General features: G+C 43.6%; 4 protein-coding genes across 6 annotated transcripts; 2 read left to right on the top strand and 2 right to left on the bottom strand.

The window, feature by feature from the left end:
- Nucleotides 1-4,072: 4,072 nt before the first annotated feature.
- On the bottom strand, nt 4,073-6,575 carry FAM71B (family with sequence similarity 71 member B). Its single transcript, XM_032628434.1, is given in 3 exon segments — nt 4,073-5,197; nt 5,966-6,241; nt 6,243-6,575. Coding segments are annotated over 3 exon segments (1,734 nt in total).
- A 14,145-nt stretch (nt 6,576-20,720) lies between these two features.
- On the top strand, nt 20,721-87,004 carry ITK (IL2 inducible T cell kinase). Of its 2 annotated transcripts, none has more exons than XM_032627796.1 (17): nt 20,721-20,982; nt 39,678-39,782; nt 41,296-41,377; nt 43,982-44,110; nt 48,111-48,151; nt 51,412-51,563; nt 56,294-56,359; nt 63,852-63,906; nt 72,565-72,647; nt 73,691-73,824; nt 74,212-74,286; nt 75,919-76,090; nt 76,486-76,702; nt 77,611-77,675; nt 77,766-77,884; nt 81,065-81,222; nt 84,404-87,004. In XM_032627796.1, the coding sequence occupies exons 1-17, from the start codon at nt 20,845-20,847 to the stop codon at nt 84,473-84,475; spliced, it is 1,863 nt and encodes a 620-aa protein (XP_032483687.1). In that variant the 5' UTR covers nt 20,721-20,844; the 3' UTR covers nt 84,476-87,004. The 2 variants fall into 2 exon arrangements, with proteins under 2 accessions (XP_032483687.1, XP_032483686.1); XM_032627795.1 differs by having other exon boundaries at nt 20,725-20,982; nt 51,415-51,563; nt 84,404-84,475.
- A 22,826-nt stretch (nt 87,005-109,830) lies between these two features.
- Nucleotides 109,831-241,826, top strand: CYFIP2 (cytoplasmic FMR1 interacting protein 2). Of its 2 annotated transcripts, XM_032627786.1 has the most exons (31): nt 109,831-109,945; nt 127,268-127,407; nt 129,157-129,246; nt 134,986-135,063; nt 136,816-136,917; nt 139,080-139,261; nt 141,111-141,207; nt 142,502-142,630; nt 145,160-145,264; nt 147,404-147,495; nt 149,314-149,431; nt 151,834-151,953; nt 152,481-152,606; nt 161,430-161,596; nt 162,355-162,502; nt 165,737-165,890; nt 167,009-167,165; nt 167,685-167,781; nt 170,956-171,032; nt 173,761-173,869; nt 181,141-181,260; nt 187,896-188,095; nt 188,964-189,051; nt 202,111-202,254; nt 203,789-203,879; nt 204,709-204,839; nt 228,559-228,631; nt 229,097-229,191; nt 234,667-234,905; nt 236,457-236,604; nt 238,857-241,826. In XM_032627786.1, exons 2-31 carry the CDS (start codon nt 127,291-127,293, stop codon nt 239,022-239,024), a joined length of 3,762 nt encoding a protein of 1,253 aa, XP_032483677.1. In that variant the 5' UTR covers nt 109,831-109,945; nt 127,268-127,290; the 3' UTR covers nt 239,025-241,826. The 2 variants fall into 2 exon arrangements, with proteins under 2 accessions (XP_032483677.1, XP_032483678.1); XM_032627787.1 differs by lacking the exons at nt 109,831-109,945; nt 127,268-127,407; nt 129,157-129,246; ... (1 more) ...; nt 136,816-136,917; nt 139,080-139,261 and adding an exon at nt 139,619-139,691 and having other exon boundaries at nt 238,857-239,248.
- Nucleotides 190,499-192,967, bottom strand: FNDC9 (fibronectin type III domain containing 9). The gene has a single exon (XM_032627798.1). The coding sequence runs from the start codon at nt 191,998-192,000 to the stop codon at nt 191,317-191,319; it is 684 nt and encodes a 227-aa protein (XP_032483689.1). The 5' UTR covers nt 192,001-192,967; the 3' UTR covers nt 190,499-191,316.
- Nucleotides 241,827-258,269: the final 16,443 nt, after the last annotated feature.

The raw sequence follows: 258,269 nt of genomic DNA, 5'->3' as shown, positions 1-258,269 counted from the left end.
TGGAATGATTTTCCTGAAGGCATGGGTGGCAACACACACTTAGGTTTTTAGAGCTTAATGATGCATTCATTTTCTAATAAATGCCATGACTCATCATTTTTATTGCTCATCTACTAAATGCCAACTACCGTCCTGGGGGTTGCAGATACACTGGTCCAACCCATTGCAAGCCCACATGCTGCTTCTCTGCAGTTATCTGAGAAAGTCTTTACCCACTTGGTTCCACCTGCTTCGGGTCCAGAATGAACTCCTCTTAGAACATGGGGCCTCCAAAGGACAGAAACAGATTTCATGTGTTCAAGTTCCTATGGGCTTCTTTACCCCATGCAGACGCCAGTCTTTGTGACTTGCACAGAATTTAGCTCTCTTCCTTCTGAATCTGCTTTCCTTTGTCTCCTTATTATCGTCCTCCAACTGACACCCGAGTCAGAGGAGGTGACCCCAGCACATTACACTAACATGGTATCACAGATTGTATTCTCCAATAAGCAGATTTTGAGACAGAGTTTTGTGAGGAGGGTGTTTATTAAGGAGTACTCCTAGGATCACCTCTGGAAGGGAAGGGACAGAAGCAGGAGTGCACAGAGGGAGAAGCTGAGCTCTTGAACTGGAGCAACCCTTCAGAGAGGGTCTGTGTTGGGCTACGATGGCCTGACCTTCACACTCCACATCAATCAGTTCTTGCCGTGCCCCTCGGGTGAGGAACCCAGGCAATTTCCAAACTCACTGCCAGCTGAAGGCTTTCTGTGGGAAGCACCCCCAGCAGCTGGGGCCACAAGTCCTTCGTTGAAGAAATGTCCACCCCACGTGGATATTTCAAATGGAACGGTGTCTTTCAAAACATACCCTCCAATCTCCTCATTATATAGATCCTGTGGCCAAAGATAGGAAGTAACATAAAGTCACATATTAACAACCCCCTAGCCAAATACTTCTTTTCACAGAAACCACAGTACCCTCCACAAAGGGCACATTTGATCAGGCCACTCCCCTATTTAAAACATATCATGGCTTTGCATCACTCCAAGGTCAGAAATCAAAATCCTTTAAATGGACCTCAAAGCCTTGCATGGCCTGGCCCCTGCCGTGTTCCCCAGCATCACATCACGCTTGCTCTGCCAGCCGTGACACTGCCTTCAATATTTTGAGGCAACTTGCTTCTTCCCACCATAGCACATCTTTCTTGTGTCTGAAAGACTCCAGTCGATCACAACAATCCTGTGAATGACCTTATTTTGCTGCAGGGAAAAAACCCCTTTCTCGTATGTATGTGTGTTGCCAGACTTGAAGTCTGGGACACTGGTTAGTTTGTAATCAACCATCCATTGCCTAATTGCACGTGCAGCTGCAGAATCGCTACCATGGTGATGAATATTGCTGTCAAAAATATTGGCCTTTATCTGATAGGGTGTACTGACTTGATACCCAAATTGATGTCTCCCTCCAGAGGAAGATGCCTGTTGCTTTGAAATACGTAGGTATCTGTGCATGCGTCTCTTGATGAACTGTCAAGATAGAAAAGGAAATCCAGAGAAAGTGCCAGGCAGGGCACGTTGCGGCGGGCAAGTCCCCACCTCCACTTTACTTCAGTGGAGGTGTAAATTGTGTAACCTGTGGGTCTGCTCAGCTAACGCCCTGCGTAGTGGACTAACTAGGTTCACGTTAAAGAAGTCCTCTGGGGTGAGGGAGTGAGAATGCGTAATACAGGATAAGAAAGACAAAAGGTAAAGCCAAGGGTACAGAATCCTAAGATTAAGCTGTTTTAACTAGGCTGATTCAGCCTCTGGCATAGTGAAAATTCGGGGCTCTGAGTCAATGGCTTTGGAAAGAGCTCCCCTTTATCTCTCTCCTCCACCCCATAACTCCTCACATTTCCAGAAGACTTCCCCCAAATCCCTCTCAGGTCTTAGAGAACATGGCTCTTTCTCTCCTCTTACCAAGACCCACTGCTTCAAGAGTTAACTCCAAGGACACATTGATCCCCACCATCTATTGGTCTTTGTGTATCGGAAATCACAAGATGGGATTTTCCAGCCACCCACCAGATCAACTGAGAAGGGCTTCCTCTCATCCTCCCAAGCTACCACTCCTCCCAGAATCCGTATCTTATTTCTCACCTCCTCCACCTCTACCACTTACATTTGCTCTGCAGAGAAAGTCCCTAAGTTTTACTGGAAACCCAACTTCCGTCCTGGTAGACCCTGTTGTCACAGAAGAGGATGAGCAAAGAATTGCAAGGCTAGCAGATGACTCCCTGGCTCATACAAACACACATGGTTCTCAGAGGCATTCTTCTCAAATCCAACCGTTGTTAACTGTTATCAACAGTTACTCTAATCCAACTGTTATCATCTGTTGTTAACAATTTAATGATTTCCATGGACTCATGAAATTTATTTACAACTCTTTTTAAATTGGAAAGACTTTTTTTAAAAAGGACATTTAAAAATGCATAATCTCATTATGAAATGAGATTTCATAATCTCATTTATGATTTTTAAATTTTTAGAATCGCTTTCCACATGCATACACAATTTACATAGTTCATTAGTACAGAGCATTTTGGATTATTCTATTATTTCTTAACAATATATCTAAACCTTTCTTGTGTTCCTGGATAGTGAGTATTTATGTCACTTAGTTTCTTTATCTTATATTTATTGAAAGATATCTTTCAGACTTTGTCATCCATCTCTTGTGCGTATATTGAAAGGAAAACAAAAGTGAAACAAATTGGTTAAGATATTTCTAAGGCAGTGACTGCCACTTGGCTGACAGCAATAGAAAAATCATCCTGATGTCAGAGATGTTAAAATAAAATGGAAACAATAATACATTCCCATGGACATACCCGTTTGCATAATAGAAAAATTCCCACTCTTTTGAAGTTTTTCCTCCCAGACCATCCCTCCCTTCTTTTTACCCTACAGAAATCCACTATTGTGAATTTTGTGTTTATCATGTCCTTGTTTTCTTCTACACTGTTAGCAAATGTGTGCCCCTACTCACATTGTTTGATCTTGTTTTTGAACTTTTCTACAAATGGAACTATACTGCATGTATTTTTCTGACTCGCTTTTCTTATTCGACATTACGGGAGACTCCCCCATGCTACCCTGTACAGCTGCTATTCATCTTCCCTGCTGTATCATAGGCACAGTTGGCATATGCCACAATTGATCATTTCTCCTATTTGGTGAACATGTGGACTGTTTCCAGGGTTTTGCTATTACAGTTTTACTACAAACATCCTCCTAGTTGTCTCCTGGCAAGCGTTTGTGAGAGTTTATCCAGAGTACATACCCAGGAGGAAGAAGAATTTTAAGATTAAAATCAGGTGGGCAAAACTTTTCTGCCAAGTGCCAGAAAATAAATATTTTAGACTTTGCAGGCCATGTGGTTTCTGATACAGCTACTCAAATCTGTCATTTTCATGTGAAAGCAGCCTTAGACAATATTTAAATAAATGACTGTAGCTGTGCCCAATAAAACTTTATTCATAAAGCCAGGCAGTTGGCAAGATTTGACCCTCAGGCTGTCAGTCCTGATCAAGATGATAAACTTCACTATTCTGATTGCCTATAAATGCTGAGGCACCCCTTCTTTTCTTCCCTGATTATCCCTAGAGGAGACATGAGTCCTATCTTCACTTGGTCTATGGACTGGACTGAATGACCATGTTCAGGGACCTTCAGGGAGAAAAGGAAGGGCTTGGGGACAGGCTGGTGGTGATGCTTCCCAGCCCGTAGTCTGTGACTTGCAGCCATAGTCTTGGGGAAAACAAAGGCAGGAAGGGGTTGAGGCAAGGCAGGGCACTAATGCTGGCTCTGCCGGGCGTGGGTGGGAGGTGGGGGTCCTGCTTGACTGGAGGCTGGGGTCTCAGGCCGAAGCACAATTCACATCACAGAAGTCACTGTGAAGTCACTACCAGGCGAGAGGACACAGAAAACAGAAGATAGCATTTCTTTTGGAGTTGTATGGTTTCCTTATTAAAGAAAGCAGGAATTGCCTCTCTAGGGATCCTTCCCTGAAGCTGGGGTCTCCATGGAAAGCCTCCTGCCCTGGCTTCTATTTAAATGGATTTGGTTTCAATAACGATGGTCTCCATCGGCTCTGATGTCATGGTTCCAAAGGTCTCCAGATCCTGGCCAACTGGGGCTTTCTCCACCTTGTCCTCTATGTTGCGCTCCTCTACCGTCTTAGCCACGAAGTCTACCTCTCTGTCATGTGTGACCATTGTTTTTGAACCAGGAATGACTCTGAAGCTCCTGAAAAACGAATAGATCTTACTGGATTTCTTACTTAGAGTCCCTGAACTGTTGGCGGGCCGGCTCTTGGCAGAGGAGCTGTGGCTGCCACTCCTGTGAGAGCTGTGTCTTCTGCTCCTGGTGCCACTGTGCCCTTTTTCTTTTTTGTCATCTTTTGAGTTTCCATGGCCGGATAATGACCAGGAGGAGGATGATTTCTGGGTCTTGTCCCCTTCTGTCCTGCGGTGACTTTCACCTGTCCTGCGGCGATGGGAACTTTTCCTAGATGAAGACTTGTCCTTCTTTTCCCTTCTTTCCTTTTTTTCCTTCCAGGCTTCATCCCTGGGGCGGGAGACCTTCTGGCTTCCATCCCGTTCAGACATGTAGTCTTCGCTCTGCAAGGTGGAGACCAGGGGGGCTGCGACCTGCCCTTCAGCTCTTCCAGCAGCAGGCTTGTTGGTCGTGGCTGCACCTGCAAACACCACGCTCATGCTGCTCTCTGGATAATCTGCCCCTGTGGAGGATGTGCTGGCAGCACCCGCCAAGACCAGGTTCGTGTCCTCCAAGGATGTGTTGGCAGCACCTGCAATGGCCTTGCCGGATCCGCTTTCTCCTGGATCCCTGATGGTGGCTCCCGCCAGGGCCATGCTCACCTGGCTGGTGCCTGTGCTCTTGGCTGCCGCCAAGCTCACAGCGCCTCCTGCAGGGCCTGCTCCCACCCCTGAGACTGCCACTCCTCCGCCAGGTCTTGATGCTGTCTCTGCTGCGACCTGGCCCGTGGTCATCTCTGCAGCTGATCCTTCGGCACTTTTCACGGCTGCAGTTGAGCCATGGGGGGCATGATGGATTCCCTCTCCCCCAACATTAGCACAAGACGTGGCTCCAGACACGTCACGAAGCTTGTGAAGCCCAGCCTTATCCTGATCTCTTTCTCTGTGGAGCTCTGTGGTCTGAGCCAAGAGGAGGAGAAACAGATAAGATAGAGATGACAGAAAGTGAGATCAGAACTGTCCGCTCCTCTCTCATCCTGGAGCTGAGCAACTCAAGGGCTTATACTCAGAATAACCTTTGAAATCACCAAATCTAAGCTCCCATTGGATGCAAGATCCCATCTACTGCACCCTTGTCAAACTGCCACTCCATTTTGCTTGAACAATCCCAGGGCCAGGGAAAGCACTGATACAATTCTCCATGATATACACTTTAATTTTATACCCTTGTGCTTCTCTCTCTGCAGGACAGATTCCTAGAAGCGGGGCTCCTGGGTCAAGGGATGCACACCTACATTTTGGTGACTACACGGGTTGGGCTGATTTTAATCAGCATGTCAGAGTCCCGGGGAGACAGAATGAAGGAAGGACTTTCTAACTGTGAATGATGTTCCATAACTGATGAGACTATCTGGGCTGGGGTAAGTGTTCAAAAGACCGGACAATCAGGATGCTGTAGAAGGGATTACAGCCCTGGGGATGAGGCCAGTGCAGCTGATATGATACCTAAGGTCTCTCTGAAATTCGGCCCTGTGGGACGGTGTGGAGAAGCACTCAGAACCTCTCTAGTGTGGTGAATGGCTCATTTGTCCCTGACCCTTTTCAACAATGGAAGGTATTTCCCAGGCGAGTCTCAGAGAGAGAGCACCAATGGCTATGAAGGACCAGCTTTGCCCTGCTCTCCCAAAGCACCCTGCCCTGTGTTCTTGAGTCTCTGTAGGTGCTTACCACTAGGATTTTGGCATCCTCTATAGTCGCTGAATCTCCAGGTTGGAGCGTCGGGGTACTGCTGCAACTCTCTACCGGTGGTCTCAGGAGATAGACAAGCTTTACCCAATAGAAAAAGAGGTCTTCTCGAGCATCGGAAGAGGGGCACAGCTGCAGATAAAAAGTACGGCCGGTGGCAAGCTTCAGGCGCAGCCGCTGCTTCTCACAGTCGTGGATGGAGATCTTGACAAACTTCAAGGGAAGCAGCCTGGTAAGCTCTAGGGTCTTCACGGGCCTCGCGACCTCTTCCCTTGGTGATCTGGGCGTATCTGACATGCTCTTCACAGGCTTTTGTTGGCCGGGCCAGCAGCATGACATCAGGTAGTGGGAGGAGGGGGCTGGTGGATGCGATGCCCACAGTCACCATTTGGACGTGGTTGTGTAGGTCAATCACCTCTCCTTTCTTGCTGATCTGGATAAAGTCGCTTTCAAACATGGGAGCATACTTGAAAATGTCATACTCTCCTCCCTTGTACAGTTGTCGTTGCAGGTCCCCCATGGAGGTACTGAGCACGCCTACTGAACGGTAGCTGTTGGCCGTGTAATGAGGTAAAAAATGCTCACTGCTCATGGTTCTATTTGTTCGAGACAGCGGCCACCAGCCACAAATCGAGTCTTGGAGAGACAGGGAACGAAGGCAACTGGCCACCTCCCTGCAGGGCTCTGCCTAAGTCTCTTGGCCCGACCTCATTTATTCTGCACAGTCCTTTGTGACCCATCACCATCACACACCCCTTTGTTGAGCCTCCAAGCCCCCACCCACTCGGGGCAGGCTCACCAGCCTCCCCCCTAAACCAACCACCCACGTCCATAGGGAACAGGCTGACCCTGCAAGGTATAGGTGTGGGTAGGCTGGATAGTCTTTCTAATCAAAATGTTGAGAAAACCATCCTGCTTTTGTAAATATCTGGGTGGTTTCCAGTCTTGTTGTTGTCACAAATCTCCCTGCAGGGATCATCTTCATGCTTCTGCTGAACGATGCCCTGGGGATAAAATCCTGGAAGTGGCCTGTGTACTTGCTAAGGGCAGGCATCCTATTGGGATTGCTGTTCTCTGTGCCCCCAGCGTATGTAACACAGTGCTAGCAGGAACTTAGAAAGAGTGCTACCCGTCAGAGTCCCATTGGTACTGTCGTTTCAGGGTATGGAGAATTTTCTCACCCATTTTCTCATTTCAAAGGAGACTAACTTATATATATATATTTACAGTTTTAGAAACTGTTTTTATTGTGAAATATAACACACATTCATGAAAGTGCACAAACCATAAATATATAGATTAATGAGTAACAAGAAAGTGAACGCCCTTGTAGCTGCTACCCAGAGCAAGAAATAGAACCCTGCCAGCCCCTCTTCTGCATGCTCCCTCCCCACAAAGGTAACCCAACTTTGGCTTCTATTTTTTCTCTTCTCCTTCTTATTTTTAATTTAAGTATAGTTGATTTACAATGTTGTGTTAATTTCTTCTGTTAACTTCTGATTCCGTTTTATGTATATATATATTCTTTGTCATATTCTTTTCCATTATGGTTTATCACAGGATGTTGAATATAGTTCCCTGTGTTATATGGTAGGACTTTGTGGTTTATCCATCCCATATATAATAATTTGCATCTGCTAACCCCAAACTCCCAATCCATCCCTCCCCTACCACCCCCTTGGCAACCACAAGTCTGTTCTCTATGTCTGTGAGTCTCTTTCTGTTTCGTAGATAAGTTCATTTGTGTCATATTTTAGATTCCACAAATGTGATATCATACGGTATTTATCTTTCTCTTTCTGATGTACTTCACTTAGTATAATAATCTCTAGGTCCATCCATGTTGCTGCAAATGGCATTATTCCATTCTTTTTATGGCTGAGTAGTGTTCCATTTTACATACGTACCACATCTTCTATCTATATCCCTTCATCTGTTGAGGGACATTTAGGATGTTTCCATGTCTTAGCTATTGTGAATAGTGCTGCTATGACATAGGGGTGCATGTGTCTTTTTGAATTATAGTTTTGTTCAGATGTATGCCCAGGAGAGGAGTGGGATTGCTGGATCATATGGTAATTCTATTTTGAGTTTTTGAGGAACCTCCACACTGTTTTCCACAGTGGCTGTACCGATTTAATTTCCAACAGTGTAGGAGGGTTCCCTTTTCTCCATGCCCTCTCCAGCATTTGTTATTTGTAAACTTTTTAATGATGGCCATTCTGACTGGTGTGAGGTGATACCTCACTGCAGTTTTGATTTGCGTTTCTCTAATAATTAGCGGTGTTGAGCATCTTTTCACTTGCCTATTGGCCATCTGTATGTCTTCTTTGAAGTAATGTCTATTTAGTTCTTATGCCCATCTTTTGATTGGGATGTTTTCTATTGTTGAGTTGTATGAGCCATTTGTATATTTTGGAAATTAAGCTCTTCTCAGTTGTATCATTTGCAAATATGTTCTCCTATTCCACAGGTTGTCTTTTTGTTTTGTTTATGGTTTTCTTTGCCATGCAAAAGCTTATAAGTTTGATCAGGTCCCGTTTGTTTATTTTTGCTTTTATTTCTATTGCCTTGGAGACTGACCTAAGAAAACATTGGTATGATTTAAGTCAGAGAATGTTTTGCCTGTGTTCTCTTCTAGGAGCTTTATGGTGTCATGTCTTATATTTAAGTCTTTAAGCCATTTTGAGCTCATTTTTGTATATGGTGAGAGGGTGTGTTCTAACTTCACTAATTTACATGCGGCTGTCCAACTTTCCCAACACCACTTGCTGAACAGACTGTCTTTTTCCCATTGTATATTCTCGTAAAGGAAGCTAGTTTTAAAACCATAATTTTATGTTGAGGAACTGAGGCTCAGGATTATCTTGCTCAGGGGCAGAACGTAGAGCTGGATGGATTCTATCCCCAGTCTTGCACTTCAGGTCAGGCTTTTTCTCTGTCTCAAGCTGCATGGCTCACCATCGTACTCTCATTCTGCACCAAATATAGAATCATTCATGGTTCGCAAGATACGTTGGGACCCCAGGAAATCACTAAAGTCTTGAATCGCCATAGGATTTCCCATATTGGTCTGCCTGCTTCTTCACTCTTGATGTCTACCTGATAAACCATTGATGTTCTGTTTCTTTGAAAAGCTCTTCAGAGAAATTACGGCAAAGATGCCTTTCTGGAGTTTTTGTACTTTGCACAAGGTGATGAATCCAAATTCCCCCTCCCCCAGTTAGAAGACTACTTTTGAGGTAAAAATACATCTCCCAAACTCAATGATTACTATGTGAAGGTATTGAAATAAACTTCACCCCCCAAATGTTCTTTTTATATCCCTAGTGCCTACTGCAGTACCTGGCAAATTGCAGCTTTTCAGTAAATATGAACTTGCTTTTACCCACTGAGATTCATTCTTCCATTTGTTTAGTCAACAAAATTTACTGAGCAGGCACTATTTTCAGGACCAGCTAGAAAATGGAAAATGCAGAGATAAAGGTCCCTACTTCTGAAGAGCTAAAAATTTTTTTCTGAAGATGTTAAATGATTTCTCCAAAAAAAGAACAAAGTGACTTATATTCTATTGTAAGGAGATAATCACTAAAAGTTAGCACTATTGGGTTTTTGAACAAGATGTTTTATATACTCAATCATCTCTTCTTCTCGTAAGTCCATTTCTGATGAATGATTAATGAGAGAAATCATAATTATATTATATTTTATAATTTATATATATAATTATAATTTTATAATTATATATAATTATATTATAATTATATTATAATTATAATAACTTACTATAAGTAAGTTACTTTACATTCTTTAAAAATGTAATTCCCAAACAATGCTATAAAACGTAGGTACAACTACTATTCCCATTTTACAGGGGAGAAAATCAAGGCTCAGGGAAGTTAGGCAGCTTTATCAATGTCAAAAGGTACCAAAAGCATATGTAAGTCCCCAAATATGGCAATGGTTTAAACTATACTACACTGGTCACACAAGTAGGACACAAATATACAAGTGCTATGCAGCATAAATTCATCAATTCTTTCAATTAATATTATTTTAATTAATATTATTAGGTACCTACTTTGTGCCAGGCCCTGTTCTAGGTGCTAGGAATGCAGCAGTGGACAAAAGAAACAAATATCCTCACTTTCATGGAGCTTATATGTAGATAATACATGAGTAAAATATATGGTATGTCCGATGCTGTGGAGAAAGATAAAGTAGGCAAATGGGATGGGAGTGTGTGCATGAGAGAAGGAGCTGGAGGTGGTGGTCAAGGAAGGCTCAGTGAGAAGCGACTTTCAAGCAAAGACCTCAAGGAGGTCAGGGAGGAAGCCATGCAGATGTCTGGCGAGTAGCCTCTTGTCAGAGGGAATAGCAAGGGGTGGGAGTCCTGAGGTGGGAGTGTGCCTGATATGTTAGAGGAACACCAAGGGGGCCACGGTGACAAGAGTGGAGTGAGGGAGAGAGATTGGAGTTGAGGCCAAGAAGCAACTGTGGGGATGGTAGGGAAGCAGATCATGTGTGAAGGACCTTGTAGGACATTGTGAGGTGTTTAGCTCTGCTCTAAATGGGAGATGATCTGACCTACATATTTGGAGAATCATTCTGGCCACCATGTTGCAAAGAGATCATAGAGGTGTAATAGGGATGGAAACGGAGACTGCGTAGCTCCTGCAAGAGATGAAGATGTGTGTGGAAGCAGTGGAAGTAGTGAAAAGTGATCAGCCACCAGACATGTTTTGACTGAGGCAACTATTATGTATACTGATGTTGAACAATTTTCAATAAATATCAGTGAGTAAAAAAAACAAGTTGCAAAGAGCGTATAAGGCATGCCATATATTTTTTAATAAAAATTTTAGAAATGTGTGTTTGTGTGTGTGTGTTTGTGTGTGTATGTGAAAATATGCACAGGAAACCAGTACCAGGAGCAAACTTACTGACTGAAGGAAATGGTGGGATGGAGACTTAGCTTCCCAGGGCATTCTCTTCTATACATTTCAGATTTTATTCTATCGCATATACTACTTGCACAAAAATAAATAATACTTTAAATTTAGAATTTGAGACCCAAATACAAAATATCATTCCAAATTCATTTCTGACTTTTCGTAAAGACTTTCTGAAATTTATTCTCTCTTTCCAAAGTTTAAAAGTCTGATGTAGCCCCTATCAAAAAAAATGGAGATCAGTAAGTCAAGACATATTTATTGATTGCCAGCTATGTGCCCACCATTGAGCTAAGAGCATTCAGATTGTCAAATATAAGTTTCAAAAACTTTAAAATATGACTCTCACACAAATATACAATGAAAACATGTCACAGATTTCATTACCTCATCAATGAGGGAATCAGCATGATGGTAAAGCTGGTTCAAAGGAGAATTAAAGGTATAGGCCTTGGCATTGGAGAAGGAATATTGGACTAACACTGCCAGGTTAGATACAAAACTGGTTAAATGTCTACAGGACAATAAAAACATAAGCTTTGGGGCTACCTTTTTTACTAAACAGAAATCATTTGCATCTCTTCTGAATGAAAATCTATAAGTTATTAGAGAACTTCACTGAGTCTGAGACTTTAATCAATAATAGTCTTCTTGGGGTGCTGAAAATGTTCCAAAGTTATATTGTGATAGTTTCACAACTGTGAATATATGAAAAAGCACTGAACTGTACACTTTCAATGGATGAATGTTTTGATATGTGAAATGTATCTCAATAAAGCTATTAAAAATCGTAGACAGCAATACTTCAGTCTTGATTTATTAATCCAATTCCATTGTCTTACTTCCTTCTCTTAGATAATCACATAATCACATAATCACATAATCCTCTTAGATAATCACATAATCTCTTAGATAAACAATGCTTTAATATGACATTGAAAGTACATGCTGGACTTCCCTGGTGGCACAATGGTTAAGAATCCGCCTGCAAGTGGAGGGGACACAGGTTTGAGCCCTGGTCCAGGAAGATCCCACATGCCACAGAGCAACTAAGCCCGTGCGCCACAACTACTGAGCCTGCGCTCTAGAGCCACGAGCTGTAACTACTGAGCCCACGTGCCACAGCTACTGAAGCCCTCGTGCCTAGACCCCATGCTCCGCAGCAAGAGAAGCCACCGCAATGAGAAGTCCGAGCACTGCTGCGAAGAGTAGCCCCTCCTCACCGCAACTAGAGAAAGCCCTCACGCAGCAACGAAGACCCAGCACAGCCAAAAATAAATAAATAAATTTATTTTAAAAAAGAAAGAAAGAAAGTACATGTTACCTGCTTTATATTTTTTTTCTATTTACAAGTTTTTGGTAATTCTTCTTAACAAGGACTATAGTGAAGCATGTATAAACCACCACCCTAATTTCGGAAACTTTACAATACAGGAGAACACCCTGAAGAGACAGAGAGCAATACAGGAGGACAATTAAATACACGCTAGAGTAATAGTGAATGAGTTGAATGAATGGACCTGATAGCACTTATCTCAATATTTAAAACCAACAATGTTTTGTGAGAAGAGAAACTGCCAGAACCACAATTCTAAGGAGAGTTCCTGTACATTTTTAACTGGCCTAAGATTTAAAGAGATGTGAAGCGTGAAAACACAAAATACTGTATATGATGTACTGAGTATAGGTAGACATGCAAGATTATAGATGGCTGAAGTCCACCTGTTTATCATGGGAAGAGGTTTCAAGTCAATAACTTTTGTTCCGCACCTATCACTTTGTAAAGCAAGGCAAGCAGACAGCTATATATAGCCTTTTCAAAGAGCATGCCACCTGAGAGGGCCTAGTGAGCTAGGCAGGATGTGAGGGTGGGGAGATTTCCATACTGTACACAGCATATATCTGCTGGGTAAATCCCCTGGCCTAAAATACAATCCACAGTCCTTATATGTCAACACTGTTAAACCGAGGTGGCGTGGGATGAAGTGTGGTGAGCCTTGGGCACCTAGGACTTCAGGAAGCCAACCTGAGTTCTGCCTTACCTTCTGGTTGTCAGAAAAAGACCACAGTCACCTAGACTCTTTCCCTAAGTTCCATTATGCAAATCAGTTTGCTTCTGCCTTAGGTTTCAAAAGAAAATGAGCTGGTATAGATGAAAGAAGCCAGACAGGAGATCTAAAGAATTTTATTTCTCAACATTATGGTCCAACAAGTGTCACCTCTCTTCCCCACCTACTCGCTTTCTGCTCCCTTCTAGTTTCTGTCCTCAGACATGTTTAGCCCCACTCAGAGCCAAAATTCTTATGACAATTTCCCTCTCTTGGGTTCCAATTTTGCTGCGTTTATAAGCCATGAGACATCCCATCTCGGTCTAAATATTTATTTCTTTGATGTTAGATTGAAGAAGCTTACAATTAAATACACATACAAATAATAAAATAGTTAACATTTAAGATAAAAATAAAGATTAGAAACTGTAGAGGTGGGAGATGGTAAATGATCCAGGAGCTGGGATAAGATGATTATCGCAATTATATTGCAATGAATAAATATTAAATTTAATTCTGAAAAAATATTGGAAAAAAGTAAAATAACTGTTAACATTGATTATCTCTGAGGGGTGAGACTAAAAGTGATTATTATTTTTGTCTATTTGATGGTTGGCTCTTTCCAGCAAGATATATTTCACTTCTGTAACCAGAAATACATATATATGTATGTATGTGTATATATATATATATATATATATATATACACACATATATATATATATATATATGGTTCAAAAATTAGGTCTAAAGCTCTAAGGTCTAACTGGCCACCTCAGTTATCACTATCTTCTAGTAATCAAACCAATTATTTCTGACAAAGGACATACTTTTATTTTAAATTGGAAAGTAAAAAACTTCCCCCACAATATGGTCATTTAATTACATAAATTAAAAAGCAAAACAACTCTCTACCTTTCCAGTTCCTTGCTGGAAGTTTGATATAGAAACTTTCTGACATTGCCCTGTACATATACATACATATTAATAAAAACACAAAATACTTTTATGTAAAAATGGGATTATGCCATACATATTTGTCTGCACCTTTTCTATCTTAACAATAAATCTTGTACTTTTTTAGAGTGATACATTATAGAAATTCTTCATTCATTTTCATTATCTCAGTGTTCCACTGAATGGATTCACCATAGATTAATCAGTTTCTCACTGATGCATGTATAGGTTGTTTCCATTACAAACACTGCAATGAACATTTAGTACAAATACCTCTATGTGCTCATGTTACTTTTTTTTCTCTAGGATTAATAGTTTTAGAAGGAATAAGGCTTTTTAAAAAATTTTTCAGAAGATAGAAGCTATATAATTACCAAAATATTCTGGGTATCACTCTTAAACAGATCCATATAAACCTGATCAAGTTTGGATGAGAACCACAAGGATAATGAAGGCCCTGGAAGCCACATCCTAAGGATGCAGTTGAAGGATCTCTTCATCCTGGACACAGGAGGGCTCTGGAGTTATGTAAGAAGCATCTCCACTTACCTAAATGGCTATTCCCTGGACCAGAGAAGAGGATTGGACTTGCAGGGCCTCAAATGCTAGAACCATGAAGATGCGCTTCAGGGCAGAGTAAAGGTGAGATGATTTATTGATGAGCTGACATCCGTTCTACTTCCTCTAGTGGCAACACTGTTAGTGTTCCTTTAGAGGAAAACCTCTCTCTACTCTCAGCCCATGTGGCTGATAGGGCCGACTGTATCCCATCCCCAAATCCAGGAAAGGTGCAGACCTAGAAATAGACAACAGAATATTCTATCGCCTTGTCTGTAATGACTGAGTTACATATTAGCGACTGACCCAGGCCAGGGCAATGATTCATATTTCTGAGACTTCTGCTGGAACTATTAGGAAAAAGAATCCAGTTCCACTGGCAAAATGTCAGCCTTTTGCTGCCACAGAGGAAAGCCTTCCTAAGCGTGAAAGCTGACACAAAACTAAGAAATGAAAAATCAAAATTTCTGATGTCACTAAGTAGCTGGAATCAGTAGTGCCAGGCTGAATTGTTTTTTTCTTTGTGAGAGGATGTTAAAACTAACTTTTCCAGCTCAGTTTCAGTTGAGGTCTCAAAGACCTAAAATAATACAATTTAAGGAATCAAGTGACTTTCTGTCCTAAAGTAAAACACCTTATCATCTGTGCTTGACACAATAGGAAGCAAAACAAGCTCTGCCAGTAATAGTCCTTTGCCCACCTCCAGCTTTTAGAAAACAAAAGCTTGAAAAACCAAGGGAGAGTTTTTGGTGCACTGTGCATTTCCTCTTACAACCCACTCAGGGGGAAAGGGGGCAGGTGTTTGCATCCACCAGAAGCTAAGTGACAGGAACTTTAAAGGACTACTCACTAGCTTGACCTAAGTCTCATAGGGTTTATGAGGACTGTTGTCTAAATCCCATTTGGAGAAAGGCAAAGGTTAAATCTCGTGGAAGAGCTCCTTGTTTGGTGTCAGAGGGAGAAGAGGCTGCACTTGGGGCAAATGGTACATACATCCATCAATGGATACCTGAGTCTTCTCTAGAGCCATGGGAGGGAATAAGTGGCATGCAGTTCATTTTCAAGGAACATTTACCCAAGAGGACAACAAAGATGGGCAAAGGGATCCCAACAGAGTTGCAGGGGAGGCACGCTGGAGGAGGACCAGCAGAAGCCCAAGAGCTGAAGGTTGGGCTCACTGGGAGTCAGACTGGCATCTCCAGTATCAAGGGAACTGCTGTCAGAGTCCTCTGACAATAATGGCAACAACACATATGACAAAACTTTCCCACGAAAGAAAAAGCAACAATTGTGTATCCACCACATTCAGAGGGCATCAACCTAAGATTACAACTGTGACCTCATTGAATTCAGTGCCTGTTTCCCTTCTTGCCCCAAGCCTGAACCGGAAGGAGTGCGTCAGAAGCAAGGCTAGTGTATGGGGAAGGAGGAGGAGTTAGGATATAGTAGAAAAGGCAACATGCTTCAAAGCCTGTACCAGACCTCTGCTTAGGTTGAGGAAAAGCATTAAATTCAATATGTGTTTGGAGGTTTTGCTATTAGACTGACTTGGACAGGCCTTTTTCTTAACTTTTATTATGAAAAATTTCAAACATATAGCAATGTAAGGAGAATAAAGAACCACCAACCCATCCATCACCCAGCTTCAACTGTCAACTCAGCCAAACATTTGTCATCTCTTGCCCTGCCTATTTCTCCCCCTCCACTGGATTATAACAAAGCAAATCTCATATATTTTGTTATTTTATCAATAATTATTTCTGCATGTTTCTGTATACAATACTCTTTTGTAATAACAACAGTGCCATTATCATGCCTTAAAAATTAAAAAATTTAGTCATCAAATATGCAGTGTTCTGATTTCCCAGCTGTCTCATAATGTCTTTATATAATTGATTTGTTTGAATATAAATCCAAACAAAATCAGCACATGCTTGATATGGCTCTTAAAGTCTCTTTCTCCCTCTGACTTACTTGTTACAGACATGGGGTCAGTTGTCTTTAGCGATTTGGGTACAGATCCGAGGTGTCCATGGTGGATTTGTTCCAGGACCCCCCAAATACAAAATGCTCTAGTCCCTTATAGAAAATGGCATAGTATTTGTATATAACTTACACATATCCTCCTGTAAACTTTCAAACATCTCTAGATTTCTTATAATACCCAATACAATATAAAAGCTATATAAATAGTTGTAAATATACTGTAAGTGCTATGTAAATAGTTTCTGGTGCACAGTAAATTCAAGTTTTGCTTTTTGGAACTTTCTGGAATTTTTTTAACCCACAGTTGGTTGAATCCACAGATGTAGAGCCTGCAGATACAGAGGGTCCACTGTATTCTGAACTTGTCTCCATGCTGTCGTTTGTCATGTTCCTTTATCTCTTGTATTTCCTGCAAGCTTGAATTTAGATCTAGAGGTTGGATGAGATTGTTTGATTTTTTTTTCTTTTGGCAAGGTTTCTGTGTACTTCCTATTGCATCACTTCAGGAAATATATAATGTCTGATTGTCTCTCTTTTCCTGCTGTTAAGATTGATCAATGTGTTACAATGCTATCAGTCTAATAAATAAATTATAGATTTTCCTACTGGCTCTTCATGTAATGATTATAGCAACCATTGACGAGCATTGCCTAAAACCATTATGCATTATTAGGATTGCAAAATGGTGATATTCTATCACTCCTTAATTTATTCATTGGAATTCTTCTGTAAAGAAGGACTCTCCTTCATTAAATATTTGATTACTAAACTGAGATACGGCTCTTCAGGAAAAATAGGAAATATATTTTATTCTTTCCCTTTGTTTGTGCAGTTTACAGAATAATAAATTGGTTTCCAGCATCCTCCAAAAGTTATCAATAGGTATTTTTTGTTTTTCTTTGGGTTTTTTTTAGAATTTTTTCCAATGTTTTATTTATTATTTTTGGCTGCACTGGGTCTTCATTGCTGTGCGTGGGCTTTCTCTAGTTTGCAGTGAAAGGGGACAACTTTTCGTTGTGGTGCGCAGGCTTCTCATTGCGGTGGCTTCTCTTGTTGCGGAGCACAGGCTCTAGATGTGCAGGCTCAGTAGTTGCGGCACGCAGGCCCTAGAGCGCGTGGGCTTCAGTAGTTACGGCGTGTGGGCTCAGTAGTTGCAGTGTGTGGGCTCTAGGGTGCATGGGCTTCAATAGTTGTGGCACACAGGCTCAGTAGTTGTGGCTCACGGGCTTAGTTGCTCCACGGCATGTGGAATCTTCCTGGACCAGGGATCGAATCTGTGTCCCCTGCATTGGCAGGCAAATTCTTAACCACTGTGCCACCAGGGAATTCCCAATAGGACTTTAAAAACAAAACAAAGGGCTTATTTTTACACATGTTTTCCTAAGAGTGATGGGAGAATATTGGGTCTCTTAAGGTTATGTTTAGGTGAGGACAAAAACCAATCCCAGCGAGTGGGTTTGAAGGTGCTATGAGAGAGAGAGAATAAAATTACTTATAATTACACTCCATGGAGATTTGGCAAAGGAAAGGCTCCTATTACAACAGCTACTGATGACATTTTGCTTTCCCACATGAGAATACTTTGTGAAGTCCGTAAATCTTTCAACCTGAACAAGCCAGGTATAACTCTACCCTTCTCAAAGGACTTTACAGTCTAGTTTGAAAATGCACTGTATTAGTTAAACTTAGGTTTACTGTTTGTGACAGAACCTCAAAATAACAGGGGCTTAGAAAATAAAATTTTATTTCTTTTTACATTAAAGAAAAAGTGCTCCCAGGCTGCAAGGAGGATCCAAGGTCATCAGGACCCCAGAACCTTTCTATTTTATGCTCCACTGACCTCAACATGCAATTTCTATTTCAAGGTGTAAGATAGCTGCTCTAGTTCCAACTTTCACATTCACATTTTAGTTAGCAGGAAGGAGGAAAAAGAGAATGAAAAGGGTATGATGACTGCCATTAAGGACATTTCCTTGAAGTTGTGCTCACAACTTCTGCCCTGTTCAATTAGCTAGAATACAGTTAACATGACTGAAAACTGTAATCTTTATTCTGGCTGGCCAGATGCCCAGATAACCTTCAGGGAGTCTGTTACCTGGGACGAAGGGGAGAATAGATACTTGGAGAAAATAGCAATCCCTGTCTCAAGTCCATATTCAGGAGAGAAAAGAAATACTACCTCTTTTGGGCAGTGTATTTCCACACATATATCTTAAAATCTCAGAATGGAGGTGGGGAAATCATTTAAAGTATTCCCTCCCCAACAATCTTGAGTGTTTTGATTATGCTGGGGCATCCAATATATGAGACAAAATTAAGCTGTAGTCTGGTAACTCACATGAAAAAAATAAATTCTAGATCATTGCACTCCTATACAGCAATAATGATTGTTCTGTTTCATTATTTATCCCTGTCTGGCATATGCCATCTCTCCTTACACTGAGATTTCTTGGTTACTTATTTCATGCTAGAAGTAGGACTCACGATACTTTATACCTTAATTCTAAGGCCAGATACATGACTAGCATCCACCACTCACAGAGCTTATGGGATTGTCTTCGAAAGGACCCTCACAGAGACCAAGGATCAGCGAGGGAAAGTAGCTCACTCAAAGAAACAGCTTAGTAAGTGACAGAGCTGGGATTCCAATGTAATTTTGTCTGTCTTCAGAACTCATGTATAATTTATTATGCCATTCTGAAGGATTTACTTATTTTCTGCTCTTTCACTATGTTTTGCGATGGAAAAGCAATCATTTCTCTGTAGCACAGACAAACTACTATGGGCTTTTATTTAAATTTAACAAAATAATAAACTTTAATATATTTCTCTTAAGTGTTTTATGCCCATTGTCTCTTATAATTGTCCAACCCAGTTTGGTGATTACTCATTCAACACATTTTTCTAAACATCCTTTTAATGTGCCAGGCACCGTGATGGCTGCTGAGTATGTAATGGTGAGCAAAACCACACATACTCCTCCTTACCATTACGGAGCTTCCAGACTAGTGGGGGAGACAAACATTAATCCAAAAATCACCCTTCCAAAAGTACAATGACAATTGTCATAAGGGGTATGTCATAAGGTGCCCTCTACATATATAATTGGCGGATTTGACTTAGTAAAGCCAGGAAGGCTTCCCTGAGGAAGTGACATGGCTGAGACTAGCAGTATAATTTAGAGTTAAAGCAGGCAAAGTGGGGAGAGAAGATGTTTTCAGGCAAAGGGAGCAGCTGTTCAAAGCAGCATGAGAAGCACGCATGAGGGCTTAAAGTGAAAATGTGTGAGCAGAGAGGTATGAGATGAGACTGGCAAGGAAGCCGGAGAGTAGCCCCACATGTAGGGACACCATTATTCCCCTTCACAGGTAAAAAAGCTGAGGCTCAGAGCTCTTGAGTAATTTGCTTATAGTCTCACAGTTAGTTAGCTGGTGGAGCCAGAAGTCAACCTGTTGTAGGTAAAGATGTCCTCGTCCTAATCACTAGAACCTGTGCATGTGTTCGCTTACATGACAAAGGGGAATTAAGGTAGAATATGGAATTAAGGTTGCTAATAAACAGATCTTAAAATAGGGAGATTATTTTAGATTATCCAGGCAAGCCCAGTGTAATCTTAAGGAATCTTAAACATGGAAGAGGGAGGCAGAAGAAGAGGTTACAGTTGTATAAGATGAGAGAATTTGACCTGCTGTTGTAGGCTTTGAAGATGGAGGAAGAGGGCTGAGGGTCAAGGCATGCGGGTAGTCCTAGAAGCTGGAAAGGGCAAGGAAACAGATTCTACCCTAGAGATCCAGAAAGGATCACAACCCTGCTGACGTCTTGATTTTAGCCCAGTGAGGCCCATTTTGCATTGCTGAACTACAGAACTGTAAGATAATAAATTCGTGAGGGATCTAAACTTGGGATAATTTGTTACAGCAGCCAACAGAAAACTAACACACAAACTATTGTCCATTGACCCCAAAGTCCACGTTTCTATCCTTTGTGCTACATGCCTTAACTGTTAGACGGGCTAAAGCAGGAACTATGAAGATTAAACTCTAATCCGTCATATCATTTTGAGTCTGAGGTTCTTCAAATATCATTTCTAAACCGTACAGCAAAGGGTATGTATAATTTCTACCTATGCTTCATAGTTTTCTGAATTTTGAAAGGATGTGGTTGTGGGCTTTGACATCAGAAGGGAAGCTCTGCAATGTTGACTGAATGTTGGTAGAGAGATAACATTGGAGGCAAGTTGCCTTTGAACAACTCTCTGAAGATCAACTGCCTCTCCAACTCATTCCTTGCCCTGAAGCTGTTTCCTCTGGTTGTGCTGAAGGGTGATGCCCAAGGTGCATCACTTTTCAAGGACTGGATCATGAACAACTTTATCCTCCTGGAAGAACAACTCATCAAGAAATCCCAACAAAAGAGAAGAACTTCTCCTTCGAACTTTAAAGTTCGATTCTTTGTTTTAACCAAAACCAGCCTGGCATACTTTGAGGACCGTCATGGGGTATGTGAGCACTTTGTTTTGTCCTTTTTAAAACAGTATTTTATAGTTAGACCGGGCTGACTCATGAAGATATACAGAGAATAAAATAAGAACACAGAAAACACAGATAGATGTACTTGTTATAACAACCTAAAAAGTACAGTAAGAGCAATGGGAAGAGAGCATGGAGAAAAGTCAAGAGATGGGTTAACTGTATTAGGTGATTTCAGTTCTAAAAACTGTAAAAGAGTAAGCTTATTATTCATTAGCTTATCTTTCCCCTGCAAGGTTAAGTCTGACTTTTAAATTATAATATTTTATGTGGCAAATGGAAGGGTTAAGTGATGTGTCCCATGTCAACATTTTTATGGTTTCAGTTTTAATTGTCTCAATGGTCATCACTCACCTGACATAGGGAACAATGGTCCTTGGGCATTTAATTGTCTAGAATTTGCAAAGCCCAGTGGTAAACCTCTTCATCCCTAGGAGAACTTCCCAGGAGACTATCACGCACAAAACGTTATGCAGTATAGAACAGTAGTTCTTATCTAGAAGATTACAGCTGCTTAGCTAAGTCAGTATTTATATATCTAAAGATAATCTTCTATTCCATAACATCAATAATAATAAGTGCAACGCGAATAAGCATAACAGTGTAGTTTGGTACAAAAAGCACTGGAAGAGGGGTCAGGAGACCAAACTCTACTTCTCTCTAGGTGAGTTAGCCTGGGCAAATGTCTCTACCTTCTGCATCAGGTTCATTCTTTATAAAATGAAAGGACTGGAAATACCACCTACAACATTCCTTTCTTCTTTCCTTGTTTCTATGAAGTAGCACTTGTATAGCCCTTTTCAGCAATTTTTCAAAGTACGTTTGCCTCCTTACTATATCATTATATTATTTTTCCATCATCAAGGAGGTAGGGGAAATAACGTTGGTGCTTGATGGTCCCTTAGAGACAAAGGCACTCTGATTCTTGGCTGGGGTCCGACTTAGTAGGTGTAGGCATGAGTTTGGGGTCTTTTGAGAGCCAGGCTTTGAAGTGTTCAATGAGATGGAGACTTGAAAGAGGCCAGGCCGGGAATGGAGCCTATGGATTCCTAGACTTCTAAGTTGCAGGCGAAATAATACTGCCTCTTTTTTAGAGGTGAAAAGACATGCTCATCTTAAGCAGATGCTTACTGATAATAATCAGCCAATCAATTGGGAATAATATGGACTTACTTATGCGCAAGGCCCCTGTGGTAGATATTTAATAAATATTTGTTGACTAACTTAATGGAGGGCCAATAGCCAAGTTTTCAACTTGGAGAATTCATCATTTAGAGTTGATTAATCACATGGTAACAGTCAATTTTTTTTCTATTGTGAATGGGACATTAGAAGTTCTGGTTTCATATTTGAAGAGTAGTCATATATGTTTAAATATTTTTTTCAAAGCCCATTTTACAGTTTTCACTAATTTTCTTCCTGACTCATCACTTGACATAGCATCATCCCATGTACATAGTACTGATCATTTCTGAGTGTAACTGCTTGTTTTGAACTGTTTGGTTGTGAATTCTGTACAATATTATTTGCAGATAGACATACAACCAAATGGTCTTGATTCAGAATTTTGTTGGTTATAATCTGCATGTAGACAATGTTGTAAAATAACTCAGCTTCTTCATTCAAGTATTATGAAAATTCTAGGACAATTAATTCATTCTGGGGAGACCTGAGCTATAGTTTCTAACATTTCCACGTGAGATACAGCCGATATATAACGCACAGACATCAAATTTCTTATTTTCTAATGTCTATGCTTTATATTCATAAATAACATTTTAAAAAGCATTTCTTTAAATATCACAGAAATTTATTGATTAGAAAATTTTCCAAGGTCACTGAGAAAGGCAAGATATGTCAGGTATTATTGTTCATGTTCTATGTACATTCCATTGCTTAGGGCCATCGATTTGCACACAAGAGTACTTTGTTCATTGCCCATAAATAAGAATAACACTTGTGGGAAGAAAGCTTTTTTAAATTTATTTTTAAATTAAAGCTTCAGTCTTGTCATCTGTAAAATGGGTGTGATAATAGTATTCACTTCATGGGAAAATGGTGAATATTTAGAGAGAATATATTTAGATTGACCTATTAGAAATTACCATTTGATAGATCAAAAAAAGATCAAATGTTGGCAATTTCATATACATAGTTCAACTTAATATATAAAGCACTTAACATAAGTCCTGTCACCTAGTAAGCACCTAGTAAAAATTAGCTATTATTTGTATCACCATTATATCTGTGAAGGAGCTGGCAGGGTGGCATAACATAATCATTTTCAAATGAAGGGAAACACTCAAGGATTCTTCAAAGTGTGGCTAACATCAGGGCTCTGGATTCCCTCTATTCTGTGACTAAATATAACTGTGTGGGTAGAGACATACATGCATCATGAGATGCGTGATGTTGGGCCAACATTTCCCCTCTCAGGGTCTCAGCTTCTTTTTATCTTTTCTCATTTGTAAAATTATGTTCATTGCAGCTCTAAAGTTCTGTGGATTTATGATATCATATAAAAATAATCCTTTACATATTCAGGAACAAATACTGTAGCTCTGCAAAATAAGTCTGCTTTTTTCTAATTTCAAATTTCCATGCCTATTGTCATTATAATACATACTGACTGAGCCTTTTATTTTAACATGGATTTAGATCTGATGTCAGAGCCTGTTCAAAGTATTGAGATGTGCACGTGTTTTCCTTGGGGCCGGGAAGCTGCTTTGTCATGCTGGAGCAGTGGGCCAGAGAGAAGCATGGAGCTGTCAGGTGGTGACTGGCCACCAGGCGTGATTTCAGACACTCCCCGTGCCTGCCAATTTCTCAGCAAAGTGATCCCTGTTGCCAGACATTCTTTAACAAAGGACAAGGAAAGATGAGGGCCCAGTGGTATGCTGGTAAATGTCTAACAATCATTGTAGTGGTAATGGCAGTAGAGAATATGGGAGAGCCTTTGTTTGTGGTGTTTGCCAATTTCTGTACAGTAAATACTCCCATCATGACCAATGTCAAACTACCAATGTAAAGTCTACTGGCTCACAGAACTCCTGAAAATGTAGCAATCAGCTCTTATGTGGGCCAACATAAGCAGGCTCCAGCACACCACTGGCGGGGGCAGGCTTAAATAAAAATAAACTCTGGAGAGGTAGTGACCTGCTGAACAACGTGTTTAGTTGTACAGGACTGATATCAGATCCTTTTTAGGGGTAAAAGAGAGAAATGGGGGGGCGGGGACCTCAGGCACTTTGAGTAAGCATGAGATGGGAGGGGCAGCACAGCACAGATGGGAGACAAGTGTCACAGAATGGTGAGGCCAGAATAGTCTGCTACAGCTGGATTCAAATGCTGCTTCTATCACTTTCTAGTTGTGGGATCTCAGGCAAGACATTTAACCTCTTTAAGCCTCTGTTTCCTATTTGTAGAGTAAGGACCCCAACACTACTCAATGCTGAGTATTTCATGAGAAAAGTATGCTATAAGCTTGGTACTAATAGGACCATCTTGATCTTCTGAAAGGCCCTAAGGAGAAATGGAAAGGTTTCCCTATTTTAATGACTCTTTGCACCTTAGGAAACAAGTTTTCCATGGTCACCATAGCATGGGAGCCATTACCACTTACACAGGACAGGAGAAACAGTCAAGATCACCATTCTAGTCATTTTCTGGATAGGGCCACCACTCTTCATGGACACTTCCCTTTAGTCAAAGTCTGATCTAGCAGCAGAAACATCTCTTATAATATGCATGCTTCCTAAATTAAAGATGGCAGGTGGGAAGAGGATCCCCTTTCCTTGTTTTTGGCAACATTATTGCATAGTGGTCAAAAACACAGCTTCTGGTGTCAATGGATTTGGGTCAAAGAGCAGCTTTACCACTTAAGAGCTGTGTGGCTTTGCAAAGGTTGCTGAAGGCTGTGTGACCCTCTATAAAGCTATTTACATGTTTTAAAATGATCAAACATTCCTTCTTTATTTTTTTTAATGAAATGAATGTCACCATTATTCTAATAATTATAGTAACTAATATTTACCAAGTACTTACTATGTGTCAGTCATTTACTATGTGTGCTAAATGAATTATTTCATCTAATCCTTACACCTACCCTGTAAGTTAGGAACTATCATTACCCCAGTTTACAGAGCATGTAACTGAGGCAAAGAGAATTTAAATAACTCCTTTATGTCTCCAGAACCAACACAGCCTCCCTGTCAAACAGTTCTTATTACTATTAACAGTTGCTGCTCATAGGCAATTGGCGATTCCACTGGGTTATTACAAAGTACGTAATGCCTTCTGGCTCTAGAGCCCTCCATGTAAAGGGCAGTCCTGAAAATCAGCAACCATGCCACATAGGTCTTCTGCAATGAAATGTGTTATGAGTTCTATCATTTCCACATATACTCCAGGACAAATCTTTGTCTCCATTCACTTCTGGGAGCCTCCACCATGTGTCCAAATTTTAGCACTGAAAGTTCCTCTAGGATCTGTCCATTTCTCTCCATTTCCTAGAGTCACCTTCCTCGTGGAAGCTGCCAGCATCTCTCACCTCGGATTGCTACCATTTCATAATGGTCTCCCTGCACCCACTCCGCCGCGCCCCCACCACTCCATTCCCCACACAGTAGCCAGTGTGAGCTTTTCACATGGTGACTGTGATCATGTCCTGATGACCCTCATCAGAAGCTGGCATGTCCCTTCAGTGGTTCTCCCTTTACCCTGAGAGTGGATGCCAAAATCTATCCCACGGTCTCCTCCATTTCAGTTCATGCTCCTTTTCCTCCCATCTCACTGAGCTCCAAACACATAAGATTTTCTTCAACTTTAAGACCCCCCATTTTGAAGGTCACTTGCTTGGGGAAGACTTCCTTCATTTCCCTAGCCTAGGTCATCTCCTCTTGTTACGCTCTGATACAGTGGCACATACGCTTCTTCAAAGTGCATGCCAAAGAGCTAGTTATTAATGTGATTATTGTACTGATGTCATTCCCCTCCATTAAACTGGAAGCTTTACAAGGGCTGGTGCCCAATTTGCTAAAGACGGCATCATCAGGGTCTACCACAGTGCCTGGTACATATTATTCACTCATTATTTGCGAAAGAAAGAAAAGAAGGGAAGGAGGAATGTGTAGATACAGTTGGAGAGGTTAGAGTTACACACAGGGACCCCTAACAGAACAAGGCTCAACACCAAAAGAGTTCAGAACAAAGCAAGTGATAAAGGACTTCAAACAGGAGATCCCTGGGTGCAGGAGTAAGTAATTAGGACTCCCTGGAGGCAGCAGATCATGGCTAGCCGTGAGAATTCAGGAGGTTGGAGTCTTAAGATTTAGGTCAGAGACACACGTAGAAACCAGCAGGTAGGCCAGTCCGTCCCCCCTCCCAACTCTTTTTAAAAGAACCAAGCAACTCTGTTCTCTTTTACCCTCCACCCTGTCTTACCCTTCCTTCCTTCCCTTTTACAGCTAAACCCTTGGTAGATAGCATTCTCAGAGCTACCCGAGCATTTTTGCTTGAGACTTTCACCACTCGTGATCTCTCTCCACTTCATTCCTACGTGACTGAGTTGCCTTCCAGCTCAGCTCCCACTGACACTCAAGGCTTCCTACAATCGACTATCCATGCAACACCTAGAATAGACTTTTAAAATGAGAAATCAGATATTATGCCCTACTGTAAAGCCCTCCGTGACTGTTTAGAGTATTTAAGTTAATCCTCAACTATGGCCTACAAGACTCTTCACCCATGGTCCCTACCTGCCTTTCAGATTCATTTATTCTGATCCCTTCATCCATCATATCTGACTTCTTTCTGAACCTTGAACACTCCAAGCCATGCCCCCCGCTAGGGCCTCTGTACAGGAGCAGGACTAGGGTGAGATACACTTAAGGGGCCGCTCACTTTTAGGTCCTGCAAGGGCAGGGTCTTTGCATTAGCTGTTCCCACTGTCTGCAACAACCCAGATTTTTGTAGGGTTGGTTCTTTATTGTTTCCCATCTCTTCAAGTATTTTCCCAGAATCCTGTTTCTTTTTCTTTTCTTTTAAAGTCCATAGACACTTCAGTAATCAATATCTGCACTTATTTATTGGGTTTATTGATGTGCTTCCCTGTTCATTTTCTGTCTTACGTCCCCTGGAAGGTCACTTCCATGAGTGACTGACTGCCTCGCTCATCCCTGTAACCTCTAGTACGGTGCTGGGCACGTAGTAGGTGGTCAGTAAATATCCAGGGAATGAATGAAGGTCACATAACTCAAATTGAATTCAGAAGAGTATCTGGGAGCTAAAGATGTGGGCCTTGCCTAACCAGGCAAAGAAAAGTAAGACTCCAAAGCAAAGTACTTTGCAGTTCAGGCCACTCAAAGCCAAGAATGTGCGGTTTTGATGTCTGCATTAATGGCATTTCTTTGTGAATTGATTTTTGCTTGTCTGATGTGATGTTGATGTTTTATGGAGATAGCCATTGGATAGAGAAGTCTTGTTTTAGAGGCAAATACTCCCAAGTTAAAATTAGATTCAATTCCTACTGCTCAGGGTCTCGTACATCCATTAATCAGTTTCTGCAGTAAAAATAGGCCACAGGGTAAGACTATAAATGTGAGGGCTTAGTTCCTGACTCAGTCTGGAAGAAAGGTTTCACTGGAAAGCACAAGAGCTCAGTTTCTTAAACCATGAGGTTCATGTAATATATGATATCTTTATCTCAAACTCAGAAATGGACCCCATGGAAAACGAGTTTAAAGCTCTTCTCACATTTTCAAGGCCCAAATAGTAGTCCTCATCCCCCCATTTCCCTAACTAGTAGTAAATTCTTCCACTCATCAATGAGTTTTTAGGCCTACAGAAAATAGTATATCTTCCAGGACCTAATTTTCATTGAGAGGTTCGTCTGGGTTTGCCTTCACAAGACCCAGGAGCCTCACTTAAAGTGATCCAGAGGAGGGAATGGAAGGTCTGACATGGTTTCCCATGCACAGAAAATTCAGTTCCTTGAAATTCAGTGAAAATTGTCAGTATTTTAATGGAATAAGAACCTGATCCAAACTCTTATGTCGCCATATAATTCCCACTAACCTAGAGTTATTTATAAGTAGACTTCTCATTATATTTTCCTTTTTTTGATATTCAAAAGTCACAGAATTATACCTGCATATTATAAAAAATTCAAATACAAGACTTTTCTCTCTAAAATGACATGTATTTGTGCCAAAGCTTTATTACTATTATTATTATTAACCTAACACTGTATCAGGGAACTGTTTCTATTCTGATATATATAGATTTACTCATTTGTTCAGCAAAATTTCCTGAGCACCTACTATGTGCAGGCTGTCATGTTAGAGACTAGGAATACAGTGGTAAGTAATAGAGACAAGATGTCTGACCTCATGCTTACATACTAGTGGGGGAAACAGACAACAAGCAAGTATATAAATATATAGAGCAGATACAGGCTGCTGTAGGTTCTATGGAAAAACTAAGCAGTTGCTGGAGCTGAGTGGGAAGAGTGGTCAGAGAAGAAATTTCTATCCAGGGTAAAACTTGAAGGATGAGAAAGACGGTCAAGTTAAGAAACGGAGGAGAGCATTCCAGGCAAAAGGAACTGCCAATACAAAGCCTCAAGGTAGAAAAAGCCTTGGCCTGTGTTAGGGACAGACAATTGAACACACAGAGTTCAAGAGCCCCTTTCTTATATCTTACAGCATCCCTCTTCCGGGGATACTTGGTCTAGACTCATCCTACTCCACGTTTTGGTGGAAAAGCACCTGGTGTACCAACACTGAGGACCTCAGACTCACACTGAGCTCCGGTGGCCTTTAACAGCAAAGACTGAAAACAAGTTAGAATCCAGTTAAATCCACAATTAATCTCCAGAGACAGAGCAGCGAACCTTCACACCTCCATACTGTTAAAAAAATTAATGGAACAATTACACCCAATTGTTCTCCAAAACCCTTTGGTCTAAAAACATCAATTTACTGGCTCTGTGAGAATGATCTTTACTCTCATGCAGACATAAATTTTGTGTAGTTATAATCATAATGCATGACAATTTTATATTTTCCCATTTATTCTTTTTCCATTATTCTTTTGTAGATACATTTCCATTCATGGCCTCCAAAGTAATCATTTTCTCAAATATATGATTTTTTAAATAATCGAGTGGTTCATGTCAGAGATGTACTTATCCGTTTTCTGTACCGAACACATCGACGAACTTATCTATCATGTATTGTTTGACATTCAGGTTGTTTTCAGGTGTAGTGAAAATGCTGAAAAATAACAGTATACCTAATATAGAACTTTCTGCTTTTTAAAATCGGCTCTTTAGGATAGAGTTATGTGGGATAACTGTGTCACGGGATAGCATTTTCTGATCTCTACCGTTTGTTGCTACATAATCTTCCAAAGAGATTGAAGCAATGCATGGGGCCACCAATAGTTACCAGAATCATTGGAGAAGATTATGTTTCTAAGAAGAAACTAATAAGAAAACAAAAGAATCCCATTGTTGTGGTGATCTTCAAATATCTAATACTATTTTGATAGGTTTTAAATGGTATAGTGAGAGAAAGGTCAAAAATATAATATTTTATACATGGGCAAGATAATTTGATTTAAAATCAGTCTTGTGTATATGTAGATGAACCAACCCTACATAGTAGGATTGAAGGGGTGTCAAAAAGCCTCCTACTCTGCAAAATATTCGTCTCCGTAGATGATCACCTTAGGGGGTCTGAAAGGTTCACGTGAATGAGCTCTTTGGGTTAGATCATCAAGACTCTTTATCAAGAAGCAAATGAAATACAGAAAGGTATGACATAAGCCATTTTTGACTGCTCTGTAGAGGTTAGCTCTAACTTTAGATAGGGCCTCAGGGGCTGAAAGTCTCAAGCAGACTGTAATTCTGTAATTCTAGAAAAGTGAGATAAGGTGAGAAAGCAACAGCACAGCAGCTTAACAGAATGGGGACCTGGTACTGATTAATCTGGGTGACCTTGGTCAAGTCCTTCTTCTATCTGGGATTTGGTTTTCTTGTTCATACTATCAAGGGATTGGACTAGATCAAAGTTTTCCAACTTTTTAAAGCCTGGAGCCCCCTTTTAGTATAAAATTACACGTGTCATTCCCATTCCCATATGTGAAACAGAAGAAGAAGTGTTCTAGTTGAAGAGAGAACAAGGAGGCTGCCCAGAACCCTACACTCTTGGCCTTACCCTTGACCTGCAATAATCACCAAGGTGCTTCCAATTCTATGACCTCGGTCTCCCCAGGCTGTAAATTGAATAGTAGAAATGAAAAGATAACAGCTAGTTTAGAAAGTCATTTCACCTGGAAACCTCATCTCTAACATAAAAAGATGGATTGAATGATCTCTAAAGACCCCACCAGCTCAAAAGAAGTGGAAACTATGTGATTGTCTCTCACTGCCAGTGATATCAGGAATTCACAAATAGACATGGAGATTAGTTAAATATGGAAATCTTTCCAGGAAGTAATACAGCTAAGAGAAGGTTAATAACTGTATGACTGATAAAAAACCATGTTATCAAAATCCACGCATGAACCCAAACCACAAGGAGAGGACTGAACACGTTCCTATGGATTTTTCTCATTTATCCTCACAATTCTTTGAAGAAGATAAAAGTCAAATTCTGTTTTAGAGAGGAAGCAATCGAGACACAGGGAAGTTAAGCAATTTGCCCAAGGTCACAATAGCAGCTGTAAGTACAAAAGCAACAACTTACCTTAGGATTAGGGATTCCTTGTAGTTTGATCCCACACTGCTTCCTTGCCTGAAAGCAACCAACATAATCAACTTATCAGCTCTTCCAATGATTCTTTATGCATATATACATAAATACAAATAAACTTTCTTCTTTCCCTCCTTTTTATACAATGGTAGCATATGCTACATACACTTCCTAACTTTTCTTTTGGTTGATTAGCAATACTTCTTGAAGATCAATCCATACTGATATGCGAGGGGCTTCTTTATTCTTTTTTTTTGGGGGGGGTGTTGCATAATATGTTGTTGTATGGATAAAAAAACTATCTTGATGGACATCTAGTCTGTTTCCAATTTTTTTGTCATTACAAACAATGAGGAATGAATAACCTTATAGGTATCTCACTTTCTATATGTATGAATATGTCTTAACCAGGGGCAATATTGTCCACCATTGGCAATGTCTGGAAATTTTTGGTTGTCATAACTGGGGAAGGGGGTGCTATTGGCTTTGATGGGTAGAGCCAGAATGTTAAGTATCCTACAATGCACAGGACAAACTCACAACAAAGAATTATTCAGCCCACAATGTTAATAGTGCCAAGGCTGGGAAGCTGTGGCCTATAGAAAACATTTCTAGAAGTGGGATTGCTGTGTCAAAGGATATTGGCATCTGTTATTTTGCTGAACATGACCTAATTATTCTCCACGGAAGTTGTACCAATCAACATTCTCCAGGGCCACGTGTAAAATTCTTGTTTTCTCAAAACCTCACCAACAGTATTATCATATGTTTTGATCTTTGCAAGTCTGATAGACTTAAAAAATGGTATATCAGTAAAATTTATTTACACGTCTATTATTATAGTCACTGAGCATCTTTTCATATGTTTAAGAGCAGTTTAGATCCCTTTTGCCCATCTTTCTACAATGTTGTTAGTATCTACCTTAATAATTTGTAGGAGCTCTTTATCTATTAGCTAAAACCTTTGGGCAGGCTAGTTTTAACTTACCTCTACGTTGTCAAAAAATTGTTATCCACTTGCCAATCATTCTAGGTGTCTTTTTCAAATCATTTCTATTAAGAGTTTTGTCATGGAGTCCACAAATACTACTTTTTGCTACACACTTGGTCCTACCTGCTGTTCCCTCAATCAACCAAGTAACAAATAATCAATTGAACATCATCTCTGTGCAAGGAGTTATTTCCTGAAATCTAATGAAGTTGTTATCCATTTATATACTTTGGCTACTGAATCACCAGTGCTCGAAAGGTAGATTCAAAAATACATTCTTTCAAACTCATTCGAAATCTAATATGCCCTATATCGGAAAGAAGGAGGGCTTTGAAAGTGCATTCAAAGACCAGAGATGCTGAGAGAGAAAATGTGCAGGACACCTTCAGGGTCTACTCTGTACCACTTGGTTCTTGCTCTTAATTTCCACATTAAGTCCTTTTCTCTCTACCCACTTTTGTAAGCAAATTTAAACGAACAATGCTTTTTCAAGGCTAAGATCACTAATATCATTGCTAAGAAGAATTAGGCTGGAATTATTCCTGAATTGTTGCATCACCTCTAAGACAAATACACCACATAAAAGCACACAGAGCTGTTTATTAATCTATAAAGAAAATGACTAGCACTCAAGGAGAGCAGGAGAGGAAATGTCATGAACTTGAACCTCCATGGATACAGAAGAGCAGGCGGCAGGTGCTGCCTGGCTGCCACTGACTGCTAAAGGGGTCACGAGGTTATAAAAGCAAAGAGCTGCGTCATTTTGCACACCCAGCATTTGATGTGTACCACTTGGCCTTCTCCCATAGTCATCTGCCAAACCCATATTACAGTGTGATGTTTTTAAAATGCGTGACTGCTTTAAAATAGTATTTTTATTTTTCTGCTTAGTAAATTTACACGCTCACGGCAAAAACTTCAAATATTATAATAATATATAACTTACCCTGCAAAAGTCTTCCATAGTGTCATCCACAAGGGAGAACCAGTATAGCAGTGTTACTTCCTGTAGTATTTCTTTGATTATTGAACATATTAATATATATTTTATTATCTCTTTTCCCAAAAATGAGATGATGCTCCACCTATTGTTCTAAACCTACTTTTTACATTTTATATATATATATATTTTTTTTTTTTCCCCTCCGTATAGACCAGCTTTACTCTTTGTTGATGGCTACAGAGTGGTCACAAGACAGATGAACCATAACTAATCTGACCGTTTGTCTATTGGTGGGTATTTAGGTTTCTCTAGACTTTTCAGTGTAATAAATAATGCCACAAGGATTTTCCTACTTCTTTATATTTTAAACAAATGTTTCCATAGGATAAATCCTATAAGGGAAATGTATTTATTTATTTTAGTTAACTGCTTTTAAGTACAATAAAAGAAATACACGTTCATGGTAAAATAGTGAAACAGTATAGAAGGATATGAGGTGAAAAGAAAGTCTCTCTACTTCCTACTCCCAAACCCCAGAACTACTCCCAGGAGTATCTGCTCTTAATAGCTTCTTGTGAGAAAACACATGCATAATTTTAATAGAGGATCCCAAATTGAGTCTGGAAACTGTATGAGAGTATAGTCCTGTTTCTTTTCTTTTCTTTCTTTCTTTCTTCTTGTTTTTTTTTTTTTTGTTTGTTTGTTTGTTTTTGTGGGGAGGTGGGGAGAGGGTGAGTAAAATCCTTTTATTTTCAGGTAGTCAGGGTGCTACTACTAATGAGATGGTGGACTTTAAGGGAAGCTTGAGTGTTTTCCCCACAGCACAACCAGCCTCATCGTAACCCAAGGTGTGAAAAGCTGAGGTGAGGAAAGCCAGTTTACTCTGGTTCGGCCATGACGAAAAGGTCTTGTGGAAAGAAAAGGAGGCAGGTGTGGGATGGATCATAGTTTCCTGGCTTTAAGTCAGTCTAGGAGCCTCAAAACCTACTACATTAGCTCCAGATCTTCCCAGAACTTGAAAGTTTACTGGGGGTAGGTCCAGGTGAACATGGACTGGGAGAGGGAAGAACCAGCAACAGCTAATTACAAATTACACTGGTGTTCTAGAAGACGCTGCTGTTTCCATCGAGATCACATCTTTATCAGGTACCAAGTAGCTCAGGTCATTATAACCCTGAGTTGCAGCTGTCAGCAGCATCCCTACTCCCCAAGAACTAAATGATTCAGAAGACCTAAGAGAACTAAGCCCAGAGAACTGAGACAACTTGCCCAATAATACTTGTTCTCATAGGGATTCCAACCATGACTTTTCCAAGTTCCGAATTTCTGCTTGTCTCCCCTTCAGCACGAGGGTTCCCTTTGCCATAAAAGACAGGAAGCTGCATTGGGAGACTGGGAGGGAACTTGTGGGTTACCTCCAGCATGTTTTGCAGAGGGGATGGGACTAGAATCCAGGAAAGCTCCTAAAACCAATCTTAGAACTGATAGTCAGAATTCTGGTAGGGGTGGGCGAAAGCAGCCCCCAAGTCAGTCACTGAAGTTTCACCTCACATGACATCAGTTTTCATTTCGATTTCATTGTGCCGTTTCGGATTGGTACAATGGCTGGCTGTACCACACGCCAGAAGAAGCAATGAACAAAATATTCAAAATGCCTGGTTAAAATCATCAAAAGTATTTCCTAATCTTAAAGAAACTGATAAAAACAGCATGTGGCTCCTTTTACAGTGTGATCCGAGAAAGCCTTTTTTTATTATTTTATTATTTTTGGCTGTGTTGGGTCTTTGTTGCTGTGCGCGGCTTTCTCTAGTTGCGGTGCGCGAGCTTCTCATTGCGGTGGCTTCTCTTGTTGTGGAGCACGGGCTCTAGGCACGCGGGCTTCAGTAGCTGTGGGACACAGGCTCAGTAGTTGTGGCTCATGGGCTCTAGAGCGCAGGCTCAGTAGTTGTGGCGCACAGGCTTAGTTGCTCCGCGGCATGTGGGATCTTACCAGACCAGGGCTCGGACCCGTGTTCCCTGCATTGGCAGGCGGATTCTTAACCACTGCGCCACTAGGGAAGTCCCCGAGAAAGTCTTAAACGCATCGCTCGCTCCCCTTTGAAAAATACTGCTTCCCTTTGAAAAACACTCTCCCATTTGATGCTTGAAATTTGATTATCAAATCTCCCTCTAGGTTTAAGTCTCTAATACCTGTCCTAATCCAAACTCCTGTGAAACAAATCAAACCTTAAGCTCTCAGGAAGTTAAATCTTAGGTGAATGACTATTTGGGTGAAGTTTTGACGGGTGAGGGGGAAGGGAAGTAGAGAGCTAACGTCCCCACATTTGCTAAAATGAGAGCAAATGTGACACAGATGGCAAGACCAGGCAACAGGCCCCTTTCAAGGTTTTGCCCTGGTTTTACAAATAATTGGCAAAGTAAACAAATAACTCCGGAATGTCAAAATCACCAGCATCACCAGTTAAATATTAATGTTGTCCTCCCAAATGGTGGTTCTCAGTTACATATTTACCTGAAAGAAAACCCCAAAGAAAATGTGGACACATAAAGACAAGAGAGTGAGGTCTTGATCTTTGGGCAGCATTTGGAGAAGGAAAGGAAAGGAAGTAACACTTGGGTGGGTGGTTTACCATTTGAATGATTTTCTTTTGCTAGTAGGTTTATGTAGATCTTTTAAATCCTCTAAGTTAACCCACTGATTCAGGGACAGTTATTATTTCCACTTAAAAAAAACAAGGCAACAGAGAAGTTGAGACATTTGCCTGAGGTTGCACAGCTGGTCAGACAGACATGGGTTTGCCTGATATGAAAGTTCCGTTTCTCTCTCACTCAGCCTCACTGGAGGAGAAGGCTGAAGTTCTACTGTTTTTCAGAAGGGTGGAGATGTCCTCTTTCATGGGTAACCGACACACAGCTTCTTACTGATGTATCTGCTGGACTAGCTGAGCAGCCAAGGCACCACTGTTATAGGAGCGAAGAGGGAGCTCTGGGCTACCGCTTTGAAATCCAACATAAGCATTTCACAACCAAATGAGACAGAAACAAATCTCCACTGGGTCACGGCTTACAGAAATTGGTCATGCAATTGATTATTCAGCGTTGGGTTTGGGGAATGAAAGTCTCCTACCTTAAGTCAGGGCAGGTGCAAAGCCATGAAGCAGTCATTAAACACTCAGGCTCTGGAGTCACAGAGTTGAGCTTGTATGCTCACTTATAAAGAGACTTGGTCCCTCTGAACCTCAATGTCCTCACCTGCAAAATGGGGGAATAATACTCTGTAGGACTGTGATTAAATGAGATGGCCTGTTGAGTGCCTGAAGTATAGGAAATGCTCCCAAATGTTATGGTCTTTTTGTTTTTTCCTGCCTTCTTTAAAAGTCACAATCTAAAATTCTATTTCATAGGATACATTAACATAAAAAGAAAGGTGATATAAAAGCCACTTGCACAAGCTTACCTTGTACAAATATGTGGGCATCAGCATCTTTTTAGATTGTGTTTGACATATATCAAATGTCCAGGGTGAAGCTTTGCCATATGAGGACAGCTTTGAATGTGGCCAAGAAAAGAGACAAGGCCAAGTGAAGTTCTGTGATCTTCACCTCAAGGGGTGCAGATGGAATAACGAGGAAGAATGAGGACCTGCTTTACATGGTGTCTCTCTTTCTCTGGTGGCTTTCATGTGGCTTCCTTGGAAGGTTTTACGCTGGCATTTTTTAGAAATAGCGCAGTTGTTTGGGATGATTACAGGCAGTCACCATCTCCCGGAGAAAAAGCTGTGTTTAGCTCACTGACCGACTGTACCCCCCTGCCCAGCTCGGGGAAGGCACAGCTGACCCTGCTATTTACCACGTAGCAGATCTTTGGAGATCTGAGGAGAACTGGCCTTAGGATGTCAGAGAGACTGACCAAGCAGGACGCATTGTGAGGGGGGAACCTGATCACTAATCTGGGGCTGAGAGTGAACTTTGATGATAGAATGTGAAATCCATTTCCCCCAAAGGCTCACCTGACAGTCTCTTAAAATCCATGTTGGAACTCAACGAATATTAAGAAGTCAAAGAAGATCATCTGAGTTTAGAGAAATCTTCCCTGGAAATCTTGAAGCCACACTGCCTAATAAGGTAGCCACCAGTCATGTGTGGCTACTGATCACTTGCAATGTGGAGAATCCAGATTGAGACGTCTTGTAAAATACACAAAGTCTTAGCCCTTAAACATAATAGCTCTCAATTTTTTATGTTGATAACATGTGGAAATGATAATATTTAGAAATACTGGGTTAAACAAAATACTGTGCTCCTAAAATTAATTGTACTTGTTTCTTTTTGCTATTTTTAGTGTGGCTACTAGAAATTTTTAAATTCCATATATGGCTCACATTATGTTTCTGTGGGTTAGCACTGCTTTAGAACTTCACATAGAATTTCTATCCCTAGTCACAACTCCAGTTACTGTTTACGTCCACCTGACGCCCTGATTGTGATGATCCCAGGCTATTAACAACTGATACTTATCCAGAATGTTTCTACCCCAGGGCTTTTGCTCTTGCTGTTTACTCTACCTCAGGGCTCACTCTCCCAGGCCTTCTCTTATCTGGCTCCTTTATTGACTTTCTGATCTCTTCTCAAATGCCCTGTCTCCAGTGAGGGCTGCCCTGACCACCAGTTGACCACATCAACCTGTCCTATTCTCCTTAGAGCACTTGAATATATTGTCTGCCTTCCCAACTAGACTAGAGCTCCATGAGAAGGTCTACCATGTTCATCTCTCTATTTCCTGCACTCAGAACACCACCTGGCTCAGGGCTGGCCCTCAGTAAATATTCCTGAATGGCTAAACGCATTAGCCTTAAGTCTGATTGAGACTATTTAAGCTGCCTTCCAACTCGGCACCCTTCGTTTATATCATCCTAACTGGGCACCCATGGTGGACCAGCCACTGTGATAGGCTTGGTAACAGATGTCCTGGTCTTTACCCTCAGGAATGCAGGAGTTTCAGTGACAAAAATGTCTGCAAACAGAGTGGTCCTGTTACTGCCATGAGCCTTCTGTTGCATTTTACCATGTACGCTACTAAGGAAATAACCCAACAGAGGTTGAAAACCAAGATAACCTCAAAGCTCAGACTCCCTGTTTATCACCTGTAACTGCAGATGGTTTTTGAGAAGACAGCTCTCTTGTGCTCTTCTGCTTTTGAAAACAGATTACCCATTCCAAAGACTATGATTATGGGCAGGATCAGGACACGTATTTCTAGCTATGAAAGACTCTAAATGAGAAGAGAGTTTGGGTCCAAAGGGCACATGTTTTCAGAGGTTTTTAAGGGAAGACTGACCTCTTAATACATCCTGAGATTACAAAAGCACACTGGAGACCACTATGTGGAAGAGATGCTCATTTTCGTATTATATATCCTATAAATATATGTGGGAAAGATAAATACATTCCAAATGGTTAACCTTGGCTAGCTCAGAGTTGTGGAGAAGGATAGGATACTGAAATACTAGAAATATTTTCTCAACATACCTCCATATTGTTTTATTTGTTACAATGAACATGGATAGATTTTGTACTTTCAAAAATGAATAAATTTGTTTTCAGAAAGAAAATTTAAAAAAAGGAAATACCACAAAACTTCCCTGTATTCAATAAAGAGTACTTCTCACATCTTGAATTTTTTTCATCTCAATTCTGTGCCTCAGCTACTAAAGCAAAGGCTAGCCATTAGGCTGAGTATCAAAAAGTGGTGAGTAAAGCCTGAGCTCATTTCTGGAGAATTTGATGATGTCATACTTCCCAAATACTCACCAAGTGCCCTCATAGAGTGCCCTCAACTCTCTTGCCATAGTTAGGACTTCTTTAACCTCTTTCACTAGGAGGGTACCCTTTATTGAGGGCACATATCATAAGCCAGGTCATTTGTTTACATACTCCCATCTTATTCTGCAATCAACACTTAAAGGGTAGGCATTATTATCCTCACTTCTCAGACGTGGAAACTGAAGTTCAGGGAGGTAGATGAATGACCCAAGGTCACAGAGCTGGTTAGAAGCAGAGCCCAACTTTGTCCCTAGCCCTTTCCAACCTTGTGCCTGATTCACCACCATCTGTGCTACCTCTTTCTTAAGGATAAGCTAAGATGAATTGTTTTGCAACTGGTTCCATAACTGAATTAAACTCTATTCTCAATGGAAGCCTAATTCCAGGCACCTGTGAAAGGCTCCTGCTCTCCAAAAGCTTTTCCCTAACTAGCCTTCTATGGACCCTTATCGTCTACCAACCTAACATGCCCTGGGATCCAAGGACGAGGACCCTTAGAAATGGGTAACATGTGACATGGTTATAAATCACAAAGACCACCATGTGAATTAGTTATCAAGGAATACATCTAGAAGCTTCCAAGGAAATGAGACATGGGGCCAGTAAAATTTAATGGGGGTGTGGAGAAGGGATAGTTACAGAGCAGAGTCAGGAATGTCCTACAGGGGTGCCATTGTGAGATCATGGATAACTAAGGGACACAGAGGAGGCAGATATAGAAAAGAAAGGTGCCACTAAAGGTATTTGTCACCAACCAGGTCAGGCCTGAGCTCACTTACTATGCTAATAAGGCCATGAACGGGTACAAAGCAGAAAAAAACTGGCACACGTGTGGTTTCCCACAGATTGCACTACCCATCCCAGCTGTAAGTTCTGCAAATGCTGCTGTTTGTCACAAGGTACCTGGGATATAAGGCACAGTGGCTCAATGAACAGAAGTCAGTTACTCCATCAAAAAGTTGATTCAAATAACATGGTCTCCCAGAAGTCCGCTCAGAGTGTTCTTCTCAGGCACTGAGGGCTAAGAAGCTTCTGGATATTTGGAGGGTTGGTTTACAGTGGATCTTATCTAGTAATGTATTTCTAGAAGCAGCCTGGACAAAAATATTGTCTTCCTTCTTCCTTAAATGGAACGTGCTTTTTCTCCCCACAGAAAAAGCGCACTTTGAAGGGCTCCATTGAACTTTCCCGAATCAAATGTGTCGAGATTGTGAAAAGTGACATTATCATCCCATGCCACTATAAATATCCATTTCAGGTAAGTGCATCAGGAAAAGGGGCTAGTTCCCCATTCCTTGGACAATGGTTAAAATGCTCAGTCATTGTACAAGAAGGTGGGACAGAGATGACTCTGGTCAAGGGTTAGAACTTAGACCAAGCCCAGAAGAAATTGCTGTTTTCTTTCAACCGATGATGCATTCATTCATTCAACAAAGATTAACCACAAAATCTTGAAAAAGTTGTCATTCATTTCCCTTTCCCTCGTGTCTTCCCCACCTCAAGGAAAGTCCTAAGTACTCTACTCCTGGGGGGAGGAAAAAAGCTATCAAGGGCCCCAAGCCTAATATTCCATAAGGGTGGTTTACTCATGACTTGGGACAACAGGTTACAATACTTGGTTATAAATTGCTTGGAGGTCCTGGAGTAAAAAGACTCAGATTTTATAATCTGAGAACTATATGGAGTTGTGCTGTCCAATACAGTAGCCAGTAGCCACATGCAGATGTTTACATTTAAATGTAAATTAATTTAAATTACACAATATTAATCAGCTCCTGAGTCACACTAAGCCACATTCAATGAATAAACTTTTCACACCTTCAATAGCCACACGTGGCTAGTGGCTAATTTATTGGACAGCAGAGATTTTAGAACATTTCCATCACTGCAGAAAGTTCTATTGCACAGAGCTGGTGGAGAGTATATTTAGTCTTTAGGTCATGACATCATCTAAATCTCGTTACCACTCTTGACATTTATGGTTCTGAAAGAGTGGATATCTTCTTGCACATCCTAGGGTACCGTTCATGTTTACCAATCTGAGGAGTTAATATTCCACTTTTTAATGTGGCATAAAAAAGGACTTTTTTCCTACTAGAAATATGACCTCCACAAGTTGGAATTTTTAGTACCAAAAGTAAAAGGAGTAACACATATTTTTCCCGTCATTAAAATTCCAATTACAAATGAGTGCATGGAAAAAAAAAAAAAGCCTGGTGAAATTCAAAGATGTGTAGTACATTAATAGTATTTGCTCAATGTCAATTTCCTGGTTTTAAAAACATACTATGTTATGTAAGATGTTATCATTGGAGAAAAGTGAGTGAAAAGTATACAGGAACTCTGTACTATCTTTGGAAATTCTTGGGTGTCTTATTTCAAATTAAGAAGCTTTAAAAAATCTCGATTATATATTGATCATCTAATATCTTACTCTTTCATATGCCAGATTTTTTTTTAATCACTGAAAACTTAATATGAGAAGTAAACGTCCTGTCTAGGTAAGCGGAGAACTCTTTTCTCCAGTGATTTGAATTTAGTGATGGCATACTGGTGACATGTATTCGAAGATGAGCTGTGGAGTTTCACCCTGTATCTGCACAGCATCCAAACTCCTGGATAAAAAGGACACTAGTCCCTAAATTACCCAAATGTTTGCCTTTTGATGACAACTTGAGACCCCACTCTTGGCCCAGTAAGCCAGGTGGGCCTGCTGTCAGTCATACATCTCTGGCTGCACTGTTCACCTTGAACTCTGTGTGTGTTTCCAGGTTGTGCATGACAACTACCTCCTGTATGTGTTTGCTCCAGATCGCGAGAGCCGGCAGCGCTGGGTGCTGGCCCTTAAAGAAGGTAATTAACCGCCTGTGCAATTGAATCCCTGAGATGCCTAGATCCTCTAGAAGGCTTGAGTTCCGTGATAGACTAAAGGGCGGCTGATGGTCAAACATTTCTCCCTTTCGGTGCTGGTGGAGGGTCCCACGTTTTCAACTTGGGTAACAACCAGTATAGTACAGGGTCAGGCAAATCCTGTCTGCCACCTGCTTTTGTAAAGGTCTGAGATAAGGATGTTTTTAAATTTTTTTTAATGGTTCTATTTAAAAGGGTTATGTAAATACCTCCGTAATATATCAGTTGTGCCTGCTGGTGAGCAAAACCTAAAATATTTACTACCTAGTCCTTTAAGAAAAAGTCTGCTGACCCCTCGTATAGTATGAAGAATAAGAGCATGGGCCCTTGAGTTAGATGACCTGGGTTTGAATGCTGGCTCTGCCACTCACTAGCCATGTGTGCTTGGGCAACTTCCTCAACTGCTCTGTGCTTCAGTTTCTCCATCTGTTTTTAACAAGGGGAGGAGGAGGGAATAAAAAGAATAGTACCTGCCTCCTGGTATTATGCTAAGTAGAATAAGTCAGACAGAGAAAGACAAATGCTGTATGTTTTCACTTATATGTGGAGTCTAAAAAATAAAACAAATGAATATAACAAAACAGAAACAGACTCACATAAACGGAGAACAAACTAGCAGTCTCCAGAGCAGAGAGGGGTGGGAGGAGGGGCAAAAGAGAAGAAGGGGATTAAGAGGTACCAACTACCAGTCATAAAATAAATAAGTCACAGGAATGTAATGTACAGCACAGGGAATACAGTCACTATTTTATACTAACTTTGTATGGTATGTAACCTACAAAAACACTGAATCACTGTGTGGTGCACCTGAAACTAATATCGTAAGTCAACTATACTTTTTTTTACATAAATTTATTTATTTAATTATTTATTTTTGGCTGCTTTGGGTCTTCGTTGCGACATGCAGGCTTTCTCTAGTTGCAGCGAGCGGGGGCTACTCTTTGTTGCTGTACAAGGGCTTCTCATTGCAGTAGCTTCTCTTGTTGAGGAGCACGGGCTCTAGGTGCACAGGCTTCAGTAGCTGTGGCACACGGGCTTAGTTGCTCCGCCGCATGTGGGAACTCCCCGGACCAGGGCTCGAACCCGTGTCCCCCGCGTTGGCAGGAGGATTCTTAACCACTGTGCCACCTGGGAAGTCCCAACTATACTTTAATAAATAAATTTTTTCAAAAGCACCTGCCTCCAGAGCTGCTAAGAGTAAGGCCCTTGGGACTATCCAGGCCCATAGTCAGAACCCAACAAATGTCAACTAGCCTTAAAGGTTTTCAGATCATTGTAAGGGTACTTCTTAGGACTCACCTTCCCGACAGCATAATCAGAACCAGCACAGCGTTTATGAACATGAGATGTGGAGCCAGGCTGCTAAGGAGAAAATTCCAGCTCTGCTAACTACTAGTGTGTGACCTTGGGCAAATTCCTTGACTTTTCAGTGTCTCCATTTCCTCAGCTATAAATTCTGACTAGAAACAGGCAGTCATAGGGTTATTGTGAGAATTAAAAGTGTTAGGACGTTGATTCACTTTGTTATAAAGCAGAAACTAACACACCATTGTAAAGCAATTATACTCCAATAAAGATGTTAAAAAAAAAAGTGTTAGGACATGTCAGACACTTGGAATCATACCCAAAGAAAGCACTCAATCCATCTTACTATTATTATTATTTAATATTATTTTATTGTCATTTAGCCTGAAGCCCTGGATTTGCAGGAGAACTGGATTCAAATATTAATCTAAGTAGCTGTGGGGACTGAGGGTAGGCAAGCCATTTGAAATCTCGGGAGCCACGATGCCTCTATCTGAAAAATGAGAATAAACATACAAGTCTTATCTTCTTCCAAGGTTGTTGTGAGTCCCAAATGGCACGTGTCAGATAAACTGGGAAGGGCTCTCAAGTTTAACAGTCAACGGGCAGAGAACGAACCCTAAAGTACGAAGTAACCAAAAGGGCCCCATCTATGCTCATTGGCCGTTCTACCTCGGTGGAGGGGTTTTACTCACAGGATGTTAAAGCTGAAAGAAGCATTAGAGATCATCTGTCTAGTCCTCTGTTTTTTTATACTTTTTTTTTTTCCTTAGGAGGAAAGCCTCTTTTTTCCTGTACCAAAATCTGACTTTAAAGCCACAAATCTAGACAGGATAAAAGCAAAGTTGCTATAGTTGAAGGTGGGAGAAATGGCGTGGTGAGAATCCTACCTATTCAGCCTTCCCTAAATTCCCTAAGGCACTTTTGTGGGGCCCATGGTCCCAGTCTAACAACATCATGGCACAGTGGGAACTGGGGCTCAGATGAGGTTTTTGCCCAACCTAAGGACACACAACTAACTCAAGGCAGAGCCGGATAAGAACCCAGATCTGCTGATGCCTAAATTCAATACGCACTCCTCCATAAATGTATATGCCCGGAAAATAGGCCGTTTTTCTGACTATTCTAGGCAATACTCATGCAAACTCACACAGCAGGGTCAATCTCAAGGAATTATAAAGTTGGTGGCCCTTGATAGACTGACCTGGAAATAACTCTTCTGCCGGTGCCAACCCCTTTCAGAAACCAGAAATAACAACAGTTTGGTGCCCAAGTATCACCCTAATTTCTGGATGGACGGGAGATGGAGATGCTGTGCTCAACTGGAGAAGCTTGCTGTGGGCTGTGCCCAGTATGATCCCACCAAGAATGGTAAGTGACTATGAATTCCCTTTCTTCTTCATACAGTGACTGGCCTCTCTACTAGTAGGAAGGAAAGGCTCTTTGCTTCCCATCACCAGGGGTGTACAGGATTGAATGCAAAAGTGCACAATTTCAAAATTTTCAGAAGGCAATCATCCGCCTCTACCACCAGTCTGTTGATGTTTTTTTTGTTTGTTTGTTTTTGTGTTACGCGGGCCTCTCACTGTTGTGGCCTCTCCCGCCACGGAGCACAGGCTCCAGACGCGCAGGCTCAGCGACCATGGCTCACGGGCCCAGCCGCTCCGCGGCATGTGGGATCCTCCTGGACCGGGGCACGAACCCGTGTCCCCTGCATCAGCAGGCGGACTCCCAACCACTGCGCCACCAGGGAAGCCCTGTTGATGTTTTTTCATCTCAAGGCCGATATCTTTTTAACTCCTCGCTACTCAAAGTGTGGTTCTCAGACCGGCGGCATCAACATCACCTGGAAGCTAGTTAGAAATGCAAATACTAGGCCCCCTCCTAGGTCTACTGGATAAGAATTTGTATTTTAACAAGATAAGATCCCCAGGAGATCTGCGTGCACAGTAAAGTTTGAACAGCACCACTATACCTTCAAGTTAGGAAATTTGATCGCCACAGTCTACTCAAATCTGAAGTTGTAGAGACAGCCCTAGAGATACATAATATTATCTGTTACGGTGGCATCATATCACACGTGTTCAATCACACAAGTTGAATTCTATACACTTGGAGGGGGAAGAAAGTAAAACCAAAAAAACTGCTCATTTTACAATGTGGCTTCTCCCCACCTCTACTTACTTGCCCTTGACCTCCACAGTCTCAGAGAAAAGGAGGCCACAGCCTAACTGCACAGCAAAAACAAAAGATATTGTTTTTTGGCCTTTGAGGTCAAAGACCCAGGTCCTAGAGATCGGAGTGCACCTCGATTTTATCTTATGTGATGACTTTGGGACCTGAACCTCCAGTGAAGGGCAACTCCACTCTGATGCACTTTTACGTACATTACACTCTCATTCCTCATAACCACCTGGGGTAGATGGTACGATGTTAAAGAAAGAGGAGGCTTGAGGACTTCAACATGCTCAAGGTCATACAGCGAGGAGGTGCTCTGCAAAGCCACTGTTGACTAGGAATGATGGATCATGTGGATTGTTTGCTTCCATAGCCCTCTCCTCTCAACCTCTCTTACCGTACTTAACTTTTCTCATCCATTTGTTTCTTTTTTGCACTAAAACCTAATACCTCAGATTGACAGCCCAAGGCAGATGTGCTTAAATGTAACACGTGGCTGGGTTTTCTGCGGCTTCCTGAGTTGCAGCCACTTTTTTTTTTTTTTTTTTTTTGCGGTACGCGGGCCTCTCACTGTTGTGGCCTCTCCCGCTGCGGAGCACAGGCTCCAGACGCGCAGGCTCAGCGGCCATGGCTCACGGGCCCAGCCGCTCCGCGGCATGTGGGATCTTCCCAGACCGGGGCACGAACCCGCGTCCCCTGCATCAGCAGGTGGACCCTCAACCACTGCACCACCAGGGAAGCCCTAGTGCCACTTTTAAAACAACTACTTCTCACCCTCTACCTTCGGAGAGAAAGTTCAAGGTTACCAGTCCCTTGGCCCAGAAGAATATTTACCTAGTTTTAGAGGTCAGTGATCCCCTGCATTAGCCCTGTGAACCATCCTCATGAAGGTTAGTATCTCACGAAAAAGAAATGGAAGGTTTTATATGAGTGGAATCAACCACAAGAACAGGATGGTGTGGGCTTGCCTCAGTGACTGAAAGCTCTTTCCAAGGCCAGAGTAGTCTCCAAATTCCTGCCAGCACCTTGCTGTAGGTCCTTGGATGGGTCACTTTGCCATAAAGGACCCTAATATCCTCATCTCTAAAATGGAAGGGGAAGTTTTAGGGGTCCTAAGACAAAATATTCTCTAAGCCCATTTCCAATTCTGAAATTCTTTGCATCTATGTTTGTTTTGCAATTTCCACCATGCATGTAGCAGCTGTTCCTATCCAAGGCAGACAGTATTTCCCTCCGCTGAATGGTACACACATGATAGAGGTGGGAGGAACATCTGAATGACTCACCAGGGTAGGACTGGTCATGCTAAGCTCCTCCCCACATGAAGCCAGGGTCTAACAACTGCACCCTGCTGCTGCTCCTGCTTTTGAGTTGCAGTCTACCACCATCTCCTCCTCTGAGCCTGTCCTCACTTTCCCTTCCTCTGACTTGGTTTAAATAACGTCATGCACCATAGTTTTGACAGAATTGAGAGCAGACTTTCGAAGAAGCACACTGCACTGGGCACGTAGCACATGGTCATCTACTCTGAGTGAAGGCTTGTAGAATTCCCAGTGTTGGGCACATGTACCAAGCAGGGTCTAAGAGCACAGGGCTTCAGGATGAGAAACACCTGGTGTGAGTCCCAGCCCCCCATCACGTCCTTGCTCTGTGACTTCATATATGTTACTTAACCTTTCTGAGTCTCTGTGCCTGTCTCCTCATCTGTAAAATGGGGATTATGAGAATAAGTAGCTACTTTGTGGGGGTGCTGGGAGACTCAGTGTGGGTGGGGAAAGCTCTTAGCACAGCTGCAGGCACTTAGTGAGCCTGCAATAAATGGTAATTGTGTCTCCGAGCCTTTCTCATTTGTGGACAGAAGAATCTGAAGCCGAGATAGTATGTGTGTGTCTGTCTGGGAAGTAGCAGAGGTGGTTGGGTTTTAAACAGGCTCTGCTATACCCAACGCACAGCAGCACTTAACGTCTGCAACGAGAACTGGCCCCGATCTCACCACATACAAACTTCACCCAGAGAGGGAGGAAGAAAGGCAAGAGCAAGGCCAGAGGAAGAAGAAAGAGAGACCAGGCACAGAATGCTCAGGGCTGGAAGGGGCTCAAGTCCACACAGCTTGTGTGTGGTGGAGCTGGGGTTAGGACACCTGGCTCCTGGCTCCAAGCTGAATGCCGAATAGGAACCATGTTTTCTATTATGTATGTCTCCTTCTTCTCTGTTAACTGCACACCCAATACCCAATCCTGCCCTTGCTTAAGGAGTTAGCACAAGGGCTGGGCTCCAGCGTCAATATGTGAATCTCTTCTTACTACATCCCTGACACAGGCTGCCCACCTCCAAGTCAACCCCCTGCAGAGATGAGGCGCTCGCCACCTGTAGATGCAGCCCACTCCCTATTTACCTCTAATTGTTAAACAAGTCCTTGAACTGAGCAGAAGCCTGGGCACTGCCTCCCATATCACACATCCTCCCAGACACACAGACACACAACTTAGGTCCGTTGATTCCAGGCTTGACCTTTTCTAGTGCCTCAAAGGACAAATGCTGAGAGACACGGATGCAGAGACGAAAGGGAAGAGAGAGGGAAAGGGAGAGAAAGAAGAGAAGAGAAAGAAGAAAGAGACACAGAGAGGAGGAGCCATGGAGACACAAAGAGATAAACAGAGCTGGGTGTTGGGGTGTTGTCTCGGGGAGTCAGCAAGAACAAATACTGGGAGTCCTTAAGATAAGTAACTGAAAGTGGATTCCAGCCCTCTCAACAAGCAGCACGACGACCTCTCACCTCACCCACCCCCTCCTCAAGCCCACAGGGGCACCAGGAAACCAGTGAGTCACTGTCCCCCTGAGTCACCAATTCCAAGTCTTGGTTTAACAGGTGGAGGTGCCTTCGTGGAAGGCTCCGTGCCCACTGGGAAGGACACACACTGAGAACCGACGCCAGCCCCTTTGGGCGAGGCTTTTCCTGGGGATACAGGAAGAGGGGCCCAGATATTGGCTTCTGGAAGTCTCTGGTGTCTCCTGGGAAACAAGATTGGGGACGAGCAGGCTGAAAGAAAAAAAACCCAGGCCTTGTGTCTCATCCTCCCCTCCTGCTGTTCTCTTTGGGGCCCCTTTTCTCTGAAAAGCCCCCTGCCGCTCACCTTTAGTGGGGCACATTCGGTTTCATGCTCATTTTCTTTTTCTGTTTTTCTCGTTTCAGCTTCAAAGAAGCCTCTTCCTCCTACTCCTGAAGACAACAGGGTGAGTGAGAGCACGAGGTCCGGGTGCGGTGGGCTGGTGGCGCCGCGGGCTACAGCTCTGGTGTTTCCCATCTGCCCAGGTTTCTCAAATGCCGGGCAGATGCAGCAGATTTGTGGTGATGCAGCTGAACTCAACACCATGGGTTTCTCGGGCCTGAATTGTCTCGTGGGTGTGTCCAGGTAAAAGCCACCAGATCTTCACCCCACTGCCTTCACTCGGCAAACACTTATTGCTAACAAACTGTGCAGCCAGGCACCTGACTAGGTTGGGGCATAATAACAGCTCACAGCTATATAAAATGTGTATTTACCCCACCCTTTGACATACAATCATTTTGGAAGCATACATTTGAGAATACCTTTTATTCTTCAAAGCATATCCACACTTTTACCAGCTATTTCGAAACTCACTATCTTCTCTAGCCACTTCAGAGGGTTATAGTTTTACTCTCGTGTGAAAGCTTGGGAAAGCAAGTCCCATGAGAGGTTCTCCCAAAGCCATTCAGTAACTTAGTAGTCAGGCTAGTAGGATGCAGTTTCTGGTGTGGTGGTCTTGAACTCGAGTGGTGGTTCTCAAAGTGTGGTCCAGGGACCAGCAGCATCAGCATCACCTGGGAGCTTGTTAGAAATGCAAATTCTCAGGCCCCACCCCAGACTTACTACATACAAAATTCTAGGGGAGGAGCCCAGTAATCTGCATTTTAATAAACTTCCAGGTGATCCTGAGGCACACTGGAGTTTGAGACACATCTGTCTAATGTACTGACTTACAAGACTTAGGTGACATCAAGTCAACTCTCGGGAAGCTATTTAGTCAAGAAGACAAAAAAAATAAATAAATAAAGGAGAAAGATCAACCTAAGTCCTCACTTTATGGTAACGTCAGCACCGATATCCACATCTGAGTAATTGCCCTTTATTCTAGAACCTACTGATTCAGCTTCCTCATGCTTCTTCCTGAAGAATGAGCTCCCCTTTTTCCCTCCAGCCAATATGATGACATTTCAAAGACTGGCAGCTTCCCCATAGGGAAGTTCTATGTCGCTCAAAAGTGAACTGGCTTTCAGATTTGTCATCAGCCCCCTTCCTCACAACAGGAAAGAAGTGGACTGAAATTGTAGCAGAAAATGAGCTCTCTCCCTTTTTATTTCATTCATCTTCTAAAGAATATTTCACCATCACCCTGGAAAACATGGTTTGGAATCCCCCTGCCCTGGCTTGTCGGGGGTTCCCCCCACAGTCCCACCTAAACCCGTACTTCTGCACCTTAGACTGGTTTGCTCCTGTCTGGTTTTCACTATCAGTGAAGGTGAAAGTCAGAAAACAGGGCCTATCCATCTCCCCTTGGACGCCACCACTTGGCTTTTCAGATTTCTTGGAGGAGAAGCCTCTATACTGCTCTAGCACTCCAACCACAGGGCTTTTGGAATCACAGCTGTAGCTTCAACCATACGTCTAAATCCACAGTAACATTTCTTTTATCTTGAATTACTTGAATTCACTTCTCCCTTCACCTTCATGTTCTGTCTTCTAATGAGTGATGGCATCTTGAGTTGGCATCTAGAGAAACTATACTTTTATTGATCTTTTTAGCCACCAAGGAAGTCCCCATATATGTTTTTATATACAAATATTGGGGCATGACTATACTGGACAACATAATAAAATCAAATGCACCTGTATTTGAATCCTGCTGGATTTGGCAGCTCAAATGCAACTGATAGAGGAATGTAGTATCAGTGACTCAAAACTAGTATTACCATCTGTGATAAGATTTTCCAAAATGGCAAACAACTTTTGGTCAAGTTCTGAACTAAACAAACTGTAATCTCCCCTCAATGTAAAGGGTGGCTGCACTCCTAGGAAACCAAGTACTTCATAGGGTTGAGGTAGGATCTAGGCTCAGAATGTTATTGTACATTATTGTTGTAAGCAGGCTGCTCACCACGTGAACGTCTAACAGGACATTGAAAAGTTGTACAGGCTGTGGGATGCGGCAGAGGGTTTGGCATCCTTGACCCTCTCCCATTCAATGCCAGTAGCACACCTCAACCTTTGTGACCTTTGAAACACTGCCATACATGTCCAAAATGCCCCCTATGGAAAGGTTCCACATGGTTTGAGAACCCTGCTCTGACCTTTCTCTTGATAATAATTAATCAGTTGGGCCTATAATGAGATGAATACCGTACCATATCCTTTCTTTATCTTCGGGTGCCCTTGAACAACTCCTTCCTCCACTGGCTTTTAGGGTGAAAGCCTCAGGCCCAACAACTCTTATCTGTAGTTCCCGATATATCACCTCACAAGCTCCACAGATAATCTTGACTTCAAATTCCAATCTGGGCTCAGCTGGGATGACACACTGTATCAGTATGACAATTTTTTTTAAATCTCCAGTATGTTTATGCCACCGATTGCTTCGTGTACTCAGAGAACTTATGATTTCCCATCACCGAATCTCATTCTAGCCAGTAATCTCAATCTCTTCCCATGTTTGCTGTCTCACAAAGTCTGCCAACCTGTAGCAGGTGTGCCCACCCTGAACCCTTGTGATTGTTTACAGTCTCCTCTTCACATCTCAATATCTCTTCCTAAGAAATGTACTGAAAAGTAGAGACATAGGCAAGACAGCCCACAAGAGGAACAAGGGGTCCCACATGATATAGTAGAGAAAGCATAAGGCTGATTCAATTGCTAAACTTGGCCACATCCATTTCTCCATCTGGGCCTCAGTTTCCCTATTCAAAACAAAAGAATGGATCAAGTGGTCTCTCAGAGGCACTCCAGCTCCAATAGTCTATGATTCTATGGATCTGGACAAGCCCACAAATAAAATCAGAAAAGCATGGACTGAATGATTTAGTGTTGACTTCATCCCCTTTGCGAACAATGGGATGCTTCTAGCAGAGAGGCTGTGAATTGTGACATGGTTCAAAGAAAGAAACAAGCAGACTTTTGTGAAAAGCACAGCCACTGGGAATTCACTGGAGTCAGAATTTACCACATAGAATGGGAGAGGCAACGAACTCCAGGTATTGAATGTCTTTGTGTCCTATTCAGCACCATAAGCCTGACTCATACAGAAAGCCAACTAGGCAGGCAAATGGCCTCAGCAAATACCCCCAATGGTCTGTAGGAACCGGTGTCTGGCCTGGCATAGGTCCAGGAGCAAGTTACAGCTCGGGAACTTGCTGACCTCATTCCACAGTTTACCTCCTTTCTGCAACTTTGCTTGATTTTATTGTGTCCCTCCTCCAGCAGTTACTTCGAGAACCTGAAGAAACCTTGGTCATTGCCTTGTATGACTACCAAACGAATGATCCACAGGAACTCACGCTACAACGCAATGAGGAGTACTACCTGCTGGACAGTTCCGAGATTCACTGGTGGAGAGTTCAGGACAGGAATGGGTAAGGTACCTTCGTGGTTGCTGTCCCAGTTTTTGAGGTGAGGTGGGAACAAAGAAAATACTGGAACGACTGTCCTACCTCTCTCAGCAGGACCACGGCACTGAGTTAGGAAAGGAGAGTAGAGGCAGAAGGAGGAAGGAAGAAGTAGTTGAAGAGGGTCTTCCCCCTTCTCTCAAGTGACTGCTGGGAGGCAGTCACTTGCTAAACTGGCTCCCTGCACCCCATCAAGCACTCCCAGGCTCCAAACTCATCGAAAAATCTCCTGGGTTCTTCCACTGACATCCACAGTTTGGGAGAAGGGCAACTTGTTCCACAAAGCACCATTGTTCTTGAGTGTTTAAATAAGGTTGAAGGTACATCCCATTGTGAGGGTCTTATTTTTGTTGGAAAGAAAAGGTGCGTACAGATGGTGCAGATTGGTGGTTACACTAAGAAGCATCAGGTAAAAAATACTAAAGATTTAGTTAAACCAACAGCCTTTGAACGAGCCATCCGAATGATTCGTGGAGAAAATAAAGTTGTGCAAATACGGTTTGCCCACTATAGGACTTTCAAATGAAAAAAATCTTATGACCCCTCCTCTGATCTGAAATATAGGAAAATTACTGTTATTGATTTTCAGAATGCTCTGGGATGTATATGACTTAGATACTAGTGCTTAGTTTAAAGTTATCAGATTCACACTGCTTTATAAGGCTTTATTTTTTTCCTTTAAATATCAGAGGTATTTACCTATGCCCTGGAATAGTCTCCAGAATCATCTCCAGAAGATGATTTCAGTCATTGCCTAAATCCAACATAAAAATGTGCCATAGGGCTTCCCTGGTGGCGCAGTGGTTGAGAGTCCGCCTGCCGATGCAGGGGACACGGGTTCGTGCCCCGGTCCGGGAAGATCCCACATGCCACGGAGCGGCTGGGCCCGTGAGCCATGGCCGCTGGGCCTGCGCGTCCCGAGCCTGTGCTCCGCAACGGGAGAGGCCACAACAGTGAGAGGCCCGTGTACCGCAAAAAAAAAAAAAAAAATGTGCCATAATTTAGCAAATTCCCTTCTTGGATGCTTAGGTTGTTTCTAATATTTTGCAAATATTAACGATACTGCAATTAACATTTTTCTATATTAATATTAAGGGTTTAAATATTTTCAAAGTGTGAGGTTATTATTAGTTTCAAAATATTTTAAAAAGACAAAGAAAACACTCCATCATTGCAACATCTGGATAGCCTATGTCAATGCTTTATAAAAAAAAAAAAACTAACAATAGCAAGAAATATACATAAAAAAAAGCCACCCTCCATTTGCCCGCACATCAGTCCTAAAAGTATTCATTATTAAGTTACTTGTTCATCCTAAGCAAAAAAAGTTATACGTATACAAATGTATCCTCTTTTCATTTGCACTAAGGTGGTCCATTCTGGTCTTCACCTTGCTTTTAACCTTTAATGATATATCTTAGAGATACTTTCATATCAGCACATACAAATCTACCTTATTCTTTAAATAACTGCATAGTTTTAGAATGTATCCTTGCATTATAAATATGTAGACAACATTTTATAGTGGGACATTTAGTTTCCAGTTTGCTCAGTGAAGATCTTGTATTGCTCGTGTTCATGTATCTTGGTAATCTTTTGAAATTTATATATATATATTTTTTTAATTTTATTTATTTATTTTTGGCTGTGTTGGGTCTTCGTTTCTGTGCGTGGGCCTTCTCCAGTCGCGGCGAGTGGGGGCCACTCTTCATCGCAGTGCACGGGCCTCTCACTATCGCGGCCTCTCCTGTTGCGGAGCACAAGCTCCAGACGCGCAGGCTCAGTAGTTGTGGCTCACGGGCCCAGTTGCTCCGCGGCATGTGGGATCTTCCCAGACCAGGGCTCGAGCCCGTGTCCCCTGCACTGGCACGCAGACTCTCAGCCGCTGCGCCACCAGGGAAGCCCCGAAATTTATATATTTTTGAAAAAAATTTTTCTGAAAAAATTTTTTTCTTTGGGAAAAAAATATATATCTCACATTTCTAACTATGGAACTGGTGAGTCAGACTATGTGAACTCTTAATTTTGAAAGATAAATCCCTCAAAAATTTTGCCAAATTCCCACCAACAGGGTATTCGAGTGCCAACACTGGGTATCATTAAACTTAACCCAAAAAAAAAGGACCAATCGTTGAGTAAAGACAAAGAGGTACACAAATATCTTTAGGGTTAAGGCTTTACTTTTCATATATATCAAAACTTACATTTTCAAGGCACCATCTCTTTAAGTAGCCTTATCAACTCCACTGCAGGGGAAGTGAGGGAGAGGTATAAAACAAGATTAGATCAAGAACTGTGATCTTGGAGGCAGTGTCTCTTGCTAGCTGAGAACAGACGCCAAAGCCCCTCATCTGGAACCTCTCTCTCTAGTTGACTGGGGGAAACAAACAAGACCAGTCACCTTACCTTCTCTTTGCCTGTTATGGGGAGGTCCATAGCAGAAACAGGTCCAAGACTGCCTGGCTCTACAAACACCAGAGAAACTTACTCACAAATTCATCCCTTCAATCAACTGACATTTCTATTTTTTTTTTTTTTTTTTTTTGCGGTATGCAGGCCTCTCACTGCTGTGGCCTCTCTCATTGTGGAGCACAGGCTCTGGACGTGCAGGCCCAGCGGCCTTGGCTCACGGGCCCAGCCGCTTCGCAGCATGTGGGATCTTCCCGGACCGGGGCACGAACCCGCGTCCCCTGCATCGGCAGGCAGACTCTCAACCACTGCGCCACCAGGGAAGCCCCAACTGACATTCCTTTAGCACAACTAATGTGCCAGGAAATTTCTTCTCCTAGGTCTCACTTCCCCAAATGACAGTTTACCCTTTGTTCATTGGCCTGTGGAAAGGCTCAACTCTGCACTTCAAAGGCCATCAAAGAGGACACCCCAGAGGCCAATTGGGCATATGGGAATTTCCCCAGTTTGCTTTGTAATAGCCTGGTGAAGCAGGAAGTACACAAGATGGGGAAAAAGGAGACTTGGACTTGAGTATCAGCTGCTTTTGTTGTACAGGACTTTGGAAAAGTCACTGAACTTCTGTGAATCCATTTCCTTAACTGTAAAATGCAGATGATAATATCAGCTTTCCATCTCAGAGTGTTGAGAAAATCAGTGAGATGAAGAAAGTGAAAGGGCTTTGTAAATTCTATACCTACACACAGGTGAAGAGAATTATCATCATTTTGTAGATAACCCAGCTTTGGCTGACATATTAAAACACAGTCATTCTACATGAAAGTGAAAACAGTATTTGACCTATTAATATAATTTTAAACACATGGTGTGGCAAAAACAGACGTAATTAAAAGGATTGCCAAAAGAAAGACATAAAAGAAATAGCAAACTTGAGAATAAGTTGACTCCCATCAGTTGGCACTGACTGCCTTGAGCACTGGGTTAAGAATGATTCTGAGGCTGGGTGTTCAGTTCTCCAAAGAAAGCATGCCGTAATTGACTAGCAAGGTCAGGTCAGCCATGGGTACAAGATATGAGATATCCCATATTTGACATCACCATTCTTGATTTCTTCACTCCTCAGAACAATTATGTGAAATAGATTACACATTCCCCATTAAACATAAATCACTAGGGACTTCCCTGGCGGTTCAGTGGTTAAGACTTCGCCTTCCAATGCAGGGGGTGCGGCTTCGATCCCTGGTCAGGGAGCTAAGATCCCACGTGCCTAGGGACCGAAAAACCAAAACATAAAACAGAAGCAATATTGTAACAAGTTCAATAAAGACTTTAAAAATGGTCCACATCAAAAAAAATCTTAAAAAACAAAACAAAACGAAAAACCATAAGTCACTAGATTACAAAATGGCCTTGTACAAAAATTAAAACAGGTGATAGAGTAAACAGCAAGAAGTTATGAGACATCTTTTTATAGATTGCAGGGGCTGGAGGGATTTTACAGGTGATGTAGTTTAGGTCCTTCATTTTACAGGTACAGAGTCAGAGGCCTAGAGAGTGAAGGAGACACTGTTCTCACCTTGCAGTATTAAATGCGATAGTGTTTTGAAAAGTACAAAGCTACACACAGGTGTAAGGTATTTTGATGTTCTTATTAGTCTCTTAATCCATATGTCTTTGTTTATACACAATTTATTCCTGCTCAAAAGAAACCCCCAACCCCAAATCCAGCATGATTTTATCCTTTTTTCTCATGTTTTACCATTTATGTTGGAAGGAGCTCATTTAACAAAAAATATTAGGGAGGCCTTGAATTAAAAGCTCACAAGTTCGACTGGCAGTATCTTTTGGGACCTGAGGTTGGAAAGTAATTCTTTATGTTTTATTTATTTTGGTTTCCCGACTGTAAAACAACACTAGCACTAAAGCGGAAAAAATACTGATTATTACACACACACACACACACAAATGTTTCCTAATAAAAAATAGAGACTGAACATTAATCTTTTTTCTAGAGGAAATTTCACAATGAAGAGATTAGCAAGCAGAGTTATTAAAGTAACCACTTCTTATTTATTATGATTCATATTTTAGTGGTAAAATCTACATAGCCTTTAACAGATAGCAGGTTGTTATTTTTAGCAATTCTTTTATTTGAAAATTTTAAAATGTCTTATCCCAAATGCTAAATAACATGAGACTTCATCTTTAAATGACTTTTGGTTGATTAAACCTATGAAATGGAGATGTGAAATTAGTTCTACATTAAACACTAATTTCCCTTTTAACAGGCATGAAGGATACGTACCAAGCAGTTATCTGGTGGAAAAGTCTCCAAATAACCTGGAAACCTACGAGTAAGATATTTTATTTGTTTTCCAAAAAATATGGTGCTAAGGAGTCCTCTTACATTAGGAGTGAATTATTGGTTGATTATTAAAATACCAGGCATTTTCTCTTCTTGACCTTCTTTCTTCTCCCCCCATACTCTGATCCCTAAGTAAACAGTTGAGGGTCACTTCACTTTATTTATTTTCTTTTTTATTAGAAAGGTTTTTTATTTATTTATTTATTTAATTTATTTGTTTTGGCTGCATTGGGTCTTCATTGCTGCCCACAGGCTTTCTCTAGTTGCGGTGAGCGGGGGCTACTCTTCGTTGCAGTGCGCGGGCTTCGCATTGCGGTGGCTTCTCTTGCTGTGGAGCATGGGCTCTAGGCATGCAGGCTTCAGTAGTTGTGGTGGGCAGGCTCAGTAGTTGTGGCTTGCAGGCTCTAGAGCACAGGCTCAGTAGTTGTTGCGCATGGGCTTAGTTACTCCGCAGTATGTGGGATCTACCCCTGCCAGGGATCGAACCTGTGTCCTCTACATTGGCAGGAGGATTCTTAACCACTGCACCACCTGGGAAGCCCAAGGGTCACTTTATTTTATTTATTTATTTTTGGCTGCATCGGGTCTTAGTTGCGGCATGCAGGATCTTACGTTGCAGTGTGCAGGCTTCTCTCTAGTTGTGGCGTGCGGGTATTTTTTCTCTCTCTAGTTGTGGCGCACAGGCTCCAGGGCACACGGGCTCTGTAGTTGTGGTGCACGGGTTCCAGAGTGCTTGGGCTCTGTAGTTTGTGGCCCGCAGACTCTCTAGTTGAGGCGCATGAGCCCAGTAGTTGTGGTGCATGGGCTTAGTTGCCCCTGCAGCATGTGGGATCTTAGTTCCCTGACCAGGGATCGAACCTGCATCCCCTGCATTGTAAGGTGGATTCTTTACCACTGGACCACCAGGGAAATCCCGAGGGTCACTTTAAATAGAAGGGCGAGGGTATGTGTTCTCATCTCCCCTTTAATCTAAGGGATGATTTTCAGATGCCTGCACATAACTGTGGTCAAAGGAAAAGGTTCTTCTGGGAATCCCAGGAATATTTATCTTACTTGAGAAGGAAAAAACACTATGAACACTGGATCAAATACAAACTGACTTAAAACATGGTTTAATGCAATACTTCCAATACCAAGATAGCAGACAAAAATATAGTATTAAATATCTGCTTAGCTTGTGTTGTTTATTTCAAGATGGCATTTAAAAGAAGAGTTCACACGGATATAATTTTTATTTTTATTTTTATTTTTCTGCAGTACGCGGGCCTCTCACTGTTGCGGCCTCTCCCGCTGCGGAGCACAGGCTCCGGACGTGCAGGCCCAGCAGCCATGGCTCACGGGCCCAGCTGCTCCGTGGCATGTGGGATCTTCCCAGACTAGGGCATGAACCCGTGTCCCCTGCATCGGCAGGCAGACTCCCAACCACTGCGCCACCAGGGAAGCCCAGTTTTTGTTTTGTTTTTTTAATTTATTTTTGGCTGTGCTGGGTCTTCGTTGCTGTTCAGGCTTTCTCTAGTTGCGGCGAGCGGGGGCCACTCCTCGTTGCAGTGCGCAGGCTTCTCACTGCAGTGGCTTTTCCTATTGTGGAGCACAGGCTCTAGGCGCACGGGCTTCAGTAGTTGTGTCTCATGGGCTCTAGAGTGCAGGCTCAGCAGTTGTAGCGCATGGGCTTAGTTGCTCCGCGGCATGTGGGATCTTCCCGGCCCAGGGCTTGCATCTGTGTCCCCTGCACTGGCAGGCGGATTCTTAATCACTGTGCCACCAGGAAAGCCCCACATGGATATAATTTTAATGGAATTACTTAATGTTTAATAAAATTCAAGTGTAGAGTACAGTGTACTCACCATGTACATGTATTTCCTAGCTCAGCTGCTGGAAGGCCCAGAAACAATAATACTACGGTAGCAATGTGTACACTCAGATCTTGGTTTTTAAATAACACTTCCCACTAAAAAGAACTAGGACTTCTTCTTGGAGAAATGGCTTGGGGATTCAGAGTCGGGGCAGGGAAAGAACAACGATGAAACTGGAACATTTTGATGCATCAAAAAGTAAAAAAGTACCCCCCAATATTTTTTTGTTAAATAATGTGAACATATTGATTGATCACAGAAGTCAGCTTAAAAATGCTCCTTCTGACTAAATCTGGGATAATTTGAGTATCAAAATAAATAATGACAGTAAGGGACTACAATCCACTGAGTAAAATAAAAAAGTCAATAATAAATAAATAGCTTGATAGATAAGTAAGTAAATAAATAAATGGGCAAGAAGAGAGAAAAGCTCTTTCTTGCAGCAAAATGCCAACTAATGAATGTAGAAGGAATGATAAAGTTTAAAAAATCACAATTTTATAACTGAAAGTACCAACTGATTCAGGCAAAAATCATCAATGAGTGTCACAAATAGGTGGTGAAAGGTGTTATATTTACATAGTTTCAAAGTATCTTCTCACAAATCACTTACTAATAACAAAGAGGAAATATCTGGTAGAGCCCATCTTAACTAAATGATCCAAGTTCACATCAATAATGGGGCAAGCAGACACCGTGCATCTCCTGATGTGATACACTGAGAAGGACACAACATCACTTCTGTGATATTCCTGCCCAAACATGCATAACCTGAATTATTCATGAGGAAATAATAGACAAATCCAAACTGAGGATAGTCTACAAAATAATTGCCCTGTGCTCTACAAAAATGTTAATATCATGAAAGACATGAGAGGCTGATTGGTCCACGTTAAAAAACTGAAGAGATGGGGTAACTAAATGCACCAGTAATCCTGGATCAATCTTGAACCATAAAAAAGCAAACCAAAAAAAGTTACAAAATATATTATTGAGACAACTGATGAAATTTGAATAAGGTCTAAAATTAGGTAATAGTATTGTATCAATGTTAAATTTCATGATTTTGGTAATTGTACTATGGTTATACAAGTGTATATTCTAGTTATTAGAAATACATACTGAAGTACTTAGGGGTAAAAGTCTATTCTCAAATGGCTAAAAAAATCTATTTATCTATATCTATCTATCTCTCTAACTATCTATCTGGACAGAATGGTAAAGCAAATGTGTAAATTATCAACAATTGGTTCATCTATACGTGGGAGTTCTTTTACAGTATTTTACAACTTTTCTGTAAGTTCAAAATCATTTAAAGATAAAATTTTAAGTACTTATCAAGCTTAAGATACCAGGGTTGAAGAATGATAGCTAATGAAACCTTCTATTAACTCATTTGTGTTATTAGTTCAAATGTGGTCAAGTTATTTGTTGCTGAAATTCTAATAGATTCTATAGTGAAGAACTATCATTTTCTGAAGAGTCTCTCAACCTAAGATTCATTTTGATCAAGTAGGTAAGAGAAGCCCCTCCCTCAGCTAACAGAAGTCATCACTTCCAAGAATACTCAAACTGTAATGAAATATATGAGATATGCTTAAAAAATAAAATTCTTTTATTATTTTACAGTCAACACCTTTAGAAAAAATTAGGTATTTATTTCAAATGATCACTAGGCTGGGAAGTTTTCGTTTTGTTTTTTGTTTTTTTTTTTAAATATCTTGGGGACGTGCAGGCTCAGTGGCCATGGCCCATGGGCCCAGCCGCTCCGCGGCATGTGGGATCCTCCCGGACCGGGGCACGAACCCGTGTCCCCTGCATCGGCAGGCAGACTCTCAACCACTGCGCCACCGGGGAAGCCCCTGTTTTGGTTTTTTACTTTTAATCAGAATTTCTTCATTTGTGATAGAAGGGCCACATTCAAACTTCCAACAGAGTATAAGGCCATAGGGAATGATGGAGCTTGGGGCAAAAAAAAGGTATATTCCCCCTCTTGAAGATATTTTAATTCACTTTTAAAATGAGACACTACAGCATACAAACAAAACAGTCTGTGAACTCTATTTATTCTGTACTCTGTCAGTTTGCATTTCAGATATGGAATCGTAGCTAGAGAATTAAATGACTCATAAACAAGCATCCAGATAGTTAGTTATTATATCTGGGTATACCAAAAAAAAAAGGCCCAATATGATTACTTTTTTCCTAGAACTTAACATTGTCTAGATATCTGCATAAGAACTCAAAATTGTACCCCGGGAACATGATCATGGGTTGGTAAGTTGATTGGCTTCAGGTCTCCTGCCGTGGTCTGGGGACGTGATTTTGGGCAACTTTCTTCACCAGGTTGGATCTCAGATCCCTTTGCCTTTAAACTGAAGGGTCAGGTAAGATGAAGGAAAGCAAATCGTGGCACTCTTGCTGACATTCCCTCCCTGTGCCTGAACTCAGGGCAGACATCACTCTTAGATAGTGACATTCTTACTCCCTGAGCTCAGACTGGCCTCTATCTTTGCAACACACAGCTCCAGGAAGCCAGTACTAACTGATCAGAGCTGACACGTAAGATGAAGCATATTTGCCAGGCTTCAACTAAATAAGTTCTAAGAGCCCACTGAGTTGGAAAGTACCTCCAGTTGCATGTGTTCAAAAGCTCAGATGAAGTGAAGTAAGTCAGACAGAGAAAGAAATATGTGATATCACTCTTATGTGGAATCTAAAAAAATGGCACAAATGAACTTATTTACAGGACAGAAATTGAGTCACAGATGTAGAAAACTTACGGTTACCAAGGGGGAAAGTGGGGTATAAATTGGGAGATTGGGATTGATATATACACACTACTATATATAAAAGATAAGTAATAAGAACCTACTGTATAGCACAGGGAACTCTATTTGGTGCTCTACAATGACCTATATGGGAATGGAGTCTAGAAAAGAGTAGATATATGTATATGTATGACTGACTCACTTTGCTGTACAGCAGAAACTAACACAACATTGTAAATCCAATTAATTTAGAACAATTTTTTTTAAAAAAGCTCAGATGAATCCACTAATTCCCTTATTCGTGGCTACTCTCAAATAACCAAACAAGTTTGGTAAGTGGTGTTGCTTCCCCACCCAGAACTTCTCTCCCCCTGGGCTTATTAATTTCCACAACTGATTGTTAACTGATGATCATTCTATCTCCTCTAACCTAAGAAGTGGACAGGGAGGCCAGGATATGGTTCAAGTGTTAACAACACTGAAAAACTTCAACCCTAAAAAATCACTCACATTCTTTTTTTTTTTTTTTACCACTTTTTAGTTGTTTTTTCACCAGACAACAAAATTATAAAAATAATGCTCCTGTTTGGACATGCTCCAGTTTGAAGAGCTCTACTTTAGAAGATACAGGGAGTAGGGGTAGTAAAAGAATATAAATTATTTCACTCCATTTCATTTCTCTTTCAAACTTATATGTTACACATTTAATTTCTGTATTAAAAGATAGATAAGGAAAGAAGGACCCATGTGAGAACATGCACATGATAAATAGTGCAAAGATTACGTTCCTTAGGAGTTTGCAGATCGCAAGAAGTGTATGTGACAGGTGTAACCCCTGAAAGATGTGGAGCTGGGGGCTACAGCATAGCAAACTAGGATTTTCTGGGGGGAGAGAGGGAGCCTGGTAATGTTTTTCCTTAAGTCCCTGGTATATGATAGTTACAGGCTTTTTATGGTGGAGATAAGAGCATGGACTCTGAAGCCAGACTGCCTGGGTTCACTTCTGGCTACACTTACTAGCTCATTATTGACCTTGTGCAAGTCCCATAACCTGCTGATAACACTTTCTGACACATGATAGGTGAGCTACACATAAGCTAAATATTCTTTGCAGTCTTAAAGTTCTCACCAGAGTATGGCTGGAGCTTTCCCCCCAGCAAACTTTGATAGAGTCCACTGACCAGAGATATGATGTCAGCCTAGCTGCAGCTAATGCAAAAGAGACTAATCAGGGCACACTCAGGAAGCCGAAGTTCATATCGAGGCTGTCTTAATGGAAACTTTATGAAAAGTCAGTTAGCATCTTTGTATAACTTGGATAATTCTAGTTTAGCGTCATCAGTCATTAAAATTCCAAGAATGACACTACACTGCATTTATGTTACATGTCATCTGTTGTTGCTTGCTTGAGTACGATATGCCACACATACAGATTAATGGCCAGCCAGGCAAGGAGCTGGACTGCTAGTTTCAAATGCTCAGATGTATGAAGAAGAGCTTTCAGCACTACATATGTTAATGAAATCAAACTATAAAAATGACATTGAACCCATAGTGTACTTAGATTTGCTTTTCCCCATTATCCAAATCATTCCTTCACACTGCATTGGTTCCTAAAGGTGTCTGACATGAATTATTTCAGGTTAAGATCTATTCTTTGGTAGCAAAAATCAAGAAGTATATTTACTTTCTTTTTTTATTTATGCATTTAATCTATTATTCAAATTGCTTATAGAAAATTTGATTTTAAAACTTCTCCAGAGAAGAAATGAGACACTTATCCTGAGAAAATTAGCCAGAAATCTTAAGAAATTAAAACAGCTGTATGAAAAAATCAGAAACACAAAATTAAACAATATCGTGTCATCACATGAACCCTGTGACACATTTTCCTTTTAAACCATCTTTGAAGCTCAATCTCAGCTTAGTTCGCTTTGTAAAAGTAGAAAATATGTGAATATTTACCTTACTTTTAGCAGACTACATCCATTAATTTTTTTTTTTTTTTTTTTTTTTTTTTTTGCGGTACGCGGGCCTGTCACTGTTATGTCCTCTCCCGTTGCGGAGCACAGGGTATGGACGCTTAGGCTCAGCAGCCATGGCTCACGGCCCTAGCCGCTCCGCGGCATGTGGGATCCTCCCGGACCGGGGCACGAACCCGTGTCCCCTGCATCGGCAGGCGGACTCTCAAGCACTGCACCACCAGGGAAGCCCCATTAAAATTTTTTAGTTTTTTTCAGCAAATAAATTTAGCATTCCTTTGACAAGGAATAACAGGGGTGCGTAAGGTTTTTGTACATTTGCATTTTTTACAAAGATAAACTAGCCTTATGAGACACTGTCAATGTCATTTGTGCAAGAGCTTTTGTGCAGCTGGGAAAAAAATGTAATTATTTTGCAGAAGATCTTGAAAACCAGTCTTACAGAGGAAAATACTACAATTGTTTTAAAAGGATATTTGCTACACTTTCAAATTTATATTAAATTTTTATAGCTGCCCTAGTGTCATCCTGCTAATAACCACCCACTGACTTACAAAATAGAGCAGAAGATAAATGTTTTCTAAAATTTTAATGTGGAAAATTTCCAACATGTACAAAAGTAGAGAGAAAAATGTAATGAACCTCCATGTACCCCAAACCCAGCTTCAACTATTATCAACATTTCACCAATTCTGATTCACTTGTTCCAATTAAACATTTTATTAGCTGGAAATGGTTCATGCTTTTGCTTTTGGGTTTGAAAGCATTGGTAGAAACAAAAACAACAAAAAACTTTCTGGCATTAATTTTCTTTCGTAAGTAAATAATGACGTTTTTCAAAATGTCATTGATCTATGACTTTTTCCTGCTTTCAGGTGGTACAATAAGAGTATCAGCCGAGACAAAGCCGAGAAACTTCTTTTGGACACAGTAAGTCTCCTTAAACTGTCTTTTAACTTCAAATAAAATGAATTGTGTTACTTTTTTTCAGCCATGCTGTGGTTTGTGTTAATGCAGTGAGTTGACATTGGATTAACAGTGGTGTCCATGTCTGGTAAAAGTATTCTGGGGGTTCACAGGGTTAGCATACATCAGTATAAGAAACCTGGAGAGGATCAAAGGCCTTGGTATTCACGTGTGACCATGACCACAGCTTCCGTGGGTGGTCTTTCGGGCCGTGATGGCTGGCCCTGGGGAGCTGTGCTGCTGGTCTTCCTTGCCTGCGTCTCTGGCTGGGTCAGGAGTGCCTGTGCCTCAGATTCCGCCTGGTTGGGCTGTGTGTGGATATAGAGGAAATACACCACTTGTTTTAACTCATTTTTCACGCAACCGTTCTTCTTGAGAGCCATACGGTGTCGGGAGCGGGACTGAGCTTACACAAGGGTGTCAGGATTAAGGGAGAGAAGGCATGGTGTGGTGAGGAAAGTACTGGGTCCTGGCCACTGCTCTGGCTCCAACTCAGTGTGTGACTTCGAAAACATCTCTTCTTCCTTCTGGGCCTCGGTTTCTCAATGAGTACAAGAGGAGTACTGGACTGAATCAGGGATGACAATTACCCAGACTCATACTGCCACTCTCTGCTCCTGGTCCTGTGGCCGACACAGTTGATCAGAGTCCATGGCTTTGCGATCCTTCTCAACACAGTGCTCCAGGAAGCTGCCATCAATTGACTGGCATGCAAGGTAAAACCTTCTCTTCCTGGATCAGAAGATCATTTGTGATTCTAAAACAGTGCCTCTCAAAGTACCCGTGGTGATGGACTACTTTTTGTGGTTGGTTTTTAATTCCCAATCTGTCATAGACTTACATTTTGTAAAATACAATAAAAATGAATTATCAGAAAAAATAAAAAGCAAAAATAAGAAGAAAAGACATAAAAAATGTAAGTCCAATTTTTTTATGAGTATTAGATTCATTAGACATAAAATTACCCTGTCTGATTGCTATAAAAAGATTCTAAATGCTTACTCTCAATTTTTAGTAACAATTTGCTAACTGGCACCCATCCGTACACCACACTTAAAGTAGCACAGAAAATTGCACATGTAGGGCCCTTGCAGAGAAACCCAATGCATGCAGGTATTGAGAGAAAGTTTTCTACAAGGAAATCAATCAATTTATCAGCGTATTTGCTTAGAGCAGTGGTTCGCAGGCCTGTCTGCACATTAAAATCACCTGGGAAACATTTTCAAAATACCAATGCCCAGGTCCCAGCCCAGATTCATTAAATCAAAATCTCTAGTGGGCTAGAGGGGTGGGATAGGGAGGGTGGGAGGGAGATGCAAGAGGGAGGGGATATGGGGATATATGTATAGCTGATTCACTTTGTTATACAGCAGAAACTAACACACCATTGTAAAGCAATTATACTCCAATAAAGATGTTAAAAAAGAAGAAAACCTCTAGTGGGTAGGGTCCAGGCATTAGTAATGTAGAGGAAAATCTCTCCAGGTGAATCTAATATTCAAATGATGTTAATGACCTGCGCCCACCACAAGCCTCACCAGTGAGACTAGTAAACAGTAGGCCTGGGTTGATGGAGGCATCCGTCTCTCCATGCCAAAATGTTAGCCCTGTTCCTGCCATTTCATGTTCCTGCCATTTCCCAGTTGTGGTTTGAAGGTATTTCCTATCTTTAAGAATCTTAAACTGCAAACCTCTCCTGGATGGAATGAAGCTGGAGTGACCAACTCATCCTGGTTTGCCTGGAACTGTTCCAGTTTTAAAACAGAGTCCTATGGCCCCAGAGCCCCCACACCTCAGTCCCAGACAAACTGGGACAGTTGATCACCCAAACCGGTAAGCATTACCAGTTTGGACAGTGGCTAGAGGTGAGCTTAGAGAAGGAGACCTGGGAAGATATCAGGTAGGGAATGAAAGTCTGCGATGGGAAGGTGGAGGGATGATGAATATTGTCAAAGAATAATCTAAAGGCACATAGTTAATTAATATACTATTTACTTTTGCACAAGGGAAACTGATGATAGATTGATTCATTCTATCAAAGGCAAACATATAATTTCTATAAGAGGAAATCGAGACGGGAGGAGAGCCCACAGTCATATTTTGGAGCAGTGAACTTTTTCTCCTTTGGTTAAGTTGCTGGTGAGCAGGCAGCTGGCAAAGAGGACAAGGTGAGATGCTCTGCCCTTGGGCAGTTTTGTTCTCACCAAAGAGGGCAAGTCCAGTTGTTTGTGGATTTTCCAAAAGACTATTTGTGTTTACCAGTGACAGATGCAAAACAGGCAGTCTGTATGATGTCAGCCGTCTCAATCAGCATCTGTTGCCTTTATGACATCTGCACCATTTCATTTATTAGGATTTCTCAGTATAAACTCACATACCTTACCATGTTGCTGAGCACAGATCTAAGCGCATAGAGATACTTGAGACAGGGTCTTTGATCTCAATAAGCTTTAGACTCTATTGAGAAACAAGACAAACTCTGAAGAAACAGAGGATAATCTAAGAAAAACTGAGCATAGGCAGCAGGCTTTCAGTGGCCTCAGAATTCTGAGAATATTCTAGAAGAATTAGAAAGATTTCATGGAGGAAGAGGAATTAAGCTGAGTCATTACTAGACTCTGGTTTCTCCTTGGTTCCACCTCGACTCCACACTTAATTATTTCCTGTGGTTCCCAACATCACACATTAGAATCACTGGGAAATTTTTAAAACTACAGACTCCCAGACCTCAAGCCCAGACCTACAGAATCAGACTCTCCAGGGTTAGTTTGTGGGAATCTATATTTTTTCAAGTCAAACTTGTGATGCATATGTGGCCAACTCAGCACCTATGTTACTGGATAACATAATAAATTATTAAATTAACCAAAAAGAACTTATAATTAAATAAGAATTATACTGAGTTTAAACAAGTGCAGTTTTGTTATTTTCAATCCCACATTGGTTAATGAAGTATTGCCCATGGAGCACCTAAGACAGCCCACATTAATGATTAGCAAAAGACGATTTCTATTTTATAGCAGCTCTTTGGAGACACAAATACTTGCTAGGACAGTTGAAACATTCCTCCTTATTAATATTCTAGACTACTTCACCAAATCCTCTTTGCCTCCTTAGGTAATATAAGGGCAAACTTCAGTGGGTCCCTATATTGTATGATTTTTGAAACATCAGCTGAATTGTTTCAGGGGTGAATTTAGTGTCTCCCTATCTAACAATTATAGGACCCTTAAAAGATTGATTGATTCATTATTATTGACCAAAAATGGATTTATTTTATTTTTATTAATGAAATCTCCTGATATACTGCCCCATGCATATTTCTCCACTAGAATATAAACCCTTTACCTTGTTCCTGCTGTACACAGGACCCCAGAACTGTACTTAGGATAACGTAGTTGCTCAATGAATATTTATTGAGTGAATGAATACAGCAAATGCTTAAGAAGTGTTTTTAAATTAACAAACATGCTATAGGAGAAGCTGGCTAATCATGAGCATCATTGGGGAGCTTTTAAAAAATACAAACTCCAGTACTCCAGCCCTCACCAGTCAGAAACTTAGGAAGTGGTACCCAGGTGATTCTGGGTCTTACCCAAGTTTGGGAACCACAGAAAATATCTCCTATTGTGTCCTATCAATTCTTCGGATAGCACCTCCTCTAAGAAGCCACTCATGCTTTCCCTCCCACAAGCTGTGGAATGTGGTTTTTCCACACCTTTGAACCCTTGTGGTGCAATGTCATGACATCTCCAGTGGGTCTGTTTTCACTCAGCCTTGGACCTCAGCGGTCTCTCTTCTGTCGTAACACATTTAGGTAGAGGGTGAATTCCTTGCAAGCAGGTACTCTATACTTTACAGCATTGCATAGGTTGGGTGGCCTGAATTTTGGGCAGAAGGCTTATCTAAGACATTGGTTTATCATATTAACATGATTCTAAGATGTTATTAAAGATACAGTACTGACTCCATACCAGGATTTTTTCAAGAAAAGAAATGAACCACCTCCAGAATGAAGAGTGGCTATCTGTCAGAGACGCTCTTAAATTATAATGCAGTGTGAACAAGCTATAAGTTATCAGTCCATCTTTTTCACAATAACCTACCCTGTGTAGCAAGATTATCTTCTGTAAGGTGCCCTTCAAATCATATGGACAGAAAGAAAGGAGTAAATTCCTAACAGTCAACATGTCTCAGACGAAAGCAGACAATGGCATTAGTACTTCTAACAGATGGTATATACCATAGCATGTGATAATAACATCTAATGATAGTCCCAATAGTCCTTGTTCTTGTATTATATTCCAGGAACTGTTTTATACACTTTAATTCTCCCAACCATCTTACAAAAGTCATTTTACAACTGAGAAAACTGAAGCTCCTACATTTAATCAGGAAACATCTGTATTGACAGAATTATATAGACTGAGTTAGAATTCCTTTTAAAGAACATCTGGTCCATCCCCTTTGTGCTACAGGGGAGTAAACTGAGTGTAAATCAGTGGCATAGCCTGGACTAGAGCAGGGACGCTTCTTCATAGACACACACACACACACACGCACACATACACATACACACATGCACGCACACACAGTTAGTAAGGGAATATATGAGTTAAGTTCTATTCTCCCATCCCTATACTTCCCATCCGTGTATTTTACCCCCTTGGCATGATTTTTTTTTCTATTGTTACATCTTTATTTTTCTAGATAAAATAGTAAAAGGTAAAGTGAGACCTTGTCTATATCCCGTGGGAACAAGCCCCCTCCCCGACCTACCCTGGCTGCATTGCACAGATCAGTGCCCCTATGCATGGCAATGACAGGAGCAGAGACCCTTTAGACTCTACCGTTCTTGGTGGTTGTGACTTCCTCTGAGCCCCTTGCAGGAAGTAGGTGATAAGGCACATGCCGGATGCCTCCTTTTCCTCAGAACCCTGCGCTGCCTCAGCCCTAAACCAGAGTTTCCTGTCACCAGCACTGAATGCCACCTAGAGCAACTACAATGGAGGAAGAGCTCTGCCAGCCTCCCGTCCTCGGCAGAGCTGACTGAAAACTTTACCTCTACTTTGTCTGATGTCTTTGGATCAGTTTACTCTTGTTAACAGTTGGGCCCCTCTCTAATCACAAATTTAAAAATAATAATAATGGTTTCTTTGAAAGAATAAAACAACAAAACATTCTGGATTAAATAAAAGAGACATTACCACTCCCTTCTTCACAGATAGTTGATAAACTTGGGGTCTTTTTGGTCTATGTGTCTTCCCTTTAGAATAAGTTACATATGTAGATAATATCTGCCTCGACTAAAGTTTAGTTTCTTCCTGTCTTGAACTTAACCCATCACATTTCAGTGAGGCAAGAGCAAAAGCTTCGATATTTGGCAAAAGGGGAGAAATTTTGAAGACAAGTGATGGTACATGTAATACATGGATGAATATCACAAACATGATGTTGAGTAGAAGAAGCCAGACACAAATTCATTATTCACAACAGCCAAAGGTTGAAACAACCCCAATGCCCAGCAATTGATGAACAGATAAACAAAATGTGGTGTAATCCATACAATGGAATATTATGCAGCCATAAAAAGGAATGAAGTACTGATACATGCTACAACTTGATGAACCTTGTAAACAATATGCTAAGAGTAAGAATCCCATCATAAGAGACCACATATTATATGATTTCATTTACATGAAATTTCTAGAATAGGCAAATCTATAGAGAAGTCATATTAGTATGGCAGGGGTGCAAGTGATACTGAGGTGTCTTTTGGGAGTGATGAAATATTCTAAAATTATATTCTGGTGATGGTTATACAACTCTGTGATTTTGATAAAAATCACTGATTTGTACACTTAAAAGAAGAGAATTTCAAGTTCTCTAAATTAGGCTTCAAAAGCTATTTTAAAATCTAATGAACTAATCTGGGAGTTTTTGGTGTCACATAGATCACCTTTACTTCAGAAACTGAATAAACTACTGACCCCAAAGGGGGGAAAATCTAATTTTTGGAAAATCAAGTTTTTTAAAAGGGCAATTTGCATGCAAAAGTTAGAAGGGTGTTTACTATTGCACTGGATAAACAGTTTACATTCATATCTGAGAAGACGAAAATAAGAATCTGGTTAGTTCTCCGTTGTCCTCACCATGTCCAAGGTCATGAACAGAGCACACTGTAGAGAATGTGGGAGGCTAACTATGGGCATAAGGTTGTACTATTGGTCCAGAAAGACTGACAACTCATTTTCTTAAATTTCAACAAATTCATGAAATACAAAATCATTAAAGTAAATTCTGTGTGTACAAAGACAGAATACTAGGACTGTCCTAGAGTACTATGACATCTTAGAAAAAGAAATGTAGCAGCTTTCTGTATTTCCCTCAATTCTTTTCCTGCTTTCAGGCAACAGCTAGGGCAGCCCTAGCTCACACCCTTGAGAAAGGAAGGTCAAGGATGGACAACAGAGACCTGAAGATTCAGGTCTCAGCTTTGAATTTCTTCCTTTCTTTTTCCAGTTTTAGTGAGATATAATTGACCTATAACATTGTATAATTTGAAGGTGTGCCACATAATGATTTGATTTATGTATAAATTGTAAAATGATTAATACAATCTTAGTTAACATCCATCTCTATACATAGTTACAATTTTTTTTCTTGTGATGAGAACTTTTAAGATCTACTCTGAGCAACTTTCAACTATACTATATGGTATTGTTAACTGCAGTCACCATGCTGTACATTACATCCCCAGAATATATCTTATAACTGGAAATGTGTACCTTTTGACCACCTTCATCCAACTCCCCTACCCTCTGTTTCCCTCAAATTTCAAAATAGACTCTTGAATCTCCCAGCAGAGAGAAGAAGAGTTTGGGGAGTCTCACAAAGTTGTTGTGGTAACCTCTAAGTTAGGCAAGAATGCACAATGATGTAAGGGCGAACCGTCCCCCCCAAAATTCCCCTCTGCGGGTTTAGGGCCAAGTCAGAGGAAGCAGGTTACGTGTCTACATGAGGATGAACTTTCTAACTATTAGTGCTCTTTCAGACGACAGGGACTACTCTTCAGGACTGTTATAAATAAGAAATGCATTTGCAGTTGAGTCAGTGGAGACCAAATCTGGATGTCCCTAAGCTTTTAAAAGTTCAGGTCCTAGGGCCTCAGTCCTGGAGATTCCAAGTGTGTCGGTATGGGGAGGCGGTGTGTGTGGGGGAGCATGGTAAACTGCTCGTAGTCGTTGTTTTGTTTTGTCTTGTTCTGTGCTTTAGATTCTTCGAGTGATTGTGATCACCAACAGTTTGGGGCACAGGGGTTTAGGGAGTTAGGCCAGATCAGTGGTTCCCAACCAGGGGTGATTTTGTCCCCCAGGGAACATGTGACAATGTCTGGCAGCCAGTTGATAGAGGCCAGGGATGCTGCTAAACATCCTATGATGACAGGGCAGCCCCCATGACAAAGAATTACTGCCCCCCAAACATCTATAGTACTGAGGTTGGGATAACCCTGGGCTAGAGAACCTTCCTAGGTTCTTCTAAAAGGTCTTTTCTAACCCTGAAATTCTAGGATGCAAACAATTAGCATGGCCATCTGTGTATTATTTGTATGTGTAGATGACCCACCTTTGGGATTAGGGGGTGGAAGAGCTTCTAAACTGTGTATATTTTGCTCCATATACAACAAGTGTATGCCCACCACATGAGGTTCCTCTCTCTCTGGCTTTCACTTATGGCCCTTAGTGTGTCTAAATTAAGCAAACCATAGCAACAGATTTTGCAAAAATCACCAGCACAGATTGACAGGTGGGTAGGAACAGAGCCTTAGACACAAAGTACTCAAAAAACAGAGTTAAGACTTTCAAGTTCCTACCAGGACTGAAAAAACTGGTCTCCCCCGTTTGTTAGTACTTATTTCATCAGCACTGGCAAAATTGTCAGTGGGGTGAAGGGTATATTTGGGGGGCTTCCCCTTCTCTCCACTGCCCTCATGCAACCAGCAGCTTCGTGTTCTTTCTCCTTTTGCCCTGCAGCGAAACCAGCACTTGAGAAAGGGCCTACAAAATATATTCCCATTAAGAAAGTGATGAAGCTTCCAAGACAGAAGCTTTGTGCCCTTGTGGGGAACAGAGAAGTGGCTTCTAACGTTTGTTGAATGGAGGCACCACGGACTAGTAGAATGAGCAAAGGTTTTGCTCACCTGCCACATTCAAGGTTCAAATCCCAGGTCTGCCACCTATATTTGTAGGTCGTGAGAGAGTCACTTCAGCTCTGCAGCACTCAGTATCCTCATCAGGAAATTAAAGATAATAACATCTAGACTGCAATGTTGTGGTGAGGGCTGGGCAATATCTGTAATGAGCTCCTAGAGGGCAGAGCTTGTGTCTGTTTGCCTCCGTTTACTGTTTATGTCATCACTAGAATAGTCTTGGAACCATGGGTAGGAGCTCAAGAAATGTCTCTGGAATGAATGAATGAAACGGTAGCCATTATAGCTGAAAGGCTGCTCTGTGCCAAGCTGGCCTACAGTATTTCCTCCTTTCACAGGCAAGAAAGTGAAGCTGGATGCATGAGCCTGGTTTCCCGGGATCGCTGATTTTCCATTCTTTCTAACCCTTCCAGGGCAAAGAAGGAGCCTTCATGGTACGAGATTCCAGGACTCCAGGGACATACACTGTGTCTGTTTTCACCAAGGCCATTGTAAGGTATGGTGCTAACTCAACAAAGTGGGGAGAGACAGTCCTGAGGTGGGTGAGCGATGAGCCACACACAGGAATGTCAGACAGTGCAAGAGTTAGAGGAGGCCCTAGAAATACTGTGTTTCCCCGATCGCTCTGAGAAAACCAAGGCTAGGGAGATTAAGAACATAACTGAAGTCACTTACCTAGAAAGTGACAGAGCTAGGGCCGGATGCCAGGTTGACTTCCCAGTTGGCATCCCTGAGTGCAAAGCTCTAAAGAAATAAATACCTGGTCCTGTATTTGATGCATTTATAATTTAATCCAAAGAATAACAGAAAAGATACTTTTGACTGCAAGCGAGAAAATATGAATTCTAGTTCTGGCTCTGCTAATAAAATTATCCACCATTTATTGAGTCCTTACTACATTCCAGAACCTTACAGATCCTTTCACTGGGGGCTGGTCACCTGGGTACCCTCTGCCTAGCACATAGCAAAATTCCAGACTCTTAGGAGAAAAGCAAGCATTGAGCATAAGCCACATTGTTTATACAAACAATTTTGGTATAGGGAGCCATCCTTATCAGTTAGAGAATGGTGAGAGCCCTCCTGAAATCTAAGTTCTCAGAAGCCAGACAAGGGCCAGTCTTGCAAGCAGCCCTCTCTAAGGATAGCAGTCAGGGCTGCTATGTTAACTCTGCTATACAAAGCCAAATAAGTACGAAGGGGCCAAGATGCTTCCTTAACATATGCTGAAGATTAGTTAAATCCACACAGCAGGGAAGGCAAACATGTAGCACATACAAAACGATTGTCCATTTTGAGGTCTTGGAAGAAACATCACCAATCCATCATGGCACCAATCCTGAGTCCAGATGCAGCCTCAGAGTCCTTCTTAATACAGCACCCAAGGCCAGCCTGTCAAGACTGACACACAAGTTGAAATATATCTGCCATCCATGTGAGAGGGCAAAAAACAAAGCTAATAGGAATCTGCTATCAGTAGACATTTCTGTCTCTAAACATTACCTTTTAATAATCACTGCATTTATGTTTCATTTGTTTAAGTGAGAACAACCCCTGTATAAAGCACTATCACATCAAAGAAACAAATGACAACCCCAAGCGATATTACGTGGCTGAAAAGTACGTGTTTGATTCCATCCCTCTCCTCGTCAATTATCACCAACACAATGGAGGAGGTGAGTTCTAAGGGACAAGGCCAGAGGGGGACCCTCACAGGGGAACTTGGAGAAAAGTGACAAACACCCAGCTGGGTTTCTTCATCTCAGACAAACTGACCATAAATAATAACTATACAAATAGAAAAGGATGCCAAATATTTGATTATATTACATATTCTTCATTAGCAAATTCTGCTGCTGGCATCATGAGATTTCACCACCTGCCCACCTGTGACGTTATACCTCTTCTCAGGGAAGATGTAATATCAGTGATTGGGCTTTGGAATTTGTTTTCCAGAATAAAAATAACTTTTGCATTGGATTATATTTTTTCCTGGTGATTTGACTTGGATGGTTGCTATGGTAAAACTCTAATGACTGCCTTTCACCTTGTAATCAACACAGGCCTAGTCACTAGACTCCGGTATCCAGTTAGTTCCTGGAGGCAGAAAGCCCCGGTCACGGCAGGGCTGAGATATGGTAAGCAGTGCATTTGGGAATGTTATTCATTTGCACTAACTCACATCCCTAGAGGTCTGGGGTAAATTCTGAATGGACTTCCCCAGACGTTAAATGATCATTAAACAGGTACACTGTATATCTGGAGATGGTGTGCACAAAGGAACATTTACAATGTGTGTAAGATTACATCTATATGTATGCACGTTTATCTAGGTCAAATCAATGTCTATTGGTTTTAGATGACAGTTCATCAATGAAGTGTTTACTGAGCACCTACTTTGTACAGAGCACTCTGCTAAATGCTATTAGAAAAAAATATTAGGAACCAGTGCTATAGTACTGTGTTCTTGCATATTTTCTAGAACTTCTGTATCATCTAGTTTGTTAGGTATGGGTCCATTGCAAGTGCTGTAAGCTAGCAGCATTCAGAAATGTCTGTCTGCATAGCACTGTGTTAAATTTTTTTGAATGCTTTTAGGCAGGGCATGCACCTCTAGGGCCATAGGCCCTACTATTCCTTCTTGTCCTATGGAACCGTTTCACCCACTTGTGATTTTCTGCCTGCATCCCCTGGTCCAAACTGTCCTGGTCGAGGAGAAGGCTGGTGTACCTTTCATTTTATATCTTCTAGATTGGTGGTTCTCAAGCTTCACTGTGCATCAGAGTTACATAGGATGCTTAAGAAAAGTGTTGACTTCCAGCCCCGACCCAACATTTACCAAAACACAGTCCCAGACAGTGGGGTCCTGGGGTTGCCTTTTCAACAAGTGCCCTAGGTGATTTTGACACAGGGGTTAAAGGGTGATACTTTGAGAAACAGTGTGTGGGCTCTCCATCCCTAACCAGCACCATATCTGCACACAGTAGGTGCTCGGTACTGTTTTCTGTTGAGTCTGTGCCTCAAAGAGATAGAAACTGAACTGTTTATAGTACTAGACCAAGCATCAGGAAAGGTTAATGCCCCTCAGCCTCCTTATAAAAATAAGATAATTCTAATGCCTGTGGAATCCGAATGTGCCCATGCTGGATGGAAGCCCAGACAGTATTTTATGAACCCACTCATTTTTGCCAGTGTGAAAATTGAGACTTGGATCCCTTTTATTCTTTTTTTGAGCATTTATTCAAAGCCTACCTATGTGCGAGACTGTGTGCTGGCTTGCACCTCTGTACCAGTCCTCTTGGAATCCACCACCTTACCCCTAACCCCTGCTAAGGCCTAGCAAGTGCTATGTACATAATGGATGCCCTTGATGGATGAATGAATGAATGAATGACCAGTTCAAATAAAACTTGCTCTATGTGAAAAATGACAATAAAAATTTTTCAATCAGGTATAGGAAATGGTTGGGGCCTTAGAACCCTGTCATTGACTTTCTTTAATATCTCAACTAATGCCATCCTCCTTTCTCTTTCCATGTAATCGTCCCCATGCACATTTTTCATGGCTTTCAATACATATTCTATGTTATTATTTGGGAAAAAAGATACTTTTATCTATCTATAGTTCTAAGTATACAGGCTTATACCATTTGCCATCTTTGAGTTATATTAACAATAGGCTAACATTCTGTATAGGGCTATATAGTCTCCTGGGAGTCCTATACTTCATATCTACTGCTTGCCAACTCTGGAAAACTCTTTCTCTTCCAGGGAAATGGGTGATTGATCCCTCAGAGCTCACTTTTGTGCAGGAGATTGGCAGCGGGCAGTTTGGGTTGGTGCATCTTGGCTACTGGCTCAACAGGGACAAGGTGGCCATCAAAACCATTCAGGAAGGAGCTATGTCAGAAGAGGACTTTGTCGAGGAGGCTGAAGTCATGATGTGAGTAGCCAAGACAAGAGTATGCAGAGATACCTTGGGAAGGATGTTCTGTGCTATGTTCTTTGAATACCATTCTGATGCCATCTTGTTCCACCTCCCTGCTCAAGTCCAGCAATGGCTTCCCATGGTATGGAGAATAACTCCAAGCTCCTCACTGTGGTCTAAAAGGCCCACCATGGTCTGGCCCTGCCAGATCCCCAATCTCATCTCCTGCCCATCTTTCCTCTGGTTCCATGACATGCCAACCACACTGGCCTTCGTTCATTCTCGCGTACACCAGCTGAGTCCCTGCATTCTTCAGGTCTCAGCTCAATAAGACATTTTTGTTTGGGGGAAGGAGTGTATTTTTGGGAGACTAAACTTAGACCATCTCACCCCTTGCCATTTTTCTCCAGGAAACTCTCTCACCCCAAGCTGGTCCAGCTCTATGGAGTGTGCCTGGAGCAAGCCCCCATCTGCCTGGTGTTTGAGTTCATGGAACACGGCTGCCTGTCAGATTACCTGCGCAGCCAGCGGGGGCTCTTTGCTGCCGAGACCTTGCTGGGCATGTGCCTGGACGTGTGTGAGGGCATGGCCTACCTGGAAGAGGCGTGTGTCATCCACAGAGACCTGGTAAGAGGGCGTAGGGCAAACCCCTACAGGACCAGGGTGAAGGCACATGTCCACTGAAATTAGAGCTATGAAGACTGGGAATGCATGAATCAATAACAAGGCATAAGCCCTCTTCCTTCCCCTCTCAACTTCTTCCTTCCTCCACCCACTGTGGGATGTCCTCATGGGACTCAGATCTGGGCTCTATTTCCAGCCCCACCTCTGACTTTCACCCTCTGAGTTGGAGTTTACATTCTTTCTAAATAAAGCTAACAGCCTCTCCTTTTTAACCTCTCTGTGCCTCCTTTTCCTCTTGGTAAAATGAAAGAAATTGACAAGCACATGTTTCTCAAAATGTTATCCAAGATCTACCAGGATCACATTGGGGTGATCCTAGAACCATCCTCAGAATTTCTGGGGGTTGAGGTTTGGGAATATTCATTTTAACATGTCCCCCCATGGGATTTGCAGGCACATTAAAATTTGAGACTCATGGGTCTTTTCTTGGTAAGGTCTCTTCCAATCGAATTAGGGACCATGTACCATCCCTACTGAGGAATAGTTTTAAGAGAATTAGCAGCTTCAACACATTCTTATTTTAGTCAAATGGGTAACAGCTTCTTCATCCCTGAGGTTAACATCAGGTTGCACTGGAGTTTACAGCTGGTTACACAACACCATGGATTTTTCTTCTGATTAGGATCCCAGGAATGAAGATGAAAGACCAGATTTACTCATCCTGATAAAGGATTTTAACACACAACTTTCCATCAGGCACTAGTGAAGCTTAACTAGCATTTGTGAACCTCCTTACTGCTTCTGCACAGCAGCACATGGAAAAGCAAAGGACTGTGATTATAGGAGACTCCTTAATTACTGATTACTCACCAAGTTTTCCTTTCCCTTTCATTTGCCTGTCTCTGCTCCAGGCTGCCCGGAATTGTCTGGTTGGAGAAAACCAAGTCATCAAGGTGTCCGACTTTGGGATGACAAGGTAATACGGACCTGTGGTGCCGGCAAAGTCTCAGGAATGGGATGCAGGCCACCAGGACACTCAGACGATCTCTCTCCACTCTCTCCCCAGGTTCGTCCTTGATGACCAGTACACCAGTTCCTCAGGCACCAAATTCCCGGTGAAGTGGGCGTCCCCGGAAGTCTTCTCTTTCAGTCGCTATAGCAGCAAGTCGGATGTGTGGTCATTTGGTAAGTGTCATTCTGGCCCCACTCGCACATGACCTGGGACTGTGGGCCAACTGTTTTATTTGTCAAATTCAGGCAGCCTTACTTGCCCCGAACACTGGATGGTGAGGGCGGCGTCCCACTGAGAGTCTGTACAAACAGCTCTGAAAGGAATGAAGGGGCCCTCATTATTGCATCTATTCTTGGACATTTTTGAAATAGGGGCAAAAATAAAAGCGAAAACAGGATGTTGGTGATAGCTGCTGTGACATCAAAAGGTAGAGTCAGGAGACTAGCACATGAGCCCTTGAGAGCAAGGATCATGTTTTTTCCAACATTATATTTATTCTCACATTTATTCCCACATTTAACTCTCAATAAAGTATTTTACCCGTTCATTCAACAACGATTTATTGAGCATCTACTACATGCTAGGAGCTAATTTAGGTGCTCACAAAGCACTGGTACATAGGATAGAAAAGGCTCCTATTCTCTTGGAGCCAAGTTGTAAGGGGAGATAGTAACAATCATGCAAACAAGCTAACAAATATGTGTATAAGATAAAGTCAGGTAGCGGTAAGTGCTATGAATAAAACAAAAGAGTAATGGGAAAGAGAGTAACTGGAAGGGAGGGAGGGTCTGTTTTAAATAGCAGGGTCCAGGAAGGCCTCTCTGAGGAGGTGACTGTTGAGCAGAGAGCTGAATGATGAGACGAAGCTGTCTCCATTTGAAGGTCCAGGGAACAGTGTCTCTAACAAAGGAAGCGGCAAGTGCCAAAGCTTGGTGTGTCCAAAGAAAAGAGGTACTGACTTAGTGGGAGAACAGTAGGCAATGAAATCGGCAGGCCATGGTAAGGAATTAGAATTTCTTATAAGTGCAAATGGGCAAGAATGAAAAGACAAAATGAATGATGCCGGTGTGGCAAGAAGTACTAAATATTCTTGCTGGATGTGTCATGTCTTTCTAAGCCATAGTTTTTGCATATTAATGTATACAGAAAACTATACTGGACAACCTCTTTGACTTGGATTGTAAGAAGGATTCTACTTCGGACAGGAATAGTTTGGAGTTTGATGTTGTCATTGTATGTGAAGGGAAAGTTTGCCAAATATATTGACTAGTAGTAGAAACCAGGGAGAAGATGACTAATTAAATCTCTTACGAGGAGAACTAAGTAATCTTCTCCAGCATTTTAGAATATCCATTTCCAACAACCAAGTGATTTTTGATTTTGAGTCCTTCTGAATTGTTCCTTAAAGTAGTTACCCTGTTCAACAGGCCTAACTATGACTTTGTTAGTCAAATTTAAGGTACAGAATGAACTTAGAAGAAAACAAACTGCGCTTGAGCAACCTCACATTCTCTTTTCCCCAGTGCATATAACTAGGAAGGGTATGGCTGATGTGTGGCCACTCTCTATCGGTACGGCGGGTCATGCTGCACCAAGCCAGGTGTCCCATAAAGAGATGTTTGCAGCCAGGGCCACTTTGTCGCATTCACCTGCTGACTCGGAATGGGGTTTATTCTGCCACAGGTTGTCAGCCTAGGACTTTGCTGCTGCATCTTATAATTAGAGGGTTGAGCTAAAGTCCATCCCTTCCTAGGATATGTCATCTGAAGTGTCTAAAGATGAGATTGACCGATGGAAGCAGAATAGAGGGGTGAGAAAACTGGGGTGGCAAACCTGAGAAACAGAAACCTGGATGGAGGAGAGCTTTTGCCTGCCTCAAGGCCATTGGGCTTTGTCACGCATTTTGAGGTTTTTCCCCTAATTAACTGCACTATTTTTTAAAACATCTTTATTGGCGTATAATTGCTTTACATTGTTGTGTTAGTTGCTGCTGTATAACAAAGTGAATCAGCTATAGGTATACATATATCCCCATATCCCCTCCCTCTTGCGTCTCCCTCCCACCCTCCCTATCCCACCCCTCTAGGTGGTCACAAAGCATGAGCTGATCTCCCCGTGCTGTGCAGCTGCTTCCCACTATCTGTTTTACATCTGGTAGTGTTTATATGTCAATGCCATTCTCTCACTTCGTCTCAGCTTCCCCTTCCCCATGACCTCAAGTCCATTCCCTACGTCTGCGTCTTTATTCCTGTTTTGCCCCTAGGTTCTTCAGAGCCTTTTTTTTTTTTTTTTTTTTTAGATTCCATATGTATGAACTGCACTATTTTAAACAAGTCAACTAACCTCTTTGGGCCTTACTCAGTTCCTCAATGCATCACAAGGTTTGCATGAAAGCAATTGTTTTCCAGCCAGCTTTCCCCCATTTTCCAAAGAAATCTCACCAGAAATCCTGGCATCTTGGGGTACTAATTGGTCTTATTTACTGAATTTCCAAAACTCCTGAGGCATTTCTGAGGATCCCTTAGAAATTCTAATCCAGTTGTCTGGGCTAGGGCCCAGGATCTGCCATTGGAACAAATTTCTGAGTTGATTTTTCAAAACTTCAGATGTTTTAGGGATCATACTTTGGAAAACTCTGCCCTCAGGATCTCTGGACTATGCTTTGAAAACCACTGGATTAGGTGATCTGCAAGCTCTGTTCCCACTCTGACAACCTATGAATAGATGAGTACATAATAAAGCTGGGTGTGACATTTCTACTGAGGGCAAAAAAGGAAAAGGGATTAAATCGGAGGTCAAAAATGGACAACCTAAAGATTTTTGCTTGGTTAACACAGTATTTCTTTTAAATCAAATTGAGTTTATATTTTAAAACTCCCAATTTATGACTTATCTTTAAAAAATCAGAAAATGTGGCAATTCAGAGCCCTCATTCCCATGTGCCCTATGCCGGCTGGAGCTAAATCACAGCTGCCCCTTTGGGGACAGAATTTTTGACCTCCAGTTTTTCACAGTCCTCCCTAGTCCCTATTATGCAGACCTCATCCACTCCATTCATCTATATCATGTGTAGACATTTGAGTTTACACTGCCTGCAACTTTTAGTAGTAGCATTTGAGTTAGATATAACAAAGGGCTGAGCTTGAACATTCTTCACCACTAGAAAGGTAGGGAAATCGCTCTTTAGAAATAGCACAGGCCTAATAAGCCTCAGGTGGCTTTTGATATTGTACTTTCTGGAGGTAGGGACTTGAATCTTAATGTCAAGGAGTCTGTGATTTCTAGAGGTAAGTTGGTTTGTTCACTATTTAGGAACTTTATCACTAGCTGTTTCGATTCGCCATTTCTCATAGGTGTGCTGATGTGGGAAGTCTTCAGTGAAGGCAAAATCCCGTATGAAAACCGAAGCAACTCAGAAGTGGTGGAAGACATCACCACTGGATTTCGGTTATACAAGCCTCGACTGGCCTCCTCACATATCTACCAGATCATGAATCATTGCTGGAAAGAGGTCAGTAAAGGAAGTGGTTCCCCCCCCATTATAATCTGCAATTGCAGGGTCTGCCCCCATCCCTGAAGAAAGGAACCCTCTCAGAGGATGAGGCAGTAGGGATGACAAAATAGATTAGCAAGAAAGTGACGTTGAGCATCTATTAACTAAAGGAGTTACTCATCCCTAGAAGAGCTGGCAGGGACCTTAAATGTTATTTGATTTGTAATATAATGTCACAAGCCATCAATATACTGTCAGAAAGGAAGAGTGGGGAAGGCCTATGTCAATTTTTTTGAGAAAAAAAGCACCTGTAACATCATAAAACCATTAAATATACATGAAGTTAGTTCTATAAACTGGTAAACAGAAGTTCACTGGTGCTGTGAAATTATTAAAATGACTGAATTAAAATTCATTTTATTCATACAACAATTCAGAATGGGAGCCAATTACTCTGCACCCTCCCAGAAATCTCAGTTATCCTTGGGTGGCAGGCTATGCCTTAAGCCACATCAGCATGAGTGTTAGATGTCCTTGGGTGAGTTAGCAAATTTTAAATTTCAACCACAGTTGAAAGTTGCTGAATAGAGAATTAACACAAATTCGGATCATGGAAGGGTAACAGGGGGGATTTAAAAAGTTTAGGATACTTGGGTTTTATCTCAGTTTTATCATTTCTTAATCATTAATCATGGGCCATTCTCTGAACCTCCTTTTTCTTACTGTAAGATAATTAAATAATGTTTGCTCTGTAAGTTCATAGAGCTTTTGTCATCAGAAACAAAGAAATAAACCATAAAGACATAAAGAAGGGTACAAAACAAATCTAGTCCACTTCTCAAGGATTAAATACTATAACAATTATGATAGCTGACATTTAGTACTGTTTTCTTTTTTAAATTTTTATTAATTTTTAAAATTTTTGTTTAGAAGTTTTAGGTTTATAGAAAATTTGAGCAAACAGTGCAGAGAGTTCTCCCCTATAAATAACATTTTGCATTAGTGTGGTACATTTGTTACAATTATTCTACCACCACTGATACATTATTATTAGCTAAATTCCATGTTTTACATTAAGGTTCACTGCTTTTTTTGTACAGTTCTCTGAGTTTTGACAAATGTATATCATGTATCTACCATTATAGTATCATACAGAATAGTGTCACTGCCTTTAAATGCACTGTGCTTCACCTATTTATCCCTTCCCCTCTTCTTCCCAAATCCCTGGAAACCACTGATCTTTTTATTGTTCAAGTTCTGCCTTTGCCAGAATGTCACATAGTTGAATCATACAGTATGTAGACTTTTCAGATTGGCTTCTTCCATTTAGAACTATGCATTTAAGATTCATCCATGTCTTTTCATGGCTTGAAAGCTCACTTCTTTTTACCACTGAATAATATTTCCATTGTATGGATATACCATAGTTTGTTTATCCATTCACCTACTGAAGGACATCTTGGTGGCTTCCAGTTTTGGGCAGTTATGAATAAAGCTGCTAGACACATTTGTGTGCAAGTTTTTAGATGGACATAGATTTGTAGCTCAATTGGGTAAATATCTAGCGGTGTGATTCCTGGATCATATGAAATGAATAGTTTCATAACACTATCATACGAAAATGTTTAGCCTTGTAAGAAACTGCCAGACTGTCTTCCAAAATGGCTACCATTTTCACATTCCCACCAGCAATGAGAGTTCCTGTTGCTCCACATCCTCACCAGCATTTGGCGTTGTCAGTGCTTTGATTTTAGCCATCTTAATAAGAATATAGTAGTATCTCATTGTTATTTTAATTTGCAAATCCCTAACATATGATGTTGAGCATCTTTTCATATGTGTATTTTCCATTTGTATACCTTTTTAAATGAGGTAACTGCTTAGATCTTTGCCCATTTTTTAATAGGGTTATTTGCTTTCTTGCTTTTGAGTTTTAAGAGGTCTTTGCATATTTTCGATATAAGTCCTTTATCAGATATGTGTTTTAAAAACATTTTCTCCCAGCCTATGGCTTATCTTTTCATTCACTTAACAGTGCCTTTTACAGAGTAGAAGTCTTTTACAGAGCAGAAGTTGTTAATTTTAACAAAGTTCAACATCAATTTTTTTTCTTTTATGAATCGTGCTTTTTGTGTTGTATCTAAAAACTCATTGCCAAACTCAAGGTCACCCAGATTTTCTCCTATGTTATCTTCTAGATGTCTTATAAGTTTTGCATTTTACATTTAGTTCTATGATCCATTTTGAGTTAGTTTTTGTGAAGATTGTCAGGTCTGTGTCTAGAGTCATTGTATTGCATGTGGATGTCCAATTGCTCTAGAACCGTTTGTTGAAAAGACTACCCTTGCTCCATTGAATTGCCTTTGCTCCTCTGTCAAAGATTTGACTACATTTGTGTGGGTCTACTTCTGGGATCCCAACTCTATTCCATTGACCTATTTGTCTATTCTTTCACCAATACCATGCTCTCTTGATTACTATAGCTTTATAGTAAGTCTTGAAGTCAGGAAGTATCAGTCCTCCAAACTTGTTCTTCTTCAGTATTGTGTTGGCTATTCTGAGTCTTTGGCCTTTCCATATGGAGTTTAGAGTTGGTTTGTCAGTATCTACAAAATAACTTGCTGGGATTCTTGTGATTGTGTTGAATCCATACATCAAGTTGAAAAGAAATGACATCTTAACAATAGCAAGTCTTCCTAACCATGAACATGGAATATTTCTCGATATATTTAGCTCTCCTTTGATTTCTATCTTTAGAATTTTATATTTTTCCTAAAATAGACCCTGTACATATTTTATGAGATTTATACCTAAATATTTTCTTTTTTAGTCTTACTGAGTGCTTATTTTATGTTGCATTTTTATATACAATTTTATTTAATTCTCACAACAATCTTATGAGATTGATAGTATTATTATCCCCATTTTACAGATGACAAAACTGAGGTTCAAAAAGGTTAAGTAACCTGTTCAAAGGTCACACAGCTAATGAGTAGAAAAGCTGTGATTCAAAAGCAGGCCATATGATTCCAAAATACCTGCTGTTAACAACTAAGACATAATGGCCTCAAATACAATATATATAGAAGCATATTTAAAACTCAGCAGAGGGGATTGCTGTTTAACTCTGGTTTGCTTTGGAATTAGCTATGACACACAAGTACAAGGAAATCACAGAGTTCTTTTCTTCCCTCTCTAGAAACCAGAAGACCGGCCACCTTTCTCCAGACTCTTGAGTCAACTGGCTGAAATTGCAGAATCGGGACTTTAAAAGAGACTCAGTGCCAGGCCATGGGCTGCAGATCCTGAGTGGGGCAAGGAGGTCTTCCCACCACAGAGCATTAAAAGCTGCCACCATCCCAGGACTCCTCAGAGGCAACTGGCCTGTGGCGCCAGTCCCTAAGCTGCCACGGAGGCAGCGGCCTGATAGAGGCGGGCACCAGGCCACAGGCAGGAGGCTCAGCCACTGAACTGGGAGCAGGGCCAGAGCAGTCTGTACCCTTCCTCCAGCCTCTTATCTTGTGTGGAGCGCAAACCTCAGTCGACAGCTTTCAAGCAACATTTCTTGCACTTCTTAGAGAAAGGGAGAGATGGGGCAGGACCTTGGATTATTACCCTTATTGTTATTTTAAACATGGACCTGAAGTCCTTGACCCTTCATGGTCAAGGGATTTTTTATTCGACCTGACAACACAGAATCCCAGGATATGGGGCAAGATGAACAAGGAGCATGACTCTTTTTCAAGAACTAGTGAGTTAATTAAAGTCACAAAGAGTAAGCTCTGCCTCTGTGATGCTGTCAACCACAGCTTCCTGCCTTAGATGATGGAACAGCTGCTCACATTAGAGGCCGGATATTCTGAGAAGCAGCTTTATGAGGTTTTACTCATAGAGTACACTGCCACCTCTCTCCTTGAAGGGAGCATAATGGACTGGGGTGAACAATTCTGATCTCACCGCTGGAGTATTGGGTATCTGGTGTCTGGGCAGAAAGAGGGCATCAGATGGTGGAAACACCTGGTACAGGGAAAGGCCTTAGGTTGTAACCACTTGGATGCTCGTCTTTACTACCAAGCCAAGCAAGTGACTCTGAGTCCCCTTCCGTGCCGAATGCTTCCACAGGCATCCTGGGAGGAAATCATGGCTTCCGTAAACACTGACTTACTGAGACCTCCAGGAATCAGTCCCCTCTCTGCATTCTTTTATCCTCATCAACAGAGTGCAGACTTGTGCTGGGGAGTGTGGCCTGGCAGAGAAACTGAAGCTGGTTTAGGCCCTAGAGATTTGCAACTTTAAGGTTGAGACTTCCAAGTCTCCCCAGATTCTAAGAGAGGAGTAAGAGGTCTGTTCTTGTTCAAGCCATCTGGATGGAAACTGACAGGCACCGAGTGGGGGGCTACCAAGATGCGCAAGGATGCCTACTGTTGATTGAGCACTTGAATATGCAAAATAAATATGTACTGAGCTACAAGCCTTAACTGCAGAATCTCAGTTCACCCTGAGTTCACACCAGTGCAGTGAGATATTATTATTATTCCCATTTTACAGATAATGGAACTTAGGCTTTGAAAAGCTTGGACACCGGCCTGAGGTGACAGAGCTAGGAAGAATACAGCCCACCTCTGTCTGACTGCAATGCACAGTTTCTCTATTTTTATTCAACACTGCCTTCTACTGAGGGTGAAAGGGATTGCTGAGGAGGTAAGTACAGTAGAGGGGAAAGTCCTAGAGAGCCAATAAAGAAGCCAACACAGCACCATCAGCAAGTAAAGCTGCTCCTGCATAGACCAGGGTGGCTGGCGGTGTAGCCCTCCAACTTGGAATAGGATCTTTTTTTCCTCATCTGTATCCTCACCTTCATCAGAGTTAATGACGTTGGAGTTACTAAAGGAGTAATTAGCCCTTTGATTCACTCAACCCACCAGAGTCATATTGCATGAGGCAATTTGTAGATGAGCTTCAAAGCAGCTTTAAAAGATTCTCCTGCAGAAGTATAAATACTTCCTTGAATTATCACTTCAGCTTTGAGCCGGCTGCGGTCTTCTTGGACACTTTCTGGGGAAGGGTATTCCTTGATGTAAGAGAGATTTAATTTTCATACAGCGTTTAGGGAAAACTCTTTTTGGATGGTGTTGAAATCAGCTCTTTCTAAAAAATCATGTGATATTTTGACCGGCTGAAGATGCAGATGTACAACTTTCAAGTATAATTATTGCAAAACTGGTAGCTTCAAAAAAAAAACTATCATTTAGAAGATGATATTTCTCAACTTATCCAAAATCATCCCTGTTTACTTTTTTGGCATTTTGTACATTCTTTTTTGGAACCTTTAATTAGAGATGATTTCGGGAACACCCAGCCTAGAAGGAAAACATCAGAATTGACTGATTTCTGTGGTATGGTTTAGAAAAATTCTCCCTTACATGGTATTATCTTGTTCAAGCTCAGAATCATTGAGGCTTTAACTTAACATGTGTCAGGAGGTTACCTCTCAGTGTCCTGCAAAATAGACTTCTGCCTGTTTGGTTTTTGGCTTTTTTTTTTTCCTTCTCACATTTTGAAAACGGTGCCATGTGCTCACAGGGAATTCCCCTATGCAAAGTTTTAGTTCTAGATGCATTTTGTAGATTTTGCATTGTGCCCTTTTGAGACTATGTATTTATATTTGGATAGATTGAATATTTATTAGTGTACAGCGATTGCTAATGTTCACAATTAAAATGTTACAAATATCTCTTATGCTTTGTAAATCACACCAAGTTAAAGGTTGGGTCTAGCAAATAAAGCTGTGCATTTTAGTAAATAGGGTATGTATAGCCTGGGTCCATACTTATCCCAATGTCAGACAACCAAAAGTTTTCCATAAATAATAATGGTTACATAGTTTCACATTCCACAGACAAATAAAGACTATACATCCTTCAACATTGTTTCACCAAGTAAATATCAAATGCTTCCTGTGATCTCTGATATGCTGCACTGAGTGCTGCAGAAACAAAGATGAAAAAGACACAGTCTTTACTTTTAAGAAACTCCAGGTATGGTTGGGAAGGCAGACAAATAAACAAGTAAAATTATAATACAGCAATTAGAGCAACAACAGAAATAAGGTCAAAGTAGAGAAGAGCTGAGAAAAAGTGATGGAATCTATTGGGCAAAGTGTGACATCAGTGGAAACTTCTTAGAAACCTGCTACTGAAAGTGTGGTCCCCGGACCAGCAACAGCAGCATTACTAGCTTGTGAGAAATGCAAATTCTCTCTCCACCCTGAGATCCACTGAATGAGAATCTACATTTTAACAAGATCTACAGGTGATCATCTGCACATTAAAGTTTGGGAAGCACTGTCACAGAAGATATCATCTCTGACTCAGTTTTGAAGATGAATTATGCTTTTTTTAGGCAAGCCAATGGGCAGAAATACTTTCCAGGTAGAGGGATAGAGGAAACAAAACATATTGAGAAGCTATTATCAGTTTACCATTGCTGGGGCAAAGGGTGTGTGTGTGTGTGTGTGTGTGTGTGTGTGTGTGTGTGTGTGTGTGTGTGTGTGTGTGTAGACAAGGACTTAGATTTTAAAACACAAAAAATGTTGGAACTCTAGTTGTAGAGAGGAAAAATGTCATTGAACAAGGAGAGAAGGTCAAATTTGTGTTTAAAAATATATTCTGGCAGCAGTGTGGAGAGTGGATTTGAGAGAGGGAAAGCTGGTGAAAGAGAAACCAATCTGGAGATGATTTCTGACTTGCTCCTAGTACCAAATTATTGTTCATACTCATTCTGTCATCTGCTATGTGGGTGACATGTGGAAACTGTAATTCGGAGCTCTTAAGCCACAGTTGGACAGCAAGGCACAGCTGTTCTCCTCCCTCTTAAAATCCCAGTGAAATAAGGGCTGGGTTATTATAGTTTGGGTGTATTGAGCTCTCCCTGTACCTTTCAGTTCACCAAATGCCCACATCCACTGCTGGAGCCAGCTCATGCACCCAGAGGACCATCAGGTACCAGTGAGAAAGCCTGTGGCTTCCACACAGTCCTTTGTGGGACTCACCTCTGGGCTTGACTCCCCCTGGCAAATGACCCAGAGAGGAAGCTTCTAGAGCAGGATGGATGAACAGATCGGTTTCTCAGAGAGCATTTATCCTGCAGATCCTACTCTGCCTGGAACCTCCCAACACACAAGACCACCAAACTCAGGAAAAGGCAGAACATACCCCATTCAGCCAGATGGGCAGAGTGTGTGTGTGTGTGTGTGTGTGTGTGTGTGAGTGTGAGTGTGTCTTCAGTGACTCTGCATTTCTTCCCAAGTCATCATGAGTAGTTGGTTTCTGGGATAATTGAATCATACAGATACTGTTAGGAGGAGTTTTAGAGATCATTTGTTACCATTCACCTGCTATTACTTGGCACTGTGTCAGGTGTATACGATGAATAGGATATCAGTTGAGGACCAAACACATCACAGTCAAATTAAGATAATTCAAGGCAAGCCTATTTCAAAAGGACTGTTTAACACAGTGTGGGTTTAGAAGAACCATAGTAAGTAGTACAGAGGGAAAGAACAGCCAAGGAACAGTTACCATGCCTAGGCCCAAAGAAATGAGGAACGGGAGTGGTCCCTTGCTTGTGGAAGCAGAGAGTCAGCTGGAGAAATGTGCCTCGAGAGGACAGCACATTTAGTGAGAAACAGAGGAAGCCCAAGGCAGCAACACAAGGAGGAGGCTGTGGAATAAATATGCTGGCCCCACTCTCCTCCCTTCCCCCCATCAACTGCTGGGGTTTCTTGTTGGCCGAACCCAGCTGGAAGCCAGAGGACGAAGAAATCCTAGTAGAGTAGTCCACAGAGGTCAGTCTGCAGGGGCAGGAGCAGGGTGAGAAGAGTGAAGTAGGTCTGGAGGAGCAAGAGGAGATATCCAGAGCTTCCCTGATGGCACAGTGGTTAAGAATCCGCCTGCCGATGCAGGGGACACGGGTTCGAGCCCTGGTCCGAGAAGATCCCACATGCCGTGGAGCCACTAAGCCTGTGTGCCACAACTACTGAGCCTGCGCTCTAGAGCCCGCGAGCCATGACTACTGAAGCCTGGGCGCCTAGAGCCCGTGCTCCGCAACAAAGAGAAGCCACCGCAATGAGAAGCCTGCGCACCACAACGAAGAGTATCCCTGGCTCGCCACAACTAGAGAAAAGCCCATGCACAGCAACAAAGACCAATGTAGCCAAAAATAAAATAAATAAATGTAAAAAAAAAAGAGAGAGAAGATATCCAGTACACATGCCAACCTTTCTGTAAGAAGCCTCAGGCTAGTAAAAAAGTCCAATACATAAATAAATACAGTTGATTTAAGCTTTGCAGACTTTATACTTGCAAACTGCCTGCTCACTAAAATCTATCTGTAACCCTAAAGTCAATTCTTGCAGGCCTTTCACAGTCATTTATGACACGCCCATGCCCAGAGCAGAGAAAAATGTCACTCTACAGGCACATTCCCAGCTGAGGTCGAACAAGGCGAGGCCCTGCCTTCTCGTTTCAGCTCATACCATAAACTAGTGTCCTTCTTGAGATCTATTTAGTGCCAAATTTTTTGCACTTGTGTACATTTTATTGGTCCTTTTGCTCTTTAAAGTGACCCTCAAGCATAGAGCTGAGATGCTGTCTCGTGTAAATGAAAGAAGGCTGTGATATATCTTACAAGGAAAACGTGTTAGATGAGTTTCACTCAGCATGAGTTATAGTTCTGTTGACTGTGAGTTCAATGTTAATGAAGCCACAATACATACGAAACAAGGTGTTTTTGAACAGAAATGTGCATAAAACAAGGTTATGTGTAAATCAGGTGACTTTATTAAACATAACCACTGAATGATGAGAATCAACTGTGATTGCAAAGCACTGCTGTAGGTCATCTGATGGAGCAATGGTCACGATCCAGTGAGAGCACAGAGTGAAAATACCCAAGGAAGCAGGGAGGGCTTCAGAGAGGAAGTGATATTTCAGCTGTGTCTTAAAGGGTAAATGGGAGTTCCTAAGGAAGGGAAGGTCTGGAAGAACGTTTCAGGCCAGAGAAACCAGCATGCATAAAAACACATCTTATTCCACCTTCTTCCCTTGCATTAATTGGATGTTAGGAGTGGGAACCTTGGGGCCCAAAGCCAGCAGGTGCTGGAGAATCAGTTAAAGGAACCTAGTAGATTATGGTTCCTCACCCTCCAGGTTCACATCTACCCACACCCCGCTCTACCATCTAGAGCTAACAAGGAGTTCCTGATCCCATTTCATTTTCTCAGACTCATTTTGACTACAAATGTCTATAAGCTGAGACAAGCTATATAAACATTTACTTGCTTTTCTGTTGTGTATATCTCAAGCTCTTTCCCATTTAAGGTGATGTTTGACCTCTCCAGCAGCTTTGACATGGAAGGGTGTGTGACGGGGTCTCACTTGACAGAAAAGGGAAGTGAAACTCAGCATGCTGAGGTTGTAGAGCAACTCAACACAAGTGAGAATAGAACTCAGATCTTATTCCAAGTCCTGCATTCTTCCTAAAGACCACGCCCAAATTCAAACCATGGTAATAATAATAAAAGCTCCCATTTTTAAAACATCTTTATTGGAGTATAATTGTTTTACAATGGTGTGTTAGTTTCTGCTTTATAACAAAGTGAATCAGCTATACATATACATATATCACCATATCCCCTCCCTTTTGCGTCTCCCTCCCACCCTCCCTACCCCACCCCTCTAGGTGGTCACAAAGCACTGAGCTGATCTCCCTGAGCTATGTGACTGCTTCCCACTAGCTATCTATTTTACATTTGGTAGTGTATATATGTCCATGCCACTCTCTCACTTCGTCCCAGCTTACCCTTCCCCATCCCTGTGTCCTCAAGTCCATTCTCTATGTCTGCATCTTTATTCCTAGTCTACCCCTAGGTTCTTCAGAACATTTTTTCTTTTTTTTTTTTTAGATTCCATATATATGTGTTAGCATACGGTATTTGTTTTTCTTTTTCTGACTTACTTCACTCTGTATAACAGATTCTAGGTCCATCCACCTCACTACAAATAACTCAATTTCATTTCTTTTTATGGCTGAGTAATATTCCATTGTATATATGTGTCACATCTTCTTTATTCATTCATCTGTCGATGGACAGTTATGTTGCTTACATGTCCTGGCTATTGTAAATAGTGCTGCCATGAACATCGTGGTACATGTCTCTTTTTGAATTATGGTTTTCTCCAGGTATATGCCCAGTAGTGGGATTGCTGGGTTGTATGGTAGTCCTGTTTTTAGTTTTGTAAAGAACCTCCATACTGTTCTCGATAGTGGCTGTATCATTTACATTCCCACCAACAGTGCAAGAGGGCTCCTTTTCTCCACACCCTATTCAGCATTTATTGTTTGTAGATTTTTTGACGATGGTCATTCTGACTGGTGTGAGGTGACACCACATTGTAGTTTTGATTTGCATTTCTCTAATGATTAGTGATGTTGAGCAACCTTTCATGTATTTCTTAGCAATCTATATCTTCTCTGGAGAAATGTCTATTTAGGTCTTCTGCCCATTTTTGGATTGGGATTTTTTTTTTTGTTTTGATATTGACCTGCATGAGCTGTTTGTAAATTTTGGAGATTAATCCTTTGTCAGTTGCTTCTTCTGTAAATATTTTCTCCCATTCTGAGGGTTGTCTTTTCATCTTGTTTATGGTTTCCTTTGCTGTGCAAAAGATTTTAAGTTTCATTAGGTCCCATTTGTTTATTTTTGTTTCTATTGCCATTTCTCTAGGAGTTGGGTCAAAAAGGATCTTGCTGTGATGTTTGTCATAGAGGGTTCTGCCTACGTTTTCCTCTAAGAGTTTTATAGTATCTGGCCTTACATTTAGGTCTTTAATCCATTTTGAGTTTATTTTTGTGTATGGTATTAGGGAGTGTTCTAATTTCATTCTTTTACATGTAGTTGTCCAGTTTCCCCAGCACCACTTATTGAAAAGGCTGTCCTTTCTCATGTATATTCTTGCCTCCTGTATCAAAAATAAGGTGACCATATGTGTGTGGGTTTATCTCTGGGCTTTCTATCCTGTTCCATTGAGCTATGTTTCTGTTTTTGTGCCAGTACCATACTGTCTTGATTACTGTAGCTTTGTAGTATAGTCTGAAGTCAGAGAGCCTGAGTCCTCCAGGCCCGTTTTTCTCTCTAAAGATTGCTTTAGTTATTCGGGGTCTTTTGTGTTTTCACACAAATTGTGAATTTTTTTGTTCTAGTTCTGTAAAAAATGCCATTGGTAGTTTGATAGGGATTGCATTGAAGCTGTAGATTGCTTTGGGTAGTATAGTCATTTTCACAATGTTGATTCTTCCAATCTAGGAACACAGTATATCTCTACATCTGTTTGTATCATCTTTAATTGCTTTCATCAGTGTCTTATAGTTTTCTGCATACAGGTCTCTTGTCTCCTTAGGTATGTTTGTTCCTAGGTATTTTATTCTTTTGCTTGCAATGGTAAATGGGAGTGTTTCCTTAATTTCTCTTTCTGATTTTTCATCATCAGTATATAGGAATGAAAGAGATTTCTGAGCATTAATTTTTGTATCCTGCTACTTTACCAAATTCATTGATCAGCTCTAGTAGTTTTCTGGTGGCATCTTTAGGATTTTCTATGTATAGTATCATGTCATCTGCAAACAGTGACAGTTTTACTTTTTCTCTTCTGATTTGGATTCCTTTCATTTCTGTTTCTTCTCTGATTGCTGTGGCTAAAACTTCCAAAACTATGTTGAATAGTAGTGTTGAAAGTGGGCAACCTTGTCTTGTTCTTGATCTTAGTGGAAATGGTTTCAAGTTTTCACCATCAAGAACGATGTTGACTGTGGATTTGTCAAATATGGCCTTCATTATGTTGAGGTAAGTTCCCTCTATGCCTACTTTCTGGAGGGTTTTTATCATAAATGGGTGTTGAATTTTGTCAAAAGCTTTTACTGCATCTATTGAGATGATCACATGGTTTTTATCCTTCAATTTGTTAATATGGTGTATCACATTGATTGATTTGCGTATATTGAAGAATCCTTGCATTCCTGGGATAAACCTCACTTGATCATGGTGTATGATCCTTTTAATGTGCTTTGGATTTTGTTTGCTAGTATTTTGTTGAGGACCTTTGCATCTACGTTCATCAGTGATATTGGTCTGTAGTTTTCTTTTTTTGTGATATCTTTGTCTGCTTTTGGTATCAGGATGATGGTGGCCTCGTAGAAGGAGTTTGGGAGTGTTCCTCCCTCTGCTATATTTTGGAAGAGTTTGCGAAGGATAGGTGTGAGCTCTTCTCTAAACGTTTGATAGAATTCACCTGTGAAACCATCTGGTCCTGGGCTTTTGTTTGCTGGAAGATTTTTTTTTTTTTTTTTAAACATCTTTATTGGGGTATAATTGCTTTACAATGGTGTGTTAGTTTCTGCTTTATAACAAAGTGAATCAGCTATACATATACATATGTTCCCATATGTCTTCCCTCTTGCGTCTCCCTCCCTCCCACTCTCCCCATCCCACCCTTCCAGGCTGTCACAAAGCACCGAGCTAATATCCCTGTGCCTTGCGGCTGCTTCCCCCCAGCTATCTACCTTACTACGTTTGTTAGTGTGTATATGTCCATGACTCTCTCTCGCCCTGTCAAAACTCACCCCTCCCCCTCCCCATACCCTCAAGTCCGTTCTCCAGTAGGTCTGCGTCTTTATTCCTATCTTACCCCTAGGTTCTTCATGACATTTTTTTCCCTTAAATTCCATATATATGTGTTAGCATACGGTATTTGTCTTTTTCTTTCTGACTTACTTCACTCTGTATGACAGACTCTAGGTCTATCCATCTCATTACAAATAGCTCAATTTCATTTCTTTTTAAGGCTGAGTAATATTCCATTGTGTATATGTGCCACATCTTCTTTATCCATTCATCCGATGATGGGCGCTTAGGTTGTTTCCATGTCCTGGCTATTGTAAATAGAGCTGCAATGAACATTTTGGTACATGACTCTTTTTGAATTTTGGTTTTCTCAGGGTATATGCCAAGTAGTGGGATTGCTGGGTCATATGGTAATTCTATTTGTAGTTTTTTAAGGAACCTCCATACTGTTCTCCACAGTGGCTGAACCAATTCACATTCCCACCAGCAGTGCAAGAGTGTCCCCTTTTCTCCACACCCTCTCCAGCATTTATTGTTTCTAGATTTTTTGATGATGGCCATTCTGACTGGTGTGAGATGATATCTCATTGTAGTTTTGATTTGCATTTCTCTAATGATTAATGATGTTGAGCATTCTTTCATGTGTTTGTTGGCATTCTGTATATCTTCTTTGGAGAAATGTCTATTTAGGTCTTCTGCCCATTTTTGGATGGGGTTGTTTGTTTTTTTGATATTGAGCTGCATGAGCTGCTTGTAAATTTTGGAGATTAATCCTTTGTCAGTTGCTTCATTTGCAAATGTTTTCTCCCATTCTGAGGGTTGTCTTTTGGTCTTGGTTATGGTTTCCTTTGCTGTGCAAAAGCTTTGAAGTTTCATTAGGTCCCATTTGTTTATTTTTGTTTTTATTTCCATTACTCTAGGAGGTGGGTCAGAAAGGATCTTGCTGTGATTTATGTCATAGAGTGTTCTTCCTATGTTTTCTTCTAAGAGTTTGATAGTTTCTGGCCTTACATTTAGGTCTTTAATCCATTTTGAGCTTATTTTTGTGTATGGTGTTAGGGAGTGATCTAATCTCATACTTTTACATGTACCTGTCCAGTTTTCTCAGCACCATTTATTGAAGAGGCTGTCCTTTCTCCACTGTACATTCCTGCCTCCTTTATCAAAGATAAGGTGTCCATATGTACGTGGGTTTATCTCTGGGCTTTCTATCCTGTTCCACTGATCTATCTTTCTGTTTTTGTGCCAGTACCATACTGTCTTGATTACTGTTGCTTTGTAATATAGTCTGAAGTCAGGGAGCCTTATTCCTCCAGCTCCTTTTTTCGTTCTCAAGATTGCTTTGGCTATTCGGGGTCTTTTGTGTTTCCATACAAATTGCGAAATTTTTTGTTCTAGTTCTGTGAAAAATGCCAGTGGTAGTTTGATAGGGATTGCATTGAATCTGTAGATTGCTTTGGGTAGTAGAGTCATTTTCACAATGTTGATTCTTCCCATCCAAGAACATGGTATATCTCTCCATCTATTTGTATCATCTTTAATTTCTTTCATCAGTGTCTTATAATTTTCTGCATACAGGTCTTTCGTATCCTTAGGTAGGTTTATTCCTAGATATTTTATTCTTTTTGTTGCAATGGTAAATGGGAGTGTTTTCTTGATTGCACTTTCAGATTTTTCATCATTAGTATATAGGAATGCCAGAGATTTCTGTGCATTAATTTTGTATCCTGCTACTTTACCAAATTCATTGATTAGCTCTAGTAGTTTTCTGGTAGCATCTTTAGGATTCTCTATGTATAGTATCATGTCATCTGCAAACAGTGACAGCTTTACTTCTTCTTTTCCGATTTGGATTCCTTTTATTTCCTTTTCTTCTCTGATTGCTGTGGCTAAAACTTCCAAAACTATGTTGAATAAGAGTGGTGAGAGTGGGCAACCTTGTCTTGTTCCTGATCTTAGTGGAAATGCTTTCAGTTTTTCACCATTGAGGAGGATGTTTGCTGTGGGCTTGTCATATATGGCTTTTATTATGTTTAGGAAAGTTCCCTCTATGCCTACTTTCTGGAGGGTTTTTATCATAAATGGGTGTTGAATTTTGTCGAAAGCTTTCTCTGCATCTATTGAGATGATCATATGGTTTTTCTCCTTCAATTTGTTAATATGGTTTATCACATTGATAGATTTGCGTATATTGAAGAATCCTTGCATTCCTGGAATAAACCCCACTTGATCATGGTGTATGATCCTTTTAATGTGCTGTTGGATTCTGTTTGCTAGTATTTTGTTGAGGATTTTTGCATCTATGTTCATCAGTGATATTGGCCTGTAGTTTTCTTTCTTTGTGACATCCTTGTCTGGTTTTGGTATCAAGGTGATGGTGGCTTCGTAGAAGGAATTTGGGAGTGTTCCTCCCTCTGCTATATTTTGGAAGAGTTTGAGAAGGATAGGTGTTAGCTCTTCTCTAAACGTTTGATAGAATTCACCTGTGAAGCCATCTGGTCCTGGGCTTTTGTTTGTTGGAAGGTTTTTAATCACAGTTTCAATTTCAGTGCTTGTGATTGGTCTGTTCATATTTTCTATTTCTTCCTGATTCAGTCTTGGCAGGTTGTGCATTTCTAAGAATTTGTCCATTTCTTCCAGATTGTCCATTTTATTGGCATAGAGTTGCTTGTAGTAATCTCTCATGATTTTTATTTCTGCAGTGTCAGTTGTTACTTCTCCTTTTTCATTTCTAATTCTATTGATTTGAGTCTTCTCCCTTTTTTTCTTGATGAGTCTGGCTAGTGGTTTATCTATTTTGTTTATCTTCTCAAAGAACCAGCTTTTAGTTTTATTGATCTTTGCTATTGTTTCCTTCATTTCTTTTTCATTTATTTCTGATCTGATTTTTATGATTTCTTTCCTTCTGCTAGCTTTGGGGTTTTTTTGTTCTTCTTTCTCTAATTGCTTGAGGTGCAAGGATAGGTTGTTTATTCGAGATGTTTCCTGCTTCTTAAGGTGGGCTTGTATTGCTATAAACTTCCCCCTTAGAACTGCTTTTGCTGCATCCCTTAGGTTTTGGGTCGTTGTGTCTCCATTGTCATTTGTTTCTAGGTATTTTTTTATTTCCTCTTTGATTTCTTCAGTGATCACTTCATTATTAAGTAGTGTATTGTTTAGCCTCCATGTGTTTGTATGTTTTAAAGATCTTTTCCTGTAATTGATATCTAGTCTCATGGCGTTGTGGTCGGAAAAGATACTTGATACAATTTCAGTTTTCTTAAATTTACCAAGGCTTGATTTGTGACCCAAGATATGATCTATCCTGGAGAATGTTCCATGAGCACTTGAGAAAAATGTGTATTCTGTTGTTTTTGGATGGAGTGTCCTATAAATATCAATTAAGTCCATCTTGTTTAATGTATCATTTAAAGCTTGTGTTTCCTTATTTATTTTCATTTTGGATGATCTGTCCATGGGTGAAAGTGGGGTGTTAAAGTCCCCTACTATGGATGTGTTACTGTTGATCTCCCCTTTTATGGTTGTTAGTATTTGCCTTATGTATTGAGGTGCTCCTATGTTGGGTGCATAAATATTTACAATTGTTATATCTTCTTCTTGGATCGATCCCTTGATCATTATGTAGTGTCCTTCTTTGTCCCTTTTAATAGTCCTTATTTTAAAGTCTATTTTGTCTGATATGAGAATTGCTACTCCAGCTTTCTTTTGGTTTCCATTTGCATGGAATATCTTTTTCCATCCCCTTACTTTCAGTCTGTATGTGTCTCTAGTTCTGAAGTGGGTCTCTTGTAGACAGCATATATAAGGGTCTTGTTTTTGTATCCATTCAGCCAATCTGTGTCTTTTGGTGGGAGCATTTAGTCCATTTACATTTAAGGTAATTATTGATATGTATGTTCCTATTTCCATTTTATATATTGTTTTGGGTTCGCTACTATAGGTCATTTCCTTCTCTTGTGTTTCGTGTCTAGAGAAGTTCCTTTAGCATTTGTTGTAAAGCTGGTTTGGTGGTGCTGAACTCTCTCAGCTTTTGCTTGTCTGTAAAGGTTTTAATTTCTCCATCAAATGTGAATGAGATCCTTGCTGGGTAGAGTAGTCTTGGTTGCAGGCTATTCTCCTTCATCACTTTCAGTATGTCCTGCCACTCCCTTCTGGCTTGTAGGGTTTCTGCTGAGAGATCAGCTGTTAACCTTATGGGGATTCCCTTGTGTGTTATTTGTTGTTTTTCCCTTGCTGCTTTTAATATGCTTTCTTTGTATTTAATTTTTGACAGTTTGATTAATATGTGTCTTGGCGTGTTTCTCCTTGTATTTATCCTGTATGGGACCCTCTGTGCTTCCTGGACTTGATTAACTATTTCCTTTCCCATATTAGGGAAGTTTTCAACTATAATCTCTTCAAATATTTTCTCAGTCCCTTTCTTTCTTTCTTCTTCTTCTGGAACCCCTATAATTCGAATGTTGGTGCGTTTCATGTTGTCCCAGAGGTCTCTGAGACTGTCCTCAGTTCTTTTCATTCTTTTTTCTTTATTCTGCTCTGCAGTAGTTATTTCCACTACTTTATCTTCCAGGTCACTTATCCGTTCTTCTGCCTCAGTTATTCTGCTATTGATCCTATCTAGAGTGATTTTAATTTCATTTATTGCATTGTTCATCGTTGCTTGTTTCATCTTTAGTTCTTGTAGGTCCTTGTTAACTGTTTCTTGCATTTTGTCCATTCTACTTCCAAGATTTCGGATCATCCTTACTATCATTATTCTGAATTCTTTTTCAGGTAGATTGCCTATTTCCTCTTCATTTGTTAGGTCTGGTGGGTTTTTATCTTGCTCCTTCATCTGCTGTGTGTTTTTCTGTCTTCTCATTTTGCTTATCTTACTGTGTTTGGGGTCTCCTTTTTGCAGGCTGCACGTTCGTAGTTCCCGTTGTTTTTGATGTCTGTCTCCAGTGGCTAAGGTTGTTTCAGTGGGTTGTGTAGGCTTCCTGGTGGAGGGGACTAGTGCCTGTGTTGTGCTGGATGAGGCTGGATCTTGTCTCTCTAGTGGGCAGGTTCACGTCTGGTGGTGTGTTTTGGGGTGTCTGTGGCCTTATTCTGATTTTAGGCAGCCTCTCTGCTAATGGGTGGGGTTGTGTTCCTGTTTTGCTAGTTGTTTGGCATAGGTTGTCCAGCACTGTGGCTTGCTGGTCGTTGAGTGAAGCTGGGTGCTGGTGTTAAGATGGAGGTCTCTGGGATATTTCCACCGTTTAATATTATGTGGAGCTGGGAGGTCTCTTGTTGACCAGTGTCCCGAAGTTGGCTCTCCTACCTCAGAGGCAGAGCCCTGACTCCTGGCTGGAGCACCAAGAGCCTTTCATCCACACAGCTCAGAATAAAAGGGAGAAAAAGTAGGGAGAATTAGTAGAAGTATGAGTAAAGAAAGAAGGAAAGGAGGAAAGGAAGGAAGGAAGAAAGAAGCAAAGAAGGAAAGAAAGGAGGGAGGGAGGGAGGGAGGGAGGAAGGAAGGAAGGAGGGAAAGAAGGAAAGAAGGAAAAAAGACAGAAAGAAAGATGATACAGTAAAAATAAAATAAAGTATAATATAGTTATTGAATTAAAAAATATTTAGAAAAAAAAAAAAAGGGACGGATAGAACCTTAGGACAAATGTTGGAAGCAAAGCTATACAGAGAAAATCTTACACAGAAGCATACACATACACCTTCACAAAAAGAGGTAAAGGGGGAAAAATCATAAATCCTGCTCCCTGAGACCACCTCCTCAATTTGGGGTGATTCGTTGTCTAAAGGAGGGAAGGAAGGAAGGAAAGAAAGAAAGAACGAAGGTAAAGTACAATAAAGTTATTACAATTAAACTTAATTATTAAGAAAAAGAATTTTTAAAAAAAAAGTCATGGACGGATAGAGCCCTAGGACAAATGGTGGAAGCAAGAGTATACAGACAGGATCTCACACAGAAGCATACACGTACACATTCACAAAAAGAGGAAAAGGGAAAAAAATCATAGATCTCGCTCCTAAATTCCACCTCTTCAATTTGGGATCATTCCTTGTCTATTCAGGTATTCCACAGATGCAGGGTATATCAAGTTGATTGTGGAGCTTTAATCCGCTGCTTCTGTGGCTGCTGGGAGAGATTTCCCTTTCTCTTCTTTGTTCTCACAGCTCACAGGAGCTCAGCTTTGGATTTGGCCCTGCCTCTGCGTGTAGGTCGCTGGAGGGCGTCTGTTTTTTCGCTCAGACAGGACGGGGTTAAAGGAGCCGCTGATTCGGGAGCTCCGGCTCACTCAGGCCGGGGGTTGGGGGATGGGGGAAGGAGAGGCACTGCGTGCGGGGCGGGCCTGCGGCGGCAGAGGCGGCGTGACGTTGCGGCAGAGGCCGGCGTGATGTTGCACCAGCCTGAGACTCGCCGTGCGTACTCCCGGGGAAGTTGTCCCTGGATCCCGGGAGCCTGGCAGTGGCGGGCTGCACAGGCTCCGCGGAAGAGGGGTGTGGAGAGTGACCTGTGCTCGCACACAGGCCCCTTGGTGGCGGCAGCAGCAGCCTTAGCGTCTCCCGCCCGTCTCTGGGGTCCGCGGTTTTAGCCGCGGCTCGCGCCCGTCTCTGGGGTTTGCGCTTTCAGCCGCGGCTCGCGCCCGTCTCTGGGGTTCGCGCTTTTAGCCGCGGCTCGCGCCCGTCTCTGGAGTTCCTTTAAGCAGCGCTCTTAAACCCCTCTCCTCGCGCACCAGGAAACAAAGAGGGAAGAAAAAGTCTCTTGCCTCTTCGGCCGGTGCAGGCTTTTCCCCGAACTCCCTCCCGGCTAGTCGTGGTGCACTAACCCCTTCAGGCTATGTTCAAGCCGCCAACCCCAGTCCTCTCCCTGAGCTCCGTCCAAAACCAAAACCCGAGCCTCAGCTCGCAGCCCCGCCCGCCCCGGCGGGTGAGCAGACAAGCCACTCGGGCTGGTGAGTGCCGGTCAGCACCGATCGTCTGTGCAGGAATCTCCCCGCTTTGCCCTCCGCACCCGTCGCTGTGCACTACTCCGCGGTCCCGAAACTCCCCCCTCTGCCTCCCGCAGTCTCCGCCCGCGGAGGGGCTTCCTAGTGTGTGGAAACTTTTCCTCCTTCACAGCTCCCTCCCACTGGTGCAGGTGCCGTCCTTATTCTTTTGTCTCTGTTTTTTCTTTTGCCCTACCCAGTTACGTGGGGAGTTTCTTGCCTTTTGGGAGCTCTGAGGTCTTCTGCCAGCCTTCAGTAGGAGTTCTGTAGGAGTTGTTCCACGTGTGGATGTATTTCTGGTGTATCCGTGGGGAGGAAGGCGATCTCCGCGTCTTACTCTTCCGCCATCTTCAAGGTCCCCCCGCCATCTTCAAGCTGCTGGAAGATTTTTAATCACAGTTTCAATTTCAGTGCTTGTGATTGGTCTGTTCATATTTTCTATTTCTTCCTGGTTCAGTCTCAGAAGGTTGTGCTCTTCTAAGAATTTGTCCATTTCTTCCAGGTTGTCCATTTTATTGGCATATAGTTGCTCGTAGTAATCTCTCATGATCCTTTGTATTTCTGCAGTGTCAGTTGTTACTTCTCCTTTTTCATTTCTAATTCTATTGATTTGGGTCTCCAACCTTTTTTTCTTGATGAGTCTGGCTAATGCTCTATCAATTTTGTTTATCTTCTCAAAGAACCAGCTTTTAGTTTTATTGATCTTTGCTATTGTTTCCTTCATTTCTTTTTTATTTGTTTCTGATCTGATCTTTATGATCTCTTTCCTTCTGCTAACTTTGGGGTTTTTTTGTTCTTCTTTCTCTAATTGCTTTAGGTGTAAGGTTAGGTGTTTATCTGAGATGTTTCTTGTTTCTTGAGGTAGGATTGTATTGCTATAAACTTCCCTCTTAGAACTGCTTTTGCTGCATCCCATAGGTTTTGGGTCGTCGTGCTTTCATTGTCATTTGTTTCTGTGTATTTTTTGATTTCCTCTTTGATTTCTCCTGTGATCTCTTGGTTATTTAGTAGTGTATTGTTTAGCCTCCATGTGTTTGTATTTTTTACAGATATTTTCCTGTAATTGATATCTAGTCTCATAGCATCATGGTTGGAAACAATACTTGATACAATTTTAATTTTCTTAAATTTACCAAGGCTTCATTTGTGACCCAAGATATGATCTATCCTGGAGAATGTTCCATGAGCACTTGAGAAGAAAGTGTATTCTGTTGTTTTTGGATGGAATGTCCTATAAATATCAATCAAGTCCATCTTGTTTAATGTATCATTTAAAGCTTGTGTTTCCTTATTTATTTTCATTTTGGATGATCTGTCCATTGGTGAAAGTGGGGTGTTAACATCCCCTTCTATGATTTTGTTACTGTCGATTTCCCCTTTTATGGCTGTTAGCATTTGCCTTATGTATTGAAGTGCTCCTATGTTGACTACATAAATATTTACAATTGTTATATGTTCTCCTTGGATTGATCCCTTGATCATTATGTAGTTTCCAAGTCTCCTGTAGTAGTCTTTATTTTAAAGTCTACTTTGTCAGATATGAGAATTGCTACTCCAGCTTTCTTTAGATTTCCATTTGCATGGAATATCTTTTTCCATCCCCTCACTTTCAGTCTCTATGTGTCCCTAGGTCTGAAGTGGGTCTCTTGTAGACAGCATATATATGGGTCTTGTTTTTGTATCCATTCAGCCAGTCTATGTCTTTTGGTTGGAGCATTTAATCCATTTACATTTAAGGATATTATCAATATGTATGCTCCTATTACCATTTTAAGTGTTTTGGGTTTATTATTGTAGGTCTTTTCCTTTTCTTGTGTTTCCTGCCTAGAGAAGTGCCTTTAGCATTTGTTGTAAAGCTGGTTTGGTGGTGCTGAATTCTCTTATCTTTTGCTTGTCTGTAAATATTTTAATTTCTCCATCGAATGTGAATGAGATCCTTGCTGAGTAGAGTAATCTTGGTTGTAGGTTTTTCCCTTTCATCACTTTAAATATGTCTTACCACTCCCTTCTGGCTTGCAGCGTTTCTGCTGAAAGATCAGCTGTTAACCTTATGGGGATTCCCTTGTATGTTATTTGTTGTTTTTCCCTTGTTGCTTTTAATATTTTTTCTTTGTATTTAATTTTTGATAGTTTGATTAATATGTGTCTTGGCATGTTTCTCGTTGGATTTATCCTGTATGGGATTCTCTGCAATTCCTGGACTTGATTGACTCTTTCTTTTCCCATGTCAGGGAAATTTTCAACTATAATCTCTTCAAATATTTTCTCAGTCCCTTTCTTTTTCTCTTCTTCTGGGACCCCTATAATTTGAAGATTGGTGTGTTTAATGCTGTCCCAGAGGTCTCTAAGACTGTCCTCAACTCTTTTCATTCCTTTTTCTTTATTCTGCTCTGCAGTAGTTACTTCAACTATTTTATCTTCCAGGTCACTTATCCGTTCTTCTGCCTCAGTTATTCTGCTTTTGATTCCTTCCAGAGAATTTTTACTTTCATTTATTGTGTTGTTCATCATTGTTTGTTTGCTCTTTAGTTCTTCTAGGTCCTTGTTAAACGTTTCTTGTATTTTCTCCATTCTATTTCCCAGATTTTGGATCATCTTTACTATCATTACTCTGAATTCTTTTTCAGGTAGACTGCCTACTTCTTCTTCATTTGTTTGGACTGGTGGGTTTTTACCTTGCTCTTTCATCTGCTGTCTGCTTCTCTGTCTTCTCATTTTGTTGAACTTACTGTGTTTGGGGTGTCCTTTTTGCAGACTGCAGGTTCGTTGTTCCCATTTTTTTTGGTGTCTGCCCCCAATGGCTAAGGTTTGTTCAGTGGGTAGTGTAGGCTTCCTAGTGGAGGGGACTAGTGCCTCTGTTCTGGTGGATGAGGCTGGAACTTGTCTTTCTGGTGGGCAGGACCGCATCCAGTGGTGTGTTTTTGGGGTGTCTGTGACCTTATTATTATTTTAGGTAGCCTCTCTGATAATGGGTGCAGTCGTGTTCCTGTCTTGCTAGTTGTTTGGCATAGGGTGTCCAGCACTGTAGCTTGCTGGTTGTTGAGTGGAGCTGGGTCTTAGCGTTGAGATAGAGATCTCTGGGAGAGCTTTCGCCATTTGATATTACATGGAGCTGGGAGGTCTCTGGTAGACCAATGTCCTGAACTCAGCTCTCCCACCTCAGAGGCACAGGCCTGACACCCGGCCAGAGCAGCAAAACCCTATCAGCCACACGGCTCGGGAGAAAAAAGAAAGAAAGAAAGAAAAAATAATAAAAAGAAATAAAGTTATTAAAATAAAAACTAAAAGAAAATTATTAAAAATTTAAAAAATTAAAAAGTAATAAAAGAAAGTAAGAAAGAAGAGAGCAACCAAACCAAAAAAGTAATCCACCAATGATAAGTGCTAAAAGCTATACTAAAAAAAAAAAGGAGAGACAGAACCCTAGGAGAATGGTAAAAGCAAAGCTATACAGACAAAATCACACAAAGAAGCACACATATACACTCTCACAAAGAGTAAAAGGAAAAAAATATATATATCTATACATATAAAAAAAAAGGAAGAGAGCAACCAAATCAGTAAACAAATCTACCAATGATAATAAACTCTAAATACTAAACTAAGATAAACATAAAACCAGAAACCAGTCAGTTCCATACAGCAAACCCCAAGTCTACAGTTGCTCCCAAAGTCCACTGCCTCAGTTTTGGGATGATTCGTTGTCTATTCAGGTATTCCAGAGATGCAGGGTACATCAAGTTGATTGTGGAGGTGTAATCTGCTGCTCCTGAGGCTGCTGGGAGAAATTTCCCTTTCTCTTCTTTGTTCGCACAGCTCCCGGGGTTCAGCTTTGGATTCGGCCCCGCCTCTGCGTGTAGGTCGCCTGAGGGCGTCTGTTCTTTGCTCAGACATGACTGGGTCAAAGGAGGGCTGATTGGGGGCTCTGGCTCACTCAGGCCGGGGGAGGGAGGGGTACGGAGTGCGGGGTGAGCCTGCGGCGGCAGAGGCCAACAGGACGTTGCACCAGCCTGATGAGCGCCGTGCGTTCTCCTGGGGAAGTTGTCCCTGGATCACGGGACTCTGGCAGTGGCGGGCTGCACAGGCTCTCGGGAGGGGAGGTGTGGATAGTGACCTGTGCTTGCACACAGGCTTCTTGGTGGCTGCAGCAGCAGCCTTAGCGTCTCATGCCCATCTCTGGGGTCCGTGCTGATAGCCGCGGCTCGCGCCTGTCTCTGGAGCTCGTTTAGGCGGTGCTGTGAATCCCCTCTCCTCGTGCACCCTGAAACAATGGTCTCTTGCCTCTTCGGCAGCTCCAGACCTTTTTCCGGACTCCCTCCCGGCCATATGTGGCGCAGTAGCCCCCTTTGCGCTGTGTTCACACAGCCAACCCCAGTCCTCTCCCTGGGATCCGACCTTCGAAACCCGAGCCTCTGCTCCCAGCCCCACCCTCCCCGGCGGGTGAGCATTCAAGCCTCTCGGGCTAGTGAGGGCCGGTCGGCACTGATCCTCTGTGTGGGAATCTCTCTGCTTTGCCCTCCGCACCCCTGTTGCTGTGCTCTCCTCCGTGGTTCCGAAGCTTCCCCCCACCTCCCCCTGTTTCCTCCAGTGAAGGGGCTTCCTAGTGCCAGAGGTTCAGGTCCTGTGCCTATTTTGTCTCTGTTTTTTCTTTTTCCTTATGCCCTACCCAGGTATGTGGAGAGTTTCTTGCATTTTGGGAAGTCTGAGATCTTCTGCCAGCGTTCAGGTGTTCTGTAGGAGTTGTTCCACGTGTAGATGTATCTCTGATGTATTTGTGGGGAGGAAGGTAATCTCCACATCTTACTCCTCCGCCATCTTGAATGCCTTCCAAAGCTCCCATTTTTGAGCATATATGATGGCTCTGCTTACTGTGTTACATTGATTGTTTCATTTAATCTTCCGAGAACCCAAGGGATAGAAACAGTTATGATCATCTCAATTTTGTAGATGAGGAGTACGGTGCTCAGTAACTTAGGAAAACCATTCATGGTCCCATAATTAGTAACAGGCAGAATTCGGGCTTGAAGCTAGACCTGTTGTTCCGAAATTCCATGTTCCCAACCATTCTGTGGGGTGGATTATAGGGCCACTATGCCAGCCTCTGAGAATACAGCAGCACAGCACCAACCTCATTGTACCTCGGCTATGTTGTTGCATTCCAAATCTGGTTTGGAATATGCTCAAACTCTCCTCATCCATTCTCATCCAAAATTATGGTAAATAGTATTTGTTTAAATAAAGATGAAAGGTCCTTTGCTGTCAAGTTCTATGTAAAATATCTGACCTTCAGGGGAGGCCAGTTCTCTAGAAGTCGCAGAAGTGAGCAAAGTGAGAAAAAGACAGCAGAGAAGAGAGGGAATGCATTTCCAAATGACCCAGGACAGATCTGCAATATTTCAATAGCAAAAAAGCCCCCAATATTTCATCTATAAAACAACAGAGCTACTTCTGAGGATTTTGTGAAGATAAAATTTGCCCATCCATACACAGTACTTGGCACAGAGACTAATCCCAAATAAACATCCAATAAATGTTAGTGTAGAATATCTGCTTTAACAAATTTTCAAAGAAGGAAACAGGCAACTCCATTTCCTATGGAAAGACCTGGGTGTGGGTCCAGCCAGCCTTGGGCAACCCTTCCCCTCTCTGGGCCCCAGTTCTTTCATCTGTAAAATGAGGCAGTTTTGAGCAAGTGGTCAGGTTTTATCTAATGGACAATGTAAATTGTGTAACTGACCATCAAATTTCCCTTTTCCTAACTACATGAATGTTTAACTACACAAGCCAAATGTGTGAGCCTACTGTAGAAACCCAAAGCACATGGAGATAGTTTTTGTATCATTCACATTTTCTCTCCATCTCATATCCCTTTTCCTTTCAAAAAAAATTAGTACTGATTTAAAAACATTTTAATACAATGTGTCTCTATAACTTGCATTAACTGTGGTTTTAGAATAAGGTGACACAGTAATGAAAACATGGATTCTGTTTGGGAGGGGGAAATGAGGCTATATATAATTTTGGTTAAAAGTTAAAAGCATAAGTTTTGGTTTCACTACCTTGAGCAAGTTATTTAACCTGCCTTAGTTTCCTCAATTATAAAATGGGACTAACAGCTATAGTTTCCTCATAGGATAATTTTAAATATTAAATGAGATAATGCACTTGATAAATGTTAGCCATTATTATTAATATTTATGTTTTCTCTCTCCAGAACCAGTTCTTATGCCCATTTCAGATGCTCCACTATCGGTTTCTATGAAACAGGGTCTGCCGATGGATTTTAAAAGGAGACGTAGATGTCCTGACTTGGGGCTTTTCTAAAAACAAGGCAATGTTGCCACACAGACAACTGCAATGCGTGGCCCACAACTTTGCCAGGGGCGAAGCAATTCTCACCTTATAGCTGTGGTCCTCTCATTGCTGATGGTGCAGCCTGGAGATGGATGGGAAGGATATCTGAAGGCAGTAGACAGATGGCTCCAAATTTCAATGGCAACGTTTAAGCTTTCGCTTTCGATTATTCATTCAACCCACTTTTACTATTATCTCTATTATTTTACATAATAGAATGCCTGTTATGTACTAGGCACTGAGGATGCAATGGAGAGCAAGACACATCTCTGCTCTGTTAGATTTTATGTTCACATGGTGGTATTCAGGCAAGTATGCCAACAATTACAACACAGCGTAACAAGTGGTAAGGTAGAGGAAGTCCAGGGAGTTATGGGAGCATGGACAGCTGACCCTAACCCAACCCAAACGTGGAGGGGTCATGGAGGAAGCAACAACTGGGTGGATACCAGAAGGATGACTAGAAGGCAGGCACCATTGTAGGGGAACAGTGTGGAAAGGGTAGGGAAAGGAGGAGAGATCAGTCCAAGCAAAAAAGCCTAGCTTGTGCAAAGGCCAAATGCAAGAGAGAACACAGCAAGTTTGGGGAACTAAAAGATTCCTCTTAGCTGAAGCACAGCAAGCTTGTTCACAGCAGAAGAGACTGGACAGGTAGACTCCAGATCATGGAGGCCACAGTAAGGAGGTTTGGCTCCATCCTGTGAGAAGTGAGGAGCTAGTGAATGCTTTAAGCATGGCAGGGGCATGTCCTTTGTTTTAACTCATGCAGTATTCCACATGCAGGGGGACCTTGGAGTATATCCAACCTACTTCACTGTAAAGATGGGGAAACATAGGTCAAGTGACTTATCTAAGATCACTTAGTTGCAAAACCAGGACCAAAAGGCAAGCCTCTGGATTTCCAAAACAGTGGTTTCAACAAAACCATATTGCTTCCTCTTACAAGCAAATAGAATTCAGGGGCCAGGGAATTATTTTTGCCCAAGATCTAACCAAACACATACATAATTGTCTTTTTTGTTTTTAAGCAACGTGTTCCTGCAAGGTGAAAAGACAAGGAAGGAATCACAGGGAGAAATATGTCTTCCAGAAATCTACAGCATCTAAAATAATACGCCGTATAGAATGAAAATCCAATCTCTCATTGTTAGATATTTGTAATCACTGACACCCAAAATCCCAAGGATCACAGCAGAAAATTAAAAATTAAAAAAAAGAAAGAAACCTCACTTCTGTTTTTAAAGCCATCCTCCACAAACACACCCACAGCTTTCTCACATGGCACCAGGGACAGAATGTATATATATATATATATATATATATATATATATATATATATATATATATATATGCCATCCTTTCTGAAATAGCAATTTAAATTAGTATGAGTGATGTAACATCAAACCACAAAGGATCATGAATCCTGAGTGCTAGGGAAATGATGTGAGATCAGGGAGGGCAAAGACTTCCACAAGTTCTTTGCTGAGTGTTGAGTAATGTGGCTCCTCTATAAATAGCCCCTGATGGGAAGAGCTGAGTGATTAACTAGAAATTTGTGTGCCCTTTGGAAATATTTCAGAAAGGTTCTCCTGTAGCAAGACTTTACCGCTTAACTTTAAAAAGTCTCAAATGCTTTCAAATTATTTACCTTGTGAAGTAGGAAAGGCAACTCTTATTTCCCACATTGTAGATAAGGTGGCACCTCAGGAACAGAGTGGTGAAGTGACTTGCTCAGGGGTCCCAAGGTTGGAATTCGGTGCTGCCTGACTTTCACCTGGTTTGAGGGCTCACCAGGCTGCATCTCCATGAGAACCGTTTCTTTGGAGACTTAGAGCAGATAAGTCTTGAGGAGAAAGGTGCCTGTCCTCTCAGTTCTTTCCCGGGCTTTGCCGGTAAATACGTCCTGTCACCATGTACTTGCCTTTTTGTCCCTGAGGCAATTAATACTTCCTGAATGAAGCTGAGGGAGATCCCTGCTTCAAAGAGGGCAGCTTCAGAGATTTGGCCCCAGGGAAGTGAAACGGAGGGTGAGAAGGTAATTTTGAACAGAAGAACAGCATTTGGGATCAGACTCCATTGGTGGAAGCCCCCTCTCCCCAACCCTCAGGTTTATTTTCTATCACTTCACCTTGTTCTTCTTCACAGAACGTCTCTCAGTTGGAACCGGACATTTGCTAGGTACATTTATTCTCCATCTCTCCTAACAGATGATAAGCTCCAAAAGTGCCGGGGCCTGTCTTTTGTACACCAGTACCTACTCAGCTCCTGGCACGGTGCTTGGAACAAAATAGGTGCTCGATAAATATTAGGGAGATAAATGAGCACTTGGAAATAATGTGAGATCAATGAGGTCCGAAAGGAGCCCAAATCTTCAGTCCTCCTACTGCTGCAGGTGTGGTTCCCAGGCCTGAGGGGTCCTGGGGACAAGTTCTCCCTAAGCGGCGCGGCTGGCTCTCCCGGGGCGGGAGCCCGGGTTGCAGGTCCGGGACGCGCCGGCCGCGCAGAGGGGCGCGCCCAGAGACCCTGGCCGCAGCCATTTCCTGCTCTTTGTGTGACAGCCGCAACGGCGAAGGGGCGGGACACCGGGGGCGGAGGAGGAGCTGCGGCGGGTGGAGGGGCGGGGCCGAGGGCGGGGCCCAGCGCGGCCGCAGCGGAGCGGAGCCGGGCAGAGCATCCTGCGCCCCGGCGCGGGCCACCGCAGTAGCCTCGGGCCGCTTCCCTAGACCTGCCGCAGACCCAGGTAAGCGGTGCTGGCAGGCCTTGGGGCCGGCGTGGGGACTGGGATGCTGCTGGGGATGGCGACGCGGCCGTAAGAATGCTCGAGGGGCCGGCACCTCTTCTCCCAGCCCCGGGGGTGTGCTCAGCACGGCGGCTGGGCTAGCGCGGCCTGGGGGCCGCCGAAGCCCCCGGAGGCTGGGCCTCCGGCCCGGAACAGCTCCCTGCCCCCTCCGGCCCACCCTGGGCCCCGCGGCGCGTACCCCCTGCGGGAGACGCCGACGCACGGCGGAGCTGGGGCGCGGCGGCTGTGGCAGCAGCAGCAGGTGCGCGGCCTGGGCCGGAGTCGCCGGCCGGGGAGGAAGCGGCGCTCATCACGAGCATCGGAGACACCTGCAGCGGCCGCGACCCCGGCGGCGGCGGCGGCGGCGGCGGCGGCGGTGGTGGCGGTCTCCCCGCGCTCAGGTACTGCAGAGCGCCGGCCGCCGCCTCTGCCGTTCCGGCTACCATCGCCTCCCGCAGGGCCAGCAAGAACCGCCTGGGCCCGCCTGGCTGCCGCCTCGGGCACACAGAGCCCTTCAGTGAACGTGAGATGGGTGGGGCGAGGGGCGAAGAGGCGGCGTTTGGGGGTGGGGGCTTTAATGAGAGAGGAGGCACGCCTGACCTGCTTTGAAACCTTCCGGCCTAGCTCGCCCTCCCTCCCGGCTGTCTGGGGGCGGGGGAGGAGGTAGGGGAAAGGAGATGAGTGGGCTGACTCCTGGGGGAAAGGTTGGGTTTTCATGAGCTCTGAACAATCGGGAAGATGCCTACCTGTCAGTAGTAGGCTTCTGCTTTTCAGGGCAGCCCTCCCCCACCATGGGTATACACCGTCTAAAAAGGAAGAGAAGGGCGTGCACTCCGTGTGCCAGTGGGGACGGCGGCGGGAAGCATGGTCCGAGAGGAGTATGGTTTTATTGAGAACCTGGCAGAGAAGGACGCTGGGACTGCCCAGGTGCCCTCCCCAGCCCAGGGAATTTGACCTCTGCTTGCCTAGTTTCCCCAGCACAGCAGAAAGACTCACCAAGGGCTGATGGGCTCTTACAGCCAGGCCAAGAAGGGGACAAGTATCTTTTCTTGCCAGCTCCTGGGCACCCCCTGCCTGTGTCCCCTTTAGGGCAGGGGGTGGCTTACGTTACTTTGGGGCACAGGCCCTGTTGCAAGCCATTCTGGCAACCATGCGATCACAGATGTTGGAGGGCAAAAATCTAGGTTCACATCCCTGGCAGGATGGTGAAGGCCTTGAAGGTTGTTTTCTCCACCATCAGACCTTCCTTCTCTGTGACCCTCCCTGAGACTGCCCACCTCCAGTTCCATACACTGTCCTGTGCTCCACCATCCCCCCACCCATTCTCCTGTGTCAAAAATTGTTTTCAAGAAAGGAGCCAGTGAACACATTTATTCTCAAGAGCTAAATACACAAGAATCTCCCATTAGACCCAGGAGGTGTTTTAGGAGTCATCTGACCAGAAAGGAAACAGAGGCTTAGAGGCATTTTAATGGGAAACAACGCTTTAAGTAAATAATATTTGATATCTCTAATGGTGGAATTTCAGGCAGTGAGCTGGAAGTGGGAGTGGGGAGCTGGGTAGCAATTTTGGGGAACAGCTTGATGAAATGACAACATTTAGCAGCTGTCAGCTCTGCTGGCTGCAGGGGCAGCTTCAGCCCTAAGAGCAAAAATACCATAGAAGTAGTGTGTGTGTGTGTGTGTGTGTGTGTGTGTGTGTGTGTGTGTGTGTGTAACTGGTCAGGGGTTACTGTCACTAGAGGGTATTGTGGAGCACCCAGTGTACACTTGGAGGAGGTGAAACTTTCCTATAGAGAGTTACTTGTTGGCACTGGCTACCATCTGCCAGGGCAGCTCCGAGGCCACAAGGAGAGTGTGTTATTGCTCACAAAGCCAGTCCCTCTGGCTAGCTCTGCAGGCTGAGCCTCTGGCTGCGGGCATTAGCGCTCTGCTCACTAAGCTTCTTTATTATATTTCCTGGCCAGTTCTGACTGGTTCTGCAGGCACCCAAGCCTGCCTTATTCAGTCCCTGCTAGTAATGGAAAAGGAAAAACTCATTTTAGGTATTAGGCCAATAGTAGGGTGTAAAATCCACCAGGATCGGAGAGTTTTACTCCAATCAAATCAGAGGCTGGCCCAGAGAAGACAGTAGGCAAGAATTTAAAAACTGGAAAAGGGTCTCGGGGGAACAGTGCATGTCCCCTGTGATATATCATGCCCTCTCGGACATTCAGTGGGCCTCCGCTGCTGTCATTGATCAGCAAGCCGAATTAGGTGATGAATAGGCAACAAGCTAATTGACATTGGGAACCGCACTCCTGGAAAACAGTGCCGAGCTCCAGTCTCCATGTTTGAGGATCAGCCTACACTCTCAAAGAGGTTTCTTTTGGCCGCTGTTGGCCCCAGGGTTCCACCAAGAGCTGCACAAAATGGCCTTTTATAGCCTCCATGTGGCCACTGTAACAATGAGTCTATTTCTTTACTGGCAAGTATTAATTATTCACTTGCAGTTGACGAAACCAGGCATCAGTCACCTCATTGGAGCCCTTGTAAAAGGCCTTTGGTCTTATTGTTCTGAGGAGCAAAGCTAAGCCTAGGGTCCAGAGGATGGATCCTGCATTAGTAGTGGAGGTGGGGCAAGAGGGTAGAGCATACTGTCACCTCGGGCAGTGACACGGTGTGCCCGCAATGATGGGGAAGGAGCTGGTACTTAATTGGATGCTCTAGTAAACAAGGGATGCATGCAAATGCTATGTAGAGTGTCTAGCACATAGTACTATAATATTTATATGTTTATCATTATAATGTATTAATTACATAATCATTAAGAATGTGGCTCATGCCACATTATATATTGTGTGTCAATTTAAGAACACAGATCTTTTATTGTTGTCATTGTTGACTCTGCTAAAGGATTCAGTGACCTTAGAAGGCCTCCCACAGTGAAGGTTCCGCCCTGGTCACTCAGCAGACACCTCATTGCTGGTGGCCATGTCCAAGAACAGCACACCTGCGAGTTGGCTGGTGTAAGTCTTCATTGCTGGGGATGAGGAGGGTTAGTTTGATCCCTGCTAAGAGGAGTCCCAGTTTGGGGGAGGAGGTGTCATCAACCCCGAGTTCTTACCAACTCTTCTACCTCCAGAGCCTTCCTGGATTTTGCTTTCCCCAGGGGGAGTTGGTCTCTGTGACCAAGGAACCCAGCCCCAGGTTGACCTGCAGAAGGTAGCCAAAGAAAGCGTGGTAAGCTGTGGTGTCAGCAAGGGCCTCAGCTGGGAAGTACTCCTGAGTAGCACACTGAAGGTGGATACAGCTGCAGTAGGAAGAGAGAAGGGGGAGGGAATATGCCCAGCGGAAGCCCAGAGGTAGTTCTCACATTTCAACACAGATCGGGAAGGACCTCTTCCTCTGTGTACATTCAGCATTTTGCAACCCAACCAAAAATGTTGAAGGCTTGCTTCGCTTCCCCCTGCGGACAAAGCAGTACTGTGGTCTTTGGACACAAGATTTATTCCTGACTTGCTGTGTGCCTTTAAATCAGCCACTACCTCTCTGACTTTGAAAATTGGGGAACCGAAAGCAGCCTGCGCAGCTTGTTACCTACCTGTTGGCCACAGGAGCCTGTGGATGAGATAATGTTTGTAAACTTCAGGCTGAGAAGAAAAGGCCCTGGAAACAGAGGAGAGAAGGAGGTTCCCGAATGTATGGCTCCTTTGGATGGCTGCCCTCCATTCCTAAAGGAACAATTTATTAATTATATACTGTGTGTCAACTTAAGAAGACAAATCTGTGGTCTCTCTGCACCACTGAGCCAACTGAAAGGGAAACTGAAAGGCACTTTGTGATTCACAGATTCTGTCAAGGACCCTGGATGGTCTTGTCTGTACAAAGACACCTCAGAATTCGGTCAGTGCGTGTGGGACGCCTCCCAGGATGCAAAGATGTTGGGTACTGGCTGCCTAGCCATGGCCACTATGCTAAGCACTGTGTGTGATGTGCCTCAAAGGACTACCATTCAAGCCATACTTCTTGGACCCTGGCCACAGAGGCAAAAACAAATTGGGTGCAAATTCTTGAAAGAAATTGTTTTGAGAAGGCAGAGTTTGGGTTCAGGCGGAATTTCTTGCAGGGATCATTCTGGCTGAGTGGCATTTTGATAGACTTGCAGCAACTCAGGAACAGTACAAGCAGAGAGGAAAGTAAACATGACCCGGAGAGCTGCCCGATAAAGACCCAACGATGACTTATCAATAGGTCTTTTGATTTTGTGTTTCCATTATCATTAGGCCATCTTAGGGTAGTGGTCCTCAGACGTTCATCTCTTCGTGGAACAGAGAGACGTTTAGTGTGTCCATGGTGTGTGGTCTCTGTCTTCTAAATAAGGCAGGAGATGAGGTCCTCTGCAGAAGTTAAAGGTGGTGGACTGGTTAGGAAAGTGTGGGAGATGTCTGGAGATTTGGAACAGCTGTCTTTGTGGGTGGAATAAGAAATCAAATGGGGATGAATGAGAGCATTGTCTAACTTTACTGAAGGCCCAGCTGAGATCAAAGAGAATCTGCAGGGCTGACCCTCATAGAAGACACTCAGTAACTCAGTGTTAAGTGAAGGGATACCTGAGAATGACTTTCTATTTGTGCTTTTAAATTGTGATGGCTTAAGAACGATTCAGGCAAGGTATGAATGGTGAGACAAGAATTCAAAACTCAGGGTCAGCCATCAACCTCCAAGTATGCTATACCTTCATATGAGGAAGAAAAATGAAATTCTGTTTTTTATTTGTTGAGGTGGAAACTGTATGACAGGAGAATTTTCTAAATATATCTCTTCAGATTCTTACAGTAATAAGGCTGACTTAGATATGGTACCTTAGGGGACCATGATGTTTTAATTTTTTTTTTTTAATCAGAAGACATGAATTTTGGCCATTGGCTCTTGTATTCAACAAATAGTTCATGAAGTGTTAATTAAGCAAGTCATGCCTAGGATGTGCCCAGCTCTGTGCTAGTTGCTATGGGTCAGACCCCCCAAAAGATGACAGTTATCCTTGTCATTTTTGGTGGTGCAAAGAATTAGTAAAATATAAAGCAGTTTATAATGCAATAGGAAATTATGGACTCCAGACTGTGAGTGCTATGGGAATCCAAGAAATGAAGGTTGTGGTGGAGTTTGGCTGGTCAGACCTTCATGGAGGGGGCGTGTCTTGAATCGGGCCTTGACAGTGGTCAAAGGTAGGATGTGAGAAGGGGAGAGGACAGTCCACTAGGGAGCAGAGAGAGTTTGAGCAAAGGCACAAGGCAAGAATGTCCATGGGCAGGTTTATGGCACCGTAAGTACTCTTGCCACAGTGGACAGGTTGTGTTGGGAAGCATAGTCTTGAAGGACGTCCTTTGGATGGAGTGTCCCATTTATAGTCACAGTCATTTGCTTTTGAGTTGGAATGACTCTGAGAGGTTCAAGTTCAGTGATTCCTAACTAGTTGTTTTGGGGTCTGCTTTTGTTTTTTCCTAAGTACATTTGATGGACAGTGTCAACATACTCAGTACATCACACCGAGCAGCCATTCCCCTCCCCAGCTCTACCCCATTTTCTCCCACTCAAGAAAAGAGATGAACATGCAAACAATGATACCATGGGAGGACTTTGAACCCTCCCTCACACATAATAAAGAGCACCTTGTTTGCAAACCTCACTAGTCAAACTGTTACTGGGACAAGTTGCCGCAATAACCTTCGCAACAGAGGTTTTGCCATCGTGGTTGAGAAGCGCTACTAGACCAGCCTTCATATTTTACAGACAGAGAAATTGCCCTTTTAGAGTGAGGGAAAGTGTGGTTTGAGGGCCTATGTCAGTCTTCAGGCTGAGCCACATTCGAGTTGCACCTTCACATCCATGAAGCTGAGGTTTGCATGCCCCGAGCTGGTGGTCGAACTGAAGTCTCGCTCTTTGTTTCCACAGCATATGGAATGGCTTCCCTTTCTGAGTTTTAGCAGGTGCCTCTGAAAGGCAGCTTCTCTCCCCAGATACGAGTCACGTTGCTGCCCCTCCTGTGGTGCCCTGTCACAGGCCCCAGCGGGAGCAAATCAGCAAGCTGCCTTCTGTGGCATGACCTCCCCTCCCAAGAGGGTGGGATCTGCTGGATTGGGTTGTCAAGGGAAATGCCTCCTCAACCCTGGCAACACAGGAAGCAGCTGAGTGAAACGGCAAATGGAGTGGCAAGCCCTTTAGCCCCGCCAGGATCTTTTTCTTTGCTGTAAACAAACAGGAGGGTAGGCCTTCTCCAGAGACCCAAGTCGAGGCTGACTTGGACTTCTCTGCTGTGACCTCAGGCCCCCTGTGTGGAGAGAGGCTGCAAGTGATGGGGCCTCTGGACCTAGAAGCCCCACAGGGAGGGACTTACATAGCAAAGGCTGCCTGAGACAGAGCAGTGGACTGGCCAGCTGTCTGACTGCCAGCAAGGAAGCCTTGAGTTGTTGTCTTTTAAAGTAAATTTTAAATTCTTGATCAAAGCAATACCCGCACATGCTTAAAATAATCAAATAGTATTGAAAGACTCACAGTGAAAAACAAGTATCCAGTGCCCACCTCCCCCAGAGGCTGCTGCTTTTAACTTACCATTTCTTCCAGTAGTTGCCTCCAGATCTCTAAACGATATGCTTATGCTGCTGTTTCTTGATTTATCTATTCTGTGTGTCATCTGTTCACTTCCTGCTGTGATGGATGAAGATTTCGCCCTCTGACACCATCCCCGTCTCCCCTGCCCTCATCTCCCAATATAGTAAGAGCTCTGTTTTAACCCAAATCATGTTTAAAGCATCTACCTTATTGAGACGTGTAAATGATGACCACGAGAGAACCAAGTAATGTCCTTTGATTGTAGTGTTTCCTTTCTTAAATGGATTTTTGTTTTACTGCAGAATTCTTCCTCCCTCCTTCCCTCCCTCCCTTCCTTCTTTTTAATATTCCTCTTTTTCTTTTGCGGCACTGTCATATCAGTTATTGTGTCAGGTCCCCTTGTCTTCCCAGGAAGTTGCAGTGTTAGCCCAGCTCAGCCCCGAACTAGCCAAGGGACCCTGCCCAAGTCCTCTCGTGTCTCGACCTCAGTGTCCTTATAGTAAAAAGAGAGCTCAGGTAGGAGGCTAGAGACCCATCTTGTCCTCATTCTAAACCTCAAAGCCCATCAGCCCACCTCAGAGATTTGTATGTCTGAGGAATCTCTCCTGGTGGGCGGGGCAACCCCAGGCGCTGGCAGGTGGCAGTGCCACAGAAACAGGCCGAGGATGGGCCTGGTTCAGGCCCTGCCTCATGGTGGTCCGCCCACCCTGCGGTCTAGGGGCTGCTCCCTGGGGTAGTGTGGCTGCATCTCTTGCTTTTTCTTCCCTGTTCATTTTCATTCAGCACAGTCTCTGCGTGTAGGGGCAGCATCGTACTCCCCAGACTCCCCAAGCTCCTGCCCCAGCTCCAGCTCTCTTTGACCCACTCCCGCTTATGTTACATATACCCAAAGTTCCCCAAAAGTGGTCATACAAATACTAACATTTTTTGGTAAAAGCTTTATTGAGATATAGTTCACATATTGTACAATTCACCCATTTAAAGCATATAGCTCAGTGACTTTTAGTATATTCGCAGAGGTGTGCAACCATCATCACGATTAATTTCCATAACATTTTCATCACCCCAGAAAGAAACCTCATACCCTTTAGCAACCCCACCTATTTCCCTCAATCGCTACCCTGAGGCTAGGCAATTACTAATCAACCTTATATCTCTATAGATTTGCCTATTTTGGGCATTTCCTTTAAAAGGTATGTTATGCTTCTTTCACTTAACATAATTTATTATTTCCAGAGTTAATCTACATGGTAGCATGTATCCATAATTCATTCCTTTTTGTGGCTGAGTAATATTCCATGGTATGGATATACCATTTTTTATTCATCTGTTCATCCGTTGATGGATATTTGACTTGTTTCCCCTTTTTGTCTATTACAAATAATGCTACTATGAGCATTCATGAACAAGTTTTTTTGTGAATATATATTTTTAGTTTTCTTAGGCATATACCTAGGAGTGGAATTGCTGGGTCTTATGGTAACTCTGTGTTTAAAAACGTGAGGAGGGGGCTTCCCTGGTGGCGCAGTGGTTGAGAGTCTGCCTGCCGATGCAGGGGACACGGGTTTGTGCCCTGGTCTAGGAAGATCCCACATGCCGCGGAGCGGCTGGGCCCGTGAGCCATGGCTGCTGAGCCTGCGCGTCCAGAGCCTGTGCTCGGCAGTGGGAGAGGCCACAACAGTGAGAGGCCCGCGTACCGCAAAAAAAAAAACAAAAACAAAAATGTAAGGAGGGACTTCCCTGGTGGCACAGAGGTTAAGTATCCGCCTGCCAATGCAGGGGACACGGGTTCGATCCCTGGTCCAGGAAGATCCCACATGCCGCAGAGCAACTAAGCCCATGCGCCGTAACTGCTGAGCCTGTGCTCTAGAGCCTGCGAGCCACAACTACTGAGCCTGTGTGCCACACTTACTGAAGCCCATGCGCCTAGAGCCCGTGCTCCGCAACAAGAGAAGCTACTGCAATGAGAAGCCCGCGCACTGCAACGAAGAGTAGCCCCCACTCGCTGCAACTAGAGAAAGCCTGAGTGCAGCCACAAAGACCCAATGCAGCCAAAAATAAATAAAATTAAAAAAGAATTTTTTTTAAACGTGAGGAACTGCCGTACTGTTTATCAAAGTGGCTGTACTATTACATTCCTACCAGCAATGAATGGGGGTTCCAATTTCAAACCCTCACCAACACTTGTACTTACCTGTCTTTTTGCTTATAGCCATTTTAATAGATGTGAAGTAATAGCTCGTTGTGATTTTGATTTGCATTTCCCTAATAACTAGGAATAATAATCATCTTTTAATGTGATTATCAGCCATTTGTATATCTTCTTTGGAGAAAAGTCTGTTCAGATCCTTTGCCTATTTTTAAAATTGGGTTGTCTTTTTATTATTGAATTTTAAGAGTTCTTTATATATTCTCCACGTTTAGCAGATATATGATTTCCAAATATTTTCTCCCATTCTGTGGATTGTCTTTTCACTTTTTTTTTTTTTTTTTTGGCCATACTGCACAGCTTGTGGGATCTTAGCTCCCCAACCTGGGATCGAACCTGGTCCCCAGCAGTGAAAGCGCTAAGTCCTAACCACTGGACCTCCAGGGAATTCCCTCTTTTCACTTTTTTGATGATGTCTCTTGAAGTACAAAAGTTTTAAATTTAGTTTTGATGATGGGTAGTTTTATCTATTTTTATTTCATTGTTTGTGCTTTTGGTGTCATTACATATTCCAAAGTCACAAGTGTTTACTCCTGTGTTTTTTTCCTAAGAGTTTTATAGTTTTAGGTATTACATTTAGGTCTTTGATCCATTTTGAGTTAATTCGTTATATGGTGTGAGGTAGAGGTTAAACTTCATTGTTTGGCATGTGGATGTCCAGCTGTCCCAAAACCATTTGTTGAAAAGAGTATTTTTTCCCCATTGAATTGTCTTGGCAACCTTGTCAACAAATCAGTTGACCATAAATGTTATCTTTGGATTCTTAATTCTGTTCCATTGATCTATATTTCTGTCCTTATGCCAGCACCACACTGTTTGATTACTATAGCTTTGTAGTAAATTTTTACATCAAGAACTGTGCATCGTCCAATTTTGTTCTTTTTCAAGATTGTTTTGGCTATTCTAGGTGGGTCCCTTGAATTTCCATATGAATTTTAGGATCAGTTTGTCAATTTCTGCACAGAAGCCAGCTGGGATTTGAATAGGGATTACGTTGGATTTATATCAGTTTGGGAAGCGTTGCCATTTTAACAGTGTAAGTCTTCCAATCTATGAAAATGGGATATCTTTTCATTTATTTGGGTTGTCTTTCATTTTTTCAACAGTCTTCTACAGTTTTCAGAGTATACATTTTACAATTCTTTTTGCTATATTTATTCCTAAGTATTGTATTATTTTTGACGCTATGGTATATAGAGTTGCTTTCCTAATTTCATTTTTATATTGAGCATTGCTAATGAATAGAGATAGAATTGATTTTCCTTATATTCTTATATCCTGCAACTTTGCTGGACGTGTTTATTCATTCTAATAGTTTTCTAGTGGATATTTTTGGATTTTCTACATACAAGGTCATATCATCTTCAAATAGAGATAATTTTACTTCTTCCTTTCTAATGTGGACATCATTTATTTCATTGCCTTTCCTAATTGTTCTGATATCCTGGCTAGAGCCTCCAGCACAATGTTGAATAGAAATGGAGAGAGTGGAGCTCTTCATCTTCTTCCTAATCCTGGGGGAAAGCATTTAATCTTTCATCATTAAGTCTGATGTTGGCTGTAGCTGTTTTTGTAGCTGCCCTTTATCAGGTTGAGAAAGTTACCTTCTGTTCCTAGTTGGCTGAGTGTTTTTATTATGAAGGAGTGTGAGTTTTGTAAAATGCTTTTTCTGTATGTGTTGAGATGATCCTGTGGGATTTGTCGTTTATTGCATTGATATGGCTTATCACATTCATTGATTTTTGGATGTTAATGTTAAACCAGTCTTACATTCCAGGGTGAATTTCACTTGGTCTTGGTGTATAATCCTTTTTATGTGTTGCTGGATTTAGATTTTGTTGGGGGGACTAACATTTATGATGCACTTTTTACCTACCAACTACTATTTTTACATGGGATAACTCAGTTTTCAAAGCATATGAGGTAGGAACTATTATTATTCTTCATATAAAAATGAAGCACGTGAGGCTCAGAAACATTATGCCATCTTCCCAAGGTCACACAGCCAGGTAGCGGCAGTCAGGACTCTAGTTCACTACCACACTAAACCACCTCTAGTGAGCATATCAATGGTGGACGTGAGATGATTTTCACATGACACTCAGACCTGTGTTTGTTCTCATTGTTTTTTATTTTTTGTAGTTTCCCTCTGCTTCTCTATTAGTGATTATGATATAAAGCTTTCTTCTAAAATATATTTATAAAGTGGAAACAAAAAGTCTATTTAGAAAAAATACTAAGTAAATAATTGTACAGGCAGTTTATGGATGTGACTGCATATTCTGTATTGATTTAAATTATGTTATTAATAATGAAGGAGAAGGAATGGGAAGCTAGAAATGAGGACATGCTAAGTCATCTCTTTCCTCCCGTGTTGTCGGGGAATTCAGGTATGTTCATGCATTCTTTCATCCATCTAGTACTTCTTCGGTGCCTCATCTTTCCTTGGCACCCTACTGAGGTCTCCAAGGTTTTCAGTGATGGGTAAGAAATGGTCTCTGGCTTCAGGGAGCTTGCACATGCACGCGTCGTTCTGCTCTGGTTTGGGGGCAACATATATTTTATTTTGTGGGCAAACTCAGATTGAGTGCTAGTGGCCACTTGGAGTTTTGTATTTCACAAGAAGAATTCTGAGGCTACCTGTGGACTCTGAGAAATAGAGACGTTATCAATGAGCAGCATTTGACCTGGTATGCGAAGAGGAAGTAGCAGTACTTTGGAATTTTTTCCTTGCTCAGTCAAATGCTGCTTCAAATGTTTTTTTTGAGGGGGACAGTCTAAGCTTCCCTTATATTTATTTTTATATATTTATTTACTTATATATTTTTTATTTGCAGATATACATATGCATTTATTTTTTTTAACTTTATTTTTAGTTATTTGTTTTAGTTGCTTTCTAGCTGGAGAGATTTACAGACAAGGAGAATATTTCTTGGGCTCTCATGAAACCCAAAGGTGACAGTTACCTAATCTTTATGGCTTGACAGAGTCTTACTCTTCAGAGGAAGGAAAAGGCAGCCAAGTTGGAAAAAAAGAGAAAGTAAAGTGCTTGGTACCTTTCAAAAAGGTATAAAAGTGGTGCAGTTTAGAAGAAAGGGCTTAGAATTGGGAGTCGAGATATCCCATTTCTGCCCTAACTCAGTCACTAGTAGTGACCATGTGACCGTGAATGAACGTTTTCATTTCTTAGCAACAGTGTGTCCTCCCTAGAAAAACAGCAAAAATAACACCTGTCCCCTCGAGCCTGCAAGGGTGTTATGATTGAAGAAATCAAAATGAAAGATCTGTAGAGTTAAGAATTAGTGTAATATTTCTGATGCCTTCCTCTTGTGTAGGAGAGTTGTTGCAATGTTTAATTCATCCATTCGCTCTCTTAAACAGAGGCCATCCGACTAGCTAATATTTCCCGAGTGCTTGCTGTGTGCCTGCTGTTGGGCTGAGCATTTCACGTGCTGTAATGTTATATAATCCTCATAATAAATCACTGAGGGCAGGGACTATTATTAATCATCGCCCTTTTACAGATAAGGAAACGGAGGCTCAGAGAGGTTAAGGAACATACTTATGGTTATGCAGCTAGGAAGTAACAGATGGCGGATATGAACACAGAACTCGAGCTTACCCACCATACTTAGCCTAGTTTTCCATGTCATTAAACCTTCTGACTTTTTTCGTTTTTCTCCCAGAAAGTCAGTCAGAAAATAACAATGCAGATCTTTTGCTTAGAGAATAGCAACCTGCATTCCCTCTCTTAGTGCCCATCCTGCGTCTGTGAGGCCCCTTGCTTCTTGTTCAGGATCTGTCAGTCATCTCAGTGGGGGGGTGGAGGGGTGGAGGGGTGGAGGGGGTCGGGCACGGGGCCTACAGGACCTTCTCAGAAGCAGATTGCCCGCGAGCCCGGTGTTATTACTACTCGGTGAAACCAGGCCCCTGAGTTTCCGTTTGTTATGAAGATGCTGAATTTAAATCTGCCATGAATGCCCCACAGTGCAGGTTGCAGCTGTGTCTGGTAAATGGTGCTCCCAGAACAGTGTTAGTTTTTTTAATATTTTATTAATTTCTCTTGCAAAGTGACAAAATGACCACGTGGTCGTAGACTCAATATTAAGAATTCTCCTCCTTTGGAAGATTGCATAACAGGCAGGACATTGGCGCTGGAAAAGAAGTACTTCTTTTCATGTATACCTCTGATAAAATTTCCGGAATGTTTTTTCTTTCTGACTGATGTGGAGTTGGCAGTGACTTCTAGCACTTGGGCTAAAAATGTCTGATTTCCTTCTCCCTTAGGCAGTGAATGATCTGCAAAGAAACAGAGAAATCCATTAGAGAAGCTGTATTTGTAATGGAAATAAAGACTCCTAATTTTTTGGCTCTGTAGGTCGTTCACTTACTGATTCTGATCAAGGGAAGGACGGGAGTATTATTGTGTTAAAGGGGAAAATCTTAAGGGTTATTCTGGTAAATGAGTGTTTTAGAATCTGAGAAGCTTAGAAGAAACCCAGGTTATAGGAGGAAGGAGAAGGTAAAGATCAAAAGTAGGAGTCAGGGAAGATGAAGGAAGGGAAGACAGATTAGAACTGGGATTGTATACATTGAGCTGGGAGTTTTTATGGAACATTTCTGACCTATTTAAAATTGGAGGGACTTCCCTGGCGGTTCAGAGGTTAAGACTCCGAGCTTCCATTGCAGGGGGCCCAGGTTCAAGCCCTGGTCGGGGAACTAAGATCCCACATGCTGCGTGGCATGGCCAAAGATAAAAGTAACATAAAATTGGATAAAAAATTATTATAAATCTCTGTGTGTAAGCATCACACGGGATTGACTTTTTTTTTTTTTTGCGGTACGCGGGCCTCTCACTGTTGTGGCCTCTCCCGTTGCGGAGCACAGGCTCCGGACGCGCAGGCCCAGCGGCCATGGCTTACAGGCTCAGCCCTTCCGCGGCATGTGGGATCTTCCCAGACTGGGGCACGAACCCGTGTTCCCTGCATCAGCAGGCGTACTCTCAACCACTGCGCCACCTGGGAAGCCCAACAGTTATTAACTTTAGCTGATTTTGCCTCATTTATTTCTCACTCTTCCCCCATCTAATACGAATTGGAAGCAAACCCCTGTATCCTTTCATCCATATTTTGTAGGTATTTGTCGAAGATAAGGACTATTTTAAAATATAACCTCAATATTGTTGTCACATCTAAAAAATAATAACAGTTTCCTTAATATTGTCAAATATCGAGTCAGTAACTAGCCAGAGAAATTTTCCTGTTTTCTCATATATGTTACAATTTCATCTTTATGGTGGTTTGTTTGAAATAAGATCCAAATGAGGTAAAACCATGTGATAGTCTAAGTCTCTTATCATCTGTAACTTCCCCCTCCATCTCTTTTTTTTTTCCCCTTGCACTTTATTTGTTAAAGATACTCAGCCATTTGTCCAGCAGACTTTCCCATAGATTGTATTTTACTGAGTACCGCACCGTGGTGTGTTTTAACATGTTCTGTCCTCTGTATTTCCTGTTAGATTGTATCAAGGGCTTGATTGGATTCAGATATTTTGTTTTGAGTTCAGCACTCTTTGTAAGATGATGGTGTGTTTTTCCATCAGGAGGCACATAATATCTGGTTGTCCCTCGTGTAGTGATGTTAGCAGCAGTTGGTGATCAGTGCCTACATCCATTTGTTCACTAGGGGTTGGAAACTAGGGATATTTTAATTCTGTGAATATTTCTGGGGGAAAAAAAGAAATACCTTTATAAAGAGAAGCATCTCTCTCTCCTGCAATTCATTTATCCAGTTGTACAGTTGGTATAGGAAAGATTGGTTCAGTGTTTGCTTCTTTCCTTTTATTTATTGACTTTCAATGTAAAAGTTGGTTCACAGGCATCCTCCAGCAGTAACAAAGGCGTAAAACCAAGTTTTTGTTAAGTGTCTTTACGATCTCATGGATTCACATATATCTGATATTGTTTCAAGTCCCTTGAGTTGTGCTAACTGGTGCTCAGATCACCCCATCTTTGGCCAATGGAGGCTGCCTCAATTTGGCCCCTGGGTTCCTTTGACACAGCCCTGGTAGTCATAGATAAATAGTCGCTTCTAGGCCTTTTTTTTTTAATTTTATTCATTTATTTTTAACATCTTTATTGGAGTATAATTGCTTTACAATGGTGTGTTAGTTTCTGCTCTATAACAAAGTGAATCAGCTATACATATACACACGTTCCCATATCTCTTCCCTCTTGCGTCTCCCTCCCTCCTCCAGGCCTTTCAAACCTAGGTTCCAAGCCCAGCTCCAGCACTTGCCAGCCCTTGACCTTGTAAAGTGACCTAAATTCTGAGCTTCTGTTTGCTCATCTGTAAAACGGGAATCATCATAGTACTTACCTTTATAAGGTTGATGCAAGATTAAAATAGCTGAGTGCTTGGCAGAGTGACACAGAGTAATGGCTTTAAAATGTTAGGTTTATTATTATTTGAAGTAACGAAGAGAATTATTAGGGCTTTGGAGCTTACAGATCATTATGCCCTGGACAGTCATTAACCCTTCCTGCAAAATGGACTTAACATTAATGTACTAAGAAGACAATCTTTTCTGTGGATTGGCAAATGGTTTTGCCTGTAGAACTGAATGCCACATTTAGAATTCAGGCAGAGAAGAGAGCAGAGGAAGCAGCATAGGTGTGGAGAGGGCCTGAAACCACCCCTGTGAGGCGAGGCACCTGCAGAGGGCAGAGGAGGCAGTCACCTCTGAGTGCCAAACCCCCGCCGCCCCCCCCCCCCACCCCGTGCCCTCATTGGATGTGGCCTTCACTGTTGCCATAGCGTGTGACAGGGAGGTGAGTTGAGAACTTAGTGAAGTGTGAAGCGGTAGTCAGCAGCTCAGCCCCATCTGCCCTCCCAGCCGGGCCTAAAGGAGACACAGGGGCAGCCTGCGTGGGGTGCACTCTGCAACTGTGTCAGCCCTTCACAGCCTGGGCCCAGCTCTGCTGTCGCTGGTCCTTTTCTGCCCTGGCCTCTGACACCACATTTCCTAATGAGTGAGGCAAATTCTCTGACACTCTGAGACTCCAGCCCTGAAGCAGGTCTCAGGCTTCCACTGGGATTAGGGATGGGGATTAGGGATGGGGAGGGAGGGAGGGAGGGCGCTCTCCGGAGCACCGCAGCCTTCTCCGTGTTTCCTCATTCGAATATGCTAAAGGGTTAGAAGTTGCTGCACTCCTTATTATTATGTTATTAACCTTTTTTTAAAACTCAGTTTTCTGTTCACCTAGTCTACTATTTGTTTTGTTTTGCTGTTTTTTGCTTCATTTATTTCTCCTTTTGTAATTAGTAATCCCTGCATTCTCATTTTTGGGGGTTGATTTTATCCTTTTTTAGATTTTTGAGTGGAAAATTCAGTTATTTAATTCTGCTTTCTTATTTCCTATGAAATGCATTCAGTTCTAAATATTTTTACAATTTCTATTTGAATTCCTCTTCAGCTATGAATAACCTAGCAGTATGTTTTTTACAAATTTTCATAGATACGGAGTTTTTTCTTTGCTATAATTTACATTATTGATTTCTAAGTTTATTGCACTGTAGTCAGTGAATGTGACTTCTAGAAGGTCATATTTAGGGAACTTGTGAGAACTTGTTTTATGCTCTAAATCATGATGATTTTTAATAAATGTTTCACGTATGCTTTAAAAAATGAGTATTCTGTTTTGCTCAGTGCTGATGTTCTTAAAATAGCAGTTAGCTCCTGTTAGGTAGGTGCTGTTTAGAACCTCTTCAGCTTCACTGCCTGGCAAAGTTCTCATCACACCCACTGTAGTCTGCCAGGGCCTGAGACACAAAAATGTCCATTTTGGGCTGATTTGTTTGGTGTGGCTCACAAAACATACCATATGTCCAGGCCAAGGAAGACAGTGGCTCTAATGTTTTTGCAAATAAGGTTTAAATTTGCTGGGAGTCTGAATTCTTTGACTCCCAGCTTAATTTCACACTCTGGTTTCAAGCTGATAATCTTTGGCTCTCTCAATCATGGATGTTTGTGTTATGCAATAATTTAAGAGTGGAACTGATAAATATCTTCTTGAATAACAAAAGCTGGAGGCTGACTTTGGCTTTGGCCCGTGTTCTAGCGTCAAGCATAATTTGAGGTCCTTTGCTCCTGGTCACTGTGGTTGTATGAGTGTCAACATAACTTCTCTGAGCCTTGTTTTTCCATCAGTTATGTGGATATGAGACCACCTGCCATCAGAGGGTTGTGGTGAGGCTCAGTCAAAGCAATAGACATAAAAAAGTACTTCGTAAACTGTACAGAGATCCTCAGATATCAGGCACGGGTTGAGGGCACCACGTGAAGCAGTAGCAAGTGGAAGCCGTCTCGGTGCGTGTTTCTTAACTCCCCGGGTTCTCTGGAAGGAGCCTGGATAGGGTGAGCGTGGGAGAAGTGTTGGAAGGCCCCTGAAACTCTGCGTTTCCTTCTCTTCCATCCCCCCCAGTGCGGAAAACAGAAACTGCCGCCATGACCACCCACGTCACCCTGGAAGATGCCCTGTCCAACGTGGACCTGCTGGAAGAGCTGCCCCTCCCTGACCAGCAGCCATGCATCGAACCCCCGCCTTCCTCCATCATGTACCAGGTTAAGTCCTCCCAGAGCACCAGGGCCAGATGGTGGGGGGTGGGATCAGGAATTCTGGGGATCCCCTGAGAGGATTTGCCCTGAAGGCAGAGGGAAGTGGGATGCCTGCATCTAGAAGGTGAAAGGTCATCAGCTGATGGAGTCCCTGCTGCGCTGGTGGAGCTGAGTGTAAGCAATAGATAAGCTAGTAAATGTACACCAGGGCTGTTTCTCTTCCCTCGGGGAAGGCTTGTTGATCCGTTCTGACCCCAAATACCTTCCCGGCTGTTCTTGCTGCAGCACGGACCAAGGTTTTGGCAGCTCTGACCTCATGAATTAAATATCGCAATTTAGAAACCCCTAGAGCCTGCCTGGGTAATTACTTTTCCTTCATGTATGTGACAAGAGGTCTTCAACTCCCCACAGCCGATAATGGCTCCGGGAAGCCAGTCACAGTTGTTTGCTTTTGCCGGAGAGGCAAGCTTGTGACAAACCGTGATCGGATTGCTCAAAACCGAGATCCCACCTGGGCGTGGTGGGAAGGGCATCCGTGCAGCTGTAGTCATCCTTGCAAATAGACCCTGTCTGGGTGTGCTGGGCAAGTATACCATGTTATGAAAGAATTAGTTAATTGGAAATTTTTAGCTTTTTAGCTGTATTTGACCTTTTGAAAGTTCTTGGACTGCTAAATGAGACCGAATATAAACGCATAGTATATTTTAAATTTCATTCAGTGGCTAGACTTATTATGCACATGCCTGAAGGTTCAACTCATCCACTTGGTTTATTCACATTTTCTAACCCAGATTAAATTTTAATTACGTAAATATCTTTTTTATTATTAGCAATGCAGCAAAGTATTTATAACAAATAAAAATTTCCCTGTAACTGTGTCTATATATATATACACACACACCTTTTTACCACGTATATATATATAATTTTTTTTTTTAACCAAAAGAGAATGACACTATATTATGTTGCTCTATGGTTTGGCTTTTTTAACTTAAAATTTATTATGGGTATTTTTCCTGACAATACTGCTATGCTACCACACTGTATTTAACCACCACATAGTACTTATAAGATGAGCCCATTGTATGGATATACTGTTATTTGTTTAGCTTTTTGCTGTTAATGGATATTTGGATGGTTTCCAGTATTTTTATTTAAAAAAATACTGCAGTTATTATTCTTGTACGGATGTATCTGCACCCTTGGGCAAGTATTTTTGCCACTGCTGGATCAAAGCAGTGTACCTCTTCAACTTTTGTTTTAAATATCTTCATCTTTCAAAAATTTTTTTTATACAATTTTTAAAGTTATTACAAAATATTGGCTACATTCCCACCAGAGTTGTACAGTACAACCTTGAGCCTACTTTACATCCACTAGTTTGTACCTCCCTTTGCCCACCACTGGTAACCGCTAGTTTTTCCTCTATATCTGTGAGTCTGCTTCTTTCTAAAAAAAAAAACACGTCTTCACTTTTAAGAGCTATTTAGGCTTGTATGGTTTAAGCCTTTACTTCCGAGGCTCCCTGGGTGAACCTGATGACCCATGGGAAGCAGATGCAGGCCCTGGCTGTAGCCAGCTCCTGCCCAGTGGGATTCAGGGTGGGATTTCTTGGCGGAAGATGAGAGGGTGATGTGGGGATAGATTTCCACAGAGAACTCGGGCATTTGTTGGCAGCGGTTTATTCCCTGGACACCCAGCCACCTTGAACCTGTTTTCCAACCACCAAGTATTCCTGTTCTCTAATTCCTGCAGGCTAACTTTGACACAAACTTCGAGGACAGGAATGCGTTTGTCACAGGCATTGCAAGGTACATTGAGCAGGCTACAGTCCACTCCAGCATGGTAAGTCTCTGTGACCTTCAGGGACAGACGTGCCCCCGCTGGTGGGGGCGGGGCTGTGGGCAGCTTCTCTTGCCGGGGGCATGTGCTCAGCTGTTCCAAGAACACTCTGCCTCAGATCCATCTCCTCAAGCCCATCCTCATGCCCCACCCATCCCCTCTCAGCGCCTGGAGGCACACTGTTCCTATCTTCCAGCCTTGCAAATCCTGCTCACCTTTGGGGCAGAACTCTATACCCACTGTTCACTTCCCTGAGCTTCTCTAGCTTTGGGGGTTAACAGTTGATTAGATCCTGCCTTGTTTTATGCTTTATAGATAGATTACTGGCTGTGTGGAATTTTGGCCCTTGACCAAAGCACAAAGTTTCTCAAAAAAGGTTTGGAGTAACACATTACTGGTGGCCTAAATCATTCACAAAGAGGGACCCGTTGTTTGATGGGTCTTTGTCTGACCCATCTGTGAGGGTACCCTTCCTTCTTGGGCTTTCATTGATTTCATCCTCATGCATCGCTGACATTTAAAGAATTCCAAATTTCTCATTCACAGGTTCTGCCTGTGGCTCAGTGGACCTTTCTCACTATATCAACGATAGCCTAAAGCCTGTCTCACCACTCCCTGCCCATTCATTCAATAAATGTTGTGTACCTGGTACCTGGAGAGACCCTGCTAAATGCTGGAGAGGGGGATATGCAAGGACAGATAGGGCTGGTCTTGGTTCTCAATGAGTCAAGTAGAAATAGACAGGCTTACCATTTATTGAACATTTTACGTGCAGATATTTTAAATGCATTGTCTTAATTAATCCTCACCTCAACCCTTTGAAGAAGGTTCTATTACAATACTCATTTTATGGGTGGGGAAAACTGAGGTCCAGAAGAGTTAAGTAACTTACTCAGGGTCTTGCCACTGACAAATGGCAGAGCTAAACCCAAATCTGTTTGACTACAAAACCTGTGCTCTAGATGGCTCTTTGCAAACAAATAAAAATACACAAAGTTAAAGGTAAAAGGCATGGTGAAAGTTCAAAGTCTTTAAGGGGCCCTGAGAGGCTCAGAGAAAGCTTGATGAAGGAAGTGGGTTTTGAGTAGAGGCTTGTATACTGTACATACACACACACATTATAACCACATATTTTATATATATATATATATATACACACACACACATATATATAATATATGGTTATTATATATACATAATATATATGTTATATATATATATATACCATATATAAATGGTACTTTAAACTATATAAGGTTTTCTTATACGTGGTATCATTGGAACCTTATAATAGCCCTGTGACTTGCAAAGAGATCATTATTCCCATTTTAGGGATGAGAAAACTGAGACCTAGAGAAGTTAATAAGCAGGTTGCTCATGATCCCACAATTAGTAAGTCACAAGGTTGAACCTAGAATCCAGGACTTAAGATTCCCAGCCCTGATCTCTTTCCACTGACCTCTGCTGTCCCACACAATTAGAATTTTATCTGTCAGGGATGAGATGGAGAGCATCTGGCTGGTGGAAGCAGCATGAGGAAAGGCACAGAGGCAGAAGGCACAGAGACTGCCTGGGTTTGGACTGTGAAGTACATATAGGGAAATTCTTGGTGGTATTTATCAAAAATTAGATAAGGGTCAGTGCATAGGGGCTGTCTTCGTTTGATAGAGCTGCCATAACAAAATACCACAGACTGGGTGGCTTAAATAACAAATTTATTTTCTCCCAGTTCTGGAGACAGAAGTCCAATATCAAGGTGTCAGCAGGGTTGCTTTCTCCGGAGGCCACTCCGTGGCTTACAGACGGCCGCCTTCTGGCGATGTCCTCACACGGTCTTTTGTCTGTGCAGGCACATGTAAGGTGTCTCTCTGTGTGTCCAAATTCTGTCAGATTGGATGAGGGTCCTTAATGGCCTCATGTTAACTTAATCATCTCTTTAAAGGCCCTGTCTCCAAATATAGTCACATTCTGAGGTCCTGAGGTTAGGGCTTCAACATATGAATTTCACAGGGGGGACACAAGTCAGCCCATAATAGAGGGCTTTAATTCATTTAATCAAAAATCAGTAGCAATGGGAATTTTTCATTGATGGGAGAAATGTGAACAGAAATACACTTGAGGAATAAGTTTCATTTGTTAGTTTTGTGCAGAACAAGTGGTAAGGAGGCGTGAGTGAGGCGATAGTTAAAGTTATCTACACTGGAGGTGTCAAGGGCCGGATGAGGGCAATGGTGTGAGGGATGGCTAAGGGGACATGGATACAAGAGGCGCTGGAGGTTGACTCCGCCTGGCTTCACAGTGTGCTGGGTGCTGGGGCCCATGGGAGTGACAACGATGCTGACTGAGGTTTCCTGGAAATACCAGGTCAGGGACACCAATAGGGAAGTCAGAGGAAGGGCCAGTTTGGAGGCAGATTGTATTCGTTTTCTATGGCTGCTGTAACAGAAGATTATCACAGATTCGGTGACCTAAAACAACACAAAGTTATTTGCTTACCTTTTTTTTGGTCAGAAGCCTGGCATGGGATCTTACAGGGTTAAAATCAAGGTGTGGGCAAGCCTGCGTTCGTTTCTGAAGGCTCTAGAGGAGAATCTGTTGCCTTGTTTTTCCAGCTTCTAGAAGATGCCCACATTCCTTGACTCAGCCCCCCTTGCATCCAGCAGTCACACCACTCCAATCTCTGCTTCCATCCTCACGACTCCTGGTCTGACTCTCTCACCTCCCTCTCACTTATTAGGACCCTTGCCATTACACTGGGTCCACCAGATACCCCAGGATGACCTCCCCATCTCAAGGCTGCTAACTTAATAACATCTGCAAAGTCCCTTTTGCTGTGTAAGGTATTGTTTTCACAGGTTCTGGGGATTAGGATGCAGACATCTTTCTGGGGCCACTATTCTACCAACACAGGGATAGTGTTGATATGGTTTTAGGCAGGGTCTCAGATAGGGTGTACCGTTGATGTTCGTGGATAATGCCAAAACTTCACTTCCTCAACAATCTCCTCCTTGTACCTTGCTAAATCTTTCAGTAGAGTAGCTTTATCAGCAGCAAGAGGCTTCATTAGATGTTCATCTTCTTGTATTTCTCCTGCCCACTTTGGGGCAAGGTGAATTTCTCAAAGGGCAGGATAGCCAGAGAAAAGAGGAGTAATTGACCACCATGTAATTGACCACCTATGAGGAACAGTCAAGGGTTCTTTGCTAGGGGGTGAGATGGGGGCCGAGTGTCCAAATAAGTGCTGAGAGGTACAGTCTGTCACTATCTGAAATTTGAACTGAACTCACATTGGGTTTAAATCGTGGACTTACAGAATCTTATCAAGGTAAAGGACCTGAGAGATCCTTAGTCCTACAGCTGTCAACCTAGGCTGCACGTTGGAATCACCTGGAGAGCATTAAAACACACTTATGCCTGGGCCCCTCCCCCAGAGATAATGATTCCGTTCCATTGGAGCCCAGCCTGGGCATCAGGCGTTTTCAAAGTTGCCCAGGTGACTAACGTGCAGCCAGGACTCAGAACCAGTGATTTAGGCCAACTCTTTGCCTCTAAATGAGAAAACCATGACATTGTGCAGATAAAAGTTGGGTCCAAGCAGAGCCAGGACCAGAACTCAAGTTTCCTGAAGCTCCATCCAACACACCATCCTGACCTCTACATTCCAGGCATGATTATACAACAGATCTGACTGATGGTCAGCTGAACTGTCCACAAGGCAGAGTCCACATCATTCTTGTTCACTGGCCTGTTTTCAGCACATAGCACCAAGCCAGGGACCCGTGAGCGCTCAGTGAAAGGTTCACTGGATGAGTGAATGGGAATATACCTGCCAGTGGACAGTTTAGTGCTGATAAGTAGACACATGTTCCCTATGCATTACTGTCACTTCCCTTTTCTGACACGTGCTCTGAAGCAACGGCAGCAGGAGACCCACAGGCTTGATTCTTGGTTCTCTGTGGTCTCAAGCACAACATGTTACTGATTTAAAGAGTTCTGTAAATTAAGAATTGAAAGTGTGACTCGTCAGTGACATTTGCTGTTGAAAACAAAACTTTAAAAAGTAATAAGCTCCAAATTAAATCTGATCTTGTGCTGGGAAGATATTATGAAATAGGTATGATGTGTGGGCTAAAAAATCAGTAAAGGTTCATTTTTGTATCTACAAACATTCACAAAAGAGATGGTCTAGTAATACTCTTTTTATAGTATTTTTTGAGACGTCTTTCATATAACAAAATTCACCACTTGAAGTGTACAATTCAGTGTTTTAATAGTAGATTCACAGTGTTATACAATTATCACTACTAATTTCCATCACCACAAAAAGAAACCCCCAAACCTTTAGCAGTCCCTCCCAATTCTGCTCTCCCCCAACCGCTAATCTACTTTCTGTTTCTATGGATTTGTCTATTCTGAACAGTTCATCTAAATGGATCATATAATAGGTGGCCTTTTGTGTCTGGCTTCTTTCATTTAGCATAATGTTTTCAAAGTTCGTCCATGTTGTAGCATGGATCAGTACTTCATTCCTTTTTACAGAAGAGTACTATTCCATTTCATGGCTATACCACATTTTATTTATCCATTCACCCGTTGGGTCGTTTCTGTTTTTTTGACTATTAGAATAATGTTGCTGTGAACAAGTGTTGAAGTTTCTGTGAGCACATATGCTTTCATTTCTCTTGGATACATACCTCAGAGCAGGGTTATATTGCTGGGTTATATGGTAACTGTGTGTTTAACTTTTTGAGGAGCTGCCAGACTATCTTTTCCCTAGTAATACTCTTAACTCCCTTTACAGATTACCTAGTGTGTATGTATGTTTGTATTGTATTTAATTCTCATAAACTTCTCTGAGGTTGTTATTTACAACATTATTATTAAACAGATGACTAAATGGAGAGTTTTAGGTTAAGTGACTTCCTGAAGGCCAAAGGGCTAAGTGATGAAGCTGGGATTTCAGCCCAGATATTTGGACCCTGAGATTAGGGCTCTTTCCCATGAAGCACTTACTAGGTGAGGTGAGTCATCAGATTTGTTTTTCGTGCTGTTGTTAGTTTTGCCATCTGCTCTGTATTATTTTTAAAAATCTTAATCTTAACCGTCTTCCTGCTTATGAAATAGTAAAGTGGGCTCTTATAAAAGAACAGACATTGTAGTACCGTGTGATGTGAAAAGCGAAAGCCCCTGTTTATCCATCCCCACAGAGAGCTTGCTATTCATAGTTGTGGTATGTATCCCACCAAAATATTTTTCCATACACAATAATATAGTTTCATAATTATTACTCTGTGTTTTTTAACCTATCCGCTGTACAAACTGTTTTGCTTATTTTCTTGCTAACTGTTTATCTGGGACAGCTTTTGCTGTTGGAGCTAGTGGATCTGCCCCTCCTTTCTGAGGTAGCCATCTGTCTTTGAAAAATGTGTCCTGCTTGTAGAGCCCTTGAGTGTCTGATGGGGATAATTTAGGCCATTGCTTCTCAAACTTATTGTGCACCTGGGAGTGTGAGTCCCCTGGGAATTTTATTGAACTGCAGTTTCAGATTCCATAGGCCCAGGGAGGGGCCTGAGACTCTGCATTTCCAATAAGCCCCACCCCCCACCCCACCCCACCGGGTGATGCTGACACTGCCGGTCCACAGAACACACTGTGAGTTGCGACGACTGGGCGTGGGGGGCTGTTGAAAAGTCTTGTGGCGCCGGAGCAGTTTCTCCCTGCTGAGCATGTTCTGCTTTTCAGAATGAAATGCTGGAGGAAGGGCACGAGTACGCGGTCATGCTATACACCTGGCGCAGCTGTTCCCGGGCCATCCCCCAGGTGAGACAGTCCTGCCCCTTCAGGGGGTGCCTCCACCCTCCACCCCGCCCCCGTCCAGATTACTGACCCTCTGCAGGCAGCAGGGAGTGAAGCAGGGCCTCTTACCCAAGGGGGTGCGCTGAAAACATTTAGAGAGCATCCCGTAAAACTGACGCCAGCTTTTAAAAATTGCTCAGTATTATTTTCTTTTGAAAGCAGTATATGCTAACTGTACAACACCCAAACCACTGCAGAAAGGTAGACAGTAAAAAGCAAGACATCCTCACCCCTCGCTCCACCACCCAAATCCCCCACCTCCCACCAAAGCATAATCACGGTGGACGCTTTGCTGCATAGTTGTCTGGCTCTCTTTCCTCAAACATCATGAATATTTCTGTGATTATTACTTTGTAAATTATTGTCATTTACAAAAGTGTGTTGTTTCCTATTTATACGGTTCTGCCACTTGAATTTTTTACACAGTATTCTTTTTTTTTTTTTTGCGGTACGCGGGGCTCTCCCTGTTGTGGCCTCTCCCGTTGCGGAGCGCAGGCTCAGCGGCCATGGCTCACGGGCCCAGCCGCTCCGCAGCATGTGGGACCTTCCCGGACTGGGGCACGAACCCGCGTCCCCTGCATCGGCAGGCGGACTCTCAACCACTGCGCCACCAGGGAAGCCCTACACTGTAGTCTTTATAACTGACTTTTTTCATGTTGACACACACAGATATTATTTTTACCATTATCATAGCTATCCTATTATTCTTAGGTCCCACTGTAACCAAATCAACAGGCCACAGGTGTGTAAACAGAAACCATTCCTCTACCTTGCTCCCAATCCTAACCCCAAGAGGTCACTACTTATTAACAGCTTGGTTTTCGCACCCTGTCAGATTCTCTATACCTGTATTATATATGGATACACAAGCACACACACTGTTTTGTGTTTTGTTGAATAAAAACGGGATTAAATTACCCTTCCTGTCCTGCAGCTGTTTCCACCCATCAGTTTATGGTAGCAATCTTTCCACCTCAGGTCAGAGATCTATCTCATTGCCCCTAACAGTTACATAATGATAGTGTATGAATGCATCATACTTTATCCATTTAATAATCGACTTCTGGATGTTTAGCTAGGTGCTTCCATTTTAAGAATTTCTATACAACAGTGTGAAGAATGTCCTTGTGTTTACTACCCTTTGCTCACTCTCCAGTTTCAATGACCTTTTAGCAGCCTTGGGTGTGCATGCTGTGAACGCATCTGCCACGGGATTCTGATGTGCTGAAAACCACTGGGCAGAGAAAACGGGCTTCTTAATGGGCCCAAGTAGGGCCAGGGGACTTTGTCCCAAGTGCATCCAGAGCCATGGACAGAACGTTTTTCTCTGCTTAGGATCAGGCAGCGGCCCCCACATAGGAGTAGGGGGTACTGGGGTAGGAGTGGGGCAAAGGCGGCAGGAGGGAGACTGTGCAGCTCAACGTAGTCGTGTGTACAGCTCATGGGCGGGGCACAGAACAGACTGAAGGGGAGGAGGGTTCTGTTCTGGGGACCAGCTGGTTTCTTTCTCGCAGCCAGTGTCTGGGGAGCAGTTCTTCCCCCATCAGAATGTCAGACAGGGCTACCCCAGCCTCCTCTCGCTAGGTAACCATACCACTGATCATCCTAAATGAGGTGCATTCAACAGTGAAAACAGGCCCTGTTAATAAGACAGCAGGTGTGAACCAGGACCACCTGGGCAAACCGGGGTGTGCGAAACCCCCTGTCTCCCCACAGGTGAAGTGCAACGAGCAGCCCAACCGAGTGGAGATCTATGAGAAGACCGTGGAGGTGCTGGAGCCGGAGGTCACTAAGCTCATGAAGTTCATGTACTTTCAGGTGAGGGGTCAGGGTGGGTCTGGACCAGGACACCTGAGTAGGTCCCCACGCTTCTAGACACTGGTACTGGATTTCTGTGCCATGTTATTTATTCATTCGGCAAACACTTTCTAGTGCCCCTGACCCACCCTGGGGTGAGCAAGACAGTCAAGCCTCTCCCTCCATATAATTCACATTCTAGTGGGCAGACGAATGTGTTCTGGGTGGGAGGAGAGACTGACAATTAACAATACACAACAGAACAAGTGCTGTGAATAAAATACAGTTAAAGAACCTCTGGCATGGAGGGTATCTTCGACATGGATGCAGCTTTAGGGACGGCCTCCACGGAGGTGGTGTTTGAACTGAGATCTGTATGATGTGAAAGAGGCTGGCAGGTGATGATCCAGGGGCAGAGGGTTTCAGGCAGAAGGAACTGCAAAGGCAAAGGCCCTGAAGCCTCAAGGAGCGTGACATGTTTAAGAAATGGAACGGAGCCAGGGAGGCTGCAGAGTGAGCAGGGTAGGCAGGGACCTACTCATACAGGGCACTGCAGGCCAGAAGAATACCTGGATTTTCTTCAAGCACCACAGGAAGCCGCTGGAGATTTCCGGTGACATGATCTGATCGAGGTGTTCTGGCTGCTCTGTGGTTGATGGGTGGGAAGTGGGGGGCAGCACAGGTGTCAGGGGCAGGAGGGCAGAAGGGTGGCAGCAGGGAGACCAGTTGGAAAGCCAAGAAGAATGAGCATTTAAGGGAGGAAAAGAGAAAAGACAGCCAAAGCCTCCTCTGAATGAAAGGTAAGAGGGCAAGCTGGTTATTATGCTTATCTGGAAGCCATTCAGGAATGCAGGTTGATGGCTTTAAGACCACCCTCTGCCCGGGTGGGAGTCCTGCCACACACTCTGTGCCCTCCACGTGTATTTATGAGCCTCATAAGTAGGCCTGCAAGCACTGGCCCAGGGTTTGCCCTGCGCCCAGCTCTGTGCTGGCCTTCTGGGGGAGGGAGATGGGAACATCTGGGGAAGGTGCAGATAGAGCCTCGAAGGCAGAGAAGCCCAGGGTTCTGTCGCATTCTGACTGTGTTCTGTTAGTTATTTCAGACCTCTGACAACTTCAGTTTTCTTACCTTGGAAAGAATGCCTATTTCACAGGTTTTCTCTAGGTCTGCTTGTAAAGTGCCCTGTTTGTAGAGCCCTCATTGCAGAGCGGGTTTAACAAAGGGCAGCTGCTGTTATTAGCATCATGCACCTGCTCTCGAGGAACCTAAAATCTCTTCGGGAAGGCAGGTTCAAGAGAGAAAAGCTACCCCAAAACTAAGTATGTGCTAAACTGAGGGCCTCCTGACAGGAGGTATTTAGAGAAGGGAGGAGCTGAGATAATCTAGAGCTGTGCTGTCCAGTAGCCACATATGGCTATCTACATGAATTAGAGTTAAATAAAATTTAAAATGCAGGTCCTCCATTGCACTCGCCTTTTCAAGTATTCAGTATCCACATATGATGAGTGGCTGTTGTATTGGACAGAGCAGGTATGGAACATTTCCATCATCCCAGAAAGCTGTGTTAGACTCTGGAAGGAGAAAGCGTGGCTTGAGCTGGTCTTTGAAGGCCTCCCTATCTCCTTTCCTTGCTTTATTTTTCTCCATAGCACCTATCACATTCTAATAGAGAGAATTTGTTTATTTTGTTTTCTGCCAGTCATCACTAGAATATAAGCTCCTTCTGGTAGAGACTTTTTCTTCCGTTTTGTTCCCTGCTTCACCCCAGGGCCAAGCATGGTGCCTGGCACGTGGAAGATGCTCAGTAAACACCTGTTTATTGGATGAATGAACCTCTTTCTCTGAGCATCCCTCTCACTCTCCATCTCTGCCCCCTTATTGTCTGGTGCCTGCACTGTCCTAGGTTTTGGGATACACACATGAACAAGACAGTGTTTTCCCAGCAAGGGCGTGGTGAATGAATGCATTGGTTTGACTCACTTGGGGGCAGGTTCTGGGCTTCCCTCTAGAAATCAGCTTAGTGTTTCAGCTCACCTCTGAGAAAGACCTCCGGGCAGATTTGCCTTTCTCTAAATGTCCAGGCTCTGACTAGGGCCCCAGGGGAGGCTCGACCTCACCAGAGAGAGCAGTGAGGCACCCCACCAGGCCGCCGCATCCTGACCCGCTGCCCCTCTGCGTGCAGCGCAAGGCCATCGAACGCTTCTGCAGTGAGGTGAAACGGCTGTGCCACGCTGAGCGCAGGAAAGACTTTGTCTCCGAGGCCTACCTCCTGACCCTGGGCAAGTTCATCAACATGTTTGCAGTCTTGGACGAGCTGAAGAATATGAAGTGCAGCGTCAAGAACGATCACTCTGCCTACAAGAGGTCAGGGCCCCTCCCCCTCCCCCATCTTCCTGGGCCGCCGGCCAGTGGCCAGTGGGAGGAAGAGGACAGAGCCCTTCTAAGAGGCTCCTTCTCGGAACCAAGCTAGCCAGTCCACAGACACAGTGGGGTTGGGGGCCTGCCTCTGTTTCTGCGGTTTAAGGAATAAGGTGCAGAGCTGAGTTTTGGAGAACTGGGTCTTGGCAGGGTTTTCTGTCTCAAGGTGGAATCAAATCCTCATTTGCCCCACCTGTGGAGCAGCAGCATTTTCTGTGTCCCAAACAGTCTGAGATTATATTGTGATTAATATAATCATCAGATGGTCACAGGAGTCATTCTCTGCCAGAATCAGAAAGCCAGTTCAAACTGCTTATGTAAAAGAAGAAACTGCGTTGGCTCCCAGAACAGAAAAGTCCTGGTCAGCTTGATCCAGGTACTCAGGTGATACTGTTGGTCTGGTTCCCTCTACCTCTCAGCTCAGCTTTCCTCAGTGTCAGCTTCATTCTCAGGCAGGCTCATACCCTGTGTGGCCTCCAGCAGCTATAAGCGTCCCGCCAGCCAATGTAGCGACCCCAGCTCCTAAGGACGGAAAGAATGCTCCTCCTTGCAAATACTTTTGCAGAAGTCCAAAGGAGATTTGTCATTGCTCCAGCTTGGGTCATGTGCTGATCCCTCCATCAGACGCTATACTATGTATGTGTGTGTTGGGGTGGTGCTGATGGGAGGGGTGCTCGTCCTTGGGGTCAGTTGGAGGTCAGTGTCAGCTCACAAGAAAGAAGGACTGAGGGGGGTGGAGGGGTAAGTCCTCTCCAGAAATTTGGATACAGCCATCCGAAAGTGGGGGAGGGCAGGTGAAAGCAGCCCAATATACTTTGTGTTGGTTGAGGCTCAGATATGCTCCAAGGTGTCTGTACACATCTCTTGGGAAGGATTTTCTGTGTCACTGCTGAAGAGGGCCCCCCTCCGGAGCTACATTCTCCCAGGGCTCCATGGTAACTGGAGAAAACAGACAACATACAGATCCTCACCATTTTATCCTCCTGAGTGAATTGAAACCTGGGAGTACCCAGAAGACAGAGCCCCATTCAGAAATGGCAATTTCACAAAGATTCCATAGACAGCTAGCTCATGGTACAGTGTCTTCCCCACAGATTCTCCCCAGATGTGGCCAGCTACTTCCATCATGGTCACAGCCGACGTGCTCTGTGGACCGGCTAGGGTCATGAGCAAGACAGGTGTCTTGTCTGTGTTCCACGGTCCATCGTGACACGGGCTGCATTGCCTCCACCTCCAGGTCAGGCTGGAGAAGTCCCAGTGCTGTGGTTTTCTCCCTTTAAGTCCCGCTGTGTTCCCCACACCCATCATCCCTTCACCTGTAATCCCGTCAGGTTAAATAGACTTTGGTTTTCCATACAATGTTTAGAAACGTTGAGGTTTTCCTACAAATAACATAATACGCAATGAAAACAAAACATCCTGCTGCCTGCGATTCTTCTCTGTGACTTACCGTGCAGTTTCACTGGAGGACACTGTGAGGCACAGGGATGCCCGTTTCGCTCTGTCCTACCACAAGCTGGTTGACGGGATGCTAGCTGCCCTTAAACTTTCCTGGTCTTTGAGCTTCAGTGCGTTCTTGCCTCCTAATTTCAGATACCCTTATTACAAGGGTGCAGACAGCTCCTAATGAAATGACTCCAGAACACGCTCTCCTTTGATGTTAGAGTCACTTGTGATGTTCAGAGCCCCTTAACCTCAGGGACAGTGTATCCGGGTTAGCTGAGAGATGGGGCCCATGAGGCCCGGCTGAGGCCGGCTGTGCTTGAGCATCCCTCTCTGCAACACCCCGTCCCAGGGCGGCGCAGTTCCTGAGGAAGATGGCGGACCCCCAGTCTATCCAGGAGTCACAGAACCTGTCCATGTTCCTGGCCAATCACAACAGGATCACCCAGGTGATGGCAAACCCGTGTTAGTCCTGGCCTGGCATCCCGCGACGCAGGCCAGGGCCTGGAGGTTGCGGGGGGGGGTGGTGGGGCACGAGCAGAGGAGCTCTGTTCAGATCAGCCGTCCCCTTTGCCCTACTCAGGCTTTAAGCTGCAGACTTAAGTCTCCCCTCCCAACCACAGATGGCCCTTTCACCCTCTCCGGAGTTTGTTCTCTGAAAACCTGCTAGCCAGTGTTCTGCCTCTGCATCGGTGTAGATTGAAAGCTTGGGTTCTGGAGTTAGACCGCCTTGGTTTCTCACCCTAGACCCTCCACTGACCCACTGTGAGGCCTCGGGCAAGGTCTAAGCCTCAGTTTCCTCGTCTGTAAAATGGGACTGTTGTTTTGCCACTCATAGGACAGTGGTGAGAAATAAATGAGATACTGTATAAAAAGCCCTTAACGTGTAGAGCCTGATAGACAGCAAGGACATAAAAAGATGTAGTCATAGTTGCTGCCGCCACTTTGCCAGGGTATTCCCACGCAGCTGTGGCTCTCACGCTCTGCCTGACTTAAAATAACCTGTCTTGTGCATCTCTCAATTCAACCTAAACAGGCACCAGCACGAATGTCAGCAGGACCCAGGCCTAAACTTGAGAGGGGCCTTCAATCCTCAAAGGGTTTCTGGGCTAAAATCTTTCTCAGGGCTTCACCGGGCCTTCCCTGCTCTGTGTTACCTGCAGAAGGCTCCTCAGTGTTGAGGCTTCAGGTTTTTTCCCGGGGACCCAGCCCCACGCCTGAGCCCCATGCACACCCTGCCGTGGGCCAGTGTGTCCCTTTGGAGACAAGGGGCCTGGGGTGGAGACCTCAGGCCTTCTTGTATAGGAAATGTCTTTGTACTGCTGTGTCCTGCCAGGACGGAGACACCTGCTGGCCCAGCTCTCCTCCACTGGGCTTGGTCTTCCCACCATCATCTGAGAAGACGTCTTGGGCTCAGTCCACACTGTCAAAACTAAGCTGGGATTACCACGGTCCTAGCTGAAATGCTTTCAGCTCAGCCCAATAATGCACTTTCTAACCATCAGAACTACCAGGAAATACAATGCAAGGCCCCAAGGGGAGCAGGTCCCTGCCATGGGGGATGTGCAGGAGCTCTGACCAACCACTGTGGGCACGTTGAGGAGAGGCTGCAGGCTCCCCTCCACCTGGGGCAGTCAGTGAGGCCGGGCACTGTCCCAGGGCCCAGCGGTGGCCCATCCTGGGTGGTGTGTGTGTGAGGATGCAGGACAGTGGCTAACCGGGGTGGGGGGCACTGCTGTTTAGTGTCTCCACCAGCAACTGGAAGTGATCCCAGGCTATGAGGAGCTGCTGGCCGACATTGTCAACATCTGTGTGGATTACTACGAGAACAAGATGTATCTGACCCCCAGTGAGAAGCACATGCTCCTCAAGGTACAGCTCCCTCGGTCACACACCTCAGGGCCTGGGCTTGCCCTCTCACCTCCTTCTTATTTAAAATCATTTGTTTTTAATATTTCTTTCTTTTTACTTAAGCACTGATACAGATCTTACTGCATATAGTGTTTTGTAACCTGTTATTTGCCTTGAATATGTCATATACACCTTTCCAGACATCATTAAGGCTCTTTCTACAATGTGATTTTTTTTCTTTCCTTTTCTTTTTTTTTTTTTCTTTCGGTACACGGGCCTCTCACTGCTGTGGCCTCTCCTGTTGCGGAGCACAGGCTCCGGACGTGCAGACTCAGCGGCCATGGCTCATGGGCCCAGCCGCTCCGCGGCATGTGGGATCTTCCCATCCCGGGGCACGAACCTGTGTCCCCTGCATCGGCAGGAGAACTCTCAACCACTGTGCCACCAGGGAAGCCAGTACAATGTGATTTTTAATGGCTGGCAAGTATTCCATTGTATGGGGACATTGTTATTTAACAGATCCCCTGTGGTTGGATATTTGTTTGCTAAGCTGCATTGAAACTCTGTAGAACACCTTCGTGTCCATACTCTTGTTAAGCCAGACATCCTGGAGAAAAAAACTGCCAACTCAAGGGGAAGGCAGAATCTTCAAACTTGTGCTGTATTTTGCCAAATGGGTCACATTTGTTTCATCAGTTTACAAGTTTCATTTTTTAATTGCCAAGTAATTTTTATTATTGTAGAAAATCTGGACTATACAGAAAAGCATTAAAAAATTGCATCTCTTACAATCTTTCCATCCAGAGATAACACTTTTAGCATTTTGATGTATATCTTTCTCGTTTTTTCTGTGCTGATATATTTTCATATGTATGTAATTTACATATGCAATTTACATAAATTTTGTGCACGTGTAATTTTTATCCCACTTCATTAAATGCATTTGGAAGATTATGCAGCCCTTAAATAATGTTATATGGATGAGCTTTAATTTCTTCAGCCATTATTCTATCGTTAGCTGCTTAGATTATTTCTAATTTCCCTCTGACAACAATAGCCCGGAAATGAATAATCTTCTCCATATTCATATGCATCACCCCTTTTGATTCGTTTTTCCCCAGAACCTCCCCTTTCAAAATTCCGATGCTGGTTTGACTTTTTTTTCCTCTCCATGTCGCCTCCTGCTATTTCAAGAATCCCAGCCCTGTTGGTGTTCCCTTCTTAACATTTCCATAACATCTCTCTCGAAGAAGCTTGCAGGACAGTGTGGCTTTGTGTCTTGTTCACTCTGGCTTGCTCTGCACAGTCAGGAATCCAGAGAAGTCACCCAGAGCTCAGCAGTCTCTCTCACCCCCAGTGCTATGCCTGGGCAATTACCATAGCTCTGCCCAGAATTGCTGCTTCCACTAAGTTGGTTGCTAAACCCCAGTCCACCAAGCATCGTTAGATGCTGCCATCAGATTCTCAGACCCTTCTTTTCTCTTGCCTGCTTTTAATCCTCCCACGTCTCAGCTTCCCAACCTTCTTCCCTCTCAATTCTCTGCCTCCTCAACCTGGACTCCTGCACTGCTTGTCTCTGCAGTTTGTTAGTGAACTCAGATGCCACCAGGGAGCGCCTTCTACCTTAAATGGAAAAGTCTGGTGCACACCCTGCGGAACTGCAAAATGCAAACGCCCATCCTCTAGTCCACTCCCTTAGGTGTCAGACGTGACTTATCCCCAGTCACATAGCAACTGTGTGCTGAGGGAAGCTGCTTTCAACCTAGCTATTCAGGCCTCCTCAGGCTTGCTGTACATTTGGCAAAAAGAGCAAAAGAAGCCAGCATTCAGGAAAGTATTGTATGGACTGGAATATCAAGAATCAGCCTGTCAACCTGCTTATAGGGCATTGTCAGGCAAAAATGTGTTCTTTTTGTTAATGAAGTCATCAGTGAGATTCCTTGGGAATCTTTGTTGTAGTTTGCTTGGAGAAAGGGGTGAATAGTTTCACATCCATTTACCATCTAGTGAGTATTCATCAAGTGCCTGTGATGTGCTGGGGCCCAGGGATGCAGCAACAGCACCACTCAGTCCTTCCTCTCAAGAAGGATCTAAGTGCCTACGTGTTGTTGTCAGATCCCGGTTCAGATCCTGTCTCTGCAGCTTACTAGCTGTGTGACCTTGGCAAGCTGTCTAACCTCTCTGTGTCTCCAGTTCCTCGTCCGTAGAATAAGGTTATTGTGTAGAACTTGACTCATAAGATTGTTGTGAGAATGAAGGATGACGCCTGCTAAATCCCAAAGCACAGACTCTGGCCCATGGGGGAGGACTCAAGAAGTGGCCGCCATGATAATATATGAAAGAGTCCTCTGCATTTCTTCACAGAAATCAAATTTCTGGTTGAAAGTAGACCTATGGGTCCCCCCCCTTTTTTTTTTTTTGAAGATACATGGGTTTTTGTCACAGAATGTGTCACTACAGGGGATGTGAACACAGACACAGATCTGCTTTTGTTGGTTGTTTGAAACTTTTCCAGTGGATGTGACTGGCTTCTGCCTCTTCTCACTCTAGGTCATGGGTTTTGGTCTCTACCTGATGGATGGAAACGTCAGTAACATTTACAAACTGGATGCCAAGAAGAGGATCAACCTCAGCAAAATCGATAAGTTCTTTAAGGTCAGCACCTGGGGCTGGGGTTGGGCAGGGGGCCAAAGGGTGGTCTCTCTGGGGAAAGGAATGAAATGAACCAGCAAGTAGTGGGGCTGGTTGATTGAACTGTAGCTTTAAAGACCCCAAGAGGAGGAGAATAGAATGATAGGGCCTCCAGCTGCCCTGGGTAGAGGAAGCTACACTATAGAAGGCATGTGTGCCTGACTCTCAGGATTCAGCTGGGATTCGGCTGGGAGGCCTTGTGATTCTTTCCGCATACTGCTTTTTCCCTTTTCTGAAATCCCTTGCCATCTAAAGAAAGAGGTGCGTCCCAGAAGACAGAGCCCGCTTTAATTTTCAGTATGTATCAGAGCCCACAGAAGCAGGAGGAATAAAGACTGGCTTTTACCTTGATTCACATTCGCAAACGCACAGCCTCTCCTGGCCCACCAGAGGCCCCTCACTCTCCCTGCCTCTGGGCAGAATGCTTCATCACTTCATCAGCGTCCAGCCCACACTCAGTCCATCCCAGCGCCTCAGAGATTTGATCTTCTGCCCCAAATCTTTAACAGTAAAACCTTGTGGTTTGCCTTTGAGGTTTTCGCAAAGGGGTTTTCTCCTCGGGAAGTGAATTCCATGTTGCCGGTGTATTCTAGCATCAGGCATTTCAGGCCTGGAGTGGAGCCTCTGAGGTCAGACACGGGAAAACCAGGCTTCAGTTAAAAGTGGAATCCCTCAAAGGTGTGGCCAAGCCTGGGTCCCACCGACTCTTGGAGGTTAAGAGGGAAATAAGTCACCAAAAGGCATCCTGTGGCTTGGCTTGGCTTCTATTTGAAGCTGAAACTTTCACTTTTCTCTGGAGCTGCCCAAAGTGAAAACAGAGCTCATCTTGGGAGAACGGGCCAAATCTGCCTCTGCCTTAAATCCGCATGAATGAGGTGGGGGTGGAGTGGAAGACCACCATCTCGCCTCACAAAGACCTGGGTTTTAGTCTCGCTCTGCCACTTCATAGCTGGGTGACTTTGGGAAAGTCACAGAACTTCTCTGAAACTGAGTTCCCTGGCTTGAAAAACAGCAATGCTAAGGGTATCTACTTTATAGGGTTCCCTTGAGGATTCAGTGGGATCACATAGGTCAGTCAAAGCCCTGGGTTATAATCCCAGCTCCTTAGCTTCTAGGAGTGATTGGAAACAATCACTTCAGCTGTCAAAGCTTCAGTTTGTCCATCTGTTAAATGGGAATGATACTTGTACTGACCTCACCCAGTTATTCTGTGGATTGAAATACTGTTTTCTGATTTGCTTAATAGACTATTTTTTAGAGCAGTTTTAGGTTCACAGCAAAATTGAGCAGAATGAACAGGGATTTCCCATATACTCCCTGCCTCCACTCATACACAACCTCCCCCATTGTCAAAACTCCCCAGCAGAGGGGTACATTTGTTACAGTCCATGAACCTACATTGTTGGTACGTCATTATCACCCAGTCCATGGTTTGCAGTAGGGGTAACTCTTGGCATTGTGCATTCTGTAAGTTTTGACAAATGTATAATGATCTATATCCACCATTATGGTATCATACAGAATAGTTTCACTGCCCTAGAAACCCTCTGGTTTTGAAGGGCTTGGCACAGTGCCTAGTGCCTAAGAAGCAGACAGAAAATACCAGCCTCCTCGCCATTACTCCTGGTCTTCGGATGGGAATCGTCTGCCCTTTGGTGTTAGGTGTTAAAGGTTTCAATCACTTCACGTTGTGGAGTTTCTCAAGAAGGTCATGCCCAGCCAGTGGCATCTGGGCACCCACTCGCAGAGCTCAAAGCGGCGAGGATCCTCGAATCCAAGGAAAATTAGAGCAGAAGAGACCCTGCCCTGGGAGGCAGACCATCTGGTCCTCATTCTTCATCTGTTCTGCCTGCTGGGTAACCTTAGACAAGTCACTTTGCCTCTCTGGGCTCAGTTGCTGGAACATAGGGATGGTTGGAGGCACGGGAGGACCTCTACTCTGGCTGGGGCTCTTTGTGGTTCCAGGGTCACATAGTAGCATCTTTGGAAGCAGAAACTGGGGGTCATCCCAGAGGCACACACGGAGGCCTGTCTCCCCCGGCGGAAGGCAGCCACCTGGCCCCTCCCTCCGTGTCTCACGCACTGTATTTGCTTCCTTTGCAGCAGCTGCAGGTGGTGCCCCTTTTCGGCGACATGCAGATAGAGCTGGCCAGATACATTAAGACCAGTGCTCACTATGAAGAGAACAAGTCCAAGTGAGTGCCTGCCGTAATGTCTCTCGGCTCCCCCGAGGACGCCCAGCCCGGGCAGGGGGCCGAGGGGCCACTTCAGCCCCTCCCCCCTCCCCAGAGCCCTGGGCAGGTGGATTCTGTCCAATCACTGACGCCTGGCAGAGGGGAGCAGTGGATGGTGCTCTGAGCCCTTTTGCACCTGCCCTTTGCTGCCAGGGTTCAAAAGTGCTCAGAGCACAGCCCCGCCCCTTCTCTGTTCCCGTGGTGGCCCACACCGCCTGCAGGGGAACGGCAGGAGTCCTCCTTCGCCTGCGAAGGGGGAGGAGTGACCGGCCCTCAGTGGTCAGGCAGGGCGAGATGGCCTTGTTCTTCATCACACCGGTTCTCTCTTCAGGTTTTGTGTCCATGCAGTAAGTATGCCGTGGAGGGTATTGTTCCAACGGTTCCAACTGTGAAGCGGGTTGACGACCTCTCCTTATGTTGTTTTATAAACCACTACTCTAGGTGATCTGAGCTAAGATCTGGGGTGTCAGCGCCTCATGGAAATTGGGGGACATTCGGCTACAGTCTTGGCCACCCCTTTGATCTCTGGCCTTGTTCAGGAGGTTTCTGCCTGCATTTCCATACAGAGTGGGGCCGACCATCCTTTAGTCAGGGGTGAGGGTATTAGGGCCTTAAAAGTATGTAAATGGAGTGTCCTTGAACTCCACCAGCTTTGAGCCACAGCAGGTGAGTCTTGCCAGGGAAAGCTGGTTTAAGTCTTTTCATAACCCAGTGGCTGCTGGTGTATGAGGAGGTCTTTCAGGAAAAGCATGGAGTCCCGAATGCTGAACTCATTTCTTCACTTTTCCCTGCGTGAATTCTCGGCCACCTGAGGTTGGTTGGGAGTGGTGATGTGACCAGGATGGTGGTCAGAGGTTCAAGTGATGGTGTCCCCATCCCTACACAAAGACCTCAAAAGGAAAGTCATGCCAAAGTACAGGCATGAGGAAGTCTGCCACCATTCTGAGTATTCTCTGGAGCGCCCTTTCAGAGCTCCTTTTGAAATAGTAAATTCTCTCTACAGCGCATATCTGCTTTGTTTGGTGTCCACGCTAATCTGTCCACTGGGTCACCCGGCACCGGATGGCGGAGGACAGTGAACGGGGTTGTCTTTTTTTCTCTTGGGGAAGGAGAGTGAAGATTCTTATTCATTCATTTCCTCCCCAATTTAGGATGTTCTCCCAAAGGTCTCTTTCAAAAAAGTTGAGGAAAGAGTTGAGGAGAAAGAAGAGAGGAAGGGGGAGAAGATGAGAAAGAGAGACTTTCAGAATGGCTGTGGTTTTCCTCTCCATAGAGAGCTTCCGTGTTGCCAGCTCGCTGTTGAAAAAGAGGCACAATCCCTTTAGTTTTCCCCAGTCCCGCCCATAGGCCCCCTCCAACGACAGCTTCAACCACAGGACGTAGTGCTGCCGGGGTCAGTAGATAGGTTTGGGAGGTCGCCCACCTTGCTTTTTCTTTGCTTGGATTCCAGTCCTTTGCAGCCCTAGAGAGGCTGCAAGTCCCTCCCCGTTCACGTGACTGGTAAGTACTGTGGACACCCGTTATCTGGAAAAGCCTGCGATTGGGTCTTAGAGGAGGCCAGCCCCAAGCAGGAGGATAAAAGGCTGTTCCGTTCAGCCTGCAGTCCCCACAGTGGGATTTAGCAGGCACTCTTGCTGGTAGCTGGGACACCTCTTGGTCCACCCAGGGGAGCCGGCCACGTTGGCCAAGCACCAGGAGCAACTAGTGAATGGAAGGAGCCTGCCCCACCCAGGTGCCTAAGGCCAGGACCCACTCTGACCCCCCTGATTTTCTGCCCAGGTGGACGTGCACCCAGAGCAGCATCAGCCCCCAGTACAATATCTGTGAGCAGATGGTTCAGATCCGGGATGACCACATCCGCTTTATCTCCGAACTCGCTCGCTACAGCAACAGTGAGGTGAGCTCGCTCTGGCTGCTGGGATGGAGGCCCGTGTGGGCCCAGGGTGGGGAGGGGTGAGGACCGGCCGGAAAAGAGGTGAGATCATGGAGAGTGGAGGAGTAAGGGAATACACACTTGTGGCATGGATTTTAGAGCCAGATGGAACTGGGTGTGATTCTGGTTCTGCTGCTGACCTTCACAAGTTATTCAACATCCCTGAGCCTCAGTTCCCTCATCTGCAAAATGGAGCTAATAGTATCTGGAAAGGTTCATTGAGAGGATTAAACAGTATGCTGCATGGAAAATGCATTGTGCCTAGCAGCTGGTAACAGCCCAGTAATTGTTAGTCTGTGCAGGATCTAAACCACCTCCATCCTGGATGGCAAGAGAAACAAAGTTCTGAACAATCATGGTGATAACACCATCTAAATATTTTTAAATTACAATTATAAATAATCATTGTAATAGGCCAGAAAATACAGTTAGCAGCAAAATAAGGTCATAAAAATCTCCTGTGGTCCCACTAATTACATTTTTAGTGGCACTGGATTTTTCTTTTCTTCCTTTTTTTTTTTTTTCTTGTAGGGAAGCATGATCGGTGCACAAACCTCAGGAAAAATACAGATAGGCAGAAGGAGGGAAAATCAATCATGTAAAAGCCTTCCACCCAGAACCAACTATGATTAACATTTGGATATATATATCCTTCTGGATCTCTTTCTGTATAAACCCTTCTAATGAATATATATGTTGGTTTAATAAATATAGGTCTCCAGATTTGAACTCCCTTAGTACCTGGAGCTCCTGGAAGACTGCACTACCACGCATATGCCCACTGGCTCCACCATGTGGCCGATGGCCATAGTTACGCTTTCCAAAACCCAAACTAGGGAAACGTCTTTGATCCAAGGGCATCATATTTGAAATGAGAACAGCCAGATAAATGCAGGTGGTGTGGTCATTAGATGAGTGGCCCACATTCTCAAGAGGGCTTCTGGTGGACATGGACCAGGGTCAAGCCCAAACCTTTGACTTTCTTAACTGTATGTGACAATGAACTGAACATAAGCTATGGGAATAATTTAAGTGCTGGGGATCCCTTCATTCCTTGTCCAGTTTTGGTATGATCTAAGAATGAGTCTGGCTCAAAGCTATTTTTAGAATTATACAGCTTATACATGTGTATGTACAGACCACTCTCAGTATTCACAGCAGTTATATTCTATAAAGTGGCCGTCAACACTAAATCAGCAAGTACTGAACCATCACTCTTTGAGAAAATACAGGGGTAGGTGCCTGTGAGCTTCCGATCACAGTGTTTGCATCAGCTGGTTTTTAATATATAACCTTATTTTACATGCGCTTCTGCTTAAAGACGCCTTATGTAATATATATTGTTGATTTGTTAGCGTTAAATCACAGCCAACAACACTATAATTCATGCCTGAGCAAAGCTTATCTAAAATACATATTTTCTCCATAATGCCCATCACAGCCTCTTTTCTCATAGGGGCATAGACAGAGCATCAGCACTATGCTTGGGGGCCATTTAAAATAATGAAATCACCATTAAAAAGTATAAGAATGAGGAAAATGGGGCACTAAATAGACCAGGAACGGGACACTTGTGTATAGTAGGAGCCGAAACAAGAGAGCAGAGAGTTGCCTTGTTCAGCCTCAGCTGGGAACATGACTCAAATTTTTTCCCACTCTGCACACGTCTGAAACTGACCATGAAAGCACTGCAAGGACTGATCTTGAGGTTACAGATAAATTTTAGTGAATAGGGAAATTCACAGATACAGAATCCACAAATAATGAGGACTGGCTCTATATGTAGATATATACACATATATGTATGCATATACACAGTATACATACATACAGTATTTCACGGTGGAATATTACATGTTCAAACAGATGTTTATCTTCACCAGTGCTTCTCAGCCCGTGAGTCATTTCTAATTGAGTTGTGAAATCAACTTAGTTGCTTTCTGATTAGCAGTTTGTTGTGAAATGGAATAAAAAATCAGAGGAAATCTCAAGTATTGAGCATAAAGTTGCTTCGTGAAAACTGTTCATGCCTATATTGAATACCTCTAAGTAGGTACGTGTTCCTGAGTTAGTATACAGTATGCACTTCCTACTGTAAATCGCAGACCCAAAAGTCTGAAAGCTGCTGTGCTGCAGTCAACCAGGGTCGTTGTGAGTGGGCCCCTGGCGTCACACCACCTGAATTTGAACCCTCAGTCAATTACAAGGCATGTGGCCTTTAGCAAGGCATTTGTCTGAGCCTCAGTTTATCTGTCAAGGGGTATAATAATAGCACCTCCCTTGCAGTGTTCTTGGGGGAGTCAGTGAAATAAGGTAGAAAAGTGCCAGGTGCATCAACAGTGAGGGTGACAGGTGATATTCCCCAGGTGGTGACGGGCTCCGGGCTGGACAGCCAGAAGTCGGACGAGGAGTACCGCGAACTCTTTGACCTGGCCCTGCGGGGCCTGCAGCTCTTGTCCAAGTGGAGCGCCCACGTCATGGAGGTGGTAGGTGTCCCGGGGCAGAGGGTCTGTCCCTTCCCGGCCCCCTCCATCCTGAACTCTGTTCACTTGGGATCTATCTGCCCCTGCCTCTCTCTGGCACTCTATTTTTTAAACAGCTTTATCAAGATATAATTCACACACCACACCATTCACCCATTTAAAATGCAAATTTGTTAATTTTTAGTATATTGCCAGTGCTGGGCAGCCGCAGTCAAATTTAGAACATTTTCATCATCTCAAGAAGGACCCGGTACAATCACCCGCTATTCCCTATCCCTGCAGCCCTAAGCAGTCTCCTTCTGTCTCTGTGGAGTTCCCTATTTTGGTTGTTTCCTATAAGTAGAATCGTATCGTATGTGGTTTTTGTGTCTGGCTTCTTTTACTTCACATGTTCAAGGTCCCTCCATTGTAGCACAGATCAGTACTCCATTGCCTTTTATGACTGAGTGATAGTCCGTTGTGTGGACTCATCCCATTTGGTTGATTCATTCACCTGCTGTTGGACGTGTGGGTCTCTCCTCTCTCCCCAGTACTCCTGGAAGCTCGTTCACCCCACGGACAAGTTCTGCAACAAGGACTGCCCGGGCACGGCCGAGGAGTATGAGCGAGCCACCCGCTACAACTACACCAGTGAGGAGAAGTTTGCCTTCGTCGAGGTGGGTGCTGACTCCCTGCGTCTCCTCGTCCCCCACCCCCGAGGCTGCTCCGTGTCAGCAGCCGTAGGGCTTCCTGGAGGGGTGCTGGGCTGGGCGGCAGCCATGGGCCTCCTGTGCATGCACTTCCCTGCCCCCTCCTCCCACCCGAATTCATCTCTGTCCCAAGTTGTTCTTTCAGAAGCATGGAGAAACGTATTCTGTTCTTAGAATCCCAAAGAAAGAGGCACTCCATTAGACCCAACAGCAGGGACCAAACACGTGGCCAAAAGAGATATGACAAATGCCCAGACTGAGGAGTGGTTGGAGAACTTCAGATCGAAACTAAGATGAGATAGAATGCTGACCAGTCAGGATAGTAAAGATCTAGTAGATTGGTGATGTCTGTTGCTGGTTGAAGTGGGATGTAGACCTTCTCAGATACTTTGAGTGGCCAGTCCACATTTTACAGGCTTTCTCTGAGGGCAAGCTGATCATCTGTATTCACATTTTTAACGAGCATACCGTTTGGCACATATATATCTCAGGGAAATAAACCAACTGTGCCGAGACATTTATTGCCGTATTGTTTATAATGCCAAAATATGTGAAACAACAGAAATGTCCTTCAATATGGACCAAGTAAAATAAATAAAGGTACAGCTATATCATTGAATACTATGCAGCCACTAAAATGGATGTACTGACATGAAAAGATATACAAAGTATATTGTTAAGTTAAAAAAGAAACAGGTTAAAGGGCGGCATGTAAAATGATGCCATTTCTACCAAAATTAATATACTTTTGCACATTTGCTCAAAATGGAAGGACATAAGTGTATATGTTTATATATACCAAACCATTAACAGTAGTAATTTCTAAAGGGAGGATTCTACTTCCTGCTTTATAACCTTCTGATTTGGTTTTTTTGTTTGTCTGATTACAAAAAGATATGTCTGTGAGGGTGACGGAGCTCATTCTTGCTGGGTTATGAGTGACAGCTTCCTCTTTCATGACTCTCTGAAGCCTAGAAGTCAGAGACTTGGATGCTGCCCCCGGACCCTTCATCTCTCTGAGCCTCGGCCTCTTTGTCTATAAGATGGAGCTGATTATCTCTGCCCACTTCCATCCCAGCATTATTGTTGAAAATCAAAGAGTAATTACCAGAGATAATGATGTAGATGAGCAGTGAAGGCTATAAAGCGTCATACACATTAGGGGTTAGAGTTGCTCTTTAGCTGATCTCCAGGCTGTACTTTAAAGAACTGAGGCTCAGTGGGGTCATTTCAGGCAGGTATGTGTTCCTGAGTTAGTAGATAGTATACAATTCCTACTGTAAATCGCAGACCCAAAAGTCTGAAAGCTGCTGTGCTGCAGTCAACCAGGGTCGTTGTGAGTGGGCCCCTGGCGTCACACCACCTGAATTTGAACCCTCAGTCAATTACAAGGCATGTAGCCTTTAGGAAGGCACTTGTCTGAGCCTCAGTTTATCTGTCAAGGGGTATAATAATAGCACCTCCCTTGCAGTGTTCTTGGGGGAATCAGTGAAATAAGGTAGAAAAGTGCCAGGTGCGTCGACAGTGAGGGTGACAGCTGATGTTCCCCAGGTGGTGATGGGCTCCAGGCTGCACAGCCAGAAGTCGGATGAGGAGTACCGCAAGTTTAAAAAGTAAATTCATTAATTTTTAGTATATTGCCAGTGCTGGGCAGCTGCAGTCAAATTGAGAACATTTTCATCACCTCAAAAAGAAACCAGTACATTCACCCCTTATTCCCTATCCCTGTAGCCCTAAGCAGTCTCCTGTTTCTGTGGAGTTCCCTATTTTGGCTGTTTCCTATAAGTAGTGTCTTATCATACGTGGTTTTTGTGTCTGGCTTCTTTTTTTTTTTTTTTTTTTTTTTTTTTTTTTTTTTTTTTTTTTTTTTTTTTTTTTTTTTTTTTTTGCGGTACGCGGGCCTCTCACTGTCGTGGCCTCTCTTGTTGCGGAGCACAGGCTCCGGACGCACAGGCTGAGCGGCCATGGATCACGGGCCCAGCCACTCCGCGGCACGTGGGATCTTCCCGGACCAGGGCACGAACCCGTGTCCCCTGCATCGGCAGGCGGACTCTCAACCACTGCGCCACCAGGGAAGCCCTGTCTGGCTTCTTTTACTTCATGTTTTCAAGGTCCCTCCATTGTAGCACAAATCAGTACTGCATTCCCCCCCCCCCCTTTTTTTTTTTTTTTTTGTGGTACGCGGGCCTCTCACTGCTGTGGCCTCTCCCGTTGTGGAGCGCAGGCTCTGGACACGCAGGCTCAGTGGCCATGGCTCACGGGCCCAGCCGCTCTGCAGCATGTGGGATCTTCCTGGACCGGGGCACGAACCCGCGTCCCCTGCATCGGCAGGTGGACTCCCAACCACTGTGCCACCAGGGAAGCCTGCATTGCCTTTTATGACTGAGTGATAGTCTGTTGCATGGACTCACCCCATTTGGTTGGTGTGTTTACCCGCTGCTGGTCGTGTGGGTCTCTCCTCTCTCCCCACACAGATTGTAATCACACTTGGCATTGAGCTGACTGGTCCTGACCTGCTGGCACTTCCATTGCAAATAGTCAGCCTGGAAGACAGTTGCCCAGTCATCACTGGGCGAGAAAGTCCTCCTCAAGCCTATTTATATAAAATGAGACTTTCAGTCAAAGAGGACATACAACTTTGTAGAACTGTTTATACCTCTCTATCCTTAATAAAAGGCACCATAGGTAGTTTAGAAAATGCTCCTCTCAACCCCACTCCTACACTCACCTTCCCATAGTCTCAGAAAATCATCCATCCACAACCACCAGTGGCATTTTCTGTATTTCCTTCTAGTCCTTACTTTACATTGAGAGGTTTTATAATTTTTATTTCGTTAGTAAGCCATGTAAAAATAAATTTAAGAAAAGTAATTCTGGGGGGGCGGTGGTGGTGGTGGGATGAATTGGGAGATTGGGATTGACATATATACACTAATATGTATAAAATAGATAAGTAATAAGAACCTGCTGTATAAAAATAATTAAATTAAATTTTAAAGAAAGAAAAGTAATTTTACGTGGCATTAAACAACACTAACACAAGGCAAAAATATTATAGTAACCTGCACCACCTCACTCCTCCCTGAATCCCAAAATAGGAAATATCTTCTCACCTCATCAAGCTATTTCTTCTGGTATCTATCTCTGTACTTCTACTAACAGCCTGATGGGGCTCTTCCTTGGTTTTTCAATTTATGGCATTTTCTATTGATTTCCTACTTTGGGAGAAAACAGTTTCGTTCTTTCATCTCTGCCTCCCATTCCCACCCCCAATACACCCAATTTCTTTCTCCCATCTTCCCAAAGTGGCAATTTAACACTTTTTGGTTAAATTAATAGTTGCTCTGTATTACTAAAACTGAGTAACTGTTCATTGCTGAGTCATGTGGTCTAATATGAATACATCTCTTTTCTGGCACAGCTTTTGCCTTTTTGTTTGATAAGTTTTCTATGATCCAATCAAAAAGGAGCCCTCAAACATACCAATGTAAAACTTCCTACGAAAGAGCTAATCACAATCATTATTTTATGAATTTTATTACTCTTTTTCTTCTTGGAGCCATTCCCGCTGAAGCCCCTTTTCCTTCTCTTCAATCTGAACTGATTTGTCTCTAGATCTGTTGTTCAGTTACTGATCTGAGATATCTCATCATCATTACCCTGGGATTCCCTTTGTCCGTCTCCTGTATTGGACCCCAGGGCTGACTCTCTCTTTATATTGGTGGAGTATATCCTCCAAAGCTTTCTTAGAAAGGGATTATGGGGGAAAATATTTCTGAGATCTTGAATAACTGAAAATGTTTTACTTCTAAATTCACTCATAGTGAGTGGCTAGAGAATTTTAAATTGTAAATAATTTTTTCCCAGAATTTTGAAGGTATTATTCCATTGTTTTCTAGCTTTTAGTATTGCCGCTGAAAAGTTGGATTCTAGTCTAATCCCTGTTTCCTTGTTATTTTTTCCTCTGTGTAATTTTTTAATAATCGCTTTATTGAGATATAATTTATATATAAAAAAATTCACCCTTTAAAGTGTACACTTATTTTTAGTATATTCAGAGCTGTGAAACCATTACCACTGCCTAATTTTATAACATTTTTGTTATCCCCCCAAAAAAACCCATACCCATTAGTGGTCATTTGCCATTCATCCCTTTCCCCACCAGCCTCTGGCAATCACTAATCTACTTTCTGTCTGCATAGTTTTGCCTCTTCTGGAGATTATATTTAAATGGAGCCATATAATATGTGATCCTTTGTGACTGGCTTCTTTCACTGAGCATGATGTTTTCAGGGTTCATCCATGTTCTAGTATATATCAGTACTTCATTCCTTTATGATTGAATAATATTCCATTGTATGAATATATCATATTTGTTTATATATTCACAAATTTGGGTTGTTTCAACTTTTTGGCTGTCATGAATATGCTGATATGTACATTTGTGTACAAGTATTTGTGTGGAAATATGTTTCATTCTCTTGAGTATATACCTAGAAGCAGAATTACTGGGTCACGTGGTAACTCTACGTTTAAAAATTTGAGGAACTGTAAAAACTGTTTTCCAAAGCAGCTGCACCATTTTACATTTTCACCAGCAGTGTGCGAGAGTTGCAATTTCTTCATATCCTTGTCATCACTTATGGTCTTTTTTATTTTAGCCATCCTAGTTGTGAAGTAGTTTCTCATGGTGGTTTTGACTTGCATATCCCTAATAACTAATGATATTGAGCACCTTTTCATGTGCTTATTGGCCGTCTGCATAGCTTCTTTGGAGAAATGTCTGTTCAGATTCTTTGCCCATTTTATTTTAGGTTATTTGTCTTTTTATTTTTGAAGTATAAGAGTTTTTATATATTCTGTATCAGAAAAAGCTAATTAATTTGCCATGGTTACCAGGAAAATAGGGACTGTTTTCTAAAATGCAGCCAAATTTATGAGCCAAAATGAAAAAGAGGAAAAAATTTTATTATGCATCTTGTTTCCAGAACTGGTATATTTAAAAATATATCAATATTCAAACACCAAAAGAAAGAGTTTTTATATATTCTGGATACAAGTCCCTTATCAGACATATAATTTGAAAAAATTTTCCTCCATTCCATGGGTTGTCTTTTTACTTTCTATATGGTATCCTTTGAAGCACAAAAGTTTTCAATTTTGATGAAGTTCCTTTTATTTTTTCTTTTGTCACTTGTGCTTTTGGTGTCATATCTAAGAAACCATTGCCTAGTCCAAGTTCTCAAAGGTTTACTCCTATGTTTTCTTCTGAGATTTTTATAGTTTCAATTCTTACATTTAGGTCTTTGGTCATTTTGAGTTAATTTTTGAATATGGTGTGAGTAGGGGGTCCAACTTCATTCTTTTGCATGCGGATGTCCAGTTGTCCCAGCACCAGTTGTTGGAAAGCGTATTCTTTCTCCATTGAATTGTCTTGGTACTCTTGTCAAAAATCAATTGACTCTAAATGTAAGGGTTTATTTCTGGGCTTTCAGATCTCTTTCATTGATCTATATGTCTTTCTATATGCCAATACCATACCATTTTGATTACTGTAACTTTGTAGTAAGTTTTGAAATTAGGAAATGTGAGTCTGACTTTATTCTTTTGTTTTCATCTGTAGAATCTTACAGTCTCATCTCTTTATCACAGTTTTTCTGAAGTTTCACTGTAAGGCATCATGATAAGGGCCTTTTGCATTCATTGTTTGGGACACTAAATAGGCCATTGCAGTGTGGAAATACAAGTTCTGTAGGTCTGGGAAATTTTCTTGAATTTTAATTTTGATAATTTCCTCCTCTCTGTTTTCTCTGTTCTTTCTGGGTTTTCTATCTGTCAGATGTTGGATGCCCAGGAGTTAGTGTCTAATTTTCCTATCTTTTCTGTCTTATTGCGTATCACTTATTTTTGTTCTGCTTTATGGGATATTTCCTTAATTTCAGTTTTCAACTCTGTTAGTATTTTTTATTTTGCCTATAATATTTTAAATGTCCAAAAGCTCCATCTTGTTCTCTGAATGTTTCTTTTTTTTTTAATCACACCCAATTCTTGTGTCGTGAATGTGCTATCTCCATGAGAATAGTATTGTTTTTTTCAATGAGGTATACTTTACATTTGGTAAGCTGCATCCATTTAAAGTGTATAATTCACAAAGTTTTGACAGTTGTATATACACCTGTGAAACCAAAAGCACAAAATACAGAACACTTTCATCTCCCTTTAAGACTTCGTATGCCATTTGCAATCCATCCTTCCCTCCATCCTTGGCCCTAAACAATCACATTTTTTGTCACCATAGATTTGTTTTCATTTTCTAGAAGTTTATTTAAGTGGAATCATATAGTATGTATTTTGTGCGTGTGGCTTTTTCACTCAGCGTAATAATTTTGAGATTCATCCACATTGTTTCTTGTATCAATAGTTTGTTTCCTTTCATTGCTGAGTATTTTTCCATTGTGTGGCTATTCTACAATTTGTATATCTAGTCAGTTGTTGATAAACATTGGGCCATTTCCAGCTTTTGGCCAATGTAAGCAAAGTTGCTTTAAATATTTGAGTATAAGTGTTTGTGTAGACATAGGTTTTTATTTCTCTTGGAATGGTCATATTGGAGGTGTATGTTTAACTTTTTAAGAAACTGCCAAACAGTTTTCCAAAGCGGGTGTACCAATTTATATTCCCACCAGTTATATATGAGGGTTCTGTTGCACACACCCTCACAGCGCTTGTGCTGTCAGTCTTATTAATCTTAGCCATTCTAATGGATATTTAGTACATCTCACTGAGGTTTCAATTTGCATTTCCCTGAAGATTAATGATATTGAGCATCTTTTCATGTGCTTATTGGCTATTCATACATCTTCCTTTGTGAAGTGTTGTCTATTGAAATCTTTTGCCCATTTTTTACAATTATCTTTCCATCTTCTTACTATTAAATTGTGAGAATCTATATATATTCTAGATACAAGTCCTTATTCACAAATACGTTGCAAATATTTTTTCTAATCGGTGACTTTGTCTTTTCATTTTTTTTGGGGGGGGTGGGTGCCTTCTAAAGAGCACCTGTTTTTAATTTTGAGGAAGTTCAACTTATTTATTATTCTGTGGTTTGTGATTTTTTTGTGTTCTAGCTAAGAAATCTCTGCCTAGCCCAAAGTTGCAAAGATTTTCCCTTAGCTCTAACAGATCTGCATACTCTTCTGTGTTTGGAGTTATTGTGAAAAATCTTCACTATTTTGTCCTTCCTTTGTCCCTTATTTCCTGGTTTCATTGCCAGCCAGGATCCCAGATTCTTTTATGAATTAACATTCCTTTAGATCTTCTCTCTCATTATTTCTGCACTATAAAGGTTCTCTTCAGCAAAACCATTAGACTGTTGGTTCTAGTGAAAATTCTTACCTTCTGAACTATTCTCACTATTTCTCCTGCCTCGAATGTTCTATTTCTTCATTTACAGTTTGGAGGAACATAAAGGCTTAGCATCTAAGCTCATTCATTCATTTACTCATTGCTTTTCAAGAAAAATCTCTTGAGGGCCCACCAGGGCCCCGGGCCCCAGGGATGGAGCCTACACAACGTGCCAAGCCTCACCCCTGCAGTGCTTACAGTCTGGTGCAGAGGGAGGAAATCGACCATGTCATGAGGGGTGTGACAAGTGTGGCAGTTTTCAGGAGGCTGATTTGACAAGGCTTTCCCCTCTGAATTCTCTTTTTTTAAACATCTTTATTGGAGTATAATTACTTTACGATGGTGTGTTAGTTTCTGCTTTATAACAAAGTGAATCAGCTATACGTATACTTATATCCCCATATCTCCTCCCTCTTAACGTCTCCCTCCCACCCTCCCTATCCCACCCCTCTAGGTGGTCACAAAACACCGAGCTGATCTCCCTCCCCTCTGAATTCCGAGCTAATCTAGAAGTTAGCACTTGAGGCTGATGGGGGCCAAAGGATCAGGTTTGGTAAAGCTGGACCAGAGAATGTGACTTCACTCAAGGCCACACCAGGCTTCCTATTCCTCCCCCATCCCATGAAACTTCCCACTGGGAAACAGGCAAAGCAGCTGCATAAATATACACCCCCCATCCTCGGGATGGGAGGGGTGATTACCGCAGGGACAAGACAGGCACCCAGAGGAGAGGACACACCCCACAGGCAGGCAGATCCCAAGTGAGCGCCAAGGTCAAAGTGACGCTACACGCATCCTAGTCACCTGTCTCCCCACCTCTGCAGACAGATAAGTGAGTTAAGGGGCTAGGGAGGAGGTAAGTAGAAGGGCAGAAGCCTTTCCTCACAAGACTTCTATAGGAATCCTATTTTATGGACTCAAGCAGCAACTGGCCAAATCACTTCGAAAGCAAAGATTGTAAAAATGCTATAGAAAGAAGTTCTATTTGATCTTGTGTCTGGGTACATGGGATGTGGAGAGACCTCTCAAAGTCAGAGTGCTACTCAAAACATGGTCCATGGACCAGCTGCCAATTGTCACCAGTCAGCGGCAAGATGGGGGGCCGGTGCCAGAATAAAAATCAGCTGATGGTGAAGCACACGCACAGCGTGTGGCTGACATCTTTGCTTTGTAGCAGCGCTTCCTTGATAAGGGAAGTGGAGTGCTGATTTCTCTTCTGGCACACGTTTCCACCCAGCCGTGAACTGACACTCTGAGTAGCACTCGCTGGCCTCGTGCTTCAGGATGTCTCCTCCAGCACCCCCCCCGGAGATGTGGTGAGGGTACCGGACAGACGGGTATGCCAAGGCACAGTGAGCCTGACCTCGATCTGTGCCTGGCCAGGTGATCGCCATGATCAAAGGCCTGCAGGTGCTCATGGGCAGAATGGAGAGCGTCTTCAACCAGGCCATCAGGAACACCATCTACGCAGCCCTGCAGGACTTTGCCCAGGTGACCCTGCGTGAACCCCTCAGGCAGGCAGTGCGGAAGAAGAAGAATGTCCTCATCAGGTGGGTCTTCAGATGGCCTTTTTCAGGGGGCACATCCAAAATCGGGGGTGCTGGGTACAGGCCACAGAGGACGTTCCCAGATCATTCAGCTTCCAGGGAAGTGTCTGAACACAAACGGACCTTCCAGTGAGTTCCAGCAAGTCCTATGAGGCCCTTTCAGGAGATTGGACATTTGGGATGAATTAAGCCTTCATCTCTGGGTTTGGAGCCCATATCCACCACTGTCTAGCTGTGTGAACTTAGTCATGTTACTTACCTTCTCTACACCTCAGTTTCCCTCATTTGTAAACTGTGGATGATGATGGTACCTACTCCCTAGGCTGTTGGGACGATGAAATGAGATAATCCGTGTATAGACCTAAGCACACAGCAGCATGGAGTAAGTGTGCAACACATATAAGCTATTATTCAAGTTTTAAATATACAGAGATTTAAATGGACTAATGAAACTGTCCTAAAAGCAAAAAGAAAACTAGCCATCCTTCACTCAGGTTCTCTCCCACTGTGTGGCCTCGGAGCTGAGTTCTCAGACAGCCAGTGGGCCTCAGAATCACCGGGGCACTTGTACAATGCAGACGTCTGGGCTGCACCTCAGATCTGTTAAGCCAGCATCCCTGGGGATGGGGCCCTGGAGTGAGCATGTTTCACAAGCATGCCAGGAGTTCTAAGGCACGTGGTCCTGGAACACCATGGCCTCTAGAAACAGGCTTGCAGTGCCTCTTTCCAGCTGGTCTGAATCCAGGTTCTTCCTTCCCCAGTGTCCTACAGGCAATTCGGAAAACCATCTGTGACTGGGAGGGAGGCCGAGAGCCCCCCAATGACCCGTGCTTGAGAGGGGAGAAGGACCCCAAAGGTGGATTTGACATCAAGGTGCCCCGGCGTGCCGTGGGACCCTCCAGCACACAGGTAAGCAGTTCCAGGCACAGCCCAGCTCTGCTGACTCAGAGGCCAGCCAGGCTATGGTAGGTCATCCTGGCTGGACCATGGGGCAGTGGGGCTGGGGGTCCTCAGGCAGGAGGGGCAGGGTCAAGCGGCTGCTCTAGTCTTATTCTGCCATCTTGTTTTGATATAAGAGGGAGGACCACTGACTTAAGATTCAGGAGACCTGGATTCTAGTCCTAGATACCTGTGTGACCTCGGGCACGTTACACAGATCTCTTTGTGCCTCAGTTGTCTAATCTGGCAAATGGGGGTAATACCAGGACTGGCTGTCCTAGCCCTGTGAAGTACAGGTTCCAAAGTATAGGAGAAGTTTAAAGTGAAATCTGTATGCATCTGTCCTGTCCCTGTTTAATGAACGCTGACCCCCGCTTCCCCTGTAGTGATGTCCTAGCTTGGGAATTCCTAAGTTCTGCATCTGACTTGCTGTGGGATCTTGGGCAAGTGCCTTGACCTCTCTGAGCTCTGGTTATCTTCTCCGTTAAATGAAAACTTTGGATGAGATCACGTTACTGACAAAACACCGCTTTTGTTATTCCCCGTACCCCCCGCCACCAAAATCACAAGTATCCAAAGCCCTCAACCACTTAGAGAAAGTCTAATAATCAGAGATATTCAGAGTTGCCAACCGGAGCTTTTTCAACAACGAGAGGTTGTCTGTGGCTTATCCAAAGTAGTCGGTAGAATTACAGAAAAAAAAGTAAAGAACCTAGGCATCTCAGTTAAATCCTTGCCCCCTACTTAAGGATAAATAGTTTCTGGTAGGCTTTTTGAGCTATTGAGAAAAAGCATATGGACCCATTATAGCTTTTAAAGGTCTTACAGGCCCCCAAAGCCCCAGGCTGGGAACTCCTGCTTCACATGACCTTTAAACCTCTCTCATCTCTGAAATCCTGATTCCTTGAATCATCTGAGATGAGCCATCTGAGGCCCACCCCTGACGCTTCTCACTGTATGTGTGTCTGTGTCTGGGCACGGGGTGGGGGCAAGGAGGCAGCACCCGGGAGAGCTGGGTTCTCAGCACTGGCATCGTAGCTTCCCTTGGCCTGCAGCTCATAGACCCCTTTGCACTTTTCTTGCCTGCTCGAGAGACATGGAACTTCTCAAGGAAGCTTCTACAGACGGTTCTGTGTCATGCCAAGGGCCAGAGACCTTTCCAGTCCAGAATGGCTTGGAGAGGCTGAGCAGGGCTTCTGGGTGTTGCTTCCAGGCGAGGCAAAAAAGAAACTGGAAAGGAGGAGGTCGCAAAAGGGGGCCAACAGGCAGAGAATGAGAGAGGGGTGGGGGGCAGGGAGGGAGAACGGAGCATTTGTAAAGATAATATGAGAAGGAGTGTCACCAACAGTTAGGCCCCCCTGACACCCCCAAGTCATGTTAGGGTGGCACAGACACACTTGATAGACTCCTAGACAGTCAGCTTGGAAGAGCCCTTAGAGACAAACTAGTCGCAAACTAGTTCCTCCCCCTATTTTACAGATGGGGAAACTGAGGTCCAGAGAGGGGAAGTGACTTGTCCAAGTCACAAGGTGAGTTTAGATGGAGGTGGGACGAGAACCAGGTCTCCTGACTCCCACCCTGGGGCTCTGTTAGGGCCTTGGGAGCACGGTAGACATGGCATCTGGCAGAGCTGGGAGGTGACTGTTCTGGTGCATTAAATGCTTTGTTTAATAAAAGTAGGTGGGGAAAACGTTTCCCCTCTTAGGGATGAAATGGTTTTTCAAATAGTTAGAATTTGGTACAAATCAGTCGACACCCGCACAGACTGGATTGAAGACTCCTCTCTTGGAGGCCTCCAAAGGCCATCATTAGAGCAGTGCCTCTCGAGTCTTAGGGATGGTCAGCCGTGCCCACCGACAGGGTTGCAGAGGGTGGGCTGCCTGATAAACCAGCAGCCCCGTAGTTCCTTCACCACAAAGGAAAGTGCTGTGCCAGGGATGGTGTGCCACTCCTTTCTGTGGCCGTGCTGCCCAGCCCAGGCCAGGCGTGTGGTGGGTGTGGTCCTAGAGAAGATCAGAGGCGGCCAGCATGGACGTGGTGGCAGAGGGAGGTTGGAGCATCTCAGAGGTGGTCGGCAGATGGCCTCTAGCAGTCGTGGCGGCTTTCCCACCGTATACAATACCTCTTGCTTTTCTCTCTCTCTCTCTCTCTTCTCTCTCTCCCTCTTCCCTGTCTCTCCTGCCCTCCCATTCCCTCCTCCTCTCTCCTATCTATGTCTTAGGCCTGCCAGTGGTCCCCGCGGGCTTTGTTTCACCCCACTGGTGGCACACAGGGCCGAAGAGGCTGCCGATCCCTGGTATAACACCGCCTGGCTGGGTTGGTTGGGTACCCTTCTCCAGGAGGCAGCAGGAATGGACTAGCCTGGCTGTTCACGGCCCCTTCCAGCCCTAAGATTCAAAGACACATGATGTGGAAAGATGTAGATTAGCACTTGCGCCCTTTGCACTTAAGACTCTCTGTAAGCAGGAGTTAATTGTCTAGTAGGCCTCCTGTGTAAGTACCGATCTTCACCTGCTATCCACCCAGCATTTCGGCAAGCTGTACCATGCAGCTGATACCTGCAGAGGCGCTGTCCCTCGGTGTTGAGGGTCGGAAACCTGAGGTGGTGGGGGGCTTGCTCTGATCCTACCCCATTTCACAGTTCCTTGGAATGTCAGAGCTGAAAGGGACTGGTTGGAGAAAGCATCTGGTGCAACCTCCTCACGTTAGCAGATAAGAAAACTGAGGCCCAGAGTGGGACTTTGTTGCCCAAGGTCACACAGCAAGTCAGGGGCGTACCTAGCCTTGAACCCCATTCTTTTGACTCTGAGTCCAGTGCTCTACCCCTGGTGCCACCGTGGCTGTCCAGTAAAGCAGGGAGCGACTCCAGGGTGACGTGGAATGAGGTTCTCCTCTGATGCCCACGGCCTGGGCCAAGCAGAGCAGGCAGGACCCTGGGCCTTGAAAGACCTGGTATTACCAGGTCCTCCCACCCGGGAGGCCGCCGGCCCCAGGCAGAACATCCTGCCAGGCTGGCCAGTCTCCCTCTTGAAGGTTACACATTCCAAATTTACTTCTCCACCCCTAAACTGGTGCTTCCTTAAGACAGTACTTTTTAAGGGCAGATATCTTCAGAAAAAAAGAATAGAAACACAGCACAAAGCAACCTTTTCCCCTGGATGGAGGGCCAGCCCCTGACCTTCCCATCTTCCTTTCTTTTTCAAGCTGTACATGGTGCGGACCATGCTTGAATCGCTCATCGCAGACAAAAGTGGCTCCAAGAAGACCCTGCGGAGCAGCCTGGATGGACCCATCGTCCTCGCCATAGAGGACTTCCACAAGCAGTCCTTCTTCTTCACCCACCTGCTCAACATCAGTGGTGAGCCACCCTGTCGGGGGCAGGGGGAGGGCTCCTAGGGACTAGAGCGTCTAAGGCTGTCGGGCCAGAAGTTGCAAAGAGACGTGATCATCTACCCAAAGAGGCACATTTTGCCACCAAAGAAAAAAGGCACACTTTCCAGTAGACTCTGGGAAAGGCCAGGCTCAGTCCAGCTATTCTGACTCAGCTAAATCTGGTAGATATTTGTAGGTAATTTGTTATGAAGTTCCCAGTAAAGCGGGATCACAAACAGGTGACACCCTCAGACACACGCAGGGACCAGGTCAGCCTTTTGTTTTTAAGCAGCAGCGTTGAGCTGATTAGTGCCCGTTGCTCCTAGCAAAGGAGGCTCCCGGACTGCACCTGGATCCCAAGTCCCCCGCTCCACCTCTCCTGTTGGTGGGATGCATGTGCAGGTGGGACACGGGTGGGGAGTGGAGGGAGAGCAGCATCCCAGGGTCCTGGGAGGGGCGATGTGTCTGTTGGTATTGAAAAGAGTGATCTTAAACAGCCCAAACTTCTCCACAGGGAGCAGCCTAGGAAGGGTCTTCAAGACCTCTGTAAGGGATCCATACTTATCACAAGCAAGGGTCATGGCTGCAGTCCAGTTAAAAGCAGGCACCCGTGGATCTGTCTTGACACTTATAGCAAGCACACTTTGACACTTAGCTAGCATGTTTTCAGGATGGCTTTGTAAGGACACGATGGAAATTGTAGGGGCATCTAAAGCTCTAAAACATCACTGCCCCCCCCGCCACACACACACACACACTGCTGGGTGAACAAACATTGTCTTCTTTTTTTTTTTGGCCACACTGCACAGCTTGCGGGATCTTAGTTCTCTGACCAGGGATTGAACCCACGCCCTTGGCAATGAAAGCATGGGATCCTAACCACTGGACCACCAGGGAATTCCCCAAACACTGTCTTCTAAATAGACGTTAGGCTGGCCTTCAGGTACAGGAGAGCAGGGTCTACTGATCGAGTCATTTTCGTCAGTACCTGCTCTGAACCTAGCACAATGAAAGAAGAATAAAAGTTTAAAAAAACCCAGTAAGAACTAAGATCTTCGGGTGCTTCTGATGTGTAACCCAAGGCTCTCTCCCTTATGCTTCCAGAAGCCCTGCAGCAGTGTTGCGACCTCTCCCAGCTCTGGTTCCGAGAATTCTTCCTGGAGTTAACCATGGGCCGGCGAATCCAGTTCCCTATTGAGATGTCCATGCCCTGGATTCTAACAGACCATATCCTGGAAACCAAAGAACCTTCTATGATGGAGTAAGAGGCAGGGTTGGGCCAGCAAGGAGGTTCCCGAGGTGCAGGTAGAGGGCAGTTTGCCAGCCAGCGAGCCCTGTTCTTTCCAGAACTTTCCAGATGAGGCAGTGTGCCCCACCCAGGATCAAATCACCACCAGATGTGACTCAGCCTTGCAGAAAAGTTCAGAAATCTACCAGCCCAGCTGTCCTTCCTAGGTTCATAACAGCCACGCTGGGAAAATTATCATCTCTGGGGATAGGGAAGCTAATGGCCTTAACGGCCACCAGATTTCTTTCAGTCCCAGACTAATTCTTTTCAGCCTTGCATTTATTAACATCATGGACTTTGCTTTCTGTGGGCAGACAGTAAAGTAAGTCATTCCTAAGTGGAGGCTGGAAACATCCTAGGCCCTGAAAGGGTCTCTTTTTCCTAACTCTGAATTTGTTCACCCAGCTGTTCATATTTCCTAAGCAAGTTTAAATCTGCCTGCCTTAAGAGAGATCATTAGTGAGCTACTGGCTGTTGTTTTTCCCTCTTCAGATACGTCCTCTACCCTTTGGATCTGTACAACGACAGCGCCTACTATGCTCTGACTAAGTTTAAAAAGCAGTTCCTGTACGATGAGATCGAAGCTGAGGCAAGTGATTGCTTCTCCTTTTGTTCTTATAATAGTGTTCCAAGAGTCTGGACTTTTCAGGTCTCTAGCTGGGCACAGAGTGGGGTGTCTTAGTCCATTTGGGCTGCTGTAATGAAATACCACAAACTGCAGGGCCTATAAACAACAGGAATGTATTTCTCACAGTTCTGGAGGCTAGAAGTTTGAGATCAGGGTGCCAACCTGGTCAGGGGAGGGCCCTCTTCTGGGTCCCAGACTTCTTGCCATGTCCTTATGTGGTGGACAGGGCCAGGGAGCTCTCTGGGTCTCTTTTATAAGAGCACTGATCCCGTTCATAAAGGCTCCATCCTCGTGACCTCATCACCTCCCAAAGCCCCCACCTCCTAATTCCATCACCTTTGGGGGTTAGGATTTCAACACATGAATTTTGGGGGGACACAAACTTTCAGACCATAGCATGGGAGATCAGTGACTTGCTTTGGACACTGACCTTTATAAACGTCATTATCATCAGAAGGGACCTAGAACAGGATGTTAGTCTTTCTTTTTCAGATGTTCAGGGATGGCAAACTTGAGAACTGTATGGGTAAAATGAATTTCTAATGGGTCTTTTACAGTTGGATTAATTGGCTAATAATAATAACAGTAATGCTGCCTATCAATTATTATATGTTTACCATTTGCCAGGTATAGTACTAAGCACTTTATGGACATTTTAAATAGTCTTTACAGTAATTTAAGAAGTGTATGCTACTGTCTATTTTACAGATAATAAATCTTAGAGTGTTCAAGTATCATTACCTCCACATCACACAGCTTATAGAGTCTCATTCTAGTACTGGTAGCATGGAAATAGCCATCCTCTCACCTATGAAGCTGTTGAATGGTCCCTCAAGGGCTTTATTTCTGAAATCGTCAGGAAAGGCTGGGATATGCTGCAGTTACAGACAATCACACATTCTTAGTAGCTTGGGACCAAAGGTTCATTTCTCCATTGCATGTTGGCGGGAGGCTCTGTTCTATGTAGTCTTTAATCTGGGACCCATCTGGGATATTCACTAGTTGCCATGGCAGGGGGATGTGTCAGGGTGAATCATACTCTGATACTTAAAGCTTCCACCTGGAAGTGACATGTCATTGGTCAAAGCAAGTCTCATGGCAGTGCCTCCTTTCAAAGAGGAGCGAGGAAGTGCAGTCCTACCACGGGCCAGCAAGGACCAGAAACAGGGGATCAGCAGTGCTAAGGACTATGAAATATCTCAATTGTGTCATCTGGAAATTGGAATGAGAGTCTCTGCTCCACCTAAGTACATGGGATTATATAAACGTAGAATGAGGCCAATTTTCACACAAATATAAGGCATTCTTATTTATAAAGGAAAGATGTAAGTGTCTTAGGACAAGCATTACCACCAAATTAGTTTGAAAGTTTATGTATTTCAAAGGAAATCTAGTACAGATGCTGCTTTCTTTCTAAATCTTCCAGTTGCTATGGGAGTTGAAAACCTTGATGGGCCGCAATGCAAATCTATCCTGTTTGTCTCCTGAGCAGTACACAAACTTGGAAAGGAAGATTCCAGTAGACAAGTTAATTGGTTGCATCACAGCTTGGACAGGTCCATTTTCCAATAAGATTTTAGATAGTCATGTTCTCCAACAGGTTGAAAACAAAAATTCTAGAGTGTCATATGTCCAAGTGACATTTTAAAAATAACTGTAGGGGCTTCCCTGGTGGCGCAGTGGTTGAGAGTCCGCCTGCCGATGCAGCGAACACGGGTTCACGCCCCGGTCCGGGAGGATCCCACATGCCGCGGAGCGGCTGGGCCCGTGAGCCATGGCCGCTGAGCCTACGCGTCCGCAGCCTGTGCTCTGCAACGGGAGAGACCACAACAGTGAGAGGCCCGCGTACCGCAAAAAAAAAAAAAAAAAAAAAAAGTAAAGCACACAGATAAGCCCTGGATAACACTGGAGGCCATGGAGCAGAAGTATAGATTGAGACCCCGAGCTCATGGCCTGCCCCCCTTTCTCTTCCCATCTTCAGACTCTGTTCTGAATCAGGAAGGGCCTATGTGTGGATAACCAAGCTTTGTCTCCCTCCTGTGCCCCTTGGCCAACCCCAGGCCCTAGGGGTACACACACCTGCCGTACAGTGCTCTCTCAGGGAGGAGCCCAGGGAAAAGAGCACACAGGGCCTGGAAGGGACTTGGGCTATTTGGGCAAGAATATTCAAAGCTGGGTATAGAAGAGGGGCATGAGTTGGGCACCCCACCCTGGATCCTACGGGTCCTTTGCCTGAAGGAGGCCCCCTTAGGGATCCTTGAAGCTCAGACTCCAGGGCAGAGGCCTTGGTTATGTGCATGTGAGGACAATACTGCACACAGCACTGTGTTTTTATGTTCAGAATAACATTTAGTGTGTAAAATAAAAGATACGAAAGCTCTTTGAATAAAGAGTTAACCTTACGGAACTGGGAGTTTGGTGCAAAAAGGATTGAAGATTAATCACCTAAATACAGTCTATTTCCTTTGAAGTTATACCGTTACCCTGCTACTATCAGAGCCCATCTCTTTAACGCCCCACCTTTGGCCGTTCCCTGCTCTTGCCATCATTGGAGGATTTGCTTTCGATCCTCTGTGTCTGCTGTGAACTTTCTTCTCACCTCAGCATCACATTCTGCCACTGACATGATGAAACACTGAAAAGGCAAGACGGTCTCTTATTCATTAAAAACCAAAGCTTTTTAAGCAAACTGGTTTTAAAAAGGTTTTTAAATTTTTAATGACCATCAACTTCTTCATTTGCAAAGCAAGGTAAAGTAAAATAAAAGGAAAAGACAAGAAATTCTATTGGGAGAGATGAGGGGACTGATATGTATAATTACAGGATGTGAAGCCCTATCTGGCGTTCCCCCTGGGCAGGCACCTTGTAACAGCCAGGAGGGGACCAGTGGGGACAGTGGTTCCTCAACAGCTTTTTGAATTTTGCTTTCTTTGTGCCTGGTTGAGGACCTTGAGAGCAAGAGACCAGACTTCTCAAACTTAGTTGGCCACAGAATCTTCTTTTTTTTTTCCTGCAAAGCATCTTGCTTCACCTCACACTTCAGGCAGTCCTGCACCACTGCCCCTTTCAGTTGCTGAAATTTCTCTAAGAAAGCCGGACAGACACCATTGACATTTCCTGCTTCTTCTTCACCAGGTGAACCTGTGTTTTGATCAGTTTGTCTACAAGCTGGCGGACCAGATCTTTGCTTACTACAAAGCAATGGCTGGCAGGTATGAGAGCCCCAGGGCTATGTGCAGCAAAGCTTCCTAAGATTGCCACCTGGAAGGCAAGGTTCTCTGTTGCAAAACCTCCCTTCTCCTTTAGGACCTAAGGAAATCTGAGTGATTCCGTGGGCCTGGATTCGGTGCTAGAATGTAGGAGAAAGGAAAATAGGCAGATGTGGTGCTAGATCTCATGGAGCTTACAGTCTAGTGAGGAAAACAGACATTAATAAAAACTACTGAATGCACAGTGTCAAGGGAGGTTCCTACGAAGGACAAGCTAATGGGAATATATGACAGTTAAACCTGAACTAGTCTTTGGGATGGGTAACTGGAAGGGCTGTCCCGAGAAAGTAACCTTTGAGTTCACATCTGAAGTTGATAGGACTTGATTAAGTAAAACTGGGTGAAGAGTAGGGCTAGAAATTGCAGGCAAAACAAACTACTTGTGCAGAGTCCCTGTGGCAGAAGCATAAGATGAAGAGCATGCCTACTTCTACTTTGTAGGGCTGTTGAGAGGATTAATGTGAATTAGTACACGTAAATGTCTCATTCACGGACCACAGAGTGGGCAGCCTGCATGGTAAAGCTGGGCAGGTAGGCAGGGCCCAGGTCTTGCGGCCTTGTAGGCATTTGTCCTAGGAGTGGAACACCATGGGATAGTTTCCACAGCATGACAGTGACCCAGTTTGATTTTTATTTTTAGAAGTTTGATCTTTTAAAAACATTAAACTGTAGAGAACGGATTGGAGGTGAGCAAGAATGGGAGTATGAAGGCCAGACAGAAGGCCAAGGAAGAGGAGAGATCTGGGCATATGCCAAGTTTTACAGGCTCATTGGTATTGTCAGTATGGGTTGATTTAGACCTCCGAGAATTCCTGGGTTTGAGGAACCCATAATAGTACTGGTCAAAAAAACCCTGCCTACATAGATAGACAGATAGATAGATAGATAGAGATAGAGATATTTCCCTTTTTATTGGAAATCCCAGTGTACCAACCAGTAGTTTCAAGGATTGTTACTTTTTTTCCCTACAATAAAAATTTGCTTTGTTTTGCTTTCAACAACTTGAGTTGTTCTGATGGAGTTCAGACAGGAGGTGGTATACAGATGCACAAGTGTCTGTTAACACAGAATGTGCATTAAATGAAGTGAATGGCTCTTAAGGATGTAAACTATAGAAAGCATATGCATAGGGTTTCAGGGAAAGCACAGAGAACACAGCCTTTCACAAAGGAGTCACTTCACAAGTGTCTGGATTGAATTGCATGGGGTTCTAACAATGAGTGGGCTTCCAGCTTCTCTAAGATAATTTTCAAATATGCTGGTCCATTGTCTGTGTAAACAAACTCAGACTTGTCAAACCCTGGGTCCTCTATATATTTAATTTACAAAATATCCTTATCTGAAATAGGAATCTTAATCTGTATCCCTCCTTATAAGATCAGTGGTTTGTCAAAGATACGGGAAGTTGGGGGAGATTGTGAGAAGTTGGGAGAGTCAGAGAGCACAGGAGGGACAGAGTGATCTAGATCATTGCTGTGCATCAGAAATACAATGCAATCACAAATGTTGGGTCACAGATGTAATTGTAAATGTTTTAGTAGCCATATTTTAAAAATTAATTTAATACTATATTTTATATAATCCATTATATCTAAAATATTATAATTTCAACATGTAACCAATAAAAAGTTATTAAGGAAATAGTTTTCAATGTTTTTTTTCCTAAGTCTTCAACATCTAGTGTGTATTTTATACTAATAGCACATCTCAGCTTGGACCCGCCACGTTTCAGGTGCTTAGTAGACTCACCTGGTGCGTGGCTAATGTATTGGACAGTGTAGATTTAGATGATGTCACTTTCCTGCTTAAAAACTTTCCGTGGCTTCAGTTACATCTAGAAAACATCTAACCTCCTTACTGTGGCTTATATCGTCCCACATGGTCTGGCCCCCAGACTAACTTTATAAATTCATTTTTGCACCGTACTCTCCAGCACACCTGCCCCTTATCTACACTGACCATTTTTCCTTTTTCTCAACGTACCAAGCTAATCATGCCTGAAAGATTCTTCTCCCAGATCTTTCCATTTTTAGCATTTAGGTCTCTGTCCAACAGAACCTCTTTAGAGAGGTTTTCCCTGACCTCCTAACATCAAATGATCCTGTTTTATTATTTTCAGAGCACTTACTACTCTTCAATCCATGGCTCAGTGTAAAAGGTCATAATAGAACATCTAATTCATAGGATTGTTGTGAGATTAAAAATGACTCTCTGCATGTACGTGTATGCCTGGTGAATAGTAAATACCATGCAGATATTTACTGTTATCTGAAATTATTTTATTCCTCTGCCTATTTATTTATTATCAGTCTCTCTTTACTAGAACGTAAGCTCCATAAGGACAAGAACTTTGTATCCTCGGTACCTAGAATGTTTCCTGGGATATACTAAGCAGGGACTCAATTGCTTTTATGGTGAATGAATAAAAGCAAGAAAGCGTCTCAACTTCTGTGTTGCCTGTCTTTAACGCAGAAATTCTGTTTCACGTGTTGAGCTTTTTGGGCTGAAAAAAATTAGAAGAACTTTGCTCTAGATCAGAAAAAAAAATATTTAAAATATATAAGATAGCACTTCATGAGTAGATCCTGTGGTTTAAAATACACATGGCTGGGTGATTGATCACCATTCACCGTCATGTTTACTGGCCTTATTTCACTTTTATCCCTTCCAGTGTCCTGTTGGATAAACGTTTTAGGGCTGAATGTAAGAATTATGGAGTCATCATTCCATACCCACCATCCAACCGCTATGAAACGCTGTTGAAGCAGAGACACGTCCAGGTATGGTGACAGAGGTGGAATGGGCAGGAGAGAGGAACTGTGACGTTAGCCTAGAGATTGGAAATCAGGACTGCTTACCATCTTCCCTGGGTATTGCCCCGCGTGGGCTGCTGACCATGGATGTAACACCCCCTCAGAATCTTACAGTCAAGAGGCATTGGGCTTCCTTTGGTTCAAGTTCTAGGCTTCTCAGCCCAGCTGCCATTCACCTCTGATGAGTAGCGGCCACCTTTGTCCTCCCATCATAAGCTGCAGCCCACCTCCTTCAGTCGAGACTAATGTTCAGAAATGGGTAAATCTACCCCTGAACAGGGCCCATTATGGTTTCTTTTTATGGAGTTAGTCTCTGTTAACATTTGACCCCAGATGTAGAGGAAATTCTGCCAGGAACTAGAAACATATCCCTGCTTAAAGATGTTCACGTGAGCCTGGCAGACAAAAATAAGAGATGCTCCAGCAGACCTTGCATCCTACTCCTAAGTCCTGCTGTCAGCCACCCAGTGTTGAAATGGCCTTCATGCTGTGACCTCTGTGTGCACACGTGTTTGTGGAGAAGACCTGGGTGAAGGGAAGCAGGGCTGAGACTGAGAAGATGCCCTGGATAAAGAGGAGAGGATTTACCCTGGAAGCCCTGGATATTCCCATTACTCTGAGAAATCTAAGAAATGGAGAATCATAAGAGGAAAAAAACATTTTCACCTCTGCCAACAGTAGGGGGTCAAAGAGAGTTTTTCCTTCAGCCTCTCAGAAGATTACAGCTATCAGTTACCAGTGCAGCTAGAATTAGTCATAGGACATTAATCCTGAGCGCTCTGTGTGTGCTATAAGGAGCCTTAGTCAGTTGGTGGAAAATCTCTCCCCAAAGGGAAGCAGAAAAAACTAAAATAGTTGAGAATAATCCTTGGGCACCTAGCAAAGTGCAGTGCACACAACAGGTACTCAATAAATGTTCATTGCTGTCTATGTAGCATCTGCAGTAATGCCCATGTGTACCCCAGTGGAAATTATCCTAAGCTATATTTTCCAGCCTGTAGTCAGCCTTTCTCCTCATGCTTTTTAAATTCATCCCCATAAAGGTACACGGTAGGCCCTTGCTGGGGGGACTGCTACTCCCTGGTGACTGTGAACTGGGGCACAGGACGGATACAGGAAGAACTTCAAAGGTAGATTCAGGATGTCAGCAATGCATGGGGTACCAGAGTGTGTCCTGAGCCTCCTCCTACAGTCTGAATGCATCGTATTTTTCCTCAACTTTTTTTTTTAAATAGATCTTTATTGGAGTATAATTGCTTCACAATACTGTGTTAGTTCCTGTTGCACAACAAAGCGAATCAGCCATATGCATACACATGTCCCCATATCCCCTCCCTCTCACCCTCCCTATCCCACCCCTCTAGGTCATCGCAAAGCACCGAGCCGATCTCTGTGTGCTATGCTGCTGCTTCCCACTAGCCAACTGTATTACATTCAGTAGTGTGTATATGTCCATGCTACTCTCACTTCACCCCAGCTTCACCCTCCCACCCCATGTCCTCAAGTCAATTTTCTGTGTCTACCTCTTTATTCCTGCCCTGCAAGTAAGTTCATCAGTACCTTTTTTTTTTTTTGATTCCATATAAATGTGTTAGCATACAGTATTTGTTTTTCTCTTTCTGACTTACTTCTCTCTGTATGACAGACTCTAGGTCCATCCACCTCACTACAAATAACTCAATTTCGTTTCTTTTTATGGCTGAGTAATATTACATTGTATATATGTGCCACATCTTCTTTATCCATTCATCTGTCGATAGACATTTAGGTTGGTTCCATGTCCTGGCTATTGTAAATAGTGCTGCCATGAACATCGTGGTACATGTCTCTATTTAAATTATGGTTTTCCCGGGTATATGCCCAGTAGTGGGATTGCTGGGTCATATGGCAGTTCTATTTTTAGTTTTTTAAGGAACCACCATACTGTTTTCCATAGTGGTTGTATCAGTATACATTCCCACCAACTGTGCAGGAGGGTTCCCTTTTCACCACACTCTTGCCAGCATTTATTGGTTCTGGATTTTTTAATAACGGCCATTCTGACCTGCGTGAAGTGATACCTCATTGTAGTTTTGACTTGCATTTCTCTAATGATTAGTGATGTTGAGCATCCTTTCATGTATTTGTTGGCAATCTGTATATCTTCTTTGGAGAAATGTCTATTTAGGTCTTCTGCCCATTTTTGGATTGGGTTGTTTGTTTTTTTGATATTGAGCTGCATGAGCTGCCTGTATATTTTAGAGATTATTCCTTTCTCGGTTGCTTCATTTGCAAATATTTTCTCCCATTCTGAGGGTTGTCTTTTTGTCTTGTTTATGGTTTCCTTTGCTGTGCAAAAGCTTTTTAAGTTTCATTAGGTCCCATTTGTTTATTTTTATTTCCATTTCTCTAGGAGGTGGGTCAAAAAGGATCTTGCTGTGATGTATGTCATCTAGTGTTCTGCCTATGTTTTCCTCGGAGAGTTTTATAGTGTCTGGCCTTACACCAGGGCCTTTAACCCATTTTGAGTTTATTTTTGTGTATGGTGTTAGGGTGTGTTCTAATTTCATTCTTTTACATGTAGCTGTCCAGTTTTCCCAGCACCACTTATTGAAGAGGCTGTCTTTTCTCCATCGTATATTCTCACCTTCTGTATCAAAGATAACGTGACCATATGTGTGTGGGTTTATCTCTGGGCTTTCTATCCTGTTCCATTGATCTATACTTCTGTTTTTGTGCCAGTCCCATACTGTCTTGATTACTGTAGCTTTGTAGTATAGTCTGAAGTCAGGGAGCCTGATTCCTCCAGCTCTGTTTTTCTTTCTCAAGATTGCTTTGGCTATTCAGGGTCTTTTGTGTTTCCATACAAATTGTGAAATTTTTTGTTCTAGTTCTGTGAAAAATGCCAGTGGTAATTTGATAGGGATTGCATTGAATCTGTAGATTGCTTTGGGTATACAGTGATTTTCACAATGTTGATTCTTCCAATTGAAGAACATGGTATATCTCTCCATCTGTTTGTAACATCTTTAATTTCTTTAATCAGTGTCTTATAGTTTTCTGCATACAGGTTTTTTGTCCCCTTAGGTAGGTTTATTCCTAGGTATTTTGTTCTTTTAGTTGCAATGGTAAATGGGAGTGTTTCCTTATTTCTCTTTCTGATTTTTCATCATCAGTGTATAGGAATGCAAGAGATTTCTGAGCATTAATTTTGTATCCTGCAACTTTACTAAATTCATTGATTAGCTCTAGTAGTTTTCTGGTAGCATCTTTGGGATTCTCTAAGTATGGTATCATGTCATCTGCAAACAGTGACAGTTTTACTTCTTTTCTGATTTCGATTCCTTTTATTTCTTTTCTTCTCTGATTGCTAAAACTTCCAAAACTATGTTGAATAGTAGTGTTGAAAGTGAGCAACCTTGTCTTATTCCTGATCTTAGTGGAAATGGTTTCAGTTTTTCACCATTGAGAACGATGTTGGCTGTGGGTTTGTCATATATGGCCTTTATTGTGTTGAGGTAAGTTCCCTCTATGGCTACTTTCTGGAGGGTTTTTATCATAAATGGGTGTTGAATTTTGTTGAAAGCTTTTTCTGCATCTATTGAGATGATCATATGGTTTTTATCCTTCAGTTTGTTAATATGGTTTATCACATTGACTGATTTGCATATATTGAAGAATCTTTGCATTCCTGGGATAAACCCCACTTGATCATGGTGTATGTTCCTTTTAATGTGCTTTGGATTTTGTTTGCTAGTATTTTGTTGAGGATCTTTGCATCTATGTTCATCAGTGATATTGGTCTGTAGTTTTCTTTTTTTGTGACATCTTTGTCTGGTTTTGGTATCAGGGTGATGGTGGCCTCGTAGAATGAGTTTGGGAGTGTTCCTCCCTCTGCTATATTTTGGAAGAGTTTGAGAAGGGTAGGTGTGAGCTCTTCTTTAAACGTTTGATAGAATTCACCTGTGAATCCATCTGGTCCTGGGCTTTTGTTTTTGGAAGATTTTTAATCACAGTTTCAACTTCAGTGCTTGTGATTGGTCTGTTTCTATTTCCTGTTTATTCCTGATTCAGTCTCAGGAGGTTGTGCTTTTCTAAGAATTTGTCCATTTCTTCCAGATTGTCCATTTTATTGGCATATAGTTGCTTGTGGTAATCCCTCAGGATCCTTTGTATTTCTGCAGTGTCAGTTGTTACTTCTTTTTCATTTCTGATTCTTTTGATCTGAATCTTCTCCCTTTTTTTCTTGATGAGCCTGGCTATTGGTTTATCAATTTTGTTTATCTTCTCAAAGAACCAGCTTTTAGTTTTATTGATCTTAGCTATTGTTTCCTTCATTTCTTTTTCATTTATTTCTGGTCTGATCTTTATGATCTCTTTCCTTCTCCTAACTGGGGGTTTTTTGTTGTTCTTTCCCTAATTGCTTTAGGTGTAAGGTTAGGTTGTTTATTTGAGATGTTTCCTGTTTATTGAGGTAGGATTGTATTGCTATAAACTTCCCTCTTAGAACTGCTTTTGCTGCATCCCATAGGTTTTGGGTCATCGTGTTTTCATTGTCATTTGTTTCTATGTATTTTTTGATTTCCTCTTTGATTTCTTCTGTGATCTCTTGGTTATTTAGTAGTGTATTGTTTAGCTTCCATGTGTTTGTATTTTTCCACAGATTTTTTCCTGTAATTGATATTTAGTCTCATAGCATTGTGGTCGGAAGAGATACTTGATACGATTTCAATTTTCTTAAATTTACCAAGGCTTGATTTGTGACCCAAGATACAATTTATCCTGGAGAATGTCCCATGAGCACTTGAGAAGAAAGTGTATTCTGTTGTTTTGGATGGAATGTCCTTTAAATATCTATTAAGTCCATCTTGTTTAATGTATCATTTAAAGCTTGTGTTTCCTTATTTATTTTCATTTTGGATGACCTGTCCATTGGTGAAAGTGGGGTGTTAACGTCCCCTACTATGATTGTGTTACTGTCAATTTCCCCTTTTATGGCTGTTAGCATTTGCCTTATGTATTGAGGTGCTCCTATGTTGGGTGCATAAATATTTACAATTGTTATACCTTCTTCTTGGATTGATCCCTTGATCATTATGTAGTGTCCTTCTTTGTCTCTTGTAATAGTCTTTATTTTAAAGTCTGTTTTGTCAGATATGAGAATTGCTACTCCAGCTTTCTTTTGATTTCCATTTGCATGGAATATCTGTTTCCATCCCCTCACTTTTAGTTTCTATGTGTCCCTAGGTCTGAAGTGGGTCTCTTGTAGACAGCATATATATGGGTCTTGTTTTTGTATCCATTCAGCCAGTCTATGTCTTTTGGTTGGAGCATTTAATCCATTTACATTTAAGGATATTATCCATATGTATGCTCCTATTACCATTTCCTTAACTGTTTTGGGTTTTTTATTGTAGGTGTTTTCCTTCTCTTGTGTTTTCTGCCTAGAGAAGTTCCTTTAGTGTTTGTTGTAAAGCTGGTTTGGTGGCCCAGCACCACTTACTGAAGAGGCTGTCTTTTCTCCATTGTATGTTCTTGCCTCCTTTGTTGTAAATTAGGTGCCCCTATGTGCATGGGTTTATCTCTGGGCATTCTATCTTGTAGCATTGATCTAATTTTCTGTTTTTGTACCAGTACCATACTGTCTTGATTACTGTAGCTTTGTGGTACCGTTTGAAGTTGGGGAGCCTGATGCCCCTAACTCCGTTTTTCTTTCCCAAGATCTCTTTGGCTATTTGGGGTCTTTTGTGTTTCCATATCAATTGTAAAATTTTTTGTTCTAATTCTGTGAAGAATGCCATTGGTAGTTTGATAGGGATTGCATTGAATCTGTAGATTGCTTTGGGTGGTCTAATCATTTTCACCATATTGATTCTTCCAATCCAAGAACATGGTATATTTCTCCATCTGTTTATGTCTTCTTTGATTTGTTTCATCACTGTTTTATAGTTTTCTGAGTACATGTCTTTCGCCTCCTGAGGCAGGTTTATTCCTAGGTATTTTACTCTTTTTGTTGTAGTGGTAAATGGGAATGTTTCCTTAATTTCTCTTTCTGATTTTTCATTGTTGGTCTATAGGAATGCCAGAGATTTCTGTGCATTCATTTTGTATCCTGCAACCTTACCAAATTCGTTGATTAGCACTAGTAGTTTTCTGGTGGCATCTTCAGGATTTTCTGTGTATAGTATCATGTCATTGGCAAACAGTGACAGTTTTACTTCTTCTTTTCCAATTTGAATTCCTTTTATTTCTTTTTCTTCTCTGACTGCTCAAAACTCTATTGAATAAGAGTGGTGAGAGTGGACATCCTTGTCTTGTTCCTGATCTTAGTGGAAATGCTTTCAGTTTTTCACCATTGAGTATGATGCTTGCTGTGGGTTTGTCATATATGGTCTTTATTATGTTGAGGTAGGTTCCCTCTATGCCCATATTCTGGAGAGTTTTTAACATAAATGGGTGTTGAATTTTATCAAAAGCTTTTTCTGCATCTATTGAGGTGATCATATGTTTTTTATTCTTTAATTTGTTAATGAGGTATATCACATTGATTTGCGTATATTGAAGAATCCTTGCATCCCTGAGATAAATCCCAGTTGATCATGGTGTATGAGCCTTTTAATGTGCTGTTGGATTCTGTTTGCTGGTATTTTGTTCAGGATTTTGACATCTGTGTTTATCAAAGAATAACACAGTAAACACACAGATATACTTTGTAGCCAGATTCATGATTATTCATGTTTTAACCATATTTGATTCACTTTCTTTTTCTCATATATGTGTTTTTTCTCTCTCATAAATATAGTAAGTGTAGTTTAAATATATGTTTATAGTATATATAATTTAAAAAACATATATATATATATATAAATATTAGGTTGACCAAAATGTTTGTAACATCCTATGGAAAAATACCAAATGAACTTTTTGGCTAACCCACTATAATAAAATATATATTTTAATATACATACTTTTTTCTTAGCCAGTTGAGAGTAAGTTGGAGACATATGACACTTTACTGCTGATACCTCAGCGTGAATCTCCTAAGAACAAGGACATTCTTTCATCATCCAAATAGAATTATCATACTCAGGAAATTTAATAATACTGTTTTCTTCAGAGTCCCTATTTGTCCTGGCCATGTTGTTTATAATTTTAATACAATTTCCTATCAATGCATTGCATTTAGTTGTCATGTGCCTGTGTAAACAAACCATAAGTAACCTTGTATCTCTCCCTCTGTCTCTCTCTCTTCTGTGCAGCTGTTGGGTAGATCAATTGACTTGAACAGACTCATTACCCAGCGCATCTCTGCCGCCATGTATAAATCCTTGGACCAGGCCATCAGCCGCTTTGAGAGTGAGGACCTGACCTCCATCGTGGTAAGAGATGGGGGCCCTTGTGCGTTCTGCTCTGGGACTCCTCAGACTAGAAGCCTCATTGGGGGTTGTTGTTAGCCCGGTACTGAGCTAGTTACAGAGAAGCAATGGGTCTCTTTCTCATCTGAATGAGACGGGGAAAAAAAAAAAGATTTAAAAAGAAGAAGAATAATCTTACCTTCCTGGTTGCCTAGAGAATGGGAGTGGAGGGGGCGTCTTGAGATCTCTAGAAATGGCCAGCCCTGGGGCACAGCTGCTTGTCGTTTAGGATCCTACAGCTCTGTAAAGTAGCTGGGTGGTCCTAACAAACCAGGGAAGGTTACACAGCAGCGTCAGCTTCGTGGGTGTGCAGTAGCATAGAGCCCACAGAGGCTCTTCACTGGTTTAATGCTCTGCTGTCACCATCTTGGAATTCTTAATCATTTTCTAACAAGGGTCCCCACATTTTCATTTTGTGCTGGGACGTGCAAATTATATAGTTATTCCTGATGCACAAGCATGGGACAGGTCTGCTACCTTCTTTTATTAATCAGCAATTTGAACTACTCTCTGCTAATTCTTTCCAAGAATTAGAATAACTTGATTGATCAATCTTTTGGTGAATCAAAGGAAGCTTTTAACGCTTCAAAAGCAGATGAGTAGAAGGAATGAGAGAAGTAGAAAATCACCATTAGAACACCACAGTAGTAATGGTTGCAGGCAGGATCCAATAACAGATGCTAAAATTAGCGGGCAGAACTTTGCGAAGAGTATTTTATGATTCTTCTTATTATGAGGTTTCTAGAATAGTGAGGTTTATAGAGACAGAAAGTACAGTGGTGTTTGCCAAGGAATAGGGAGTTAGTGCTTAATGGGTACAGAGGTTCAGTTGGGGAGATTAAGAAGTTCTGGAGGTGGATGGTAGTGATGGTGGCACAACGATAAGAATGTATCTAACCCTAATTTAAAAAGGGTTAAAATGGTAAATTTTATGTTATCTGTATTTCACCAAAGTTTTTAAATTACTCAAAAATTTAAAAAATACTTAGAGAAGAAAAAGCATTCTTACATAGTCTCGAATTATCTCCTTTAAGGTATTTATTAATTGCAAAGGGAAGAATACTAATTTTACAATGGGGAAATCTAGCAGACACCATCTTTTTTTTTTTTTTTTTTTTGCAGAATATTTGTTATTTTTATGTTTTCTCTTTTTTTTAACATCTTTATTGGAGTAAATTGCTTTACAATGTTGTGTTAGTTTCTGCTGTATAACAAAGTGAATCAGCTATACATATACATATATCCCTATATCCCCTCCCTCTTGCGTCTCCCTCCCACCCTCCCTATCCCACCCCTCTAGGTGGTCACAAAGCACCGAGCTGATCTCCCTATGCTATGCGGCTGCTTCCCACTAGCTATCTGTTTTACGTTTGGTAGTGTATATATGTCATGCCACTCTCTCACTTCGTCCCAGCTTACCCCCTCCCCCTCCCCGTGTCCTTAAGTCCACTCCCTACGTCTGTGTCTTTATTCCTGTTCTGCCCCTAGGTTCTTCAGAATCTTTTTTCTTTTTTTTTTAGATTCCATATATATGTGTTAGCATACGGTATTTGTTTTTCTCTTTCTGACTTACTTCACTCTGTATGACAGACTCAAGGTCCATCCACCTCACTACAAATAACTCAATTTCGTTTCTTTTTATGGCTGAGTAATATTCCATTGTATATATGTGCCACCTCTTCTTTATCCATTCATAGCAGACACCATCTTAACCAAGCATGAAAGGTTAATATCACCAGAAATAAGGTATATTCATGTATCCCTTGATATGTATGCATAATGCAAAATGCGTAATCTCAATCTAATCATGAGAATATATCAGATAAACCCAAATCACATGGCATTCAAAAATGAACAATGTGGGCTTCCCTGGTGACGCAGTGCGTAATAATCTGCCTGCTGGGCTTCCCTGGTGGCGCAGTGGTTGGGAGTCCGCCTGCCAATGCAGGGGACACGGGTTCGTGCCCCGGTCCGGGAAGATCCCACATGCCGCGGAGCGGCTGGGCCCGTGAGCCATGGCCTCTGAGCCTGCGCGTCCAGAGCTTGTGCTCCGCGACGGGAGAGGCCACAACAGTGAGAGGCCCGCATACTGCAAAAAAAAAAAAAAAAAAAAAAACAATGCTTTTCAAAAGCATCCAGATCATAAAAGACAAAGAGATACTGAAATCTGTTAGAGATTGGAAAAGGCTAAGGAGACGTGACAACTCAGTGCAATGTGGGATTCTGGATTGAACCCTAAAATGGAAAAAAAAAATGGTGAAATTTGAATAAGGTCTGTCATTTAGTTCATAGAATTGTACCAATGTTAGTTTCCTACTTTAGGTAACTTATGTAAGAGGTTAACATTGGAGAAACTGGGTCAGGAATATGCAGGAAGTCTGCAGTTTTCACAGCTTTTCTGTAAGTCAGAAATTATTTCAAAATAAAAAGGATTTTTTTTTTTTAATGGACAAGGTGGTTTTTTAAAAAGGGACTGGGACTTCCCTGGTGGTGCAGTGGTTAAGAATCCGCCTGCCAATGCAGGGGACATGGGTTCGATCCCTGTTCCAGGAAGATCCCACATGCCACAGAGCAACTAAGCCTGTGCGCTGCAACTACTGAAGCCCGCATGCCTAGTAACAAGAGAAGCCACCGCAACAAGAGAAGCCACCGCAATGAGAAGCCTGTGCACCACAGCAAAATGTAGCCCCCCCACTCACCCCAACTAGAAAATGCCCACACAGCAACAAAGACCCAATGCAGCCAAAAAAAAAATAAGTTTAAAATAAATTAAATAAAAGAAGAAAGAAAGAAAGAAAAAGGGACTAAGAACTAGGACTTTAGCATCAGAAAGACCTTGGGGTCCCAGTCCTGGCCCCGCCACTTAACTAGCTAGGTGATCTTGGGTGAGTTGCTTATCTTACACTGCAAGCCTGTAGTACAGTGGAGGAAATATCAGAATCCACCTCATAGACTTGTTGAAAGGGTGAAATGAGATACTGCCAGGAAAGAGCTTTGCTTAGTTCCTTGCCCTTAATGAAAATAGCTTATGAAAAAAGAGAGGAACATAGAAATTTTGACCTACAAATGAGGTGCTCTCAGGGTAGATTCTCTGAAGCATTTCCAAGAGAACTTGACCCAACTGCCCACCAAAGTACTGGGTCACTGACTTTGAGAGACTATGGTATAGCACAAGTTCTTCTGGGAGATCTACTTTAAGAAATATTTTTCTTTGCCAAATGTTAGTAGTGATTATCTCCAAGAGGTGGGATTTTTGTTTTTATCTTCTTTGTTTATCTGTATCTTCTAGTTTTCCAGTAATGAATGAGCATATCTTATGGAAAAACTGGTTTTGGGTTGTGTGTGGGTATCTATGGCCTCTTCCCAGCCCTTGAAAGGCACTGAATGTTCTTTTAGCTGTGAACAAAATCAAAACAAACAGTGAAAGCCTTTGTTTGTCAGGTGAGGGCAACATCCTCCAGGAGAGTAGCCACTTCCCATGAAGCCCATGAAGAGGAGAGCCCAAGGATGCTCTCTCCTGTAGGGTCAGGAGGCCCCCACTGCCTTGGCTGAGAAGCCTTCTGCCTCTTCTGAGAAACAAAGCAAGGGATATGCTCCCCTCAGCCCTTCCCTCCACCTTAGAAGCTCCGTCCTGAGATAGGGGAGGGGGTGGCTTGATGCCCAGTTGGGAGGGTTGCGGAGATTTCATCGGTCGGTGGCCCTAATCATACGCAGCTGAGCAAGTAGATTCTCGGAGGGATCTGATGCCGAAGTTGAGAGCTGGCAGCCTGCAGGCTGTGTTTTGTTTAGGCTGTGAAGCATATTTGAAATTTGGAGGCAACACTTAACACTTGGAAGAATTCGAATAAAACTGCAGAAGCTCTGGCAACCTCAGACCAGCCTTCCCAGATAGCAGCAATTGCCTAGAAATGACTAGACTTTCCCATCGGCTGGGCTGGGCTCTCTTGGGTTTGCCGCAGGCCCTGTGGCACGACTCCTTCATGGGATGACCTACCAGGCCTTGCTGTGCCTGAGTTTGAGACCCCTATTCTCCTGGCCTGCCTGGACCACAGAGCTGGTTTAACGGCCAAGTGCGGCTGACACTCAAGTTTTCCGGTTCCCGTGGAAAAGCCCTTTCCACTACTTCACAGAAGTTGCCCGTTTGGGTGTTTTGTTTCCCCAGTGCTGCTTCTCTGTGTTGCCCCCCAGTAAACCGGCTTTAGTATAGAGAGCTGACATCCTCTCAGAAGGCACCTGGACCACCCCTGTGGCCTTCTAAACCTCTGTGCCTTGATGCACTGAGCCCTGCATCCCTCAGGCAAGTGCCCTCTTCTGATTGAAAGGCTGGAAGTACACGGCTGATGCAAAACACAGTTTGCATTACATAATAAAAACTCCTGGGGCATGGCGGAAGAAGTGGACCTACATTTCCAGCACCCTCATATCAGCGGAGTTGAGCACTCTCTCCTTCAGTCTCTGATGCCCATCTGTGAGACCGTTAAACTCACAGAACATTGGAACAGAAATTGTTCAATCCCAGTTTCTCATCTTGTAGCTCTCTTCATGGTAACAGGGCACCTCCGTGTGCTAAGGGACTCAGTGATCTTAGAAATAAAATCATGCACATTCACTGCATTTATTTATTTACTTATTTACTTACTTACTTACCCACCCTAAGTGAATAGGAACAAAAATGCCATCCAGCTAGCTAGGCCCCAAGAGATGGAAGCAGACAGCTGATTCTGTATTTCCACCCTTCATTTCCTTCAAGGTGCACAGTGACTGGAAACTTATTCTTCAAGCTACCATTCCAGAATTGCAATCCAGATTTTGGCCTTCTTTCAAGGGTTGGCAAGATCTGCCATCACTAAGCCCCATTCCGACACAGTAACAAATCATCAGATGGCGTGAAGTAGCCGCTCCACCTTTATCTGGCAGTGGCTCTCCAATTTGCCACGGACAGCTCAGCCCGGGGCTCCCTCCTCCCCCTGCTTGTCTCACTTACCTGCAGCCAGTTAAGGTTGCTTTGATGCAGTATTTTGCCCCCGATTTACAGCCACAGAATCTGAGTTTCAGAGAGACGAAGCTCCAAGATTGGAAGCGTGGTCTGGGCCTACCACACTCTGGACCCCAACCAGAGTCAGAGGGTTCTTGTGGCTGATGAAAATAAAATTGAATCTCTGGTGTGAGGCCACCTCCTATGACTGTAGACAACTGGGCTCCAAGGCCCAGCTCTTACAGCTGGCCCTCTGACCATCCCACCTCCTGGCCACACTCTGGGGAACTGCCTTTGCCGACGTTCTTTTAGCTTTTATGTTGTAAAGCCATCTTTACTTTTCAAAGGGCTTTCTTAGTCATTGCTTCTTTATTCCACGCAGCTGTGTCACAGGGGCCAAACACATGTGACTTGGAGTCACAAGACCTGGGATCACATCCTAAGCCCTGTTCTGTATTCACTCTATGACCCAGAGCGAGTTACTTCATCCTCTGAGCCTCGGTTTTCCCCTCTATGAAACAGGGGCAGTCATACCCATCTCAAAAGAAGGCTTAACCACTACAGTATAGGAGTGTCCTAGAGCATCACAGAGATGCTTTCTGCACAGGACTGTGCTTTGATTCTCTTTGATAGCAATACAGCAAGGAACTAAAGCCAGCCCAAAGAATTTTATCCTTTTTACTTCCTCCAAGTGCAGTGACCTGCTCTGTCCAGATATTATCCACTCTGCTCCTGTTCTCTGCCTGAAGGTTGGATTCCAAATGACCAGGGCCCACAGCTCATGCACGTCCTTCGTCCATAGCTTGCAGCCAAACCTTTGCCAACATGTGTAACCAAACCCTGTGTGACTGAGGGGCACAGGAGGAGTCCAGATGAGGGAACGTTCTGCCCCCAGCTGTTTTTTAAATTTCTATAGTATACAACTGTTAAGAATGTGAACTTTGGAGCCCAGCTTCCTGGATTTGAAGCCAAGTTACTGCACTTCTTAAAGCCTAGTTTCTATATGTATACAGTAAGAACAGCCATCGTGCTGACCTTTTAGGGGTTTTTGAGCATGAAGTGAGTTAACACATGTAAAGTGCTTAGAATACTGCTTGGCATGTATTAGACTGAACCATAAAAAATTACTAACATTGAATGGTGTTTGACCTAAAAAACAGTAGTTTCACATGGTCCAACCTAATTGTAAGTACTTAGTAGGTGGTAGCTCTTTTGATTGCTTTCTGCAAGGTGGAGATAGCCTCTGGTGATGGATGGATGTTCACAACTTTCTTTTACTTTACTTGAAACTCAGAGGGACAAGCTTTTTCCTTACTAACCTAGAAACTGGAGAGCAAGTAGTCATGCTTTTCTACCCAGGGGGGTGCAGACAAGGGATTTGCTCATGGTCTGTGGTCCCCTTCTGTGGGCAGGCACGCAGCCTCCCTGGGCATGGTCTGGTACTTCCTTCACTCAGAAGAAGGGAACGTCGCATACTACTGTAGGCGGTCCTAGTCCCATGCTGGCCGTTATAAAGTTGTCTGAGGGGCCCTCACCTGCATGAAAGGCATCTGTCAGATAATGGTGTCTGCGTGCAAGGCGCGTGTGTGAGTCCTCAGCAGCCGTGGGCTCTCTCTCTGGGCAGGAGCTGGAGTGGCTGCTGGAGATCAATCGGCTCACACACCGGCTGCTGTGTAAGCACATGACCCTGGACAGCTTCGATGCCATGTTCCGGGAGGCCAATCACAACGTGTCTGCCCCCTACGGCCGCATCACCCTGCACGTCTTCTGGGAGCTGAACTTCGACTTCCTCCCCAACTACTGCTACAATGGGTCCACCAACCGGTAAGGGAGTCTCTGTGCAAAGCAGAGTGGGGGTGGCGGTGGAAGCAGCCAGCTGTCTCCTCCAGACAAGCCCTGTCAGTGTCATCAGGGCCTGGCTCACGGCCAGCGTAGAATAAGTATGTGCCAGAGTCACGGAAGGGTCTGGGAGGAATCCACACACTTAGCAAGATGGACTTCCAGTTCTCTAAAGATTTGGGACTTTCAATCCTCTTGTGCAGAGATCTGCACACTCCAGCCCACGAGGCACCTCTAGTTGCCAGCTCTTTTTGTTCAGCCTGTGAGCTCAAAATGGTATTGATATTTTGAGACGGCTGGGGAAAAAATCCAAAGAATTATAACTTGGTGACAAGTAGAAATTATTTGAAATTCACAAAGTGTTATTGGAACTCTGGCATCCACGCTCACTCATTTACGGCTTATGAGCTTGTTTCTGGGTGCTTCTGTGCTACAGCAGCGTCGGGTAGTTGTGACAGAGACCATCTGGCTGGCAAAGCGGGACATATTTGCTATCTGGGCCTTTAAAGAAAGAGTTTGCAGCACTCTGCTCTTGAGGAAACCAAACTGAGGGTGGAGGGTCCAAGCCCTGGAGAAGGCTGTTTCCAGGCCCACCCTGTTCTCGACTTTCTTGACCACTGTCTGAGCAGCTGCAAGCCCAAAGTCGAGCCTGTGAACCTGGATTACAGTGTTCCCATCTATGAAAAGGAGGCAGGAGTTAAAAACGGGAGTCTGTCAGAAGTACCTGTATAGGCCACGGCCTAAGAAACAGTGTGGGTGTGCCTGATGAGGAAGGGCTCCCGCTATATCAAGTCCCGTGAAGAAGAATATTAGGACCCAGTTAACTCCTGCCCCATCTCTTTTCTTCTACTAGTTTTGTCCGAACTGCCATTCCTTTCACCCAAGAACCGCAAAGAGATAAACCCGCCAACGTCCAGCCTTATTACCTCTATGGGTCCAAGGTGAGTGGTCTTGCCTGTGTCCTACTTCTAAGAGGACTAGTGAGCAAAAGCAGATAGAAGAGTGTTCCCCAAATCAGAAAAGCAAGAAGCCTGGAGTTACAGAGGCAGCAGTGAAATCCAGGCAGAAACAACTGCAAGTATATTCATCTTTATTTGTTCACAACTAGCAGGGATGAGGGTGAGCGCAGACCTGGTGGGGCTGGATTCTGGGCAGGAACAGCCTGGGGAGGACTTTATGAGGCAAGCAGGGAAATAGGCCTGTGGGTCTCCTTGTCTCGGCGTCCCATCTCCTCCTGTTCTCGGTGGATTCATTGGGGTATCATCCTGCGATTCTGGGATTTTGTGCTCCGTGAAGATGAGAGATTTGCAGATAGGAAGCAGTTGGGAAGGTGGAGCTTTGAAGGAAAGCCCAGATGGCCGGAGTTAGAGCTGAGAGGTCTCCTCCTGTCTCTTTGCTGCTTTGCTCACAGTGCCAGTCCTGACACTAACAAAGCTTCCCAGGTGGTGCCTGTTCTGGACCTTCAGTCCTTTGCCGTTCGTTAAACAGACATTCCTTAGGCCCCCACTGTAGGCCGGATGCTGGGCAGGTTCTCCATGCTGGGGATTTAGCAGAGGTTGAAGCAGACGCATCTCCACCCTCCTCCAGCTCCATTTCCACACCCAGGGTGGGCACTGGGGGACACCCTTCACAAAGTCTTACCATCACCATGACATATGTAGGAGATCGTTTCTTACCCTGTGGGTTTGTGTGGGAGAACGCCACAGAAAGGGTGCAATAGCTCAACAACAACGGCAAAAAAGCCAAGATTTTTTTGTGTGTGATGGATGAAAAATGGCCACCTTTGACCCCATTTTCACAAAATAAGCACAGAGGGACTTAGAAGAAGAAGTGACTGGATAAATATAGCATGGTTAGAAAAGGTGCTTCTCTAGGTCGGGAGCCCTAGATTGGGAAGTGTGAGGAACCAAGATGAGTGCCTTTCACTTGGGCCTGAATGTGGGGCTTAGAACGTCTTAGGATGATGCTGAGAGAGTACAGGTGTCTTCTCCAGAGCAGCCAGTCTGGTCAAGGCAACTCTCTCAAATCAGGGAACCTTTACAGACAGAACTGTAGACAGTCGCAGTCATGGCATGAATTAACAGTCACTCACAAAGTAACTCCCTTTGCAATACTTTTTCAAACCTTGCTGATTATACCAAGGAGCAAGTCTTATGTTGGTGCTAATATGTCTTTAATACCTTTCCAACGACTGCTAATCTCCCTTTTTTTTTTTTTTTTTTTTTTTTGCGGTACACGGGCCTCTTACTCTTGTGGCCTCTCCCGTTGCGGAGCACAGGCTCCGGACGCGCAGGCCCAGCGGCCATGGCTCACGGGCCCAGCCACTCCGCGGCACGTGGGATCCTCCCGGACCGGGGCACGAACCCGTATCCCCTGCATCGGCAGGCGGACTCTCAACCACTGAGCCACCAGGGAAGCCCTAATCTCCCTTTTGATCAGAGATGAGAGAGCAGGCCCTGAGCTCAGAGTCCTTAGTAGGCAATAGTATCCAAGTCAAATTTAGTATTGTTTTGTTTTCATTCTATTTATTATGTATCTTCCCTTCTATTTATAGCAGGAGGGTGCTGGTTTTTCATTTGGGGAGTAGCATAAGACTATGTTTTAAAATAAGTTTAAAAAATGAGTCAATTTAAAGAAAAGGTATTGTTAATAATCGTAAAGATAGTCTGTGGTTTAAAAAAAGGTGAAGATGGGGTACAAAGTGGTGTGCGATTGGCTGAAAGTTGGAAAACACTCTAGAGCAAGGCTTCTCACATCTTTCCAAAATAATCCCCCTCAACAGCAGAGGAGACTGGACGTTTGCCTCAGCTGACTGAAAGCATAACTCAAGAGCCTATCTTCAACTCAAAAATTTCCTGAAAGTTTTGTACTTTATTTAAGTCATGCAGATTTCACTTTCTATACCATAATATATTCATGGTTGTTTTAATATTGAAATAAATGCTTTTAATTCCTAACTGAGACACCCTACCCTTAATGGACACTCCTAAGAGATTCCGTGTTCCTCCCTTTGCACACCAGGGGGTTATATGTTTTCCAGCTAGAGAAGCTTTGCCAAAGGGCATTCATCCAACCAGGTGGTCCATGTGTCAGAGCTCTGACATTTGAGGGGAGGCGAATGGGTAGTCTACAGATGCGATTTTACCGGAGACCTGCTGCGTGGAGGGCTATAAGCTACCTGATGTGGGCTGCCTCCCCTCCACCTCTCACTCCCCAAAATGAGGCAGTGCGGCAGGATGAACACCGCCCTCCCTCTTCAGGGCACCCACGTCGGGGGCATCCTGTTCCTCCGCTGCGGCTGCGGCTTCTGGTTCCGCGTCAGCTCCGGAGTTCTTGCGTGGCACTTCCACCAGGGGGAGCCCCTGCAGGTCTTCCTCCCCCTGACCCAGACCCGGGGCCTCCTCTGGCCATCTCACCAGGCCGTTGGCTTCCTCCATGAGGCCGGCTCTGTAGGACCATCGAGGCTCATGGCAACGGATACACCAGAACTGGAGGCAGATGAAGGCTAAGACTGCTGTGAAGCAGGCCAGCAGAATGGCCATCAGCACCCAAAGGGAGATCTGGGGGTCCACCAGGGAACTTCCAGCAGCCAGTGGACTCTTATCCAGGGTGTGGAACATGGTGCAGTAGTGCCTGTAGGGGAAGAGGATCTTCTTGCAGCTGATGCACAGGAAGTAGAGAGTGGAAGGGGTGAGGTGTTCCAGCACCACGGAGCTGATTGTTCGAGGCACCTTCTCCTCGTGGTGGAAGCTGTAGCGAAGATAGCCAGAGAAGATGCTGTTCCAATTGGGCCTATACATAATATGGTAATAGTCCTCCAGGCAGGGCTCCGAGGACGACCAGGAAATGATGGCTCCCGTATAAGAAACGTTCCCAACCTCGATGTTCATCTCGATTCTGAAACCAGAATCAAAGTGAAGAGTGTCATCTCCTCATTTAAGTGTTTATTTATGATAATCATAGCCACCATTCATTGAGCATTCGAGATGGGGACTAATATTGACGCCGATTTACAGACAAAGAGATGGAGGCCAAGAGGTGACAGTGCTCAGCTAGGCATAGCCGAGAAATGGCAGAACCACAGTTCAAATCAGGGCTGTCTCATGCCAAAGCTGGGGGCCATTAGGCCCAAAAGAGATGCACGCACATCCCCCAGCCTCATCCTGCCGTGGCTCAGATTCTTTAAATACAACATTGTTCCCAAACCTTAAAAAAAGGGGAAAAAAGGCAGTGAAAGGACAAATCAGCACAGCCTCAGAGTCCCCACGTGAGTCACCACGGGTCTGTGACCTCCAGGTCAGGCAGTTGTTTCACCTAAAATTTCCCTCTGGAACTCCTGTTTCTGCCCCAAGTGCTGTGAGCTCATTCATCTAGAACATTCTGGCCACTGTGTTTTTAGCCTCCAAGTGCTGTTGCCCGTAGCCAGAGATTTGCATCATCACTCAGCGGCAGCTGATTTCTCCCCAAAGCCTCTGCTCATGTTTTGTCCATTCGTTAGCTTTTTTCAAAGCCGAATTACCCAGAAAATTAGTTTCACAACTAGGTCAAGATAATCAGCTCCAAATACCAGCATAACTGCTGCTGTTTGATACTGCTGGTTCTGTGACTGTTAATGATGGTAATAACCAGCAATAGCGAGCAGTTGCTATGTCACAGGTCACTAGAAGCTCAACATATAAGAGTAAATATCCTTTGTTCATCACACCCTGTGAACTGGATTCCCATTCTACAAATGAGCAATCTGAGAGGAGCAATCAGCTAACAGGTACAAGACCCAAAGCCACGTAACCACTGGATTTACAAAGACAAGGCTGCCGGGTTTAGTCGTAGAAGGTTATTGCAAAATGAGGTGCTGGTACCAAGACTGAGTTGCCGTTTTTCCTGACACGTGAAATGAGCCCTCTTCAGATTGCCAGCCCTCTCGCTTTGCTGAAAGTGCGCCATCTTCAAGCTTTTTCGTTTCTTTTTAATTCTATGTGTTTGAGAGATACTGTTCTCCTCTACTGAATTTCCCCTGAGCTAAAATTCAGAGACAGCCATAGTCAACCTGTGTATGTTTACGGATAGATCTCACCCAGCTCAGTTCTCTGCCCCTCCTCTTCCACACGAAATGCAGAAGGTTTCATTTCAGATTGCAATGACAGAGTAAAAAACAGTCGATCAGATTTTAACCTGAATTGGACATTAAGCCACACTGATTGCGATTACGAGCTGCTTTCTCTCCTCCCTGCTTCCCTCCAACCACCTGTGTTCGTGCCCGTGCTCCTAGAGGAAGTGAGCTACAGGAAGATGCCCAGCAGTGAATGATTTTTCAGGCCTTGTTTTTCTTCTCTATGGATGACAATGAACTAAAATGCTCAGGAAGGGGAGTTCCTTTCCGTTTGGCTAGAAATTTTCTTCCAGAAAAATGGGGGATGAAAGGGACAAGGCAGGTGTGCTCAGATCCCTCCAGCGAGAGTCTTTGCAGAACACATTGAGTATCTGCGCTCCCTCCATGGGTCTCCTTCTCATACACACCCGTCCACCCCGCCACACCCCTATAAATAGGGACCACAATGAAAAGAGCTTAATTCATTACTTACGATACAGAGGCAATAGCCCTCATAAACCCTTCCATCAGGAGTGATCAGGAATGCTGTTTCTTGTCATGAATCTCTTCTGTTTGCCTCACATCTGTGCTGGCTGTCTTTGCAGACTGAGTTTTCTACAGCAGACATTTTGAAGAGCTTTCCGTCAAGATGCAGCATTCAGAGCTTTTACGACTAAATGTCTCCCATTATTTATTTTTCTTCCACTGCTTCTGTTTTTAAATCCCCCCTATTTTTAGCTGTTCGTATTACCATTGCCTGGCCCTCCTCCAAGCAGTGTGAAAGGAAAAGCCATTTCCATTTCCAAGAAGAGCCATTTGTGTCCCTTACCTGATGCTCACAGTGGATCCGGTTAGAACGCAGCCCTCAGAGGCAGAGTGGACCAAAGCTGAAGGATGTTGCCTTCTCCCTCCTCTGCTCTGGGCTCTACTTGATGTCTCTCTCACCACTGTGTGAGTAATTCCACTGTCGCCCCCAACGCTCACATTATTCATTTCTTCAGATCAGTTTCATTCACCATGGCAACCAGCAGGCATTTGTACGCAGGATGTTTCAGGGACCAGTCTGGAAAGGCTTTTGCCCAGTGAGAGGAGCTCTCATTCCTTTGGCCAAAAAAAAAAAAAAAGGCAAACAGTCCCCTGCACACTGATCCTCAGGGTGGTACTAATTCTTAAAAGTCTCCTAAATTGGGTCTCTAATAAGCTAGTTATCATTTTTTTCCCCATCTAGACCTTCTTTGGACAATGGTTGCAAATGCAAAGCTGCCGTTCTTGTTTTCCCACAAGTAAAATGGTAATTACATCCTCATCCCCTCTCACCCCACTGCCACCCCACTTCCTTACCCACCTCTACACCCTCTTCTTTCTTTACTCTTGCCTCCTGTGGCATTACCTAGTTGTATGCCACTGGTCAAGACACTTATTCTCTGGGCCTCAGTTCCATCATCTGTAAAGCTGATCGCTTGGGCTAGATCAGGATGTCAGGTAGAAAACATGAGTGCTACCCCCCTGCCCAGGCCTGAACGCATGTGAGGCTTGCTGAACCGCCAGGACACTCGTACTGAGTTGGTTTGAGCATTCCCCACCCCTACCCCTCACCAAATTCAGGTCCACCCAGAACCTCAGAATGTGACCTTAGTTGGAGGTAGGGACTTTGTGAATTTAATTAGGTAAGGATCTGGAAATGTTATCATCCTGTATTTAGGGGGAGCCCTAAATCCAATGACTGGTGTCTTTATAAGAGAAAGGAGAGGGAGGTTCATACACAGAGAGATGCAAAGGGTAGGAGCCATATGAAGACAGAAGCAGAGATTGGAGTGATGCTGCCATAAGCCAAGGACTGCCAGGGACCTGCAGGAGCTGGAAGATGCAAGGAAGGATTCTCTTCTAGAGCCTTTGGAGGGAGCATGGCCCTTCCAGCACCTTGATTTCAGGCCTCCAGAACTGAGAGATTCGAATGTTTGAAGCCACCATGTTTGTGGTAATTTGTTACAGCAGCCCTAGCTCCGATGGATTTAGACCTGAATCATATAACACAAATTAGGCATTTTTAAAAGTCATCTTGATTCTTCTTGGTTCTTGGCCAAAGTATCCAAGTGGACCCATGAAGGTCTCCTTTTGATTCACGTCAGTGATAATCAAAAAGTTATAAAGAGTTGCCCGGTGAGTCACAGACCCTCCCTGGGTCAAGGGTCTCTGTGAGGGCGTGGGGTCTCGGAATGCCTGGTGTCCCTCAATTAGACACTTGCTCTGTGCTTCCCTCCCGTGGCATTCAGTTTTCGCAGGGGTCTATCTAGAATCTGCTGTAATGCATGCTAATGGCGACTCCCTGCAGGGCATGAAAGCGTCCTCTCCACAGAAAGGCCAACGCAGTAGTTTGCAGATGCCTTTTGAAAAGGTTATTTTGAGGGGAATAAAAATACCAGCGTTAGGGGGCCTGTGGAGTGACGAGATGGAGCTCAAGCCTTTGCCACTGAAAACAAGAATTTATTTTTAATGCTCCTGGATGCCATTTTTCACCCTGGCTTTTTATTTGAGAAGTTGAGACACTTGGAGGATGTAAGGCCTAGAAGTCCTCTTGGTTCGCAGATCCGGAGAGAAGGGATGTCTTTCCTCAGGCTGGGTGACTGATTAGTGGCAGAGCCAGGAGTGGAACCCGGGTCCCTGCCTCCAAGTCCAGGGCTTATCCTGCTCCTTTGGGCCATCACCATTCCCCAGCAGCACCCAGAGAAACCAGTGAGCCCTTGTGGATGAGACAGATCATCTGGGGACATCAGGAGATTGCACCCCAGCCAGGCTCACTGTCTTCACCTTTAGGCAGGACTCTTCTGCAGTCACCTGAGTGGCAGCCTCTTCAGCTGTCAGGCCAGGTGGTCCCTGGTTGGTTTACACCAGTAGTAAATCATTGCCAGAGGAAACCAGCCAAGAGTGGGATCCCTGCTCCCTCCCTGAAGGTGGCAGTGAAGGGACAGTGAGAGAGCATACCTTGGTCCCAAAGCTGATTGGCACCCAGGGGCTGAAGTCCCCAGGCTAGGTTCAAATCCTGACTCTGTGGCCTTGGACAAATTTTCTGACTTTCCTAGGCCAAATATCAATACTACCCACCTGATAATGTTGTAGCAGTGAGACGAACCCATCTCTGTAGTGCTGAGCTTAGGAAGAGTAGACATTATTATTAAGAAGAAAATGTCCGTGGGTCAGAGCCATCTCCTGAGTTGGTCATAGCTTCATCCAGAGGCTGTAATGGATCAGGTTTGCACTCTGCCTGGTGCTTCCTTCCTTTTCTCTCCCCTTAAAACAGCTTTATTTTTTTTTAATGTACATGCTCGTTGTACATAAAGAGTATCAGAAAGATCAAAGACAGCAATCAAAAATCCTATGACACAGAAATAACCACTGAGAACATTTCAGTGCACGAGAAAATGTGTTTTCTCATTTTACCCATGGGGAGCTCTTTGAGGTAGGCCGTCTTATCACCATTGTACAAAGGGAGAAACTGAGGCTCAGAGGGATTAAGTAACTTGACCAGTATCACAAAGCTAGGCTGTGGCAGAGCAGGGCCCTACGCTGAGGTCTGTCGGTCCAGAGCCCAAGCTCCTGGCCAGCCTCCTTGATGCACTGCCGCACTGCTGGGTCAACCTTCAGTCATAGGTGGTCAGTAGCAGCTCTTTGCCTTGTGGTTGACTTGTCAGAGAGCTAGAGGCAGGACTTCGCAATTTGGTGGATTCCAGGGTGATAGGAACAGGCAAGGAATTAAAAGACCTCAGAGGAAACACCCAGCCACCCGAAGGTAGCCAGCAGAAGCAGCGAAAACATCAACTACCTTTGGAGAAATGCAGTCAGCAAGTGTTTCCTCTTCCGGAGTTTGGAGTCCAAGTACCCCTGCCTAAGAGCTCTGTCACTTAGGGGTAATATTAAATGTAAAAAGCCTTTAGCAACTGGTCTAGTAACTGAAATTAGTATATGAGTGGAAACTTTAAAAATATGTCTAAGTAATTAACTTGTAGAGAGTCTATCATAAAACAGCCTTGCAAGTGATATAGATTGTGGCACAAATCATTCCTTAAATTATACCAATAACTTCCCAGTAATGTTTTGGTCTTTAGAGATTGTGGGTTTGGTCTTTTGTTTAGTGTCATCATCGGTATCTAAACATTGCCCTAGTATGAGCCTTGATTCGACCTCAGGGGTATTCAAAATACACACCAGCACTTCCCTGGTGTCCAGTGGTTAAGACTCTGCGCTTCCAATGCAGGGGGCACGGATTCAATCCCTGGTCAGGGAACTAAGATCCCACACATCTCATGGTGCAGCCAGGAAAAAAACCCCAAACACACACACACACACACACACACACACACACACACACACACACACTGTTTCTCCTTTAAAAAAAATGTGCATCAGTGTCACACATTAATAATATGTTCCAATTCCTGAATCAGGATGATTTCTTGAGATCTCATAAAGGTGTCTATTTTGTGCAGGATCGATTTAAACAAGCTTGATTTTAAGTGAGACATCCTAAACAGGGTACATAATTAGTTGCGAAAGGCAGACATTGATCGTAGCCTGAGTCAGCTAGCAGGATTGGTTCAGTATAAGAGATTTGTAGCAGGTTTCCAACATCTGAAGTCATGTCGCATTCCTGTTTTTCTTTGCCAAACCTCAGAAAATGCCCCGGCTCCCACATTCCCACATTTTCTCAATAGGGCCCAGCCTCCTATTGAGCCAGCAGGTCAGATGGGTGCCCTGCGTGGGTGTGTGTGCATGTACTTTGCGGCATGTGTATGTGTTTCCTCCTGCATGGGTGTGGTGTGTTTTTGGTGGGGGGAGTTGGGGAATAAGGGGAGCTTGCTCACTTAGAAGGAGGATTTGAATTCTGCTCATTTCATGCTGGTCCTTGGGCCATCAACTGAGGCCTGAATGGTCCAGACCAGAATCCAAGACTGATGGAGGAATGTCAACAAGAGGCCTCCTATGTGCATTGAGCGGGTCTGTAAGGGGGATTTTTTTTTAAGCCCTGTGTGTGATACAACAATTCCACAATTCTTCTTCTCTGCCTAGAACTGGGGAGAGCTGCTGAACAGTTTCCACCTACCCAAATATATTTTTATTTGTGCTTGCCAGGAAGCGCTAAGGGAGGCTTATATTAGAAACTCCTTGGGTGGGAGTGGGGGTTAAGAAGACCGCTAAGAAAGATGAGCGCCCGGAGGACCACACTGAAGCTTGCACTTCAGAGGGGAGTTAATAACACATCTATTCCAACCCTCTGTTCCAGGCAGGTCTCCCTTCTAACACCCCTATGTCATGTGTCTCTGTCCTTACCCAGCACAGTCTGTTGTTGGACAGCTCCTATTTTTATAAAGTTCTAAATATTGAGCAAAATCTGCATTTTTGGGTATGTTCCGTCAGCTGGTCTCAGCTCTACCCTCTGTCACATCACTGTGTAGGATACACCGTGTTGTATGAAATTGTACCCCACAGATGTACTGTCCACATTCAGGGGATCATGACTGTAGCCGAAGCTGCTGGGGGAAATTTGACCAGGAAGCTGTATTTTCATAGTCTTTACTTACCAAATTACCAAAACGAAGGCATATGAAGGGCTGTTATTTCAGTGGGTGCTTCCAGCGTGCCAGGCACCATGCCAAGTGCCGTATGTATGTCATCTCATTTAAACCTCCAACAACCCTACAGGAGTTGGTATTATTATCTTTACTTAGGGAAGACCAAGGCTAAGAGAGTTTAAGTAATTTGCTCAAGATCATCTAGCTAGTAAATTGATGGAACTGGAATTTGAAATCAGGTGTGCCCACCCCAGTAAATAACTCTGGACTCAGACAAAGCAGGAAAATAAGTCAGAGAATCATACAGGGGGAAAAAAGTAGCTGATTGCTTTTCGTCCCCTCCAGGGATATCCATTGAAAGCTCCCTGCTGCTCAAAAGTTCCTTTCACGGGATATTTGAAAGAAGACTGAACATGCCCAGAGCTTTACTGGTTTCAGAGGAGAGGCTGCAGCACCTGGTGTGGGTGGGGAGTGAGGAGGCAGCTCTCTTGGGAGTCCATGAGGGGCCCCTCGCCTCAGGCTGTGAGCACAGCCCAGTCATCCTTCTTACATGCCTGTGCAGGCTTAAGCTGCAACCCTCTTTGGGAAGAAACTCAAATCATGTTTTTTTATCTTTGAAAGCAAATGTTGGGAAGTAAATTAGGCTATGATATAGCCCAGGGGGCTTTTTAGTTTACTTTTGTTATTGATGTATAATCATAAGCAATAAAATGCACTGTCCTAGTTCAGGCTGCTATAACAAGAATACGGTAACTAGGTGGCTTAAACAGCAATGATCTCTCACAGTTCTAGAGGGTGGGAAGTCCAGGATCAAGGTGCCAGCAGATCCAGTGTCTGTTGAGAGCCTACTTCCTGGTTTGCAGACAGCCTTCTTCTCATCGTATCCCACATGATGGAGAAAAGAGAGACGTAGAGCTCTCTCATGTGTCTTCCTACAAGGGCACTAATCCCATTGATGAGTACTCCACCCTCATGACTTAATTACCTCCCAAAGGTCCCACCTCCTAATACCATCACAATAGGGGTTAAGATTTCAACATAAGAATTTGGGAGGGACACAACCATTCAGTCAATAACATGCACAGATCTTAAGTGTACATATACTTTCATGAATTTTGAAAAATGTATACATGTGTGTAGTCAAGAACCCAGTCAACATGTAGGGCATTTCCATCATCTAGAAAGTTCTCTCACGCCCCTTTCTAGTCACTCTCCTTCCCCGACCAGAGGTAAGCCATGGTGTATCTGGTGTTTGTTTTATACCCGCCTCATCCTTGGAGAGGAAACAGGAGGCTACAGAGTGGGCCTTTGATTACAGGGCCAGAACTAAGTTGCATTCACTTGGGAGGGTGAGTACCTTGTACCACGTGTGCCCTAGCGCCACCTCACTCACCTCTCCCTGGTCCCAGCCCTGTTTGGCAGGGTGGCCTGTTACAGAGACAGTAAAATGGTTGGCTCCATACACAGAAAATTACATGGGCTGGCCCCATGGTTGACTAAATCAAACTCAACAATTCATATACTCCAGGATTTGCTGACCATCAACTCAGTGAACATCATGCTTTTAATCAGTTATATTTTCCCTCCTTACATAAACCACTGCTGCCCCATACCATTTAGAAATCTTTAGTAACTACCTGCAAGGGATCCCTCCCCCAGGCTCAGGCAAAGTTTTGCTGTGACAGCACACCAGTGTTGAGTGCAGAACGCTGCTTTCTCACATTCCAGGCCTCCCCATATATAGGCATTAGCTTACCAAGAGAACTATTATTCAACCTGCTGGATGAGTGGGTGTTCTGATTCCTCACGAATTCTTGTTATTAGTGGGCACTCTAATTGTGTTCCTCGTGTGTCCTCATTATTCAAGGGTACTATAATTGTGATGCTTGTTTTGTAAAGTTTAGAATAATTCGTGTAGAGTAAAACGTACTTAATGCAAAACCTAGACTGAACATAATTAAATCTTCCCTTGATGGCTCCAGAGTTGAGAATCTTGCAGAACTCCAAAAGCATCATTACAGTTCCTATTTAATTCATGTAGGATTTCTAATTAGCCAGCTTATAGAGAATTTCAGCTAATAGAATATCAGATGTGGTCTTTCCATATTTGCATGTTCTGTGTACAAGATTTTTACAATTCCCGATAGGAAAATTATACTCAGAACTAAGGTTAGAAGTGAAGTTTTTTCTTAAAAAAAAAAAAAAAAAGGTTATGGTTTACGTAATAATTCAGCTTCCAAAGTTCACCATTGTAGGTAGAGGTTAAGAACATGGCCTTTGGAATCACAGCCACCTGGGTTCAGATCAGGGCTCAGTTACCTAATTAACTGTGTGACCTTGCGCAAGCTACTTACCACCCTGAGCCTCAGTTCCCTCATCTGTGAATTAGGGCCAAGAATTGTATGGATCACGGATCACATACATTGGTTGTGTGGATTAAATGAAAATGCACTTGGAGGGCGTCATGAAGCCTGGCATGAGGTGCTCCGTAAGTGGCAGCATTTCAAAACAAAGTCAATGATAACCTTAGTGTATCACCAGCTAGGTGAGACCAATTCAGAGCCCTTTATTTTGGCCCTGTATTCTCAGACAGAAAGATCTTAAAGAGATTCCACTAATTCAGTGATGGTGTCTCATGGGGTCCAGAGGACAATGAAGGTGGCCCCCAACCAGCACCCAGTCAGAGCAACTCTGCTTCTGTCTGTTTCATGTGCTTGTTTCCGTGGCATCTTTTTTGTTTTAATTGCTAATCGAAAAGCTACAGAACCACTGTTGTAATCCAACCCCCTTATTTCACAGATGAAGAAACTGAGGCTCAAAAAGCCAATGCGATTTTCCCATGCACTCAGCAGGGGTCTCCTGCCTCCCAGGCCTCTTGGTCCCCAAGACGCCTCCCTGTGATAGATGGAGGCGCCTCAGCGTAGAAAGAAGGCAATGTTGAAGCAGCTGTTGAGTTCTTACATGGTCTTTCCAGCCAGTTCCTAGTACTGAAAATACCCCTAGAGAAAGGAAGTCATTTGTTTTACCCTCATCCAATAGCTCAATTGTGAAAGTCCTGGTTTGTGTGTGGACAGTTGTGGGTAGCATGAGTCCTATTAAAAATATATTTACCTGGAGGCCTTTTCTCCTCTTCTGTTAGGGAACTGCTGCCCCATCTGATGACCTTCGCTGGATCCTGTGGTCACTGACCACCATTCTCTATGAGCAGCTTGCAAAATGTATTCATAGAGGTCCCCAGTGAGAGAACAAGGATATCAAGTTTCTATCCTTTCTATGATTGAAACACCTCCTGCTAGGACTCACAGTTCTCTGCCACTGACTTGGCCACATCCTCTGTTTTCCAGCCTCTCAACATTGCCTACAGCCACATCTACAGCTCCTATAGGAACTTCGTGGGACCCCCTCATTTCAAGACCATCTGCAGACTCCTGGGTTACCAGGGCATCGCTGTGGTCATGGAGGAACTGCTGAAGATCGTCAAGAGCTTGGTAAGGAAGGGGGCCTGGGACGGGCCGTAAGGGTTGAGAGGAATGAGGCTTGTTTTCACTTTTTACCTGGCCTGGAAAATCAAGTCACAGGCTCTTCAGCTCTGTCTAGAGGAATCACCCAGGGAATCCTTTGCCCTTATCCCCTGATTCCTCTTACCTATCACTCTGTAACATTTCAGTGCATCTTCTGACCTGTGGCTTTGCCTCTCCTTTTCTGATGCTGAGCTCACTCCCAGTACTTACTAACTGAACTCAGCAATCTTGATTTTGACTTGAAGGCCTACTAATGACTGCTCATACCCATCTCCTGTGCTGCATTATCTAATTTGAGCTTGACAAATCCATGACACATGTGCTGCCATTTTCCCTCCCATGCCCATGGCAGACATCTCTAATAAATCACCACGCTTCTCCCCCTTGGAATTTCTTGATGACTGGTGCTACCAATACTCCGCAGGCCTCGAGGGAATTCCATAGCCCTTTGCCACCATTCTATGTCCACCCCAAGTATGGCCATCTGAACCTTCATTTAATTCCCCAGGACACTGCTGCAGCAAGGCTGAAACATTTCAACAAATTTTCTTAAAATTTTGAGATGACAAAAGAGAAACGGATTAATGCATATCCATGTCAGGAATAGCAAACAGGATTCACCTCTTAACTCCAGTCCTCTGGTAGCAGCTGTGTATAACCAGGCGTTGTTCCAGGTTGTGAAGCTAAATTTAAGAAGGAAGATGTGGTAATTGATTAACGATGTCTGCCTGGGACACAGGAGGGATGAATGTGCCATGAATTTTCCATGCTTAAATTATATATTGTCTCAGTCTTCATAGCTCCCTGGCCCCATTTCATTTTAGATCTTAGTTTGGATCTCATGTAAGTACTCCAACCCCAGAAGGGACCCCATGCCTAGAAATTGCCCTCCTTGAAGTCTATAAGCCCAAGGTAACACTGAGAGCGTTCCCTTTTCTGTCTTACAAAGGCCCATGTTTCCTTACAAAGGGCAAGGAGGCTGCCCCCCACCTTTGGGAGAGAGCCTGCCTCTCCTCTCAGGGAGCAGTGCCCTGCTGTCTTAGGCAGCTCGGGCTGCTGTAACAAATATACCGTTTGGCTTCATCCACAAATGTTTATTGTCCACAGTTCTGGAGGCTGGAAGTCCAAGATCACAGTGGCAACATGTGAGGACCCTCCTCTTACTTCACAGCCAGCTGCCTTCTCCTGTGTCTTCACATGGCAGAGCGAGAGAGATGTCTCTCTCTCCCCTCTCTTCTTATAAGGGCATTAATCCCATCATGGGGACTCCACCCTCATAACCTAATTACTTCCCAAAGGCCCCATCTCCAAATACCATCACACTGGGGATTAGGGTTTCAACATATGAATTTGGGGGGAATACAAATATTCAGTCTATAGCACTTACCCACGGGTCTCAACAGAACCTCCATATGCCCCAGTAGCCCAGCGTTCAGCCCCAAGATACACGTATGCAGCAGCGGTGGATTATTTCACTCATCTTGTCCTCTTCTTTCGTCAGCTCCAAGGGACCATTCTCCAATATGTGAAAACACTGATCGAGGTCATGCCCAAGATATGCCGCCTGCCCCGGCATGAGTACGGCTCCCCAGGTTGGTGACCAGGGGAACCAGGGGCTGGGTGCGGTGATAGGAAAATAGTCCAGACCCATCCCACTGTGGAAGGAGAGTCTGGCCATCTACCTTGAAGTATTTGCTTCTCTAACATGGCAGCAAGCTGTCAGAGCACTGGGTTTGCACCCTACCTCTGCCACTGAATCACCTTGGACCATTTTTAATCCCCCTGAGTAATAGTATCATCTTCCATCAGTGAAAGTAAATGATGCCCACTGGACCTGCTTCACAGCACTGCCCGGAAGCTGGAAGAGGTCCACAAATGAGAGAACAGTTAAATCATGAATAGCGAGGTATAGCTGTAAAGGCCTTCCTTAGTTCAGCACGTCTACATTCCTTCCTCCATATGTGTCTGTTTGAAAGAGGCCGGTGCCCCAGGTGTGGCACAAAGTGACATTTCTAAGGTAAGTCAGGAAATAGGAGTTTTTGCCGCTCCACCTCTGCGCAGAGAAATAAGTCTTTCCTTTCCTAACAGTGAAAGCACGTGGACTGAATTTAGGGCCTGAGGGGTGGGGAAAGGTGGAGACTAGGAGTTTGGCCCCAGGGGTTTTTTCTGAATACCAAGATGTCCGGCCCTGGGTCAGTGTGAATCAGAGGAGGAAAGGGCTGGGGCCGAAAGCTCTAGTTTTCGTTCCTAGCTGCGCCACTTAGCTGTGTGAGTGTGGACGCGCCACTTACCCTCTCTGAGCCTCATTTGAAAATGGGGGTAACTGTGCCTAGTCCCTGGTATCGTTATGAGTATTACGTGACATCCTGCAGATAGTGATTAGCACGAACCTCCAGCTGACCATCCCCCTGCATCTCCCAGGGATCCTGGAGTTCTTCCACCACCAGCTGAAGGACATCATCGAGTACGCAGAGCTCAAAACCGACGTGTTCCAGAGTCTGAGGGAGGTGGGAAACGCCATCCTGTTCTGCCTGCTTATCGAGCAAGCTCTGGTGAGTCCTGAGCCCCGAGGGACTGGCATGTCTCGAGGATGGAAGGGACCCCCCCCGCAACCTCAACAGATGCCCGAGGCCCCTCTAGCGCACCCCGCCCAGGAGCCCTGCAGCTTAGTTTTGTGCTCTTCCAGGGCGGGCACACGCTCCTCTCCATTCCATTCAGACCACTCCGACCATTCGGACACTGAGGGGAAGCAGGCCCTGGAGTCAGACAGGCCTGGGTTCCATCCCAGACCCCCTCCACTAGCGGCAGGGCCTCAGCAGTCCTTCGGAGCCTGGGTTTTCCATTCACTCCCTAGACACGTGGTTAACTCCTGGCTGCCACAGTCTGGGCACTGCACTAGGGGATGCAGCGGTAGCTGGCCCCACCTCGTGTCCTGGATGGTGGAGGGCAGACCTGCACTGAACAAGTGTTTACACAGAAACAATGTGTTTACTGTCACAGCAAGTGCTGCGAGGGATGAGTGCCAGGTCCGGTCCGCTGGGAACCTAAAACCTGGTGTGGTCTTGAGGGTGAGGGAGGACTTCTCTGAGGAGATGACTTGGAAAATGACCAGGAATTGGCCTGGTGGAGAACTAGAGACAGCTGTTTCAGGCTAAGGGAAGGGCATGTAGTGTTGTCTCCTTTTGTTGTGATGGAAGACAGTGACTCTACCCTGCAGCGCAGTTTAAAGGCTGAAAGGAGATAAGGCATATAAAGTGAGTACAGTAAGAACCGAATAATTGGTCAGAGTTAGCGTAATGGGCAAAAGCACGAGTCCCTGTGCTTCCACCTCTCGGGACCACATGGAACCAGCGCACTCTCTTCCACCGGGCCAGCCCTCATGGCTTATTCACAGAGGCTGCGTTCTCCACACACTCCCAGCGCTCTCCACTTTGCTCTGGTCCCATGAGGCGTCCACAGGTGGGCCCAGCCCTCCAGGCGCGTGGTGACTGGTACAGCGGCGCAGTGGAAGGTAATGCAGAGGGGTGTTGCTTGATCCTCAGGACGCAGCAGGAGCATCTTTCAGCATCCATTCCTGCCTTCCTCTGTCCGCACACACATTCGGCAAAAGGGTATTGAGAGCCCGCTTTCTAAGTGGTGCCAGGTGCAGTCCTAAGTGGTGCGTAAATGGCCATGAATGAGAGAGACAAATTGTTACCATTTGTATTCTGGAGAGGGTGGCGACTGAAGCAGTAAACAGCCAGAGATGTGAATGCAGATGGTACGTGCTGTGAAAGAATAAACAGAGAAACAGGACAGATCGAGTCACAGGTGCCAGGAAGGCTGTGTTGTTCTTGGAGAGGATGGAGCTTGAGGTCTTTCAGAAATGGAGAGAACCCTGGAGTGAGCTGGAGTGAAGAGGTAATGTCGCCCAGGTGGGGGCTGAGGTGAGAGAGGTGGGTGGCCTCAGTCCTGGGCCGCGTGGGCCCCGCGGGAAACCTTAGGATGCTGTGAGATGGGGAGGGGGGGGTCTGATTTACTTTCTTAAAGGCCCTTTACCTGTTGGGAGAAGAAGCAGCTGGAAGGTGAGTGAAGGGCAAGGCTATTTGTAGCTGTTCAGTCCAGGGGTCGTCTTGGAGGCAGGAGGCACAGGGAGAAGCGCAGGAAAAGGAAGGAATTTGGAAGGAGGTGGAACAAAGGTAGAGAGAGGTGGGAAGGAAGCAGTAAGAGCAAGATCTTAGAATAAGAGCCCAAGAGGATTCCTGCCTCGAACCGAGTGAGCTCTGCAGCCAGGGATGTGGACCAGCTGCTCTCTCAGACCCTTCCCACCTGACGGTCTCTGGAACACAGCCTGATGTGCCTTTCTTCTGTGGGGAGTAATAGCCTCTCTGTGCCCCTTTAGATGGACTCTTGAGACAGCTAAGTGTTCCTCTTCCGGCTAACTGGTTTTTAACATGGTTCAGTGGGCCTGGTTGCTATGGCAACGTAGCCATCAGAAGTCACAGGGATAAGATACATAGGCGAGGGCTTCCCTGGTGGCGCAGTGGTTGAGAGTCCGCCTGCCGATGCAGGGAACACGGGTTCGTGCCCCAGTCCGGGAAGATCCCACATGCCGCAGAGCGGCTGGGCCCGTGAGCCATGGCCGCTGAGCCTGCGCGTCCGGAGCCTGTGCTCCGCAAGGGGAGAGGCGAAAACGCTCAAGGCCACAGGAAGAGGAGCACCAAGAGACGTGGAGATGGGGGAGGGCGGGTCCTTGAGGCCTCAGTTCCTAGCGTCTCTCGTCAGCGCCGCCTTTCATGCGGAGCATCAGTTAGCTTCCCCTGTATAGACCCCAAGAGGCAGACTGTGGATGAGGCTACAAGGAAAGGAAAATTCTGTCTCAGGCATCCCTGCCTAGGTGGTCGGTTGCATATACCGCAGAGGACAACAGGACACTCACATCAAAGACCTTCAGAGCTGAGAGAGACTCCAACAGTATATGTGTCCCAACCCCCTCTTTGCATAAGTGAGGAAGTAGAGAACCAGAGAGGGCGCAACTTGCCTGAGGTCACACAGCACATCAGCAGCAGAGGTGAAAGAACGAAAGCAAACGTTTCTGGTACTGATCCCAGTCCTTGGGGGGATGGGGGTGGGGAGGGGACATAGAGAGAATCAGGGCTCCCCAAAGCTGTGCACTCTGCTTTCTACTTAGACATCTGGGGAAATCCCCAAGCTAAGGCAATGCTTTCCAAGATTAGAATGAGGCAGGAGCTTTTTAATTTATGAAGCTGGAATTAAATATTCAAATGACATATTGATTGTTCTCATTAAATAGGAGGACTAATAAAAAAACGATAGGAAGAGGGGAGGGAGGGAGGAAGGAGATACTCTTAATACATGTCTGTAGAGGAAGGGCGATTTAAACTGGAACATCTGTGCTCTGGAGGACTGTGTAACAATCAATGAAAGTGGCTTTGCACATACAACATAGAAAATGGTGAAAGACATAATACTGAGTGGAAAAAAAGTGAGTTCCGACACAAGGCACACATTATGATGCCATAAAGTAAAATAAGCAAAATAAAGCTCACAAAATAACCCTGCGTTGGAAAAAAAATCTAGGAAAACCATCCCAAATAATTCAGTCATTTTTCTCTAGGTATGAGGGAGGGAGCTAAGATTAGAGGTCAACAGGAACTTTTGCCGTATCTGGAATGTCGAATTTTTTACAAGGGAAATAAATTCATGATTATCATTGAACTAAATTAATTTAAAAAATATGAGTAGTTATATCGTAGTTTCAGAGAAACTGGAAGGACTCTGAAAAGGACAAAGTAAGAAGCCTTTTGCCCACTCGTGTTGTCTCTTTCTAATGTTTGCAGGGTTCTGTCCTGTGGTGGGTTCCATATCAGTATATATGCTACAAATACCTTCTCTTACTCTGTGGCTTGCCTTTTTTTTTTTTTTTAACAGATTATTAGTTTATCATTGATTTGTGGATGGTAAGAATATAAATTGAAAAGATTGATTGTCTGGACAAAGATATATTTTCTTCTTTAAGTTCGGTGTTTATAAAAAATTCAGGGTGCCATAGCAGTACAGGAAAACATGTATATCCCTATGGGATGGGTTGTTTGTTTGCTTGGTGTTTTTAATGAAGGTCTAACAAGCGTACAGTAATATAGTTGACCCTTGAACAACGTGGGGGTTAGAGGTACCTACCCTCTGCATAGCTGAAAATCTGTGTGTAACTTTACAGTCGGCCCTCCATATCTGCCGTTGCATATCCATGGTTCCAATCTGCAGATTCAACCAGCCACGAGTCTTGTAGTACCGCAGTATTTACTATTGAAAACTATCCGTGAATAAGTGGACCCACACAGTTCAAACCCATGTGTTCCAGGGTCAACTGCGTATGGAGTATGCAGTATTCCCACTACATAGACTAGTTGAATCATCCATGTTACTGTGGATGTATGTTTGGATTGTTTACAGCTTGATACCATTATGAATAAAGATACTATGAATGTTCTTATACATTTCTTTTGGTGGATGTATGCTCTCATTTTTATTGGGTTAATATCTAGTAGTGAAATGGTTGGATCAATGTGTAGACATATGTTTAGCTTCAGTAGATACTACCAAACAGCTATACGAGGTGGTTGTACCAGTGTATACTCCCGTTCAGCAACGCATGAGAGTGTTTTTTCTTCACACGCTCATGACCGGTTGGATTTGTCTGTCTTTTCAGTCATAGCCGTTCTGGTGGATATGTTGCGATATCTCACTCTGATTTTGATTTCCCTGATGGCTAATAATGCTGAGCCTCTTTCCATATGGCATTCCCATTTGGACAGCCTCTCTTGTGAAATGTTGTTCAGTATTTTTGCCTATTTATTACTGAGTTATCTTTTCCTTATTGACTGGTAGACATGATTTATATATTATAGATACATGTATTACAAATATATTTCTGTGGCATGTCTTCCGATGAGCAGAAGTTCTTCAGGTTTATTGTATTTACCCTTTCTTTTTCCTGTATGATTGATGCTCTTGTGACTTGTTCAAACAAGTGTCCCCTACCCTTAAGTCATGAAGATATGTTATCTTCTCAGAGTTTTAGAGTTCAGCCTTTCCAGGCGTAAGAGACCTTTAAGTCTGTTATTCACCTGGAATTGATGTTTGTGTTGAGTGGGAGGTAGAAATTCAATTTCATTTCTTTCCAAGTTGTCTCCACACGTCTGATTGAAAAGCCGTCTCCACACATCTGATTGAAAAGCCGTCTTTCTCCCCACTGTGCACAGTGGTAGTGCTGAGTCTGTCATTTATCAAGTGTCCACAGAGGGCTGGTCATGGCAGGCTTTTAATAGATACTTGTTGAATCGAATCTGAAATGGACCGTATTTGTTAGGTATCTATTTATAAGGCTGTTGTGTTTTTAAAGGAAATTCTGTTCCTAATGACTAGAATTTCCTCTAGTATCTTTTACCCTGAGAAATCATAAGGGAACTATTCCACTATCACCAAGTTTTCAAATTTTGTGTGGTTTTCGAGCCATCAGCCCATTGTTTGTTATGCCAACGCACACCAGGAGAGGGCCCTATTCTTTCATGGGAGCAAGGGAGGGCCTGAGTCCCTGTGGAGACAGCCCTTCAGTCTGCAGAGCCTCCCACGCAGGGCTTGAGAGTGTTCCCTGCCTTTGGGCCTGTTGTTTATTTATTTTCTCCTCCGTATAACAGAGTGAGCCATGGTTATAGTGGTCGGTCATGAGAGAATTACTTATCTTTACAGGACGTGAGGACAGTTCAGGCCCAAACTCACAGAACTGAATGCTGGTCAGATTTGGGAGAGCTGTCGGAGGCCATCCAGGGCAGGTGTCTCTACATCACCACCACTGACATTTGGGGCCAGATACTCCGTATTGTCGGGGGGGGGGGGGCATGTCGTGTGCGTGGCAAGGTGCTGAGCAGCATCTCTGGGCTCTGCCCCATAGATACCAGTAGTACCTCCCCAGTTATGATAGCCAAAAATGTCTCCAGATATTGCCTAATAAAAACCTCCTCCGTTGAGTACCACTGATCTGGTGCAATCCCAGTTCCACATTTAGCAGATAGGAAACTGAGTCCCGCAGAGGGAGATAACCTTCTCAGAGCTACAGCTACTCAGCTAGTGCAGGAGTTGAGACAAGAACCCAAGATCCTCACGGTTCACATACTCAGGGCCAGAGAGCTGCTCTCCTGAGCTTTGCAGATTGCTCTGTTGGCTTTTGTTTCTATTTTTGTTTTAGTTCCAGCTTCATGTCTGACCCCTCTATCTCCTGCTTCCACTTTATAGTCCCTTTTCTTTCATTTTGCTTTTCTTATTGCATCACTGAAATAAATTCATCGCTAGGAAACAGAGAGGTGCAGAAAGAAGGAGACAAAGAGCACAGTGCCGCACCAAGATAACCACTGTTCACATTCCAGTGTGTTTACGTTCCAACATATTAATTTTCCACGTATACATACATATGTGTGTGTGTGTGTGTTTTTTACTTTGTTTAGTTGGAAAAGTAACATTCACCAAGCTGAGAAGAATGATTACCTCTGTGGGGTCTGAGGGAGGCAGGGACAGACAGGGGTTAGGAATCTTCTACTTTTACCCTGCACTCTAAATTATTGTTTGAATTTAGTGCAGTAAGCCTTTATTGCTTTTTTTTTTTCCCTTAAGAGGAAATACTCCCACGCTGAACAAATGTTCACGCTCCCTGATGCATGGGAAGTTAAAGCAAAAGCCCACCCTCTACCACCCACCTCAGACTGTCACTCCATATTCCACCTATACTTGATCCAGGGTTATTTTGCTCCTCACCCTGAGAAAAGATGCCCCCAGTTACGCAGAACACGAATTCTGTCCCCATACCCACGCACCATCAAGTGGCTCCCCTCCGCCTGACTGTATGAGTGGTTCCTCCAGCCCAAACCCAGAACACAGTGTTTTTCTCAACTGGAGACGAGCCAGGATTTGTGGGAAGGAGGCATCTTGACTCCCAGTAATACCTTTCCTTTCCGTGGCTTTACCGTTTTTAAATATATTTACATCCTTTCAGACCTGTCATAATCTGGGAAACGCACCTGTTAGGTTCATCAGATTCCTGGCAAAAATGGTCTGTCAGTAAGAGTCTTTGGTTCTTCAGACATGACTGAGACCCCCCAACAGGCCAGGCAGTGTGTGGGACTCCGGGGCTCACCGATCACTGGACACCATCACTTCCTGGACGGCACTGTTCACCGTCTGCACCCTCTGTCTTTCAATATGGAGGGCTAGCCCTCTGGGGGGTGGGCAGGATGATCTCAGGGCCTTTAGCTATTGACTTACTAAAAAAACAGGAAATAAATTCAGCCCTCCTGTTTATTAACACAGCGCTCAACAGTGACAGCTGTCTAGAGTTGATCAAATAAATACGTGCTAGTTGAGGTGTTTGCTCAAATTTTACTAATGAAAGTGTGTGGTCAAAAAAGTTTGGAGAGTGACCAGCCTATTTCAGAACAACTGAGTGAAAAGTGGCATCAAACAAGCACTGATCTGTGGAACACAGAGGAGGGGTGAGAGTGATAGGAAAGATTTCCCAGGTGAGGGTCCCATTTGCATCCTCAGCCCCAAATACAGAGCTCATTAATTATAGTCTCAATGAATGGGGGGCAGGAACATGTCATCTCTGTCCTAGATGATGAGTAGAGACATGCCTGTTGGACCTCTAAAATCTTCAAGATACCGCCATTCAATGGGCAACAGAGGCAGTCAGTCACCTTCGTCCAAAGCCACCTCTGTCCTTGTAATATGCTATGCTGATGTCATTAACCTTGCCGGTAGTTGCCACAAAATCAGGGCCTTGGTTACTCACTTCTGTATTGATGACTTTTCTATGACGAGACCCCAGTGGATAGAATGCCTAGAAGCTGAGGGTTCGGGGGTCGTTTGGTACAGTTTGCTCTACTAAGTGTTACAGATCTTCAAACACCCAGGAGGTAGTGTAATGGTCTTGTTAAAATCACTCAAACTCCTAAAATATCCTGATGTCTGAGCCCCATCCCACTCCAAGGAAAACAGAATTTTCGCCAGTGGGGCCCTGGCTGAAATGCCTAAAAGCTCCACACTTGACGGTAATGTGCAGCCAGAGTGGAGAGCCCCTGTTCTAGAAGGCGTCTTCTTAACTAGTATTGCCAAAGCTTGGTCGTTGACGTGTTGTCGTCACAGTTCTTGCCATATCTGCAGACCACTGGTCCTATTTGTATTTAAAGTAACTTTTTACCTTAAACTTATTTTAAAAGGAAACTTCATATCACTTCCATTTAAAACACAATATTCTCTTGCTGTCATTAGAAAGCAACCAGAATAATAAATTCCATCAAAACGAAACACGATGGTATAATTCCAGTTGCTGTGTGCCTAGGCCCTGAGCCTGAGACCTGCACTCTCTCTCTGTTAAAAACAGAGATCAGCAAATGTTACAGAAGTAGTAAGACATGCTGGTTCCAAGTGGAGACTTTCTCATTAAACTTGTGAGAAAGATTAATAGGAAACTGAAAAGGAAAAAACGTTCTCGCTGTGACTCACTATTATGAAATTCCATTGCACTGTACCCGCATTTCCCACCCTTGGGAAAATGCCAACCTTGGTTGACATAGACATGCATTTGAGGGAAGGAAAAGCTACTTTCGAGGTCAGTTTCTTGGCTGTAGATCTTTCCTAGTTGACCAGACATGATTCTGATCCAGAATAATAATTCATTTTCCCCTTGACAATTCGGGGGGTGGAGGTGAGACATAGTAAGTAATATATAGCATTATTCAAGTGAGGCACAGATCGGTGGGGAAAGAACACACACACACACACACACACACACACACACACACACACACACACACACGAAATTCAATTACTGATTTATTCAGCCAGGGCTACAGAGAGCTCCTGGAAGTGAGGGGCCCACGGAGCAGGACCAGATGGAGCATGCCTCAGGTGAACTTTCCACTGCACCTGGAGTCCCCACTGAGGGGCTGGAAGCTGCAGCTCGTACTTTCTGTGCACAGGAGGGTCGTGGTGGATGTGGGAAGCCTCATTTCATGGCTGTTGCACACGCCCTGTATCCTTGGGGCTTAACATCAGCACGCAGGAAACACTGACATCTATGTGCATCCATATAAGGGAATGTTTAGACCGCTGGGCTCTCTGGTCAGGCCCTGTCCCCCGCCACCCCCTTCCTGCGGGAAAGCCAGGGTGGGGATTGCTGTGGGGTGCCCCACCTCTAGTTTTCCAGCTCATTTCTCCACGCTCACTCGACAAAGACAAGAAAAAAAAAAAGAAGTGTTAGTGTTATTGTCTTTGTTGCCTCAAGACTCAGAATGTTATTTATGAAAATACTGTTTTTGAAAATGGTTTGATGATTCCCCTTAGGAAATCAGCTAAAACTGGTATGTAGTCATTCACCCAGAAACAGAGCCTAAAGGTAGAGTCTAATGCTGTTCTACAGGAATCTGACACGCGTAGGATCACACCGACCCTGTTTTTTTAAATATGTATCGTGAATCTATCTGTTAACCAAGAGAAGTCAAATGCCCAGTTAGCCCCCTAGAGTGAGTGAGTTGGAAACATGAAGTTTTGTGGTATTTCATGGAAATCCACAGTTCATCAGTTTTAAATTAAGTAAGATAGAAAAGGAAAATTTTAAGACTGAAAACAATACAAAAATAAAATACTCATCCCTTGAATTTTTACGTGGGTTCCTTACAATACAGTATTTTTGCATCCTGACTTCAAAAATCTCTTCATTTTTACCTGCTCTGTTAACAGAGAGCAATTTTAGCTCTTACTAATCCTCTAACAACTACTACTCTCAGAATCGTAATATGTTAGGGGTTGTCCTAAGCAATAGTAATAGTAAATGGCACTTGGTAAGTGTAGCAATTGTCACTCATTAGCTTCTCCCAGGGAGGACCCTGTACTGAAGCAGGAACACACAGCGGTTCCCAAAGGAGGGAAATCACTGGAATACTTTTTTGGTAGAGAAATTGCTTCGTCTTCACACTTTAGAAAACTCATCGTGGTTGGATCCTAGATCCCCCAAAAAAGGCTATAAAAGAAACAGCTTAAGAGCAACCAGGAAATGTTAGTATGTTATATGATATCAAGAACTTTTTAATATAGGTGATCATGATATTGAGGTTACGTAGGAGGATGTCCTTGTTTTCAGGAATTGCATGCTGAAGTACTTAAGGCTGAGTGATGCAATGGCTTCAGCTTACTTTCAGATGATTCAGTAAATCAGAGACAGTCAAAGCAGATATGGCAAAATGTTCATTGGGACTCTACATCAAGAGTATAAGGATGTTCATTGTTCTTTCAAATATTTTGTACGTCTAACATTTTTCATAACACAAACTTGAGGGGTGTGTGAAGGAAACTGAATCATGGAATCTGGAAAGTTAAGATGAAAAAGGGTCACATGATGTATAAAGAGGAAGAAAAGTTATGATGGCTTTTGTTTCTTTTCAGCTACTTGCGCTAGTTGGTGGGATTTACTCTTGGTAACATATGCCCCAGAGCTACTTATGACCTTTTTTTTTTTTTTTTTTTTTTTTTGCTGTACGCCGGCCTCTCGCTGTTGTGGCCTCTCCCGTCGCGGAGCATGGGCTCCGGACGCGCAGGCCCAGCGGCCATGGCTCACGGGCCCAGCCACTCCGCGGCATGTGGGATCCTCCAGGACCGGGACACGAACCCGTGTCCCCTGCATCGGCAGGTGGACTCTCAACCACTGCGCCACCAGGGAAGCCCTGACCTCATTTTTGTAATTTATAGAGGCATCTGCTAGTGCTGACCTCAGCCACGACTCTCATGCTGCCCATCTGTTTGATTTGTGAGCAGGAAATAGCAGTTCAAGATCATAGAAAGCCGAGGCTGGGGAAGCTGGCCAGCCCAAATTAGAAGGAGGCCACTCGGGTTTCTGAGCACCGCTGGGAGAGCACGCAGGACACCACTGTCGGCTGCCCTCCTCCCAGGGGCCCGTGGTAGGGAGACTTTCCCTCTGCTTCTAGGTCTTCGAGAGAAAAGAAAACAATAATGCCTTCTCCCTGTGCTTAACTTAAGAGACATGTTTCCATCCAGCTTCTTTGAGGGTCACTGCCTTTCCATTCTTGCTCTGGGTGGAATTTACTAGTAGGTAAAGCATTAGGGGATAAAAGACAGCTGATTTGCCCATGTAGCAGCAAAAAGGATCTTCATACCATTGTGAATCAGATCATGCAACTCTCCAGCTTAAAACTGACAGGTGGCTTCTCATTGTACTTAAAAATCTTTTCTTTTATTTCATTCAAGTATAGTTGATGTATAATGTTTTGTTAATTTCTGCTAACTCCCAGCTTTGGCCTGTGAGGCCCAGATTTTTCAGCTGTACCTTCTCCTCCGACTTCATCTTTTATTAGCACTCTCTCCCTGGCTGCACACTCCAGCCACATCAAGCACACGGCCGACTTTGAAGGTCAGGCTAGAGATAAGGAATCCGTGGTACCCTGAAGATCTGCACCAGGACCAAGGCTGAATCTTACTATATCCTTGGCTGCTACCCTATTGCTTGCTCACATTTACCCCCTTGGCATTATAATTCAAGGGGCACCAAGAGCATCCCCAAAACAAAAGCATCTCTTCTGCTTTCTATCACAATATATGAAATTCTCCTATTAAGAGACTTAATTTGTTGATTTGAAATATTATCTGATCTTTAGAAGCCCCGCTAAAATACAAAGTCTGCTGAGGCTGTTTGGGAGAAAGATAATGCTGTGCAAGCCAGTTCATTCGTGGGTATTCATTTATCAAATAATTGTGGTTTTTTTAAATTTTTATTTATTTTATTTATGTATATTTGGCTGCACTGGGTCTTCATTGCTGCGTGTGGGCTTTCTCTAGTTGTGGCGAGTGGGAAGCTACTCTTCATTGTGGTGCACAGTCTTCTCATTGCGGTGGCTTCTCATTGTGGAGCACGGGCTCTAGGCGCGTGGGCTTCAGTAGTTATGGCTCACGGGCTCAGTAGTTGTGGCTCATGGACTCTAGAGCGCAGGCTTAGTAGTTGTGGCGCAAGGGCTTAGTTGCTCCGCGGCATGTGGGATCCTCCCGGACCAGGGCTGGAACCCGTGTCCCCTGGACTAGCAGTCGGATTCTTAACCACTGCACCACCAGGGAAGTCCGTCAAATAGTTTTGAGGAGTAGGAAGATCGCTCAGGAAAAGGTGTGGGGGAACTAAAAGACCTCCAGGCAAAAACAAAAACAAACCAAAGGAAAACACTGAAGTAGAAACTCTGTACTGTGCTTGGTGAGATGTTGATAGTATACACTAAGTGATAGAAATAGATTACAGAAGAATAATATTTTATATTCCATTCTTATTTAAAATATATGCTTAAATGTTTTATGCATGGAAAAACCTGGCCGGATAAACCCCAAAAGGTTATCAGTGATGACCCCTGGATGATGGGGTTATACATTTTTCCTTTTATAAACAAAAATGTATCTGCATCTTCTATTTTTTCAAAAATAGCCAGAAAGAAAGGGGCTAGAGTGACAGTTTTAAAAATATATCTAACACATTGCACAGTGACTGTATTTAACAGCACTGTATTATATACTTGAAAGATGCTAAGAGAGTAAATCTTAAATGTTCCCACCGCAACAATAAGAACAAAGATGGCAGTTGTGTGAGGTGAAGAATGTATCAACTAACCTATCGCGGCAGTCATTTAGCAGTATGTACGGGTATCAATCATCACGTCATACACCTTAAACTTACACAATATTATATGTCAATGATCTCAGTATATCTGAGGAAAAAAGCTGTGTCCACTAAATTAATAGTTTTTCAAAGGATAGTCTTTTCCTAGAGGGTGAATTAAGTATTGGGTGCATTTCCAGAAGAAAATGACAAATGTCAGGTCAAATAACACATGTAAAGTGATTAAAATGTTGTTGTTGATGGACCTTAGAAGTCAGGGATAACAAATCTGTAGCTTGAGTGCCATTGCCCCTATTATACCCAAGGCAGATATTAATAATCCATGCTGCTGAGCCCAAGTATGATGTCAGAATCCTCTCCAGAAGCAGCCACTGCCTCTCGGTCATGGTTGGTACATGAGATGACCTCAGGGCCATCACTAGCACATATGTTGTCTTCAGGCAAATCATGAAGGGATATCCTTTCTCAAGATCTTCCATCTCCTTCTTTTGAATTATTTTCATAATATATTGATGTTTTTATGGAACAAAATACATCTGCTGGAAAATCATTATAAACAATCGATCTCTGATGTCTACGATATGTTTGGCTATCCCCTAGGATGGGATACCCTTGAACAATACACTATCTGCATAAACCATTCACAGCAGCCCTGGGTGATACTTTTTTGTCATTCCTGCTAGAGATTCCCCCCCCAAAAAAATAAATCCTTATCTCCCCCAAAAAATAAACAAATCCTTATCTCCCAAAAAAAAGAGTGGTCTGAGACCCCTGGAGACTGCTCCATTGTCCTGATGTTCTAGCACTGGAGTTTGTCCTACTTTGGTATCTGGGAGGCAACTAAAGTACCCACTTCCTCTTGGTCAGATGTACAGTCCATATAGCAAGGCAAAAGGGCAAGACATAGGACGCTAATGAGGTATTATTAACCAGTCAGCTGTTTCCATTTCAGGGCAGTAAGATGGAAGGAAGACTGTGGGTCTTTGTTCCAATTAAAACTCAGACTTAATTCCATTTTTTTTCCCAGTCCACGAATTTGCTAATTTCACATTCCAGTGATTTGCAATGAACATAGTTCCCTGGGGCCTTTGCTGTTGCATTGGCCGTATTGCAGGCCCAGCCTCTCCCTCCCAACACCCAGCATTTGGGGTGTGCAGTCCAGTGGTTCTGAAGAGGTGTTCTGGGTGGCACGGTCCGCTGGGCTTCATGATGAGTAAGGGGAACTCAGATGATGAGGACATCTTCCACCCAGCAGGTTCTAACTGGTCACTTAGAGTTTTTAAATCAGCATTCCCAACTTGAGACTTGGTACAGGCACACGGAAGTCCTCGTGCTTTCGTCCCTCTCAAGGAAGACCTATGTCCATTCAGCAGAGCAGGATGAAAGAACAGGGTAAGGTTGGTTTTAGAAAAGATGATTGGGCTTCCCTGGTGGCGCAGTGGTTGAGAGTCCGCCTGCCGATGCAGGGGACGCGGGTTCGTGCCCCGGTCGGGGGGGATCCCACATGCCGCGGAGCGGCTGGGCCCGTGGGCCATGGCCGCTGGGCCTGCGCTTCCGGAGCCTGTGCTCCGCAACGGGGGAGGCCACGGCAGCGGGAGGCCCACATACCGCAAAAGAAAAAAAAAAAAAAAAGAAAAGATGATTGTCCTATAGCCCCAGTGCAGGTCAGGCCAGACCTAGATCAGCAAGAGAATTCCGAGAGGTCTCAGCTACAGCTTATCACACGTTTCTTTATTAGGTAAGTATTACCATATACCCTGCCTATATCCAAAAGAATATGCAGTGCCTTATACTTAAATTGTTTTGCTGAGTCTAGGGACGATGACACAGAATAAGACCAAAAAGGCATCAAGAGGCAGAGGGGAAGGCCAGGGTGTGTTACATCAGGCTCCCTCAGCCCAATTTCAGGTTGATTCCCAGGTACTCTCCTGGAAAGGGTATATCTTTGAACTCAGAAATCCTGGATTCAGGTCTTACCTCCGTGCTTGACAGCTATGAGCCTCTGGGGAAATGGTTGAATCCCTGAGTCTTAGTTTCTACAGCCCCAAAATGCTGGGGCTAGGTCCCTACTTCCCAGAGCCTTTGTGTGAAATGGGGTTACCAGAGACACCTCCCTCGTCTTCCCACAGCCCAGCAAGGATGCTTTGACTCGCCTTCCCAGGAAGTCGCCTAAAGCTGAGGGGTCTGACTGCCTGCAGCCGCGTCAGCCCACCCCTCCGTTACTCGCCCGCTGAGCAAATGATTTCCTGCTCTCTACACACCAGCCATCTCATCTCCGATCTTATCTTCCCTCTGTCTGTGACTGCACATTTCCTGCCTATCCTCCCAGGCCCATCTCAGGGCCATCAGTACCTCATTCCCCCCAGTTCTCGTGTTCAGCACACACTTTATCGAATGCCTGTTCTCTGCAAGACTCCTGGTGTTATTTCTCCCTCCTGCTAGTCTCTAGAGCCCTTGGTTGCAGACTTCTTTTGCACCTAGCAATTCTGTTTATTTCCCAGTCACAGGTATCTTTAACCCTCTTCCCTTACTAGATGATAAACTTCATTAAAATCTAGTTTTTCCAGTCTTGCCTGTCATCATGTTTCCTGCAGCATCCAGGCCCCACTCCAGTCAGAAAACAGTAAGCACTCAATGGATGTTTGGTGAGCTGAGGGAAGGAAGGAAGAGGGAGCATCAAGTGCATGGGGGTAGCATTCTGCCTCACACCTGGCTGGAAAGGTGGCCTGCCACCCCCGTTCAGGTGTATATGGGTAGACACGGACATGCCCAGAATTTATCAGTCTCCCCTTCATCTCAGGTACCACTTTGCACCTTGTCTTTCTTTGGTCTCATAGAGTCAGAGGAATTGAAATATCTGGAAAGGTCTGGTCACCTGGAGAAGCACCTACTCACATCTACCCTCGCACTTGTGTATTCCTTTTTCCTGGAGTCAGTTTCCATCCTCGTGCTGATGATTCCCAAGTTCATATCCGCTCTGTGGACCCTGGGGGGCCCTAGGCCTTATGTCTCATTGCCTTTTAGACATCTTCTCTTGAATGTCCACAGAAATTCACCTTGCCAGGATCTGATCTCAGCTTCCTCCTGCCTGCAAACTCACTGTGTCTTCTGACCCTGTGAACAGCTCAGCATGGGTGTCCTTTCCCTCCCTCTGCTGTCATATCCAGTCTGTAGTTGGGTCTTTGATATCTGCTCCCAGCTCTCTGTCTCCTTTGCCACTGCTTCAGGCCCGGCGATCTCTTACTTGGCCTATTCCAACACCCCTTTTGCCCTCCCCCAGTGCTTTCTCTCTTGTAGCCAAAAGGCGAAACTGCAGATGTGATCATGCCACTTTCCTGATTAAAACCATCAGGATAGCGTCCAAACACCTGCGCAAGGCTTACAAGATCCTGCTGTGCCTCCTGTTCACGCCTCCTTCGTCACCTCATGCCACCTTCCCCCAGCACTGAAAACTTCAGTCTTATTCAGCTGCCAACCCCTCACCCACTGTGGTCCCTCCTGCTTTGGGGCCTTTCACAGGTGCTGTTCACCCTCACCTGTCCAGCACTTAGCCCTTGTTCAGGTCTCAGCATTTCCTTCTCCGGAAAGTCTTCCGTATCATTCTCCCCAGAAGTCTGGATTGATTACCCCTATTATATATTCCTGTAGTACCCCAATTGTAGCACTTAACTAGAACTACCCATTTTACCTGTTTTCCTCCTCATCTTGGTAAGGACCATGCATTAGGTCTGCCTCACTTACTGCTGTATCTCCAGCACCTTGCAGAGAGACTTGGTATAACAGATGCGTACTATTTGCTGAATGAATAAATGAATGAATGAATGGCTTAATTTCTGCTCAGGCTATATCCTAGTTAGAATGAAAGTGTTGAGAATTTGGGACGTCCTTGTTTGTTCTCTACATAGTATTATACCCATGTTCTCTATATTCCTCTTATTGGCCTTTCATGGCAGGTAAAATGCAGGTCCTGAGTATGGCTAGTCCCTCCGAAAAGATTCTTGATCAGTGTTTGCGTGGGATGTGAGACACTGCTCTGATTCTTCTTCAGAAGCACCCTGGGCTGGGGCTGGATTAGAGAGCTCAACCGGCTTGGTGAGGGACCTGAATGAATAAGGGCTCTGATCAGTTTTTTAAAAGAAAACTACTGTAGACTGAAGGGTCTTGGAAGAGTCCTAGAAGGTGAATCTCGAATAGGGCTTTGCAGGACGGACAAGAATGATGTGGTTTGGGAGGGTTGAGGAAGAAGGAATTTATAGGGATAGGTTGACCACATGAGCGGTCTGGTTATTTACCTTGGAATCACACCAGTAGAACTTCAAAAATTAGTTGCCTGTGAAGAAATTGTCTACACAAATTCAGGATAGAAATTACCTCTGGAGTTTGGGGAGCAGAGGTTTCAGTAATTGCCTGTTTTTCAGCTAGAAGATGGCACAAGACTCTTTTCTTTCTTCTTCAAACTGCATATGTATGTCACAATTTTTAAGTTTAAAGTATGTTAGTTGATAGGACCAAAAACCTAGTAAATAAAGCAAGAAATGATGTGATCCTATCAGACAGGAGTGAGGCTAAAACGTTTCGCATGTAGTGAGATTTTAAAGTAATTTCCTCCTGTCTCTATTTTTAATAAGTGAATGTGTTTTTCATAAAGTGTATATATAATGGGGGCGGGGGGGGGTATATTTCAAGCTTCCCAAGGCTTTGGTTGCATAGGCGACTATGGGAAAGCACTGGGTGTGGAAGTGAGGTGGCCCTGGGTCTCGGTGTCATCCCTGCTGCTTCCTTATCACTGTGTGGACCTGGTTGGGACACTCCATCTCCCCAAGAGTCTCAGCGTCCTCACAGGTAGGATGGGAATTGTAAGACCTATGTCACAGGGTGCTCAGAGCTGTGAAGCAGGCAACGGGTACAAAGCACCTGGCACAGAGTCTAGGGGAGGGACCCTTACCGACCATTTAATCCAGCCTCTTCATTGTGTTTCATTTAAACTGTTCTTAATTGCACGTGATAAATCAAATAGTACAGATGAGCTTATGGTGAAAAAGATCATTCTTGCCTCCGCTGGGCGTCTCCCCACCTGCATCTCAATCCCCAGGGCAACCTGCTTTAATCCTTTCTGTTTCTAGTTCTTTTAGTTGTTATCTCCATAACGCTTCCTAATATGAGGCTAACCTCTATTTCTTCATGAGCAACTTTAAACAATACTTATTTTCTCCCTAGTTGGAAAGATAAGACTTTTAGCTCATTTACATCTGTTCCCTCTCTTCCTCTCAGTATTTGATTATGCTACATTCTATTACTTCTGTTGTTTTCCCTTGTAATCAGAGATAATCTACTTACACCTCTGTTGCTTCATTCAGTAACATTATTTAGTATTTTGACTCAAAATTAACAGTCCTAGTTTCCACTCCTAGACTTTTACCTCCGACCTCCTGTCAGCTACCCTTTTACCTTTATACTGGTACAGCTGTATTTTTTGTAACATTTGTATTTTGTTCTGCATCTGTGATTTGTTCCTTAAGTGTAGCCTAAAAAAAAAGAGAAAAAAGACAAAAGTATTTTTCATGTTATTAATCCTATGCAAATATTGTTCCTTGCTGGGCCAAGTGTCATGACCAAGGATCTTGTTTCCTTCCCTCTGATTCCAGCATCAAGATCCCAAAAGCTCCTTACTTTAAAGTTAAGAAGAATTACTTTCAGATTTTTTTCCCAGATTAATTTTTTGAAGTAATATATATTTAATGTAGAAAATGTAGTAAATACATACAAGTAGGAAAAAACAGGAAGGAAGAGGGAGAGGAATAGAAAATGAAAAGACACCTGAAAATCCAGCTTTATGGAGCATTTACTAGAAATACTTCACATAGTGTTCATACAGGTAATCAGTACATTGAAGAGAAAATACTTCCTTTATTGATAAGGGGAAACATCTATGCCTACGTAGGCAAACCGAAAATAGGAAGGATTCTGTCCTAATTCTCAATTCCCTTATGTGTCACAGACTTTCAACTTTTATTCCACATACTTATTGAGCATTTGCTATCTGCCAGGCACTGTGCTTACTCTTGCGAGTAAAATATGGTCAAAAATAATCATCGTCCCTGCCTTCCTGAAGGTTACATTCCAGTAGGGAGAGGTAGATATTAATCAAATAGTCACATGTGGGCATGTATAATACAAATTGAGTTCAAATGCTGAAAGGAAAAGAGCTTGGTTCTTTGAGGACATATAACAAAGGAACCGCATGGACAGGGAGGTATTGCAGTGGTCCAGGAAGTCTCCCTGGAAGGAATGATGCTTGAATTGAGATCTGAAAGAAGAGTGGGAGGACTTCCCTGGTGGTGCAGTGGTCAAGAATCCGCCTGCTAATGCAGGGTTCAAGCCCTGGTCCAGGAAGATCCCACATGCCGTGGAGCAACTAAGCCCGTGCGCCACAACTACTGAAGCCCGCGTGCCACAATTACTGAAGCCTGTGTGCCTAAAGCCCGTGCTCCGCAACAAGAGAAGCCACTGCAATGAGAAGACCGCACACCACAATAAAGAGTAGCCCCCGCTCTCCGCAACTAGAGAAAAGCCTGCGTGCAGCAACGAAGACTCAGTGCAGCCAAAAATAAATAAATTAATTTAAAAAAAAAGTGGGAGTTTACTAAGCAAAGGAGGCGGGGTGGGAGAGATAGGTTAGGGAGCATTCCAGAGAGAAGGCAGAAATTCAGTGATGAATATGCAGACGGTGGATTCAAGTAACAGAAAGCTGTTGTGGCTGGAGCAGAAAGAGCTGGCAGGGAGTGGGGAAGAAACCCACTCTAGGTGGCCTTCACAGTCTAGGGGCTGGGTGGGTTCCTAGCAGAGTGGAAGGCCAGATGCCATCCTTTAGGATAGAGGTTGGATGAGAAGGTGGTGTGCATTAGCCTAAGTGCCCACAGAGAAGTCTGTTCAGATCCCTGACACAGGCTTTGGTGTGCTCTGAACTGGACATTTTTATCAGTCGCAATGGCCTCAGCTCATGAATGCCAAGCAAGCACCTTCCACAAAAGGCGTTGCAGGGTATGTAGCCACCCTCATCATGCAAATGGCCACATAGCTCATCCTTGGGGACCTTCCAGGCAAATGCTTTCCCACCTCTATGAGGAAACCACATCCTTCTCTTTCTTCACCTTCAGTAACAAATGGCATTACAAGGTGGAGAATACACAGGAAGCATGCCAACAGGAAGCACCCCCAAAGAACCTCTGGTCCTGCAGGTTGCAAACTCGAGTGGGAGGCGCAGGGTGCAGAGGGGGGCTAAATGGAACACTCCTGTCTCCCCCGAGGAAATCTGAAGTGGAAGCTCATCATGTAAAATGAATAAAGCAACAACACTGGTCTTGTTGTAGGGGGCCCAGAGCCTTCTTCCCCTTTCTCCATCCCCTAAGGTGGCTTCTAAGGTCAGTTTTATTAACAAAATAGAAAGTTGATATTCATGCAAGGGGGCAACTTTCCTAGTAAGAAGACATTTCTAGGTGCAACTGAAAATTTTGGAAGAAAAGTAAACAAGAAAGATAAGAAAACTTGGCAGTAGGGCCATGTGTACCAATCCTCTTCTTGGAATACTTGCGTAATTCCTCATTGCACTTAAATTCCAGACTTCATACCATACTATGAGACCTCGCATGATCTGGTCCCTCCCTTCTGTTAGGAACTAAGACTGTACTGTGATTACCTGCATCACTATACTCCAGCTTACTCTCTGCCTCAGCATCATTGCACTCACCTCATATCTACATGGCTGGCTCCTTCATTCCATTCTCTACTTAAATATCTACCCCCTCAAAAAGGTTTCCCCTAACCACGCTCTCTGAAGTAGTCCCTTCCCCACTCCCAGTCTACTCTAGCCTGGTACCCTATTGTGTCTTACCGCTATCTGAAATTTTCTGGTGTGTTTTACCTGTTTTTATCTCTCTCAACTACAATGTAACTTACGTGAGTACAGCGATCTCGTTCAACATCATATCTGCAAAGCCTAGAACAGTGCCTGGTACTCAATAAATGTTTGTTGGATGAATGGATATAATAGTATTCTCATATATGGAGGATAGTCATGTGGATCAAAAAATTCATTTATTCATCTAAGAAACGTGAGATAACAAATATTCATTCATTAATAAATAATTATTGAGAGACTATCATGTCCTAGGCACTGGGGATAAAAGGTAAAAATAGAGGCGGCATCCCTACCCTTAAGGAGCTCATAGTGTTGTGGTCAATGTGGAGAAATGTGGAGAGAATCCAAGACATGAGGACTTACTGGTCATGGGACGTGAGGAAGAGAGATGAAAAATGAACCCCGGGTTTTAGACTTGGGCAGGTGAGGAGATTATTGTGCCATTCTGGGAGCAAAGGAACCTCAGATAAGAAGGGGAGAAGAAGGTCAGCTTTAGAAATGTGGAGCTGTGGAATATCCAGTGGAAATATCCAGTAAGGAGGTAGATATCCAAGTCTTGAGCTTGAAAGAGAAGCCTGGCTGGAAATACAGAGCTGGTGAATCAAAGGCAGTGCTTGTAGACATGGGAGTAGGTGAGACAAAGTAGATAAAATGAAGTGAGGAGAAAAAAAGAAAGAGGGACCTTGGAGAAAACCAACATTTAAAGGGTGGTTAGAAGCCAAACCTGCAAAAGAATCTAAAAAGGAGAAATCAAAATAATGGAAACCACAGAACTCATTGTCATAGTAACTGAGGGAAGACAGTGCCTAATACATTAGAGATGCCATAGTACGAGGACTGAAAGGTATCCATTGAACTTGGTGACAGAGCAGCCTTCAGTAATCTTTGCCATAGCCATTGCCATGGCGTGTTATAGCTGGGCATGATATTTTTGTTTGCTGTGAAGGGAAGTGAAGACTGGGAAACGGAGAGAGAGGTAGAAAGCTCTTGTAAGGTGCTCGGCCCTGAAAGGAGGAGAAAGATGGAAGGGTAGCTGAAGAATCTGGCTAGAAAAACACATTCAGTAATACTCTAAAGAGCAGAACAAGGATCTTGAATGGAAACTACTGCGAGGCTGCCTTGGTTTAAAACTTTGTAACCATTAGCATTGTTCAAAAATGGGTTGGGCTGCCTCCAGAAGTACTGAGCTCTTGATTACTAGAGGTATCGAAGAATAGCCTAAATGTTACAGTATATTAACAAAGAGTAAGGTGTTCAATCAGTAGTCTAGGCTTCCACCATAAGAAACTGGAGAAAGAAAAGCAAATTAAACCCAAAGCAATCAGAAGAGTGGACATAATAAAGATAAGAACAGAAATCAGCAACATTGAAAGCAGAAGCACTATAGGGAAATATAAATGAAACTAAAAGCTGATTCTTTGGGGAAAAAAATTGATAAAATTCATAAACCTCTAGCCAGACCAAGAAAAAAAAAGAGAAGACACAAATTACCAGTATCAGGTATGAAATAGGGATATCACTATAGATCTCACAGACATCACAAGGATAATAAAGGCATACTACAAGCAACCCTAAGCCCATAAATTAAACTTAGATGAAAGGAATCAAGTCTTTGAGTCACAGAAAACCCCAAAACTCACTTAAAAAAAAATCGATAACTTGAACAGTACTATATGTGCTAAAGAAATTGTATACCTAGTTAAAAAAAAAAAAAAAAAAAAGACTTCCAACAAAGAAAACTCCAGATACAGCTGGTTTCACTTGTGAATTCTACCAAAAATTTAAGGAAGAAATAATAACAATTCCAGAAAATAGAAATTCCAGAAAATAGAATACCAAAAATTTAAGTAAGAAATGATAACAATTCCAGAAAATAGAAAAAATAGAACTCTTTCCAACTTATGAGGTCGGCATTACCCCCAATACCAACACCGACGACACTTGAAAACTCCAAATCAGTGTCTCTAATGGATATAGAGTAAAAATCCCCCCAAAAATATTAGCAAATAAAATCCACCAATACGTAAGAAGGATAACGCATCACCACCAAGTGAAGTTTACCCCAAGAATGCAAGGCTGGTTCATCATTCAAAAATCAATCCATATAGGGACTTCCCTGGTGGTGCAGTGATTAAGAATCCACCTGCCAATGCAGGGGACACAGGTTCGAGCCCTGGTCCGGGAAGATCCCACATGCCGCGGAGCAACTAAGCCTGCGTGCCACACTACTGAGCCAGCGCACCACAACTACTGAAGCCCGCGTGCCTAGAGCCTGTGTTGCACAACAAGAGAAGCCACGGCAATGAGAATCCTGCACACCACAATGAAGTCCTGCTCGCCGCAACTAGAGCAAGCCCACGTGCAGCAATGAAGACCCAACGCAGCCAAAAATAAATTTAAAAAATTTAAAAAAAAAAATCAATCCATGTAATTCACCATATTAATGAATGAAGAGTAGCCTGAATAATCAATAGGCAAGTTTTCAGATTATATGATGAATCAAAGGACCTAAGCTTAGACATAGCAGTAAAGACCAAGTTACTTAATTTACTGGTTTGGGGAGGAACAGATTAATTAAGAAAGTGAGGAAATTTCCCCTCTGGCTAAGAAACTGAGAATGACAAGTCAGATCAAGCAGGTCTCTCTGGAGAGTTCAGTTGTCCTCCTTCTGTCATCCTCACTTCAAAGACTGAGGGAGTTTAGGGGTTTCTTTCTTGAGCAGCTGGCCTGCTATATTTCCAGGATGGCCATGTTCTACCCATGCCCGGTTAAGAAAGCCAAGGGCCCTCACAATCCTGATTTTCTCAAGATGCTTTAGAAGCCAAGAGTATCAGAGTTGAATGAAGGCTGGATCTTACCTAATCCAGATCCCCACACAGTTTAAAGAAGAGAAACCAAGACCCGTGGAGGGTGGCTCGTGTAGGTCCCCTTCCCCGTCACTGAAATCCAGTGATCATTAGCTGGTCCTGGTACAGTAAGCCCATTTGACCATATCTTCCAGGCCTGTCCTCCCCCAAACTTTCTCCTCCAGGCTTTGTAGTACACGTTTGCTTTTAGCCTTGACTTTTATGCATAAAGAGTCCCCATCAAAACCTGTCTGGGTCCTAGTCCCTCTTCCCTCACCAGTTGGAGTCTGAGGTGGAGAAAAGCAACCAGACCCAGGCCTTCACACAGAGGCATCCTGTATTACTGGATTGGAGGATTGGTCTAGCTACCTGCTTTGAGCCTATAGGCCTCACAGCTAGCCAGATGAACATAGTCTGGGTCCATCATCTCTATTTGATCCCACTGCCACTTTGAATTCTTTCAACAAATTCCTTATAAGATTGTAATGAAAATGTACTGCACACTCATTATGTCCAGGGTCTGTGCTATGAGACTATACGTTCTCTCACTTCATCCTCACAGTAACCCATTAAAATAGGTACTGTTCTCATCCTCATTTTGCAGATAAATGAATAGGCTCAGAGAGGTTAAGCAACGTGCTTAAGATCCCACAGCTAGTTAAGTAGAAGTGTTAGGATTTGAACCCAGGTCTGGCTGACTCCAGTGTTCAAGCTTTTAGTAATGAAAATTCTTTCTGGTTTAAAATAAAAATGGTTTTCTCTTTCTTTCCCTCCTTCTCTATTTTCAGTCTCAGGAGGAAGTCTGTGATTTGCTCCATGCTGCACCCTTCCAAAACATCTTGCCTAGAGTCTACATCAAAGGTAAGAAACCACTGACAGCAGCTAAATGGCCAGTCTGAATTTGCACCTCATGCTCACTTAATCCCAATAAACTCAGATGTGCGGTCAGAAATGGAGAAGTTGAGAGCTTTGGACAGCTATTGGGTAGTCACAGAAGTGGAAATGTGTGCTCCAAATGCTCCAGGCCTTGGTCCTTCTAGAATATCCCTAGTAAGTTGCTGTCTAGCTTGGTTGGTCTAAATCCTTCAAGTGATGGGGAACTCACCACCCCATGAGGTAGATGATTCCACTGTTGGGCACAGATAATAGAACATTTTCCTTGTAGTGGGTCCTGATCACACTTGCCAGAACCAGGGAAAACAGTTCTACACACTCCATCCAAATGTTGGAATACAAATACGTCACCAGGTCCTCTGAGAGCTCTTCCTTCCCCGTTTCCCCCGGTGTGCCCTGAATCTCATTTTCTGCCTACTGTTCCTTTTGCAGAGGGGGAGCGTTTGGAGGTCCGGATGAAACGCCTGGAAGCCAAGTACGCGCCACTTCACCTGGTCCCTCTGATAGAGCGGCTGGGGACCCCTCAGGTACGATCCTCCTATCACGGACTCGGAGAACCAACAGGAACTTTAGAGGGAGAGAGAGCATTTGGTCCAACCTCCTCATTGTACAGATGGGGAAACTGAGGCCCAGAGAGAGAAACAGAAAGTCTAACAGCACACAGCCTGTTAGTGGCAAGGGCAGGTCTTGAATGAGTTTTGCTGACTCTCAGGCCTGCACCCAGTATCATCTATCCTGCCAAGAAAGAAGGAAGTCAGACAAGTGTCTGTCACTCCCCGTTAGGTATTAAGAATTCTGCTGAGTTATCTCTCAGAATTAGAACCGCACGCCCTGTGAACCGGCAGTTCATCTCTGGGTATCTTTGCTAAAAAAAAAAAACTCTTACAGGAACATAAGATGTAAACATTGTTTGTTAAAGCAAAAAACTGGAAACAACCTAAATGTCAATCAGTAGAGTGTTGACTAAGTAAAATGTGGTAAAATCATTCAAATGATGAATACCTGCTACATAATAATGAAAAGAAAAAAATCAGATCTAGATGCATCAGTGTGGACAGACCATAAACACATGGTTAGGTGAATAAAGCAAGTTGCACTACAGGTCATGGGGCATGATGCTACTTGTATTTTTTAAAACACATATCAAAAAACCATATTAAGTAAAAGTTTTCCTAGGAAATGAAAAACACCCAGTTCATAATGGTGGCAACCTCTGAAGAAAGATGAAAGGAACAGAGATGGGTGGGGAGATCAAAGAAGGCAGATTTATCTGTAATGTTCTAATATTTTTGAAGGTGAATGAGCTCAGGTGTTAAATCTGTAATTAAAACTCATTTTTACAAACCTGAACATGGAGATTCTCCTGCCTTTGGAGAACTCACAAACCGTGCAGGCAGTCAGGAAAGAAGATACTTTGGAGGGGAAAGGGATGAAACAAACAGCATGTGCTGTCTCCTTTCAAGTTGATTCAAGTTGAATCAAGCATTTGGTGGTGGGGCAGGGCACGGATCAGGGTAGGAATTCAGGAAGAAGAGAAAACAGGGCACTGCAGCGAGACAAGCCAGTATGGCTTGTTCTGTTCCACAAAACCCAAAACCGACTGTTTAAAAGGTTTAGGATTCAGATCCGCTCTTGGACTAGCATCCCTAAGGTCCTCTCTCCTATCATCACAAAAGCTCATGAATCAGAAAAATTCTCATCCTCCACAGAGGGCGGAAGGCGGCCTCTTCTCTCGAAAAACGTGACAAGTGTTGGAGCCCATGACAGGGCCCCGTCTGCCCAGGTGTCACACTGATGAGCAGCCCCAGCCAGACCCCCTGCAGGCCACCCACCTCCTACTGAAAACAGTGACTAAACATTCAGTGACATTTGGGTTCTTTAGTCACCACAGAGAGAATGTAGATACTGTGAAATATGCACATTTTCTTTTTTGGCCTTCCGGGGCTGAACACAGGAGATCCTCTAAAGATTGCCTTCTAGGGAGAAATCCCCCAAGCCAGCGACATATAAATGTGTCTGCTCCACTGTTGGTGTCATCCTACAAGAATCTGGCCTCTCACACCCAGGCTTCGGCATGTGTTTCCACTTAGAAGTCTGTGAATTCCTTCCGTGTTCTGATGAACACTATTTCCTTGGGACTGATAGAAATCTCAATTTGTCAAATGCTGATGTTTAACAAACAAAAGCCTAGACATTCTGCCCGAGAGGAAATGCCAGTTCTATAAGTCTCCCAGCCCTTAAGAAATAGTCCAAAACTTAGTCCTCCTGTAGACCAGAGAAACATTTTTAAAATATTAACGTCCAAGCTTGCTGGGGTTCAGGGAACTCACAGAACTTCTAGGTTGGTGACAGGGAAATTCTGCTACATGTTTAATGTTGGGAGAGTTTAACTGTATTGCATTGCTTGTATTTGTTTCTAGGAAAAATTGAGGTGACCTGGTTTGTTGCCCAGTGCTATCACGAATTAATGTTCTGTCAGGGAGTTGAAGGACTCCTCTTTCCAGCTTTACCCCTGAATTGTTGCATAATCTAGTGCTAGACATTTAATATCTTGGTCTTTGTTTTCCCATCTATAAAATGGGCGAATAGCTGTTTTGTCTTTTTAGCTGAGCTGCCTTTCACAATCACTATGATAAACAAATAAGTAAAAAGCTTCTAAAAAACAGAAAGGAGAGAGCGAGCATGGAGTTATTTTTCTCCAAAGTATCCTAAATATAATCAAAGTACTCCATGCAGAAATATGTTTCCACATGATTTCACAGATGCTTTTTCTATACCCTTGTTAACTCAGAAAAGAATGGCAGAAAGAGAGAGAAAAAAATTCCCCACTGAGTGGAACAGAAATGGCTAAAATTTATGTTAAACATACACACATAGTGTATATATATATATATATATATATATATATATATATATATATGAAACACAAAGTCACAGATTGAGGGTATATGCAACAAACAATCTTTAGTGCACTTTTTCAGATTAGAAGGACACTCATATCAAAAGAAAAAAGAGGGCTTCCCTGGTGGCGCGGTGGTTAAGAATACGCCTGCCAGTGCAGGGGACACGGGTTTGAGCCCTGATCCAGGAAGATCCCATATGCCATGGAGCAACTAAGCCCGCGTGCCGCAACTACTGACCCAGCGCTCTAGAGCCCGCAAGGCACAACTACTGAGTCCGCGTGCCACAGCTACTAAAGCCTGAGTGCCTAGAGCCCGTACTCTGCAACAAGAGAAGCCACCACAATGAGAAGCCCATGCACCGCAACGAAGAGTAGCCCCCGCTCACCTCAACTAGAGAAAGCCCACGTGCAGCAACGAAGACCCAATGCAGCCAAAAATAAATAAATAATTAATTAAAAGCAAAAAGAAAGAAAAAAGGGCATGAAAGAAAACTCACAGCCTAAGAAATATAAATGCCAACAAACAGGAGAAAAAGTGTTCCGCTTTACCAGTGATCAATGCAACGTGAAAGAGAAGGATATAGCTCATTTCGCAAGTTGGCTAAGAACTTTTCTTCATGATAATGAAGTACTGCTAAAGGCACAAGGAACAGACTTGACACAGACAGGTGTACAGTGGTTCAGCTTTTCTTGGGACTAATTTGTCACTGTGTAACAAAAGCCTTTTAAAACTGCTTATACTCTTTGGACAGTTCTACTTCTAGGATTTTATCCTAAGAAGATAACCAGAGAGAAGCTCAAAAAGTGTAATATATAAGGATAATTACTTACGAGTTGTCTATAATGATGAAAACTTGCGAGCAATTTAAAATAACCAACAGGAATAGAGAACTAAATAAATGACGTATGTCAATGGCCATTTTATGTAGCCATTAAAAAACCATATTACTGAATATACTAAAGGAAATTTTTTTTTAGTACCAGTATCTTAAGAGAAAAAAACAATGTAGATAGTGTGACCCAAACTGTGTTAAAATAGATACATATACACGCTCACATACATAAACACAAATAAATCATACATAAGTATTTTAAGAAAGCTCATCTGTGGGTGATGGGATTTACGGGAGATTTTTATTTTCTTATAACATTTTTACAAATTTTTTTCCAGATTTTACTCTTGTAGCTCATAGGAAAACCCATAAAGGTAAACAGTTTTTCAGGAAAGGGGCAAAGCCCCTAACCATTTCAGTCAAGGCCCTTTGGTTGGCTCTGGTTGCCGGGGGGGTGGTCATTAGAGTTCAAAATCTGTCTGCAGGTTTATAAACCCTGTTGCTAATTCTTCAGATCCTCCCACAGTTGTCAGGCCCTGAGGACTGGTACAGACTAACTAAATGCACAGGTTAACTAGTAAGCCAGAACTCTCTGTATTAATTTCTGAAGGAGAATAACCATGACTTGAGAACAAACGTGGGTTCTTTATTTACTGAGCATCTTCGCTGTACCAGGTACTCTCTTTCTAAAGTGGGGAGCCCTGTCAGGGTCCAGATACTACCACAGGGAGTTGCCTGGTGAGAACAGAGTCAAGCACTGGGGTCAGGGTTTTTGAAAAGAAGTATTTCTAGCTAACTGTGGCAGCTTCTGTGCACTGGAGCGATCTTTCTCTGCCACCAGAATCAAGATGAGTCACCGTGAATCAGGGTTCCCTCTTGTGTTCGAAACACAGGTCGTAAGCTCTTCTTCCCCAATTCACGTTTTTTGTCCTAGACTTCTTTCAGTTTATAGCTGTCATGACAGCTATACTCCTGACCCACATGCCTAAAGGGCTCCAGCATTGGTGTTGCCTGATTTACTTCCCTTCACGGATTAATTTAATTGAGGCCGCCCTCTTTCTAGGGGCTGTAGGGTGTGGGGAGCGTGCAGGGAGCAGGCAGGCAGACTCCACCCAGCCACACTGTACACTGAGCTCTCGGGCGGGCCCGCCCTCTGGGGAACTGATCCCAGGAGTGCCCTGTGGACCTCTCTGTCTCTGAAGCCGGCCCTCTTAAGCTTTGTCCCTAGATTTGGAGATTGTACTTTGACCTTAGATGTTAATATCTATTATCTTTGCACATGGCTTTGAGACCTCTACCCCTAGATATTTTCTGCTCCTGCAGATGGTAATGTGTTTTGAAGTACTAGTCTAGCTGGCTGATTATTAGAGATGTAGTAACCAGATGCCATATGAGAAGCCAGTTTAAATTATTATTAACAGTGGTCAGAGAACTTCTAACGGGAGGAATAATCTGTAAAATCAGCGACAAATTTTTAAGAGTAACATATGCTTATTGTAGCACATTCAACTGTACAGAAGTATTTATAGTAAAATGAAAACCCCACCTGCTTCTCCAAGCCCATCTGTTCCCACAACTGATGTTAATCCTTCTAGAATGTTTTACAGTCTCACCCCCACATACACATACATGCGTACAGTTTTGTGTGTCTGTCTGTGGGATTGTGTTACTGATGTCTTTTAATAGGATTGTAGTATATGTCCTCTTCTGCAACTTGCTCTATTCACTTAACAATTTAATCCACAGCTCTAGACTACTAGGATTCAAATCCCAACTTTTCCACTCACTGACTGCCTCTCTGAACCTCAGTTTCTTCTTCAATAAAATGGGGATAATAATGGCGTCTTCTTCATGGGGTTTATGTAAGGAGTAAATAAGGTAAGTACTTAACGAATGCATAGAACAGGGCCTGGTGTATTACACAGTGAGTGTGTGCTAGTAGTAGTAACAGTACAGTAGTAGCAATAGTACTAGTAGTAGCATCATCTCAGTCTTTTCAAAGGCTACCTAGCATTTCATTATATAGGTGGATTGAAATTTTTTTATACTATTCCTCTAGCGATGGCTCCTCGATTTTACTTACCCCAAGACTTCCCCCTGCGATTGAACTCAGGTTTATAAAGTTAGTGACCTGCTCTGGGCAAGACCTCAGTTCTGGTGAATGAATTACAGATGCAGCCAGCTCTGGCGTTTGGGAATATCGGGTGAGAGGTAGAAAATGAGGTCTGAGGTGTGACTGGCAGGTGTATGTACTCTCCCATTCCCAGCAAATCGCCATCGCTCGGGAGGGCGACCTCCTGACCAAGGAGCGGCTGTGCTGCGGCCTGTCCATGTTCGAGGTCATCCTGACCCGCATCCGGAGCTACCTGCAGGACCCCATCTGGCGGGGCCCCCCGCCCACCAACGGCGTCATGCACGTTGACGAGTGCGTGGAGTTCCACCGGCTGTGGAGTGCCATGCAGTTCGTCTACTGCATCCCCGTGGGGACCAACGAGTTCACAGCTGAGTGAGTAGCCCCAGGGAAGGCGGGGTCGCCCCCCCAACCTGCTCATCCCCGACCCGAAGAGCCATCGGGCAGCCAGAGCTCAGCCAGAAAGGAGGGCAGGGGCGGGGTTGTCCAACAACGGTTTGTTGAGCACGTGCTGTATGTCGGTCAGGGTTCTAGGTGCCGGACATGCATCTGTGCAGAGCAAAAGTAGACAGTTCCTGGTATGTGGGGTTGACAGGGCCAAGAGAAGACTAGAAAATAGATACAAGGTGCATCTAATGAGGTCCCTTGGCAGCGAGGGCAGGAAGGACAACAGATGCCCATGAAGAGAGGCAAGTGGATTATAGGAATTTAATTCACAGATGACAGCTGAGCTGGAACACTGCTTAGGATTCAGCTCTTAGAGGGGAGAAGGGGACCCCACAGGGAAGGCTCCAAGTGGTTGAAGACAGACATGGAGTGTGTGCATATCGGGGCCTTGGACCTCTCAGGGCCTGTCTTCACGGGACTAGAAGCTGGGCCTATGGAAGGGGTGGGGCGGGGGGAGCTCTGGCCAGGGCTTGGTATTAAGATCTCACCGCCCACCCCAGCAGAGCTCCAGGGGTCGTAGAACAGAGACAGGCTCCCCTAGCAGAAGGTGGGCCCCACCTTGCTCATGAGGCCTCTGCTCCTAAAAAGCAGGGGTGCCTTTGAGAGGAACCCAGTCCTGTTCTCAGAGAAGACAGAAGCAGAGCCCCATTCTCCCGTCACTCACCCAGCTACACAGCAAGAGCAGAGTGGCGAAGAGGGCAGACAGGGCCTGCCCTCCAGGAGCCAGGAGCTCTGGAGGAAACACGCACGGGGGCCAGAGAGGCCTCCCCGAGAGAGTGGTGCTGAGAGTGGGATGGGAAGGCTATTTCCAGAGCAGCTGCACTTTCCGCGACAGCGGTGGGGAAGCTGGGAAACCTTCCCAGTGGGCTGCGCTGCATTCAAGGGCGAGCGATCCAGCCAAGAGATGCCCCACGGCCTCCCAAATTGCCCAGGTGGCCGTTGAGAGTTGGGGGCGTGCAGGCTGAGCTTCACCAGACCCAAGAGGACTGGCAGCCCGGCACACCAGCAGCGTCTGTTCATGCCCCATCGTGTCCCTCCCCCACCCCCAGTCCCTGCCCTCTCCACCTACACTGGCCAGCTGGTCTCCTGGTTTGAAACCACCCTTCCCCTCCCAGGTGTTCCTCTGGTTCCTTTCCAGAGCCAAGACAGAGCTTCATCAGAATTCTAACTGGCTACATAAATCTCAAAGGCTGGTTGGATTTTTTTTCTTGCAAATTTGTCTTCTTCAAAGCTGATTTTTCTTACATTAGTGGGGCGACAGACTGACACCTCTTCATGGCTAGCAGGGCTTATAATATAACCACAGTCCCAGGAACAAATGAGTCCATACTCACAGCTTCCCTTGTACCCATTCTACAGATTAAGAGAATTGGCCCAGAGGTGAGCCAGCTCACTAGCTGTACTGCTGGTTCAAGATGAGGGTCCCTTCCCCCTCTGCCTCCTGCTTCTCACTCCAGCTGTTTCCTCTCCCACTCCCAGGCAGTGTTTTGGAGATGGCCTGAACTGGGCTGGCTGCTCCATCATCGTCCTGCTGGGCCAGCAGCGTCGCTTCGACCTTTTCGACTTCTGTTACCACCTGCTGAAAGTACAGAGGCAGGACGGGAAGGATGAAATCATTAAGAATGTGGTAAGCAGCTCGTGGCTGGGTCCTGGGAGTTGGGGCCAGGCCTGACAAGCAGGCCTTTCATCGGCAGAGGAGGGTGAGCTGCTTATGGAGGCCAGCTCCCCACACTGCAGCAGGTAGGTACAGAGACATTCAGCAGCTGGTGACCTTCTCGTAAGAAGCCGTGAGTCACTGGCTCGTAACCCACTGGGATGAATCACATCACCCCGCAGGGCAGGGCCAGCCTCCAGACCTGAAACACACCTTCCCTGTGCCAGTCAGACTCTGCTAATGCTGCTTCGTCATCTGCACAAACTCTGAACACGAAAGTTGTGCAGCCACGGGGATGGGATGAGCGCCGCTGTCGTGTGTCGGGTAGGCAAGGCTGCTGCGGGAGCATCAAGAAGGGCTGTCTAAAGCAGGCTGAGGGGCTGGGCAGGGGCCTCAGAAGGCTCCCCCTAGAGGCGATGCTTGGGCAAAGTCCAGAATGACCAGCTGCAAATAGCCAGGCAGAAAATGGGGTGCAGGATGGGGAGAATGTTCTAGGCAGAGAGAACAGCTAGAGCAAAGGCACAGAGGCATGAAGATGTATGGCTGGAACAGAGGGTGGGTCTGCAGGACCTGCTGAGAGGAAAAAGAGGCAGGAGCCACTTCAAAGGTTTTTTGTTTGCTTTGAGGTAGAACATACGTAACATAAAATTTGCTGTTTTAGCTATCTTTAACTGTTTACTGCATTAAATTCCCTCACCTTGTTACGCAACCATCACCACCTCCGTCTTCAGAACTTTTCATCTTCCCCAGCTGAAACTCTGTGCCTAGCTAGGAAACAGTAACTCGCCATGCTCCCTCCCCCCAGCCTCTGGTAACCACCCTTCCACTTTCTTTCTCTGTGAGTTTGACTGCTCTAGAGGTACTTCGTATAAGTGGAATTCTCACTCAGCATAATGTGTTCAAGGCTCACCCTGTTGTAGCATGTGTCAGTATTCCCTTCCTTTAAAGGCTGAATAATATTCCATTGTATATATACACCGCATTCTGTTTATCCATTCATCTGTCGATGGACGCTTGAGTTGCTCCCGCATTTTGGCTGTTGTGAATCGTGCTGCTGTGATCATGAGTGTACAAATAACTGTTCAAGACCCTGCTTTCATTGCTTTGGGGTATACACCTAAAATTGGAATTGCTGGATCATGTGGTAATTCTGATTTTAATGTTTTGAGGACCACCATACTGTTTTCCATAGTGACCACACCATTTTACATTCCCACCAGCAATGCACAGGAGTTCCAATTTCTCTGTATCCTCCCCAGCACTTGTTATTTTCTGTGTATCTTTGGAAATAGCCATTTTAATGTGTGTGTGAAGTGGTATCTCATTGTGGTTTTGATTCACATTTCCTTAGCAATTAGTGATATTAGCATCTTTTCATGTGCTTATTGGCTATTTGTTTATCTTCTTTGGAGGAATGTCTATTCAGGTGTTTTGCTCACTTTTTAATTGGGTCATTTGGCTTGTTTTTGTTTGTTTGTTTTGCTGTTATTTAATTGCAGGTGTTCTTTCTATATTCTGGATATTAATCCCTTATCAGATATATGATTTGAAAATATTTTCTCTCATTCTTTGGGTCACCTTTTCACTCTGTTGATAGTGTCCTTTAATGCAAATAAGTTTTTAATTTTGATGTATTCCAATTTATTATTTATTACCTGTGCTTTGGTGTCATATCCAAGAAATCATTGCCAAACTCAATGTCGTAACTCTTTTCCTCTGTTTTCTTCTAAAAGTTTTATAGTTTTCACTCTCATGTTTAGGTCTTTAATCCATTTTGAGCTAATGTTTTGTATATGGTGTAAAGTAAGAATCCAACTTCTTCTGTGTGTGGATATCCAGTTTTCCAGCACCGTCTGTTGAGAAGACCATTCTTTTTCCATTGAATGTTGTGGGCACCCTTGTCAGAAATCATTTGACCATATATGAAAGGGTTTATATCTGGGCTGTCTGTTTCATTGGTCCATATGTCTGTCTTCATGCTAGAACCACACTGTTTTGATTACTGCAGCTTTGTGGTAAGTTTTGAAACTGAAAGCATTGTATGGTCAAGTTCACATTTCACTGTCAAGCTCTGGGCACCCATAGAAGGCCTTTAAGCAAGAGAGTGGCATGATCATTGAAGCATCAGGACCCCGGACCCCACCCTCAACTGAATTCTTCCCTTTCTCTTGATTTCTCTGTCCCCTCCTCCCATCCCTAACCTGCACGTCCCTGTCCTTCTACAGCCCCTGAAGAAGATGGCAGACAGGATCAGGAAGTACCAGATCTTGAACAATGAGGTTTTTGCCATCCTGAATAAGTACATGAAGTCCGTGGAGACGGACAGTTCCACCGTGGAGCATGTGCGCTGCTTCCAACCACCCATCCACCAGTCCCTGGCCACCACCTGCTAGGCGGAAGGTCCTGCAAACCCTCAACCTGGAGGAGAAGCAGGAGAGAGAAAGCCACAACCAGCCTGCAACAGGGTCTGACTGGACAGTGTGTGGGATGGACCTGGAAGGAAACAAGAACCTCCCCAAACACATCTGCACCTCCTGAGGGCTGGGCCTGTGCATGCTCTCCCACAACATCTCCATGGTGGTTTCTCCATAGTGTAAATGGAAAAAAAAAAAAAAAAGAAAAGAAAAGAAACAGGGCAGTATATGCTTTTCTCTTTTTTACTTTTTTTTCCCTCAGCTGTGTTAAGATCCCTAGTTTTACCCTTTCTCCATCTCGTGGTCCCCTACATCTGTGGTTGCTTCCCAAGACCTCCTCCTCAGATGGAGACCTCCAACCCAATGCCCACGTGCCACCCCAGAACTGAAGTCTTAGAGATGGAGAAAAGAGTGTGGTGATGCCCCAAGATGTCAGCCTGACCATGCTTCCACTTCCTAGCATCTTCACCTCCTCTGGCTCCCTCCCTCCACTTCCCAAGATGGCATCTTCTTCTGCTCTGTACGCCAGGGATTCTACCACCAAGAATACTCCTGGACCAGGCGCTGAGAGCCATGGTGAATGGGAGACGAGGTTCCTGGTATTGGTACCATGGTAGATGGTGTTGTGGTGTTGCCTTTGACCTTCCATGGACTCCCAAAACCACATTCTGACTCCCCTCTCAGGGCACTCCTAGAGAGAATTCAGAAATGCATTCACAACTGGAATGGGTGAGTAGAATTGGGGTAAGAAGATGGTCAGAACCGCTATGTAGAAGCAGTATTTAAGAACACAGCCAGGGATTCCGTAGTCCAAAACAGAAAGCTATTAGACCACCTCATCAGCTTGATGGTGAGAGGGTCCTTTATTCATTGAGCAAATGCTTAGTGAGCACCAAGTTGCACAGGGTAATGGACACTGGGGCTACAGCTTTGAACAGGCCAGGCATGCACTGCCCACAGCATTAGCCAGCGACCAAATTAGGGGCCACTTCTTGGCACAGAATCTCTCGTCAAGGAAAACTGTCACAAGAAAGAAAATATTAAAGGGTTATTTTAATAGAAGCCAGAAACATCTTGGGGTCAAGGAGGTAAGGAATATAAATAATACTTGTCAACGAGCTTTTAATACCAAAATATACCCCAAAGAGGAATCCTGTTCTGGTGAATCAGGACTTTTGTTGTCCTAGAAGCTGAAAGATTCCGGTGACATTTTATCTTTGGCTGTCAACTTCCTTGATGTTCCTTAACTTAGATTTAGAGGTATGGCGTATATCTCACAGGGACGTGTCTACTTCCGTTTCCCTGACTGAACCAAAATTCCCTGCAGGATCTCCTACCAAGCATGGGGAGACTGTTTAGAAGGACAGAAGCCTTTGGGAAGTGAATTTCTCATTGCAGAGCACCTCATCATCAAAGGGAATCTATGACCCTGAGCTTGTAAGAACATATAAAGTGAGACATTGGATATTTCTCTCCTGGCCCAGGAAGGAAAAGAAAGAGAGAAAATAGAACAGTAATGATCTCCTCCCTCAGGGCAGATGAATGGAAATGGTTTCCATTAACCAGATGGCCCACTTCAACCCCATGGCAAGAGCAAAGAAGTGTCCATAGCAAGAGATTTGTGTTACCCACTCATGCTCACCAGGGAGGAGAGAGGTGGGGCTCGCCAAAGTATGGTCCAAAGGCCACATACATCAGGACCTCCTGAGATTAGCACGTTTAATGCAGATTCCTGGGCCCCATCTCACACCCATTGATTCTACAGCTCTGGGAACAGGGTCAAGAAATCTGCACTTGCCACAAGCTGGATTGTTCTGTTGCACATGAAAGTCTGAGGACCACTGCTGTAGAGGCCCCCTGCACTGCTACCCTTGGGCTTTGAGCTCCCTCTGAGCCATGAAAGAAAATATTTGTTGGGAAGGAAAGTGAGTCAGGGTGGAAGCTGTCAGATCCTCCTGTCTGGAGCTGCCACTTCGTATTCCGATTTCTCATTTTTTTCTTCTTGATGACCATAGATGTATCCCAAAGGCAAAAGTGAGGCATTACCCGACATGGGAGAACCACCAGGTAAAACTCACCTTCAAAACCCACATAAAATTTCTAAGCTCCAGAGACTTCCGAGTCTTCATTCCTGTCTGGGAACAGTAGCTGGCTCACTCTCTCAGATTAAGTCTGGCTGTTAAGTCCTGGAGATCATTCTAAATCCTTGACCATTGCTTTGCGGAGATTTGATCACCGGTTGGATGAGATTGCTATTTCCACAGTCCACCCCTCCCACCCTGCATTCATAGCCCTGAATTTGACCCTCTGGGTAGAATCCTATTATCCTCAAGAGGTTTGATCCCAGTAAATTGAGGTCTTCACCTTTAGGAGGGACGTTTCATTTCCCTGGCTCACCAGCAGCATTGATTTACGAACACCAAAAGGGTTTAATAATTCTTTCCTTCCTGGTGTTACTGCCCACCCCCACTTTTGATTTTTTGTGTATCTAAGAACCAGGAAAAATAAAAACTTAGGTTTTAAAAGGTTAAAAAAAAATCTGTTTCAGAAACTGTCAAATGTACCATATTTGTATTAAGAGTTGTTGGGGATTTTTGTACAATGAATTTACATTTATTTATGGTGACTTATATTTACGCTTGTGATCAAATAATGATGTTAAATTCTTAAATCATATTTGCTATGCAGCTGAAGATGATATTTTGCTTTGTATTTTGGGGTAACTGTGTTGAGTTGATAAACATTTCCATCTCCATTAAAACTGCTTCCAAACTAGTGAAATGAGCATCTTGTCTTGATTCTGGGTCATATTCTAGTCGTCGTTGATCTGTGGAAGGCCACATGAAAACTGATGCCTAAGGATACAACCTGAAAGAGAATGGAGGAAGATAAAGATAAAGAAGACAAAGACATTGCGCCCTAAACTAATGGCTTGTTTTCCTTTCTCACTGGGGGAATTAAATCTTTACAAATTGACTTGCACTGGGCAAGATATCGGAGATGGTTCCTGAGCCTAGGAGATTCATAGTCTGACAGTGTAACTCTACAAACTATATCCCTAGTTTTGTTTTTGGGGGGTTTTTTTGTTGTTGTTGTTTGTTTTTTATTTTTTTAATTGAAGTGTAGTTGATTTACAATGTGTTAGTTTTAGGTGTACAGCAAAGTGACTCAGTTATACATATATATCCTTTTTCAGATTCTTTTCCATTATAGAGTGTTACAAGGTATTGAATATAGTTCCCTGTGCTATACAGGTGTTTGTTATTTTTCTGTTTTATATATGGTAGTGTGTATCTGTTAATCCCAAACTCCTAATTTATTCCTTCCTCCCTCCCCACATTGGTAATCATAAATTTGTTTTCTATGTCTATGAGTCTGTTTCTGTTTTGTAAATAAGTTCATTTGTATCTTTTTTTTAGATTTCACATATAAGTGAAATCATGTGATATTTGTCTTTCTCTGTCTGACTTCACTTAGTATGAAAATATCTTGGTTCATCCATGTTGCTGCAAATTGCACTATTTTGTTCTTTTTACGGTTGAGTAATATTCCATTTGGTGTGTGGGGGCGGGGGGTGGCGAGCGTAAGGTTGGCCAAAAAGTTCATTCGGGTTTTTCCATCAGATCATGTGAAAAACCCAAACGAACTTTTTGGCCAGCCCAATATATATACACACACATATATAATATCTTTTTTATCCATTCATCTGTTGATGGACATTTAGGTTGCTTCCATGTCTTGGCGATTATAAATAGTGCTGCTGTGAACATTGGGGTGCATGTGTCTTTTCGAATTAGAGTTTTTGTCTTTTCCAGATATATGCCCAGAAGTGGGATTGCTGGATCATATGGTAACTCTATTTTTAGTTTTTTAAGGAAACTCCATACTGTTTTCCTTATTGGCTGCACCAATTTACATTTCCACCAACAGCATAGGAGGTTTCCCTCCTCTCCACATCCTTGCCAACATGTTATTTGTGTTCTTTTTGATGATAACCATTCTGACAGGTGTGAGGTGATAGCTCATTGTGGCTTTGATTTGCATTTCCCTGATGATTAGCGATATTGAGCATCTCTTCATGTGCCTTTTGGCCATCTGCATGTCCTCTTTGGAAAAATGTCTATTCAGTTCTTCTGCCCATTCTTTAATTGGGTTGTTTGTTTTTTTGATGTTCAGTTGTATGAGCTGCTTATGTATGTTGGATATTAACCCCTTATCAGTCGTATCATTTGCAAATACCTTCTCCCATTCAGTACGTTGTCTTTTTGTTTTGTTGATGATTTCCTTTGCTGTGCAAAAGCTTTTAAGTTTAATTAGGTCCCATTTGTCTACTTTTGGTTTTGTTTCCTTTGCTTTAGGAGATGGAGCCAAAAAAAATATTGCTGCAGTTTATGTCAAAGAGTGTTTTGCCTGTGTTTTCCTCTAGCAGTTTATCGGTCTTACATTTAGGTCTTTAATCCATTTTGAGTTTATGTCTGTATATGGTGTTAGAGAATGTTCTAACTTCGTCGTTTTACCTGTAGCTGTTCCGTTTTCCCAGCACCACTTACTGAAGAGACTGTCTTTTCTCCATTGTATATTTCTTGCCTCCTTTGTCATAGATGAATTGACCATAAGTGCATGGGTTTATTTCTGGGCTTTCTATCCTGTTCCATATATATCATTTATCAATATATCCCTAGTTTTAAGAGGAAGCATGGGAACTAATATTTAATGACGCCTAATATGTGTGGGCACCGTGCTAAATCCCATTCATCCATCCATTCCTTTGAATCAACCACCATCACTTTTTGTGTTATATCCCACCTTTGACAAAGGGGCTATACAGTGTGTTTATTTTCACACAGTTACTAAGTGAAAGCTGGAATATGAACCCAGTTCCAAAGGATGGGCTTTTGCTGTTACACTATAGTAAATTGATCAGCCAGTCTGGACCCCAAAACTAGACTTAGGAATTTGATTACTGGACTTCTGGGGGGCTTTGGGTCAGTAAGATTGAGCTAAGCCTGGTATTAGGAGAGACCCAGCATAGTGGCAAGGAAGTTCCCAGGCTGAAGGCACCTGGAGACCTCTCACACTCATCGGAAAGGATGGCAGTAGAAGATCACTAGAAGGATATGTTTAAGACCAGCACCAGTGCTTGGAGCCTCCTGTGTTACACAGCGCCTGCTTTCCTGAAGACTGCCAACAGAGATGAGTTCTAGGGCATTAGTGGCCCCCACTGCTGCAGCCTGGGAAGCCCTCAAATCTCTTGGGGCCTCAGGTTCCTCATCTTCAAGGTGGACAAAATAATCCAAGGTCCCTTCAAGCTCTGGTTTCCCAATTCTAGGTCATTTCCTACTGGTGTACCTTGAGGAGGCTGACTACTTCACAAGCTCAAAATCTTTCTCAGCCATGTGTCACCACCTCAAAGGGTTCTCATCATTAGGGCTGGTATATTTGATCTAGTGTCATTGAGCACTGTGAGTCTGGAGAAATGCACAGTGAAAAGAAGATTCCACGTTCAAATACATTGGGGGAATGCATTGTGCTCTCTCCCCTCTTGAAGATCAGCAGTGCTGTGACGTCCTGCAGAGCTTAATCAGCCTGGATTAACACCACGTCTCCCAGATGGCTATGACCTGGGACACTCCTTTCTCTGCATCACTAGTGATTCTCTCATGAAACATTCTTTGAAAACTCTTGGACTGAGGGTGTGGAAATCCATGTTAAGATAGTTTTTTAAATTCCCACAGGAGAAGAACCACTTACACATGGGCAGTCCTGACCCTTGGGCACAATTAGGGAAGCAGGGACTTGGCAGAGTACTGAAGGAATTCAGGTGGAAAGAGGAAGCATTTTCATGATGGGAGAGCATAGGGTAGCTGAGTGGATTCACTTGCTAGGGTTGCCATAACGAAATACCACAGACCAGGTGGCTGAAACAACAGAAATTTATTTTCTTACCATTCTGGAGGCTAGAAGTCCAAGATCAAGGTGTCAGCAGGGTTAGTCTCTTCTAAGATCTCTCTCCTTGGCTTACAGATGGCTGTCTTCTCCCTGTGTCTTTACATGGTCTTTGCTCTGTGTCTGTGTCATAATTTCCTAAGGAGACCAGTTACATTGAATTGGGGCCCATTTATATGACCTCCTTTTACCTTAATTTCCTCATTAAAGACTATCTCCAAATAGAATCCCATTCTGAGGTACTGGGGTTTAGGGCTTCAACATATGAGTTGAGTTGGGAGAGAAATTCAACCCATAACAATGGAGAAGAGAATAGATCTGGGAAAGGTGCTGTGTCTGGGGCCCTGGACTGTTTGAAGTCTGGGATGCCATTGCTTGAGAAACACTTCTTGAATGCTCACTATTTTCAAGCCTCCACATAGAGGCTTGTAGGAAGAGAAAAGACAGCTAGCCTACGATTTGGCTTTTTTTTTTTTTAAAATCAATTTATTTATTTATTTTTGGCTGCGTTGGGTCTTCGTTGCTGTGCACAGGCTTTCTTTTAGTTACGGCGATCAGGGGCTGCTCTTCACTGTGGTGCACAGGCTTTGCATTGCGGTGGCTTCTCTTGTTGCGGAGCACAGGCTCTCCGCGCATGGGCTTCAGTAGTTGTGGCTCGCGGGCTCAAGAGTGCAGTCTCAGTAGTTGTGGCACATGGGCTTAGTTGCTCTGCGGCATGTGGGATCTACCCAGGCCAGGGCTCAAACCCGTGTCCCCTGTGTTGGCAGGCAGATTCTTAACCACTGCGCCACCAGGGAAGTCCCCAAATTGGCATTTTTCGCTGAAAACCCATGGGCCTCATCCAGCACATAGTTTGAATTTGTGACTAGGAAACTTGGTTACAGCTGTGTCTCTAATGTCAGTTTTGGGGGGAACAAAAAAGGTCATGTACAATATTTTATGGAGCTGTTCAGAGATAGAACATTTGATGAAACACATATCAGATTTTTCATTAAAACCGCTTTTACACACTCGATGAAATTGCTGACAAAATACTGTTAAAGTAATTAGATTTAGTTTAGACAAGGTAAAAAAAAAAATGCACGAAAAGAGTTCAGTAAAATCACAGAAGTCCTCAAAGAGTGAGCTGTGGTCTTCGGGGGAAATAAAATTAACTTTGAATTTACAGTCACTATACACTCACTGTGAACTACTGCTTACTATTATTAACACCACAAAAAATCAAGGGCATCTAAATTTGTCTAAGAGGGTCAAAACATATTTTTATAAATTTTAGAGAAACTGGCTTTCCCAAATGAAAATGCATGTGAAATATGCAACAGAAATGGCCTTCCAATAAAATAAAAAGATAAACAATGAAAGAAAAATATTTTGCATGACTAGGAAGAAGATGATTCACATACAAATAATTCCAAACTAACCTGTTTACAAACTACTTTTTGGCCATTATAGGTCAAAGTATCGTCTTGATTGAGGGAGGTCGGAACAAACTGAGCCATGTACTGCTTTTAGGAAGGTTTTCTCATAATATTCCAGAATTGAAAGATTTGAAAGAACAATTCAGGAAATACTGTACCCTCTAGATACTGCTTTAAAAGGCAATGAAAACTGTAATGTAAGGGATTATTTATATAATAAATTTATTTAATAAAATGCGAATGTTGTGTAATATTTTCTGTAATAATAATTATACATGACCCCAAGAGTAGTTGAATGTGTATAAAACGCATAGTTCGTTTTCTGAACCTAAGTGTTGCTTTAAAAACCTTATTGATAATTTCAGGTGCTACCCCTTATCAGAACAGAATTTCTTCATATTGAAATCAATTTAAAAACTGAGTTTTAATGACTCAAGGAAGGTTGTCTAATTTGACATTACTGACAATAGAATACAAATTATATAAAAATCTTGATGATAGAGAGTAGATTTTAAGTGTTCTTACCACACACCCCCCCAAAAAAGGTAACTGTGTGACGTAATGGATGTGTTAATTAACTTGACTGTGATGATCATTTCACAGTACATTCATATATCAAAACATTTTGTACACCTTGAATATGTAAAATTTTATTTTCAGTTGTACCTCAATAAAGGCAGGAGCAGAGGGAATCTTTTTTTTTTAATTGAAGTATAGTTGATTAACAATATTATATTAGTTTCAGATTTACAGCATAGTGATTCAGTATTTTTACATTATACTCCATTAAAAGTTGTTACAAGTTAATGGCTGTAATTCCCTGTGCTATACAATATATCCTTGTTGCTTATCTATTTTATACATAGTACTTTATATGTCTTAATCCCATACCCTATTTTGCCCTTCCTTGCTTCCTTCTCCCCATTGGTAACTACCATGTTTGTTTGTTTGTTTCTGTATCTGTGAGTCTCTTTCTGTTTTGCTATATACCTTTGTTTGTTTTCATTACTAGATTCCACATATAAGTGATATCATACAGTGTTTGTCTTTCTCTGTCTGACTTACTTCACTAAGCATAATATTCTGTAGGTCTATCCATGTTGCTGGAAATGGCAGAATTTCATTCTTTTTTATGGCTGAGTAGTGGTCCATTGTATATATGTACCACATCTTTATCCATTCATCTGTTGATGGACACTTGTGTTCCTTCCATATCTTGGCTATTGTAAATAGTGCTGCTGTGAACATTGGGGTGCATGTATCTTTTCGAATTAATGTTTTCATTTTTTTCTGGATATATACCCAGAAATGGAATTGCTGGTAGTTCTATTTTCAGTTTTTTGAGGAACCTGCATACTGTTTTCTGTAGTGGCTGCACCGATGTACATTCCCACCTACAATGTACAAGGGTTCCCTTTTCTCCACATCCTCACCAGCATTTGTTATTTGTAGACTTTTTGATGATAGCCATTCTGACAGGTGTGAGGTGATATCTTACTGTGGTTTTGATTTGCGTTTCTCCAATAATTATTGATGTTGAGCATCTTTTAATGTGCCTGTTAGCCACCTGTTATGTCTTCTCTGGAAACATGTCTGTTCAGGTCTTCGGCTCATTTTCTGATTGGATTGTTTGTTTGTTTATATTGAGTTGTATGAGCTGTTTATATATTTTGGATATTAACTCCTTGTCGGTCATATTGTTTGCAAATATTTTCTCTGTTCCATAGGTTGTCTTTTCGTTTTGTCTATAGTTTTATGTGCTGTACAAAAGCTTTTAAGTTTAATTAGGCCCCATTTATTTATTTTTGCTTTTGTTTCTTTTGCCTTAGGAGGCTGATCCAAAAAGATACTGCTACAATTTATGTCAAAGAGTGTTCTGCCTATGTTCTCTTCTAGGAGGTTTTATGGTTTCAGGTCTTAAATATATATATTTAGGTCTTTAATCCATTTTGAGTTTATTTTTGTATATGGTGTGAGGAAGTGTTCTAATCTCACTGTTTTACATGGAATTGTCCAGTTTTCCCAGCACCACTTGTTGAAGAGACTGTCTTTTCTCCATTGTGTATTCTTACCTCCTTTGTTTAGATTAATTGACCATAGGTGCATGGGTGTGGGAATCTTGATTATAAAACCATAATAATGTTAAAATGAAGGCAAGAAAAATAAATTTTATAGAATAAATACATATTAACTTATGAATTATATATCTCTTTATTTTAGCCAAGCAAATATCACTGCCCCAAGAGCAGAACACCCAGAAATACACAATGGTAATTAAATTCAGTCATCTCTGGAATTTTTACCAACTTGTAGTCCATATAAAACCCATGACTTTATATATACCTTATTTTGTGTTATAAAAGTGTTTTGTCTTTAGGAAGACAGAGTGTATTTCATAGCAGTTCAATAGTGTGATTTAGAACTCTTACTTATTTAAAGACATCTGGTATGTGGTACTTTTGCCCCTGACCCTACAGACGTTGGGAGGGGGCTGCCCAGATCCCGCCTTCAGTTCCCCTAAAGTGAATAAGCCAGAGGTGGGAAGGGACAAAGACACACTTCCCTCTGGGTGAGAGGAGAGTAACCAGCCCCCAAAGCCAGACCCCACTTCCCCATCTGGTTTGATTTACTCTGATTTCTTCAGTCTGTGCTCCCCTCTCAGCCTGTTCCCCACGTTCCCAGATGCTGCTCGTCTAGCCAGCCCGGAGCTTCCGGCAGAATGGGGAAGGCAGAGGGTTTCCCTGGGAAAATATGCTGTGAGATGCTATCAGAGCTAAAAATATACAGTCCCTAAGCTCCACCCTCATTAGTTAGAATAAAACCCAGGGATTTCTGCCTTCTGGTGTTTCAGACCAACAGGAAAGGGGGAAATCAAAGAGCCCCGGTTGGGGCATTTCTTAGACACTTCTGGCAAGGAGCCCAGCCCTGAGCTGCTGAAAGCTCGCTGGACTCATCGGGGCTGCGGTGGGGAAGGGACTGATCGCCTGGGTTCAGCCCATCCACAGCTGCCATGTAGTCTCCTTTAATTTGCTCCCCCTGTCATCAGCATTCCCATCCTATACTCAAAGACCCAGGCTCAGGAAGCAATACAGGTTAGACAAGGGCTCTTTTCAGTTCATCCTGGGGTCCCAGGCCCCCTTGACCCTTCCGAGATGCTCACACCTGCCCCTGTCTGCCAGGGATGCGCCCCTACCTCACCTCCACCTCCCCACCTTCACAGACTCAGGCCTTCCATCATCCTTCAAGCTTCACTTAAAACACCCTTCCTCCTGGAAACCTAGGTCCCAGTTGCTCTGTTCAAATACTCTCTGTGCATTCTCTACTTGACCTTCTTGCCGTTTATCAGAATTATAATTCAACGTTCATTGTGTGACCATTTCATGAATACAATCCATGACTATAGAGATTGCATCTGTCTTGCTCACCCACCATAGAGCCTGTGCCTTACACAGCAGGTAACACATCGAAAGTGTTCCATCTGTGTCTGCTGATGGCATCAATCCCCCTGTCTCCTCGAAAAAGTTTGCCATGTAATTGGTGTCAAGTCAGCCTGCCTTAAAACAGCAGCTGTCATAAAAGAGAAGAGAATAAAGGACTAATTGTCAGGCGTTGACTGCGGCCATGATGGTTGTACTATATAGGGTGGTAGGGAGGCCTGGAGTTGGGATAGAGGCAGGAGGGACTGGGGCAAACTCCAGAATGGAGCAGAGTAAGGGATGGGCGTGAAGTCTGGGGGCAGGCATGGAGGCAGAGCCTGCTGGGAGTAGTTCATGGTGGTGTTCGTTTTCTCTCTCTTGGGATCCTCCTTAGCCAAGAAAGGGGGCAAAAAGGAGTAACTGATTAAAAGCTGGGTTCTTGAAAACCCAGCTCTGCCAGGAACTAGCAAATTCTTAATCTCTCTTAATGTCAGGTTCCTTACGGATAAGTGTAATAGTAGGGATAATACCTATTTCTGCTGTTACTGCAATAATCAAATGACAGTATGCATGCGTTACCTTAGCACAGTGTTTTGGGGAATCAAGCACCTTCCTACTCTCGGTGCAAATGAAAGAGGGTATATAGCCCTGTATTATTGCTCCTTTAAAAAACTACCATGAATTTAGTGGCTTACAGCAGCACAGATTTATTCTTACAGTTACGGACATCAGAAGACCAAAGTCATCTGATTTATTTAATCACTAGGCTAAAATCAAGGTGTTAGAATTTCCTTGGGTCATTGTGAGGGCTGGAAATGTTCTATATTCTTATGAGGATGGCAGTTACAAGGGCGTATACATATGTAAAATTACATCGATCTTCACACATCATTTTAACATTTGAGCACTAAAGTGTTGCCTCAGTAAAAATGTACGTTTAAAAATTTAGGATTGTTTTTGTGTGGCCAAAAGCCAAGAATTGTTAACCTGAGTCCCCCTGAAATTCAGAGCACAGTGGTGTGTGTATGTAGGTGTGTGCATCTTTCTGTGTCGAGCGTTGCACAATTTGTGTTAGGTTCTTAAAGCAATGTGGGGCCCCTAAAAAGTTAAAAATTACCAGGGAAGCCTCTCCCTACAGTGGGGACCACTTGCTCATGGCTCTGCTGGGGTTTGACTCAAGGTCAGACCACTCTGTACAGACCAGGCATTCTGGAAATGCAGGGTGGAATTGGAGAGGCATAAATATATTTATTGGACCTATCACAAAACAAACAATGACATTTTTCTTTGGGCAGCAAAAAGCAGATAATTATCTCCAGTGGATTTTTAGCTCCATTTTAAAAAGGCTGCAGCCAATCCAGAGTTGGACAGCTCTGTCCCCACTCCTTCCCCCCACTGCCTCGCATCCCCATCTCCGTCAGGGCGGAGGTCCTCCAAGGTGGAATGGCGGCTTGGCCCCCTGCCCCACCTGACAAGCCATGAGGAAACCTTAACCCACGCTCTGGATTCCTTTGGAACCTCTCTTCCAGGCCCAGCTTGCAAACCAGAATTTCCAGTGTGACTGTGTTGCCAGTAAGTTAATTAAGCAGCCAACAAGGACTGGGTGCTCCCCTCGGTGGATGTATCCAAAGGGGCAGGGCAAGGCATCTGGTCCTCTGTCTCGCTCCGTGGTAAGAGGCAAATGGGAGGGATGTAGCTCAGAGAACGGAGGCCAGCAATGAGAGTAAAAGCCCCATGGGGTGGGAATGCAGAAACTGAATGTATTGAGTGCTTAGTGGATGAATGCCAGGCTCTGTGCTATATAAAGGCTTTACATAAAAGAATGGACTCTGATCCGGACAGCCTAGGGATGGATCCCAACTCAGTCACTTTGTAGCTGTGTGGCCCCAGGGCCAGTTGCTTACTCAGTCTGTGTGCTTGGACCCTCCTCTGTAATATGGGTGTTACAGGAGTATCTACCCTAAACTTTTCCACATAGTTTCTAGGCTGGCTCCCGCCTGGCCCTCTGACTTTTTCCCCTTTTTTTGGATTGAGGTACAATCCACTTACCATAGTTTATCCTTTCCAGTGTACAACTCAGTGGTTTTTCTTACGTTCACAAAGTTGTACAACAATCGCCTATATCTAATTCCAAAACATTTACATCATCCCAAAAAAGAAACCCCATACACATTGACAGTCACTCCCTACTCCCCCTCTGCCCCCAGCCCTGGAAGCCATTAATCTACTTTTTGTCTCTATGGATTGACCTTTTCTGGACCTTTCATATAAATGGAATCATGTAATATGTGGCCTTTAGTGTGTGACCTCTTGCATAATGTTTTCAGGATTCATGCATGTTGTACCAGGAGGTATCAGGCCCTCATTCCTTTTTATGGCCAAATAATATTCCACTGAACGGATGTACCACACCTTGTTTATCCATTTATCAGTTGATGAACATTTAGGGTCTTTCCACTTCGGGGCTCTTGTGAATAATGCTGCTGTGAACATTTGTGTACAAGTTTTTATGTGCACATATGTTTTCACTTCTCTTGGGTATGTGCTAGGAGTGAATGATTTTATCTTGTATCACTCTCCTGCTCCTTGTCAAAAGGGCCTTCCTTCTATCCCTCAAACAAACCAAGCTTGCTTGTACCTCAGGGCCTTTGTATTAGCTATCCCCTCTGTCTGGAAGGCTCTTCCCCCAGATAGTCCCTTGATTCACTCCTTGTCAGTCACATCTCACTTTAAACATCACCACCTTAGTAAGCCCTTCCCAGACCATTTTATCAGTCATTCCCTGCCTCTTACCCTATTTCATTTTCTTTGTACCTATTATTACATTCTGATTTAATACTTTTAAATTTATTTGCATATTTGTAGGACATCTACCGTTTCTAGAATGTAAGCTCCAAGAAGAGTAGGATCTTGTCCACCATGACACTAGCTATCCCCGGTTGCTTAAACAGTGCCTGACATGCAGTAAGCACCTATTAAACATTAGTGATCGGGCTTCCCTGGTGGCGCGGTGGTTGAGAATCTGCCTGCTAATGCAGGGGACACGGGTTAGAGCCGTGGTCTGGGAAGATCCCACATGCTGCGGAGCAGCTAGGCCCGTGAGCCACAACTCCCGAGCCTACGCATCTGGAGCCTGTGCTCCGCAACAAGAGAGGCCGCGATAGTGAGAGGCCCGCGCACCGCGATGAAGAGTGGCCCCTGCTTGCCCCAACTAGAGAAAGCCCTCGCACAGAAACGAAGACCCAACACAGCAAAAAAAATAAATTAATTAATTAATAAACTCCTACCCCCAACATCTTCTTTAAAAAAAAAAAACCATTAGTGATCATTACTTGGTACCTCAGAGCAAACTTAGGCAGTAGGTCCTACTATTATCCTCATGTTACAAATGAAGAAACTGAGACTCAGAGAAGTTAAGTGACTTGGCCAAACTCCTACAAGTAGGAAGTCCAGAGCCTGGGTTTGATGCCAGGACTGTCTGGATCAAAGCTGGTGCCTCCTGTATGAAGCTTACTGCTTACTCCAGCTCCTGAATCACAGACTGACTGTTCCAAGACTTGCTCTGAGCTTAGACAAGAGGGCAAGGAGGCAGACATGTGGACACTGTCTGGTCTGGCAGCATCAAGAGGCCTGGCCCAGGGGGCAGGTGGTAGGAACACCCCTCTCCTGGGAGCTTTGGCTGGAGAAAGGGCTCCTCAGAGCCACCAACCAATCCCTGCCCCCCCCCCCACCCCCTGCAGCAGGCTCTCTCAAGTAGCAGACCTCACCTGCAGTGCCACCGTCATTCAGGTGAACTTCTTTTTGCACAAACTCCAGCAGGGACAGTGGTAATTAACTAACTTCTTCATGCCAGATGCTGTTCCATATATTAACTCACTGACACCCCCAATTAGCCTGATGAGATATATGCCATATTGTCCCCATATCATCAAGGCCCAAGGAGTTTAGTAACCTGCTCGAGAGCACCTGGCTAGAGAATGGTAGAGCAGGATAGAAGCCCAGCCTGTCCAACTCCAGGTTCCTGCTTTTAACCACTACTCCGTCCTGCATCTCAGTGGTGAGTTTGAGAATAAGGCTTCGTTTACAAAAGAATCCACCACCAGGTAGCTGTGTGACCCTAGACAACCCATGCAAGCTCTCTGCCCCTTAGTTGTATTATCTGCATAAACAGACAAGAATCAGCTTCTTTCCCAAGTGTGTTCCTTAGAACCAGATGTTAATAGTATTATGTGGGTTCTGTGTGGGTGAGGGGTGGATTCCATGATCAGTGGGATTTGGAACACTCTGGGTTGAACCAAGTTAAGCAGAATACGTTATAGCAGGACTTCTCAGGGACTTTAATATGCTAATAAGCAATTTGCATCTCTAAGAGGCAGTTTGAGGATGTAGCATTTCCCAAACTTTTTTGAACACAGAACAATGTAGAGAAGTGTTTCATGGAATACAATTTGGGAAACACTCATAAGAGATGCTTATTTAAAGGAAAAAGGCAGTTTTTCCTGAGATCAGAGAGAATTCTCTTCCCTTTCCTTACTTTCATTTTCTGGGAAGAGAGGAACGTGCAGACATTCATGGACCCCCTTCCAGCCTGTAGGGGACCTTTGGGGCATTTAGTGTGGAGACAGGAAAGGAAACACATTTACTAAGCCAGTTCTGTGACTGTGACCTAGGTTGTCTTTCATGATTCTCAAAACAGCCCTTTGGGGCAGGTTTAATTTAAGAAGGTGGTATATTGCAGGTGAAAATGCTGTCTTTGGAGTCAAACAAAAATGGGTTTGGTTTGCATCTTAGCTCTGCCATTTGATAGCTGGATCTATGTGAACTTGTGCAAGCCCCCTAATTTCTCTGTGCCTCAGTTTCCATATGTACAAAATGGATAATACGACACCTACTTCAAAAGGGTATCGTGTGGGTTTGCTGATCTAATTCCTAAGAAGCACTTGCATAGAGCAAGTATTCAGTAAGAGGTATCTTTATTACTATCATTATCATTATCTCTGTTTTACAGATAAGACAACTCAGGCCCAGGAAAGGTAATCACTTGCCTAAGGCCACACAGCTACCGTGTGTGGCTGAGGTGAGACCCGTACACCACCCCAAGCCTACTCTTCCTCTCCAGGATCCCCAAAGGAGGCTGAGCTAGTTCCAAGCTTGAAAGTAAAATGCCTCTCCCACCTCACACTGCTCATTGCATGCCACTTCGGAGTGTGTGGGCACTTCCCCTGAGACCCAAAGGGTCCACTTACATGGAAGTGTTCAGACCCACTTGGCAGCATCATGCCTGTGTTCCAGGGCTCTGACAGCTGGCTCTGGAGAACTGACAAGGTCCTGAGCCCACGGGCATCCCTTGTAGGGCCTCCCCAGCAGGGAGACAGCGTGGAGGCTGAGGCATAAGTTTCTAGGCTCTTTCCCTGAATCAATGAAAGAAGCTCCTTTCTAAAGAGGTTTATGTGTTGTCCTTTGATGTAACTTTGGAAAAAAGGTTTTGATGCCTACCGCCCCCACCATCAAATAGAAAAAAAATCATTAAAAATCCTTCATTTTCGCAGCACATAGTGAGGAAACTGAGACCTATGTGAGAAAGACCTGCCTCAGGTCCAGAGTGTTAGCGATAGAATGGAGCCCACAACTCACATGGCCTGACTCTCCCTTTTTTTTTTTTTTGACTGCGTTGGGTCTTCACTGCTGTGTGCGGGCTTTCTCTAGTTGCGGAGAGCGGGGGCTCCTCTTCGTTGAGGTGCACGGGCTTCTCATTGCAGTGGCTTCTCTTGTTGTGGAGCACCGGCTTTAGGCGCGTGGGCTTCAGTAGTTGTGGCACGTGGGCTCAGTAGTTGTGGCTCATGGACTTAATTGCTCCGCGGCATGTGGGATCTTCCTGGACTAGGGCTCGAACCCATGTCCCCTGCATTTGCAGGCTGATTCTTAACCACCACGCCACCAGGGAAATCAGGCCTGACTCTTTTCAATACCAGCCTCTCAGACATCAGAGTCCAAGATGGGCTTATTTTTTAAAATCCAAAAGGGAAAACAGCCTGAATTTGTCCTCCATTCTTTAGTTGACTCTTCCCATTTTAGGATCAGTCTTCCCTCTGGCCGTGAAGCTCACTGTGCCCCCTCCCTGTTCCTACATACCCGATGCTGCAGATCCAAAGAGGTGTAGAGGACCAGCATCCCCACGGTCCCCCACCCTGCGGCTGCTGACCAGCGAGAGGCAGGAACGAGGATGAGACTGCATCAGTGCTTTGAGGACCCGCTCAAGTCCCAGCTTAGCCACTTCTTATCTGAGTGACCTTGAGCAAGTCACCAGACCTGTCAGAGTCACTGTCATCAGTTGTAAAACTAGGATAACTTCATGTACCTCATGAGATTGCTGTAAGGATTAGAGGTTCATACGCACAAAGAACCTGCAGCACAGAAGTTGTGCAGCAAGTAAGAGTTCATATCAGTATTATTATTTTAACTCCAGCTGGTTTTAGATAAGAGCTGAAGTTCTTTTCCATGCACAAAGTGCCTTAGGCTCTCTGCACACCCACACCAAGGCCAAGCAGTGCCGCCCTTTCACATACATTCCTCATTGAGCTCTGCTCTCCGTTGTAATGTGAAACTCCTTCCACCTGTAGGCAGATATTCTGATGGAGGATCCCATAAACACGGTATGATCAGCTTGAGAAGAGCGGTCAAAACATGGCCCCAGAATCAGGCTGCTGAGTTTCATCATGGTCCCACTATTTAATTGCAGACTACTTAACCTTCCAGAGCCTCAGTTTTCTCATCTCTGAAATAGGAATCATAGCAGTACCTAACTCATAGGCTTACTGTCAGGAGTAAATGGGATAATGTGTGTAAAATTCTCAGTGCACTGGCTCAGCCTTAAAAAGTGACCCAAAAGTAATACCTCTTATTATTTGCCCTAAGGTCGCCCCTTTCTGCCCAGAAAGAAAGCAAAGTAGTAGATAAAAGTGCTGGATTGGGATTCCAGTGACTTTGAGTGAAGTACTGATTCTGTCACAAATTAGCAGAGTGATGTTGGGCATGAACTCGCCCCTGTCTGTGCCTCAGTTTCCCCATCTGCCAACTAAGAGGGTTGGATTCCTTGAGCCCTTCCAGCTCTAACTCTGAAGGATGGCTGATGAGAAGATCGTATGGCCGCTCCATGTAGTTTCTGGATGGTCCCAGTCTTCCCAGCTACCCCATACAGAGGAGGATGAGGAGCAGGTCTGGGAAGAAGACCCTGGCCTCCTCAAACCAGTGCCTTGGTTAAGAGCGCTACTCTGGGGATGCTCAAGCCCAGCTTGGAATTCTGTCCCTACCACTGTGTGTGACCTTGGTAAAGTCACTTCACTTCTCTGAACCTCAGTTCCTTCATCTATAAAATGGGACTTAAAATGGTACCCAGGGTAAGGGATTGTAATGACCAGGTGAGCCAATGCCTGCAAAATTCTTAGCATACAGAGGAAGGACTCAGTATGCTGTTTTAATAATCATGATTGATGCTAGTTGCGTGTAGACCTCATCTCTGGGCACGGTGCTCTTCTTAGGGCCAGTCAGAGTGCAGCTGTGTCCATTCCAAGCATTATTTCTTAACGCTCTTTATGAGCATAAGACAGTAAAGTTCTTTTTGAGGACAGCAGCCATCCTGGGGAACCACATGGAAGAGAAGAGTAGGCTGGCCTCTGCATACTGACCGTCTAGATTCCCATGATCCCAGGTTGGCTTGAAGGAGGAGAGAGCCCTCTGTCCTTCCCCTCCCTGCCCAGAAGACCAGCTCTCTAGGACTGGAAAGGACCATAAGCTACATCTTTCTCAGCCCTTTTACCTGGTGTAGGATGCCAGGAGAAGTGGCCTACCCAAGTCTCATGGGATGTTTCTAGACTTGGGATTCTAAGTAGTTTGTGTGGTATTGAAGAGAGTGTCTGCATTTGATTCTTGGCTTCTCACGGAACAGGCTGTGTCCTCACTGGACTGGAAAAGGGGATAATAATAAACCTTTGCTTTCTAGGGTTGTTGCAAAGATTAAACAAGCATGCATATAATATATAGCAAGCCCTCTATACATAGCATTCCTATTACTCACGTCTCTACTCTATATTCCTCCCCCAGTGCTCTTCGGCCATACCACCCTGGAAACACCCAGTGCACTGATTTTGGGATTTCTTTTCAGCTGTGAAGGTGTGTGAGAGTAGTAGCACTGGTCTGGAGTACCAGTCTGGAAACCTGATTGGAACCCTGCCTCTGCCTCTCTGTTGCTCTGTGACCTGCCACTGGTCATCTTCCCTCTCTGGCCCTCAGTCTCTTCCTCTATAAGAGCACTGTCCAGTATAAACAGAATGTGAGCCACAGTCTATATGTAGTTGTAAATTGTTCAGCAGCCACTTTATAAAAAGTAAAAAGAAGTAGAGAAAATTAATTTTAATAATATATTTTACTTAACCCAGTGTATCCAA

Source organism: Phocoena sinus, chromosome 3, assembly GCF_008692025.1.
Source record: "Phocoena sinus isolate mPhoSin1 chromosome 3, mPhoSin1.pri, whole genome shotgun sequence".
Classification (NCBI taxonomy): Eukaryota; Metazoa; Chordata; class Mammalia; order Artiodactyla; family Phocoenidae; genus Phocoena; species Phocoena sinus.
The sequence above is the reverse complement of the archived record's forward strand: the minus strand, read 5'-3'. Positions and strand labels throughout refer to the sequence as shown.

What these genes read in the sequence shown, in the direction of transcription:
- ITK (XM_032627796.1), top strand. Translation starts at nt 20,845, where the DNA reads ATGAACAACTTTATCCTCCTGGAAGAACAACTCATCAAGAAATCCCAA. An exon ending in TTCACCAAGGCCATTGTAAG is followed by an intron (nt 72,648 to 73,690) that starts GTATGGTGCTAA and finishes CATTTGTTTAAG; the next exon opens with TGAGAACAACCCCTGTATAA. An exon ending in TCCGACTTTGGGATGACAAG is followed by an intron (nt 77,676 to 77,765) that starts GTAATACGGACC and finishes CTCTCTCCCCAG; the next exon opens with GTTCGTCCTTGATGACCAGT.
- CYFIP2 (XM_032627786.1), top strand. Translation starts at nt 127,291, where the DNA reads ATGACCACCCACGTCACCCTGGAAGATGCCCTGTCCAACGTGGACCTG. An exon ending in CTACAGTCCACTCCAGCATG is followed by an intron (nt 129,247 to 134,985) that starts GTAAGTCTCTGT and finishes TCTGCTTTTCAG; the next exon opens with AATGAAATGCTGGAGGAAGG. An exon ending in ATCACAACAGGATCACCCAG is followed by an intron (nt 141,208 to 142,501) that starts GTGATGGCAAAC and finishes ACTGCTGTTTAG; the next exon opens with TGTCTCCACCAGCAACTGGA.
- FNDC9 (XM_032627798.1), bottom strand. Translation starts at nt 192,000, where the DNA reads ATGAACATCGAGGTTGGGAACGTTTCTTATACGGGAGCCATCATTTCC.